The sequence below is a fragment of the Uloborus diversus genome, chromosome 10 (genome assembly GCF_026930045.1).
Source record: "Uloborus diversus isolate 005 chromosome 10, Udiv.v.3.1, whole genome shotgun sequence".
NCBI classification, from domain to species: domain Eukaryota; kingdom Metazoa; phylum Arthropoda; class Arachnida; order Araneae; family Uloboridae; genus Uloborus; species Uloborus diversus.
This window is the reverse complement of record NC_072740.1, coordinates 122,301,166-122,544,564: the sequence shown is the minus strand read 5'-3', so window position 1 is coordinate 122,544,564 and position 243,399 is coordinate 122,301,166. Positions and strand designations below refer to the sequence as shown.

The following is a 243,399-nucleotide window of genomic DNA, read 5'->3' as shown; positions in this document are numbered from 1 at the left end:
CAAGTGTTCCTTGCCCATCAAAATTAATATAATGTTCTTGTTTTATATAAATCTGGCCCATAGTGCTTTATGTATACATTTTATGTTCCCGTTGAAAACTATACTTTAAATTGTTTGATTTTGGGCTATGGTATTAAAACTGCAATGTTTTACTGTAAAACCAGTAAAATTATGAGATTTAAAACTCTTTGACGGGCTATTTGTTATACATTTTTAAACATAATGCATCAAAAGACTGGTTATCTTGTGTATGGAAGTGCAAACAGGATTTCATTGACTATGTTACTATGTATTTTTATAATTGTTTGTTTTCCATGAAAATCCTTTATTATCGTCATTTGCATCCATATTGAATTGAGAAAAATAGGAACATAGTGAGTGTCGTAGAAAATGTCTTGAAGTATGCAGGGATATTTTTAAAATATTTATTTTTTAAAAATCAAAAGAATGATATACAGTATAGAATTTATTATCCAAACCTGCAGGGCTGCCACTAACAACTAAAGAGCAAAGCAAATGCAACTTATAGTGATTATACAGGTCAAAATATTTGCAAAAAACTATTTCGCAATCAATTGTAAAAAACGGTTAATATTGAAGTGAGAATTAGACTTAAATGCAAAAAAACTTTTTATTCTTACTGTCAAAAAAATTAAAATTTACTTCTAATTTTCCCCCTACTTTCTGAAAAAAAGGGGGAGGGGACTTTTTTTTTTAAAATAAGCTATTTCAAAAATATGTGTGATGTTCATTTCTTGTATGATAAGTTTTGTTTTTGCCAGTCACTATTTTTATAAAATGCTCGTTTTTTACACTTGCTATATTTTCAAAAAGTTTGTTTCCGCTTCTACTGTTTTTGTTAACTTCTTTTTGAATTCAAAATGAGTGTCAGTAAAACTTTTCTCCAATTTCTTGCAGCTGCACTTCGTTAATTTTTTGAGAACAAGCTCCGATTTCCACACAATCCAAAATGTCATGAAGGTGGCATTTCCAGTGCTTTTTATGCAGTTAGTCTTTTACAGTTGTAATTAATTAACATTCAGATACTAAAATCATATCAGAATGGGTCAGTAATTATTTTTTAATGCTCTTTTTAAAAGGCTGGATTAAAGTCTGAAAATGTCCCCCCCCCCCTTCCCCCACCAAGTGTTTAGAGAACATTCTTGGAAAATCTGCCCCACATATAGGTTTAACCCTCCTGCTTTGAATGGTTCCACTTAGATACTAGGTAGCCACAATATGTTTATTGAATTATCATTACATTATCATGACATGATTTTACTTACTTTTATTTTTTGAGGAGATTGTCAGAATTTTTTTTCTACATCTGACTAGTATTTTGGCGACCATATTGCAGACTACTAAAGGAAGTATTTTTGTAGCAGAATTCAATGGCAGCCCTGAATCTGTTGTGATTGACCCTATGCAAGAGTTTGGATGCTTGGACAAGCAACTTCAGAGAGGCTTCTGACTACATGAAAACAAATAGAACACATATTTTTAATGCAGAAAATTTATATTTCAATCAAATTTAGTGATGAATGGATAGATTTAAGAAATCTGTGCGTAGTTTTCCTTTGCACTTTATCCAGGCTGGGATTAGGCTTCTAGAGTTCTGCTGTCTTGGCCTTGGTTTTTTCCCCCTTTTCGGAAAATAATTTTTCTTTCATAAAAGTGAGTTATTTTTCCTTTCTCTTCTCCAAAGACCACTTTTCAGTTGTAAACTAGGAAAATTTCCAACAAAGAGTTCCTACATTTTGGAATTTAGAAATTCTTTGTGGAAGCCTGTCTAATTTGTCTGTTCTTTGGTTTTGACCTTTTATAAAATATATAATTTCAGCAACTATTGTTGGAAAATATTTTTTTTCATTTATCTGCTCTTATTTCATCCTTTTGTACGTTGAGGGAATGTTTTTGATGCTCCAGGATGGATAGTATGCTCAAGTAACTAGACACTTCATTTACGGGGAGTTTGGATAATTGGTTAATTTCAGTTGCTTTATTAAAGTGCTTGCACTAGCACATGTGTTATACAAAAAATTGCTCTAAAGGATGACCTGGAGGATGTCATGCAGATCATGTATATCTGGTTTGTAATGTCTGACTGTAGGTTCTAATTTTTTGCCTTTCATTTAGGGTACACTTATTTTCTTTTTATTTCCTGTAAAGACCACTTTCAGTAGTTGACTAGGATTACTTCTCTGAAAGAATTTCTAAATTTTGCGGTAATTTATAAGTTTTTTGGAAGCCAGGCATTTCTGTGGTATGCAGGCTCAGCTACGTGGCAAAAGGAGCATTGTTGTCTAGTTTCCTCGAAATAACTGAATGACGGACATGACGACATACAATTTAAAGAACTGGTGTTTAATTGCGAATTATTAAACTTTCTGCATAACAAATAGAAACAAGAGTAGTTGATGTAGTTTTTGTTTTGACTTTTGATAAACTATTTTACCTTTCTTATCTGCCCATAACATACGGAAACAAATTTTATCCGCTTTTAGTTCATTTGAACTACATTAATTATTGGTTTTTATGTGTGGATCTATAAGGTAACTACTGTTTGTTTATATGTGGCTCTATAAGGTTTCATTTATTGTGCAATTCTTCATGCTAAAGTATTTGTGTTCTTCTAACTTTTGAGAGTAGCATTTGAAATTTTTAGTTTGATTCATAAATTTTATGAATACTTCTAATTGCCTTGTTTTACAAAAATCTATGTCTGAAATAAAAGATTTAGTGCAATCTGATTTTAACATACTATATTAATTATTGCTTCTGGTATTAACAAAACCCTTAATTTAATGTAAGATAAGTTAATTTATAAGCTAGTCATAAACTAATCAGAAATTTTTGTCACTATGATTTATGTGCTAATTCTAAAATTTTTGAAAATACTTTTATAATTTGTTTTAATGAAAGCTGGTAAAAAATTAAAGCATTTTTAACAAAATGAAATTATATGACTTTACAACTCTCTTTCCTTCTCCTGTACAAACAACCAATAATAAATTGGCAATGTGGCATGGGATAAGGACTGCAACTTTGAATGCTTATTTTTTAAATAGTTCTTTCATTATCACAGTAATGCTGTCAAGGCTGCCTACTTGGAGAGTGCTGCCGTGCCCATGCACCCTCCAAAATAATTGTAGGGGTGCATTCCATCCCCATCGCAAGTGAGCTCTAAAGGGAAAAAACAACCCCACAATATTCGAACCATTGCAAACCGTCCAAGATATGCCTAGTCACCATTTCACACTACCAGGTGGAACCACAGGATAAAGTTGTTGAAAACAATTGTGCGGAACTATAATGAGTTAATGTTGTTCTTTAAGGTAATCAAACGCAAAATACTTGGCTGTGGTACTAAAACCAAAATTATTTTTAAAATTTCTGAGCTCTTTTGACTACATATTTATTACAATTATTTTTACAAATTTTGGAACAAATTAAAATCTTGAATATATTTCTTGCAGCTGGGTCATTCCATGCGAAATGAGCAAATCATCTGTGGCTGACATTCACAGATTTCAATGAAAATTTTTATTTAGGTAAACCATGTATATCTATGTGGGAATGCAAAGTATGGAAGTTTAAAAACTGTTCGTTGCTTTGTTATTGAAATTAGAAGTTGATGCTTAAACTAAGCCTAAATTTTTAGTGTTCATTGCTGCCAGTTTATGACTCAATAACTCCATAAGTTATAAACGTACACTTAAAAAATAAATATTTCCGGATTCTATAAACAAATCTTTATTGCGAAAAAGCAAAGTAAAATTTATTCAGACCTTTTTTTGAATCTGAGATATTAACAAAGTTTGAAAATTTGCCAATTTACTTCAGATTTCAAATCACTCTTCTAGCTCTTTTAATGAAAAAATAACAGTAAAAATTATTCAGATTGAAAAACTATATAGAACTAACTATCTGCTCTAATTTAGTAATTGCTTATGAATTTCTTGATGACGAAATCGTACTTTAAAAAATCGTAAATTTCATTTTTTCCTCTATTTTAGATGTTTTTTTGAAGATGAGGGAATGCTCTAAATTTACTCAATTTATTTTACGTAACATATTGAAGTGTCTTTTAGATGCTACTAAATTTTAATCATTGGAATCAGCGTATTTTTGTTACTAGAACAACTTGAACTAAGGTAAAATTTCATTAATTACTTCTTTTTATTGTAAGTTTAACAAAACTAATCATTTCTTTCGTGTTTCATTTTCTCAAAAGCATGTTTATGATGTACTTGCTGAAATGTACATATTTTAAAAATTGAAATAAATGTTAGATAAAATGTTAGATTAAAAAAAAAAAGGAAAATATTCTTAAAAAGGAAGAAAATTGCAACTATATATGTATAAATCATAATTAAATTTAACTATGAAAAAAGAGCTACAAAGCTGCTCCATATTTATTAAACATATTTCAATTAATGAAAACAATTAGAAATTTTACTCAAGATCAAAATACCAGGAATTGTTTTGCTTAAAAGAATGTTTTACTTATATATTTCAACAAACTATTATTATAAAAGGCTTCAGAGGCGGATTTACTAGGGGGCGAAGTGACCTTCATTGCGTCCATGACCGTTATTTTCTGAAACCAATGATATGGAATTAAAGAAATTACTTGCAATTGCTACTATTTTGATCAAGTTAATTCCATAAAGTAAACTCCATTTGCTTGAAATTAGTTTTAGATAGTAGCGTAGTCGAGGATGTTACCTACTTTTTAAGTTTTATCCAAGCTCACCCTTTCCCCCTTTTACTAAAAACTACAATAATTTTTATATTTGCATATGTAAGTGTCTTTCTAACTTTTTCTTCTATCACTATACTATACTGGTATAATAAGACAATTCTATGATTTAGATTGTAATGTGGGAATTCCAGGTTAAAACTATTATCTCCAAATTTGTCCAATTCAAAAGTTGAAGTAAATTAATTAAGAAGGACAAAGGAAATTTCAGTCAATTTGAACTTCTTTTTGGGGCTTCACAGGGATATAGTTTTTGATATCATTTCAACGCCCTTAACAGTTAAATAACTCCAGTCACAACTAAATTGGTTTCTGAGCTCACTTAGATCATTTTAGGACGAGCCTTCTGACAGTTCTATATCTAGTGGCGTAGCTAGGGTGGAGCGGGCTGCCCCGAGGGGCATACTTTTGGGGGTCGGCAATTCAGCACCTTTAATGTGAAAAAATTTAAATAAGGGAATCATACTTTAAATCTATTATTGGAAGCAAAGAAAAACCCTTCGAAATGTAAGGTTTTGGTAAGACTGTACAATTTTGCTTTTCAGTGTTCAAAGTTTAAATATTTCCATAGTGAACCTCTAAACCTTTCTCATTCTCTTTTCGTTCCTCTAAGACAGACTTAAATTTTGGGAAATATTTGAGAAAAGACCCTGACTTCCTAATGTCACCAAAAGCTAAAACTGACTTCAATTTTGATGAAGATTCTGGAGAGAACCCCATCCCCCCAAACGTTACTGCAATTTTTGAAGCAAATTTAGAATATTTCTCCAAGATTGGCACTTGCCACCCCCTCCCCTTTTTCCGGTAGGAAGAATATGGATTAAATTAGTTCCAATTTACTTACATAAATGATGTTTTCAATATTAAGTTCTATAATTTTTGACGGTTTAATGCATTAGATCTGTCTTAATGAAAGGGTGGCAAATAGGTGAATCGCCCGGCAGAAACTGTAACTATGCCACTGTCTATATAATTGGGCTTGGGAGGCATTTTAACCTGTTTCGGAAAAGTTAAAAATCAGTGAAGTTTGCCCATGAACATCACTGTAATCATGGATTTTAGAATGCAGATTACACCCCCCACCTAAAAAAAAAGCAATGGAGCACCCTTCAAGCGTAACGAAAATAAGCCTTTCAAAATAAAAGCCCTCAAAAAAAATCCAAATGCGCAATTTGCACCATTAGCACTCTCCTCCTCCCCCCCCCCCCCGCCGAGGGCACTCCGGTTAATTAGCATTTTTGTTTATTAGAGTTTATTATTTTACTATTATAGAGTGGTTTCTGCGATTTTTGAGTAATTTTTTAAGTAATAGAATTTTAAAAAGAGAAGATTTTTTTGTCCACTCCCTTCCCCTCAAACCCGACGCACAAAATCGTGGGACTTTTTACCCCCTTTTTGTTGGAAGGGTAAGAATTTATTTGCAACATATTTAACTTTTTTTTTTTGAGGGGCAGGGGTATGTTTGTGTTTTGCGTTTTTTTCGCTTAGTTTTACTGTACTATTGGGGTACGGGACAAACAGAGACAGCTTTTTCTTTATCTGTAAGCCTGTTTAATTTACATAGCTGCAATCAATAGAATAAAAGGAAATCTAAAAAAACAACCTTACAGGCACAGGAGCAGTCCTTTTTTCAACTGTAAATTGAAGTTCCATTGTTTTAACTTTGAGGGGGGAAAAAGCATAGATAATGGGTGCATCATTAATTTTGCACTTTCATAGCAGATAGTCTGTGGGCAGTGGCGGATCCAACGAGGGGGGGGGCGATCGCCCCCCCCCCCCAAATGGGTTGTAAATTCAAAAAAATTCCGGGAAAAGGTCACCACAATCCCCCTTCCCCCTTACACATCACAAAAATCGACTACAACAGTATTTTTACGACTTTAATTCCAAAAATTTTCCAGAGGAGAGTTCCTCAACCCCTCTCTCCAATGTCAAAACTTTTGAATTATTGGAGCTTCAATTTCGAAAAAATGGCCACAATGGAAAACTTTTTCGAAAATGTCGTTAAAGGGCCTTCAATTACATTTTTAGAACTTCAATTCCGAAAAAATTCCGGGGGAGAGCCCTCAATCTCGAGTCCTTCCCCTAATGCCAATAAAGACCCACACTAACAGTACGTTTTCAAAGTTAACGTAAAGTTATTGAAAAGTTGAGGAATGATAACTCCTGACTGCATCCCTTCCCTTAACACTACCAATGATGGTTAACCATCGAATTTCAAGGCTACAATTTCAAACAATTTCTGATGGGGAGTTCCAAACCCCTTTCCTTCCTCTTACATCATAAAAGGTGGCATGCAACTGTGTTTTTGAGACTTCAATTTCGAAAAATTGCCGGAGAGGAGATCCCGTGTCTTTTTTCTTCATCTTTCAACATCATTCAAAGATCGTCTAAAACAGCATTTTTGGAACTCTTACATTGAAAAGTTTCTGGAAAAAAGTTCTGAAGCCCATGTCTTCTGCTACGTCATCAAAGATGGCCTACAATTGCGTTTACAGGACTTCAGTTCCAAAAAATGTTCCGTGCGAAACCCCCAAACCCCCTGGTTTTTAGCATTACTAAAGATTAAAAAATTGCGTTTTTGAAGCTGTAATATCATAAAACGACTGGGGAGACTGAATCTCATCCTTTCCCTTCAAGAACACAAAGATAGTAACCAATTATGTTTTCGAAACTATACCCTTAAATTTCAAAAAAAATTCCGAAAAGGGACCGCCAAACTTCCTTTCCTCTTATTAACCACCAAATAGTCTAAAAATGGCGTTTCTAACAAACATTTTCGGGGGAGAGCTTGCAAACACTCCTACTTATGTGGGAATATTAAACAACTGAACAACAAATCCATTACTATAGTCAAATTTTATTTATAAAAGCAATTTTAGTATTTCATTATATTTGGTACGAAAACTAGTAAAAAGAGATGCCATTTTAATACTGCAATCTTTCTTTTATAAGGAAAAAAGTACAATTGAGAACCTGAATATCTGCTGGAAAAACTTCACGAGTCCTCAAACGAATCAAAAGTTGAAAGGTTTAGATTAAATAAATCCAGAATACTAGTATAAAAACTCCTTTTTTGTTCAATTTTTCATTCTGGTGTGTGTGTGGTACTCGAAACACTTATAACTTTCATTCAAACTCTTTGAACGATACACATTATTCCAAAAAATATAAAAAAAACATGCTTCAGTTCTTAAACTTTTTTCTAAATTTTATTTTCATTAGTCCCCCCCCCCCCTTGATGTTATTACTCAATCGCCCCTCTCAACAGGATCGTCTGGATCTGCCACTGTCTGTGGATAAGGTGCACAAAGATATAGTAGTATAGGTAAAAAGGCGGAAGCAAGTTTATGTATTGAAAAAAATAGGAAAAAAACAGGAAAATATTTGAAAATTTTAAAAAAGTAGGGAAAAATAGGAGGTCTGCGGACCTTGTGTATCACTCAGTGACGTCATAATCTTGCCTCACTTCTTCTCGTGCCATTCTCCTACAGCAACCTTTCCTTGGCTACTTGGCCTAAAACACGGTGCTGTGTTCCACAAAAGTATTGTTAGCGCCAAAATTGGCGAGATACAATTTTTTTCCTTCAAAACGTGAAAAATGCGGAAAATTTTGCTCAGAACCGGAAAAACAGAAAAAAACATGAAGATCAGTAAAACTTCTGGGAAATCCGGATGGATTGGCAGGTATGCCATGGGCAGCTTAGTACTGGGCCGTGGACATTGGTCTAGATTCTAAAAGCCAAGATAAATCCTGGGGTCTAATATTTTTTCGGGACAATTCATTACTGAGATGTGCCATCACTCAAAAGTTCTCCGTGGCTGCTTGCAATAAAAAATATGTTTCAAAATTAAGAGAACATCTCTAAAATTGAAGATGAAATCTACTGAATAAGATTCCATTTAATTACATAAGAAATTGAATTTAACTTCAATTGATGAATACTCGTGAGTTGAACTACAGTCGACTCCTGCTACAACACGATTCAACTTACCCGAAATGGCTATAACGCGAATTTTTCACGAGTAACGAATTTATAGCTAACGCAAATTCCTCGTCCACAGCAAAAATTGTTTCTGAAGGAAGTATCCGCTTCGTTATTGGCTACTAAATACTGATTTCGTGAATGTTGTTACATCACTTTAGCATCACTGACAGGGCAAGTTCCCACACCAAACTATTGTACACATAGCGCTGTTAGTGTATCAAATAACCACTCTATATCTTTTATTTATCTTTTTTTTAATTCTATATATTAAAGTTGAGGAAATATAGTGGCATCTTAGCGCACAGTTTCATCTAAAGTTTGTGAAGATGAGACGAAAAGGAAAGTTTCTGACAAAAAAAAAGGGTTAAGATTCTCGATATGCTTGAACAACTCAAGCGTCGACGGTAGCATGACACAAGTATGAATGTATCTACCATATCTACAATTCAAAAATCAGAGCCAAAAGATCTTCGTAAAATTTCAGAACTTAGTTCAATATTGAAGCTTGCAGAAGCAAAGTGTACTATGAAAATGGAAGTTGCTCTTGTATTGTCAATTAAAGAGATAAGGAAGAAAGGCTGTTGTCGTAAATAGAAATGTTATAAAAGCAAAGCAACCTTATTTAAAAATGTAATAGGTAACAATTTGATCATAGGGCATAAATCATCATCATTTTTTAACTCATAAATATTATTACTTTTTCTACTGTACAATACTGTTACAATGCAGCATTTTATTATTACTACACACTGTGCATACCGTGCAGTTTTATTTAAGTCTTTGATCATTTAATTTGTGCATCTAAAAACATTTAATATTGAATATAACAGCTTTTTTTACTTTTCAAATGCCATACAAGTTCAGGTCTTTATGTAAGAAACTGTAATGTACAGTTCGGGAATGCTTTAAGGCAGTTTGAGGGGTGTTTACAAGTGTCTAAAAGAATTTGGCTTGTTTCTAAAAAAATTTTACGCCTACATTTTTCCACAACGCGAAATTTCGACTTACGCCAGGAGTCTGGGAAAGCATCCCTCGCGTAAGTCGGAACTCGACTGTATCGCGTAAACAAACTTTAAAACCACTTTTCAAACCAACCTCATTGGTCTTGTTCCATTTTGAGTTTTATTTCCCATTAAAAATTTTACTTGTATAGTTATTTGGTAGTTACTGGGCCTCAAGTTTTGCTTTTACAAAACTAGTGGGCCGAACTACTGAAAAGGTTGGGAACCGCTGTTTTAAATAACGCAGGTTTTCGAGAATTTCTTTGATTCAAGTCAAGTCATTAGTTTAAGAGTGTAATTCACATTGCTAAGGTTTTGCCTTAAATTTAGTTTGTTAATTTTTATTATCAAAATTAACTTTATTATAACTATTACTTTTTATTGCTTGGCAATAGTTAAAAAGCGGATTTTGGATTTTTTAAAATTTTCTTAACATTTATAATCTATTTTCCTCATTAAAATATACAATCATCTTGTGAATATGACTAAATCAGGCATAGAAAGAACAAGAGCTAGACCTGAGAGAAAACGTACAGGTGAAATGAGTTTAGAATGTAAAAAAGAAACGATAAAAGTTTTATTTCTATCGTGAGTCTTTACAACGCACATTTTTTTTTTTAATCACTCACAAGCGGAGCTTCTTTTTCCAGAAAACTATCAAGAAATGTAAACTTTACGAAAACAAAATCAATTGTAAGGAATGTTTTTTCAAGAAAACTTCTTCATGCAACTTTTAGACTTTCATTTCTGCCACAGTGATTCCAATATTATTATTATTATTAAGCAAGATAACATATAAGAGCCTATTTTTTCAACGGGCTACATAGAAGAGCGTGCTTTTTGAACCTTTCTGTAAACTTAGCATGTTGAGAAAGGTGAAGTGCATTATTTTACAACTGAAAACAAAGTTAGTTTACTAGCATCCCTGCAATTGATTCTCATCTCCTGATCTTATTTTTGATTGCTCAATCTTCTTGATTTTTTAAAGATTTTTTTTTTTAATTTATTTACGTATTTATTATAATTACTAGCCGCCTGCGGCGACCAGCTGGTCGGTCTTTTTACGCCATTCGCCTTTTTGCGCCAGAGTTGCCGCCTTCGGCGGCTGCTTAGACAATTTAGCGACGGTATTAATCAATGTTTTTCTCTTTTTTCTCAATATTATCATTCGCCTTTTTACACCGATGTTGCCGCCTTCGGCGGCTGCTTAAACAAATTTCGTGGCGGTATCAATCAATCTATATCTATGTATATCATTAGTAGTTTGAATAAAATATTTTCTAGATCTATCTCCAGTTCCGTCGTTTGGAATATTTTTAAAGAAGGGGGTACGACGTACTCTTCATGCAAATTTTGTCGAAAAATAACAAAAAGCACTTCCACTTTTATGTGAAAGCATTGTTTTTTCAAAGTCATGGTGTGTGTGGGGAGGGGGGCACTGACACCCCGTTGAAATTCCTTAAATGACGGACATGCCTCTTTCTTGCTGTCCATCTGCTATATCGAACTCTATATTTGTCTATCTATCAATCTATACGATCTGCGCATATCTACCTCCTGACAGTACTGTTAGATTTTTAATTTAAACTTTCACAAAACGTGAAAGAATCACTTAATTTGAAAAAAAAAAAACGTTTTTGCATCATGCAGTATCAATCCTTTTTCGATGTAAACATTGCATCACGTTGTGACGTCATGTGTGCGATCGGTTGCAATGACTCAGTCAAGTGAATGAACTTTTGGGTGAACCGAGTCACCAGTTCATTGTATCTTATAACCGCGAGAATTTTTTGTAGATTGAGTTACTTTTTGATTGGCAACATATCTTTAACTTTCTTGCATTGGCAACACATCTTATATTTTGCATATTCTTAATTTGACACGTTCGGTTAGAGACCGAAAGATTCTGAAAGCGTCAGGGTGAAATAGTGCAATATTTTCGCTTTTCTGTACGATTTTCTTATCGTTCATGCTGCCATCTAGTGGATAAATGTATGAGTATCGATCAATAATTATTATAAAAATAAGGTTGCAAAGCCCTCTATTAATGGAGGTCCTCCTTTTTTCTTTGTTTTAGTATTCATTTATTCTTTATAATTAGCAAAAATATAAATATTCGAATAATTAAAAAGGCTAATAATTTTGTTTACGGTGGAAAAAAATGAAAAAATACTTTTTCATTTACATGCATGATTATTTACATTAGATAGTGCAATCTTATTAAGGAAAGAGAAGAAGAATGCGTTATTTTTAGCTACTCTTGGTATAAATGGGTGAATAAATAAATTTTCAAATTCAGTAATATTTTAACATGATAAAATTCTAATCACCTGCAATTGTTAGTAATAGGAAAATTATTCAAATAGACAAGAATAAGGTAGAGCATTATTAAAGGGTTTTTTTTTCATTTGCGTTATTCTGAATAAGTATATTGCGCATTCACATGAATTAGACTTAATGTATGTAATAGCTACGATTCATGAAAACAGTAATTTAAAATTGGACGAAAAAATTGCAAACATTGAACGTTCTTGGGAATTGGTATTTGTTACAATTTGGAGGATGTAAAATTAATCCTCTGAACAAAAAAGTTCATGTAACCTCAACTGATGAAAGTATTCAGTCAACTTCGCTAAAACGTACTTTAGAAATGGAAAAAAAAGCATTAATAGAATTATTTTCTTTCTATTCATTTACTTTTTACAATTAGCATTCATATGAATTAATGCCAGGTGAAAATAACTTCTTACAATAGAATAAAAGTTATTAAATTAGTTTGTTGATAATAATATTATAAAAAAATGAAAATGGTGCTGAAAATGTTAATTAAAAGTGAACAACGAAAATTTTTGAATGAAAAAAAAAAAACACTTCAAATTCGTTTACAGCAAATTTAATGATGAACATATCAGTTAAAAATATGAGTTTCAGTTTTACATCAACTACAGACAAAAGCACTCAAATATTTTACTGTGAAAGACTCTCATATGTGAAACACATTTTCTATGTTAAAATTCTATATGTAAATAGTTTGTGATGATAATGATAAAGGTTAGAAATGACTACTTAACATCAGGGATTGGATTTTTTAATTTTTTTTAAATCAAAAAATTCGGATTTTTTTATTTAGATTTTTTTTTAGTCTTGAAACATTTGTAGATATCAATTATCATTATTGATCTTTTAGTGCAAGTCCAGAGGCATAGTTCATAGTAAATTTTTATCATAAAATGTTTGTACATTGTGCATAGCAATCTAATCCCTTCTCTCCCCTTTTTCACGCAGTTTTCAAACAGAATTTTCTTTTTTTTATAAAAGAAAACTGTCACACATGATAATAGAAGTTTTACAATGATAATTAGAAATCCTTGCGTACAAATTTCGTTACTACTAGGTTTCAACTCTAGCTGGTCTGCCCCCCCCCCCTCCCCAGCTACTACCACCAATCATTCATTTATACTTCTAGGAAACATTGGTGCTACTATATTTCCTAAAATTATAATTTTTATACTTTTTTCAAGATAAATTCTTAAACTTTGACAATTTTCTATGCTTATCAACTCAGAGTCGACTAAAGTTATTAAATAAATTCAATTGGGGTGAATAAGGCAATTGTTAGTTAGTTAATGATTGAATAAGTAAACGAATTGAACTATGTCACTTTGCCCAGCATGCACTTAACTAATTTAAGAAAACGTTAAAAAAAAAAAAAAAAAAAATAATTTGAATTTTGACATCTTAAATTCAAATTATGTTTTTCGTAATCACGAGTGTGTGTATGTAGGCGTGTGTTTGTGCGTGCGGGGTATTTGTGTGTAGGGTGTATGTGTATGTGTGTGTAGGCATACGTGTTTGTGTCTGTGTGCAGGCATGAATGTGTGAGTATTGGTGTGTATGTGTGTATGCATGTTTTCGTGTGTGAGTGTGTATGTAGGTGTATGTGTGTGTATTATGTATGTGTAGGTGTCTGTATGTATGCGTGTGTATTTGTGTGTAGGTGTATGTGTGTGTATGTGTATGTGTGTGTAGTTGTGTATGTATGCGCGTGTGTGTAGGACATGGATGCAACCTGGAGACGGCTTTCGCTAGAGGAGCAGCATCGTGAGGAGCCGGTCGACGGTGATGGTGCGGAGGGTGGCGGTGGGAAATGATAGCACGCCAAAAACAGTCAAAATGAAAGCAATAAGCAATCGTGATTACTCAAAAAAAAATTCTTGACTGACAACAAAATATTAAAATATGAGCACCATTTTTTTAAATCCTAATTGTTATCATTTTTTAATGCTCAACGTGTTCATAATTTGGAACCGTACAACGCTTTCGATTTTGTTAATACTTATTATTAACTGCTTGACAATCTTACTTAATGTTAAGCAGTGTTCGATTTAAATCAGCTTGATTTAAGTTATGATTAAAATCATGATTTAAATAAAGTAATTTAGAAAAAAAAACCCGTTGATTTGAATCAAGAAATTGTTTTAACAAAATCATTGATTAAAATCAGTTGATTTTATTTTTATTAATTAAATTTGAATTTTTAGAATGTATTGCTCTAAATTTAACTGCACTGAATTATACAATCTTAACTTCAACTGGCTAACATAGATTATTCTTGCAATATTGCTTTTATTCCAAAATTACATTTCGGAAATAGGTATATATAAGAAATCGCATTTTTTCTTATACACCATGACTTTAAACTTATTAAGTAAAGTAATTGTTTAACACATTATTTTACACTAAAAATGTACCTGATGATGGAACCCTTATCATTAAGAGAGGGGTGTCCACCAAGGGGGGGGGGGGGGAGGGTCATGCCGCAGATTGATCCATTGAAATTTTTATAGGGGTTGCTTTTAGGAGTATTTTTTTCAATTTTGGGAAGCTCTTGATAGGGGGGGGGGACTTCGTGACATTTAGAGGGTGTGTGCTCTTTCCCTTTAGGAAGAGGGGCACCCCTGATTAAGCAAAGTGTTAAACAAAATCGCATCTTATCTGTACGTTATAATTTATTTATGAATCTTAAGAATTTATTGAATATTCAGAGAACTAAAGCTAATTTTAAGAGTAAGCTAAAAGGTTCATCAGTTCAGACTGGTTTATAATCAAGTTTTAACAATTGCCTTATTCACCCCAATTAAATCTATTTCAGAACTGTTGTCGACTCTAAGCTGATAAACATAGAAAACTGCCAAATTTTAAGATTTTTACTTCTATAAAATGTGAAACATATAATAATAGAAATAGGGGTACCACTGTTTCCTAGAAGTATATAGTTGAAGGATTGGTGGTAGTAGCTGTGGGGAAGGGGGGGGGGAGCAGAGCAGCTAGATTTGAAAACTAGTGGTTGATAGTCAAAATTTGTTCTGAAGGATTTCTAATTGTCATTGTAAAAACTTCTATCATCATGTATGACAGTTTTCAGTTTAAAAAAGGAGAAAATCATACTTGAAAACTGCTTGAAAAAAGGGGTAGAAGAGACTGGGGGAAAAATTGCAGGTTACCTTTCACAATGTACATGTATAGACATTTTATGATAAAAATTTACTATGGACTATGCCTATAGACTTGCACCAAAAGATCAAAATAAAAATTCTATGAACCTTTTTTAAATTTTAAACGCTAAATTTATTTTGAATAATACATTATTTGTGTTAAAACTGGTCTACTTATATACCTATTATTCATCTATTGTGTGGGAAATATATTATGTTTTTAAATGTAAAGTAGGGTTGGATGGGGTAAGTGGGACCCCTTTTGAGAATAGTTCGTTTTTGAAACCTTATGCATAAGTTCTGAAGCAAAAAATTTTAAACTTATTGTCTTATTTTATCTTATATATTATTCATAAACAAAAGTTCTTCATTATTTTCTAAAATAATGCTTTAAATATTCTTAACGATTATATTTTTTTAAAAAATCGGATGGGCCTTCCACTTACCCCATAGTAAGGCAGGGCCGGCTCTAGTAGTTCTGTCGCCCTAGGCGACATTGACTATTGCCGCACCCCAATCACCCCCATCGAATAATAATAATCATAATATAAAATAATAATATGGGTTTTGCATATCCAAGCTGTGGTACACACTTTAAGTTGTCTTTTTCATTAATAAAATAGTGCATCTTATAACACTGATACGGATGTCAATATTTTCAAAAGACTTTTAAACCACGCAATTTGCAGCCTCTAAAACTAAATTGAATTTTTAGTTATATTCCGAACTATGCTTTGCATGTCCAAGCACTGATACAAACTCTAAATTATTTGTACTTTTACCCTTGAAGACGTGAATCTTATGGCGCTGGAACAGAGTTTCATACTTCGAATTTTGCCGCCCCTAAAATCTGCCACCCTAGGTGGCCGCCTAGCCCAGGAGCCGGGCGTGAGTAAGAAGTAAGTGGGTTACCCCCTTTATTTTAAATTTAAATAAAGCATATCTAAAAATGCGGTGCGGTATATTTTTAGTGTGATTTTTTTTTTTTTTTTAACATTTATGTAAGATATTTACTGTCTTTTAAATCTGTATCACGAAAAATATTAAAACGAAAAACAAAGCAATTTTATTTGTGAAATTTATTGAAAGTCTATAGGGACATATATTTTACTTTTACGTATAAAGGTGTGTTTAATGAACGTAATACAGTTGATTAAGATAAATTTGAGTAAATTTGCCAAAATTATAAGTTAAAAAAAATAATTGGAAACACTAAATGACTGCGTCTTTGTAAAAAAGAACCATTATCGTTTCATCCTCAGTAATTTTCCCAATATCTTCTGCACAATGCCAATAAAAAGTGTCACTATTTCTATTCGTTCTTGAAAATTCAACACTATTTTTAATTGTAACATCAACTTCCAACATTAGACCTACTTAAATCGAACGTTTCACAAATACATAATCACCAGCTTTAACAGTTTTTAGCTCAGCCATCAATTCCTATACTAAGTCGTCATAGTTGTCTCGTATTTCGCCAATACAAATACTTAATCAGAGTTGCTCTTTATTTTGAAATTAACATTATTATAGGGGGACCCTACCCCATAGTGAGGAGGTAGGTATAATACACACTTATTTAGTAGATGTGTATAATACCCACTTACCACGTATATCAAAAATGTACGGGGTAAGTGGGACCCCTCCTCTTAAACACTTATTAATAATATTTTATTCAAAAATTCTTGTTGCTGTATGAACTTTAAGTTATACTATAGGTAAAAAATCAATTATCATAAAAATAATAAAAGCTAACCTGGAAACACTTCTTTGAAAAATGTTGCTTGAACTCTCAAAAAGAATTTTTTCAGATTTTTTTAAGCAATCACGATTGCTTATTGCTTTCATTTGACTGCTTTTGGCGTCCTATCATTTTATTTTCCCACCGCCACAATCCGCACCATCACCGTCGACCGGCTCCTCACGATGCTGCTCCTATAGCGAAAGCCGTCTCCAGGTTGCATCCATGTCCTACACACACGCGCATACATACACAACTACACACGCACACATGCACATAAAAACCTACACACATACACCTGAACACACATACACACACATACACACACACAACAACACCTACATACACACTAAAAAACATACACACATTCATACACACAACTACCCACACACTTATGCTAGCACACAGACACAAACACACATGCCTACACACATACACATACCCCTACACACAAACACACATACCCCCCACACACAAACACACATACCCTCCACACACAAACACACATACCCCCCACACACAAACACACACTCGTGATTGCGAAAAAACATAATTTGAATTCAAGATGTCAAAATTCAAATTAATTTTTCTTTTCTTTTTTTTTGACTAATTGCTCTGACTTAGAAAATTTTCACGAATCCCAAATATGTGCTAAACCAATTACTGTGATGAAATTTAACATGATCTGTGCAAAAGAGTTTGAAAGAGTTGAAGAGAGTTTTAAGGGTTTTTTATCCCTATTTCAGTTTTAGGGGGGGTGACCCACTTACCGCAGTGATCCACGTCCCCGAACCAACCCTAATCTACAAATGTTTCACGGTTTAAAAAAATCTGAATGAAAAAGTCCGAGTTTTTTGATTAAAAAAGAAAATTAAAAAATCACAAACCCTGATGTTAAGTAGTCATTTCTAATACCCTATATCATTATTACAATAAAGCTATTTTCATATAGAATTTCAACATAGAAAATGTTTCACATATGAGCGTCTTGCCATCTAAAATGTTTGAGCGCTTTTTTTTTTTTTTTTTTTGTATTTGATGTTAGACTGAAATTCATATTTTAAACTGATATGTTCATCATTAAACTTGTTGTAAACGAATTTGAATTTTTTTTTCAATTAAAAATTTTTGTTGCTCACTTTTAATTAACTGAAATTTCTTCAGCACCTTTTCACTTTTTAAAGATATGATTAACAACAAACTAGTTTAATAACTTTTATTCTATTGTACATAGTTATTTTTCAACTGGCATTAATTATGAATAAATACTAAGTGTAAAAAGTAAATGAATAGGAAGAAAATAATTCCATCAATACTTTTTTCATTCATTTCTAAAATATTTTTTTACCGAAGTTTATTGAGTACTTTCATCAGTTGAGGTTACATGAATTTTTTTGTTCAGAGGATTAATTTTACATCCTCATCTGAATGTAACAAATACCAATTCCCAAGAACGTCCAATGTTTGTCGTCCAATTTTAAATTACTCTTTTTATGAATCGTAGCTCTTACATATCTTAAGTCTATTTCATGCAAATGCACAATATATTTATTCAGAATAACCCTAATGAAAAAACGTTTAATAATACTACTTTATTCCTGTCCGTTTGAATAATTTTAATTTTTATTAACAATTATAGGCAATTTGAATTTTATAATGCTTATATATTAATAAATTTGAAAATTTATTTATTCACCCATTTACACCAAATACAACCAAAAATAATACATTCTTCTTCTCTTTTTTATTTATAAGATTGCACTAAAGTAAATAATTATGTATGTAAATGAAAAAGTCTATTTTTGATTTTTTTAAATCATAAACGCTAAATGTAACCTTTTTAATTCTTCAAATATTTATATTTTCTCTAATTACAAAGAATAAATTAATACGGAACAAAAAAGAAGACAACTTTAATGGCTTTGCAACCTTATTTTATAATTAATATTGATTGATATTCATACATTTGTTCACTAGATGGCAGCATGAACGATAAGAAAATCAAGTAGAAAAGCGAAGATATTGCACTATTTCACCCTGACGCTTTCACAATCTTTCGGTCCCTAACCGAACGTAATTTGACAGCCATGTGAAGACCTTTAAATACTTCGAGCGATCTTTTTCGCTCTCTCTCTCTCACCTCACATAGCCGCAAAATGTGTTGTACGTGATTTCGTGATGTCTGCCAGTGCCCTTTACTCCTGGCAGGGCGTAATACAACGTGATGTCTATTTCAAAGTCTTAAAACGCCTTTAGGCTTATTTTTGTATGTTACGTTAATGCCATATATTCCTTGGAATCAGCATGTTCGTAAAAACTGAATGTATCGTTGTATTTTAGCGGCTAATCTTTGTCTATTCTTCTAAATGTTTTTTAATATCAATGAAGATGTTGTTCGTCAACTTAAGTAATCCTTTGTGGATAATAAATACAGATTTTCCATGAGGAAAAATGCTTCACGTGTTTTTCTTTCCAACTTCAGGCTATGGACATTTTTACTTGCAAGTTCACTTCTACTAGCGGTGTAGTAAGTCTAAATTTCACTACACATAATGCTCACAAGTGGTTATGGGCCCAGGTCACCTGGACTTTGCAATTCCTGGCCATAACCTGAAGAACTTGGAAAATTTGAAGTTTTATGCTCTGAAGAATTTTTAAAACATCGTGAAATTTTTGAAAGTATGGAAGTCCCTACAATACCTTTACTAAATGCCAATAATTGGAATACTTGGAAGAGAAACATACAAGTTGTCTTGCGTCATTCGGGCAGCTGGGAATTCATCGAAGCTGACGAAAAAGAAAAGAAACCTGAAGAAGAAAAATTGACGTTCCGAGATAAAGCGGAATTGAATCTTAGAAGAACTCGAGCTTATACTACTATTTATCAGTTCCTGTCAGAAGAATTCAAGCCTCTCATCGAATGCACTACTGAAGGAAAGATAGCTTGGGAAATCTTGTGCAAGTATTTTGAACCTGACACCCGTGCCAGATTAATATCCCTGTTGGATAAGTTTTTTCAAGTCAAGTTTCAAGACGGAGAAACGGTTGGTCTTTTCATCTGCCGAGTGAAAGCAGCCGCGTCACAATTAAAAGAAGTTGGCCATGCGATGTCCGACCTTTACATAGGTTTCCAGTATATCCGGAGTTTACCCCCTGAGTTTGCATCCATTGTACAGCAAATCTACAGATGGTCTGACGTGGACTTTACCCCATTGAAAATAGAACAAGAACTGTTGCTCGAAGCAAATAGAATTTCTGAAATGAACGTTCCACTACAGACACCTGCTGTGTATGTGACCGTTCCGAATTCGCTACCTGCCGGTAAGATCCATCCTTGTAAAAGTAGTTGTAAACCTGTGTCAAATTTTAGTAAAAATAGATTTAAAGGGAAATGTAATTTTTGTGGGATTTTTGGGCATAAAAAGGTTGATTGTTTTAAATTTAAGGCAAAGTTAAATTCTAAAAATTTTTCTCAAGGGTCTTCTAATTCTCAACATAATGTGAGTGAAATTAATGAGTCAGAAGCTTTGAATATTACTTCATCTGATTCAGATATAACGTGGATTGCCGATTCTGGAGCTACGTCACATGTCACTAAAAATAAAAATCTTTTCTCTGATTTTAGACCAGTTAATAACTTAAAAATGTCTATGGCTGTTGACGGTAAACAAAGCAATATTTTAGGGATTGGTACAATTCAATTGTTGGTCAAAATTAATGGTAGACATAGGAAAATTATCTTGAAAGATGTTCTGTACAATCCTGAAATCCGTCGTAATTTATTGTCATTATCTAAATTGGAACAGGAAGGTAACAAATTTGTTGGTCATAATACCATTCTTAAAGTTTATGACAAAAATTGGAATCAATTATTTTATGCAAAGCGTAGAAATGACATAAATTTATATTTCTTTAAGCCTAATAGATATTTGTATTTGAAAAATAGTGAACATTGTGATAATTCTGAACCTGTTTGTAACATTTCTGAAAAAATTGGTAAAATTTCACCTGAAGATTTATGGCACAAGAGATATTGTCACATTAATTATGAATATATTTCTAGAACTAGCAAAAACAATAGTGTTAGAGGTCTTCCTGAATTGAATAAAAATGTTAACTATTGTGAAATTTGTAAATATACTAAAGCTAGGAGTATTTCTTTTAAATCGATTGGGGCCGTGAGATCTTCTAAACCTTTAGAGCTTATACACATGGATGTAGGTGAAGTCCCAAATTTAACTTTGAGGGGAGAGAAATATTATTTATCCATTATGGACGATTTTTCAAAACGCGTTGCTGTATACCCTATGAAATTGAAGTCTGATGTTTTCAATATTTTTGTAAGATTTTTAAATCGTAATGAAAGGCTTTTAGGGAGGAAAATTAAATCAATTCGTACAGATGGGGGGAAAGAATTTTGCAATCAAAATTTTGAAATTTTCTTGAATAACCGTGGCATTAGGCATGAGAAAACTAATCCCTACACACCAATGATGAATGGCATAATTGAACGGTTTAACCAGACATTAATGGGGGGAGTTAGAGCACTTTTAAAAGAGAGTAACTTACCTTCGAAATTCTGGGGGGAAGCTGCATTTTGTTTTTCTTATGTTTGGAATAGGTCTTGTCATGGGAGCAATCATACCCCGTTTGAACTGTTTTTCAATAAAAAGCCTAGCGTGAAACATCTTAGAACTTTTGGCTGTTTAACTTTTGTAAATGTTCCAAGCCAGAAAAGAAAGAAATTGGACGATAAATCTAAACCAGGAATTTTGTTAGGTTACGCTCAAAATACTAGAGGTTATCGTGTCTGGCTGGAAGACGAACAAAGAATCATAGAAACATGTAATGTCAGTTTTGATGAGGGAACTAAAGGGGCAGATGTTGTACTAGGTTCTGGATCAAGTAGTCCAAAGGTTATGAAATACTTACCTGACAATTTTGATTATGAATATCCTGTAACTTCAAATCAGGGAGTGGATGAGCTTTCCAGTGATAGTCCTAGTGAAGAATTAAAACCTTGTTCCGAAATTAATTGGTTGCGTCAAGCTGTTCCTAGACCATCAGGTGATAGAACTGATATTTACTATAGGATTGAAGGTTCAAATATTCGCTTGCGCTCTTTAAATGAAGTTATTAAATATTGTAATGATAACAAAATTGAATTTGATGAATCATATTTTGACTTTTCGGGCAAAAATTTAAAAGAGGGAAAGGTAATAGAAATTTTAGAGGGAAATCTTGCTGAAATTAAACTTCCATTAAATTTTAAAGAAGCCATTAATTCTAGGGAATCTAAACATTGGATTAACGCGATGGATCAGGAAATACAAACCATTTATAATCGCGGTGTATGGGAGTTAGTGGATCCACCTGAACATAGTAAAATTTTGGGAAATCGGTGGGTATATACGGTAAAAGAAGATCAGCAAGGGAATATTGTGAAATACCGTGCTCGATTATGTGCCCAAGGTTATCTTCAGGAAGCTGGAGAATCATTCCAAGAAGTTTTTAGCCCAGTCATTGATTTTTCTATAATCAGATTGTTTTTCTGTATTTTTGTATGTCTTTTTAAATGGTGTCATCTGCATGTAGACATAAATAACGCTTATTTGTATGCTAATTTGGATACTAATGTATATATGAAACAACCTAGTGGATATGTACTAGAGCCTGGTAAAGTTTGTTTGTTAAAGAAAGCTTTGTACGGTTTACACCAAAGTGGCAGAATGTGGTACTATCAACTCCATGAAACACTTTTGAAAATGAACTTTTCTAGTTTAGATTGGTGTAATTGTTGTTACATATATAAAAATAAGGTTATTCTTCTTTTTTATGTTGATGATATCATACTTTTTGGCAAACTAAAATCTGATTTGAATGAAATTGTAAATTTTTTAAGAAATCATTTTGAATTAAAAATTTTGGGTGAAATAAGAAAACTTCTGGGTGTTGAATTTCAAAACATTGATGGTAATTGGTATATTCATCAGACAACATATATTAATAAAATTGTTGAGTTGTATTCTAGCTATAATATTCCAATTAGTAATGTTCCTATTTCGGTTGGGGTGGTTTATTCAAAAATTGATTCGCCTACTAGTAAGTTAGAAATAGATAAATGTAATTCTTTACCATATCGAAATTTAATTGGCTGTTTATCCTTTTTGGCTAGTAGAACTCGTCCCGACATAACATATGCTTTGAATATATTTTCCCAATTTCAATCTAATTATGGTGAAAAACATTGGCATGGTTTACTTCGTCTCCTTGGTTATGTTTTGTATACGAAAAATCTTAAATTGAAGTTATCAAATATTTCAAATTTAAATATTAAATGTTATTCTGATTCAGATTGGGCAGCTAGTAGAGATGATAGGGTTTCAATAGGAGGTTACATCATTTTGCTAGATAATGCACCTATCATGTGGAAAACCTTTAAGCATAAATGTATTGCTCTTTCCACTATGGAAGCCGAATATGTCACTTTGACAGAGGCTGCTAAAGAATTTGTCTGGATCATAAAAATTTTAAAAAATGAAAATTTGAATTTAATTTTGAAAAATTGTGAAATATTTTGTGACAACATTGCTGCAATAGATTTTTCCAAAAGTCCTATACAAAATCAAAGAAGTAAACATATTGATATCAAGTATCATTTTTTGAGAAATCTAGTAAATGAAAAATTGTTTAAATTAATGTATGTGAGTTCTAAATTAAATTTAGCTGATGCTTTGACAAAACCTTATACCAAATCTCAACTTGGACATTTTTGTGACATTATTTTTGGGGGGAAAAATATATAACCTAAATTTCAACTTTTTGGGTGTGTAAAATTTTTGTGAAATTCAATGGTGACTTTGTCAATTTGAATTTATTGTGAATTTTTCTGATTGTTGTGCATGTTGCAAAAATGGGGCCGCTTGTTAGATTTTTAATTTAAACTTTCACAAAACGTGAAAGAATCACTTAATTTGAAAAAAAAAAAACGTTTTTGCATCATGCAGTATCAATCCTTTTTCGATGTAAACATTGCATCACGTTGTGACGTCATGTGTGCGATCGGTTGCAATGACTCAGTCAAGTGAATGAACTTTTGGGTGAACCGAGTCACCAGTTCATTGTATCTTATAACCGCGAGAATTTTTTGTAGATTGAGTTACTTTTTGATTGGCAACATATCTTTAACTTTCTTGCATTGGCAACACATCTTATATTTTGCATATTCTTAATTTGACAGCCATGTGAAGACCTTTAAATACTTCGAGCGATCTTTTTCGCTCTCTCTCACCTCACATAGCCGCAAAATGTGTTGTACGTGATTTCGTGATGTCTGCCAGTGCCCTTTACTCCTGGCAGGGCGTAATACAACGTGATGTCTATTTCAAAGTCTTAAAACGCCTTTAGGCTTATTTTTGTATGTTACGTTAATGCCATATATTCCTTGGAATCAGCATGTTCGTAAAAACTGAATGTATCGTTGTATTTTAGCGGCTAATCTTTGTCTATTCTTCTAAATGTTTTTTAATATCAATGAAGATGTTGTTCGTCAACTTAAGTAATCCTTTGTGGATAATAAATACAGATTTTCCATGAGGAAAAATGCTTCACGTGTTTTTCTTTCCAACTTCAGGCTATGGACATTTTTACTTGCAAGTTCACTTCTACTAGCGGTGTAGTAAGTCTAAATTTCACTACACATAATGCTCACAAGTACAATCTTTTTTTATTTATATAAGTATTAATTCGAAAACAAAAACATTTTTTGTCCACTCAACCTCTATCTATCTCTGTATCTACCTAACCTAACCGCCAATTCGTAACAGAAACGAAGATCATGCAAAAAATCGCGGACTTTATGTAATCAAAATAGCCCTCAAAAATAAAAGCTCTTTGTTCCCCGTAGTGTTCAAAAAGTAGCGCTTGCAAAAAAAAAGGTGAAGAGAAGGCAAACGATTTCAGTTGGATCACGTGATGAGGTAAACTCGGAACTCAGCCGGCAAGCGAACAGCGCGCGTTGTGTTCTGCCATTAAAAAAATTGTAAAAAAAAAACTATTGCGTATTTTTCAAAACTTTTTTCTTCTGAAGGGGGCGGAATGTTTTTACTATTACCAACTAAAATTTTAGAATTGAGGGTTCAATACTTGTCGCAGGATGGGTTTCGAAAAAAACTAAACCCAGAAAAAATGTAAAATAAAGGTTTTTTCAAAAATCAATAAAAAATACAAAAATTGCTCTATCTTCAAAATTTTTTCAATCATCATATTTAAAACTAAATTTCCTACATTATAGTACAAAAAATATTTGTGTGGTGCGATTGGTTCGGGGTCTGTGAGGTAAAAAGTACTAAAAAGTGCAAAAAAACGCATAAAACATTAAATAACTTTTTTCTAATAAAAATATCAAAAATCGAAGCCCGAGGTGCACTTTTTCAGCAAAAACTGCACCTGTATACCAAATTTCATCTTTCTAGGCCTTACCGTTTTCCTGGGATGCGCGCCACAAACACACACACACACACAAACATCTTATTTTATTATATGTATAGATTATTATTTTGTGGTAATATTTGCATACATCCTGCTGCTTTTTTCCTGTCATTTTCTTTTTATTTACCTGCCATTCTTGCTACACTTTAACTTTTTTTTTTTTTTTTTTTTTTTTGAGCCTCTGTTTTTTCCATAACCTACAAACCAAGAAAATTCTACAAATATGTGTTAAAAAATTGAGTTAATTGTTCTGAAAATTACAAAATACTATACAGTGACATTAAAAAATTAAATTATTTCAAAATACAAATTTTATTTATTTGTTATTGAACTAAACTTTCGAAAGATACAGTGCTTGTTTCAAGCGATTCCGCTCGTCACAATCAATTTGTAACGTTTGTCATGCTGATAAGTAATTGCTTAGATAATTTAATAAAATTTTAACATTTTAAATACATTCTAGGTAGCTCTTAGCCCAGAGAATAAAGCAAAAATTTATAGACAGGGTGAAATATATTTCTGTTTGTAATTTCTTTTATTTTATCTGTGAAATGCATTTTTGTAAAAAAAAAATACTACCCTGATTGAAATAAAATGAATTGAATTGAATGTTCAAGGATACGAATCGAAAATAAAAATTCTAGAACCTTCCAAAACAACAGATAGTTTTTGTTCGGCATTACGAATGATTTTTGCGAACTTGAAGCCTTAGAAAGTTCTGTCTGTAAAACTGGTGCAAATTTCGTATCAATAAAATAAACGTGTAAAAGAAATTCTTTTTATAGCCCTATAAAAATGGGGAAGGGAAAATATGACATTTTGTGGCGAACTTAACAGGCCGTTTAACACAGAATTCAAACTAGGCTCAGTGAGAAATACATTTAAAGTCAACTAAAGAAATTAAAAAAACCGAAATCTCAAAATAAAAGCAATAACTGAAGAAAAAAAAAAAACATAAAATGTATGCTTAAAAGATTACAGGTAACGTTTCTTGAGAGGTTTATAGTTTAAATTTACATGTTGCTGATGAAGATTTTCCAGCAGAAATTATTCTATGCCCAGTATCCACTTGAAAAATGTTTTACCAGATTCCAAAATTAGCACTATTTAAAAGTGTTGGGTTCACAAAAACTAATAACTCAAAAATCAAAGTCAAAATATGTTGCATTTTTGGGGGTTTATCAGTGACGTGAGGTCTTCCCAGGCAAACCAAACAAAGCTTGAGTCTTCCAAAAATAATTTTCATTTCTCACTTGTATGCTCATAATTGACAGGAAGTATGAATTTTATAAATTTTTTCTTACATTGACTTTTATTGAAAATAAGTTACAAAATGTTGCTTAAACGACGATTTCCCCAGAAAAGTCAAAGGCAAAGGAAAGAAAACTGCAGCCATGCACGATAGGAAATGAAAGCGTGTTGCCATGACAACAAAACTCTTACCCAATGATAAGAGATCGCAGTTGGCACTTTCTCAGAATTGAATCCAAGCAAACAATTCCTTGCATGGGTAGATAGATTACAAAAAAGTAAGCAGGTTGCCAGATTGGCTTTTTTTTTTTTTTTTTGAGCTAAATTCGAGAAATATGGCTTTTTTTTGAAATCCGCTTTCTTGAAAAAAATCGCCTGCTTCTTGCCCTTTTTTTTCAATCTTTTTTTGGATTTTGAATAATTTTAAACAACATTCTGATAGAAGATTTTTAGACTAGGATTTGTATGTTTAAAAAAAAATTATTTGGTCCTTTTAACCGTGCTTCAGCTTTCTGATGACTTAGGTTTTTGTCTTCAGGATGGTAATAGGCGAGGACATTCGGTCGCTGGAGTATTTTTTGTCTTGGATGGCCAATAGCTGTTCTCTATCGCAGAATGCTTATCTTTGAGCTTAATATGCAGATACTTTACACTGTGTCCCCCCCCCCTCCCAAAGTAGTGCTGCACCTTACGAATGAGAAAAAAGGGCTGCACAGCACTACACCGCTAATAATTTCAATTTCCAAGTCCGCACCACATAAGCTTCCTCCTCCCCCTCCTGTTGTCATTCACTTTCTAGTTGCTTAAGAGTATCAAGAAACTTAACGCAAGACTGTCCTAGAGTTCAGAAATTACCCCTTAAATCTCCAGATTTGAACTTGATGTAACATATTTAGAGATATCAGGAGGCTAGATTATGAAAACACGGCTTTGAAACGAAAATAGAGCTAGAAACAGTAAGACTCAAAGTGTGGTTGAACACTTACTCGGAAATTAACCAAAAAAAAGAAAGAAAGAAAAAATCTATTCAAAGACGCTTAAAAGGTGTTGTTGATACTGCATGATATTCTACTAAATAATGACTTAATAAAAAGTTAGACTATTCAATAATATATTATAGACATTTTTTAAAGTGTACAAAGACTTTTGCGAAATAAAATTTCCAGCACTTTTCGGTTTAAAAAAATTAGTTTTAATATTTTTTGAAAAACTTTCATGTAGTTTTATAGAAAATTGATCATAGATCTTATAATTAAATACCTATTCTGAAATACCAAATAATAACCAATGGATAGGGTCTGATTTCATTGAAAGTCGTAGGTGTAGAAACACTTTTGCGAGCCACTGTACATACAAAACGAAGATTTATAGACTAAAAACATTTTACTGTTACTTTTTTGAGTTTTTATTGATGTCACCCCATAGTATTTATCAGTGGCGTAGCCAGGGGGGCCTACCAGCCCCCCCCCCCCGAAATTTTCGTTATTGACATAGTAATATTTCATGTAAAAATGATTTTTTAACCAACTTTTGGTGGCGAAAAAGTTGGTTAAAAAATTGTTTGTATGACAGCAGTGGTGTAGACGGGGGGGGGGGAGAATACAAAAAAAAAACATACCAGACACCAACAAAGTACATTATGTTTCTGTAAGTCAAGGAGAGAGGAGGCAATTATTTCCACCTAAAGTCCTCCCTCCCAAATCTCCGAGAAACCAAGGCTTGGATGGGGCAAAATTTCAAGTGTTATTGCAAATAGAGCTTCATCGCCTTTGATATCACCGCTTCAAGTCGCCTGAGCTATCCGTGCTGGATCTTGTCGGATGACTAGTTGACTCCCGTGTCTAATGATTGTGGCCCTTTATTATATGCAATGAATGCTTTAGGAATGGCGGCGTCTAAATTGATAATGGCCCAGTTTTACTTCCAGTTATCTGTCAGATAGATTGTCTGCGCCACCCACACTCTGTAACACTACTCCTATCCTCGGGCTGAACAATACTAAACAGATAGCACTAATCACCAGACTACACCACGGAACCTCCCACAGAAGTGCTTTCGGCTCTTATGAAAGCGCAAATTACCCAAATCGACAACATGTCACAGAAATTCATTGACACTTCCTCTTGAAGATTGATGCCTAATAAAACTTCCAAATTGTTCCTTCTTGGCTCGGTCTTTTTGCCCTGAAGCACCTATAAAAAGTATACAGTGGAGGGGGATAGTTTTTCAGAAAACATTAGTTTAAACACTGTATAATAACGGAAGGGAGAAATTTATTTGGATGTAGTGGGATAAGAATCAGTCGGTTTTTGGTTCTCTACCCAAAACCAAGTTTTATTTTTGATTCCGCTATGCGTTAAAGTTCTCTTTCAGTTTAGAAGGAAAAAGCGTGCACAAAGAGAAATTTTTGATGGATTCTACAAATTAATGAGGTAGGTTATCCTGCAATATTTTATTAAACTGCTAACTTTTTATTTCATATTTCATTGCTGTTATTTTAAAAAACGAAGGGGTTGGGGGGGGAGGGTTTGGTTTCAAGAAAAAATTATATGTAAAATTTCGAGAGGAGATTTTTTATTTTATCTACTTTTACATTGAAAAATGCATATCCCATCAAGATTGCCACGAATAAAATATTTTGTACTTATGCTTGAGGCTAAAGAAAAAGATTCTTTGATTTAGAAAAAAAAACGACTGTTTATACTTATTGAGCTTTTTATTTATTTATTTATTTTGAATTTAATTATTTTATGATATTTCATTCTTAAGAATGAGAGTTTGCTTTTGTCCCTCTAAGTTCACAATTTTTGTGCTCCTTATTTGCAAATAGTCGACAAAATGACTCTTTTTTTTTTTTTTTTTTGAAGTATCATTTTAACAAGTAACTAATTTCGCTACTGCCGATACCGCATTATTCGAAATTTATATAAACTAACAAAAAAAAAAATAATAAAATAAAATAGAATAAGTAAAAAAAAATTGGTTGATTGACACAAAAAAAGAAAATTAGGTTTAGCTAATAATTCTAGTTAACTTTACAATTCAATAAATTTGAATTACCTTTCAGATTTAAAAACAAATAGCGGAATTTTTTTTTACAAACCATACGACAATTCAAATAAAAATGAATAGAGCTGCACATTTAACCAAACAGTTATTTTTTTTTATTGGGGAAGTGGAGCAAGAAAACTTCAGACTTTGTGACCAACAAAAGAATTCATTAACATAATACATAATATTTATAATTCAGTTTAATGTGAGTTTCTTTTCCCTAAATTTTATTTAAATACGTCTAAATATTTTTCTTAAGCATCATAAAATTCAGAATGGAGCCTTTGAAATATATTTTACCAATTCTATACTAACAGCGAAGTAATTAATGGTACATAATAGCTCCTGTTCTGTTTATTTTAGTTGTTAAACAAATATTATTTTACGCAGCTTCCTTCTTCATCAGCTCTCTTTTAACTGATGAGATAATTAAAAAGATTAGTTTCTTTAGATTTCAATTTAGATATCAAATCTAATGTTTTCTTTAGATCTCTTACCGGATTCTAAGAATAATTATAAATAAATAAAAAAATTGAACTGCTGATTGAAGCCTTCTCGATATTTCCTTAGTAAACTAAACTATTTAAATTTGATCCAAATCTTGTTTCAATTGATCAAGGGTAGATACTAATCATGAATATAGTTTTTATTTAATACTTGATGAAAATGATTTTACACAATTTTATGGAACACTAGTGGTACCCGCACGGCTTTGCCCATAATAGAAAAATTAAAAGATCTTTTGGTTCGCCTGTATGTTTACAAATAATGTATGGTGAATTTTCTCGCCAATTGGCTTGTGCCCATGTTACGGTGCCACGTTATGATAATTTCGTAATTTACTTGTCCATCTTATGAAAATTTTGTTCTTAAAATTGGAAAAGAAAAAGAGCCACGTCAAATTTTCGAAAAATCGTTTTGAGGTGCACACCCCCATGCTACAAACTAACTTTGTGCCAAATTTCATGAAAATCGGCCGAACGGTCTAGGCGCTATGCGCGTCACAGAGATCCTGACAGACAGAGGGACTTTCAGCTTTATTATTAGTAAAGATCAAAATTGGAATAGAAAAAAAACCACATCGAATTTTCGAAAAATCGCCTCGTGGCGCACACCCCATGCTACAAACCAACTTTGCCAAATTTCATAAAAATCGGCCGAACGATCTAGGCGCTAGGCGCGTCACAGAGATCCTGACAGATGGAGGGACTTTCAGCTTTATTATTAGTAAAGATATATATTTTGTTTTTGAGTTCACAACATCCACATTTTTCGAGTTCCTGTAAGAACAGTGGACTCTTCGATTTCCTTTCGTTTCGATAATTTATAAAATTAAATTTTAAATTTCTAACGGCATGCTATAATGTTTAAACTCATATTGATGAAAACTTAACTTCCCAAACAATAGAATTTTTCGTAGGCTAAGGGATAGTTGCCAACAATTTAGTGTTAGTGTTTTGGATTTAATTTTAGATTTTAACATTTTAAACAACACCTTTTCCATTAACTTAAATTTTTGATCAATTCTTCTAACTAGTAATATGAATTCAACTTTAACTTATTTTAATTTATTTCGATCACCACTAATGAATATAATTAATAGTTAACCCTTCTGTTTCAGCCTTTCTCTTGTTTAGAACTGTTGACTATTATCTAATTCAACTATCGGTTCTTTTCAAAATGAGTGATAAAAAAAGAAAAACAATTATATTTTATTGTTTTCTCCATAACGCCGAAAGACACCAACAGTACATGTGATTCTGCAGAGGTAGTGGAGAACACATTTCATTATTTCTGATTACAAATTAAAAATACTTACATTTTTTAGCATATTACTGGTGCATTAATCTTGATGTTATTTATCATTGAAAATATCCAGCACCACAAATATGGGTGCAATTCATTTTTATTGATTTTTAATGAATAATTAGTAATAATCTATAATGCGCATAATCAGGGTGGCGACAGGAACTGTGAAAAAAAGTTCCCTGACTTTTCCCTGATTAAGTTCCCCAAATTTCCCTAATTTACGTTACCAATGATAATGGTTTCCTTTCTTTGCTTTACTTGAAATCCATTGTATATTTGTATAAAATGCAGTATTTTAAACGTTTTAAGTTGTGTAAAGTTGTTGAACTAAAGATATATTTTAAAAAGATGCTACTTTTTTTAATAAAATGGTTTTAAAAAAAACATATCAAGTCAATTTTTTAGGAAAAAAAAACCCCTACAAAACAGTATATTAAATTTTTCTACACAGAAAGATTATAGAAAATTAAAAAAAAAAAAAAAACTTTACTTCCAGAAACCACTTAGCATAAGAATTTTAAGAAACTATTAAAATCACTCTTAAGAACATATGTGTATTTACAATAGAACTAAAAAGTAATTGAAATTGTTTTGAACTAAATTTTCAAACAGTATAATAATTGTTGCAAGAATAACAAGTAATAGTGAAAGAATAGAAGTAATATAGTTATTCTTATGTAACTAATTGACATATTTATGCAAAACAGATGAAGCCATTTAACATCCATTCATAGGGAGTTTTTCTCTAATCAAGAACATAGGTTTTAATGAATGACTACAGCATTTTAACAATAAAAAAAAAGATATTTACTTAATTACACAAGTTAACTCTATTTCAAATGATTTCAGTAAGTAACCAAAAAAAGGCTTAGATTTGCTTTTGTAACAAACAACTTTGAAATGCAAGAAAAAAAAAAGAAATTAGTTAATTTCAAAATATATAAAAGAAGAATACAACTTAAGTTTTTTTGGTTGAAAGTTAAATTTTAGCAATTAAATTAAAAACGCAAAGTAATAACTTTTACGCTTTTATCAGTATTAATTCAAAAACCAACGATTTCTTCTTGAAAACTTGATTACAGTACGCTAATCACTTCGAGACAATGGAATAAAGGCAAAGGAGCTAAGGCATTAATGAAGGCTTCCTCTTTGCCTGTATGGTTGTTTATTTTACGTAGCATTGAAAGCGTGAAAGGACATTTCAAGCTAAGTAAAATAAACAACCTAACAGACACCGAGGCAATTTTAGGAAGTTCATCTTGTGGTAAATAAGTAAGATTCAATACTTTGACGTTGATGAAAAAAGATGCATAAATATGCGGCAGTGTATAATTGCACCTCATTAATTTTATTTATTTATTTATTTTTTTTGGCACAGATAATTAGCAAAAAATGCGTAGGGAATTAGATTACTTAATTTTGTAAAGCAAAAAAAAAAAATTTTTTTCTTCATAAAATCAATTTTCCCCGATTTTTTGTTATTTTTTCGAAATTCCCTGATATTTCCCCGATTAATAAAGTTCCCTGACTTTTCCCTGATCTGTCGCCACCCTGATAATGCATGATGAAATCTATTTTTAATAACGTAATTCACGATTTGATGAAAAATAATTAATGTGGTAGTACCTTAATAAAATCGACTGCCCCCCCCCAAATTAGAATCCTGGCTATGCCACTGATATTTATGTACTCTGTATGTTTTTATGGATACGTTAATGTCATACAAACGAAGAAAAGTTACTACTTTAGTAGGGTTGTGGGTTCTAAGAACAGTGTACTGGAAGAGGCTATAGTCAGCAAGGGGGTAGATAGCTTTAAAGGGGCCAATTATTTTAATTTAGGACTAATAAATTGACTAGAAACAACCTAGCTGGGTTTCAGAGCCTGTTGCTGATCATTACATTTGTATTACTAGAACAGATTTCTCTTCTTGTCAACATTTCCTTTATTGGTATCAAGTAGTTTTTTTTTTTTTTTTTTTAAATATGATTTTTAATGTTTTGAGATTCCACACTTTAAAAACTTCTTATTTGTACTCTTTAAATTTATAAATGCATTTATTATGGGCAATAAACCTCCATATCACACATAAACATCTTAAAATTTACAGCTGATGTGTTTATTTTTATAAATGCAACTACATGCATTATAAATTATTAGCATTCATTTGATTTTATGTGCACTTACATAAATTTCAACTGACCTTACTTTTTTTATTCTCATCTTAAAATGTGTTACAATCAATTGTTTACATACATATTTATGTATGCTACTTTTAAATTAAAATATTACTTGAATAAAAGTATATTAATTATTTATTATTCTCAAACTTCAAATTTTTAACTAAAAACTTTCAGCTTACTAAAACAGTTGACGAAATGGACAAAATGACATTTTGCATGGGAGGGTTTTTTCCAGCGGTTTGTTCCGGGGTGGACAAAACTGCTAAAAAGCATTGAAGTAAAGCAGTTGAAGTTCTGTACTTAACTTGCTGGCAAGCTAACTATAATTTCATTATGATGAGTAAAAAAAGGACGAAGGCATCCTATCATATATATATTTCAGAATATATATATTTCTATATATATTTCAGAACGAAAGACTAAAAAGATTAAGTTTTATGTAACCTTTTTCGAAGTAAACTTTAACTTAGTTCTCCTTCCCCCTGAATAGGGCAAGTAGGCCATGGTCCAGGGGGCCCAAACTGCTTTAACTAATGGTTGAAATTGTATGGTTGAATTACAGAGACCCCCAATACTTGTTTTGGGGGCTCCCAGTATCTTAATCAAGCCCTGCCTCTGTTTGGCTTTTTTTTTTTTTTAAGTTTTAGTTATAACTTCTCCTTTTCCCTCACAAGCAGAGAATTACTGAAAAATCGTTTTTCCTTTCAAACGTCGAGTAGTAGGTGTAAAATGATGATAAAAATACTAATTTTTAGAAAACGGTACAAGAAATGTCGTCATACTTTGAACAAAATCATCTTGATTTGATTAGCTAGTGTTTGAAATCCATCACACACGTTTTTATCCATGCTGAGCAATAGTCCAGTTTTGTCAATGTATGAAAAATGCAACAAAAGTTTCATTAAAATAAATTATTTCAGGGCCTTTCCTAAAAAATGTTCGATTTTAGACCCACTTGATTTTATCAAAATGAGTTTGAAATACTACTTAAGGGGCCGCTAATTTCATACACCTCACTACTTTTTTCACCTTGCGACCTCCGTGACTTTATTAAACTTGGATCAATTTTTGTCCCACGTTAGAAGTTACACAATATTAATAGTTAAAAATAAAAGTAGACAATGATTATGTGCATGTAATTGTTTTATAGAAATATTAACCGATTTTTTATTTCTTGATTCGCAGCAAATGAAAAGAAAGAAAAAGTAGTGTCACACCTTACGGAGGAACATTTCCGGATTCAATTCTAAACACAAATTTCTGATAAACATATTATGCAAATCGTGCATTGAATAAAAAAGTGTCTGAGAATTAAATTCGGTTCAATTGTTCACGACACGAGTGTTCACTCTCTGTAATAGTTTTCAGAACATACAATGTAATTAAAAGGAAAATAGAAGTGCTATTTTCCAAAAAAACACGTATCTGTATTTGCAAAAGATACGTGGTACAAAATAAAAACAAACCTAAAGCTGGAACGGCAGCATAAAAAAACTTGCAATATATACTATCAAACTAGTTAAAATGAACTTAACGATATCCCGTTATACCAGCCGAAGAGCTCGTAATAAGCCCCCAGATGAAAAGCAGGGTAACGGTAAATAATATACGGTACATTCGTTCCCAGTAGATCCTCCATTTCAAGAGAGGACTTTTCTTTAATTTTATCCTCTCTCCAGGCCTCTTAGGAGAGAGGATTTAAAAAAAAATGAAAAGAAAAAAGGCGAAAACGCGTGCTGAGAGAGCGACCCGAATATTTATAGGTCTCGCCGTCACTAAGCCACGCCTTCTTTCAGAAAAGTCCATTTTCGTGGAAGAGTCCATTTAGGTTGAAGCGGTTGAGGTTACCAATCTTCTGCCACTTTTTTTTTCATATTTTGCTTGGTTTGTTAGGATTTGGTTATTCGTACTGCATTAATAACTCAATAATAATGGTAGATTTATCTATTTTCTTTTCACATTTTGATTTATTTTTTGGACTCGTTTTACACGAAGACTGCTTTCCGACATCGGCTGGCAGAGCGAACATAACCTAAGGGTTGCGTTCGACGAGCTCGACCGGGAGCGACCGGTTAGTTAATCACGTGACAGCTAATGATCACGTGCTCCAATCAACCAATCAACTGCTTAGAATGGCAACCGCTGTGGTAAACCAGTTACTTACCGGTCGACCGGTGAGTTTCGTCAAACGCAACCAAAGAGTGACTTATATGTTTTACTTTTGCTGGAATGTTTTTTTCTATCTGTTTATTTAAGGGCCGTGGTAGCCTGATCGGTAAGGCATTGGACTCGGGGCCGGAGGGTCTCGGGTTCGATCCCCGCTGGTCGAAGACCCTCCGTCGTCATTAAAGGGGACTGGGCGACGTTAAATATGCTCGTGGTCTCAATGTCCTCCAAGTGAAACGATACCTCTGGGGGTGCTAGTACCAGGTAGCTATTAGCTCTTGGACTAGTTCTAAATTCTCATTAACTGTTCGATCCGGTGATGGTGCTGCCATCTATCGGTACATAAAATAATGGAGGCAAGGCACTTAGTATGCAGTCCTCGACATAAATACAGTTGTAGTCAGTTGTGACTCTTGAATAGAATCTGTTTATTTGTCTTTTTTTTTATATTAAAAATGTATTTGTCATTACAGAGAGAGAAGTAGTGAATGTAATCGCTGAGCTGTCATTCATTGATTGCGTTCGAAATGTTTTTCTTCTGTCGCGATTTTGTTTTTGAATGCGTAACATTAAAAGTACTACGGATACGATTTTCGTTTTATAAAAAATAATGATACTTTTTAATTTCTCTGAAATGTAATAACCGGCTTTGAAATCCTAAGAAATTGCTGGTAAGTAAGACATGTTTCTACGCCCTTTTTGTTTATTGTTGCATTATATATAGACTTGTAATGTAATTAGTTGATTGTTCTGATAAAGAAATAAAGTGCAACTGTAAGATCCGTAACATTCTAGTAAGAATTAAAATTAAACGTGGTTATAGAAATTGTTACTAAGGTCGCCTAAGTTACTACTTAGGGGTTACTTAAGTTACTGCCTTTCAGGAAAAAATAAGAGTTGATAAAAGAAATATATTCTTCTTCCCCCTTAAGGATTAGGCCAAAGGACTGTTCCGATTTCTTGTTCAAACCAGTGCTTCCTGGGGACACCTCAGTTTCGTTTGTCTTATGGCTTGAAATTGAATGTGACTCATGGTAGCCTTCCGTATGGCATTTCGTCAGACTTGGTGTATCCAATCTTGGCGGTATTCCTTTATATTATCTATCTTTACAAAAAATGTTTAGCTCTTCACTTATGTCTTCCTAGCTAATTTTTTCCAGCCTTTTACAGAGCTCAGAAACCTCATGTCTGCTGCTTATTTTCTGCTTGAATTATGGGAAACATGAGGCCATGTCTCTGACAGGCCAATGATTAAATTTTTACTTCAGAAACGTAATGAAACTAGGCATTTTGCAGGGGTCTGTCCAGGATTTTTCACAGGGTCCGTTTTTTGTGAAAAATAAAATAATTTTGTGAAAAGTGAATTATTTTTGTGAAAAATAAAATAATTTCGCAAAAAAAAAAGTGCTTACCAAACGCCTTTTCAGAAAAGTTTACAACAACACCGCTGCTAATTAGCTGTGATAAAACAAACAAAATTATTTGCAACCAAACTTATTTCCAGCTGTTAATTTCTTTCCAAGAAGCAAACAACAAGCATTATATTTATTTGGCAGTAGCAATTTATCGCTTGCATTAGCATCACAAGAGTGCCGATTTTTTTTTCTTTGCAAAATTAGCAGATTTTGTATAAGCTGATCCCTCTAATTTGACTTTAAGAAAGGTTCCGAAAATTATCGGTTTAATATGCGTTACTTTGCTTTCAGATTTGCTCCTTCAAAAAACAATTTGCGAAAGATCCGATCTTGTTTATCAGAATTTTGTGAAGGGTCCATTTTGGTTGATCGGGATTTTGTGAAAGGTCCGTTTTGTTTGATAGGGATTTTGTGAAAGGTCCGTTTTGGTTGATCGGATTTTTGTGAAGGGTCCGTTAACGGATCCAAATATCCTCTGGCCAGACCCCTGTTTTGGTACGCACTTTGTTATTTTTTCCCAATAAAATGTATCGGACACACCTTTTCCCCCTGTAAAATTTCGAAACGAGTCCTGGTCTCTGAGTCAGGTAGGAGGCATGGGCAGAGTTAAGGGGCGGGCTTAAGAAGGCTAAGCCCCGCTTGGTAGCTCATTAGTCCCCCTCCCCCAGTGAAAAAGTACAAACAAGGTTTAAAAGCTTCTTTCTACACACATTTATGTTTTCTTTTTTCAAAAAATAAAACTCTCTTGGCAATTCCAAAGAGAGTAAGATAACTAAAAATTACCTTTCTTAACAGGAGAACATGTGTTATCAGGATTAGTGCTTTTAGAGCTTCAGAATTTACCACTCTATCCCTTAGCATCCCCAAAAATAGCTTTAGAATCATGTTTTTAGAGCATCAAATCCCATTAAAAAAAAAAAAACATACTCTCCTTTACCTCCCTGCGTCTCAACACCTAGCCTAAAATTGCGTTTTTAATTTTCAATATCGAAAAAAAAAAGAAAGAAAGAAAGAAATATAACAAAATAAAAAAGATCTGCCCCAACCCCTTCTAATATTGTACAGCACAAAATGCATTTTTAGGACTTAAAAAACTGCTTAAAAACTTCCAGAGGAAGGACCTCAAAACCAATCCTGGCCTAATGTCAGTACTAAAGATTACATGAGTCTTTAAGATTTGATTTTCGAACATTTTACAAAGCAGTTCTGTATGTCCCCCTTCCCCCTAGTGATGCAACAAATATTCGGCTTAGACCAAAATGCCTAGTTTAATATTCAGCCTCAGCCAAATACTGTACAAAAAAAAAAAAAAAAAAAGGAGTTCATCATCACACACTTAAAGCTTTATGTATTTTTATTTATGCTTATTATGTTTAATTGTCTGAAATCTTATTATACTAGTATACATTATTGCCAGTATTAACTCATGAATGACAGCTAAAAATGGCTGTATTAGAAACATACAAAATTTTCGGTGGATTTTTCATCTTTTTTTTCTGACATATTAAGAAGGTTGATATTTATTTTATCTTTTAAAAATCATTCTAATTTTTCAAGAATTTCAGTAGATAAAATACTACCATAAATCATACATGAGGCAAAGGTTAGTTTTTCTCTGTCACAGTAAAATATGTATAAAACTTTAATAATGTTTTTTTTTTTAATCCAAATCTATAATCTTTTTCTATTTAAATATGACAATTTATAACACAAATTATCATTAAAATTTTGATTACATGGTATTTTCCAAAATAGTCTATGTAATGTGAAGTTATGTACCTCATAGAGCAAAGTTTTTCCTGTACAAACACAGTTTATGATGCAGGGGGGAAAAAATTGTTGAGCATTTTCAGTGGATATAGGTCTTGTTCTCTCCTTTTTTTTTCCTCCATGAAAAAGTACCAGATTTTGAGAATAAGTGTTCCTAGTGAACGCCTGGTACTTTCTGGCCCATTGGGATAGGTTAGGGCACTACTCACTACTTCATTTATCATTATTTGTTTATATTTATTTAAAGCTCGTTTTGTCCTTTCTAATAACGATTCTAAGAAAGATAATAGTCAATTTCTCTTATTTCATTTCAAGCAGAGGTTTCTGCCGAGGCTTAACTTTGTGGCTGGTTTGTAATTTCGTTAACCCTTAAGAGGCCGCATCAGACAGATTCCCGGTCTTCGAATCCCTATGTTAACCTACGGGACAGAATGTCTTCTCATTCTTGCGATAGCTCATCGGGAAATTGAGATTTTCAAACTTTTCTTTTTTTTGACTTAATCTGTGACGACTATAGAGTGCTTCTATTTTTGCGGTTTTTCATTAAAATAATTCAAAATTTTTTTATACAAACTTGAAGTTGAACTTTGAGAAAAGGTGAATTTTTGACGAACCAGGAGGAGTATTCGGATTTTTAAAAAAATAGAAGCATAGCGTATAATCTCAGCTTTCTAAAGATGTTAAAATATTTTCGATAGCTTTAATAGAACAACAGTAATCAAATAAATGGTGAGCCTATTCCAATTCACAAACTAAAAATTTCCATCCCCCTTTACGAAGGTACGAGATTCGTCTCTACGCAAGTGATTTATGGTCTTTTCGGGGAAACGGTCAGCACCCCACTTGTGGGCGTGTTTCTTCTCCACCTGCTTCTCCACAGATCGACTGTCCTAAAGAGCTGTCTGGAAAGATTTTTTCCTTCGCTTGAGAATTGCGAGGAAAAAACCTGGCAAAAATGACGCTCTTACATAAATTTAATTTTGCTTATTTTTTAATAAATACTTGCGGGTTTTTTTTTTTTTTTTTTTGTAAAATTATGTATATAAACACAAAATTTAAGCTTTAAAAGTATTTACATCACGATTTAAATGCAGTTGCAAATCTTCGGGGGGGGGGGGGGGAGGAGATTGAGAGTTTACGTGCTTCTCTCGAAGGGATAAAATTAATTGAACTCACCCATTAAATAATTTTCAATTAATTTTGTCACAATGTAACTATATATTTTTTAAAATTATTACATTATATAAAAAGGAAAGAATATTTGAATATACCTAGAAGAAAATTTGAACTTACCCTTATCACTTTTGTTTGCTTTTCGAGTATTATTGGAATTTAAGGATAGTAAGAAAAAAGATATGTAACTCAATGGTTTTAAACCCAAGGGTTATATATTATCGCGATTTGTCTATTACTTCTTTTTTCATTGAATTAGTAATTAACATTAAAAAAAATACATATGTATATGCTTACCTAGAAGAGTTATGGCGGGTCAGAAAGCAAATCATAAGTTTATGATCAGTAGCGGATTTTAGGGGTGCCCCCCCCCCCCAAAGGGATGAATTAATTTAACTATTTTATTAATTATTTTTAATTGAATTCTTTTTTGCATTTTTTATATAGGTTATTGGCACAAAACACACACAGCATATTTCGAATAAAAGCATTCTTGTTTGCTAAAGAAGTAATACTAGAGTCAGAGGTCCAGAGTGGCAGAATACATTTAACTCACTGGTTTCGAATTCTAGGGAATGTTTATCACCATATTCATCTACTAATTCTTCTTTTATGGAATCAATAATTAACATTAAAAAAAAAAAATGTGCAGGTTCGCCTAAAAAAGTCATTTTGATCCAGGCAGTTATTTGCCAAATAATAGATTTCATTTTCAGCTCATAAAAAATGCAAAATGATAGAAATCACATGATGGTAGTTTCTTGGAAAAATCATGATTATTAATGGAAACAGCATGTAGAATACAATGTGTTATCTCAACTGTGTCATGACTTTAAAAACAATCAGTAACTGCTTTGAAATTCACACAAAAATAGTTTCTGAATTCTTCAATAAAACTTATGTTTTATGAAGTTATGATTTTCTTACTAAAATAATATTTTGTAGTTAAAATATAAATTAATTTATAAAACTCAAATGAGAGATGGGTTTATTTAATAACATTTCCCTCAATGTTCCTAATTAAAACCGCTCATTGTATAGCATCTCGGTGATATTAAATTGGGTTTAGTATTTAATTGGCTTGAAACGTTGAAGATGTTTTCCGTCCACATTCAAAATATATTAGTGCATAATATTCCTATATTTAGAAGTAGATTCATTGACCGCAAAACCATTAAAAATAAAGTCATCAAAACTCTGTTGTTAAACATCGAAAAGGCGGGGGGAGGGGATTCAATTTTCGGGTCTCCTCCAAAAGATTTTTCTGTATCCGCCCCTGTTTATGATGGCATCTTTTTCAGCTTATACGAAACAGCATGGTAAATTAGAGTGGTCCAAAATAAGCCTTTTTATTATTTTTTATTTTATTGGTTTTACTCTCCCATTTGGTTTCACCTATGTAAAAAATAATGATTGTGAAGTTTGAGCACATAATTTTATCATTTAGAGAGAGGTTTCTTAACAGCCTCGAAGTTCTGCGTTTTCCCATCTTATGCTACGAATGTAGGTAGAAATAAAACGGATGCTAGGAAAGGTATGTAATTTCATTTCATGCAAATACACAAAACTTTCCAATTTTTAAAAATCCAAACTTCAGATAAAACGTAATAAACTGGAGTTATAATAAGCGAGCTTGGGCCACAGGGGACATTTTTTTGCAATTGTTTTCAGAAGTGTTTTCAGAAATAAAGTTATTAAACTCATACTTCATACTGAAATAAAAAATATTTTTGATGATTTTTTGATCTCTTATGGCAGTGGTGCCAAACATTTTTCTACTTGAGACCACACCTCATATTAAAATGATTCTAGCGGTTCAGAAAATAACTAAAATTTGAAAATGTTCAACATTTTTTTTAATTACGTGTGAAAACGAGAAAAAAGGAATGAAAATTAAAAACCAATGATTGATGTAATCATTACTTGATGCATCTTTTTTTAATTGCATCAGTTTATCAGAAACCAATTCTGAATATTTAGCTCAATTTTTGACGTTCTCATTAAACGTGCTTTTCGATTTGTTGAGTTTAAAGAAGACCACGGGCCACACGTATCAACTTCACAGATCGTATGTGTCCCTCGAGCCGCAGGTTGGGTGCCACTGTTCTTATGGTATAACTTTTACACTGTTTCGATTCATTAGTATTCTTTTCGTGAAACATTTAGCGTAAACAAAAAATCTGAAAAGAAAACCTGAAATTTATTCAAAACTCTTGCTTTTAAAAACATACATAAATCAACTACTACGCACAAATTCGAAAAGAGAAAAAAAGGACATTGAAAAAAAAAAGGTAAGTAATGATTCAAGATTGCAATCTCTGATTAAAAAACTTCAGAACCAAATTTGATTTTCTTTTTCGAACGCTTTACTAATTCTAAAATTTACCCTATGAATTAAAACAGTATGTTTCAAGTCTGAAAAATACGTTCCCTGATAATTCGATAAGTGGCGTGTGGGGGGGGGGGGGGGGGTAAGGATTCTGTCATTCACATACAGCTTGACAAATATGGAAATTAATGCGGAAAAAATTTCATAATCATTCTTTTTCCGTTACTTTTATTTCGATTCACGTTTCTACAAATGAATTTATAATTTATCATACCAGTGTGTTTATTTAAATCAGGATAAATTTAATTGATTATTAAATTTACTGACTTCTGGTTAGAAAGTTAACGATGGTGTCGCAGCGGCCAATGAAGTTCTTAAACGTAATTTTCATAATCGACTTTTAAAATGTGAAGCAGAGGCTGAAATAGATCAAATGCTACAGAATATAGATTGCAAAAGATTAAAATAATCTTACTACTATTATATATGCGAAAGTTTGTCTGTATGGATGTATGGATGTATGGATGTTTGTTACTCTTTCACGCAAAAACTACTGAATGGATTTTGATGAAACTTCACAATAATTTAGCTTATGCATCAGAATAACACATAGGGTAGTTTTCGTCCCATTATGGGGGGGCAAAACCCCCTTTGGGAGGCAATAAAACACAATTTTAGTATAAATTCTCTAATATGGGGTTGAAAAAATACTTGCACATATTAACATTATATGTCCATCGAAAGCTCTGATTTTTCTGCTGAAGATGGCACCTTTTCGAAATTTCTAAGTAGAATAAAAAACGAGTTATGAGCTTTTTAGTTCCATGTTCGAAGGCTTTCCTTAACTCAATACAATATTTAGTGTATCATCTCAACTCCCTGTCGATAGCGACTATTGTATTGTTGACTATCTTTGCTTTTCGTGACTGTTCAAGGCTTTTCTCAAGTCAAATCTTGAAGTAAGATTTTTGCACAAGATTGGCAAATAATACATGGATTTGGCTGATTTTTTTTCCCATTTTAATGCAACTTTGAGGCAATTAATAGTTTTTTTTTTTTATTTATTTGTATTGACTGGGTATATTTAATCGATCAGCTGGAATCTAGCCAAACTTTTTTTGTGGAATCATTTCAATAGCTAAGGCATTTGGCATTTTTTTCAACTGTCGCTGTTTTTGAAGCTAAAGACTACGCAGTACTGTGTTTCTCGGTTTTCACCATGTAACCGAATATCGCCATTTCTTTAATATTTCTTTAAATTTGTTAACACGTAAAATAATTCGCCAACTAATTCGCAAATTCATAAACAGCGCAAAAACTTCCATTACTTTGTCTTTGCACACAATTTCATACAATTGCCAAGTTTTTACTGTTTATTGGAAACATTTCGGGTAGCATCATTGTTGATCCCATTTTGGGACGATTTCTACGGTAAGAAGTTATACATTATACAATAATTTAGATTGCCGGTGTAGCGCTGGATATTATGCATTTGATGGAGATCGGGATTATAAGGGAACTGTTTCACTTTATTTAAGAATAGTTGACCTCACTCGAATAGGTTTTGTTTTGGGAATTACCCATGACTTCTTTGCAACTCCTGAACGTTTTCGTGATTTATTTTTTGTGATTTTTGGGTGTCTTCTCAGTTTTGCCGACATTTCATTTACTCCCCTTCCCCCTAATTTTCAGTTTTAATCACACCTTTTGATACATTTAAGGGGACAGACAATTTGAAATGTCGACGAAACTAGAGACAAACAATTTTTTGGTAACTATTTTACCTCTGCCTGTAATGACCATTAACTTAAATCAATTGAAAAAAACTACATCAACGTGAGCGAAGCCGCGGGTAAGAGCTAGTACTGGAATATAACTGTTTTCAAAAGTAACAGTTTTGCTTTTATTCGAAAATATCATTTCAAGTCTAAGTCGTTTCTTTAAAATTGGGAGGGGGGTGGGGGCCTTGTTTTGGCACATTCCTCAAATTTTGAATAATTGTTTCATTTTGGTGAGTTCAGCCAGACTGCAAGAATTTCGCGCCCATTTGCCTGGTGCTGGCGGTAATGATGCGGTAATATTTGATGAACAAGAGCGCCAAATTCGAATCGCAACGTGATCCATAATTTCTTTTATCAATCCTGCAAATGCTTTTGATTTGCAGATTGATAATGCTGCGTTTCGAAGGAAAACGAAATGTTAATGATCCTACTGCATATCCTTCTTGTGCATAAAAAGTAGCATGTGAAAGCATTTTAATAAATCAAATTTAGAAAACAAATAACGAATATAAAATTAACAAAATTTCGAGTTTCAGTGCATAAGGAAAGGAAATTTAGGCACAAAACACCGATTGTGTAGAAGATTTCGGTCGAAACTAAAATGCGCTAAAAGAGTCAACGCAAAAATTGTATGTGGTCATCCAATACTATACACGGACCCTCTTCCCCTGCCAATAAATTTTGAGCGGTGACAGCATAGAGGGGAAGACGTCCCCCAAAACCTGTCAGCCGCTCCACGTAGAGGGGAAGGAAAACGCTACAGCTTTCTCTCTCTCTCTTCCGAAAGCTAGAAATTTTCTGTCTGATGAGTCCTCTTAACAGGGGAGGTGCGGTCTCGCAGACAGCTCAAAAGTTCATCCCACCACCTCTATTTCATTTTCAGTCCGATTGAATGGTTTTCCCCAATAGTGTGACCTTGAACACCCCCTTGCTTATCAGTATCTTTTGGTGAGGGCATCTGGTTTTAATTTCATTGCATTCTTTAGAAGCGGTCTGTGAGACTGCAGTCCCCTTCCGTGTTACAATTTTCGGCAACAGAAGACATAGCTTTTAACGTTAGAACCACAGAGATAGGTTCATTTATCTTATCCGCGTTATGCAAAAGAGATGCAAAATATTCTAGTTGAGGTTGAGAGTTGTTTGAAATATTTGCAAAAAATACGCAATGATGTTCTAGGGACAGTGAAGGCTTAGTTATTCCTGGAAATACGAAGCAAAATACTAATAGTTAAGGGACTGCCAAAATTTTCTCGCCCCGTGGTATAATCAATTTTCTGGTATTAAAATGTTCTGTATATATTAAACAATTTAAATAAAATAAATGGGTGCTAATAAATTCATTTTTATTATGAGTAGTAAATTATTTACTGCAGTATATGATTTCTCTCAAAAAAATCTTAAGGCTCTAGTTAAGTTTCCTCGGAAAAAGTATATTTCTATTCAAAATTCAAAAATATTTTCTTCCGGGGCTATTAAATGTGCAAAGAACATTTAAGGGAAATTACAGAAATGTAACTTAATTACACGATTTAAAAAAAATGAGGGAACTGATGTGATATACCCCACCCTTGGCGACTTTTTCCTGTTGGCGCCAAGAAAGTGTCGCCAAGAAAACGATGTATGACGACATATGTCATACATCGTTCTTAGCGATGCTTTTTTAGCGTCAACAGGAAAAAATCAGATAAGAAAACATGATGAAAGCACTTCAGAACACAATATATATAAAAACAACATAAAAGCACAACAAAAAGCATCACAAATATATGCTTCAAAAATGTACAGGGCCGGGGTTTTTTGTAAACATATTAAAATACAATGAAATAAATTATTGTATTAATTACAAGTCGAAATTAATGCATTAATTTTTTTTCATCATTTCTCCGGGATACGAGCCCTCGGTCTCATAGTACTTTCGTAATGAGACCTCGGCTCGCCGGCCCTGCCTCGGTCTCATTACGAAAGTACTATGAGACCTCTGGCTCGCCAGGACCTCGCTCCGCTCGGTCCGTTATCCCTCCGACTGTTAATATACATTACAGTCGGAGTATGATCACAGTTATGTATACTACAAGAACCCCTCAAGGATTTGTAAAAACAAAGAATTTTGGAAGTGAGAGGTTTTTTTTGAATTCTAAAATAAAGAACTTACCTTTTTATATGGTATAAATATTCACACTCAGTCTAAAACAATACATCATACGACAATGGCACGTTACAGATACACACCACGTTGGAGTTAACTTTTAATTAACCTTCAAGTTTGAAGAAACTGGCATTTTCTAATGTTTTTACTTCAAAACACAACTACTGAATTTAAACTAACACAAAATAAGCATTCCTGTAAGGTATATTGCACGAAACAACACCACGTCGTAAAATCCCCCTAAGAGCGGAACATATGTGCACCTACCTCCACGGACACACGTGCGAAAAGAATTAGTTCACATCTGTACTTCCCAGGTACATTCTGCAGGGTTACTAGGGCTACCGGAAAAAGTTTTATCGCCAACGTTGGCGATTTTCGAAATGAGCTAAAAATTCTATCCTCGCCAAGGGGGGGGGGGGGGGTATATCACATCTGTACCAAAATGAGACCTCACGTCCCCTGTAAAGTCCTTTTTCACCTCCCATGTTACGGGTTAAAATATCACAACAAATAATTTTTGGTTAATTGTTTCACATTATTGTTGTGTCCTTTGCTTGAATTTATTGAAGAGCAATTGAATCTGGTATCAAAAACAGTTGCAATGTGATATAGTGCTCATGGTCTTTAATTGTTAATTATTTTGTTAATAAATTCAATTGTTTCTAACACAACATACACAGTGTCCAACTCCTCTTTAATCTGGGCAGGCGTATTCCCCTTCAAAAACAAGTAGCGAATGACAGCTTGATACTCAATTTTTTTCCATTTTCACAAAAACTTTAATATCAACTCAAAAAAATATCTGTCAAACAAACAATTTGAGCTCAAATTGGCGCCAATTTTGGTTTTAAGCTACCAAGGAATGCCTAAATAAGGACACCCCACTTTCAATTACTCGTGCTGCCATCCTCATATCAAGGTCGAAAACTTTTCAGACGACCTTCGTATTTTGAAAATATCATGATATTTTCGATATTTATTTTTTCAACTATGTTATTTTCAATATAAAAATTATATTATTCATAGTAATATTCTTCATTTATTATTAAAAATAACCAAAAAGTTATGTACTACATTTTTATGATATGTGTTATGATGTACATCATTAATGCAGCAAAGTATTTTTTTTTAAATTTTATATTCATAAAATTATCAGTAATGTTACAATTTTAACTCATATTAAAAGTGCCTAATTAAATATTACATGTTGGTCAGAAAAAAAGAAATGTCTTATGACTGCGCTGTGACTAATGCATATTTTTTATTTCTGAATCATATAACTGTGTTAAGTAGCTAACAGAGGAAAAAATGAATAAAACAGCTAATGCTAAATTAACTCCATTGAAATTGATAAAATTGTAAAATGAAATATTAGATATAAGTAATGCAAGAAATGGCTAGTGGTTTAATTTTAGGGGGCTTCAGAGTCAGAAAAAACTAAGTTTGAATGAGGGGCAAGGTTCAAGCATCAGGTATTTAGAGGATGATAGTTATTTGGATACTACTAGAAATGGAAATAGGGTAGTAATTTTAACTATTGTGATTTAAGAAATTTCAGGGGGGTTAAATAAAAGCAATTTGGGTATGCTTAAAGCTTCTATATGAATGCTCTCAGTATTAGGAAATAAGATGGAAGAATTGAAAAGCATAACCATATATGAGAAGTTGGATGTTATTGGAATTACAGAGACATGGGCTACCAAATTTGCTGCAGATTTATTATGTATTGCTTGGTATAATTTGTTTAGACAAGATAGAGTAGGCAAAAGAAGTAGTAGAGTTTTATTTTATGTTAGATTTTTTATTCATTTGCAATGTATTGGTCATAAATAATAAACCTACTGATATTGATGGGTCATTCTCAGAAAAAGCAGGAATTTTGCAGCTGATTTTTAACACTTTGAGGTCTCTGCCTGAGCGTCACTCGGGTTGCCGTTTTTGGTGAAGGTACCTAAGCTCGAGATTCTCTCGGGGTCAAATTTTTACTCTCTTAGCTATAAAAGTACCGAGTTTTTATACGTTTCTAGCCTTTTTAGATACTATCTACAAACCTTTTACTTAAAAAAAAAATATATAGATGCAGCACCAGGCAGAAATAACTACATGAAACGTGATAGAATAGGGGTTTAAATTCGAGTTTTAGCTTTGAAATGTACCATACAAAAGCAAATTTTATTAAGTAATGTTTATTTACAAGATAACCTATTTTCAGATATTTGTTCAAGATTTAGATAATTTTTCAATTTGTCTGGGTAAACTTTTATGGTTTAAAAATGATGTTTGCCTATGGAGAACTTTTTTTTTTAGTTTCAAACATCCTTTTTTTGACGATTTCTTACTGAAAATTGATTTTTTTTTTCACTCAAATAGTTCCTTTATAATGAAAGAAAACATCTTGAAGTATGTAATGCAATAAAAATTACTAAAATACATGTTTTCCAAGTATTTTTAAAAAAATCATGCAAAGCGCCAAAAAAACCCCAGTCTGGAGGGAGATATGCGGTCAAAATAGCTCAGACCTGAAAGTGTTAAAAAAATAAAATTTCTCCTAATATGTTAAATACTTCAGATTAAGTTAGATCTATCCTAAAGTAATAATGCTATTACAGTAGTTCAGATTAGAGAGCAAATATTTTGTTTTTTTAATTTACTTTGTTAGTGCCACATCCATGGACAAACTGTCCACAGGTGTGATGACCACGGGTGTGATAAAAACATCCATTTTCTACGTTTAAGCACATGATGCTTTTTGAAGTTTTGATTTTGAAAGTTGAAAAACTTAGGCAGAGTTTGAAAGAGGTATTTTAGTCAGGTTTGGAAAGCAGTGACGTAGATCTGTAGTGGATGGAATATAAGGAAAAACTAGCAGAAGCGGTTGGGGATTGTGTTCCATTTGGGGGAGAAAAGGTGTTCATACTAAAATTTGGCCCATGTGGTCCTCCAGGGAGATTAAAGAAGCCAGGGGTGCTCAGTTCCCCTAAGAGCATGGGCGCACCCTTTGTAAAGATTGAAAAATACCACTCAACCCCCCCTAAAAATTTTAATAGTGCACTCTGCACCATGACCCTCCCCCCCTCCCCCCCCCTCTCCCATTCTAGGTGAGCACCCCTGAAAAAACTAAATTATAAGCAAGCCGCTTTTCATCAGTTTACAAAACCTGCTCTGAGTGCTGATAAGCTCCAGTATTGTAAAGCAAGGCGTAATTTTAAGTATTTGCATCCCATAATTGTATTTTTAAGCTTCAATAACAACATTTTCTGGGTGACAGTACCAAATGTGTTTTTAAGGCTTCAAGAATTTCCATGGGAGCACAGTGCAAATCAAACCCTTTCCCTTGTGTTACTACCAAATATAGCCTATTGCATTTCTAAAAAGAAGTCTTTTGAAATTGCATCTGAAATGAGATACTGAACCCAGTATAAGTTTAGGAAAAAATTCAAAATATTAAAAATACTCCTAGATCTGCAATTCCCTTACAAACAATCATTTGGGCACTCCTGACGCTCAGGGCTCATGAAAAGTGATTGGTGGAACATACTACAGTAGAATGCCTTTCTAACGCCGACCTATATAACGCAATTCTGTATAAACCGCACAACTTTTCAGAAGTAAAAAAAAATTTGAAGTTTAAAAATCTCTTTGTTTTTCTTTGCAAACATAAAATTTGTTTAGGCAAATTAAATTTTGAGACAGTTTTTCATCTTACCATCTTCATTCAAAACTTTTAAATGAAAATTAGTATTCATAGTAAGCAAAAAATACCAGACGCTCTTGAAAACGCAGCTGTTATACAAACCATGAAGCTAGCAGAAGTGCAGGATAATTGATATTCTTTTGATTGTGAAACATATTTATTTGTGAATGACTATTTGTTATATGAGTGCTTTAATATTCATTGCAGATAAAACTCACTCTGAAGTGCTATTTTATACATATATCCTGAATATTAGTTTCAAAATTTGTGGAAAATGATCTATATAACGCAAAAAACCTGTATAACGCAAAAGGTCTGGTCCCAAGTTGTGCATTATCACGGTCTTCTACTGTATTTACTATTTCATGTGCCGACGACCCTACTCAAGAAGTAGTTTTTCCTAATTTCCAGGTTGGCCTGAGATTTGAATAGCTTAAAAACAATATCCCCTTGTCTTGCATTCCGTGAGAAAATTTTAACCCATTAACATCTTTCATTTTGATTAATTTAAACAACTGAATCATGTCCCCTCTGGCTCTCCTTTGCTCCAGGCTATACATATTAAGTCTAAATCATCATAGTCTAAATCTGAAAGTTCTTACCCTTCTTTGAACCCTTTCCAATACAGAAATATCTTTCCTTAGATAAGGAGACCAAAACCGAATAGCAAACTCCAGAGATGAGGTCTTACTAAACTCCTTTATAACAGCAGAAGAACCTTCTTAGATTTGTTTGAAATAGATCTATTGATAAACCCAATCATTCTGTTGGCTTTGTTACTTGCAATGCTGCACTGTTGACTGAACTTGAAATCCTGATTTTATTAGGATACCCAGATTAATAACGTTTTCTGCATGGACTAATGACCGAACCCTGTAAATAATAACTTGTATGCTTACTACTGATTGTTTGTAAAAATTTTGATAAAAACTAATACATTTGTTATGGACGTAATAATGAAGTGTTTACTGACGTAATGTCTCTGATACACGAATTGCACAAAGAAAATAAAAGCATAATAAGAATTTTTGTAATGACTAACACTGGTAAAGTATTTTTCCCCTAAATCTGTGACAGGCCCTTTAAGTACTTTTATAATTTGAGAATTTTCGATGGTTAGCACATTCTATATCACTGACCAAACTTGCACGCAAAATTTAATGATGATCGGTGGAACAGTTAAAGCGTGAAAGAATTAGAAACAAAGAAAGTCGTTTTCGCATTTATAATATAAGTAAGGATTATTGTTTTTTTTCCAATCTTAGGATATTTCACAGCTTGTCTGGTACATGTTAAATAGATAAAGTAGTCTTTCTTGTAGTAAGGTTTCTCCATACTTAAGAAACTTAGCATTTAAGCTATCTGAACTTACGACCTTTCTGTTTTTAGCACTTCCTATAGCTCGCTCAATTCGATGTTGTCTATAGAGTTAACAACACTTTGCTAATATCAAATTCCTCAGGTGTGGCAGGATTAAATCAGAGAGCTTTGAAGTGTTCAATCCATTCCTTCCTTTTTATAACATTGATGTTTGCATCATCTTTATTTAATTTTCTAATAAGTTTATTGGCCAATATCTGTCTACCATGTATGTCATTCTCTGTTACTAATGAATCTACTCCAAGATTCTTAATTAGCCTGACGAATTATACTTTTCCTTGAGTTTCTTTTCTCTTTATATATGTCTCTTGTTTCATCTGTATTTTTCTGTAGGAAGTTGTTGAAGGCAATTTGTTTTTTTGAACAGTTTTTTTAATATTGCTGTTCCAAATACTTCGTCCTTTTTTTCCTAAAGCTCAGTTTTTTCTTTCCTGAGGCTTCATATGCAGCCTTTCCTATCATGGATTTTATGCAGTCACATTGATCATTGAGCATTTCTTTAACATCTTCGTCTGTTAATAGTTGGTGTAAACGTTCTTGTATAGTTTCCTAATGCTCTCCTGACATTAAATTTTATACCTAACGTAGAAAAACATTTGCTAAAAATGTTAATTAGAGACCACATTGTAAAACTTTAAATAAGATGATAAATCTTGGAAATAAGGATCTGTGCAAAACTTTTTTGAGAAGAAAATAGATGTTTTTTGCTCTTTTATGTTGTGTTGGTGTACCTGTGTGTTTAAAAAAATTGTTAGTAGTGTCTTGAAGTTCATTTTTTGGTATCAACTAGGTTCCTAGTTATTCCTGATATCGTGAGTCAACTGTATAATCAAGTTTCCCTCATGAATACTGTTAACAGATTGCTGTGAGTAGTTTTAAAAAAAAATATGCTACTTACTTGTGGTATATGGTTTGTAGTAACTAAAGCACTTGAACTTTTAGCTATTTCATGCATCCTTTTAATGCAGTAATTTTCAAAATTTTTAAACTCCTCCCCCCCCCCCCCTTAGTTCATTAAGATATATTAATCTGCCCCCACAATTTATCTTTATCCATTTTATTTCGTACATGCTCTCCTGATGTTACAATTTGGGTTAGAGAAACAATAAGGGAGACTGGGGATACTTGATCCCCACTTTAGTTTTCAATTTTTTTCTCTGCTGCAAACTATCATTTTTTTTTTAAGTACTTGAACAAAGGTAATTTTTTCCTCTATGACAATATTTTTTTTTTTTTTGGTTGGAAAAAAACAGATGGTTTTGGTAGAAAAATGTTTTTAATAATTTCATAAAGGGATCATGTATCCCCACATCAAGGGATACATGATCCCTTCATGGGAGATTCTTGATCCCACTGAGAAAATACATAGAATTTCATTAGATCAGCAATTTATTTATGTATTTTAGTTTTTAACATATTGTTTTTAAAAACTAACACTATTTCTAATTTTCTTTATTAGATTATAATAATGTGAACACAAAATAACATTGTTTTAAATTCCACTAGGACATTTGTAAAAAAAAAAAGTACACAGCTTTAATGAACGTATGATGCTTTTGATCAGTTCCTTATCCTCCAATACAGTTGTGAAAAAAATATATTTTATAAATAAAACTGATAATTTTTTTAAAGTAGTGTAATGAAGCTAAAAATAAACAAATAAAAAATAGAATGACAAGCTCAAAATTCAACTTATTTGCTTCTTGTCTTGCAGTAATAAAATTAAGAGTTTTATCAATTGAATTAAATTTTAAAAAGATGGAAGAAAAATATAAGTATCATTGTATTTATAAAAAAGAAAGAAAGCCTAGCATATGTTTTCAAAACCGGAAAAGTCAAATGCAAACAATTTGTTGTTGTCCTTAAAGTTCCACTCACCCCAACTGGATGTGTGCAGCTTAACACATTTCGTCAATTTTTCACGAAAATTAGATTGATTAAGCATATTACCTTTTTGCTTTAGAAAACTTATTTCAAACTCTAGAAATCCAACTTTGCATTCTATCTGCTAATGGGTCTACATAATGGGCAACTCACTTTTTTGTTGTAAATCTAACAATAGCAAAATCTTTTTTTTATTCAAACAAGGATTTGACATCTACAGTCGTGTACCGACTTACGCGAGGGATGCGTTCCAAGACTCCTCGCATTAAGTCAAAATTTCGCGTTGTGGAAAAATATATGCATACAATTTTTTTAAAACATACCAAATACTTATTAACACCACTCAAACTGCTTTAAAGCATTCCTTAACCATACACTACAGTTTCTTGCATAAAGAACTGAACTTTTACTGTATTTAAAAAATAAAAAAACTGTTATCAACATGAAATACTTTAATATGAACAAAATGAATGACCAATGGGAATGAAAGACGTAAAATTAAAATGAAAAACTATAATAGTGCAGTAGATACAGTAACAATTTTTAAGAGTTAATGAAGATAGTGATGATTTATGCTCCATGATCAGATCGTTATTCTTCTCTCTTATCTAATTCTACATTTTTAAATACGTTTGCTTCATCTTTACACTATTTCAATTTGTTGCAACATCTCCTCTTCCTTATCCCATTATTAATCCACAATACAAGAGCAGCTTCCATTTTCATAATATTTACTTTGCTAGACTGCTCTGCAAGCTTCAATATTGAAACTAAGTTCTGAACTTTTAGGGATACCTTTTAGTTTTGACTTTTGATTGTACGTATGGAAGATTCACTAATACTTATTGTCGCTCTACTGTCGAAAATTTGTAGTTGTTCAAGCATATGAAGAATTTTAGCGTTTTTTAGAGAAACTCTTTTTCTTCCAATCTTCAAACTTTAAATGAAGGTGACACTAAGGTGCCATTTTATTTCAACAACTTTTATATTTAGAATGAAAAAATAAATAAATGAAAGATGCTAAGAGGTTATTTGATACACTAGACTAGGTTGGTTTGGGAACTTTTGCAGTCAGTGATGCTGAAAGGGAGGCAATAACATTCACAAAATCAATTTTTAGTCGTCAATAACGAAGCTGATACTTCCTTCCAAAAAAATTCGTGTTGTGTGGCAAAAAATTCGCGTTAACTCTAAAATTCCTTACTTGTGAAAAATTCGCGTTATAGCCATTTTGCATAAGTTGAATCGCGTTGTAGTGGGAGTGGACTGTATTTCGACTTGTTCAAGCTCATTTGGCTGATCAGAACATAATTCATAAGTGGAATTAGTTTATGTTTAGATGTTTGAGGTGTTATGTGGGTTACAAGTGCGAACTGATATTTTAATTTTTTAGCATATTTACTGCAGTGATTGTTTGAATATATCACTCATACTATCATAAGTTTTATTATGTTAACATGGTTTGAATATTTAATGTTAATGTCAACTAAGTAAACAACAGTTATATTGTTTTCATTGTGTATATATTGTCATATGGATACTATCCCTAAGATCAAGTATCCCTCTAAACAAAGGGATCATGTATCCTTAATATGTGATTTTTAGAAACATACTTGTTCTATTATTAACAATCGGTGGCAATTCACTAAAAATATGTATCAATTATTAAAGACTGTCTATACTTTAACATTACACTTCGGTATTTTTTTAAAGTTGTATATAACGAATAATGTAAACATCAGAATGCATGCCTAAAAAAAGTTTCCCTTGAAGCATTCAGCCAATCATTTCTTGAGCTAAAACAAGATAGCTGAAAAAAACAAAGTGTTACCAGTTTTTATGTACAAGTATAACTTTAACATAATTGTCAGTTTCAAATCTCTATTTAATGAGTTTGGTACATTTTTGGCTATGGGATCATGTATTCCCAGGGATCAAGTATCCCCAGTCTCTCTACTGTATTTTGTATGAAATAGTTTTTATTTACTAAAACATATTTATTTACAACCACAGGCAGCTCATACAAGAGGTAAGGGAAACAACTGCCCTTTCTAAAATAAAAGGCCCCCCCCCCCCACCTTTTCTAAGCTCAAAGTTAAATAATCAATTAGAAATTGAGTCTTTGGATCCTTTGACGTGTTTAAAGAACAACAGTTGTTTTAATCTGTGTGTGTTTAATATTGCTCTCCTGTTACTTCATAAAAATTATGATTTTACTTGGAATTAAAGGGAAGGTGCACGGGTGTTTGTGATCTGAAAATTTTGGGTTGCCGTTTCCAAAAATTTTGGACTAACTACACATTCTAAAACTGAAAAATAATTTTTTTTTAAATTGAAGAAAGCATTCAAAATGGTTTTTTCAATGATTTTTGTATGCATATTTAAAGAGTTTTATGGGGAAGGGGGGGGGGGAGTCGAGCTTTGCCATAGTTTCCGAAACATTTTACTTCAATCCACTTGCACCCCTAGGGTGCTGTCTACTGTGGCCGCTCTGTCCCGAATTTTGAAAAAGGTTATTTAATCAATAATCCCGATTAAATCCAAAAGTTCACCCTAATTTTTTGAGAAAAAATAAAAGGGTATGTTAAAGGAATCACCCACCTACCTTCCCCACACGTATTTTGACACTCCCCTCCCATACACACTTTTTTGGTGCACCTGTTGCCTATGTTTACAACTATATTGTATAATAAAAAATAAGTAATTGATAATTTTACTACATCCAATACAGAGTTCAAAATTGTAGAAAGAAGCTGTTAAAAGAAGCTGTTAAACAACTTTAATGCAATGAGTGGGCTTGTTTTAGGGGGAATGCAAATTTTGTCAATCTGTAAAGTCATTGAAAAGGTATCACAGTTTTTAGTGCAGATTTTCAAGCCTGAATGAAGTTGCGATGACGTTTTGCAGATTCTTTTCCCTCAGCAATTTGTTTTTGTTATATTCAAAAATAATATTTTGGGAACAGCTGTGCCCCCTTGCAATTATTTCATGTTGAATGAACAGCATCTAAAGCTGCATTGCAGGAGGCTTTAGAGAAGGTTGGGAAAAATAGCTTCCATGAGTGCTTCCAAAAGTTATATGAAAGTTGGCAGAAGTGCATAGTTGCTCAAAGTGACTATTTTGAAGGTGGATGTGCTTCGGTAATGTGAGCTATTCAGCGTAAAAGGTTTTATACACATTGTCCCCGAACTTTTGGACCGTACTACCTATATTCAGCTAACTTTTTTATAGCAGAAGAAAAACAACTTGTTTAAAATCTCACATTTTTCCAAAAATAACAATAAAATAAACTGGTTTAGCAATTTATAAAAATGCAGCTGACTTTTTCATAACAAGTGAAAAACAATTTCCTGTTTACTCTTTAAAAAAATTATTTAGCAGTTGATAAAAACTGCACCCTACTCAAAATCAACTGCTTAATAATGATTGGGCTAATCTAGATTCATTATTTACGTTTTGAACTGCAAAATCTACTGACAGTAAAAAATAAACACTTATTTAATATTCTTTTATGCATATTTCTAAGAAAAAAAAACTGCATATTTTTCTAAGTATTTAGCATTTTTTAAATTTTGTAAAAAAATAAAACAATTAAACTTGATTTAATTGATAAAAAATCCAATTTTTCCGGAAAGGACCCAGAATTTTATTTTTCCATGGTGTCCAAATTTTTTGAAATTTTACATCTTTACTCTCAACTTAAAATGTTATCTGTTCAAATTTTGCCTGTTAATTTATGTAGAGTGCATGGAACAATTTTCTTTCATAGTAAAAAATAAATGAAAAACAGATACAAGTTGAGATTTTTAATTTTCCTATTTACATTTGTATTTTTTCCTCTACAGATGCATTCTACTGCTAGTTGTTCCTGCTGGAATCCTTGAAGGAGGTTGCTGCATTTAGCCCTTCATTAGTTACAATGGACACCATGTTGATACTTAACGATACTTTGAGTAAAAGTGATGTTGATTTCTGTGAAACCAGAACACACAAATTCATCCTTAGGTTTCCCTTTGCAACTGTGCTGAAAATGATTGGCATTAATCTTTTATCATTTGGTGTAGAGCTTTGCTCAAGTGCAGGCTTTATTTTTATCCCACCAATGCTTTTAAAGAATGGCTTTTCTGATTCAATGCTAACTATATTATTGGGCATTGGACCATTTCTTTCCTTAATGACAGTTCCTCTGATAGGACATTATAGTGATAAGTGCCAAAGCCGTTTTGGTCGAAGACGTCCATTCATGTTTGCCCTAAGCTCCTTGATGATTATGTCGTTGGTTATGATTGCTTTAAATAGTAAAATCTTCAATAGTTTTTGCTTCTTTGTAACCCCTAACACTACTTTGGCTCTGGGCGTTGTACTTTTAGATTTTTCTAGTCAGGCCCTTTTAAATCCATGTAAGGCTTTAATTCCTGACATATTTCATTCATCAGAAGAACAGAATGCAGCTTTCACAGTGTATTCTGTTATGCTTTCAACAGGTGGCATTGTTGGTTATTTAATTACATCTATTAATTGGGTTACTGAAAAAGGATTTTATTCCAATGATCAAGAGAAGATTATTTTTGGCATATTGTCTTTGTTTCAATTTGTTTTGATGGTGATAAATTTGCATTTTGCGAAAGAGGAAAAGTATGATGTCCAGATATTGTCGTGTGCAAGCAATGAAACTGTAGATAAACACTGTAACGGCTCTATGAATGAAGCAGAGAAGCGTATGGGCATTAAAACAAATATCAAATGCTTGGAACCAGTGACAAATGCATTGGAATCTTGCAAGTGCAGTGTGAAAATACCTTGTTGCAGTGCAAATAATATGAATTGGTTTAAGTTTTTGGTTTTATCATGTAAAAGAATTAAGTTTTTGATCAAAAGAATGTTTTATATCTTCCTTGTACTTCCCCTCCATATCATGGTGCAATGTTCTAAAAATTTCTTCAACATGCCACCTATTCTTGTTCGCTTGTTTCTTACTTGTCTGTTAGGCTGGATGGGAATTATGTGCCATGATATGTACTATTCTGATTATGTTGGTCAGGTGAGTAATTTTTTTTCCAACTACTCAAATATATTATAGTGAAAATAATGACAAACTACCACACATCCAGCAATTGTATTCTTACTTAACTTACTGATGTTGCGATTATGTTTATGATTCTTGTGATATTATACAGTGTGTCTGAGAAGCCCCCAAGCCCCTGTATGTATGTTAATATATTATTATTCAGTACATTCCTGCAGTATTAATTGAAAAGTGGAGTGTTTACAAGAATAAAAAAATATATTATTGATTTAGTAGATTGGTATGTGCTCCATTGTGTTTTGCACACAGAGCTCTATGCATTTCCATGTCTTCCTTCATATGTTATGGAGCATCACAAAAGTTACGTTTTGAAAAGCACACGAAGCTCTATACATTTCCATGTCTTCCTTGATATGTTATGGAGCATCACAAAAGTTACGTTTTGAAAGACTTCCCCCACAGTTTTGTTCAATCCTTTATTTGTCCTGTATAGAGATGAAAATAGTCGGAAAAAACGGAAAATTTCCGAAAAAAACGTTTTTTTTCCCAAAGGGGATTATTTCCACTCTGGAAAAACTGAAAAAATGAATTTTTTCAACTTTTCATGTAGTTTTATTTGAAATTTTCAGCAAAAAGTAATTAGAAATTTTTCATCCTTGAATTCTGATGCAATTTTGATGCAAAAAACTTTGAATTAAGATGAAAAACCGATTCAAAATTTAATTTTTCTAACAATTTTTATGTTTACAAGGCAAAACAGAGGGATTTTTTAAACTTCAAAACTTATTGTTTACTTCTGAAAAGTTGTGCGGTTTATAGAGAATTGCGTTATACAGGTCGGCGTTATAAAGGTATTCTACTGTAGATCAAAAAACATTTGATACTTTTTTCAAAAAAAAAAAAAAAAAAAACTCTAATGAAGAATTTATTTTCTTTTTCTTTTACATTCTATTCTATTCTATTCAAGAGTCACAACTGACTACAACTGTATTTTATGTCGAGGTCTGCATACTAGTGCCTTGCCTCCATTATTTTATGTACCGATAGATGGCAGCACCATCACCGGATCGAACAGTTAATGAGAATTTAGAACTAGTCCAAGAGCTAATAGCTACCTGGTACTAGCACCCCCAGAGGTATCGTTTCACTTGGAGGACATTGAGACCACGAGCATATTTAACGTCGCCCAGTCCCCTTTAATGACGACGGTTTCTTTTACATAAAATAAACAAGCATAACTTTAATCACAGATCTATGTTTCTGCTGACTGTGCCAACCAAACGTACAGGGTGCGGCTAGCAATTTGCCATGTAACTTTATTAAAAATAAATAAATTAACAAATCACAAAAAATAATAATATGATAAGATCATTAGCAATCAATAAATTAAGTGGTTTCAAGCTGGCCGCCTTTTTAACCGACTTCAAAAAAGGAGGTTATGATTTCATCTTGCGGCTTTTTATGTGTGTTTTCATATTACTTGAAGAATACCGGACCGATTTGAAAAATTCTTTTTTTGTTTGTTGGTCCCATGTTAATTTTATCTGGATCTGATGAGGGGTCTCGGAGAAATCTAAGAAACTTTAAATTTCATACTTTGTGACTATGTAGAACTGCTTTCGTCACCGCACTATACGTCACTCACAGGTCATGTGGTTTGGCGTGAACAGTGAATTTTTGACGGAGGAATCTTGTCATGAACAATATTTAATTCTCACGCATGTTTGATTTTCACGGAGCCGTCTGTTAATTTTAAGTATAGTCTTACTAATATATTTATTACTTATGTAGCAAATGAGTAAATTAAATGTATTTTGCTACGAAAATAGTTGAATTAATTAATTTAATATAAAAACTTTTGCTAATAAATAACTTCATTTAGTTATTAAAGTTTTTTTTTTTTTTAATATTTAGTTTGGAAATATATTTAGTGTTCAATTCAAGGGGAATTGAAGACAAAAATTCCCTCCCCCCCCGCTGATTAAACTTATATTCCCTATTTATTACAGTGAAACCTGTGTAAGTTGACCACTTGCGGTGTACTACTTTAGTGGTCAACTTAAACAGGTGGTCAACTTACATAGGTTGATTTACATGATAAGGGCTAATTCCGTGCCTGAAAAAAGCGGTCACCTTTACAGGTTTTCTGTATATCGTAACTGATGTCCAATTTCTGAAGTTTGACAAGTCTAGATTAAATATTTCATGACGCCGTCAGTTTAATTTACTGTTATGGCAGTACTAATTAACAGAATTTTTTTATGTACTATGCTTCCCGATTACTAGAAGACACCTCGACCGATTAGAAAAATTCTTTTTCTGTTCGAAACGATATACTTCTCCCAGTCGTCTAATAGTCTTCAAGTCCGGGTATAAGGAATACTGGAGAAATCCTGGAAACTCTTCAAATTTCAAACTCGCGCTTTGTTGTGTGTAAATTCAAAGCATCTCACTTAGTTAACCGATTTTTATGGGTTTTTTTTGTTTGTTTGTTTGTTTAATGGATTGGAGTGATCTAACTTATGTCCCAAACCTTTGCTTCACCATATTTGTTCTTTAGAAAAAAGTTATGGGAAAAAACAATAAACTTCATTTATTTTCAATATTAAACGATTAAATATAAAATCCATTGTTAAAGAAAGTACCATAAAACAAAGGTACTTTCTTTACTCAATGTAAAAGAAAGTACCAAATAAAATATTAATATTAATCAGAGTAGCCCGTTAAAGGGGGGGGGGTGTTAGAGGGATATTTTTCCTTTTTAGAAGGGTTCTTGCTTTGGGGGAATACCCCACCCCTAAATATTACCCTGTATTAGACAGTAGTAGTCATATCGCAAATTTTGCATAAAGACTTCTGAAGCAAACAAGAAATTCATTTAGTATCATTGCTTTAGTAGTACTTTGATCTTTATATATACAACATCGCAGTAGATACTCTGTTTCTAGTGTGATGTTGAACGTGGCCAAGCAAGAAGAAATGCTACTTTTTTCACGAGTTACGTGACACGTATTATTGTGAAATATAAAATAGTTAGGAAAACCATTGACATTTAAATGGTTCTAATTAAACTAGCGCACAAATAAATCTTGGAAAGGAACAAAGATCAGTTTTTAGTGCCAATCGCATAAAATGTTATGCGCATTAAGATTTTTTCTTTTTTTAATAGACTTCAAAAAAGGCGGTCTCAATTCGTCGGAATCTTTTTATGTATGTCCCCCGTAAACTCAAACACGCATAGACCAATATGGAAAATTCTTTTTTTTTTCTCGTTTAAAAAGTTATATACTTCTTAGGTGATCACATGGTCATCAGGTTAAACGCTTTCCGACTCGAGATATACGTAAGGAGTGTACCATATACTGTACCCTACATACTTATATTTACAGCACTAAAAAGCAAAAAATAAATTATTTTCAAATAAAAAAAGAACCGCCTTCAAAAAACAAAGAGGAACTAAAAAGTAAAAAAATAATTGTTCATACTTGCATACGATTTCCTACCCAAACGTATAAATCAAATTTATTTTACAATTCCTGTACAAAAATCAACCAAACTAAACACCCAACTATAAAATCAACACCGATTCTAATTACTATACGATGAATTATTTTAATACCTAACTAATTATATATGATCTCTTAATTTTTAATAACCATTTGAAGTGGGGGCCTCCTATAAACTACTACCTAACGTAACTGACAACCCACCAAATGCTGAGTTAAATACTAATTTAACAAAACGCGAAAGTCTTTAAAATGGAACCTACAAAAGTTCTAGGAAGATCTGAAATGGTTACAAGTATCCCATAATATGCCAGTGTGAATCATCAAAATAAAAGTACTCTTATTATAGTTAATACAGTCAGCTCTTGATAACTCAAAGTACCCACTAAAACCTTCGAGTAATCTGTATTTCTAGTTATCATAAGATCCTTTCCTAGCCTTCTCAAGAATTTTTCTTTCAGGAATAGTGCATAATGAATTAGATAAACTTATATTTTATACCAAATTAGTTCTTTTTACTACGAAAAATATCTTTAAAATTTTTTATGACACTTTATTTTATGATACTTCGAAAATGAAAGTTACTTTTGACTGCTTACATTTTTTATCTCATCTAAAATCGTCATTAATTTTGTACCCAATTTCTTTTTGCTTAATTTCAGTTCATATTGCTTTTAAAAGTTTTTTTTTTTTTTTTTTTTGTTCTTAAAGCAGATCATTTGATTCATCCAGAAATAAAGGTTACTTTTTTCAATTTTTGCCAAAACTTTAAGCCTCTCAAAGATTAGCCAGCTATAAAATTTAGGTCTTCTGCCATGGCAAACATAGCCCAATCGGGTAATTCTTATGTAATCTTGCTACACTGTGTGCATTAAACAGCATTATTGCCAATAAATTATCCACCTCGCACAAGCTGATAAATAGCAATGTATTTGAAAAAAAAAAAAAACTTATTTGGCTATATTTTTATGCATAAAACGAAAACAAATCTCTTGTAAAAAGTTTGATTTAAAAGGAGTACATTCGAGATATAGAGAACTTTGTATTGAAAACGCTAAATTATTTCTGAACCGAATGAAAACTTCGAGGTGAAATAAAAATAGTTATTTGGCTTTGAGTTATCGAGAGTCGACTGTATCTGGTTTGTTTCAAAACAGTGTCTACTCTTGAATTACCAAATTGGGTTTTCTCATAGGACAATGCTTAAGCAGATTTTGATATCTAGTAATTGAACAAATGAACTAGATGCTGAAAAGGTGTACTTTTTAGGATAAAACAGTTTGATGGCGACTTTGTTGGAAAAATTCTTTTTGCAATCAGGTCAACAAAGAGTTATATATTTTATTTTTAAATTCTTGTCCATGTGCTTATTTTGCAAGTATTTGCTTGACTGTTAAATTTTAAAAGATTGTTTTGTTTCAGGTAATTTATCATGGAAATCCATACACTTTAAATGAAACACTATCATTGAAACTTTATGATAAAGGTGTTCGTATGGGTTCATATGGATTACTGCTTCATTGTATTACATGTATGTATTCATTCTTGCATTGTGTTTGTTAATACAGGGTGTCCCAAAAGGTCGTTTACAAACTTAACATGCTGGTCTGTCATATCATGATGAACAAGATTTACATAGGAACATGTGTTCCTAAACGCAATGCTGGCGCACTACATGCACACAAAGTCAGACACTAACAGATGCACAACATGTCGCATATCTATTACAAAAAGACAGTTTTGCGCAACATTTTAATTTTTAAGGAAAGCTTAAAGTAGTTGATAAAATTTCCGTCCTGTCAGCTCTCATAATCACGTTACAACGACAACGCAGCGATCGGTGAAATCTTGTCCGAATGGATCATTATTACAACGGTCGGTACTTTGTCGTTGCGACGCGTGTGTGACGCTAAAGGCAGCTAATTTCAACAACAGCTATAAGCCTTCCTTGAAAACTAAAATGTTGCGTAACATCGTCTTTGTGTAATAAATATGCGACATGTTGTGCATCCTTTAGTGTCTGACTTTGTGTGTATGTAGTGTGCCAGCATTGTATTTTCGAACTTATGTTACTATGTAAATCTTGTTCATCATGATATGACAGACCAGCATGTTAAGTTTGTAAACGACCTTTTGGGACACCCTGTAGAATTAAAAATTTTTAGATATGCTCTTTTTCATAACAGCCAATATATGTCCAAAAGCGCTTAATCCCAGTTTTAAGGAGCGGTCGCTCCTGAGATCAATAAATTTTTCTTATGAAGAAAGCTCCTTGCTGATGCGTCAATGGATCACGAACCCAGTCTTATTGTTCCATGCCTGTCAAGTAGAAGTAGTGTTTAAACTTTGTTCTGAATCATACTCTACCACCTTTTGAAGCTTTTCTTTCAATGTTTATATCTAGTTGTGGCAATCCTAACCTGGCAGCATCGTAATGCTGTAATTTGAATCTGCTTTGCCTACATAATGCTACCAGACTAAGTTTGCCCCTACTATGGTTGGTCCGTTTAAACATGTCCAGTGGACCACGATCGAATTCCTCTCTCCACTGCTGAATTTTTGGTTTGAATCCATTTATTTGTGCAAACACATGAATACAATACTCGCCATGTCCATGAATTCTTCAATTCAGTTCGTTAAGATTCTAAAAAAATATCAGTCGCCTACGCTTGTTTTCTCAGAAAATATTAGTATTGTAATAAACTGGTTTGTTTCGTTTCATCGTGAAACATCAGAAATTTGTGTCTCATCCCCGAACTCAAAAAATCTTGACTGGACCTTGCTTTTCAAAAACAGCAAACTACCAAGTGAAGAAGCAGGGAGTGATGATCTGCTTCCATGTCTTCCGAAAGTACAATGAAAATATGAGAATTAATTGGTCTTAATTGTATGATGTTGGCTGTTCTTACTGCCTCAACCATGGCTAACTTCAGCTCTTATGTCATATTTTTTGCCAGGAGAGTTACACGATGCAGGAAACCGATTTGAACATCTGGATTTTGATTTTTCGCATTCGACATGAACCCTTCGATATTTCGCATCTTTGCGTCTGATCCATCACTGCATGCGCATGTGAATCCCGTTGTTTTTTATTAATTTAGCTGTATCGCTGAATATTTCATCACCCATGATGAGAAAGTTCTTTTCAGAAAATAAAATGATCTTGAATGCCATTAACATCATCAAGACTAGTGCACCTTTTATATCAGTTGATTCATCCACTTGAAATTAAAAAAAAAATCGACTAGGAGAAGTTTATCAACCATTGTTTTTAATTTCCTCCGTCATGTCATTAATTAGTCGCCTGATAACATCATTTGGAATTGGCACTTTTAATTCACTGCATCGGAACCTATTGTTCCCCGTACGATTTCTTTACATGTTGGTAAATAAATGTTCACACATTGGTATTAATTTAATAAAACTAGCAACAATGTGGTTGTTTCCAAAATTTTAAAATTATTTTTTTCTGTAAAGAGCATGCTTAAAAACATAGGGTTTGACCATTTTTTAAATAATTTGACAAAGCTTAATATTTTTTAAAAATTATTTTAACCAGTCCGCAGATTCAATTTCATTTTTTATGATTCTCTGCTTGACATCAAGTGAGGAAACGCCATTCACTGTCGCCATTAGCGCAGAGCACAATATTTAATTCACTTCTTTATGCACATATACTGGCAATGATATAGTTGATAGCAAGCGTAAGCATTCAGCGTGCTAGTGGAGTCAAGGGCCAAAGTTCATCACTTGTGACATCATAAAGGCCACGCCTTTTTTGAAAAATCGGAAATGTAAAAAACTTAATAAAGAATTTAAACATTTTGAAAATAAAAGATTTTCCTCGCTCCATGTATTTTTTTTTTGCTCATTCTATCAACTTCAGTGACTAAAAGTAGTACTTCTGACCGATGGAAACAACCCCATTGATGAAACTAGAAACATTATATGTGATTTCTTGTGCAGGTAAAATGGGTATTCATCCTTGTTTTACAACTCTGAAAATAACATGGCACACTAAGGACCTTGTTGCGGCACACCGGTGGAGAAGCACTGCCTTAGATGACCATACCTCCCGTTTTCAGGTAGCCTGTTTCATTGTCCCCACACATTGGATCAGGACTCAGAAATGTCCCGTTTTCTGAAAGTTTGCTAACGACTCTAGAAAGTTGAAGGAAGAAAGTAAGAAAAGTGTAAGAAACTGAGCACTGATGATAAAATGTAGAGCTGCGATTGGGTTAGTCACATAATTGAAAAAATAACAATAACTAATCGAGCTAAGTAAGTACAATTGCGCAATTAGTAGATCAGTATGTAGAAAATGGTGACCGTATTTGGCAAATATTAGCCAATTTGCCATTTTTTACACATGGCAAATTGAAAGAGTATCAAAGTTGCAATTATTGTGTCACTTTAAACATTTTGTGGGTAAAAATAGGGGGAATGTGTTATACATATTGAAAAGTAGTTACACAATGAAGCTTTTAAAATTACTGAGGACGGAAAATGAAAGCAAAAAGTGCTTTAAAATTTTAAAATGAAAGTTATCAGATTAGATTTAATCATTGATGGTGATTGAAGAAATATATTATGTGCATGTCAATGGAAATCAGATGTACCATTCTTCTTTTTAATCTGCTCATTTCGGTTTTTTGTAATGAGCACAAACCAGTATTATTATTATTTTTAATTTTAGGCATATCATTGCCTAGAATTCTATCTTTCTTGACTTCAGAATTCTTTGAGCCCTGAACATTTATGTATTTATTGTCATCTTGAGTCATGGCTAAACAGTAAGTTTTCTGGGTGAGCTAAAAAACCATTCAGTTTGATCGCAGAGTTGACAACATAAGCGATGGTTTTAGCAAGTACCTAATATATTGTATTGCTTGGTAAACAAGTCAACAGTCTTAAAATGGTTTGATAGAAAATCACATTGGCATGAATGATTTCAATGTAAACTATACTAATTCTTGAAGTTCAGATGTGAGGCTTTCTTCTCTTGTATACACAATCTGAGAGTTCTATTTGCCTTTGTCAATCACTTTGAATGTCATAAACGCGGAGGATTTCGTGCAGCCGAATCTCCTTTACAGGTTCCTGATTCAATTGCCTTTGAAATATCAAATTGATGCTGATCTTTGCTGAACACGTTTTGGTACATCTCTGGGACTTGGCAATCAATACTCTGAAAGTTAACTACCAGAAGATTCTGGCAGTCAACTAACTTTTCCCCAATTGATCCTTTAGAGGTACTACACCCCATTGTCTTGCCATCCAAAAGCTGAAACATGTGGTGGAATGGCAACACATTGAAATGGAAGAGACAAGCTGCTTATTGCATAGTCATATATCATGACACACAACTACAAGAGTTGCAGAACTAAAACAGCTAGATTGAACTAAATAATAATTACTGAGATCCCTACTGAAAGATGCGGAATTAAAAAACAATGTTGGGAGACAGCTAACGTGGTTCTAGGATGGCGGGGATGGCTGGAGTGCAGCGCCCCAGCCAGGCGAGTGACGTTGTCTGGGTTGCTGTACGACGTCTGCTCATGAGAGTTTTTAAGGCTTTACGCTACCGGAAAACATTGACTGAAGCTGAGAGTATTTTTTCTCTATCGCATTTTCAGTTCGACTGAAAAAAATACTTTGTCTATTATATTTAAATACTGATTATTCATCAAAAACCGAAAACCCATAAAAATGTAACTTTTTCATTATTTTGGAAAATTTTGGGGACCATGTGCGACCAAAAGATAGTCGCTGATCGAAACCAAATTTAAACACTATGTTTTGAGGCTCTGTTTAAAGATGTTACAAACTATTAAATTAAGAAAACATCTAATTAAAAAATTGAAAAAAAAATCTCAAAATGACATTTTTTTCTTATTTTGTCAAATTTTAGGCCCCATGCACAAACGGAAGAGGTCAGTCGATTTCCATAATTCTTTTTTTCCTTTGTTTGTCTTTACAATTCACAACTTTTCCATGCTATTACAACTTTGAAATAAAAAAAATGAGTTTTTTCGGCCCACCCTAGTGATGATACCTAAATTAACCGATAGACGGTTTTTTTAAGTACACCTACTCAAAGGTAAATAGTAACAGCTTCAACCCTTTATTTCTTACAATAGCAATAGGAGGAGAAATGCCTTGGCTCTCACCAAAGCCCAGCCCAGTGCAATCCAGAAAAGGAATGCCCAGGGGGCTACATTGACTGTCATTTCATTGTCAGTTAAAATATTTAATGCCATGTGAAAAAGGTAGAATAGCTATCACCACTGGACAACTAAAAGATGGGTTGAAAATTACTCAAGATTGTTTGATTGTTTTGTCAAGATTGTTAGTAGATGTTAATGTAAACTGCATCAGTATGAGTTTCAACCCTTTCATTCTCAGAATAGCAATAGGGGGAGAAATGTCGTGGCTCTAGCAATTGCCCTGCTCAATGCAGTTCACAGCACCTTCCCACCCCCTTGAGAGCTAACAAGCTTGAACTCTGGGGACAATGATAAAGGAATACGTAGGGGGCTGCATTGACTGCAGTTATTGTCAGTTACAATTTTCAGTGCCATGTGGAAATGGGAGAATAACTGTCACCACTTGATAACTAAAAGATAGGTTGAAAATTACTCAAAGGATTGGGAATACATGACGAACTTTCTGCAATGACACAAAGTATCAGAAAAAAAAAATATATTCAATCAGAAAATTTTTCCATCAAGAGGTAAACGTTTCGTTCGTCTCAACCGAAACTGATTTTATTTTACGTAATGTCTGTGACATTTTTCATATTCAATACTAAACCAAACTTATTAACAAACTGTTCGTATTAACCATGGTCCTATTAACAGAGTTCAACTGTATAAAAATTCAAACTTGATGTAGTGCAAAGGAATGTATTTGATCCTTTTTTATGAATAAAATTTTAATCTTTCAAATCATAGTGTATATTTTTGCAATTCAGTACAATCCTTTGCGTTAATCTTGAAAGCATATTCTTCAATTATTATTTGCTTAATTTAGATCTTTTACTTTTTTTTTTTTGTGTTGTCTAAAGGAATTTTTCTATTATCATTCATGAATGTTGTAATAATTCCATAAAAAGGTTTTAAAAGGTTTGAAATGTGTAAAGTATATCTTAATTTCTTTTTTTTTTTTAGCTGCCATTTATGCTGGAATTTTTCAAGGTTTTATGGAGGACCATTTTGGAGAAAAAATAACTTTTATTATTGGAATGCTTTCTTTTTCTGTAAGCATGTTGGGCACAATACTCACAAAGAACATAAACCTGTTGAATTCTTTTGCTGTTCTGTCTGGTTTAGGTTCAGCTGCAATGACAACAACTCCTTACACTTTAGTAACAGAGTATAACAGCAAGAAAAAGGTAAATAAAAACCTCACAGATTTCATGAATTCTAAATGCTTAGTTGCCTCAACTTATTTTTTTGTTCATATATGTGAATCTTCACTAAGTCTGATTGCTTATTTCATTGCAAATAATGCTGGATATTTAGTTGCAAGTACAACTTGCTGCATCTTTAAAAATTTTGTAAATTCCATGAATTTTTTTTTGAGAAAATTCGTTTTACACAAAATATTTCTGAAGATCAAAACTAGCAATAGAAAACATATACAGGCCTGTGTCCAGGATTTCATAAAGGGAGGGGTTTTGGCTTCAATGTTTTTCAAAGGGTTTTAAGGTAATGCAGGCTATTATAGACCTGTAAGTCTGACTTCAGTGGTTTGTAAGATTTTTGAAACTTAGATCAAAATTAAGATGATGAATTTCTTAGAGACTAATAGTCTGTTGACTAGTTTGCAGTATGGTTTCAGGAAAGGTAAATCATGTGCTACTAATTTATTGCATTTCTATGACAAAGGCTACCTTGGCTTTAGATAACAAAAAGTGTGGATGTTATATATGGATGTGGATGTATTGATTTTCATAAAGCTTTTGATGAGGTACTGCATGTTGCTCTTCACAGCAAACCAGCTGATATAGGAATAGGAAGAAAAACTTTACTTTGGGTTAAGAATTGGCTTACTGGAAGGAAAGAAAGAGTAGTTGTGAGGGGTAATCATTCTAAATGGAGTGATGCTTTAGCAGGGTTCCTCAGGGTTCTGTTTTAGGGCCTCTTCTGTTTATTATTTTTATGAATGACACTGATGAAAATATTTCTGGAAACATAAATTGTTTTGCTGATGGTGTAAAAATTATGGGGATTGTAGAGAATGAGAAACATGAAAAACAGCTTCAAGAGGATTTAGATCATATTACTTTGTAGGTGGATAGGTGGGGTATGGCAGTTAATGTAGGGAAATGTCAAGTGCTACACTTAGGTCATGGAAATAAGCGTAGGAGTTATTATTTACAAGGTTCGGTCATTAATCAGGCAGAAAAGGTTATTGACCTGGGTATTTTAATAAATCAGGATTTTCAAATTTAGTTAACAAAGCTAACAGAATGCTTTGGTTTATCAATAGATCTATTTCAAACAAATCAAAGAAGGTTCTTCTGCTTTTATATAGGAGTTTAGTAAGACCTCATTTAGAGTATGCTGTTCAGTTTTGGTCGCCTTATCTGAAGAAAGATATTTCTGTATTGGAAAGGGGTCAAAGAAGGGTAACTAGACTAGTAAGGGGACTTTCAGATTTAGATTATGATACTAGACTTAATAGGGTTAATATGTATAGCCTGGAGCAAAGGAGGGTCAGAGGGGACATGATTCAGTTGTTTAAATTTATCAAAATGAATGATGTTAATGAATTAAATTTTTTCACGGAAAGCAGGACTTAGGGTCATTGTTTAAAGCTATTTAAATCTCAGGCTAACCTGAAAATAAGGAAAAACTACTACTTTAGTAGGGTTGTGGGCACTTGGAACAGCTTACCGGAAGAGGCGGTAATGAGCAAGGAGGTAGATAGCTTTAAGAGGGCCAGTGATCTTCATTGGGGACTTATAAACTGACTAGGATCAGCCTAGCTGGGCACACAGCCTGTTGCTAATCATCCTATTTGTATTTGTATTCTTAGCTGCATTGTCAGTAAAACACAACACTGTCAAACAGTTCTCTGTTAAATGGTCACAATATGGGGTGCAGTAGTAGTTGGGGGAGGGGATGTTTGAAATTCCCAAAAAAATGGTTTTAAGAAAAAAATTAATAATCCCTCCCCCCCCCCAATTGAAACAATTTGAGAAGACAGGGATGCTTCTAAGGATACTCTTCCTCCAGGCTTTTCTCTAGCAAACTGGTATCATGTTTCTTTGTATTAAGAAAACTTTATACTTTTCCTAAATTTTAGTTTTCTGGTAAAAATATTTCATTATAATGAATAATTTGAAAACAGCATAGCATTTGAATGGGAAAAAGACTGCTCTGAATATATAACTTGTTTGTCATTTTGTTCTGTTGATTGCAAGCATAGTTATAAACTTTAAAACAAGGGGCATCAACTGTTCTCAACCTCCCCTAATATCTACCATTTTCTATTAAAGGCTTACTAATGTTCGATTTTATTGTTCTTTCAGAAGTATTATGAAGGTGAACCTCATAGGGGACTTGGAGAAGATATGGCAGTGATAGATGCATCACTTTTTTTATCTCAGATAATTCCATCAATATTCTTAGGTTATATTGTAGAGCTTACTGGGTCCACAACAATGTACATGATAACAGCAGCATTTTGTGGTTGTCTTGCCACTTTATTGGCAACTTTTATTGTATTTACTTCTTAATATTTTGGCATTTACTATTAATTTTAATAGAGTGCATTTAATGTTGTTGGATTACGAAAGTTCTTGTTATATGCCTGATGCAAGATATTTTTTAGAGGTTTAAATTTTCTATGTAAGGTATTTTACATATATAAGATGGATGTACATAGTATTATATTTTTTATACAGAAATGGAGATTTTGCTACTTTGTATGTTCGAAAGAAAGTAAAATTGTACTAAGAATTACCTTGAACTTATGTGTATTAAGTTGAGGATATAATGTAATTTTTGATGGATAATTGACCAATTTCAATATAACTTTTTTGCTATTATTGCTCATAAACAGCAGTAACTTGTTGCTGTTTGTCTCTTGCTACAGCCACTCTGGGGTGACGATAGCCAAGTGCAAGAAACAAAACTAATGCCTCAGCAGTAAAAAAGTTAAATGAATTACATATTGAAGCTGGTTCCACAGTTAAAAGAGTGTCAAGTTTTTACAGTAGTTTGCAAAATAGCTGATTTTTATAATATGTGACAATGGGAAAAATGATAACAATATGATTGTTGAAACATTCCTGCTAATACCTATTCAATCATATCAGCAAATTTGTTGCCATTATCCAATTTCAGTTGAAAATTGTTATTGCCCTAAATGCATAGCTATAGAATTTCCATAATAGACAAAAAACTACAGCCTTTGGTCTACCGTATATTTGTTTATGCGTATTTTCATTTAAATAGAATATATTAAATTCTTTATCATTTAGATTTTTATCATTCCTCAAATTCAGTTAAATATACGTTTATATATGAGGTGTTTATTATCAAAACCAGCTCAATCCATACTTTTACCATGCCGCCCTTGTAAAAACGGACAGGTAACAGCTACAACATTCACACTACAGGATTTCAATTGAACTTTGAATGAAAATTTACAAATAAAAATAAAATAAGGCCAATTTACTTTGAATCCAACTTATTCCAAATAATTTTATCTGTAAGTGATTAGACAATACTGCTAATTTTAGACAGAAAACAAAAAAGAAGTTGCACACTGAATTTTTTTTAAAGGAAAAAAGACTTTTGGAAAATAAAGTTTATAAAGTGTGATTTTTTTTTTTTTTTTTTTTTTTTTTTTGCTGTAAAATTTTAAGATACAGATTGAGCTAGTTTTGTTACTAAACGTGTCATATATATATATCTATACGTATTTATAAAAGAAGTCAGAGTAAAACAGAATGTTGCTATTTTATTAACTAATTGCTACATTACATGGCGAATTATTAGAATACCCTTATAGCTAAGAGTAAACAAAAACAAATATTTATTTTTTAACACTTGCTGTGGTTTCTGAAGCTGTTTGTTCATTTCCATCCCCTTTCTGTGTAGTCTTCAAGAATGTCTATGTCGCTGTTGTTTGACGATCTTTCTGATACAAAATTTTTTCAGAATATTCAGTAAAAGTGCTAGCACATAACAAATGGATAAAACTCTCCTCTCCTCGCCCACCAAATATGTTGTGTTTTTGTTTAAGAATATATATTTTTTGTTACTTAATATTCTGCAGAATTATGCGAGAAAAAGAGATATTTGCTACAGTTGGCTGTAAGCTATAATTTTGCATGAAATGAGAACTCTTTAAAGCATCTCAAGATATTTGTTTTAAAATGAACTCGCAAATTCTTTTAAAAAGAGATAAGAGTAAAAAGGAAAGGAAGTAGGGTGACTCTGGGTCACCCCCTTGATATGAGTCCTATTGATATTAGTAGTTTATTTTTATATTCATTGAAAATTAAACAAGGTTGCTGTTTTAAATATTTTAATATAAAACTGGTGAAATTTTCATGAATTTTTACTATGTATAGTTGTATTTTATGTACACTAAACTTTTAACCTTTTTTTAAAAATTATGTTTGAAGCAATTTAAGATCTGTTGCTAATTTCTGAGAAATGAATTCGATTTTTTTTTCTTTAATTAATTTGTAGACCTGCTTATTTTCAAAATATGCTATAAATCAGTTCCCTATAGCTATGCATTCATTTGTATCCCTCTTTATATAAATGCTTCTTAATTTATTTATTATAGTTTTCTTTTTCTAGAGCTTTCACTAAAAAGAAGCCTTTGTTATCTTTCATTGATTCGAAATTTAATAGAGTTTTATGGAAAGTTACAAGAGTTCTTTCTTTGTTTTTAGTATTACTATTATTTTTACTATTATTTTCCTCTTTTATGAATTTTATGAAGCAGTTGTTAAAATGCTGCTCTACTTATGTATTTTACTCTAGTCTTTTTCCCCACCCACTTTTTTATTTTTGAGTAAAGTTTGAGACAATGAAGTGCTCTCAAATCTTGTTTTAAATTTAACTAAAATTCCTAATTTGTGAAGAAAATTTGAAAAAAAAAAAAGTATAGATCTTGCTCAAATTGTGCCTTATATAAGTTTGTATAGGTAGAACAATTTGTCATTAATGTTACATTCTCATTTTATAGATTAGAATAACTACTAAATGGTCTTGTTTGACAATACATATGTTTTGTGTGTGAAGGCTGAGTATGTAACTTGTTTGCTTTTATTGTTAACATGTTCTGTGCAATATAATGTATGATCTCTGCTTCTTATTCCTTATACTTATTTCTCCCCTTTTAACCACTCGTTTAAAACGTGATATATTTTGTATAATTTTAAAACAAAATCAAAAGTTGGTTTTCAAGTTCAAATTTGTTCAACAGATTTCAGTAGTTTTTTTGAATGCAAACATATATTTTAAACTTCAGGTTAGATTTGATAAATATAATGTAGTCTTTTCTAAAGTATTAGTTTCCAAAATGAAACGTTTTTTAATGAAAGGTATTTCTCATTGAGTTTATCATTATTATTTATTTTTAAGTTGAATTTATCAATAACTTGTTTCAAAACTCTTTAATATTGTGGCAACCCCTCACCATTTAACACTCTTCAGAAAATGTTTAAAATATAGTTTAAGCAGCCAATCTCTAGAAATTTTCATGATATTGAACTGTCCCTTTGTCTTAGGTTGCTAAATATGGTTGCCTGTTTTGTCACTATTTTTATCTTTTTAAATATCTTTCGCGCACATGCTAGGAAATTATATTTTCTTCACCAACTCATATCCTACTTTCTACTTAGTATTTTCTTTTCACATTTTAACTTGTAATTTTAATCAAGTATCAAAATTATTCCAGAAAATTTCATGAATTTAAACTGAAAACCTTTGAAATAAAGGTGAGAAATGGTATAAACAATTGATTTTTCAAAATATTGCTTAGTCCTAAATAGCAAATTTATGGCAATACCATAATAGCTTCAGTTCCCTAAAACAATAAAAAAATTATGGCTATAATGAAATTTTAATCAGTCCCTTCATTTTGCTATAAACAGACTTAACTATATTCTAAAAGCTATCCTGTATAACAAGAAATTTTTTTAATGTATGAAACTGAAAACAGCAAATTTAAGTTAAATGCATTGATTTTTGTATGGGGTTTTAGCTAATTCCCTATTTATTTACTGATGATTTATTGAGATTGATTAAAAAATTAACTGCACCTTAAGTTAATAAAGTAGAGCCTTTAAGTGTGTTCAATGAAAGCATATCGTATGCTCTTATCTAGAGTGGATACACAGATTAAGAACATTATAGAGCTTATTTACATTTTTTTTCTCATATCAATTTTAAGAATTGTGCACTAGTGTTTAACTTATTACTTAAGCTTGTTGATTTTATGTCTAAATACACAATATAACTGAATGAAATGCTTCTTCTTGTAAATTATGCAACAACAGATGCATATATTAATGTATTATGCATGAAGAGAGAGCTTGTTTTTTTTTTAATACATATTAAATTGTTATTTTTATGAAATTATATCCGTATGCAGTATTTTTCATCATGGTTGGATATTGATCTGTATTGTGTGCAAACACTTCTGTATAAGATAACTAGAAAGTTAATTATAAAAAAGAATGTTTTAGTATTTTCAAATAGTTATGTGCTTTACTTGATGTTCATGGGTATGAAAAGTAAAAGTAGTATAACTTATCATATACAGTCAGAATCACTCTCCATTTTGAGAAAAATTAGTGTATAAGAAGGTGACACAGGGAAGTGTCAACATTGTTTTGCATAAACAACCAGAATTTTGTAAATCATTATTCCTGAAAAGTACTGAAAACAGTTGTTTATGCCTTTGTTTGTCAAGTACTGTTTGTCGGAACAAACACATGCTTGGAATGAAAACTATTTAAAGCTTATGGAAATATCAGATAATTTTTATTTTATTTTTTTTACAATGCAAATGTTCCACTTTTTAAAAATTTGTTCTGCCGTTCCAGGAAAAGAGCATTTGTTTTAATATCTTTTATGCTGTTTGAATGAACAAGTCAAGTTTTTTTTTTTTTCACTCTACTGTATTTAAGTAAAGTGTTTAGGTTTTTAGGTTGTCATCATACGCTCTGGCTACTGACTTAACCCATCAGACATAATTCTTTTCTCTCAACTCAGAATTACATTGCCCTGAAGTCCTTTATTCAAAAATTTCAATTTTCATTTTGTCATTGAGTTATAGTTAAACAGTTTAAAGTAAGCAAATTTTCTGATACAAGATGATACCTGTTGCTTACAGAAGAAGGTTGCCTAATTTCTTCTGGTAAGCGTTTAACATTTAGTAGATTGAAGGTGGGGGAAGAAATTCAGTGCCTTAAAACAGTTGCTGTTAAGGGTTTTACCGTACAACAGTATTTATGCATAATCCTATCTGAGGGCAAATGCTGATTAAAAGTCAAGTACTTTTTCTAAATACTTTTATTATACTGAATAATATATATTCAAATATTGTCTTAAATTCATTATAATGATCATTTGTGCTTAGGATTAGAATGATTGCTTAAATTTCTGCTGTGCCATATAGTGCCATATTAATTTACTGTACCGTTGAAGGTTTGGATTTCAAATAGTTGCAAGTGTACTTAAATTTTATGGTATCCATTACTGCTCTTTCGCCTTGAAACTGTGATATTCGGAATGATCAAGTGCATTTTTTATACATTGAACTATTTATTACCAAACTGCTTGTATGTGTGTTTTTTTTTTTTTTTTTAAAGAAAATCATTTGTTTTGCAAAGCAAATGCAGCATAGAAATTTTTGAGAATATTATATACTTCACTTAAAATCTGAAGAGAATATTTTAAATATATTTTTATGCAGTGTAAAACTTAAAAATTGTTAATTGTTGAATTTACAGAAATATTGCTTTTCTCATCATTTTATGCAATGGGGATTTTTTGCATAATTTTCATCATAATATTAAGTAGTTACTGTGGTTTCTCTTTCTTTTTTATTTTATAATCTTCATGTTTTTGTTGACATTTGCAAGAGGTGATTTTGAAACCAAATTATTTATTTCATTATATATATATATATATATATATATATATATATATATATGTGTGTGTGTGTGTGTGTGTGTGTGCATATACATACACAATAGCATCATTACAGGGGTGACAGACCCCCCCCCCCCCCCCCCCCCCGGATTCACCCATCTGGGTTCAAGTTCTAAATTTTCTGAATCTTGTATTGCTCATTATCCGTTTAAAGCGTCACCTGTTGGTCTTTGTTGCTACTATTTTTTTTAATATTATTCTATTCCTCTTTCCTTTTCCTGATTAGTAAGTGCACCAATTTTTATTTCATTTCGATTCTTTTTTCAAGCTACAGATAGCTCCAAATAGAGATACTTTTTCTGTAACCACCTGGTATATGTGGAAAAGTGTCTCATTAGTGAAAATGGATTAAGCAAACTATAGTTCTCTCTTATTTTTGTGCACATGAGCTTTAGTCTCTTAATAACTATTTCCTGCTAAATATACCTAATTAGATCTCAGCATATGAAAGTATCTTTTCCCTTGAATTGAAATTGAATGAACAGAAAATCCTTAGCAAAAAAGGTCTTCTTTATTTTTCAGGAAAAGCATTTAGTCCGTGTAGTTAAAGCTTCTGGCATCTATAACCAAATGTATGCATTTCAAAATGTCTCGAAAGTTCAACCACAGTAGTGTTAAATCTCATTCACAATATTCATCAATATTTTTCACGGAGCACTAGAGCAAAGATGCCTGAATAACAAACTACATATATTTTGCTACCACACTTCAACATTTCTCAATTGTATTTTGCGCTGTTATATAGGTACTTTGATGAACTGTTGTGTTCTATTATGTCAAAAAACAAATGCTATTACATTGAAAAAATTAAACAGCATTTATATATCATTATATTGTACAATGTTTCATATTTAACTCTGAAAAAATAACTAATAATGTTCGGTTATTAATTTAAACATGCAATCACAATTTGTGTTTTACTTTTGTACAAAATCAATGTAAGATAACTATTTTTGCTACAATTAAATATGTAAGAGTTGTCTGCTATATAAACTATTTTTAGCAGTTCACTTTGGTCTCAACCATATAGTTATTCAATGATTTATTATTATCATCAATGTGGCTAGTCAAACAATGTTCCTCAATTTAAGCCACAAATTTTAAGAAGTTGAAGCTGCCTAAGTTTCAGCATAAAGTTCTTCATTAAATTTGAAAAACTAATATAAATCTTATACTACTTAATTTTATGTACTGAGGCTGCATCCAGAGAAGGGTTGTGGGTTAGACTTAACTTCTGTTCATAATCAAAGTTATTTTGACAATTTTTAGTACAGTTGAACTCGGTTAATATGAATGGTTACGGAAAATCCACGAATTTGTTCGTATTAGCCATTATTGGTAACCACTGTGAACACCTAAAATGGGAAAGAAAAATGCATATGTATAATTTACTCTGTATAGATTTGTTATGTAACATAATACATTGCCAGTCATTTATATGTCTTACGTTTCATGAGCTGATAGTGCTTTTCTTTTTATGCCACCCACCATTGGTTTGTAATGGATTACCAGAAAAAGCAGCATTTGATTTATAAGAAATATAGACTGTCAGCTTAAATACTACTTATTTTTTTCTTTCAGGAACCAGAAAAGATAAGCTAAGTTACAACATGAAATAACCTGCCTTAGCGATGTTCTAGGGGAGAATGAAATGGGGACAGGCAGAGAGTGGGACAGGCATTTTTATTGTTAACTGAAGAACCTATTCGAAGAAAGGTGATGATGGAGCGGGGGAAAGGTACAGGTGGTAATACCCAAATAAAAAGTAGGACTCGACCGATGCATCGGCGCCGATGGTTCAACAATTTAGTCATCGGCATCAGCGGCCGATGCTAACTTGCAGGAAACATCGGCCCATCGGCCTTAAAAAACATCGAAAAGCCGATGGAATTGGCCGATGTTTTCAGAAAAAAAGGACCATTGATGTTTTACTTTTTATTACGAAGTAAAAGGAGTTATTTTTTTCATATAAAATTGGTTACTTAAATTTCAGTATGAATTTCTATTTTAGTCCCGTTTGAAAGAGTTTTTAATACTGCATTCAGGTACCAAACAAGTTAATTATTGCTTTGTTTCTTGCAGCTGGATGTACGTATGCATCTCTCATAAGTCATAACTCACAAATGCTAAGCTGTAGAAGGATAAATTTCCGCATGTGGGTTGTACGTACGTTCCCAGTTGTGCACTTTCCTTTTTGTTTTCAATCGGGTATTCTGAAAAGCCTCTTTACTCATCTTTTGTGGCTAAACTAATATAGTGTCTCAGACTGACGATCATTTGGTGGTATATTGCCGAATTGGTGACTATGGAAACAAATATGAGATGGCGAAACCGGTTTTTGTGTCATTTTTTTAGATTCCCGTTGAGCCGACTGTAATTTTTAATTTTTCGATATTTGTAATATAAATCACAGTAATGCAGTCTTTTCTGTATCGCTTCGGCGGAGTTATAAGTTTGAGGCCCGTCGAAATACATTATGGGGCCCTATTTCTCTATCACACAAGTTGTAAAACATTTATCAAAAGCAGTTTTGTAACTCCTACGGTGCCCCTATGGTTATGGGTCCTCTCGCGCAATTGCAACATTTGCTATATTTTAAATCCGCCACTGCACGTCAAAACAAACTCGGGTGCAAGTTTTGAAAATGTTATTCCGCTCAATGTTTATGATCATTTTGAACTCTATTTTTTACGACTATTTTTTGAATTTCCGAGAACACTTGCGTGCTCCTCCTCCTACTCCCTCAATTTCTGAAATTAAACTCTAGTTGTACTTCTGAGTCGTTTAAAAGTAACACCATTCATAAAATTAGAGATTTTTCTTTCAAACTTTATCTATTGTTTAGAAAGAATTTAGAGCATTAATGTAAGAAATTGATTAAAGACGTTTTGAATGGTGACATAATTCGGAAATCGAAGGGACTTTTGAATTTTTTCTTCGGAAGTGCTGAAATAGATTCAGAAACTCTTCCGAGGCGTTGGCTTTAGCGGTTCTTTACTAAAAAATTTAAGTCGAGGTTGGGGCCAAAGTGTGAATTACTCCAAAATCAGAGAGTGACCCCCCCCCCCCTAACCCTCTCTCGAGGTTGCAAGCATTTCTTAAATATTTAGCAATTATTTATTTTGGTCAAGAAATGTCATTTTGCATATTTCTCATACTTGTTTCACCTATATTTCGTAATGCGCCATCTTTTCATCATTAATAGTGATCGATTTTTTTTTTGTTGTCAGTAACTATTTTTCTGTATTTATATAAAATCAATGAATAAGTTATTTTCGTTTTTAATAGAAAAGTTTCAAGGATTTTCTATTATGCAATTTTTTAAATTTCAGAAAATTATTGTTAAATTGAAAAGTTTAATTTGAACTTATTTGTAAAGTTTCATAAAAGTTTAAACAATCAAATTGTTCAATATTATGTGTGCAAACATCAGATCAAGTAGTATATGTATTCAGTGATTAACTTGGTGTAAATATTGAGTTTGTTTATTTTGACTGCATTTTAAGAACCTCGCTCTTTTTCATGGCTATTTCTTTTTTCCGTAAAATTTGTGTCACTGTTATAGCTTTTATGAAAAATGCAAACTTTTCAATTCATAAACTTTAATTAAGTATAAAAATATTCCTGTTAGGATTTAATATTGTAATTTATCTGTTACATTTTTTGTTTAATTTGATGAGTAAAAAATGTCTACGTGCAATCTTTCCACTTTAATTGCGTAATTTGTTGACTGTTTCATAGTTTTATTCTTATTTTTTTTAATGATTAATCAACATAATTTAATGTTTTTTAACTATGTTTAATGTACCTAAATCCATACATTAGTACGATATTACTGAAATCTTAGTAAATATTCAATTAAAAAACAAACAAACAAATCAATTGGTTTCCTTCCTTTCTTTTCTTTTTCTTTTTTTTTTGGCTGTTGTTCTTTCTCTTTCATCATACAGCAGTCAAAAAAAGGAGAAGCATAGCTACACCCTATAAAGATTGTACGTAGTACGATCCAAAAGCTCGGGGACAAGCTACATAAAACCTTACCCAGAATAGTTCACATTACCGAAGCACATCCACCTTCAAAGGGTTACCTTGAGGGACTATGTACTTCTGCCAGTGTTCATATAACTTTTGGAAACACTCCTGGAAGCCATTTTTTGATCAGCCTTCTATGATGCAGCTTTATCTTCTTCTGACGGAAGAAAGCGGCGTCCATGCAAATGTTTTTTTTGCTGGGAACAGGTAAAAGTCACACGGAGCTAAGCTCGACGAAACGTTATGTTATTTGTTTGTCATATCAGAGTATTGACCAATCGAACCGTGCATCCTCAACATGAAAGTCGCCTTCTTTCCCACGATGAAGTTAAAGCAGCAGCACAAGAGGCCTTACAGGAGGTTGCGAAAAATGTTTTTCAGGAGTGCTTCTAAAAGCTATACGAACATTGGCAGAAGTGCATAGTCGTTCGAGGTGACTATTTTGTAGATAGATGTGCTTCGGTAATGTGAACTATTCAGGGTAAGGTTTTATACAACTTGTGCTCGAACTTTTAGATCATACTATGTACGTATGAGTTTCACAACTTACTATTTCATAACATTTTTGAGTGACGCAAGTTTACGCGCATGAAGAGATCACAAGAGAATTTGCGATAATTAACTGAGGAGACGTTCAAAATGGATATTTCGATCATCTATATGTTCTTAGGTACATATGCATGTACAAATGTGCCGAAAAATCTTATGAAGTTTAAATTGGGTGATCGTAAAATAGAAATTTAGGTCAAAATCTGTTTTTTTTTTTTTTTTTTTTGTGATTACAATTCCTTATTCGTAGAAAGGAAGTAAAGTGAAATGAATCAAAGATTCTTTAAATCCCTGATAATTTTATCAATTTATTTCTGTTTTATTGTTTTTTTTTTTTGCCATCGGCCAAAGGCATCGGCAATCGGCCATTTGGAGGAAAACTATCGGCCATCCTTGAACAATCGGCCAACAATCGCCATCGGCCCATCGGCCAAAAAATGCCATCGGTCGAGCCCTAATAAAAAGATAGATTGTTTTACTCCTAAGTAGATGTAAATGTAAACAGCAACAGTATGAGTTTCAACCCTTTCATTCTCAGAATAGCAATAGGGGGAGAAGTGCCGCGGCTCTAGCAATTGCCCTGCCCAATGCAGTCCAGAGCACCTTCCCACCCCCTTGAGAGCTAACAAGCTTGAACTCGGGGGGGAGAATGATAAAGGAATTCGTAGGGGGCTGCACTGACTGCAGTTATTGTCAGTTACAATTTTCAGTGCCATGTAGAAATTGGAGAATAACTGTCACCACTCGATAACTAAAAGATGGGCAGGAACTTACTCAAAGAATTAGGAATGCATGGTGAGCTTTCTGCAATGATACAAAGTATCAGAAGTAAAAGAAGTATTCAATCGGGAATTTTTCCCTGAAGAGGTTAGAAGTTTTGTTCGTCTGAACTGAAACTTTCTTTTTGTTCTACATAATATCAGTGTTATTATTAATGCAGTTCAATAGTAAACCAAACTTAATTAACAAAATGTTCGTTTCAGCGATGATTTCGTATTAACCGTAGTCGTATTAACAGAGTTTAACTGTCTTTCAGTCATTTGGAAATTTTTCAATAATTTAAGTATGTTAAGATCTGAATGTTCACACATGTCATGTTGATCTTAATTTACTTGTTCCTACAATATCAATCTGATGTGAAAGTAATGTATGTGAAAGTAATAAAAGTGTAATTATATTGCTATTATTTCATAAACACTTACAGCATGTTCAGTTTAGTGTGTAAGACCTTAATTTTTGCAACTGTTAGTCCTAGATGAATAATTTCAATTGCAAAATAGTCAAAATAAGATGCAGAGTTAAGATATTGAAAGTCTGAAGCGAAAAAAAGTTAATGAAAAACTATGAAGTTTAATTTTTTATAAAACTCTTATTTATCCCATTCATATTTAGGAAAATCACAAGCATGAAAAAATAATTGAAAAGCAAAAAATTTGTCAGTACAAGCATTATTCATGCAGAAATTCTTGTGCAAAATTCTATGGAACTGTGCTGAAAATGAGTGAGAAACCTATCACCCTACAAAAAAAAAAAAAAAAAACTGATTAGGATACCTATTGAAGCAAAACACTTTTTATTTATCTTTTTCATTGTTAGTGAGAAATGAATGGAAATGTTTATACTATGCTATGATATGTAAAAACATGCTGCAAATGCTCCTACAATTTGAAGTATGTATCTAAAATAGGACTAGCAGTTGCAAAAATAGAGGTCTTGCAGGTTCTGCGGGTGCATGCTGTATATATATATATATATATATATATATATATATATGTATGTATGTATATACAGTACTGGTGCAAATTAATTGGGACAAGCTCAAAAATTTCCACAATTGTAACCCTTGGCAGAAATTTCTGGCTGCACCAATATTTGATACATATAGATTTTTCTAGTTCTAAAATTTTCTTACAAGAACAGAAAACTTTTTGTTACTATTTGTGTTTATTTATTGTTACATTGAAGGAAGTAAACAAGGGTTAGTCAAAATGGATGTACTATTGATCTCTATTTTAAATAACATTTGATTTTATTTCAGGAATAAATTTAATACCAATTCTTATGCAGTGCCAAGGATTCAACTAAATTTTGTTATTTGTTTTGTTTTTATGTATATATATTTTTATTTCATTTACATTCAAATCATTTCGAAATTACTAAAAAATAATTTACGCATGTATGTATTTTATTTATGTTGATTAATAATGCCTAATTTGTTACTTTTGGTGAGCTAATTGAACTCCCTTTTTGTTTCACTATATTTATTGTATTTACATTCATATAGTGTACAAAATTGTATGCCAAATTACCTAAAATTTATGCATTTTGTTATTTCTAAATCAAAACTTCAAAGGTTTAATTTTGTTATTACTTCACAATCAAAGAAATTTCAGTTAATGCTTTGTGCCAATATTTAGCTGCAATTGCGCAGCAAAGATTGTTCTGTTACATAATGAATTTGTTTTAATTATTTTTAAAATTCATGTCAATAACCCACCAAAAATGTAGTCTTTTTTTTATTGTAATAAAATATTTGATTGTCTCAAAGAGTGCTATCTGCCCATTTTGACATTAGTATATCAACTATAAAAAGAAATTAAGAGGTCTACACAAAACTAGCCTGGGTCATATTTAGTAGTGAGGAAAAGCAGGCATTAAATATTATTACAGAAAATAAATCCACCCAAGCTATTAAAGAGAGGAATTTACATTCTTTCTATTGTTTTAATAATGGGCATTTCAATTGGTTTTTGTTGTAGATTATATTCCTATTAGAGAAATTATGTTTGCTTAATTTTTTTTACTTTCTTTTACAAAAAAGGAAGTATTGTATTCACGAAAAAAAGTCACTCAAAAATCGGCCTTAATTTCCATTTTGCTCACACCGGAATGAATGTTGAGTTTTTTTCGACCCGACCACACGTGGATATACGCCTTGGAATGTACAGAAACCTGAAATATCCATTTTGACGATCCCCGAATTAATTACAACGAATTTTCCCGTGACGTCCGTATGTACGTATGTATGTGCGTATGTGTGTATGTATCTCGCATAACTCAAAAACAGTATGTCCTAGAAAGGTGCAATTTGGTACGTAGATTCCTAGTGGGGTCTAGTTGTGCACCTTCCCTTTTGGTTGCATTCAGATGTTCCTAAGGGGGTCTTTTACACCTTTTTGAGGGGAAATCATTGTTAATTTCAATGCCAACTCAAGTGGTGTCATAATTTGTCAAACACTTGGCGATTTATCGCCAAGATTTTGACCGCCAAGTTAAGTCGCCAACTTGACGAAAAATGTGGCGGTTTTTTTTTAAAATTAAGTCTGGTTTTAATTTGGCCAATGTTGGTGATATTTAAAGAGTTAACCACTGAATCAATTGAAAATTGCCAATAATGGGGAAATAAATCTGTGTAAAACTTTTTTTGCCTCGATTTGCAAGAAACTAGAGGTGAAAATATGTAGTGTTTCCTTGCTTACTCCAAGGCGCTATTATCATTAAATTGGCGTAAAAGGAAGTAATGCGATGCAAACATCAGCTAGTTTTTTTTTTAATGTATATGGGTGATTCTCTAAAATCGCAACAATATTATGTCCCAGGAGCGTAACACAAGGATTGTTTGACCTAAAATTATCTTTCTTTTTTTTAATAGTTAGAAAAAACTTTTCTGATGTTATTCCATTCTTATTTAAACAATAACTGATTTATTTTTTCCTGCAGAAATTTTTGAATAGCCAGAAGGTTGATCTTTTGGCGTGTCCATATTTGTTTCTCAAATATACTCAAATTATTTTAAAATTTTCTATCAACGTTCCACAGAATTCATTTGTTGTACTAAATTACACATACTTAAAGGTGTAAAATTAGTCTTAAAATACATTAAACTATCTAAATAAATCAAGGTACTTCATTTTAAAGTTTGTCCCCAGGTTTTCATGTCATGCTCCTTTCCTAGGAATGAGTTCTCATTATTATAGAAAAAAAAAAACTAATTTTTAATTTTTTGCACTACAACACTTTATTATCACCATTTTGTTGGATTCCTTGAGTATTTTGTTAATATGATTTGCCTGTTGTTCTTACTAAAACTTTGAAGTTCAAAATGAATATGTAACTTTGATAATGGATATGTAACATTCTTGCTGTCATTCTCCTGAACAGCATTTTTGTTTTAAAATTTAAAAAAATAATAAATTTTGCTCAGTGTGTAGTTGAGTTAAGAGGTTAGAATAGAAAAATAAGATTATTTACCTTAATTATAATCCTGGGCTTATGTTAGGCTTTCCAGATGTTCCGGTTTGATCAGGACAGTCCCGTATTTCATAGAAGATACCGGTGTCGGGCCGGCTTACTTCCCATCCTGGAAAAAGATAAATCGGAGAAAAGATGTTAAAAGAAGTTTTAAAATTATTAACAGAAGAATATTTAGGGTAATTACTTTATCCTTTGTAACATTAATATATAAAACTAGTACATGAAATACATCGCCAGCTCAGTCATTCCAGCCGAGGACTACAGTTTCGTGCTTATTAGCATTCATCATCCCGGCATAGGAAGTGACTGAGCTAGAGGTGGAAAACCATTTGTTTGGCACTCTTGGCTTCTTTTACCTCCAGCTCATTAACTTCCTATTCCGTTCTGATGAGTGCTAATGAGCACGAAACTGCAGTCCTCGGCTAGAATGACTGAGCTGGCGGTGTATTTCATGTGCAGGGATGTACCAGCTGCGCCAATGGCGCCAAACTGCTCCAATCGCCGATCCTGCCCCAAACTGCTCCAAAAGACCGCCAAATGGACGTTTTTGCACCAAAATCGGATAAACTTGCTCCAAAACTGAAATTTCGCATTTAATGTTGCAGTTCCTTTAGTATATTTGGCAGTTTTGGAAGAATATCATCAAGTTTATGCATTTGGAGCTTGTTCTTACGATTTTTGGGCTTAGTGCTGATTTTTTGCGCATTTCAAAATCCGATTGCATCCGCTTTTGAAAAAAATCGATCGTTTTAATTTTTTATGTGATTCTGTTCCTTTGACTAGAAAAATTTTGCACTGATCGTTACTTTCAGCCTTCCTTTGTTATCTTTTGTTTTCAGTATATGAGGATTGGTAAATTCGTCTTCTTGCCACGCCCACTCGAAAATGTCAATCCAGTTGCATCCAAATTGATTTAAGCGAATGCCATCTGTAAAAATTATATTGTTCACCAGTTTTTAATCTTGGATTTCTAAAGATTTTCCGAGAGAAAATTTATCTCTAGTTTTGGTTGGAGACACTTAAGATAGCAAAAATCTGAGAATTCTAATGCTCTGCTTATGAATATGCAAACATTTAAGTTTCTCAGATTCAGGCATTTTTTCCACAGTCTGTCTTAAAATATTCGTTTATTTTTTTTCTCTTTTCAAATTTTTCGTATTTTTTTCACGTGTATTTAAAAATTCCTTTTCTGTGACATCATTTCTCAAAATCTTCTTTTTTTCATTGTAATTTCATTATTAATTTTGTGATCAACTATCAAACAGTTAAAAATAAAAGTTATTAATGATCTTCAGATTTGTTAATAAAACTGTTCACTATATAAACATATATGCCAAAAAAATATAATAATAATAAGGTTAAATATAAGTGAATAATTTAAACATACAAAAAAAATCTAATAGTTCTTTAAAACTCACTCGCAACTTGTCTAAATTTTCTTATCCATCTTTATTTATTTTGACCTCTCTGCCCATTCCCTAATAAAAGCAAAGATCACTCAAAAAACCACTTTATTTTTTTCATTTAAGTAGAGCAAAAAAATAAAAGTTACATCCAAAATTCCTCGTAGTATGCAAAAAAGTAGCGTTTGCAAAAGGAAAAAAAATCTTGCTGTTTCTTTTGAATTAAATGCGCACAACTTGAAACGTAACGTAATAAGATACAGCAAAACGTCTAGCGTGGGGGGAGGGGATTGCTGAACGTCGCTATTAAAAACAAACGGATTTAAAGACACAGCTTGGCATAGTACAAAAAAAAAAAAAAAAAACCTTATTTTTACTTATCTAAACTGAGAATTAAAAAAAAAAAAAAACTTCAAACCTAAAATTTTTAGGAGCAACGGGTTGTGTAAAAAAAATGAGAACAGAAGAATTACTTTGAAATGGGGAGAAAAATCTATATTTTTTATAGCAGAAAATACAAATGATAAGTAAATAGTAAGCAATAGTAAAAAATCAAGATTAACTATGTAACGATTAAGATTCGATGCTTCATATCGAATCGAAATCCGAGTAGTGACGCCAGAGGCATAAAAGATTGAAGAACGCTTTTTTCGACCGATGCGTGGAAAGACATGATGTGTTCAGCATTAAAAAAACTATTGCGTATTTTAAAAAACTTTTTTCTTATGAAGAGTGCGAAATGTGTTTAGTATTATCAACTTAAATTTTAGAAATAAGGCTTTTATGCTTCTCGCAGGATGATATTAGAAAAAAAAAAAAAAAAAAACTCAGGAAGAAATGCAAATTAAAGGTTTTTTTAAAAATTCATAAAAAATACAAAAAGTTCTCTATCTTCAAATTGTTTTTGTTCATAATATTTAATATTAAATTTCCTACGCTATAGTACAGGGTGGCGACAGATCAGGGAAATATCAGGGAATTTTGAAAAAATAACAAAAAATCAGGGAAAATTTATTTTATGAAGAAATTTTTTTTTTTTTTTTGCTTTACAAAATTAAGTACTCTAATTCCCTACGCATTTTCTACCAATGATCTGTTAAAAAAAAAAAAGTTAAATTAATGAGGTGTGATTATACACTGCCGCATATTTGTGCATCATTTTTCCTCAACGTCAAAGTATTGAATCTTACTTATTAACCAAAGGATGAACTTCCTAAGATTGCTTCTGTGTCTGTTAGGTTGTTTATTTTACCTAGCTTGAAATTTCCTTTTACGCTTTCAATGCTACGTAAAATAAACAACCATACAGGCAAAGAGGAAGCCTTCATTAATGCCTTAGCTTCTTTGCCTTTATTCCGTTGTCTTGAAGTGATTAGCGTACTGTAATCACGATCTCAAGAAGAAATCTTTGGTTTTTGAATTAATACTATAAAAGCTTAAAAGTTATCATTTCCTTGCATTTTCAATTTAATTGCTAAAACTGAACTTTCAATAAAAAAAACTTTGTTTTTTGCCGTTATACTATTTGTTGCCACCGCAGATATAAAGGTTTTCTTTTCTTCAGACTTAAGTGATTCTCTAATTTTATAACCAAATTGTATTCTTTTATATGTTTTGAAATTAAGTAATTGCTTTTTTTTTTCTTTTTTTTTTCTTGCATTTCAAAGTGTTTTGTTACAAAAGCAATCTAAGATTTTTTTTTCATTACATACTGAAATGATTTTAAATAGAGTTAACTTGTGTACTTAAATAATTTTTTTTTATTGTTAAAATGCTATATTCATTCATTAAAACCTATGTTCTTGATTAGAGAAATGCTCCCTATGAATGGATGTCAAATGGTTTCATCTGTTTTGCATAAATATTCTATTATTTCACTATTACTTGTTATTCTTGCAACAATTATTATACTGTTTGAAAACTTAGTTCAAAATGACTTTAATTACTTTTTAGTTCTATCTTAAATACACATATGGTTTTAAGAGTAATTTTAATAGTTTCTTAAAATTCTCATGCTAAGTGGTTTCTGGAAGTGAAGTATTTTTTTTTTTTTTTTAAATTTCTATAATCTGTCCATTGTAGAAAAATTTAATGTACTGTTTTGTAGGTCTCCCGCCCCCCAAAGATTGACTTGATATATTTTTTTAACCATTTTATTTAAAAAAAGTAACATCTTTTGAAAATATATCTTTAGTTCAACAACTTTACACAGCTTAAAACGTTAAAAATACTGCATTTTATACAGATATACAATGGATTTCAATTAGAGCAAAGAAAGAAAACCATTATCATTGGTAACGTAAATCAGGGAAATTTGGTGAACTTAATCAGGGAAATCAGGGAAAAGTCACTGAACTTTTTTTCACAGTTCCTGTCGCCACCCTGTAGTACAAAAAATATTTGTCTGGCGCGATTAGTTCGGGGTCTGTGAGGTAAAAAGTGCTAAAAATCACATAAAACAGTAAATACCTTTTTTTCTAATCAAAACATCAAAAATCGAAGCCCGAGGTGCACATCTTCGGCAGAAATTGCACCTGTATGCCAAATTTCATCTTTCTAGGCCTTGCCGTTTTCCCGGGATACGCGCCACAAACACACACACACAAACATGTTATTTTATTATATGTATAGATTCAAAGTTTTTCTTCTTACTAAAGTAGCTTAAAATTATTAACCTGTAGGAAACAAAATGTTTAAATGTATCTGCTTGCGTCTTGTATTATTAGGTTTAGACTCTTAAGGAGTTACCGTTTATTCATAGCATTGAGATACCGTCTAAAAAAACACTCTAAAAACCAACCAGTGGTGTGTGTATCCTTTTGAACACTTGCTACGCTGGGGGGGGGGGGTGAGTATTACGGTGTCCCGGTTGAACATTTTGAAAATCTGGCAAGCCTTCCTTGTGCAGGCAAATTGCGAGGAAAATGTCATCATTCCCATGGCGCAAAAATGCCATCTCCTGGTACAAAAAAAAAAAAAAAAAAAAAACACTCTCCTAGCATTATTTATAACGCACTTGTAATACATTTAGCAGAATAGAACTTTTCAAAGCATTAGTTAGAAAATAAGATTATAATTTAAAAGAAAAAAAAAGGCTGAATTTGGTAAATGATAAATAAAAAAACGTGGTAGTAGAGAAATTCTATTTTTTTTTTTTTTCTTGTTGAGACAAATTTTTCAAAAAGAGATTTAATAGTTATACATTTTTTAAATTTTAATGTTCGAATAGGTAAATTTTAATTTCTAACTTTGTTAAATTAGAGCACAACTTTCTAGAATTAGGTAAATACTTTTCTAAATTAAGAGAATTCGAAATAACAAACAACTTAATTTGAGTTGTTTGTTATTTTGAGAATTGTTATTAATTTGCTGGTTTAGAATTTTAGTAAAGCAATTGAAAAAAAAAAATGTTAAAATAACTGTTCGTTATCGAAGTGTAAGATATTCAGAGTGAATAAATGGAAGAACCTATATAAAGGGACTGGGGACTCGAAGAAATGTTCTTTATTAGAGAGTGTCCGTTAAAGGAGGTTTTACATAGATTTTGTTTTGTCATGCAATACCATACTTTTTAATTTAGGTTACAGTTATTTCTTTATTACTATAATTAAATTTTTGATATCCTTTGATCAAACTTACTGCTTGTTACTCTTCTGGTGTGTGAAAATTTGCCCCCTGTTTTTAGGGCAGTAGCATAGTCAAAATAAGTTCCCTCTTTTTTTCCTTAATAAGTTCCTAACAAAGAGTAATGTTTTTTATTTCATTTTTTTTCTCCGAATTTTTTAAAAGCATTTTTACTTTAAAAAAAAAATGTGATTGGAAAATGTCAGGTTTTTGGGGAATCACCCATTTGTTGGTTTTATATTAATTAAAATAAATAAATTGTCTATTTTAGAAAAGGCATAAGTCCAACTAATGAAACTTTTCCGAACTCAATAAAATGTGTTTATTTCATTCCTAAATAAACTAAATTCTACAAGAATTTTTATGAATAATCTAGCCACAGTAGGATTATTACCTCACCGTAAACTACGTTTCATTTCGTAACTGAAATTAATTAAAAATTTTAAAACTATTTGGACTTATGCCCTTTCTGCAGTCAATAACCTGAAAGGCTAGTTTAGAGTGATTAAAATGTAAATCAAGTGAAACAGATTTGTTTCAAACTGATTTATGATAATTAGAAACAATATAGCAAAGTAACAAAAATAATTAGTGAAGTCCGTATGCATAAATGCATTATCTGAAGAAAATAAATTTCTTATATTTTCCTCTTTCTCTCGTCTTGTTTTTGTGAAATGATAAAGTCGGATGAAAAAATATAAATAGACAACTAACAAACTGAGAAAAAAGCTGTAGTATCACATGTATATAACACTATTCATATTCATCAAATACATCCTCCATGGAAATCTTTTTCTATCCTTCTCTTGTCTAGTTTTGCGTACCTAGTTCGATGTACATGTTAATATGATTATATTCAAAATTGCTCTGAATTATAATCCTAATATAAGAGTTATTTCTTCTTACATTATGAAAATTTTCCTTTTGTACTCAAGATATTGGCAAAGGTAGTTCGACTGACGTGCGTTACTTTGCAATATGCTCTTGAAAATCGTTCATAAAATACATTGCTCAAAACAATTAGGAGAGCAAGCAAAAAAGTGAAGAAAACCGCGCGAGACAGCCCCGTATTAGCATACAATGGATAGTACACGCGTATCAGTACGCGATACAGAATAAAAGACGTAAAAAATTTGGAATTAAAGTTTGATTATTTAAAAATATGAGAAAAACATGAAAAGATGATTTGGGGCAACAATTAGGTTACTTGTAAACGATAAAAAAAGGCACTGTTTAGACATGATGCATGAGTTTTAATAGGACGTGTGGTCTCCTGGAACAACTAAGACTGATGCACATCTGTTTGCCATGGATGCGATGAAGTTATCGATCTGACTTTGGGGAGTACTGTTTCCCTACTCAAGAAGTGCAATCTCCAAGTCTCGAACAGTAACAGGCGGCCTTGTTCGCGCAGCAGTGTGTCGTCCGAGCATGTCCCAAACATGCTCGATTGGATTCAGGTCAGGAGAGCGCGCTGGCCGTTCCATACGCTGTAATGCTTCAGCTTCAAACATGTTCTCCAACAGACGAGCTCTATATGGTCGGGCATAATCATGCTAGAAAACAAAGAAATCTCCAATGTCTCCAGTTTAAGGGATGACATGAGGTTGCAGTATCTCGTCGGCATACCTTCGGCCAGCCAAAGTGCCATTCCGAATGATATGCAGACCCGTACGTCCGCCTATGCTGATTCCACCACATACCATCCAACTAGTTCGTCGGTTTTGTGACCTTTCACGAACGATTGCGGTGTTATTTCGAGTGCCCCTGTCCCTCCATACCAGAACACGTCGGGTGTCACACTCCAGACTGAATCGGGACTCGTCTGTATACAGCACTTGGCTCCAATCATGTTGCTCTCAATCTCAATCTTCAGGAGCCCATCTTCTTCAGGCAGCACGGTAGCGTGGGGAATGCAGACCATTGGCCTACGTGCATAGAGCCCCCTCCCCCTCATGAAGCCGATTACCTACTGTTTGGCTGGCCACCCTTTGTCCTGTAGCCAAGCGCAACTGCTTTTGCAGCTGCATAGCATTCTCTGTTTTGTTTCGACGGGCTGTAAACCGTATATACCGGTCATCAGTTGCTGTAGTGGAGCATGCCGACCTTGCCCTGATCGACGTCTAACATTTCCTGTTTCTTGGAATCGATTCCACAGCCTTGTAACAACACTTCTGGCGACTCCAACAGCGTTCGCGACACTACGTTGTGTTTGCTCGGATTCCAGTCTGCCTATAACACGCCATGCCATGGATTCCGGTATATCACGTTGTTGAGACATTCTCAAGTAACCTTGAGACCTTGTGTTTCACAGTTACAGCAATAAAACAGATGTTTTTGCATTGTCCCGATTTCTGCCCTTATCTCTTTTTTCTGGTTTTTGACGTCATGAACTTTGATTTACATATAAAGTTTTCTTGATCCGTTTCCTGGTAAGCTTTAAATTATGGATGATTCATTTTATGTTACTTACTGGTATACATCATTGCGTAATTTTGTTAAAACCATGTGCTCCCCTAATTGTTTTGAGCAGTGTAGTTAGCCTGAAACCGTTCCTTTCGCGTGCGGTTCGACTCGTGAATTGAAGGCAATAGGCAAAGCTTGGGTAACTTTTACCAAGCAACTATTTTGGTTCGTACTATTGTCTAGATTCTGTTGTTAGCACACTTGTTTTTAACGGGTTACAGTTGCAGAGCTTAAATATCTATTTCCTAACAAATATTGTTATCCAAAGTAGCTCTCAAAACCATTCAAGTGAAAAATAGCCTATTTTCAAATCGCTATAGATCAAGTATGTCACCTTGCATCTTCTTTTCGTTGGTACCGTTAGAAAGAACATATTTTTTCCTATATTTTGATTTCTCCGATGGTGTTCTTTCAAATAAGCACGAAAAAATGAGCTTGTCATTCATGAGAAAATCTTGTTCGCCAATAAATAAAGAATGGTGATTGCCATTTAAAATTAGTTGAAACCAGCAACTTCACATTTTAAACTTGTTGGAGAGAAAAATATAACATCACTGAACTTTAAAGGACAACTGTTCTCACGGTGTCATTTTCAAACAATGATGATGCCTACACATTTGTTTAGAAACACGGGGAACTCGCATAATATCTTCTTTACACACTGCCAGGTCTTCACTTACCAATAGTTTAGTTTCAGAAATCACCACAACTGTCGTGTTTATTTCCATTTATTCGATGTTTCCATTTGTTGTCCGTTTTTCAGGAGAAGGCACTTGACTCCTCCCTCGTCACGTGGCATCCGTAGATTCTATTTCGCTGTTTTCGGCAGAAGGTGTATTCGGATCATAGCATTTTGTTATAAAAGCAGCAGTTTTTAAAATGTAAGAATAACTAAAATGACATCAGACAAGTGATGTAAAGGACACTAAGACTTTTTTGCACATTAAAATGCACGCCCAAGTTAAGGAGGCCTGGTTTTGTCTCTTTTAGAAGGGCGTGGATTGCTTACCGATCACCCCCGCGTAAAATGGAACTCTGCGTTCGAGGAGGCGTGGCGAAGTGCCTTCTCGTATAAACGGACAATACCTGAATTTCTTACTCCTTCAGGGGTTCCATCCCTCCCCAAAGAGCACCCCCCTGAATACCACAATTACCCCACAAAAGCGAGACCCCTTAAAAAAGAGAAAAATACTCTTCAAAACACCATTCCCTAAAAATTTCATTAGCACAGTCTGCGCCATGACCCCCCCCCCCCCCAACAAAAAAAATATTAGCACAGTCTGCGCCATGATCCCCCCCCCCCAAAGGTTGGCGCCCCTGACTTCTTTCTAATTGAGGTTATATAAGATTTCATTTGAAAGTTTTGTGTTTTATTTGGTTAGAAGTCGGCCTGTTCGCGTGGCCGGAGCATTTGAGGGATGCCTCGTTTTAATGAGGCAAGTGGGGTATGTCCGGGACAGCTGCTTCATGAAGTGGAACGCACAGATCGATAATGAGTGGGAAGGACTTTCACTCGGGACTAAAACCCGGGGATTTCGAAAGAGTCATTTGGAAAGCAAAACAGGAATCCTTTTTTTTTTTTTTTTCCGTTGGTTGAAGAACTATAAGTTCTGAAGCTGAAATATTAATCAAATTAATTATGATCATTCACGACAACTTAGATCACAGTTTCTTTGTTTTAAGCTGCCTCACTCACACTTCAACAGTTTTATTGTATCTACTGACAACAAAGTGAAGAAAATCTCTTAAAGTATGAGGTGTAAGAAAAGTCCCCGACACATTTTCAAAATTCATGATAGAAAAGTAAAAAATTGTCGTATGATTATGCGGTTTATGCCATAATGCTTCACAGGTTCCAAAATTTTTTTTATGTCAATCTTGAAAAAAAAAAAGTAAAGTAAGAAAAATGTGTAATTATAAGTAATTTGCATAGACGGCTGTATCGTCAGTACGAAAAAGAAACGTAAGGTGAGGTGTCAACCTATTTGGGAGGAGCTGAACGATATAAGGGTCATTCCATACAGATTCAACGGATGAGTGCGCTCGACCGTTTTTAATTTTTTTGAAACTCATATCCCAAAAAGATGCATATGAATGATGTTAAAAACCACTTTTATTTTTTCTCTAACCTTAACCCTTGATTTTTTAGAGGTCATCAAAAGTCATTTTCGTAGTCAAAAATTGGACTTTTAGACCTTTGCATTTTGGTCCAAATCTAATTGAATAACAATCATGGCAGAACATTTTACATTTTGATGTTAAAGTGCATAAGATAGTAGTCTCACACACTGAGTTATGTAGCTGTAACTTAATAATTAAAATAATGGCAGCAGGCAAAAGTTCAAGGTTAAATGTAAAATTTTTACTCATTTCAAAAAGTCATAACTCGCTTAGGGGATAAAAACACAAAGTGAAATATGGCAAAAACTAATCACTGGAGTCACACTAATGAGAAAATATAGCTGTAATTGTGTTTTTGTTTACCCTTTATAAATTACAGCCCCTCAAATATCTGAAAATTGAGAAAAATGATATTTTTAGACCCCTGCAAACCAAAAGGGGATGGAATTAAAAAAGAAATTTCTTGCCCAATTGAATATTCCATTCAAGTACTATGCATGTTATATATATTGTTTTGTGTATTTGGTTTTTAAAAAAGATACAGGTCTTTGAAATTGAGCAATTTTGCTAGTTAATTCACACACTTAAACAGAAATAAAAAGCGTAAAAACTTCATTGCACTTTCTTAAATTACGTATGGTGTGCTCTATGTAATATGTTATACTGGAAAAAGATATTTTAAATATAAAAATAATTATTTTAATTTGATAACTTAGAAATATTTGGACATAAATGAGTAGTTCACACATGACTGACAGCTTAAGTAGTTAATTTATAGACTATCTACACACACAAATTTTCAATACCTACAAACATACGCTCTGTACATACGTTATGTAACTTGCCTAAACACGTGCAAAAGCATTATCTACATAGTTGAAAGGGAAAAAAAGGTGCGTTTTTCATTTCTTGCTTCAGTGTAGTTTTAAGAAAATGAACTCACACAGAAGTACTATAGTTCTGGTGGTGACACAGCATATGGCGTACTGAAATACTTTACTCAAATACACAACAAAAATAGAAAGAACTTTCTTAATTTATGTAATCACGAAACGGATGTCAACTTGAGAGCTGAATTGCATTTCTATGCAATATCACACGGTAATGGACATTGTAACTGAATCAGAAGAGCCGTAAAAAGAATTGATACTACTAAGACTAGCTTGCAAAGAACTACTAGAAGTCACATTTTAATTCCTACAGAAATGTATACGTTCTGCATTTTTGCTACTAAACATTGCATGTATCCTTGTGAGCATTCAGTATAATAAACTAGCTGAAAAAATGCTGCAAGAAAGGTTTTACTCTGCAAATAAAATTCCCAATACAACATTTAATAACTGCTTTATGCCACCGTATTTAAATATTATCACTGTAAAATTATTGTCCCCTAGCAATAGGTAAGAAGAATAGTGTGTTACTAAAAAGACTATCAAAAGAAAATGCCCATTATTGTCAAAAAAGTTATTAAATAGCTTGTGTTGATCACTAAATTTAGAGCCCCTGTCATTGTCTTGCTCCTAGTACATTTTCAAAGTATCAAATTATGAATGTGCCATTCAAAAACGCCATATACTTGAGTCACCATTACAACTATAGGACTACTAGGTGAGTTCATTTTTTCAAAACTACACTCAAACAAAAAATAAAAAACGCACTTTTTATAATTTAAATTTTTGTATATATAATGTTTTTGCATATGTTTAAAGCAATTTAGATGTGTTAATGTACAGAGCATATGTTTCTGTGTATTGAAAATTTGTGTGTGTAGATAGTCTATAAATTAACTACTTAAGCTGTCAATCAAGTATGAACTACTCATTCATGTCCAAATATTTCTAAGTTATCAAATTAAAAGTTTTTTTTATACTTAAAATATGTTTTTTCAGTATAATATATTATATAGACCTTTTAAGAAAGTGCAATGAAGTTTTCACACTTTTTATTTCTGTTTTAGTGCGTAAATTAACTAGCAAAATTGCTCAATTTCAAACACCTGTAACTTTTTAAAAAACCAAATACATAGTACCTGAATGGAATATTCAATTGGCCGATAAATTTTATTTTTAATTCCATCCCCTTTTGGTTTACTGGGGTCTAAAAATGTCATTTTTTTGTCATTTTTCTGATCTTTGAGGGGTGAAGGAAGCTCCTGAACTTTAACTTGTTTCATTTTTTAACTTTTGGTTCATTTTTGTAACTATTGGTCAATCTCGTATACGTTTTCAATTTTGACATTCACTGACTTTTTATTGCTATTTTCTCTTTTAAATACTCATCACCCCTCATGAACTTTTGGCTCCTTGAGGAAACAGATCGGTCCTTTGGGGCGATTTTTCAAAAATCATAAATAATCCTAATTTTTTATTAATTTTTTAATTTTATTAATTTTTTAATCATTTAAATCATAATTTTCAAAATTCATAACATTGTTAAGAACCAACATTTAGATCGAGACGTAAGTAATTGTTTAAAAAAAAAGTAGAGCTTTAATGGTTCTGTGTGGGGGGGGGCAAGGACGTAGCCAAGGGGGGGGGGTCCATGGGGTCCGGACCCCCCCCCCCCTTCCCGAAAGACCACTGTCTGCTTTTTCTCGGTTGTTGCACCTCACAACAACAAAAATTTTCCAAAGAGAGAAATTTTATGAAACCCGGTATTTTCCCTTTAAATATTCCCATTTATCGACAATTTTCCCGCGTCCGAGTCAATTCAGAACACCAGAACCTCGTGAAATAACTGCGGGTTCCCAGTTGCCGCCGGTCTCTTCCTGTGTCGCGAAGAATCCGTCCGAAAACGACGAATTTCCAATTCAACCCAACTGGGTTGTGACCTTGAAATTCGGCCCCTCTCCCTCAGCCCACCAAATTGCCATCGGCAAAGTAATTGAAAACAAACATTCCCCAGTCTCATTGGGGTGGTTTTCTTTCTTTCTTCTTTTCGTTTTGACTCTTTTCCCGTTTGGACTTGATTTCCTAGACACATGCTGCACGAAGGACAGCCAGAGTGAGGTGCATCCCTAGTGAATTAGTAATTGAAATTCCTATTATTTTCTGTTTTAACACACAGTTTTTTTCTACCACGCGCTTATAGGAAACATATCTTGAACAAAATTGTAATCAAAAGAAAATTAAGTGTACATAAACTAGGTAAGTTGTAGTGTTTCCTTTTAAAGTTTTGTTAACAATACGAGCAATTTATGTGTTAATATGTTTTCCCATTTAAAAACTAAGTTCCGACAGCAACGAAAAAAAAATTCTACACATTTCGTGTGATTGAGGATGAGAAAAAATAAATATTAATTATTAATTTATTTTTGAACTTTATATTTTTATTATGATTTATTTCAGATTCATTTTATATTTTGATTAATAATCTTATTTAAACTTTTAGTTTATTTTTAACAATAATAGATTACTTATCTCCCCGGAAGCTTACAACTTTTAAACTGTAATCCTGAAAAGTTCGTTTTTTTTTTTTTTTTTTTTTTTTTTTTTTTGAACATAAGTGAATAAATAAATTTGAAGTTGATGCAACGAAATTACTTTTCGCTGCATCAAAATTTTATGAAGCGAAGAATGAAATTGAAAATTACTTGAATATTTTACTGTAATCAGTTTATGAAATTGCAAGTTCGGCCATATTAACACATGTAATTTAAAAGTAATTATTAGAAATTCGTACTTTTAAATCTTACTGAAATGTGAGTCTATGGTCCCAAGAGAAGAGCAGCCAGTCATTTTTAACTGAAGAAAAAAATCTTTCTTCGATGTTATTCCGTTTTTCAAGAAAAGCATATTTGTATTTGTTTCATTGGAATAAATTTTCTGATTAGTATTTACCGCCTTTGTACTGAGGAATTATTTAATAAGCGTCTATGCATCCATCATTAGTAAATTGCGAAGGTAGTATTAAACGTAACAAAAAACAGACATGTGCATTTAACTATAAAATTACTAGGTGAAAGTTTCTGCTATTTACTGCGCATATAATTAAAAAAAGGGTCAATGCGAGGTACATTTTCTTGTGTTTTTCACGTCTATATTAAATTTTTTTTTTAACTCTTAATTTCTTCAAGTTAAAATTATTTGCTATTTCTTGCAATAGAATATCTTTTACTAACATCACATAAAAGAAAGAAAAAAAAAAGTCAATACCTACGTTATAAAATATGATATGCTTTCGAGAATACATGATGATTACAAAATCGCTCCTAGAATGGAAGTTATACCAATTTGAAAATGAAAGAATCAGAAGTGTTATTATTGTTAGATGAATTTTGGAAGGTAGATTTAAATCATTACTGGATTTTTAACCACAATCATTCTAAGATTTTTTTACAAAAGATTGTCTTTAGGCTTTTGAACATCAGATGACTGTTGAGCAAAAAATTTACAAACTGAGGCTATAAGAAACTTATAAGTTTTGATTTCAAAAATTGGCTAGGTTTATGCATATTACATATTGTTGAAAATGTATCTAATTTAATGCTACTGTATTATCGCAATCGCAAACGGGACGAAGATTACCTTAATGATCAAAATTTGACGTTTGACTCCAAATCATGAAATTTTCGAGTCGAACACTTACTTACTGCTAATAAAGACAGTAAAGTAACCAGGTTATAATCAAATATTGACACGATAATTCGTAATAGAGTATATTGCCATTTTCCCTGTAGTTGTTTACAATTATATTTTTAATTTGAAAAAGACTGATTTGTACAGAAGTTTTTTTTGTATTGGCAGAATAAACTGAACTCGTGTTTGGTGGTGAGATAGGTGGGTGCGATGCCTCCTCTTGATCTCTTAAATGAAACATCAAATTGAAAACATCAGAGGAAAATCGCCAATAATGTTTAAATCATTCATGACCTTATAAAAAACATTTATAAAAAGCAATCATTTGCATTTTTTCCAAAATGTTGTTAAAATAAAAATACATAGATGCTTAATTTCATTCACCATACATTCAAATACTCGACAGGTAAAAGATCTCTCAGGTATTCGTTTGGCTTGACAAAATTAAACCCCTAGTGCAGTTTCGCACCGAAGAGAGCTCAAGTGTCTCCATCTGGTGGAAACTCGGCATCGAAATTTCCTGTGCAGTCACATCCGCGCCTTAATGGTAGCATTTGAAAGACTAGATGCCATATCGGTGGTTCGCACTAGATCCGAAAAGGCTAAAGCCTCTAACGAAGCCCCATTAGAAAGAAAAAAAAATACCATAACGGATCCTAAGATAGCTTATTTTACCAATTCGTTTTGCAAAAAAATAATAATAACGATTTAAAAAAAACGGCAATACGCTTTTTTTTTTTTTTTTAATGATTGCAACAAAGGAAGTCTCCATCCATCAAAGAGTTAATAGTTTGTTCAAGTTTTTAAATGATGGTTAGAAATGATAATTAGAAAACGGATAAAATTAGAAACTTCATTCAATTTCGTATAATCAAAAGAATGTTATAAAGTAGATAAATAAAGAACTAGTTCAGGCTTTTTAAATGAAACCTTGCTAATATTTTCGTCGAGAGGGTGGTTGAATTTTGCCAGAAATCTTGTTCAAATCGGACAGGGTGGCGGAATTACGTTATATTGCATTCATAGTTATACATTCGACTCGATAGATATAGATTTCTTTATTTTTTTCAAATAAAATGACTTGTACATATTTTGTTGAAATATATTACAAAGCTTTAATATTTTATTAAACTATTACCTGCGTTTTCCAAGTAATCCATAGAACAGTTTTCGTTTTCCGATTTTCTTTTATTGTGAACTTTTTATTAATAGGAATTATATCACTCATTTTCAAAGCATCAGAACAGAGGAAGCTTATGTGATGGAATTTTTCTTATCCATGTATGAAAACTTAGTATGGGAAAACTTTTAGTTTAATGTTAATTTTATAAACTGACAATTTTTTTGCCACTTAATGTAAAATTTTTGTTAAATAATTTTTTAATAAATGCTCTATCAATTTCAATTATTTAATTAATTTTAGTTAATTATCATATTTTAATAATTAATTATAATTGGATTTATTTTTTAACGTAAATATGAGCTACTATTTTTGCTTTAGCATGCCTCCTCTTTTGAAGTTCGTGAAACCTTGGACCCCCCCCCCCTTAACAAAGTTCTAGCTACGTGCCTGGTGGGGGGGGGGGGTTGTAGGTGAAATGAAAACAAAAATTCACCAACACAGCGTATCGACACCTCTATCCAGCGGACAAACACAATTTTATAGTCGTTTTTTTTTTTTTTTTTTGGAAATGTTTAAAAGAAAGTTGTTACTGTCTGAGAAAAAACTTTTAAAAACTTATTATTATTATTATTATTTTTAAGAGCTATTCTTTCACAGTTGATCTACCCAATTTCATGTGTGTCTGGTGTAAATATTATTATAATATGGAGTGCTTCTCCATATTAATAACGTTAATAATATTATAATATGGGAAGACGGCCTAAATATGGACGGTATAATATAATATGGTTGCCCCCCCTCACCGCCTCCATGATGGCACACACTGGATCGTACCGTTATTTAAACCCCTGTGAGATCAAGATTAGCGATCGCCACTCGCCACAAGGGACTAAATAAAAAAAGTGACTATATATAATTTAGTACCATTCGCCATCGGACTGCTTTCTCCAACCCCTCCTGCGCTATCAATTACCTTCAATGCCATTAGTTATATTAACCTCTATTTAAACGGATAATTTTTATATTTTAGCAGTATTTAAAAGCTAATTTGTTGTCTGGCTGCTTTTTAGTCTACAAATAAAGTGGCGACTAGAAAAGAAAGAGTGGCGACTCTTCTTCTCGCCACTGGAGACCAGAAAATTTTTCCAATCTTGATCTTTGCCGTGAAAGAGGAAAATCCAAAGGCACTCTCGAACGAACCGGTCCATAAAAGTCTGTGTCGAAGATCTTTGCATTTGCATGGTGAATAGAGTTCGTCGGGAGTAGTAAATACTAAAAAGCCGTCTCTTGATTTTAATTCCACCATCAAAGAGCTCTGTCCTATCTGGTGGAATGACGGAGGCAACAGCCGCCCCGAATGTAACCCTTTGCTTTTGAGTGCGGGTCATTAAAGGCAGCCTGGGTGACTGCCGGGCTCGAAGCGTTCGTTATTATTCACCGTTATTACACGGGTCCCCCCCTCTTCCCCACATCCATCAGGGGGGCCGCTTGTCAGCACCAGCTGACGACACCCCGCTCCGAAAAGCCAGCCGCGTTGCCACAATCGGACGCACTTCACACACCGCGCTCTCGGCCAGGAGTGTGCAAAGGGAAAGTCCCTTTTTCGGGTCACTTTTGTTTGATTTCAGAAATTGAAATGGCATTTTACTTTCCGCAGAAAACTCGGCACCATTCTCACAATCAGGGCTGATTAGAGAAAAGGCTCGGGAAGCTTGAGCTTCCTCTCGGGATTTTTCGAGGGCCTGAAATTGACTGAAAAACGGTGCTTTAAAGTTTCAGTTTCAGCTTTAAAGTGCAGTTTTAAGATTGCAAACTTAGTACTTGTTAAGTAAAATTTGGCTCAACTGTATTACAATTTACTTTGACAGCATTGATAAATTTCACAGCTTTATCAACGTGATAAATCTGTTTTAACAGCTGAACACCCTTCTTCGCTGAAAATTTGTGTAAGTATTTGCAATGGACAAAAATTCTATGTGTCGCGTTGGAGGAAGGGGGGGGGGATAAATATAGTTCTGAATTATGCAGTATCACGTTTGAAAATATCATTTGTAGTATCAGCGGATTTTATTTTAATGTGCGATGTGTGTAGAATTAAAAAAAAAAAAAATCCCTAAGCAAAATTTGGGGGTTCCTCAAATGAGATGGCGTTTTCCTCAACTTCAGACGTTAATCAGGTCCTGCTCACAATCACAAGCCTGAGTAGCAATTTTTTTTACTGAAGACGGAAATTCGTCTTTAAAAAAAATGGCACATGGCAAAGATCAAGATTCGAGGTCGCCACTCGTCACGTAGCGACTAAATAATAATTACCGAATTAAAATATTAATATTTGCTACCCAGTTGCCCCTCTATACTCACCTGTGCTGTAAACAATTTTAAGTTGGCAGAAAACATTCCTCTTAAAAATGAAATAATTTCCTGCTCGCATAATTAACACTTGATTATACAATTAACGTTAATATCACTAAAATGAGTTTCTTTATCATTCATTTAAAGTGATAATATTTTTTCTGCTTTAGTAATAGTCCGGAAAAGTAAAAACTAATTTGTCGTTTGTTTACTTTTTTTTGTTTTGTTTACAAGACAAGAAATGTAGCGACTAATAAAATTGCTTCTACTTGCCACTGCAATCAGAAAAATTTCCCAATCTTGACTTTTTATCATTGAGCAAAATGGCCGCTTAGCATTTTTTAAAATTTTATTTATTAATTATTGTTAATATAAAAAAATGTCAAATATGTATGCTTTTTGTGAATTTCAAGAGTTTATCTACCTTCTAGTACATTTTATTTAGGTATTTTTACTATTTCTACTGGTTCAAAAAAATAAAGTAATAAATAAATAAAATTATCCTGATCATTGAACAGGCTAACTAGACAGTGGTTGAGGGCCACTGTCTAGTTAGCCTGTGGTTGAGCGCCCCCTTCTTTTAGGGGCGTCCACTTGTATAAAGCTGCTTTAGCCAATGGCTAAAACTGTAAGGTTTAACTAGGGATAGGGGTGCGAAAAAGTGTCTTGCTTAGGGCCTCCTTATATCTTAATCGCACCCTGCCTCTGTTTTTAAAGACAGTGATTTCTGTGCGAGTAAAATCTCTGTTTTATCATGTAGGTATGTTCATCATGTAGGTAATCTTCATGCAAGCTCTCCCCTTACCGCGGGGATTTTCGCAAAACTGATTGGGCTCTAAAAATTTCTAAGTTCTAGGCAAGAAAACCCAAAACCATGTAACTATTTATTATTAAAATGTATTCACTTTAAAATTCTTCGATTGTAGTTAGTCAATTATGATTCTAAAAGTGAAAAGATAGAAACGTATATAATAAGAGTACTAAGATTGATCTCTCAACAATTATTTCTTTATTAGTTTTTTTTTTTAAAGGTGTAGAAAATAATTTGCTGCTAAAGAAAGGGGGGGGGGTGATTAATGATTTGATACTATTATATAGATTTTGCAAGACGAACTGTCGGCAAAAAATAACGACAAAAAGAGACTAATTTCATCCAGGGTTAGAGCAGGGATTTTTTTTCCAACACAATCTTTTTATAAAGTCACAGCTCGTGCTTGGAATCTCTGTTCAAGATTGTTTAGCCAAAACATTGTATTTTAGAGAAAGTATAAATTTTCTTTCAAATATTTAATTAATAATGCAAAAGCCTAAAACCGAAGAGTTTCAAACATAATCCCAAGAACCTAAAATCGCTAATGAGAAACCAAGATTTCGGGAGAAAAAACGAGCTGATGTGTGCATCATATGACTTCCTTTTACTCCAATTTAATGTTATTTTCTCATTATTCGAAGTTTTAATATGATTCAATAGTTTAGTCTCTAATTATCACCAACAGTGGCCAAATTAAAACCAGATTTTTAAAAAAAAATTTAAAAAATTGCCAAATTTGTCGACAAGTTGGCGACAAAATTTGGCGACCAAAAGACTGGCGATATATCGCCAAGTGTCCGCCAAATTATAACACCACTTGAGTTTACATCGAAATTAACAATGATTTCTCCCCAAAAAGTCGCAAAAGACCCCCTTTGGAGCATACGAATGCAACCAAAAAGGAAGGTGCACAACTAGACCCCACTAGGAGTCTACGTACCAAATTTCAACTTTCTAGGACATTCCATTCTTGAGTTATGCTACATACATACACACATACGCACATACAGACGTCACGAGAAAACTCGTTGTAATTAACTCGGGGATCGTCAAAATGGATATTTCGGGTATCTGTACGTTCCTAGGCACATATCCACGTGTGGTGGGGTTGAAAAAAAACTCAACATTCATGTGGGGGTGAGCAAAATGGAAATTAAGGCCGATTTTTGGGTGAAATTTTTTTCGCGAATACAATACTTCCTTTTTTGTAAAAGGAAGTAACAAGCGACACGCGTGTGCTCTGCACGAAAGCTAACTTTCAACTGAAGGGCACAAGCGTAGGTATGAGGATAGACCCTTCTCCTTTTGAAATTTAACCAGCAGTTTGTACCTCTATCCATCCCACAAGTCAAAATTTCCCGAATCAAATTTTCATTTTTTGAGGTTTTGGCCAGCTTTCCAAAATTTTGCGTCGGCAGCTTGCACTCAGCTAACATTAGCGTCCCTTCCTCCAAATATTTTTTGTATGATATATACAAGGTGATTATAATTAAAGTAACACTTTCAAAATGCTGCAAACAAAGATCTGCTTGTCTTTTTCTTGGAACTGAATAGGGGAATGTGAGACACAGTAAAATAGTTAAGATAACTATATATATATATATATATATATATATATATATATATATATATATATATATATATATATATATATATATATATATATATATATATATATATATATATATATATATATATATATATATATATATATATATATATATAACTTACTTTTTCAAAATGAACAAGTTAGAAATTCGTTCTGAAAATTATGGTACAAAAAGGAAGAACAATATATTTTATAACAAAAATTGCATTAAAGCATTATTTTTTATTTTTGGCAGTGAATTTGCACCTCGAAAAACAAAAGAAAAAAGATGGAAATGTTTGATATCTTTTTTTCATGGAGCGAAGTGTAAAATAAAGTATTTTTCTAATGAAATATTTTCTATTCGATTATTAAAGATATTTTTGATCAAATAAATGAGTAAATAAAGGAATGAAGGAATAAATGAAAAGGAAATGAAACAATAAGCGAATAAATCAATAAGTTTATAAATGTAAAAAAATAAAGGGTTAATAAAATGACGAATGAATAAGGAAATAAATGAATGAATAAATAAATACGGGAATTATTAAACGAAGAAATGTAAATGAAATAATTAATAAACGAATTCATAAGTAATTTGATAAAAGATTGACAAAGTAAATGAAATATTTTATTTTGCTTTGCCATATCCATTTTGCCCTCATGCACTTGACTTACTATGCCAGATTGAACTATGCGATTTTTTAAAGTTCCGACCTTAACATGTAAATATGCTGCAAATGTTGCTTTCTATCTTGAATAAATCAAATATAAACATGTCAAGTATTACTTGGTAGTACTGCTTTCCAAGTTTATAAAACACAAATATATTTTATGTGTATTTTTCTATATTAATCTAATTTTGAATCTTCTCATTGAAAAATAAACATTATGTATGATGGTTCACTCTGGCCATCCAGCTGTACAAAGCATTTAAAATACAAATAAAATTAATATTAACCGAACAAATACTGCACTGAATATTAGTAGGTCTAAATTAATATTTAATAACAAGGACTTTATCATTTAATAATAACAAATAATTTTTGTCTCACAACAAAATATTACAGTATTTATCAATTTTTGAAATGTGCTTGTATTATCATGTTCTTTGATTTTCAGAGGTAATTTACCCTTGACTGGAATAGACAACATGAGTGATTACATAGTTTAAATATTACTAAATAGGGGGCACTAAAAGCAGAGTAAATATTTCAAAATTTCACTTAGTCCCGCTATTTTACTCTACTCCACATTCCCCTACTTGAAGAAGTGGGAAACTATGGCGTAAGAAAAATATCTTTCCTGTAATGTGTGTGTGTGTGCTGTGGCCACATCTTCTAGTGGCGTCGAAGCATTTGATTTCCTTCTTCTTCCAGATTGAACTTTAAAAGAAAGTTTCCTCGAGTCGAGTTGAATCCTTAGGGCAGGAATTAGTAAATGGAGAGAGCAAGTCCAATCATTGGCTTTCAAAAGCTGAGGCAAAGACGCCAAGTCATGTGACTCAACGACGACGAATGGTTGGCATGTTTTGCTTGAAACAATAGCGAAATGAACCTGATTTTTCCAATGCTTTGCTTAAAACTCTATCACGTGATTTGGGATATTTGCTTCACGAAAGAAAATCTTCACGCTCTCCACTTTATCTCTTCTCATTCTCTATGGTTAAATTAATGAACTGTATAGGGTGTTTCGAAAGCCTACCGATATTTTCATGAAAAATATTTTTAATAACGAAACTGCTTGACTAATAAGCAGTTTAAGGCATTAAGCATTTATAAGCATAAGCGTTAAGAAAGTATAAGCAGTTATAAATGCATTTTAACATGATTTCTCAATAATTCAAAGCATCGGGCCCTCCTTTCATGGGTGGCACGAAATACATCTAAAAGTAAATGGGTTGTTATTTGTGCTGCTTGCTGCATCAGTTACTCGTTGTTTTTAATATTCAGTTGTGCTAATACTCACTACTTACCCTTTCCACTTAGTCACACACAAAAATTTCAGGGGTGTTTAATCAGGAGAGCGACTACAGTCTGAGTGCAACCCGCAACTAATCCATCATCGAAAAATTGTTCGTCTGAGGATGCATCGTCCTGCTGAAAAACAATTTGCAGCATATCAAAGTAGATGCTTTCCTGTAATTGTTGTTAACTTAACTGGAAAAGCAAAAGAATTATTAGTGCAAGGAAACCTTAGTGGAAATACATTATTTTTATCGTTACATTATAATTTGTACCACAATTTTTTTTTTATAGAGAAATCGATTTCACATGAAAATATCAAGAGATTTTTGAAACGCCGTATTTTTCCCCTGTTCTTGGACAATCATCTACAATTGAACTACCGTGTTTCTCCGAAAATAAGCCCTGGTCTAAAATTATACGCTATTATTATCGCCCTTATTTTGTGCTAACTTTCAAGAAATAGCTTTTCTTCTTCTTCTTCTTCTTCTTCTTCTTCTTTTTTTTGCTCAATAAATCACATTTGTTCTCAAATAACAAATTTATGTGGGTTCAAGAAATACATTTATTCCTGACATAAACATTCGAAAACAAGCAAAATCATGAACAGAACCAAGTTGGACACAAGGAAATCATTACCTCTTATTAAAGCGATCAAGTATGCTTTTCGAGGACTTCATATTGAAAAATTACCGGTTTAGAGCCGCAGCAGGCAGCAGCTCTATTTGTATGCCGGAATATTACACTCCCTACCACCTCTGATTTCTGCATCATATTTCAATACGATCCTCTTCAGAACCAAAAGCTGGATCCGACCTTGTATGTTTTTATCTTCTGGAACATAGTAAACGCTAAACGTTCGTTTGTTTGCGACATATACTTAAAAAATACTCAATATTCTAATTAGTTGCAAGCATTAGGTACGATTGCTTCGTTTCAAATTTTCATATTCGGTGCATTTGTGCTTGGTCATTCAGCAATAAAATACTCTTATAGTTGTTGATTAATTCGACTTCCGTTTTGCTGTCATATTATACAGGGTGTTCTAAAAATGACGATCCATTGGGGAAAACTAATATATTGATGGATCGTCATTTTTGAAACACCCTGTATAATATGACAGCAAAAGGGCTTTGGTTTTGTCATTTGTGGTCCAAAAATGACGATCCATTTCCAGGGAAAAACTAATGTATTCATGGATCGTATGACGATCCATTTCCAGGGAAAAACTAATGTATTCATGGATAGTCATTTTTTAACACCCTGTATAAGCGTTTTTTTGAATGAATATCTTAAAGAGGGCTTATTTTAGAGGTAAATCTTCAGTACTTACGAGGTATAAGTATTTATTGCCTGTTCTTACCCAGAAAAATCAGGCAAGGGTCTATTTTTTCATTAGGTTATATTTTCGGGGAAATACGATATTTTCCGTAAATGGTACGCAAAATTTTGCATTATCTTTTAAATATAAAATTACGCAATTATTAAATACGAATGATCGGATGCAATTTGCATCGGAGGACGATAACAATGTACTATCAGTATCAAAATTACTACTCATTAGTTTATAAACTCTTCGCCAATATTTGTTTTTGAAGTTCGCATGAGTATTTTATCGTTTAATAATATTAGATGTCATACTTTCAAAATAGTAATCCATCAAATTTCAACTTTCAGAAATCCATCAAAAGTACGATAACGTGATTTCTAGCGTTAAATGTGGTTGTTATTTACAATCGATATACTAAATCGTTTAGCTTGTAAAACTAAAATGTAAATATTTGATTGTTTCTGTCATTTGCAAATAAATGTTATTCACCTTTATTTAGTCCAATAATCGAAGTATATTGAAGTTTAAAGTATGCCCCGAATTTTGTATTTCTACTTAAAGGGTACGTGAATTTTATTCCTCCAATAGAAATCCCATTCAGTTACTTTCAAAACGATGAAAAGTCTTTTCAATAATGCGGAAAAAAGGAGCTAGCTCGTGCGGAAAATAGAATGTACTTGTATTCGGATGTTTTGTTGCTTAACCAACAGGAATAAATTGATTGAAATTCATAAAAGTAATGCCGTGTAAGCTTTTCGACATCTTACAGCTTGAAGCAATTTTTTTTTTTTTTTTTGTCCGAGTTAAGTTCAATCAGGAGGTCACTGTGACCTTCCAAATTTTTCCTTATTTGGCATATTTTGGCTGGCAATTCGGCCACATTTGGAGTTCTATCCGCAAAATTACCATCATTCGGCGATATTTATAGTTCCATTTGGTGAAATTATCATCATTCGCAAAAATTGGAGTTCCATTTAGCAAATTGAGAGCTTCCGCCCGCCCCAAAATTTAAAATTTGGGTGCCCCTGAGTTCAATACAGGGCCTCAGAGAGCCGAGGCGGACCCCTAGTCAGTTTTATCACCGGACCCTCCCCCTCCCCCCCCCCAAAAAAAAACGAAAAGGAAAAGAAAAAAAAAGGAAGAAAAATAAGAAAGAAAAAAAGAAAATTAGAAACTACTTACTGGAGAACAATTAACCCTCCGGATTTACCGAGCCCCATTCAAGACAGTCTCCGGATATTGTAACATCTTAGAAAGTGCTAGTTTACTTCAGTGCATCACCTACTATTTTGGCGAAACTGGACCGTGTACAGTCAAGCGCTGCTAGGATTATCACTGGCATGAGACACAGCTGCCCCACAGAAGTAGTTCTTTTCGAAAGTGATATCAAGCCCTTATGTCTGATAAGGGACCTAATACTTACAAAATATTTTTGTAAACGTTACAGCTACGGAGTTAATAAACGGACATCTGCATATCTTAGAAACTGGACAAACAGACAGAGACTAAAAAGAGATAGTCCTTTCTCTCGAATGCAAACGATGCATCTTTTGGATCAGGACGTAGAAGAACATTTTTTGAAGAAAGTCTTTATATAACCCTCTAGAGGGTTTACCTAAAGTACATTTTAGATCAGAAATGGGGAATCATACTTTCAAAAATCAAGATCCAGCTGAATACCTACGTCAACTCGCATTGGAGTATATTAATTAAATACCAGCTGCTGCTACTCAAATGTATACTGACAGCAGCAAAAATGGCCGGAACTCATGTGGCAGTAGCATCTTTATAAAGGCTCTTAATTGCGCTCATAAATTCAAAATTAGAAATCCAGACTTCTGTTCCATTTTTAGATTCGAGTTTATTGCCATTGATAAAGCTCTCAGAATCATCAAGACGGTAACATCATCTGCTAAAATATGAATTTTATCTGACAGTCGCAGTGCTATCCAACAACCAACATCTTAGCAACTGGACAAACGATGGAGACAAAACATCTGTCTCAATCCTTAAAAATCTTAAAGAACTCACCCAGCAACATGAGATATACCTCCAATGGATACCAACCCACATTGGTCTCTTTTTGCAATAACACAGCGGACCTCCTGGCCAAGGAAAGTGTTATTGAAAATTTGGTGTCGAGAAGAACCTTAACCTTCTCAGAAATTTGTTCTAAAATGAAGATTTTGAACCAAGAAATTTGGAAGACTCCCCGACTCACCCCTAGTACAATAGGCAGTCCCCAGGGTGCCCTTTCCATCAAGGCAGATAGGGTCGTCCAAACAACAATTAGTAGGCTTGCAGTAGGCACATCAAGTGCCTTTCTTTTATCATTTAGGTGAGAAAGGTTTTGAGACCTGTACAAAATGTAGCTTGGTACAGAAATCTCCAGACCATCTTTCGAATAGTGCGGGACAGGACAGAGAGGACATTTACACCAGTCCTCTCCTGGTTTATGATTTTTTAGGGTCTAGCCTGCAGCTAGACCGGAGGAATAAGTCATCATCATCATCAGAAAGTGCAATTCCATCTTAGCTTTGGCCATATTTGCTTTAAGAGCTTTCCTGTAAATTAGAAAGGTGCTAAGCCATTAATTAAAAACATATACAAGTTTTCACTGAATGTTCCTTAGTTATTCAAGAAACCTGACTGACTTTGGTTGGGAAGGTATCTTTATTTTCAGAAGCACTCCAAGTCAGCTTTAGGGAGGTTACTAACTTTTAGCGGAAAACGTTTCTGGTTTTGGTCATACATGTTATTGGCAGAAATTAGTCACATCAGCTGCCCATTATTTTCCAGAAACATTTCAGAATTTCTTTTACAGTGTATGTGTTAGGTTTTGTGGCGAAAGATCCTTAATGCGGCTCAGTATAGTTAGGAAGGAAAGTGGTGTCAAGTAAAACCCCTTGCAGGTTTCGATTTTTTTATTGAAAAAAAATCAATAGTTTATCGAAAAATTGTATATTGCTCGGCGGCTCACAGCTTCCTCCTACAAAAATTGCGGTTGACTGAATGCAAACACAGCCTAACAATCAACGGCTTCGAAAACACTGAGTGTTGTATAAATCTTTAAGTGTCCCAAAAAAAGTGGCTACAAAGCGCTCTAAAAATGTCACATGTGTCACTATTCCAAAACTGTTTTTAAATGCGTTCCAAAAAGTGCTCAAAATTTATGTAAACTAAATAAGTATTCTGAAAAATATGCCAAAAGATGTGCTTCAAAACGTTTCAAAAGAAAGGACCAGTGTCTGTATGTTTAAAAAGTGTTTCAAGATTTGCTGTGCATCGTAGACCGACCACTGAATGAACAGCTTGCAGTTCTTTTAAATATATATATATATATATATATATATATATATATATATATATATATATATATATTTTAAAAGAACTACAATTTCATATATATATATATATTAATGAGTTGACTTCTATTCAATTTCAAAAAGAAAACTTTTCTCCGCATCACCTCATTTCTTCAAAAAAAGCGGTGTTTGTTGTCCCTTGGTGCTAGTTATACGAGTTCATTGATTGGTTGGCAGCATTTTTTCAAAAAAAAAAAGACTAGAAACCGTAAAAGTTCCTCCAGTTAAAAAACAAAAATATTCATTAATTCAAATGCTTTCCTTTTCTTTCAGGTGCCAAATTCTGTAGTTTTAATAGTGTTTGACTTTTTGAAAATGAAATTTTTCTTAAAAGTTAGTTTACTTGTCAGTCTCCTTATTCGGGCCCAAAATTGTGAAGGTCATTAATTGCTTATTTTCACGCTTGCGCAGCATAAAATTAATTCCTTTAAATGGCCGCATTTTATCAAATTTTCAACATGTATTTACTTCCAAAAGTCCCGCTTTTTCCTAAAAACACCGCAAAAGCTAAATGCGGCCGACACCAGAAAAATGATGAAATGCGGCGGGAAAGCGAACCTCCATTCCTTTCGCAGCAAGCGCTTGATCCCTCCTCTGATTGGCTTGCATCCGCCGCCCATTCGCTGTGCGCTGGCCAATGGGAGCGGGGCCGCTCGCTTTAAAGGGCGTCGCGGGAGCTCTTCCAGTCAGCTCGATGATCTCCGTCGATGCCGGAGCGGGGGATGCAGGCGGCATGCGGACGCGGGGCTCGGGACTTCTACGTGGAGACGTTGCTCCAGAGCCCTCGCACCGATCTCAAGTTCGGAGTGAACGCCATCCTCGCCTCCGATCCGCATCGGAGCAAAATTCCGGATCTCTGTCCTTCCGGTGAGTGGATTTTCTTCTTCTTCTCTTCGACCTCCGCTTTCCGACGAAATGTCCCGTTCGAGGTATCCGAGCACAGTTAGGGCCTGATTTACTGAGGTGAATCCGACGACTTTGCATGGGCCCCTCAAGGGGGTTCCCAAACAGGACATTTTGTCATCAAGTTGTCCAAACATTTTGAATTTTCTATGTTATTTTCACTATTTTGTGGGTTTCCGATCACTTTTGAGGTAATACATTTTATTTGTTCCAAAAGCTTGTTCTTTAAAATGAAGTGAACTATTTAATGTTGTTTCTTAGGATGAACTAAATAATAAGCATTTTAATTTCATTGATTATAAACTACAAGATAGTCTAAGTAACTTATAAGCATTTTATTTTCGTAATAAATATGCAAGTAAGCAATAATTTTTACCCTGTACTTGTCACAACTAATACTATTATTAGCTCATGCAGATCAAAAGATCATTTTCAACTGGAATGTGTTTTTGCTGTGGGCATGATGTAACATTATGTATTACATTGTTTACAAACAAATAATAATCTGCACTGCGCCAGGCCTTGGCAGCTAAAACAAAAAAAGTATGTCCTCTCCCACTCTTCGAAACGTAGTTCACAAAACTTTTACTTTTGATTAAAATTGTCAATATCTTTTAAGTAGGAACAATTCTGTATAGTTGCAGGGGGGGGGGCAAAATATTTGATTTTTTAATATGAAATTAATGTAAATTAGTTTCAAACCACCTTTTCTTTTGGTGAGTCCCCTCAAACGTTATTGTCAGTTCCACCAAATATTTTTTTTTCTAACCGCAGCAGTGGGTAAAGTCCCCAGTTGCTGTTTATGCCCGGGGCTCCAGTTGTCTGAATCGATCCCTGAGCACATTTGGAGCACTTTTATTAGAAAACATTTTGCTATAAACCTACTTTTTTGATGCAATTTTAGCAAAAAGTAATAATGAACTAGGATTTTTCAAAATACAGTGGGACGCCGTTATTCTACTACTCGGTATACCACATAATAGGCTATACTGTGGGTGCCATCATGTCCAACGATATTTTAAGAAATAGGGAATTTCCGTTTTATTTCATTCATAAGCCCTCCACATAGTCTCCACGTTCAAAATTTTTATGTACAATATCTGCTTCTGTATTCCACTCCAACCTCGCTTTCATGTTCTAAAAAATGCACTACTTTTCCACTAGCATGAGTTTTAATCATAATTAAGAAGCAATTATTGTTATTTTGTATCTGTGCGCTTTATTTAAGGGCAGTTTGTTAAAATATGCAATATGACAAAAATGCATGTGACGGGTGTTCAGCAACGTTTCACAGGATATTTAAAACAAGGTCGATTAGTATTGTAGTCTGTTGTATTATTCTCATTTATTAACATCTAGTAAAAATTAAGTTTCATTGTACTGATACGATTGTGTTGGAAGATGGGTTCAAAGTATGTTTCATGACCTTGGGGCTATGTAATTTCTATACACTAATGCTGCCAGATTGACGTAATTTCAGTAAACATTAATAATGAACTAGTGCTTTAAAAGCTACTTCTATACACTAGCATTGCCAGAATGATGCAGTTGCAATAAACGCTAATAATGAGCTTGTATTTTTAAAACCTCTTCTGTACCCTAACGCTTAATAATGCAGTTTTAGAATCAGTAGTATGAATTAGCGTGGATTGGGAGAAGACGCCGTAGTTTTTAGCTTTATTTTATATAAAATATTGCATTGGTTTTATTTTTAACCAACGATTTTATGGACAATAGATGTAGTTTTGAAATTAATTAAAAATAAGTTTCATTTTGGAAAACTATTTTTTTTAAAAAAATGTAAACGTTTGCATTGCAGCATCTTACCCCAATCTTGGGTCAAGATGACCGATACCTTAGGGGTAAAAACACAGAATACACAGTGTTTTTAAATCAATTTCAATTTGTTAAAATGAAATACATTCGAGAACATGTTACATATCCATCCAAATAACAATGCTTTTTTTTTTTTTTTTTTTTGTTCTTTTTAATGTTCCATTTTCCATTTTTGTAAAATTTCCTCCCTTACACAGACTGCGCATTTAGTTTCAAGTTCAGATTAATTCTTAAAGCCAATTAACACAAAGAGTGTAAATAATCTATCCAATTACACTTTTCCCACAGGACTTTGTTCGTAGTACGATCATTTCCATCTAGCACGCGTCCGAAAACTGCGGGCATCTCATCCCCAAAATATGTTTGTAGTCTTGCTCCAAAGCATTGGGCAAAATGCCGGTCCATCTAGCGCAGCAGAGACAGGCCTGTCCTGTTAAGTGGCTAATAGAAAGTCAATGCTTCAAACTTATTAAAACTTACCTAGATATTTCTTCACGACCGAAACAACGGCAAACATGACTAAGTAAAGAATGGAGGATGAGGGGAATATGATTTCAGGTACTTATCAGAGCACTCGGGATGACAAATTGGCGATAAATTTATACCTCAGAGCGAGACTGACGTAAGTCCAAAATTTGCGATTTTCTGTTCATTAGTGCATTGTATGTAGAATCTTATTCCGCATCGAGTGGTGTGAAAAAAAAAAAAAAAGTGTTGAAAGTGCGCGCATCCCAACTTTTGCATGTACCAGACACAAGTTTTCCCTCTCTCCTCTAAAGTCGTGATTATTCGACTTACGTTGTTCTGGCTCTGAGGTACAGAAATAATGAAAAAATTCTATGGCCTTGAGAAGGTTAAACAGAGGGCTAATGAAGGAAGCTTCTGAACGTTGCTTTGTTTCATTTTTTTACTTTTGTTTCGTTTCGGAGCTACGAACAATCTCCTTTTATTGTTATTTTTTCGTTTAAATACTCATCGTCCCCCTCCCCCTATCGCCAGTCATGAACTTATCGTCCCCTTGAGGAGACAAATCTCCCGTTTTGGGCGATCGTGCCCTGGTTGGGAGCAACTGTTCTATATACTAACGTAAGTAGAATTTTCTGCGGAGGAGGGAGTTTTGACGAGCCAAAAAATTTCTACTGGAGGGGAGAGGGGGGAGAGTTTGGCTTTTACTATCGTTCCATGTAAATAAGTGGATTTATTCCCAATAATCTTGCTTCCCTTCCTGCTGTGCCCCTGCTTCCATAAAATTTTGTAAAATCCTGAATTATTTGTAGATTTTTTTCAAAACTGATGTAGAATAAATGTAGCTTATTTGAACAAAAATTATCTCCCAAGTAAGTGATAGACTCTTAAGAAATGTATAAAACATTGAAGCATGTTCTGAAAATGTAAATTTTAAAGAATTTATCGGGTGGGTTTTTCGTGATATTTTTCGACAAATTTAAAGCTTGAATTTTAAAGAAGCAGGCCGTAATTTAGGAAATATTGCCAAGATTATTTGATATTTTTACATTTTGCACATGGAAGGATAAAGTTGACGATCATAGACTGTAACGGTTTGTCAATCTCAAATAAATAAGTAATTAATGAAATGAAAAAGAAAAAGAAGTGAAATTCATTTAAAATCTAATGGCTTATTTGTTGGAGATGTCTCGCTCTTGTTCAAAATCAAAGGATAATGTTTTGTTTATACGTTTCAAATTTAAACACAAAACTGGCAGAACGTGTATTGCTTGTTATCATTTTTTGTTAAAAGTTATTAAACTATTCTACTCTAAGAAAGATTTACGCATGCAAAAATGATTGATGACAAATGTTCTCAATACAAGTTGAATACAATGGACTTTTTCTTGAAGACCTAATTTACTTGTTGGCGGATGTTTTGCATTTCAAAGTAACTTTTGGGGGAATTATCAGAACTTGGAACATACCAAATTGACGATAAATTTAACATCCAGCATTCATTAAGAATTTCTAAAAATGATTTTACTTTTAGATTTCATTTGCTGCCGAATTTCTTTCAACCAAAGTGAGAGAAGAAATGTGTTATCAACGAAAAAAAAGGGATAGGACATTAAATTTGGTCAAGTAAAAGAGATAAGTAATTCGAGATTGCTCAAAAAAGGTCACGGTTTTCTTCATTTTCTTCTGAAATGTAGTCTAACAAATATTGCTGCCAATTGGATTTTTCGCAAATCTTAGGATATTGCTCCTAAAGTTTTTAAGATCCAGACAAGAAAACCCAAGGTTATGTAATATGAAATAAGTCTTGTAATTTATTCACTTTTTCGAAATTGTTACTATTGTATACAATTATTAAACTATTATTGTATACAGTTATTTAAAAATGATAAAGTAACAATTTGTGGTAATTAATAGAAAAATACAATGATTATTTCCTTCGAACAATTTCTTAAAAATTAGTATGAAAATGCAAAATGAATAGATAAATAAATAAATAGCGAAAAACAAAATAATCAACAATCCCCCCCCCCCCCAAGAATGTCTTGATACAATTATACAGATAGGACAAAACAAGTGGTCATAAAGTGCATGAAAGAAACCTTCGGTTTATATTGCTTAGCCAAAGCATTTTATTTTAATGAAAATGTTTCATTTTATCGTTAAAACATTTTTTTTTTAATCAATAAAGTCAAAAACCCGGGAGGGGGAGGGGGAACCCCGGGACCCAAGCGTTGGAAGCCCTGGTTGTAGCTCCTTTTAAAAGTATTTCATGGAATACTAGCAGTATTGCCCGGTGTTGCACGATCTGACTCGAAAATAAATGCTGTGTCAAGGGACGCATATTCAACAATCAGCAAAAGAAAAGAAAACGAGCACACATGACTTACTTTTACTCCAATTTAATGATAACAGTACCTCGAAGTAAGCAAAGAAACACCTTAAATATTTTCACCCCAAGTGTGTTGCGAACCGAAGCAAAGAAAACGTTTTATACAGATAAATTTTCCCATCATTGGCATTTTTAATGTGATTCAATGGAAAACTCTCTAAATATGGCAAAATTGAAACCAGATTTTTTTTTTTAAAAAAAGAAGAGAGTAAAAAAAAAAAAAAACCCCGCCAAAGTTGTCGCCAGGTTAGCGACAAAACTTGGCGACCAAAAGCTTGGTGATACGTCGCCAAGTGTTTTCCAAATTACAACACCACTTGAGTTTGCATTGAAATTAACAATGTTTTTCCCCTAAAAAGGTGTAAAAGAGCCCCTTTAGAACATCCGAATGCAACCAAAAGGGGAGGTGCGTGCACAACTAGACCCCTTGAGGAGTCAACGTACCAAATTTCAACTTTCTAGGACATACCGTTTTTGAGTTATGCGAGATACATACGCACATACACACATACGTACGTATATACAGAGGTCATGAGAAAACTCGTTGTAATTAACTCGGGGATCGTCAAAATGGATATTTCGAGTGTCAATACGTTCTCATGCATATATACATGTGTGAGTGGGTTGAAAAAAAAAAAAAAACTCAATGTTCATTCGGGGGCGAGCAAAATGGAAATTAAGGCCGACTTTTAATCTTATTTTTTTCACGAATACATTACTTCCTTTACTATGTAAAAGGAAGTTAAAAAAAAAAGCGTAAAATTTAAGGTCAACACGAAGAAACAATTTTAAAACTCAAAATTAAAAACCTAAACCTTGTTGGTTCTTTTTCAAGTCTGACGATTCGGTCATTTTTATTAATGGGCGTAAACATTCCGTTTCACAGATTTTCTGCCACCGCCCCCTCCCCATATGGGAATTAATAAGCATCAAATGGCCTATGTGCTGAATTTGTCAAAGATCCGACGTAAACTGTGCATTTGTATAAGGAAAACTCCCCTAATATAGGGTGAGCATCAAAGGACCCCTGTGCCAAATTTGGTCAGAGATCTAACGTAAACTGAATTTGTGTAAAGAACATACACACACACACATACATCCATTTTCGTACATATACAGGGTGGGGCGAAGGAACTTAATTTTTACGTAAACTGTGGATTTGTGTAAAGAACATACACACCCACCCACACACATCCATTTTCGTACAGATACGGGGTGGAGCGAGGGAACTTAATTTTTACGTAAACTGTGTATTTGTGTAAAGAACATACACACACACCCACATACATCCATTTTCGTACAGATACAGGGTGGAGCGAGGGAACTTAATTTTTACGTAAACTGTGGATTTGTGTAAAGAACATACACACCCACCCACATACATCCATTTTCGTACAGATACGGAGTGGAGCGAGAGAACTTAATTTTTACGTAAACTGTGGATTTATGTAAAGAACATACACACACACCCACATACATCCATTTTCGTACAGATACAGGGTGGAGCGAGGGAACTTAATTTTTACGTAAACTGTGGATTTGTGTAAAGAACATACACACCCACCCACATACATCCATTTTCGTACAGATACGGAGTGGAGCGAGAGAACTTAATTTTTACGTAAACTGTGGATTTATGTAAAGAACATACACACACACCCACATACATCCATTTTCGTACAGATACAGGGTGGAGCGAGGGAACTTAATTTTTACGTAAACTGTGGATTTGTGTAAAGAACATACACACCCACCCACATACATCCATTTTCGTACATATACAGGGTGGGGCGAGGGAACTTAATTTTTTGAATTTCGCGCGCAAAAGGTGCGTAGCATGACAGAGTGGTGGGGGAGAGGCTCAACGGGAAGATCTGTATGGGAAGTTTTGTTGCATCATGCTTTCAGTTGCCATCATGCTTTGGTTGAAACAGCATCGCGCTTTTACTGTGGAGGCGTATTTTTCTAAAACAGCCGCTCGATTGGCACGGGGACTTAAACTTGACTGTATTCTCGCCTGATTTAGCACTCTGTGACTACTTCCTGCAAGGTTATCTGAAGCCGCGTGTTTATAACTATCGTCCACGAACCTGGTGGACCAGAAGAGCCGCAACCGAGCCGAAACTTCCAATATACCGGTCGACATGCTCCAAAGAGTTGACCAAAACTTCTGAGTTCGACTGAATCAGTGTACTTATTGACAAAGGAGGGCAACACTTACAAGATATTGTTCTCAAAACAGTGTTAAGCATAATCTTCCATTATGTGTGTGACAGGAAAAAGATAATTAAGAATTTTTATAGGTATGTAAATTTTATTTATTTCATTTTCAAAAAAAAAAAAAAAAGGAAGTTCCCGCCCCCCCCCCCCCCCTGTAGATTGGCTGTAAGATGTTTTGTTCTTGTACAGAATGAAATATACTATTTTTCTTCATATGTATCGAAGCAAAGTACAAATCCGACAAAAAAAGGGAGCTGTCCTCTTCTTACACCGAGGGTTTTCAATTTTGGAAGGCACTTTTAAAATATCGCCTCTTCTAGAACTTAGGGCTCATAAAAAAATAGAGTAGTTGTTCCTTATTTCAGTCTTAAACCAGTTGTCCTCGCATCAGCTAGCGTCCTGTTCCATATAAAAAACGAAAGTATGTTTACGTCTGATCGTTTTGGCTCTCGGCGAACTTTTCATACATTAAAGCGATCAAAGCTTTATTGTATTTTTAAAATGTGCAATGCGATATGTTTCCGAAAGGCGATAAGATTCCTTATCTCGTTGTTTCAAATGTCTTAGAAATTCATAAAAGAAAATCCTTTAAAAAATGATTTCAGAAAAAAATTGAAGAGCTGATTTTGACATTATACCGTCTGTCTAAGATAACGGGTAAAAGAGTCATTCTCACGAAACTTGTATACAAATCATGTCTGACACTTTTGAATTTCGTTATCAAACTTAATAGTTTCCGACTGCTAATCATATTCTTTTTGTTGATTATCGTTTGACTTGTGTATAATAAAGCATCAATGGTATGTACATAAAAAGGGGAGGGTGGGCCGCAATGAGACAAAAAACAGTTAAATATGTACTTTAAAAATTATTTCTTTTTCTACTCTGTCTTGCAAAAAACTCACCAGCTTAATATTTTATTAAGTATTTATGAAGTCCATCAGTTTTAAGTATCACTTTAGGGAAAATAAGAGCTTTATCGCATTTTTAAAAAAGAAATAATAGTCTCATTGTGGCCCAAGCGTAGATCCACAACATACATATGGCCACATTTACAAGTGTAGTAGAACTTCGATTGTCCGAAGTAATTGGCACCGAACCGACTTCGGATAGTCGAGAATTCATCAATAATCATCTAGTTTAATATGTAGCTTCGTCGTTGAACTGTTATTATGACTGGTTTAACTGTTAAATAAATTAAAATTATAAATGAAAATAAATTAATTTCTGAAACAAAAACTTTACAGTAGTTTAAGAAGCTTCAGCTGGTCTAAATTGGTCATTCTCGAGATCGCAAAAGAGGTTAGGTTCTTTGCACTTGCTTACAATCAGGGGGTGCAATAACATTCGATTGTACTGGGGCTCTATAGTATGAAATTCCAAATTTCGAAATGGGGTGTATTTTTGTTTAGAACATGGACGTTTGAAAGTGAGAAAGAATAAACTCATACCAAGAATTGAGCTTGCAAGAAGGAATTCTAAAAAAGAAAACTCCAAAATATTTATCCGCACTCGTAGTTGAGAAAGGAGGGTTTGCATACAAAAGGAATGGGGGGGGGGGAGATAAACTTTATAAATATATGCTTGTTAAGAGAAAATTTTGAATAATAGTAGAAAGTTAAAAAAAAAAATAAAGAAAGAACTTAACTATCAGTTTGTTAAACACATTCGCCTTTTATTTTCATCTCTGATAATAATAAAGCGTTTGCGTAACTGTGCTTCATTCAAACCCCGCACAAGTTTGAAACAGAAAAACTGAACCAATTCTTTGCAAAGGAATGATGTGAAAAATTATTTATCTATTTTTTAATGTCTTGCATAAAATGTACGCAATTTTGTTGCGATTTTTTCTTTCTTTTTTTTGTTACACAAACAGTAAATCTGCTTATTTACGAATTTAATTTCGCTTATTACTCATATTCCTCAGATTATCTGGATTTTCGGATTGCCTTTGGTCCCAGTTAGTCCAAATAAGCGAGGTTGCACCGTATATATTTAAAAAAATGCAGCAACAGATTCAATGTATATTTTTATGTAATTGAGAGGTTCAAAGCCGATGTTAAAAAGTGTGTCCTGCACGCGATGGGCGTAAACTTCATTCTAAAACAAAGTTTAATTTTTTTTCCGTACCAAATCACGCAATTAGCTCTAAGTAACTCTAAATAATTCAGCTCCAAATAATTTGTATGGTTATAAAAATTTAAGGAAAAATTTTGTCCAGTTGTCCCACACGTGACGATGGAATCACCCAATAGCATTCCAGCCTTTGGTAGTTCAAAGCATTGCCCCTATAATAACGCAACAGCTTCCTTTCTCTTGTTTCCAGATAGTTTAAACCCATTTCTGCTTGAATTCATTCCGCATCGACCAAGCAGCCGCAAGCATATTCATTTTCGACTAATTGCCTTTTAATGGGCAATCAAATCTAGAAATCGCTTAAATGTCTCATAATTATCTTGACTTCGAGCACTTTAGTTGCAATTATGCTGTAGTTAGAAGACCATGCATTGCGAGTCGATTAAGATGATCGGTGTCCATAGAATTGTCTAAATCACAACTTTACATGATAATCTTTGAGTTATAGTTGAAGATCTCGGGGCAAGAAGAGAACAACTCCAATTTTTGAAAACTTTCAAGAATCCCAAAAAAAATGTTTTGAAAATTCGCCTTTATGATTTAGTCTTCATGTTTAATATTATGTGAGAGTTGACCTGCACGAAATCAATTTCAATGACATTTTGATAAAATTGTTACCAATGCGTAAATTAATTGATGCGTATTGGAGCTATGAGGTCCTTTCTTCTAATACATAAAGTATTCCTTATAAATTTCGGGTTTTTAATAATGGTTCAAATAATATTTGGCTCTAATAATAAAAAAAATAGTACAAAACAAACAGTACCAGTCTTATTATCAGGCCCGACATTTCAAATATTTCCAAGAGTTGAGGAGGGGGGAGGGATGCATCTTTTTCAAAAAACAATAAAAACTACGCCCACTTATATGTAAAAACTTCAATTTTTCAAAGCCTAAAGATGGAGCAGTTGATCCCTCTGACCCTTTAAATGACGGCCCTGCATTTTAGAGAAAATACTTTAATTTTAAAATTATAAAATAAGAGGTAACTTTTTCTTTTTACTTTCTCCTGAAACACAGCCTGTTACAGTTCCTTTTTTTAAATATCTAATGAAATATTGATTGAAGATGTCTCATTTTTGTAAAATGAAAGGTAAAACAACAAAAAAGTGAGCTGTCTCCTTCTTGCATAAAGATCTTCAATTGCTCAGTCATATTCATCATTTCTCTAAAATTTCCCTTTCGTTCCGGTACGCTAAACGCTATATAGTCAAAAATATCAGGGCTCTTTTGAAAATTGGTATTTCAAATTAAAAAAAGAAAAGGAAAATTGTTCTGCTACTTTTTTGTCATACAAAAGGTATGTGATCGTAGGATGTGGTCATAGGAAAATGTGAGCTCACATTTTCCTGTAAAAACTCAATCACGCCACATTTAGGAGACCTTACACAAATGCAGAAGAAACAAAACAAGACAAAAGAAATCAATCTTCATTGTAAAAAACTAGCAGTAAGCTGAAAATTCTACAAGTTTACTTTATATTTATATGTGCAGTTATTCTATGGATTTTCTTAAAATATTCGTCGCGGAAAATTCAGAAGGTAGAAGCATTTCTCTCTCTTCCAAACATACCAATTTCCCTCGCAAGTTTTTGGTTCATAACATGCATAGCGTATCACGAATCGCATGTAATAATAACACTAAAGGATTGTGAATAAATATATTATTGATCTGATAACAATCCATAAAGATTCATCGCCTATACGAGAATGATTGAAAAGCTTTGTACTAGACCTTCGGTCCCTTTTTACTTCCTTTTATAAAAAAGGAAGTATTGTATTCGCGAAAAAAATTTCATTCAAAAATCGGCCTTAATTTCTATTTTGCTCACCCCCGAATGAATGTTGTTTTTTTTTTTCGACTCGACCACACGTGGATATATGCCTAGGAACGTACAGACACCCGAAATATCCATTTTGACTATTCCCGAGTTAATTACAACGAGTTTTCTCGTGACGTCTGTATGTACGTATGTATGTGCGTATGTGTGTGTATGTATCTCGCATATATCAAAACGGTATGTCCTAAAAAGTTTAAATTTGGTACGTGGACTCCTAGTGGGGTCTAGTGGTGCACCTTCCATTTTGGTTGCATTCGGATGTTCCTACGGGGGTCTTTTGCTCCTTTTTGGGGGGAAATCATTCTTAATTTCGTTGTAAGTTCAAGTGGTGTTATAATTTGGCGGACACTTGGCGATATATCGACAGTTTTTTGGTCGCCAAGCTTTATCGCCAACTTGGCGGCAAATTTGGCGATTTTTTTTTAAAAATCTGGTTTCGACTTGGCCACTGTTGGTGATATTTAGAGAGTAAACTATTGAATCACATTAAAATTGCCAATAATGGGAAAATAACATTAAATTGGAGTAAAAGAAAGTCATGTGATGCACACATCAGCTCGTTTTAAGTTGTCTTACGAAATTATGAAGGTTATAAATTGCTAGCTTTCTCTCATGCGCAGTGAAAAAAATAATTCATCTAAACGCTCAAAATTTATCGAATTTTCAATATATATTTTTTTCAGTACAATTTAATTAGAAACTCAAGCTAAATACCTGCAAGGGAAATCTGAAAGTTCAAAAAAAAAAAAAAAAAAAGAAAAAAAAGCTCATACCTTCCTGAATACAAGTGATACTTTTATAAAAAAAAATATATATATATAAAATAAGTGTACACAGCAAACTAATTTCTAAAATTTACAACTTGACCCCAGCAATTTAAAATGCTGGGGTGTAGTAAATACAGGATGATTAGAAAAACTGTTTTGCTTCTTCCATTTGTTTTTGATTCCCCTAAACGCATTCGTGATTGAATTTTTTGGAAAGTATGAGCTCAAGCATGCCCTTTATTGAGTAATTAATTGAGTGAGTGAAATTTATTGAGTGATTTGTCCAATATTTCTCAAGAAATGCAAAATAAATTAAATTTTTTAAAATGCCCGTGTATTCTTGGACGTTTGGTTTACTAGCTGCGTTGGCCGGTGTTGCACAGTCTATCTCGAAAATAAAAGTTGTGTGTGTGAAGTGACGCATTTTCAACAATCAGGCTTAAATAAAAGAAAAAATATGTAGGGGAAAAAGGGGCACATGTGAGCACGGGGTACATGTGAACATGGTATGTTTTACTAGGATAACGTCCAGCAAAAAATCTTGAAAAAATATCAACTAATGGCAATACCAGTCCTACTTCTTGACCAGACTTTTGGAGCAATGAGCCAGTTTATGTTTTTGTGGTGACAGCTTCTTCGTTTTAGCAGATGCTGATATAATTTTATCACTGTCTTCTTCACGTGAAAGCATATTTTAATCAAACTAATGATCTAAAGTAAATAATTGGAAACCATTATATGAACATTTAAGTAAATTTATGACAATGTTAAAATTTTTAAATTCAGCTAAGAATTCTTTATTTTTGAAAATTAGTTCTAAAGTAGATAAGGGGTAATATAAATATCAGTGTAAGATTATTATAAGTATTACAAAAGGTGTAAAGATTTATAATTATTGTTTTGCTACAATCAGTTTGTAAATTTATTGTTAATTATTATTACATTATTATTAGTTAATTATTTTTTATTTTAATGTTTTTTATTTATTAAATTCTTTTTTCAAATTCTTTTTTTACAAAATAGTTGGCCAGCAATTTATTGTTACATAATATTTACAAGAAAAAAAAAGACGAAATATTTTCCTTTAACTAAAAACTGAAGTTTAAATTAGTTTTAAAATTCATCATCATATTCTGTATGAAGCTTAAACGCACAATTTGAGAAGAATAAACTTTACATAGTAAAATATTTTTTGTATTTTTTAGACTTCTCTTCTTATGAGTTTGTTTCCTGTCCATCCAGTGATTAGAACATGCTACGAAACTTTAAAACATGAAAGTGAACAGAGTTATATAGTTCGGAAACAATATTTTCTTATTGACAGTTGCTGTACAATTTAAACTGACACAGTATAGGTTCCCGTCTCTTAGTGTAATCGCTATATACGTATACGTTTCATATTGAAGATTTTTCCGTTGAAATATGATGCTTGTCCTGCATTATTCAGTCGTGTTCATATGTGCCCCAGGCTTGTTTACATGTGCCCTAAAAGAAAAAAAAAATCACTATTTTTGTAGTCAACAAGCTGTAGACTCAACACTAATCTCAAAAATACAAGTAATGGCTTCAGGCATGGCCTGTGGTTAAAAACAGTTAGTAAGGAACCCGGGGGGATGCTGCCCCTCGAAATATGTTATTATTATTATTATCAATAGAGTGAAAATTATGCAAATGTGTTGTAACTTAGTTTCAAACCACCTTTCCGTTTTACGAGTCCTCCCAAACTTTTTTGTCCTGCTACAGCACTGGCATGGGAGATAAAAAACAGCTCTGTGACTGGCCAAGTGAGGAATAGTTTCTTTTTGGTATTAGAAAACTGAAATGGAAAAACTCTTTTCGAACAAAACTTTTTTTTAATGCTATCTTAAGTAGATTTTTTTCTGTGAATCCTTTGTCAGAGTACGTTTTAACTTTTGCCTCATTTGAGTCATAGCCATATATGAGGCAGGGAGAAGCAAAGGGATGTAAATGCCAAAATTAAAAATTTCGAGACATCCAGTGCAAATGGTAGGTAAACCTCTCCTCTGTCTTGGAGTAAGAGATAGTATCCTTAGCACTGATAGGTGCTGCTATATGCCATGATTTAGAAAAATACTCCAATGAAAGTTTACCTAGGACCGCAACTTTAAACGCGTTTAACTTAAAACTTGAAAATGTCCGCTTACATCCGTTTTCTTCCCTCTGCTTCATGTAGTGGGTAATCTCTTTTAGGGTATCACAAAAAAAAAAAAAAAAAAAATGATGAAATTCGAGACTAAAAGAAGTACAGTAAACCCTCATTAATCCGGACCCTATTAATCCGAACTTCGCTTAATCCGGACAGTCATTTAGATTTACATACTGCGTAATTAAAAGTTCATTTAGCGCAATAATGTAGTTTTGAAGGCATATAAAATAATGTATACACGCACATACTACATTCATTTTCTTCTCTTGAATTCAAAATATAATTTTTGCTGTGTATAATAGTTTGTTTATTCAGTTTGGCTCAATTTATAGACTATTTTGTTCAATCCGTACTTTCTTTAATTTGACGAACTGGATCCCTTATTAGTCCAGATTAATGAGGTTCTACAGTACTTTTAAAATCAGGGAGAAATCCTGCTTAACCTATGCGCAGCGAAAGCAGGTAATCTGACTTTGAAGCAAAAAAGAAAAAAAGTTTCTGAAATGCTTACGCAGCGACATCTTGGCCAGAGACATTAGTCTTTGAGGGGGTTATTAGTGTACGGCCCATTAGATCCTTACAAGTTTCGCTATTTTAAACAAATTTTTCCTCACCAAGCATCGCTGTGGGGATTTCTTCTTCGTAAAACGGCTTCTTTCACAAACTACGCATTCAAAGATGATGGGAGGATACCAGCTGATGAAATATCAGGCATGCATAAAATACGCTCGAATAAGGTGAAACCGTTTATGAAATTTTCCCGTTAATAAGGGGTCGTCTACAAATGATGTCACTCTTTGAGGGGGGAAGGAGGGAACAAGATGTGTGACATCGCACATTTTTGTTGAAATAGCAATATTTTTAGTAATAGGTTTTTGTAACATAGAATGACTTGTGACGAGGAGAGGGAAGAGGATAAGGTCAATTGTGACACTTTATGATGGGGGAGGGGGGTATCAAATATTCTGAAAAATGTGTGACTTCATTTATGTACTGCCCTTAAGTTCACATTTTCGGTTCCAAATTTATTCTTATTTAACAATGCTTTAAAAAAAGAAATAAACTATATTGTTAATTTTTCCCGCCGCTTAAATTTTCTTCTTACGAGCAATTCAGCTTTCAAGAGCATTTTTTTTCCTTCCTGTTTAGATTGTACTTATGCGATTTTTTTTAAATTTTATTTCTTTTTTTTAAGTTTGAAAAGTGTTTCTCTTACTCCTCTCACACAGTTTTAAAAGCTCACTTACATTTCAAAAGTGAAATTTTTTTAAAAAAAAAAAATTAAAGCTTCAACGTTTTACATAAGTACACTATGAACTTGATGTCCCGAACAAGTATACTTTCAAGCATCAATTTATGATTTTTCAAACGTCTTTATGCCTCTTTTAAAGATACTTTTGCTATTAAGAAGTTCATTTCTTTCAATTCCTTGAAAAAAAAATTTGAAACGGGTTTCACTGCATTTAGGAATCATACCGAAAATGTGTATTAATTGTTTTGCTGAATGGATTTTGGATTTAGGTTTTCAATATAACCAGTGCTGTAAAAATTAAAACTAATCATCCTAAAAATTCCATGCTGGATTAAGAATTCCTGTAAGTAAATAAAGGGTTAATGTCATGCTGATTTTCAACACAGTGCACCACATTATAGAAAAGATGTGATTTTGGCATTCATTAAACGTTTTATGTATTCAATTACCGTCGGGGAACACAAATATCCTTCTGAGCTTAGGTATTAACACTTTGAGGCCTAGTGGTTTCATTTGAGGCCGTATAGTTTCTTTCTTTTTTTTTTTTTTTCAAGTCAACTGTTGAAGCCACTGTGCCAGTTGACTGAAAAAAAAAAGAAAAAGAAATAAATAAAAGGCTAGTTGGCCTCAAACGAAACCACCATGCTACAGAGGTTTAAGATCAAGGTTCAAAATTTGGATGAAAAAGTTAGCCAAAATGTTCTGCTTCGGTATAATTTTTAAATAGTTCAAGTATAGGCTAAGCAAAGCTTCCAGCTTTTGATTGTTATGATGATCATGTACACTGTCAAAACTACGGGTGCCTTTGACTAACTATTTGGCTCCCTTGGGTGAAAACACCGGGCCTCAGGGTGCAGTAGAGGCTAGGAAGTGTGATCAAGGTGAATGTCGCTAATAAATGTGAAAACGGACCTCCTAAATGCATGGGTGAAACGCTGGCGCATGCGCTCTCCGCTCTGACATCATTCAACCACAATCAATGGCGGACGCAAGAATAACTACGCACATGCACTTTCCCATTGAATGAAGTACGAAATTGGATTAAAACTTATAAGTTTCTGCGATTTACTCTTCAAAGTTTCGCGTAAGTACATGCATTTGATCATAGTGTAGCTTTTAAGGCTTTCGAACATATTTAAAATTGTTTCAAAGGTACGTTGATTCTTCAGTTAGCCGTTATATACATTTGCTATTCCTATCATGCATAAATTTTACCTAAAAATAGCTATCAGCACCGGATAAGTAACATTTAATAATCAAAACGCTTAAATTAGATGATATTTGAAAAGTTATTTCAACTATTAATTTTGACTATGTGGTTTTACTTGCTTGTATTATCAACAATCTTGTGGATTTTTAACTAAGAGATTCATTGTTAGCAATGTGATGCACTCAGCAAGTGAACGGAAACTCTAATTACGATGATGCAAATAGCAAAAACATAAAAGCACGAAAAAAAAAGGAAAGCGGATTGAGAAAAAGAAATTTCTTCTCCGTCTCGATTTTTTTTTTTTTATTTATTATCTCGTGTCTAAGTTAACTAGCTTTCCTCGGCGTTATTGCTTAAAGCGAATGACTGAACTTTTTTCGTCACTCTAGTAATAGTAAGAATGAATAACTCGTTAGAATTTGTTTTGGCTTTTAATTTATCGAAAGACTTTTGTTCTTTTATATTCTTTACGGATATTCAAATGTCGAATCATATACACGTACGTACTAATATGGTGCTCTTTGATTAAAACTTCGAACGTGATGAAAGGTTTTATTTTTCCATGATTGCAACATAATTGAATATTTATTGTTCGTGTAAATGATTTACAAATAGTACCTACGTTCTTCATTTTCGGTACGATCGTGCTGCAGTAAATGTCAATAACATATTAAAATTACTGAGCAATCCAAGTGGATGTACGAAAATTAGTGCACGGCAGACAAATTTAAGTCATGAACACTTCTAAACTATGTTCGAAAGTTGAAATGTGATCAAATGCTTAAAGTACAAGTTTTAATCATTTTCAGAACTATTCAATGTGGAAAATGTACCAAGACTTAGCTTTTTATAACTCAAAACAATAAATAATAATGTATACAATTGTTTACGGAAATGCACACAAAACCGAGGGGGGGGGGGGTACACAGCAACAGAAAACAGAGGGTGCCAATGTTCTGCCATAGGGTTCCGTTTTTCACCGCGGTGCACGCTGGGTGAAGGGTGCCGGTTTTTCGCCCGTGTTAAGGGTGCAATTTCGGCACCGTAAAGAGTGCCGCTGGTGAACAAGCTTTTCACCCTCGAAAAGTGCCAAATGCAACCTGTAGTTTTAACAGTGTAATTGTTAAAAAATTACTTTCAAATGAAGAAAAAAAAATGTTTCCCCTCCATGTGTATTTGCAAATTGCTTACAGACAAAAGTATCGAGAAGTGGTTAAATTATTGAAAATCACTTTAGAAACTTTATTTAAGTGCGTGCACATACAGAGACAGTGAATGTTCAAAATGATAATGAATAACAAGACATTTAATAAGATGTTCACCAGAAATGTGTACTTGCTTCCGATTTGAAGTTATTTTGTTAAAACATATGCTCTATTTGGGGTGATGATTGGGGGTGATGAAAAGGCAGACAACTGCTGAGAATATGCTAAGGATTGGTACCAATGTTTGAGTATGGATTAAATAAAGAAAGAGAGAGAGAGAGAGAGAAAGGATTTCGATTTGAAAAGGCCAGGTTTAATCTATTCTTCATAACATAGTAAAAATTGATGACTGGGCTTAAAATTAAGATCATCTTTTCATTATTTTTAATGAACAGTTCGGCGTCGAAAATGACGACTAGATGTGAAATCATGGTCGTCAAACTAAAATATTTAGTTGGAAAATTCGCTTAACGACCTCTTACTTGGAGCCATGTAAGAATGAAAATGCTAAAATTCTAAAAGAAATGCTAAAATACCAAATAATACTGTTACTGTGCCTATAGATGTGTCAATAGGAAAAAAAAAACACACACACAATTTGCGCAAGTGTGAACATGAAATTCACAAATGGAAACTAACTATTTTCATAATCACAATGATTTTTGAATAACCGAGGATGACGTTGGGAGAAAAAATATCTCTAACCTCTAGAAAAGTTTCTAGAGAGACAGCCAGGAAAGATATTATTTTAGATAAATGTGGCAAAAAAGAGGGAAATCTACGGGGCACATCCATCGCAGATAAAATTTCAATAAAATATTTCTTGGAATGTAGAGATTTGAAAGGGAAAGAAGGCGGGGGAAGATTGCATCTCGAGTGAAATTCATGAATGTTAAATGGCCGTTTTTTGTGCTGGTAGCGCAGCGAGAGGTGACGGAGGTCTCTTTGTTTCGGAGAGTGGGTGTTGCCCTAAACGTCTCAATCAAGTTTAAGAGATATCTCGCCGGGATCAACATCCTTACAGCCTGGCTCAGCCGATGAAGATAAATGGAAGATAGGATCGAACAGAATATGGAAACGATTAGAGGAAGAACCCGACATGACACTAATTACAGCTTCAAAATTTTCATAAGTGGCCGAGCTGCGGATCCCCGACCTCTGCCCTTCTTAAAATTTCATAAATTTCGTATCTGGGAAATCGGAATCAGCCGAAAACATCGAATCCTGTTACCGATTGCCGGACATGATTATGAATGTATCTTCTAGTTAACCTTTCAGATATCGGCTTCACCATAGAAGTGACGGCATTTGACATCAGGGTGGAGGTCAGAAGTCGAATGAGCTGCGACGTTTCATCTATTCTCATTCCTTCCAGCACCTAGTCTAGGAGTTGCGAAACGTGTTTTAAGAGTGGCCTTCACACGGCCTTTCTCACCGCTTTTGGATGCTGCGTTATAAAATTTTACTATTAATGTGCCATTCAAAATGAATTTTTAATCGATTTTCGGCAAAATGAATGCATATTTCCTGATATACCAAGCAGTAGAGCGATGCCCTTTACTGCATCTGCAGTAGGTGTCACAAGTTCCTATGGTGAGAAAAGTCCTACAGAACATTGACAAACAAAGTGACTCAACCAACCTTGAGGTTCTTAATTGAGGAACGCGTTTGATGAATAGCCTTTCTCATCGTCTTTTGCTGCAGTGTTATAAAATTTTGCCATAAATGTCCTGTTCAAAATAGTTTTTAATAGATTTCCAACAAAATAAACACATATTTACTGATGTTCTAAGCAGTGGAGCGATGTCCTATACTGTATCTGCAGTAGTTTGCACAAGTTGCAATCTTGAGAAAAGTTTTGTAGAGCAATAGCGATCAATATAACTCAACCAACGTTGAGGTTGTCAATTGAGGTACGTGTTTTAAGAGACTTTTTTCACCGCCTTTAAGGGTGTGGCGTTATAATTTTTTTCTATTGCGTAATTTGCTTTTCAAAGTGAATTTTCAATCGATTTTCAAAAAATAAACACATAATTACTGATGTGCCAGCAGTGAAGCGATGCCCTTCCCTGTATCTGCAGCAGGTTGCACAAGTTGCCATCTTGAGAAAAGCAATATACAGTCGGATCCCGACTTCCGCGAGGGATGAGTTCCAAGACTCCTCGCGTAAGTCGAAATTTCGCGTTGTGGAAAAGTGTTGTGAATATGACTTTTTTATTTACATACCCAATCATTTTAGACATTTTTAAACACCTTTAAAACTGTTTTAGACCATTTTTTATACATATATTACCGTTTCTTACATAAAGCTGAATTTTTACAGTATTAAAAAAAAAAAGCTGCATCATTGAAACACTGCATTGTAAGAGTTGTACAGTAGATACAATAAGTTACATTTATAACTTAAAAATTGAAGATGATAATTTATGCTGCGCAATCTGATCGTCATTCTAATATATTTTTAAATACAGTAGTTTTGCATTTACATTTATAACATTTACACCTATGGTAATACCCCTCTTTCAGGGTTTCTATAATCTACAATACAAGAGCAGATTGCAATTTCATAATGTTTGCATTTTGCTTAAACACTACTCTCCGAGCTTCATCTTAAAACTAAAGTCTGGACTCTTATACGGATTTCTTTCTCTTGACTTTTAATTATACGTATGAAAGCAATTCATTACTTCAAAACATACAGTGAAAATCACGTTCAAAACTTTTTGATGGTCTTGAAATTTTTATGGACCTGCTAGAGGTTTAAAAAAGGATTGGATTTCGAAAGCGTGTGAAAACTGAATATTTATATACTCTACTAGCTACGTCTTCCGGCGCTGCACGGTCTACGTAAAAAATAAACGTTGTGTCAAGTGACGCATGTTCAACAATCAGGCTTAAATAAAAGAAGAAAATAAAGTAACATTTCGAATCAACGTGTAGAAAAGAGTGATTTTACGACTCAAAATTTGAGTTTAGACCTTGTTGGAGTTTTTTAAAACTCAAAAAGCCCCTGAATGTTCCTGAGCATGAAAGTATCTCTTGCCAAATTCGACAAAGATTCGACGTAAACTGTGGATTTGTATAAGGAACATACACACACACACTTCCACATCCATCCATTCATACCTCATATACCCCCATACCGGGAGAGGGTCATGGGGGTCATGACCCCCTTAAACCGTCGACAATATTATCATTAATCATTTTTGTATGTGTTCATAATTTAATAATTGCCTACGAGACAAATGGGTGTAGAATATCATGCAAATATATTATTACACATTGTTTTCAAATGCTTTAGTGTAAGTGTTTTCGGTAATCGTTTTGATTCATTAATTGTCTGTTAAAGTTAATATTTGAAATAATGCTTCCTTTAATTGTTTCTGATTTTATATAAAAAGTTAGCGCATACTAAGTCTTATTCCTCGCCGACTTGATACTTTTTATTGACACCTTTACAGAGTCAGTAATTTTTCGTGCCTAAAATTCCATATTTTTAACATGAACCCTCCCAAAATGTTAGTCTGTATCCGCCTTTGTCCCTATACCCATTTATGCGTGTGTTTGTAGAGAGAGAGAGATTTTTAGAAATAGTCCCCTTTCTTTCAAAACAAAACTTCAGTAATGTTTAACAGTTGATGATCATTTTCGTTCTTTAGTGAAATATTTGTTAAAAAGATACATCGCCTTCATTTTTTATTATTTTTGATTACGGTGCAAAACTGTAAACCCATTTTTTTGCGAACAAATAAAATACCGAGTTCTCCTAGCTAAGATCCGAAAACGGAGATTCGCTATCAGCAATAAATAATTTATCATCAGAAACCGAGAAAACACAATGAAAAAAATAAAAGAAGTAATTTAGACGCGTTTAAAAAGGACGACATTAATCGTAATTGTACAAAGAAGAGGCAAATTGTTTACATTAATGAGCTATCATTTGATCCTTCATAAATACTCGGATCGTGAATTCATTTCGGAGGGCAAGCATTAGTGATCGCGAACATTATCATTTGCATGGCCATTAAACTCATATTCATAAAGACCATTATCATAAATCAGAAACAACTGTGCAGACTGGAATGCCGCCTTTAAGTGATTTTCCTCCCGATTGGCTCATTTCGCCTTTTCTTGGAGGTGGTTCCGCTCATTTCAATAATTTCGATTTGTTTACGCTTCCATCGTAAACATTAAACGCATTAAGTTTCAAGATTTATTCACCTGATCTCTTCGGGGGCCGAAACCTTTAAATGAATCCACCTCAAAGTGACTTTAGATGTCGTCTCTCATTAAGAGTCCATTTGATATGGTCCTGCTTTATCTAAAATTTCTAGTGAAATCGAAAAGTTGATTTGCTATTTTTCATTCAGTAGGGTCAGTTGGGGTAGAGGGAAATGGAATTTCATTGTGTCAACTTCAGATCCTTCCTTTTCTTTCGGATAAATTGAGGGTTAACATTTTGTAAATTGTGTCCATGACTACGGGAAAAATTTGACTTAAAAACCTAGTGAGGGAAACCCTGTTTCAGAGGCGACTCGTCCCGGGGAGGGGAGGGGGATAACTGCCCTCTCACTTTCGAAAGTAAAGAGGTCTTGCTTCTTACTTTTCAGAGTTAAAAACTAATGATCAATTGAAAAATGTTTATATATATATATATATATATATATATATATATATATATATATATATATATATATATATATATATATATATATAGGGTGGATTGATTTCTTTTACGAAAGTACTAAAAATTCCAAATAAATGGACTTCTCTCATTTTATTTCATAAAAATGAATCTTAGAATTGGAAGGGCAAAATCTACGGTGTCGATCCGTCCCGGTTTTTTAAGGCCATATTCCACATTTTTTGGAGGTCATAGAATCAGTATCGTCAAAAGCCTTTAATATAGCTCAATTCAAAAAAAAAAAAAAAAAAAAAATCATCTTCTGGGGCAGGTCCCCGAAGATGCTGCGCTTTAAGTTTAGCATCTTCGGCAGTTTTACCAACGCCAAGGGTCGCACGCAACCACTGAATCTAAAATTATTTTAAAGGAAAAACAATCACAAATTTAAATTATACGGTAAATTTATGTAAACCACCCACATATGTGTAATTTGCATCAAAATTTAGTCTTCCAAAAAAAGAAAGAATGAAAACCTTTTTCCATTTCTCCCCAGAGTACAGCATATATGTGGTGAGTGAAAATACCTAAATTGAACATCAAAACTAGATGAAAGATGACGTGCAAGACAAAATGTTTTTTGTGACATGAAAGTAGAATTAGTTGAAACTAGTGAATTCGCATTTGTAGACCTGCTGGAGAGGAAATATAAGATCAGGAAACTTAAAAAAAAAAACAACAATTTTTTCCACAGTGCCATCTTCAAACAATGGTGACGGCTACACAATGGTTGGGAAACGCGCGGAGCTCTCTGAATATCTTTTATATAGGGTGTCTCAGTTAAATGTTTCAAAACTCCTAAGAGGGGAAGGATGCATCATGACGCCTCGAAATCATATAGCAATGGAGGGGTGGGGGTGGAAATGAGTTCCCTACCCGAGAAAATTTTGATATGCCGGGAGTATTCCAGATTGTTCGAAGTTCCATGCGCTGAAAATGTGAGGTGTGCATTGTAGCTGATGATAAAAATTTCAAGCACTTTGTTTGACCCATGTACCATTTTCTTTTTTACATGTAAAATTTAAACGATTCTTCACTTACAGTATCTTTCTTTATGATGCTTCTGTGTACATACCACTTCGAGAAAACATTTGCGACCTCACATTGCTTTATGATTTCGAGTCGTCAAGATGCACCAAACTCCTCTTAGGAGTTCTGAAAACAAATTTAAAAGCACAACTCACAAATAGCTTGGTGTCAAAAATTATCACAAGTATAGCAATAAAGTTATTGCATTTTACCCCAACTGACCCTAGGTGCAGTGAGCAGTAGTTCCCTTTTTGCATAATAACAGCATATGCACAGTGTATATTCTGTAGTTTTAAGAATTCGTGGCTCAACTAAATATGTCTATCCCTTTTTAACCTGCAAGACCTCTACTCTCGCGAACGTTACTCCTAGAACTTCCAATTTATAAAAAAAAATGGCCGAAATAAGGTGCAGAGTTAAAATATTGAAAGTTTGAAGAGAAGAAAAAATTTTGTGCAAAAATACGAAACCTAACTTTTTATATGGCCCCCGGATCCTTAAAGTTACATTTAAGAAAATCACAAGCATGAGAAAACAATTATAGTAAAAAGGTAAAAAAAAAAATACTATTTAAATTCATGGAGGTAATGAAGTTCAAAGTTCTAAGGGACTGTACTCTAAATAAGATGAGAATATATCGCCCTACTAGAAAAACGCGAATTATGGTGGTTATTGAACCAAAAAATAAATAAATAAATAAAATGAACGGTAAATATCTATCTTTTACATTGCATTGAAAAATAAAAGGAAATGTTACACTTTGACACGATAAGACCAGGGTTGTAGAGTCGGAGTCGGACTGATTCTCGAGTAAAGGAATCGGAGTCGTTAGAAAACATGCCAACTCCGACTCCGGGCTTATTTTTTCTTTAGTTTTCACTGACTCTCCTTGCATTTTATAAAAAAAACTAGCGACCAATTAGTCCCATTACAGGTGTAAAGGTCTACTAATAAGAAAATAACTGCAATTGGCAATCAGCCGGCTTGATTATTTATTAAATTTTCTGAAATAGCTGCCTCCACCGAGAACATCTAATTTGCATATTTTCATAACCTTCTTTAGCTAATAGCTACTATCAGCAAACGGGTTTGTTGCCTAGTATTTTCTAAGCATTAGTTTTTTTTTTAATTTAAAGTTATCACTTTCAAATATAAATAATATTTTTTTTTACTTCGATGTCAGTTAGAAAATAGAAAAATAAATGTATCCATAAAAACTAAAAACTAAATCACTGATTAAAATGTAAGTAAAACACGAAGTTGATACTTGCAAATGGAAAAACAGTGTTATTTAAATATTTTTAAACAAACTTTGGTGTCAGTAAAAATTTAGAAGAATAAAATGTTGTAAAAAAAATTTAATAAAAGTTGGAACGAATATGAAATAATTTAATAAAAGGCTCCCCTACTTCTAAAAAATGATGCTTTTACTTAGAAAAAACGATTAACATGTAAGCAATAGTATTACATTGACTGATTAACTCTTAAAAATCATACAATTCTGAGAACCATAGGTTTTTAATTCCAAGCACCAGCTAAGCAACGATAAATGCAGTGCCAAATCTAAAGGGTGAGAGGGGGGGCAAGTCACTGCTCGTAGCTTGAATTGAACCTCTTCAGGGGGCCGCAAATTCAAATAAGTTTTAGTGCGAATGGTCGAAAACTTCGTAAAAGGAATTAATATTTCCATATACACTATATGACAAAAATATTGGGACACTTTCAAAAATTCACATTTTTACGGATTTCTCGAAAAATAAAAGACCAATTGCTCTGTAATTTTTTTTCATATAAAAAGTATACTCTAGCTATCCTTTTCAAATAACAATTCAGTCTGCTATTCATTTAGGGGACCAGCAACAAATTAAAGAAAAAACAAAAGGTTTTTGATCATTTTTCGTCTTAAATAGCTGGGAATAAGCTATAAATTTCAGAAATAAGTTAAAAATCTATCTAGACGTTATTTTTATATTTTCGTGAAAGCATGGAGATGTAAGCATTTCTTTCAAAAATGCAAATCTATCTTTTTTGAAGGTTTTCGGCCCATATCACGAAGAGTTTTCCGTCAACCGTTACTAAACTTTCAGAATATTTGACAGCATATTAGGAAAAAATAATAATAAAAATTGAAATTAAAATATTGAAAATTTAAGGAAATATGAACGTTTAAAAAAATTAATTTTTCCCTGCGCATTCGCGAAGGATAGCAATTTATAACCTCCTTAATCGGAAGCTCAGATATATCCTACACCTAATAAAAAAATTCCACTTTGATATCTTTAAAATCTAAAAAGTTATCAGCGATCTAATGAGCCGAATTTTAATAATTCTTGGCTAGTAGTCGAATCGTGAGGGATCGTTTGTAAATAATCCGTTCTTATCATGAACGGCTCATTAGATCGCTGATAACTTTTTAGATTTTAAAGATATCAAGGTGGAATTTTTTTATGAGATGTGGGATATATCTGGGCCTCCTATTAAGATGGTTATAAATTGCTATCTTTTGCGCACGCGCAGTGAAAAATTAATTGCTTTAAACTTTCATATTTCATTAAATTTTCAATATTTTAACTTCAAATTTTTATATTATATTTCTCTAATATGCTGTCAAATATTCTGAAAGTTTAGTAACGTTTGACGAAAAACTCTGCGTGATATGAGCCGAAAACCTTCAAAAAAAAAAAATGCATTTTGAAAGAAATGCTTATATCTCCATGGGTATAAGAGATACTTTCACGAAAATATAAAAATAGATTCTTGATAGGTTTTTAACTTATTTCTGAAATTTATTGCTTATTCCCAGCTATTTGCAAAGAAAAATGATCAGAAACCTTTTTTTTTGTTTCCTCAATTTGTTGCTGGTCTCCTTAATGAATAGCATACTTGATTGTTATTGGAAAATGACGGCTAAAGTATACTCTTTATGTAAAAAGAATCGCAGAGCAATTAATCTTTTATTTCTCAAGAAATCCGTAAAAATGTGAATTTTTTAAAGTGGTTCCAATACTTTTGGTCATATAGTGTATGTTTAGGGGGGTTTCCGGAGTCGGAGTCGGTAGTTTTAAAATCCAGGAGTCGCAGTCGGAGTCGTAGTCGGCTATTTTCCTTTCGACTCCGAAGCCCTGGTTTAGATACTCTACCAAAGTTTCTACAATCTGAGATAGAAAAAAAAAGTATATTAAGTCGCTGTTATGATCCCTGAAAATCATGAACGTAAAGTGGCATTACAAAACGCAGCGTTTTATATCTCGGTGAATATTGGTCGTACTAATGTGATTTTTTTTTTTTTGTGCTTTTGTTCACTCTAAATGTAGCTTTAGGGTTCCGGGGGCTATTCAAAAAGTTAAATTTCGTATTTCTTCACTAAGTGTTTTAATCGCTTCCAAACTTTCAATGTTTTAGACCTGAATCTCATTTTGACCGCTTTTGCAATTGAAAGCATACATCTAGGACTAACGGTTAAGAAAATAGAAGTCTTGCAGGTTAAACGGGGATACTATGTAGATTAGTAAACTAAAATAAGGCAACACTGAAGATGTCATAATGTCGACTTTCAGAACGGATTCTGTAATAGAATTTTCCACGCGTCTTGTTCTAACTACCATTCTGGGTTCAAAGTCAGTTAATTATCTTCATGCAACCGTAATAAAGTTAGAAACATTTTCACTGGTCTCCTTGACTGCAAATGGAAAACCTACCAATGAGCTGCCCATTGTGCCACTTTGTACACGACACTATTAAGATCTACATATTTCCCTATTCCCATGACTTTTATCACCTCAGTGTATAGGGCGAGCGGAAGACACACACACACACAAAAAAAAGTTAATTTGAATTCTGAAATTTTGAATTCAAATTATGTTTTTCTCAATCACGAACTGAGACAGGACCCTACTCATTGGAGTTATTGTTTCTAGAAACGGCTCCTGTAATCCCCCCCCCCCCCCAAAGTCTGCCTCTCCTACTAGGCGGTTACTTGTGTATAGTTGTGTGAGTGCGTAGACCTGTGTGTATGTACGTAGGCGTGTGTGAGTGTATGTGTGTGAAGTCGTGTGTGTATGTGTGTGAACGTGCGTGTGTGTAGGAGATGGACGCCTCCGACCAGGAGAAGCGGATAGCTCAAAACCGGAGCAGCCGCGCCGCCTGCAGAGGACGGTGGGCGGTGGTGCTGCAAAGGCTTCTGGTCCAAGTTGAAAAAGGCACTCACACCAAAAACGGTCAAATGAGAACAATAAGCAATCGTGATTGCTCAAAAAAAATTACATTTTTATTTGAAAAGAAAACTTTTGATTTGGCGCTGTGCTGTTATAAATTTGTTTCTTCTTGCGAGGGGTTATAACTCCCTATCTTCCCTCCTAGCTACGCCACTGGTTCCCCAGTTGCGGGGAAGATCGATAAAAACTGATTTTCTGTCATTATTGAGATTAAGTTAAGACGGGGTATTCAATCTTTTACATTGCGGAACCCTTTGAGTCTACTATCTTCTTGAAGAAAATTCTTGATCAGAAACTCTTTGAACTACTCGTTTCGTTGATGCAAGTTTTTGATCAGAAACCCTTTGAGCTCGTCGCTTTCTTGAAAGAACCTCTTGATCAAAGAGTAGAAAGAAAAAAGGAAAAAGAAAGGATCTCAAAGCTTTATCCTACTCAAATTTACTAACTTATTATTATATCCTTCATTTATCTCAATAGGTACCAAACATCTCAATACGATAATGAATGGTAAAAAAAGCTAATGGTATTTTCTCGTGTGGGGGATGGGGGGGGGACTAAAGTACTTTCTCTGAATAATAAATCACATTTAACGCACATGATTTGCACGAAATTTAAGATCATAATTTTGGCCATAAAATAATTATTTTTACAAGTAAACTGCTTTTTAAAATGCCATCTTTTAAAAAATTATAATTTTACTAAAATTTTGGCTCTTTTGTATGAAGCAAGTAGTGATCACCTACGGAACCCCTGAAAAAGCTCCAAGGAACCCTATGTTTCCGTGGAACCCTGATTGAAGACTTCTGTGTTGAGATTCCGTTCAATCATGTGAATGAATAAAAAATTGGGTTTCGGACTTTGAGTAAAACGATCCCAAAAGCTACTTCGAGAAGTTTCCTTCAAGAATGGAGAAATGTTTGGCAGAGAAAGGAGAATCCCATGAAATTGGCGCTTCTTTTCCACCCCCCGCGTGGTTGGCGCGTGTGAACGACATGGAACAATAATTGCATGTCAGGCGCGACCCGGGGGTTCATTATTATCATTTAATTACGAGGAATGGGCGGCCGAGATTTATTATCGGTTTCCCATCTTCCCTCTTTGGGAAACAGCTGCGATCGCGATGCTTAACACGTGCTTCCATTAAAAACGATCGTTTGCCGAACGAACGAAAAAGAAAGGAAAAACGAAGGCTCCGATCCTCTAAGTGGGGGGAGTCTATTTCCAAGGAGTTGGAAATTAGAAAACATCTATATTGCCCCTTTCCTTGTACATTGTACAACACCCTGTTATCATTTTAGTGTGCGAGATTTAGTCAAAGAGGATGAATTTAAAAAATAGAGAAAGGCTTTTAAGAATTTAGCCTTTCTAAAAGCATCTTCTTCCAAGGAGTAAGTAATTTAAAAAAGGCCGGAATCATCCTTTCCAGTGTATAGTGATATTGTACAACATTCCGTTATCATTTTATTGTACAAGATGAAGTCAAAGAGTATCGAGATTCGATGCATTAAAAAAATAGAGAAAGGCTTTTAAGAATTTAGCCTTTCTAAAAGCATCTTCTTCCAAGGAGTAAGGAATTTAAAAAAGGCCGGAATCATCCTTTCCAGTGTATAGTGATATTGTACAACATTCCGTTATCCTTTTATTGTACAAGATGAAGTCAAAGAGTATCGAGATTCGATGCATTAAAAAAATAGTAAAATGCTTGTCTGCATTTAGTCCTTTCAAAAGCGTCTCATTTCGAAGGAGGTCGGAATTCGTAAACGTCTGCATCATCCTTTTCAGTGTATATTGATGTTGTAGATCATTCCGTTATCATTTCAGTGTACGAGATGAAGTCAAAGCGCATCGAGATTCGATGAATTAAAAAAAGAAAGTAAAAGGCTTGTCTGCATTTAGTCCTTTCAAAAGCGTCTCACTTCGAAAGATGACGGAATTCGTAAACGTCTGCATCATCCTTTTCAGTGTATATTGATGTTGTACATCATTCCGTTATCATTTCAGTGTACGAGATGAGATCAAAGAGCATCGAGATTCGATGCATTTAAAAAATAGTTAAAATACCTGTCGGTATTTAGTCTTTTTTAAGGAAAGGAGGGTGAAGAGTTAAGGAATTAGAAGGAGTAAAGACTTCGAAAACGTCTATATCACCCTTTTCAGTAAAAATTGAGCTGGAGGAGCTTTGATATGAGATATCTAAAATTTCAATTAAAATTATTCAGTGGATTCTTTTGATATGCTTAAAAGCACATTTTTCTGCCGTTTTAGAGAGTGTATGCCATTGCTGAATGTATAAAACTCTAGCTATTCGATAAAAATCTTAACCATAATGCAACAACAACGTCTTTATAGGAATTACTTGAAACTAATGTATTATCGACTGCACATTTCTTTTGTTTTTAAAATTATACCTTGATTTTCGTTTGCGTTGTATTATGAACCTCTACCTGTAAAAAAACTATCACGTAAAATGCAATGAATAATCCACTGAAAATGTCTTGTGCCTTGTGCTTTAATGCTCAGAATGCAATCAAATTTAATATATAAACTAATTTAAGCATGCTGAGTGCTGAACTCATTCACTCTCAGAAAGGCATCGCCCACTTTCGAGAGATCTTCAATTATTAGACAAATGTCGTCAACTTCAACGGTTCTTTCCTCACTGGATCAGAAACAAGGCCAACGAGAGGCTACTTCAGCCTGGTAGGAAACTAAAGAGCCCGGCTCGGGTTCGGAGCGGTATCGATTTGACAAATTTTTTTTTTTGGGGGGGGGGGGGAGCAGGTTCTTGGCGACCCTGTTTAGAACCTCCTGTTTTTGTCGATTTGAAGAAATTTTTTCTCAATTTGACAAAATGTTTGATCGGAGTATTTTTCAGGAAACTAATTCAATTCTAAGCATATTCCAGAGATTTAGCATTCATTTTAATACGACAACAACCTCTTTTCAAAAAATTTACTCCAGTAATTTAAAAGATATTCAGTACTTTTCACTAAATTCACTAAATTTTCAGACATTCAGTAATTTAACAGACGGAAATTTGCTACTGTGAAGTTCACAAATAAAATCAGAAGCCACAATAAAGACCACATTGCTTACAGAGCTTTCGACGCTTGGACAGGCACATCAAGGCTTCAGAGATCATCAACGCTGCAGTTAGACAGGGATATCAGAGATGCCATTCATCTTGCCCATTCTTCCTTGGACATAACTCAAGAACCACTCTTTCCATTTAGACCTCCTAAGAGTACTAAAATCAATACTTACCTACTTGAACCATGCTCTAAAAAAGAACCTACTGAAATCTTATTACAGAAAGGCGAAGACACTGTTCTTTCACTTGCCAAAAAAAAACAGTGTATTAATCTACACAGATGGTTCCTCTGACATTGACTGTAATAGAGGTGGCGCAGGCATCTCCATCATTTATCCCTCAAGAAACAACGTCAAACTTAAAATACCCACTGGCCAGATCGCCTCAAACTTCACCAGCGATTTCATTGCTATTAAAGCGGCTCTTTCTTATTGTCTGTCTTCCCCTACTCCTATAAACCAAAAATTGGAAGAAATTGTGATCTTTTCCGACTCAAAATCAGCACTCGAAGCCATACGTAACGGTGTGACAAGACTGACGCAAGAAATTAATTTTCTTCTTCACTCACTCAACATAACTTGTGTTCTCCAGTGGATCCCCGCTCATGTCGGAATCGAGGGAAATGAGTGTGCAGATGCCCTAGCAAAGGAAGCACCTGACCAAGATCAACCTCAAACAGTCACAGACGTGAATGCTGTTGCCAGGCGAAGGATCTACGATCAGCTTTTCAGCAAGGCAGCAATCCCCAACCTTCACTGCCCAAGAAACCTCTCTTCTACAATAGCTAGGCTACGCACTGGACACTTCAAGGACATGAAGATATTACCAACTATTAATAAATCTTATCCCACCTGCAAGCACTGTCCCCATTTACAACTCATCCCGGATCATGTTTTAACTGTCAGGCCATTATTCGCTCCCTCCTCCAACTTGGAGCACCACCAATTGAAATCCTGTACAGCCATCGGGCTCCAGAATTAGCAGATCTTGTTATCAAGACTTTTGGAGACATCTAAACCTTTCGCACTCTGCGCGTCATCAGACACGACGACAACAACAACAACAACAAAAGACATTAATGATATTGATTGACATTTTATTTATTTCTATAATACGCATGATGGCTAAAGTTACGACGGACATTAAAAGAAGTAAATTATCTTTTGTAATGTCTTCTGTTATACACTGTTAAAACTGTAGACATGGAACCTTTTAATGTGAACGTCATAGAAGCCATTTCTCCGTTAAAGGTGCCATTTGGCTTCCTATGGTGGGTATAAGAGGTGCCCTTTGGTTCCGAATGGCACACTTTAGGGGGTACCGCTTGTGCTATAACGTTTCATTCTAAAAGGTGCCATATGCAACTCGCAGTTTTACCATTGTAGGATCAGAACGAAATCCAATTTGACATGTAAGCTAATTTGAGCAAGCTTAATTCGTTTTTGTTGTCAAAAACAGTGCATTCTAAACGTAATCGGGAAGTTTAGCATTTATTTTAATACGCTAAACTTCCCGACTATGACATAAACGGCTATTTAACAAAATTTTACTAATTAAAAAGACTTTGATCGATATACATGTAGATTGATATTTTATTTATTTTCTTAGTACGCATGATGACTGAGTAATAAGGAGTGCTTTGTTTTTTCTCCAGTACTGTGTACATTGTACAAAAGCGTGCACCTGACGTCATGTGTGAAATTTCTTAAATTTTCTGTTCGATAGAATTTCAGGAATTATAAACGTTATGGTATAATTAGAGTAACATTGCATGTAGATCAGCTTTACGCTTTGAACAGGTCGGTATCTGTTTTTAAGCAGAGATAAAAAGTGCCCTAGGACCTAGGTACATAGGTCTCTTCAATTCGGCTCCAAAGTCGAATTAGGAACCTATTTTGCAACCTGCTCTATCTGCAAAACAGATACCATTTTAACCTATCTGCCTGTCTTTTAGTTTTGACAATATACTTTTAAAAAAAGTATTACGTGTCATATTAATCACATTTTTCAACCACCGTTTGTTATTTATTTTAGGTGAAAGTGTTGGTTCTCAGCTATCACCGCTCACGTACCAGATAAATAAAGGCTTTTCTCGTCACTTTCGCCAACCACCTCCTCTACAATATGTCAACTTCAGGACGCCTTTTGTTTCAGGTAAGTGCGTAGATTTCATTTTGCAAGCTCTCGTAATGTAAACATGATAAAAGCAAAACTTAAAGTTTTATTTTCTGAAATTTATTGAAAAATCCCGGGAATATTCGAAATTTCCTTCAAAAAAAAAATCCCGTTTTATTAACCGGGAATAAACACGCCCCTTTTTGCAGCTACCCCGTGGAACAGGAACCGTTATTTTCAGTCTTTTCCGCGTCGCAAATGTTGCCATTTGGTGATACGTTAACAAATTAAATTCTATTTAATTATAGGTGATTGCAAAATTAGCGAAAAAAATGTTGACTGAAATTTTGTTATAACTATTTTTCGAATACAAAAGTGGTCAATGAAAGAAGAAAGTCTTTCTTTTTTTTTCAGCGAAGGAGGAGGAATTTTGTTTGAATCAATAAATATTTGCTAGCTGTACAAGCTACCAACCAAAATCCTATTAATATCTAAAAATTACCTGACTAGCATTTACAACATTAAAAAGGTTTATAACTGTAATTTTTAAGAGAAACGAGCTGATGTGTGCATCACATGACTTCCTTTTACTCCAATTTAATGTCATTTTCTCATTATTGGCAGTTATAATATGATTCAATAGTTTACCCTCTAAATATCACCAACAGTGGCCAAATTGAAACCAGATTTTAAAAAAAAAATCGTCAAATTTGTCGCCAAGTTGGCGACAAAACTTGGCGACCAAAAGACTGGCGATATATCGCCATGTGTCAGCCAAATTATAACACCACGTGAGTTTACATCGAAATTTACATTGATTTCGCCCCAAAAAGGGGCAAAAGACCCCCTTTAGAGCATACGAATGCAATTAAAAAGGAAGGTGCACAACTAGACCCCAGTAGGAGTCTACGGACCAAATTTCAACTTTCTGGAACATTCCGTTTTTGAGTTATGCGACATACATACACACATACGCACATACATACGTACATACAGACGTCAAGAGAAAACTCGTTGTAATTAACTCGGGGATCGTCAAAATGAATATTTCGGGTGTCTGTACGTTCCTAGGCACATATCCACGTGTGGTCAGGTTGAAAAAAAAAAGAAAAAAAAAACAACATTCATTTGGGGTTGAGCAAAATGGAAATTAAGGCCGTTTTTGGGTGAATTTTTTTTTCGCGAATACAATACTTCCTTTTTTGTAAAAGGAAGTAAAAAGGTTAAAGTCAAAAAAAAAAAAAAAAAAACAAATGTTTATTTCTCTAAACTGTTTTTAAATTCCAGTGAATTTTCAAAATTTCCTGACAAAAATAAAAGTTTAATTTTTAATCCCTTTAAAACACTACTCTGTCGTATTACCAGTTTTCAAAAAGGGGGTAGTGTGATTAGATGAAATCTTCATAACATTTTCTTTTCTTTAAGTTAAGTAAAATTTCCCGCAATTTTTTTAAATTTTCGAAAAAAACAACAAAAAAACCCTGGTTTTCTCCTCCCTTCTGCAGTACTTGTTTGCAAAAGAGTTCTCGTCTTTGGTTAGTTTGATGAGAAGAAATCTTCGTTGACAATAAACCTTTTAAAGAGTTGTCCACCAAACAAAATCCGATAAATTTTTAAAAATTACGTAATTAGCATTTACAACATTGGAAAAACGTTTTCAGTCTCACATTTTTAAGAATAAAAGTTAAAATTTACAGTAAAATTTTCATTTCCTTAAACTAGGAAAAACTTCCACCAAATTTTTGAAATTTTAGAAAAAAAAAAGAGTTTTTACTCTCTAGTACTAGTTTGCAAAAGGGCTTCCGTCATTGGGTAGTGTGAGGAGAAGAATCTTCGTTGTTTGCGGCGCCATCATCGAGAGCGTAAAGGTTTCCGATGTCGCTTTTGACGATGAACCTTTTAACGAGTGGTCTGCCAAACAAAATCCTATTAATACACCTGGCTGTCATTAATAATATGGGCGCCCGACACAAGGGCCTTCCACACAAAGAATCCCTTCTCTCCGAGACATTAAGAGGCTCGCCTTTTTATCGTCTAAAAAGTGTTAAAATCCGAGACTTTAACTTGTCTCGAGTGCGGGAACCATTTACGTCAATAATAAAGCGGCCTCTGCGAATAAATTCATTGTGGAGCTATAAACGCTCGGACCTTTAAACGCTCGAACCAGATAATATCGAGTTTCGCGAATGATGAAAATGATGCGTGTCTGCTCGCGCCACACAAAAACGCCTCTCAAACGCATTACCACAACGCCACTCGAAAGTGCGCGCCACACAATACGCTCGCTGTCAGTCTTCGAGACTTCATAGTGGCGGCTTTATGAACCGATTAGCCACGAGTGCTTCATAAATACTTGAAGAGTATTCGCTACAGTTGACGAGCGAAACGAGGAAAACATTATCAGGAAGGAAAATAATCTAATTGAAAGCGAGACTCCACTTGAGCCTCCAATGCGCAATGAATGAATTATTTCGAAGAAACAGAAGCAAACTCTCATCACTGATATCGTTTTTTGAAACTAATAAAAATGTGATTCATACTCCGTTTTTTACAAAGGCAGAAAATTCAGTTCTTTTTCATCTGTATTTGCTTGGTGAAAATACTTCATCTTTTGTGCATTTATTCTATTCATTGAAATGCTGTTAATGCGATGATAAAGGGTGTCCCAAAATTAACGCAAGATTTGAATTTGCCGCCATTTTTGCAATAAATGGTTGGCAACCCTGAAAAAAGAACAATTTGACAGCTGAGAGTTTAGGGTAATCAAAAATGGAGCGTTATACGATACAATAACGCGCTTTCATTATTGAACAATTGTTTCAAAAATAATGAAAGTTGAGGCTGGTCAAGCAGTTACTGTTATTGGCGCTCGGTATCGCAACATGGTAATGCACGGGTGGTTGTGGGCTTGTTGACATAGACCTTTGAATTCAAATAACCCCATAAGAAGAAATTTAAAAATGTTAAATCACACGATCTAGGGTGCCAATTCTGATGACCGAAATGAGAGAGTACGCGACTAGGAAATGCCTGACGCAGTAATGGAAATGTTTCACTCTCTCTAGCTGTATGGTACAATAACACCCCATTTTTACTAACCCTAAACTCTCAACTGTCAAACTGTTCTTTTCTCATGGCTGCCAACAATTTATGGAAAAAATGGTGGCAAACTCAAATCTTGCGTTAATTTTGGGACACCCTTTAGAATACAGTTCAGCAGGAAATGTTGCCTCAATAGTCATTTCTGAAATATCACGAACGGAAATGATCAAATTGAAAGCGAGACTCCGGTCGAGTGATGTGTGTGTGTTTTGTGGTTTCTAAAAAGTTTCAGCATTTAAATTTTCAAACATATCATTTTATCTACAAGTACACATGTAACTTGAATATCGGCACTAAGCAGAGTATACAGGGTGTTCCGTTTTAACCTGCAAGACTTTTATTTTCGCAACCGTTAGTCCTAGATGTACACTTCCGATCGCAAAAATGTTCAAAATCAGATGCAGAGTTAAGATATTGAAAGTTTGAAGTAAAAATGAAAATTAGTCAAAAAATACAAAAATTAAATTTTTATACGGGCCCCGGTCCCTTAACTTATATTTAGGGAAATAATCACCATTGAAAAATAATTCCAACACAAAACGTTTGAAGTTAGTACGACCAATATTCACCGAGATATGAAATTTTTCACTCGGCGTCCATAACACCTTTTGAAGGAAAATATAACGGTTAACAAGTGTTTAAAATTATATGTGTGTATAGTGTGGTTTTTTGAAATTGTTCAAGGTTTTGTAATGTGATTTTGCATATCACGGCATAACATTTGCATTTATTTTTGAATAGCAATAATAAACATGAATACCTTGTTTTTCTTACTTTGCCGACCTGTCCTTCTTCTGAAAGGGTGATGAGTTCCACTCTCATCTTCTGTATGGTCCCTCAAAACTTTGAACTGGAATATCTCCTTGAGTTTTGGCAGCACAAATGTCAAGTTTTTTGTGTCAGTAATAGTTTTCAATGGAGATTATTTCTCTAAATGTTAGTTAGGGGACGAAGGACCCATAAAAAAGTTAAATTTTCAATTTTTTGACTCATTTTTATTTTTGCTTCAAACTTTCAATATCTTAACTCTGCATCTGATTTTGAACATTTTTGCAATTGGAAGTAATACATCTGGGACTAACGGTTGCGAAAATAAAGGTCCTTCAGGTTAAAAGGGAACATCCTGTATATTATTAATAAACCAGGCACTCTTATTGCTCCAAGAGTCCTGGTGTGAAAGTCTCTGATTTGTCGAAGTCAGCAGACGTTGTTCTTCCCATACACCCAGGGGCGAGCACAGAAATTTTGGGGTCCGTCACAAATGACTTTTCCGGGCCTCCCTCCATATTTCACGTCTAGTTTTAAAAATATTGGGCCCATTTCAGGATCAGGCCCGGGTCAACAGGGCCCTTCTCCCCCCCCCCCTGTGCACGCCCCTACATACACCGCCATCTCTAAAAAAAAAAAAAAAAAAAGCAGAAGTCAAAAAAAGACAAGGAAAGTTGGGCACATTCTTCTAATAACAACCTTCTCCCCATTTCTCATAAAAAAAAAGGTTATAACAGTCAATTCAGAGATAATGTAAAATAGAACGAACAAGCTCCATTAAACAGCAAAAAAAAAAAAAAAAAACTGAGCATTCGAAGTTTTTAATGATTTAATCCCCCCGTTCTTCACTATCCTTGATTTGCTATTTTTCATAAAATATTTTTTTCTTAACAATAAAACAAATCGTATTCTTATTTTAGCAGAGACAGTTCGTTGCAGGTAGTTATATTATTCGCTATTATTTGTTTAGGGATTTTTATCCAGATAGCAATTTAGATACTTCTGGAAATGTATATGGTATTCCATATCGTCGCCTCAGAACAACAGTAAGACATCTAATCCCAGGAGTAATAGTAAGATATTCTACTGTTGCTTTGAGGCGACGATATGCTCTCTTCGGTTCTATATACGAGTATAACTCAGGGCAAAAATAACTGGTGATAAATATGAGGAATAATGTAACTTGTTTAAACCGTTTGTAGACGTGTCACATTTTTACGCATATATTTGCACTTTATTCACGGAACTTTATTACACTTTGACTTTTAATTTTCAAATACTCGAATATAGGGAACAACTGTGTATCATAATTTGAAGTATCAACTTTTTAAAAACATTTTTGGTGCTTGAAAAATAATGATTTGTGTTGCGGGTGTTATCGTACGGTCACGACCGCGAAACGTACAAATCATTATTTTTAAACTGCAAGAGAACTTTTTAGAAAGTCAATACTACTTCACATTATGATACATGATGGTTCCTTAGATTTGAATACATCGAAATTAAAAGCCTAAGTTTAAAGTTCTGAAAATAAAGTGCAAATATATGCCGCTTAAAAATTTTCATTTGTGCAAATGGATTGAGAAGACTAGAATTGGCTGAAACATTAGTAACGATAACAATAGTAAGACAAAAAAGAAAAAGCTAAGCATGAATTTAATCTTAGATGATTTTATCGAGATAAAATAGGGGGCAAAATCATTAGAGGAGACTTTCTTCGTCACAGCTGTTTGGAAGAAATAATGAAATCGACACCATGCGGCGTAGTTTTCGTTGCGATATTTTGAGGCTTAGCAACACAGAATAAAACGATATCGAAAGATCATTAAAAACTCAACACACTTCAAATGAATGTCGTTGTAGTAATATGTGTGGATAAAATAAAAATGTGGTTGGAATAAGCTACAAAGTATTTCGCTAATCTACAGTTTTGTTGGTTTGAGGCACTATAAAAGAACATGAGCGGGTTTTCACGATGGCAATTGAGGAATACAGGGAGTTTACAAAGTCTCGAACTGCTAACGAAACTTAATTTAAAAAAAAAAAAAAAAAAAAAAAAACAGTAAAATTTCGGGTTTTTTTTATTCTGATCCTTATGTCATTAGTTTTTTCCTTTTACTGGTACAATATTAGCAAAAACATATAGATGGCGTGGAAATCGAAAATTGAAAATGGCGTCTATGAAAGAAAAAACTTTTCATGCGAAAAAAAAAAACTCGTATGAAGAAAAAAACTATTCCTGTAAGATTTTGTCGACGACTAAGTTCTTACACACTAGCCTCCAATAGTGACACATTAAAAGAAATAATAATGTATCCCATATGGATTACAATAGATACACAAGCAAATGTCAGACATCAGGGGCGTAGCGAGGTGGATTTTGGGGGTAAACTTCCCCTCCCCTCAGAATTGCCTTAATCCCTGTTATTGTCAATCCTAATATGACAGTTTATACCCACCTAAGGACTGCCATAACCAAACCATCACCCCCCAGAAGGTAAATTTTGACTGCGCTAGTGCCTGGCGTGAAGTTAAAAATCGTCTAAACCAGCTTGGGACTGCAAAAGTTGCACACGTTGAAGTGTATTAACTTTGTGAAAAACCTTTTTTGAAACCAGGATCAAAATGAAAGAATTACGTCTAAGTCAAATAGAGTTTATTGATTTTTTGATCAGTACAAGATTTTATAAACAAACTGTATGTATATACGATTGCACTGATATCCGTACCGGTATTAATTGATGATATGAACACATGAAGTGTATCAATTTTTATATTTTTATTCATAAAAATCTTGTTGATTTACGAAATATTGAATCTTTTACAATTCGCGCTATAATGAATGAATTTATTTCATTCCGAATTTATCAAAAATGCTTGTTGTAAAATAAGTGCATAAGAGATTTTTTAATCATGTACGATTAATTTTTGAAAGAATCAAAAGTTTAACGTAAGCGTCTATGAGAGAAAATCATAGTGCTGTTCTTAAAATACTTTCACCAAGAAATCCAACAAAAGTGGATTCTTGATTATGTTCTTAGTTTTATTTTTTACTAAAAATAATATCAATAAAACGTGAGAAAGTTTCCGAATTCAATTTATGAAATTCATTTTAATTCATGTACAGTGAAACCTGCATAAGTTGAACGCTTGCAGTGCAGTAGTTTTATGCTCGATTTAGACAGGTGGTCAACTTAAAGAGGCTGGTACATATGATATAGGACTAACTATGTACCAGAAACAAGTATTCAACTTCTCGTGGTCAAATTACAAGGGTGATCAATTTACTGGTTTTACTGTATTTTGAATTTCTTGTGAAGAAAAATTGACACACATGATTACTGACAATCTAAGGTTTTATTTGAATATATATTTTTTTTAATTTAATCTTATTTCAATTATAATTTTGTTTTTGTTTTAACCGAAACGACTGTTATAATCCACAGTACTTGTTTTGTATTTGAACTTTATTACCGTAAAATCAATATTATGACTAAATACTTCGTACAATACGTTTTGTTACATTATAGACGAATGTGAAATTTGTTTTTAGAATAGTTTTTATTTTTTTTGTTGTGTTTGCTTTTTACAGGAGATTGAAAAAAATAATTGGTATAAGAATCTGCTCCCCTCTTTTTTTTTCTTTAGTTTCTTTTTCGACAGTAGGAATTTCCGCCATTCAAAAGAAACCAAAATATGTCTCAAATTATCGAATTAAGAAGATTTTCACTACATTTGATAATCTGAGCAGTTGAAAGCAAAAGCTAAGTGAACTTTCTAACTATTTTTGTACAACGTACTAATTTTTGTGTAACTATTTTGTTCAAAATTCAAACCCTGCGCGGGCTTTCATCGAAAAGTTTTTTAAATCATGCTGTATAGCAATACCTTCTAGACATACTATGACCATCTCTTGTGACAAAATAAATGACGGTTTTTCTTCCATTTGTGTAGTCATCGCCAATTTTTTAATTTTGGCACTTACATCCTTTGCTTGACAATAAACATAAGAAATAAACCTCACATTCAATACAGTTCTTCTTCTGTCCCAACGTGAGAATAAAATTATCAATCATCAGCAATAATGCGAATTGACATTTAAAAAGTGGAAAGATTCCCACCGAAAATGGTAAAGTCACTTCGATTGATGGAAATTAAAAAGTCTGAAACCTCTTTAAAATGTTTTTCTGTTTTGCTTATTTCACTACAATAATAAAGAAATAAATAAAAAATCAATGTACCTGGAAAATAATGGGCAGTTAGTGTGGCTAATTTCTGCCAGTAAGATAAACATGAAAGTTTCCCTTTAAAAATCAAAAACCTTTCTGAAATTGACCTGGAATGTTTCTGGAGAATTCAGAAATCTTCCCAATAAAAGCAAGTCAAGTTTCTGGAATAATTTAGAAACCTTTCAAGAAAACATAGATAGGTCGAAAGTAAAAGCTTGGAACAATCCTGATTTACCAAGAGAGCTCTTAAAACAAACATTACTGAAGATAAAGCAGAATTGCAAGCAAATACCGAAGAGCTGATTTTCCTGCAATTTCTGCAAAGCTATAGAATCCACAGACTGCATTTCGCCTTTTTTTGGGGGGTCAGTCAGTCGAGAAATATCATAACAGAGTTAAAGGGCGTTGCACCTAATAAAGAAGCTGAGTACATCTTCATACTGGTAGCTAAAATATTTTTCGACAACAGTGAGAAGTCAGTATTTATGAAACTTGCAGCGAAACATTTTGAAAAAGTAATTGTTTTTCACTGGAAACTGGTGAAAACCCGTTAAAATATCAGAAATAGCCCGTGGCGTGTGGGAATTCTCTTAGTGTTTATTAGAATGAAAACGGCAAAATGATGAGCAAGGCAGCTAATCTCAGAACATATTTCTCAGCAGGTTGCGCAGTGTCCCACGGATATCAGAGTCTGGGTGATACCGTGATGGGGCAGAGCATCCCTTTTTCCATCCCATCCTCAGCGACGGCACTTCCAACAGCATCAAGTGTCCCTTTTCCTTGGGCAACAGCAGCTAGGGGGAAGCCCAGAAGAGGAATGATGCGGCGGGCCGTCTTCTCGGATGCTCAAAGGCAGGGGTTGGAGAAACGCTTCCAGCTGCAGAAATACATCAGCAAGCCAGATAGGAAAAAGTTGGCAGAAAAGCTGGGGCTCAAAGATTCTCAGGTAAATCATTTTTATCAATTCATTTAACCGTTTGAAGCGCAAGTAGACCTGGAAATTCAAATTTTAGTTTGTCTTCAGTTGACGAGAGACACTTCTAGTTTACTAAACAGTACATTGCCACCAGAAAGCCAGGCTTAAGGCAGAGCTACATGCATTTTACCGACAGCCACGTTATCACATCCAAAGATTGCAGTTTCGTCGTGAATAACCGAGTAGGAAGAAGATGTCATCTCATTCTTTTGTCTTCAGTGGACAAGAGACACTTCTAGTTTACTAAACAGTACATTGCCACCAGAAAACCAGGCTTAAGGCAGAGCTACATGCATTTTACCGACAGCCACGTTATCACATTCAAAGATTGCAGTTTCGTTGTGAATAACCGAGTAGGAAGCAGATGTCATCTCATTCTTTTGTCTTCAGTGGACAAGAGACACTTCTAGTTTACTAAACAGTACATTGCCACCAGAAAGCCAGGCCTAAGGCAGAGCTACATGCATTTTACCGACAGCCACGTTATCACATTCAAAGATTGCAGTTTCGTTGTGAATAACCGAGTAGGAAGCAGATGTCATCTCATTCTTTTGTCTTCAGTGGACAAGAGACACTTCTAGTTTACTAAACAGTACATTGCCACCAGAAAGCCAGGCCTAAGGCAGAGCTACATGCATTTTACCGACAGCCACGTTATCACATTCAAAGATTGCAGTTTCGTTGTGAATAACCGAGTAGGAAGCAGATGTCATCTCATTCTTTTGTCTTCAGTGGACAAGAGACACTTCTAGTTTACTAAACAGTACATTGCCACCAGAAAGCCAGGCCTAAGGCAGAGCTACATGCAATTTACCGACAGCCACGTTATCACATCCAAAGATTGCAGTTTCGTCGTGAATAACCGAGTAGGAAGAAGATGTCATCTCATTCAAGCTGAGAAAGCCAACAAACTGGTAGATAAAGTCAATGTATCACATCAGCGAAAGTCTGCAGCCACGGTGTGGTTCAACTCGTTAATTGATGGCAAAAGCTTGGGTATTAAAGAGTGTTACCGGCCTAAGGACAAAGCTGCTGTCTTTGGATGTGATAACTGGGCTGTCGGTATGTTGCATGTAGTTGCGCCTTAGCCCTGGCTTTAGGGCGGTAACTTACTGTTTAAATACCCAGGTTTTGCCTTCAATTTTCGAATTCAATAGCACCATGGCTGCGGGCCCTCGCTGGTGAGATAAATTTACTTCATCTACCAGTTTGTTAGCTCTCTCAGCTTCAATGAGATGACATCTGCCTCCAGTTCGGTTCTTCACTATTCCAGACTGATGAGTCCATGACAAGGACGGAACTGCAGTTTCTGGATGTGATAACCGACTGTCGGTAAATTGCATGCACTTCTAGTTTAGTAACCACTCTTTTATCGTTAATCGCAACTTTATCGAAGACCTTTTTTAAATGAAAACATTAGCATATGACACCTAACTGCGACTTTATATGTATGAGTATTTATTTAAAAACTGGAATAATGGAAATGTAGGAATTATTATTGCTTCAACCGTCAATTTTAGGGCAAAATTCTGTACATGTGATTTTTCTTATCCGTGGGAGATATGGATTGTTTTTGCCTCAAACAAATGCGACGAAACAGAAATGACTTGGGGGAAAAATCAAAGTAATAATTCTGCCGTATGCAGGTAAACGGCAGTATTTCCAGAAATGAGTTTTGAGATATTTGAAGAAATGTGTGTCAGATTTTATATCAACCATAGGGAAATCTTGGAATTGGACGTTTTTCTCGCACCTTTTTTTCAACGGAAACCAAATAGTCCAGCTTGTACAATAAAGCTAACGTACAATAGATGAAAAAATTCAAAAAAGTGAAAAATGACAATTTTTCAGTTACTGCCCTTTACCTTCCCACGGCAGAATTTTGGCGAGTACGGTGTTTAAAAAGGGTTAGGTTGAATATTTTGTTTAGTCGCCAAAGTATGATGTTTATTCGCCAAATGGCAAGTGGCGAGAAACTATTTTCAGATCTGATTTCACGACCTTAAAGAAATTAAATACCTATTTCACGCATTTACTGTCGATTCATAGCATTGTATCGCGCTGTATAGTATATGCAATGAAGGGAAGCAATGATTAATTTAATTACGTAATGTTTTACAGTCGAATATTCCAAACGTCTTGTACAGGTTAAAGAAGGGGGAGTATTAATTATAACTCTCTCTTTCACCTGGGAAAAAATTATAAAAACTCAACATGCGGCAGCGGGTTTGTTTAATAACCCAGCCTTTTAGTCATAATCATTATGACAGTGTTTCTAATTAATGCTGCTCATTATTATGACATTTAGGTGAAATTTAATGTCATAAAGCTTAGTATTAAATTTCCTAAATATGTTTAAAAAGAGACAAAGTGCTTATAAAATTCTACATTGTTAAAGAAAACGTATTAATAAAAAAACTGTTTAAGATTTATACATATATGAATTTTTTAATCTTTATTTCATCCAAGCTTTTTCCCCATTGGTATAACAACTGTTCCTCAGGTCCTGACGTAAATCCAAAAATTGCGATTTCCGTTTATAAGTGCATTGTATGTAGAAGCCTGTTCCGAATCGAGCCATGTGAAAGTAATTCTTAAAAAAAAAAAAAAAAAAAAAAAAATTCTTTTACCAGGGTTAAAAGAGCATGCGTCACATCCTTTGCATGCGACAGAAAAAAGTTTTTCCTTTCTCTTGTAAAATTATCATAATGTGACGTCCTTCTGGCTTTGAAGTATAGATATTAGCTACAGACACGTGGGAGAAGCTAACATCGAAAATTGAAAATGGTGTTTTGAAAGAAAAAACTCGTAAAGGCGCAACAAGGTGGGTTTTGAGGGTTGACCTCAAAGCCCCCCCCCCCCTCCACCCCCTCAACACTCGATTTTAACACAGATATTGTCAATTCTGATTTGGCAGTTTATATCCATGTAAGGACTGTTATAACCAAACCCTCACATCCCCAAAAGGTAAATTCTGACTGCGATACTGACTGGAGCAAAGTTGAAAATTGTCTAAATATTCTCAGATCTACGAAAGGTGCGCACGTAAGCTAATCTTTGTGAAAAAAAAAAAAAAAAATCTAAGATAAGGTTCAGAATTTTAAAAAAAAAAGTTTAAATCTGAAGTAGTTTTTTTTATTGAATTTTTTTATCAGTTCAATAATTTTTAAATATCCTGTGTTGTACCGTCCGAATTCAAAATACACTCCTATTTGTGAAAATTGCAACACCATGAAGGAAGCATCATATTTGAATGAAATTTAATACACAGTTGAGTGGTAATGGTACAAATAAATGATTACATTCTTAAACCAAACGAACAATAAAAAGAAATAGAAATTAGTATTTTAAGTGGGCACCATGCGCCGCAACAAGAGCTGCTACACGACTCGGCATGGAGTGAAATAAAGCTTGAATATCTGCCTGCGCAAGAGTATTCCATATTGTTTGTATGCGCAACCAAAGTTCGTCTGTCGAAGCGACAGGACGAGGATCACGAGCGAGACGCCGCCCAACGAAATCCCACATATGCTCAATCGGTGACATATCCGGGGAATATGCAGGCCAAGGAAGAAGCTGTACCTGCTGCGAATCAAGGTACGATTTGGCAGTCCTGGCGACATGTGGACGGGCATTATCCTGCTGGAATACAGCCCCTGTCAATCCGTGCAGGTAAGGAATAGCTTAGAGCTGTAAAACTTCGTTTATGTATTGGGTATTGTTCAAATTGCCCACAATTCGTAGCAATTCTGATCATTCATGATATGCTATGGTACCCCAGACCATAATTCCATGTGTTCGTCCCCTGTGGCGTTCGATAATGCACTCCGGAATGTACCGTTCACCGGCATAGCGCCTGACACGAATTCGGCCGTCATGGTGCCCCAAATTAAAGCGGGATTCGTCAGAAAAGACTACCTACTGCCAATCAGCACGCCAGCTCCAATGCACCTTGGCCCATTGTAGCCGCATGTGGTGATGATTTTGCGTGAGAGGAATCCTGTATAAAAGAATCCTTGCGCGCAGCCCACGCTGCAGCACACATCTCCAAATTGATGAAGCACACAATGAAACACCTGTAGCTGTTGACCACTGTGCTGCCAATTGTCTAGAAGAAGCTGTGCGGTCCTTCAGCGCCATACGCACCAGGTGTCTGTCATCGCGACGTCACATTTCGGGGTCCACTCCCGGATTTCCGAGCTGTCCGACCCTCGTCCGTCCACTGCTTCCAAACACGCATGATTATGCTGCTGTTACGCTGCACACGAGCGGCTACTGCCCGATAAGACAATCCAGCTTCACGAAGGCCGACGATTCTGCCCCGTTCAAACTCCGAAATTTGCTCAAATTTCGCTTTCTTTGGTCGAAGAGGCATAGTAAAGATTCATTTAACTTTTACTCTAGCATATAACCACCGATAATCATACCTGCCTCGTTACAGCCGTTTATTTATATTCGGTTCGATCCGCCGTTCAGAGGACGCTGCTCAGCATACGCATGCACTACTGGTCTACAATTGTAATCATTTGCATATCATGCCCTACTGTACATTTCCTGCAATTTTCAGCTCACTCGCGTAAGTCCTTCGTGGTGTTGCAATTTTCACAAACAGGAGTGTAAATTAGTGGGTGATATTTCTATGCTTTAAATTTAATTAACTAGCTTTAAGGGCTCCTAAAAGCATTTTAAAAGAACTTTATGTGAACCTCTTTTATGAATAATTGCATAAAGGTTGGCACTTTTTATTCTCCGCTGCCCCGGGGCTAATACAGAAATAGTTTTTGGAGTGGGCACCGTGGAGTAAAAGCAAAAAGCACGTCTTCATTCATTTTTTAAAAATTATGTTTTTAAAATAAAAGTTCTTTTAAAATGTTTTTTAGGCTCCCTTATCAATTCTATCAAAGAAGAATTATTAGACGAATCGCGATTTTATGTACGTTTGAATAAATCAGTAATTTCACACTGATCTCTGACTTCAAAGTTTCTCCTATCGGTAATATAAGTTACTTTATTCAAATACGCTGCGTGTTTTTTCTTTTAAAATAACTGTTTGTAGAATTTGATTTGCGTTGTTTAGAAATAAATTAAAGAATGTTTGAAGGAATAGTTAAATTAATTTTGTCTCTTTGGCAGGGGCACGGGTGTCTTAGGTGCCCCTAAAATCCGCTACTGCCGTTATCCTCTTTAAAACCTGCTTTAGCATCCGCTCCTGTCCCCTAATCAAAAGCTACTGTAAGATTTTTAAAGCACATTTTTAAAGAATATTTTCCTGAATTTTGATCCACGAGCTAAGATTTAAAAAAATAAATAAATAAATAAATAAAAATAAATAAATAAATCTTTTCTAATTCAGTGCGTAAAAAATCGTTAATCCCATTTTATTATGTGATGAATATTGCCCATAAAATTCTAAGGCAAAAAACCTTTGAGGTGAAACTTGTACAGAAAGCTTTACTGCGGCGACAGTGTCATTGCATAGAAAACATATTTACGGGAAAGCAGGGTGACATGCTGTTTCCAACAGGATCTGTATCGGGACAAGACCCTGAAATTCGAGAATTTAATTTTCAATTTTGGAGAGTATTATTGTAATTATTGTGGTTTTTATTTATTTTTTAACTGTCGGAAATGGACCAATATACAATAGGTAAAACCCCCGACACTGCAGTAGCAGTTCAAACTTATAAAGAAAAAACAAATTAACTCGAGAAGTTATAAAGTTGTATAAAAATGATTAAATTATAAAATAGTGCTCAAATTCAACCTTTTAGCTTATTCTTAGTTGACCTTTGGCTCTTGTGCTCCTCTCGTTAACTTTTCTTTCTTTACAAGCGTCAACTACTCGTGCAGTGTCAGCTACTGGTGGTTTTATCTAAGTAATGATACTTCTCCCAAATACCAGATACTAGCTACGTCTCTCGGCGTTGCACCGTCTACCTCGAAAACAAAATATGTGTCAAGTGACACATGTTCAACAATCAGGACTAAACGGAAGATTGAAAAAAGAAGTATAAAATTTCCCGTCAGTGTGTAGAAAAGAGAATTTCATTGTAACTTCGATATGTTTAACTGAAAGTTTCAAAGCAATCAGTACTTAATTTCCAATCTTTCACTCCATGCTAGATGTTTAACATTGATTAAAAATTCAATTTAAATGTTGATTTTAGTCTGCCGCAAGCGAAATCTCTGTATTAAGCTCTCAACACTCTTAATGTTTCATAAAGAAATCAGTTAAATCTAGCCAAATTTAGCTGAAACCATCTTACTGGTGATAAGTTTAACCAATGTAATGGTGTTTTTGGTGGTCAACAGCTTATAAAAGCACAAAGACATTAGTGAAGCTTATTACCAGTAAGTAAGTTGCAGCTAAATATTTCTAGATTCAACCAATTTCTTGGCGAAGCATTGAACTTGATTTTTAACCGTGTACTTCCACAGTTTGAAAGTTGAAACTTTGGCGACTTCAAAGAGTGACAACTTACCCAGGCATGTGTCGTAATTACTAGCACAGACTAAACTCTCATTCAATATTTCACAAAGAAATAAGTTAAATCTAGTCAAATTTAGTTGCAACCATCCTATCGGTGATAAGTTTCACAAAGGTAATGGTGCTTTGGGGGATCACCAGTTTGTAAAAGCACCATTACATTTGTGAAGCTAATTACCAATAAATAGGTTGCAGCCAATTTTGGCTAGATTTAACAGTGTATTCCAAGTCTGAAAGTTGAAACTTTGGCCACTTACAAACAGTGCCAACTTAGTTACCCAGGCATGTGTCGTAATTATGATCACAGAATAGTCATATATCAAATCATCATTATTACCACGCTTAAAGAAGAAGAAAGTCGTTATGTTATTAAATTGAGAGAACTTGATCTTGCCTCGAGTGCTCGGATATCGAGTAGAAAAAAGGCGCGTGTCTTTCTTCTAAGCTTACTTTTATGTTTCGGGAAAAGAAGATATTCTTCCTCCGTGTAAATCTGCTAATCTCCGTCTATTGATCTCTTCTCTAGCTAGGATATGCTAATGTCATCCCCCGCGCGTGTCTGTGGACAACGCGATCATTCTTTGCCCAAAAACTACCAATCAATAGGCGCCTCCACATTGTGGTCGATGATTGGTCGCAGCTGTGACGTCATTTATATTCAAGCAATTCAGTGGCTAGCGCTCCTGAGCCTGCCGCTCGCTTACATTCGTTAATGTAAAAGCTGACAAAAACGTCGAGGCTCTAGACACAAATAGAGCGCCATCAATGGGTGTCTGAACATCACAGCTGCATCATCTCTGACAAGCAGTTGTTCGATCACTTTCTCTCCTTTTTGCCGTCTTCGGATACAGGAACTCCTGAGCTTTGTCTAACAGGGTCTGTGCTCTCGAAATCTCGTTACGGTTATTTTTGAATTCTTACTAACTAACATGAGTATCCGGCAATATTTTTTCAACATTCAATGTTCACAGAGTTTGTGCTCTCAAAATCTTGTTGCAATTCTTTTTGAGTTCTTTCTAACTAACACGAGTATCCGGCAATATGTTCACTACCTTCAATGTTCACAAAGTTTGTGCTCTCTAAATCTCGTTGCAATTATTTTTGAGTTCTTACTAACACGATTATCTGGCAATATTTTTCAACATTCAGTTTTCGGAGGATCTGTGCAATCGAAATCTCGTTGCAATTATTTTTGAATTCTTACTAAGTAACATGAGTATCCGGCAATATTTTTTTTCAACGTTCAGTGTTCATAGGGTATCTTCTCTCGAATTCTCTTTGCAATTAATTTTGAATTCTTAATAAATGACACGCGAGTATCCGAATTTTTTTTTCAATATTTCAGCATATATTATAAAGACAAAAACAAACACAGAGAAGGAGAGGAAATATACTAGTTTTCTAATGAAGCGTTTTTGGCCTCCGTGGTTCTGAGGTAGAAGATTTATGAATTCTAAGTCGGAGGTCATGGGTTCAAACAAGCATATGCATTGTACAGATCAAAAATCAAGCATATATGGGATCACTTGGGGTGGTGAGTTGAGAAGATTACGAGTTTGATCAAATGAGAGGAGTACTTACACTAAATGTGGAACGAGATGACGCAGAAAATCGTACGAGACTGTTATACCTCAATATTCGCCTGTATCAGCTTCTACATTTACGGTAGAGATGGCTGAACCGCAGAGTAAAGATGGGTAGAGATAGTTTGTGGTAACCCTTTTTCACGCCAGCACGAAACTGGGTTTTACCACGTGAGGAGCAAGCACCGCGGAGGAGCATAGCATATATTTCTACGACAGAGAACTGCTGTTTTAAGATAAAATAGTTTCTTTTTGTTCTCCATTTGGATGTAAGGAACAAAACAATGGGTCAAGTGAGGACCAAAAACATTCCATCAGAATGTACATACTTTAATAATGTTTCAGTTATTGAGCAATCACGATTGCTTATTGCTTTCATTTGACTGTTTTTGGCGTGCTATCATTTTATTTTCCCATCGCCACCCTCCGCACCATCACCGTCGACCGGCTCCTTACGATGCTGCTCCTATAGCGAAAGCCGTCTCCAAGTTGCATCCATGTCCTACACACAGGAGCATACATACACAACTACACACACACACACATGCACACACACAAACACATACACCTACACACACATACACAAACACATGCACACACACAAACACATACATACACAACTACCCACACATTCATGCCTGCACACATACACATACCACCCCACACACACACATTCATACACACAATTACCCACACACTTATACCAGCACACAGACACAAACACACATGTCTACACACATACACATACCCCCTACACACAAACACACATAAACCCCACACACACAAACACACACGCCTACATGCACACACTCGTGATTGCGAAAAACATAATTTGAATTCAAGATGTCAAAATTCAAATTATTTTTTTTTCAAATTTATTGATTTTATTGCTAAAAATAGAGTTAGAAAGTCAATTATCTCTTTTTTGGTGTAAAACATTTTATGTTACCAAAATTAACAATTTTAACTGATCGTTTGCGTTGTTATCTTCAATCTCATAAAATACTTAGCATTGAAATTCATATCTTCACCAATGGTGCAAACCTTTGTCCTCAGTAAATTCTTTTTCCCTGAAACTAATTCAAGTTTTTATTCCTTTCTCGCTTGATCAAACCTTCACACTTATATCATTTCGTCGGGTGAATGTTATAAGTAGTGAAACACAATTCACGTTTTTCCATATTGCTCCGAGGAAAGCTCAACAAATTATTGTTTTTTCATAATTTTTGAGGACTTGAAGCAGGGGCGAACTGGCCACCGACGCCGGTGCACCCTCGAACCGGCGCGCCTTGGGATTTTCTTTACACAATCGTACCAGAATAAGAATGAAAAATTTCTTGAAAGATAGGAATCTTTTTTGCAATTGAAATTAGTTAATTACTAGTTTCTCTAGACCACCAAAGATAATTTAAACATTTTAAAAATATTAAGGTCCCTTTAAAGTGACCAAATACAGGGTCGAAATAGCGGTTTCAAATCTTCAACTTTGAAAGTTTTGAGCAATATTTAACCGCAACATTTGCAAAAATGCGATTTTTTTTTTTTTTTTTTTCTTTTTGCGTCACCTGTTGGCTCGGGCCCGAATCTAAAGAGAACCCAAGATTTTAAAATGAGGGGTGAAATATATGAAGAGACGTAGGGATAAGCAATATGGACAGGGCCGGTAAAAGTCATCTGTGACGAGTCCCAAAATTTCTGTGCACGACCCTACATATTCAAATATAATTGCCGTACGTTTTAAGATTTAAAAAAAAAAAAAAACACTTTAAAAGTGTGTGTGTTCTTTTTTAAAATGAAATACTTTCTTAATATTCTATTGTATTATTTTCATAAGACATTATGAATGCTTTCCGGTTCATTCACATGCATACATTGCAATTTCTTTTTTTATTAACTTATAGAAACATATTTGGAACAAGTGGAAGATCTATTTTCCCATTCGCCGTTCCCGAGTTATGCCTGTAGCAGACTGTGTTCATTCGTTGCAAGTAATCTTAAAAAGATTTCAAGAAGCGGAAGGATTTAAATTGTCAACCTAACACTTTCAAACGCTCGCCAATTAAGTTAGGGCGCCAAGGTGCAAGAGGTTTGCTTGCCCATCACGTGACCCGTGTGCACGGCAGTTTCCCCTCGATTTCAAAGTGGAATACGGTCTCTATCCATTTTCACTCTGAGGGTTCAACAGGGTACTAAAAGCTCGATTCTTTTGGGATTTTTCCAGTTATAAACAATCATTTTTCTTTCATTTTTTAATCACTTTCTTATACTATTTATGTTGTCCTTACGTGAATAAAATTTCATATCATTCTGATAACTCCTTCTAGGGGCATCGATATTTTGTTATTGAATGGGGTTTTCTCTAATCTAAAAGTATCGCCAATTGGATAGAAAATTCACATACTGTACTTTGCGCAGTTAGTGCCGAGATCAATTGGATCTGGGCTGCCATGAAAGCGGCATATACATGGTGACGTCGCAGGTCCATAAGTTAGACCCCGTCCCGCATTTTTTTTTTTTTTTTCAATTATTAATTTATTTGATTTTCGGAATTTCCAATTAGAAAGTTTCAGTTTTGTAACTATCTCAACATTATCTAGGTGTCAAAATGGGAATTTTGATCAACCCAAATTTTTTTTTTTTGTTATTTAACGCTCTTACATGTTTTCAATAGGTGAAAATCTGGTTTCAAAATAGACGCATGAAGTGGCGAAACTCGAAGGAAAGGGAACTTCTTTCTTCTGGTGGAACCCGTGAACAAACACTACCGACGAAGCACAATCCGAAGCCAGACCTGAGCGATCTCGTGATCCGGGTTAAAGTTCCTACCACCCAAGACAGGATCCGGGACAAAGAGCCGGATATCTCGTGCGACTGCATGGACTTGGATGCCGAAAATTCTTCTGATGGCATCGAGCTCAAAGTGGTCTGAAGCTTCCTTTCCTATCTGTTGAAGTGCACCTTCTAATATGGATTACAAATCGATATTGAACGTTGTACAGATTTAAAAAGTGTATATTTGTATTTTACTAGTTCGGTGCTGTTTTATTCTTGCCAAAACATACAGGGCGTCCCAAAACATGTCTACCAAAATAATATGTTGTTATAAAACGTCATGGTAAAACTTGAGAATTTTGAGCATGACATTGTGGTATTTCCTTGGACATGTTGTAATAAGGTGTGATCTTTGTTTCTACGTGAAAAGGACTGCGACATGCTAACGATACATACAAGTGTTTAAGAATTAACAGATTGGTAGAGTGCTAAGTCTCTGTGAATAAAGTCTCACACAGCAGTGGTCAATGAAAATGACGCACGTTAGCACCGAACTTCTCAGATTTTCGAATTGATATACTGTGACGTCTCGTAGGCGTCAAAGAGCCTGTAATGGTATATGGAATCAATGACTTATCAGGTACATCAATATACAGTGACCTTGGAGATGAATGAAATCTAGGAGACAGCAAAGTCTACATTGGCACATGACAGAAGTGACGTCTATCAGACGTCATTGTATACCAACCTAACTAGCCCATTTCGTCTCATAAACGTTTTGAAATAGTTTTCAACGTTGTGTAAACCATTTTATACCATTATATATAAAACCATATGCTTCATAAACGTTTTGAAATAATTTTCACAACATTGAAAACTATTTTCAAACGTTTATGAAATGTATAAACGTAACGTGCGCTACGTGGGAAGGGGTTAAAGTTATTGGACAGTTATCGATTCGTGTAATTGATTTTACTGGTACGTTATAAGATGAAATAAACATTATGAAGAAACTCACACATTGCACTTGATTACCGAAAGCACTATGGCTGTGGCTAGGTCTCTGATTACCCAAAATTGAAATTGTTGAATTTTTATTTGTGTTTTTTTTTTTTTTTTTTTTTTTTTTTTTTTTTTAAGAATATGGTGTAGCTAAAAGAGCTCTTAGACCTTGGAAGAACTGAAAATGAGTATAGAATGAAATGGTGGACTGTTCTTGTAAAAATTTTGTGAAATTTTTCTGTTGGTTTGTTTAAAGAAACGCAAGCACAGTGAGAAACGCTGCGTTGTTAATGGTACTTCTTAATGCATTGTGGCCTGTATTGTATTTCCTTTACATAATTCTAAAGGTTGTTTTCAGAAAGGACTATTTTGAAATGTCGTAACATCGAAAGAGTGAGGTACATAAAGATGAAATAAATGGCCAGATAGATCTGATATTAAGTACACTGGTTTTCGGAAATAGTTCCAAGATTGGATATCAGACGGCGCTTAAGTCAAGAATTTCTTTTGATTAATGTATGAAATTACTTAGTGAACAGAAGTTAAATTACGTTGCGCTTGTTTCAATGTAGTCACCTTTCACAGGAGTAACATGATGCGGATAAATCGAAGAGTTAAGTTCGAAAGGGCATGTGCGTCCTTTTTTACAGAGACGTGTGACTTCGAACTTTACAATTCGGTAGCGTTATGTTACTGCTGCTAAAGTAAGCCATATCGAAACAACCGTAATGTGATTTGACCCCTGTTCACTAAGCGCACTTTCACACTTAAAATGCAATCTTGACAACAGTGCCCTCTGCTGTCCAATCTTGGTTCTTCCTCTGAAAACCGGATAACAACAAATTCCAGACCTAGCTGTCTAACATACTGCTGCTTTTACCCTTCCTGTTTCATTGTTATCTCATTTCACAGTAACACTATAAAAAATTTTTGGAACGTTTCTGGAAAATAATGGGCAGCTAGCGTGCTTAATTGCCCGGTAACATGCCTGGCAAAAAACAGGAAAATTTCCCTCTAAAATTCAGTAACCATCCTGAAATTAACCTGAAATCTGTTTGAAGATTTCAGAAACCTCCCCAATAAAAGTCAGTCACGTTTGAGGAATAGATCAAAAAACTTACTAGAACATTTATTTATGAATATAGCAACAGATTCAACTTCCCGATTTACCAGGCAAGCTCTCGATGCAAATATGGCAGAATTTATAAGAAAGAAGTTCAAGCAAATACCAATCCGCTAATGCTTGCAATGCTTTAAAGCCCAGTACTGTATATCGTCTGCACTCGAGGCTCAGTGAATCTGGAATGCCGTACTGAAGTCGAAAAACCTAATAATGAAGATGAGTATCATTAGTGTCATTTCTCAGAACTACAGACGGTATTCAATCTTTAAAAAATAGACGGCGGAAGGATTTCCATCTTTCATGGTTGCCACTTCTCAGGACTGCAGGCGGTATTCCGTTGTTAGAAAAAGACGACGGACGGATTTCCATCTTTCAAATTATATATCCTCAAAATTTTTTAATTGAAAGACGGAAATCTGTCCGCCAATTTTTTTAACGACAAGATTTCGTCTTCAGTACTGAAGAATGGCACCCACGCTGAGCATATCTTCGCACTGGTAGTTCTTTCTGAAAGACCCAGTATTAACTTATACAAAAAGCAATATGTAATTCTGTTTACCTACACAGGAATTTTATTCCCAGTTAGAATCTCGAGTAGCACAAGTAACGTTTAAACGTTTCATATAAACGTTTTAAAATGGTTGTCACAGCGTTGAAAATTTTATTTCTAATTCGTATCCCAATTAGCAGACGTAAAGTTTAACGTTTAACATAAACTTTTTAAAAATGGTTGTCACAACGTTGAAAATTTTATTCCTAGTATCCTAAGTAGCACATGTAAAGTTTAAGCGTTTTAAAACAGTTGTCACAACGTTGACAACCATTTTAAAACGTTTATGAAACGAAGTGTGCTACTTAGGGTGTTTTGGGACACCCTGTAGTATTGTTCTAACAGATGTCTTCCAGTATGTCTCATGTTCCAGTGATTTTAAAATGAGACAGATTTTGGTGCAATAAAAGATCGAAACAAGAACCGAGGAAATATTTTTGGTGAAACTAATGTCCAAAAAACTATTATTTGTTTTAGATTTGTATTTGTTATATTTGCTGTAGAAAAATAATGAATTTTCATAACATGCTTTTGTGCCGGACATTGATTAATTTTAAGAGAAGTGTATAAATGTTCAAACATTTGTTTAGAATTACTCATACGAGATCTAAATTTAACACAAAAATGTAATCTAACTCATTTTTGAATGTCTTATACACGAAATAAAATGTTACTTCAGTAAAGTGTCATTGTTATTTATACATTTTCATTTAATACAAAAAAAGTAATAAAATTAATTTTGTACGTTCTGTATCCGAAAAAAAAAAGAAAAAAATCGTTCTTGCTTCAAAAGTCCCCCCCCCCCAACGGCAAGTATTTAAGACACCCAACTGTAGGTACATCAATGAAAATACCAAATGAAGCATGTAGTTGCGAAAAATGGTATCGCCCATTCAATTGTTTCGCAAATGCTTAATTTCAGTTTTTTCATTGTAATGCTCAGGTAGGCCAACAGCCTGAGATACCTAGAAAATTTTAAAATGATCCCTTAAATGGTTTGAACCAAACAGGAAAAGTTATTGTAACTCATATTTTTGTAGAGACAGACATGTGAATTTTCCCTTTTTTTTAGAGGTACCTACTTTGGGAAATTTACGCTTCAAATAAAAGACACAAAAGTGCAAGAAGGAGTGGTGACTGAGAATCTACGAACAGAGGGCCGCCGAGAGCCACTGCGGCTCCTGGTCAGTTTGGTCACCAGCCCCCCCCCCCACCTCATAAAACTTTTACAATTAATGCTACTCCGGTTCTTAGCCGGGGCCCTAGTTTTTTTTTTTTTTTGTACTAGACATTGCCTGGGTTACACCGCATGTCTTGCCTTGCCTTCAAAATTCGAGTTGAACCGAACCATTGCTTCGGTCACTCGTCTGGTCAGTGCTAATTCTGTATTAGCTACCAGTTTGTTTGGCACTCTTGGCTTCCTTAAAAGGTTCTCCAGCGCAGTCACTTTCCTATGCCGGGCTGATGAGTGCTAATAAGCACGAAACTGTTGTCCTCGGCTGGAAATGACTGAGCTGGCGGTGTATTTCACGTATTTGTACTTATTGCTTTAAAAGTCACTGCATAAATACCACGTCCATAACAACTCGAACATTCAATTCAGTTGAAGACATCGGGAACGAGGGGACCGTTCCAAATGTTTAAAAAAAAATTAGGAAACCAAAAGAAATATTAATAATAAAATAATAAAATAAATAAAATAGTTTAATTTTTTAAGATTTTGTCTTCATTTTTTTTGCCAAAAATTACGTCAATAAAACTAATTTCAATGGTATTTTAATGAAATGTTATATGTGTAATTGATCTCTCTTCTTATATGAAAGACAATGTCTGTGTGCAATGTCGAGACGAACTACATCACATACATGCTCGAAATTCGGTAGCTTAAAATCACGGATGATGCACTCGGAGTATTTTTTTATTTTTTATTTTTTTTTTTCATTAATATTCGGTTTATAACATTTTAAATGAATTTTTCAGAACCATTGACAGCTCAAAATTTCCTTCAATTCTTGAGCATCTTACGCAGTACACATTCGCAAAAGGCTTGAAAACGAATTCTCGCTTTAAAATAAAATATATCAAGCGAGAAGTTAAAAAAACCGTTAGTGATCAAAATTTTGCTCTTAATTTCAGTCCTGAATTATGCTTGAAAAACTAAAAACATGGCAGATTTGAAGCATATAACTTGGACCTAACCATCGTCTTCTAGGAAAAGCGTGCATTCTAACCATACATTTAAATCCATAAAATCTCGGAAAATAGCCAACCAAACCATGAAATACTGAAGTATAAAATGCTTTCCTCCAACTTTAAGGTAAGGATTTGAGTTTGAACCAATGATTAGAAACTGAAATCTCCAAAATTCGTAATTTCTTCTGCGTTGATCGGTAGTTGAAAGACACAGTTAAAGGATGTCCAAATGTCAGTAATCCAAAAACTGAAAAAAAAAAAAAAAAAAAAATTAATTTTGACATCCTGAATTCAAATTATGTTTTTCGCAATCACGAGTGTGTGTGTGCATGTAGGCGTGTGTGTTTGTGTATGTGCGTGTGGTATGTGTGTAGGTGTGTGTAGGTATGTGTGTGTGTAGTTGTGAGTGTGTGTAGGTGGGATATGGACGTAACCTGGCGACGGTTTTGGCTAGAGGAGCAGCATCGGGAGAGGACGGTCGACGGTGGTGCTGCAGAGGGAGGAGGGGAGAAAATAAAATCATAGGAGCATCAAAACCGTCAAGTGAGAACAATAAGCAATGTGATTGCTCACAAAAAATAATAATAATAATAATAAAATTAATTTGAATTTTGACATCTTGAATTCAAATTATGTTTTTTGCAACCACATGTGTTTGTGTCTGTGTGCAGGCATGAGTGTGTGTGTGTGATTGGTGTGTGTGTATATCTGTGTTTAGGCATGAGTGTGTGGGTATGTGCGTGTGTGTGTAGGTGTGTGTATGTATGGAAGCAACCTCGAGACTGTTTTAGCTAGAGGAGCAGCATCGTGAGGCCGGTCGGTTGACGTTGTTGCTGCAGAGGGAGGCGGGGGAAGATAAAATCACAGGAATTCAAAACAGTCAAGTGAGAACAATAAGCAATGTTCTCACTTGCTTATTGTTCTCACTTGCTAAAAAAAATCAAAGTTATACCGTTCTTAAGGCTACGGCAGAACTATACAGTATGTTGGATGTAAATTTCAATTGTAATTTCTGTAATTTTTCGGTTTTTGTTCTATCATAACTCTTTCTTAAGGAAAAACTTGCTCTTATAATATTTCTGATTTATTTATTTAGAAGCTAATCAGCTTCACATACATAGACTTGGACTGCGTACCAAGCGCCTTGCCTCCGGGCACACAGGAAAAATTTATAACACAAGTGAATGAAACACCCAGGGCACCGCAGCAAGCGAACCCCCGACCTCCGGCTTAGAAGACGAAACTTCAACCACAGAGTCACGGAGGCTCCTATTTCTGATTTCTAATTTAAAATTAATTTGAACTGCTTTATAATCTAAGTTAAACTTTCACGGTCAAAATCTGGCAACATCAATGCATTTGTATGATGTTGTGTTCCGAGTAATGGAAGCAATTTAGAGGCTAGGCGCAAGAGTACGCAGTCCTCTTATCAGTTTTTGAGCTGATGGCTCATTGGATAGAAGAGAGCAATTCTGTGAGACTGAAGTGTATGAGCTCGAACTGCATGCTGAAGAAAAGAAATGCGAGTAATGGTGTATGTTTGATCCAGTAATTACACAGATAAGTCACTTATACATTTATTCTATTATAAGTTAACATTGATTTTTTTTGCCATTGTGTTTATTATAAAACACGCTGCTATAGTTAAGAATCTAAATTATTATTATTATACATATATATATTTAAATCAAGGTTCTTATAATTTTGTAATTTAAATCTTACGCTTGAGTACAATTTTTTTTTTTCAGGAATAACATCCAACTCCTTTGAATTCTTATAATTTTCGTCAATATAACTCATTTTTCATCAAGTAATTATATAAAATAGAATGATTTTTAATGATAGAAATCAGTTAGCATATGAATTTTCTCAGTGTACTAACATAAATTTTTCGCCTCTTACAAATATATTTTTGGTTTTGTGTTTACGATTGAAAGTTCTGATAACAATTTGCGTCATTTAATCAAAATTTTGCTTCTCGGGGAGGGGGGGGAGAATGTTTATTTTATATTAATCTTAATGCTTATTTAAATGAAATTATTTTTCTTCGACAGGGGGCGGGGGCGAATTTTGACTTCATTTTAATTGTTACGCGTATTTTAGTTTCCCTACTCTACGGGAGGATGCGAATTTCCACTTAGTTGTAATTGTAACGCAAATTTTAAGTAAATTCTTTTTCGATGCGGAAGGGGAGTAGTTTTGTTTTGTGCTAATTGCAGGGCGTATATTAATTAAATTATTTTTCCTACGGGGGAGAGGATTAAAAGTTTTGTTTTGTACTAGATGGATGCAATGCGTTTTCTTAGTTAAATTCAGTGTGTGTATAGGGGGGAGGGGGAGTGCGACTCTCTTTTAAATGTTCAAAAGGATCTGATCGCTAATCGATCAGAGTTCCCTGCCCGCTTCGCTCGCTAATCGTCTGGGTTCAGGTAGCTTCGTCCTTTTGCGAGATAAGCGGTAAAGAATGACGTTGGTGGAATATTTTACATTTTAAAGTAACTGTTAAAGCAATTTAATGCTTTTTAAATTTATTTAGCAGACTGTTTCAAATTACAATTCCACTTTTACTATTCCTTTAAAAGATAAGCAAGTATTTTTGAAAAAGAAAACATTTTTAATACTTCGAGGACGACCGGGGGGGGGGGGGGCGAAGTGAAGAAATTTTTATTTAGTCAAGTGAAATTCTTACCGAGAGCATTGCCAAGCGGGTACAGCTAGTTGTGTTGCATGTTGGAGCAGTTCCGTTTTTGCGCCAAATACATAGAACAATCCAAATAAATTTTGGAGTTTCTACAATACATCAAATAATATTTCTCTCTAAATAAGAACCGATGTGATTCTTGAGATAAAAAACATTTTAGTTTCAAAATTATACATTGAGTTATTGAGAAACTAAATCGTTCTCCTTCTAAAATGTAGCCTGCTACAGCAATATAAAAATATCTTATGGAATATGGATTGAAGTTGGAGTTGTCTCGTTCTTGCACAAAATAAAAGATTAAACTTAGTGTTTCTCAATGTAAAATTGAAAACGGGCAAAAATTGGGGCTGTCCCCCTCTTGCAACAAGGTCTTCAACTGCTTACTACAAATATGAGGATTCTTCAATTCAACGTTTTCAAAAGTCCTGCATTACAAATCTTAAAACACCAATCCACTCTTTTCTTTTCTGTATTTTAATTTCTCCCTTTATACGCTTCTCAAGACAGTTATGTATGAGAAACATAAAATTTTTAAGAAAAATAAAATATGATTTTATGTTGTAAGCATTAATGCGGACCTTTTGAAAATTGAACTTCGGAGCATCTCTTTTTTGAAGTAAGCCCTTCCTCCCCCCCCCCCCCCCGCTTAAACGGGGAGTTAAAATAAACGCTACTTTTTGGGGCGTAATTTCTACCTTGCAGAAATATCAAGCAACATGACAAACGCGAAACAAAAATATATTAAACGGAGGACACGCTGAGCATAGAAGAAATGGGCATAGCCACCAATGTAAAATTAGTAGGGAAAATCATCGTTTTTAAGCTTAATCCAAAAGAATTTTCTTGTAAGGGATGAGCCCCCATTTCTAATGTTTTAACTTTTACCTTTTCACTTATTTATTATTTTTCTTTAAAAAAAAGCAACTTAGCTTACTACTACTTACTACGTAACTTACTTGCTGCTACTTACTACGTAACTTACTTACTACGTAACTTACTTGCTGCTACTCACTACGTAACTTACTTACTACGTAACTTACTTACTACTACAGTAAAGCCCTTCTAATGCGGACACATTTTTTTCTCCACAATAGAGGGGTGTCCGCAGGATAGGGGTTTAATAATGTTACTTGCCTTGGAATCGGGGAATTAAAAATTGTCCGCATTTGAGGGGTGTCCGTTAGGAGGGGTTTTAGTGATTTAACCACTTACTTACTACTTAATTTGCTACATAATAGCAACTTAGCAAGCTTACTTAAACAAAAGTAATGAACTTCATGCCGAGGGAATTAAATTGCTCCAAGTCAATGTAAATCCGATTAGTGATCCGCAACAGCTCGGAAAATAGATTCAAATTAATTCATCTAGGGCAATCCATTTTTATAATTTAAAATCTTCACTTACCTTTAGTTTAGTTTTAAAAGTTATCACAATGTAGCAATACAGTTTCTTTCCATTTATCCCGTGCTTCCATTACCCCAACAGAGCCTAATTTTTCTTATCAGTGACTTGCATCTTTGTTTATTTTCTTCACGTTACATTTTAAATGAAAAAAAAAAAAAAAAAACTCTTCAAGTCACGGTAGCTTTTTCCTCATAAGGTTGATTTTTAATTTTATTATTTATCTATTTTTTTTGTTTGTTTTTATTTATTTATTTTTTGAAGGTTTCTAAAGTTTCTTGTTCTTCAAGTCACGGTAGCTTTTTTTTTTTTTTGAATCATAACGTTGATTTTTGTTTTTATTATTTATTTTATTTATTTGTCTACTTATTTTGATTTATTTATTAATTTATTATTTATTTTTTGAATGTTTCTAATGCTTCTTGTCCTAGATTTTTACCTTCTGTTGGATTCCGAATTCCTAAAGCATCTAATGTCCATAATTTTTCTGCGCTACAAGAATGAGAAAATATATATGAAATAGCATGCGCTCTAACTTTATCTGAAACGTCTCAAAATCAGAATTAAAATGCTCAACTTGTTCTGTGACAATCCTCTACTAGTTACCTCCATCAGCACCTTTAAGTAAAGAAATACCTTCATCTTAATGAGCATTCTGACTGCCCACAAATGATGTCAGTTTTTTCATCATATTTGACCCTTTTAGTTAGAGAAAAACGTATTTAAAGATTGCGTCGGTATAAACAAAAACCCTAACAATGCTTGTAAGGTTCTAGTTTTGTGATGTTTCATTTCCCGACTTATAAAGTGCAATAAAACACAATGTTGACACAGTTTAGATAAATATCCTTATTTCAAGACTGTATCATGCAGAAAAAAAATTAAATAAATAAAAAAATAAAAATAAATAAATTAATTAAATAGTCTTAGGGGTTAGCAGACACTTTGATCGACAAAAACATAAATTAGAAAAAAACGTATTTAAATATTGTATCGATATAAAACCAACACTAACAATAAAGTAAGAAAAAACAGCGTCAAAAAAGCACAAATTGCAGATTACAGCAGACACGTGTTTCGGCGTTACAGAGAACGCCTTTTTCAGTGCAAAAAGTAATGAGCTCGTCTTTTCATCCATAAGCTCATTACTTTTTGCATTGAAAAAGGCGTTCCCTGTAACGCCGAAATACGTGTCTGCTGTAATCTGCAATTTGTGCTTTTTTGACATTCTTTTTTCCTACTTTACTGTTCAGCACAAAGGTATTTATTTATCTCAACACTAACAATGTTTGTAAGGTTCTAGTTTTGTGACATCTCATTTCCCAACTTATAAAATGCAATAAAACATCATGTTGACACAATTTAAATAAATATCCTTATTTCAAAATATATTTTGCACAATATAGATGCTGACCGCCTATTCTCAGCTGCCAAGTATGCTGTCTAACAAAGTTTACGAAGCTTCAAACTAACTGGATTTCAGATCTAAAATTTAATATCAAGATTCTCAATTATATGAGCAACGAAAAAAGCAAAAAAAGAAAAGAAACAAGAAAGAAAAAGCAAAAAAAAAAATTCATTTTTTTTAGGGGGGGGGGGGGGATGGTAGAAACTTACTTTGCCTTAGTCACATCCAAATGTAAAACATTTTGGTAACCAGAATCTGAGTCGTCATTTTTCTGTCTCATGCTTCATCGTCATCATTTCTAGTTTTTACATTAATATTTAATTTTAAAGAAAGCGTTTGTTATCACATTCAACCCACGAAACCATTTCACTTTCAATCTGTTTTTCTTTAAAGGCATGCTTAAAAACAAATTTAAGCCAAAAAAAATGCAGTTTTTTCTTTTTACCAAATTGAAGTTCTAACCCTCAAAATATCCAAGGGCATAGGTGGCTGGTGCACCAAAAAAGTGGGGGTTAAAAGGACGTGGCCGCGAAGCTGATTTTTTTTCAATATACAATTGGACATTATTACTTGTTTTCAATATTATTGAGTTAATAACATCTAAAAACTTGGAATACGGCATCAAAACTGGGGACTGATGGCCACCAAAGTTTTACCCGTTCCATTTGAAAGTTCCATTCTTAAAATTAAGTTGAAAAAAAAGTCAATTTATTTGAAAATTTCAGCTTTCACTTTCGTGAAATGAATCATTAAATCCTATAAAAAATCATTTTTCGATCGATTATCATTTTTAACTCTGAAAAGTGAGGGGCAAAGCCCCTTTACTCTCAGAAGTGAAAGAGAAGTTGCCCCCCTCCCCCGTACGAACCGCCTATGTCCAAGGGAGTACATAAATCGCCAAGTTTATTTTGCATTTTATCATGAATGTGTGTAACAAGCATATGATACGACTTTCCGACGTTTTTTTTTTTTTTTTTTTTTTTTTTTTTGTACGTATAAAGTAATCTGTCATAAAATCCATATTGAAAACAAAAAAACGCAATTATAATACACCAAACGCTTTATTTTTGAAATTGCAATCGAAATCTGAATACCGATCAATTGCTTTAACTTGCTGCCAAAGACGAATTCAAATTGAAATGAGTGCTCGCATCAGCGTTCTCAACTTATTTCAACCTGCGAATCGGTAAAATTTTGTTTAAAAAAGAAATCCTGGGATGCTGAGTTTTTTTTAGCATAATTAAAAAAATAAATAAGCATTATTAAGCTTTGAATAATAGTTGCATAAGATAAGTTAGTTGTAAAAGTTTTACTATAACTTACATGTAATAACATTTAGCTGTCGAGATCAGTAATTATCGCAATTATTAGATATAAGTATATAAATTTTCGAGAAATGGCGACCAGCGGTTGTGAAACCCTGCCCTAGATCATCTTTCGTTTAACCTTCTTAAAATTCTTTCGTCCAGTTTCGCTGAAATTTTCAATCATTATGTCACTAGATGTGTATGCAAATTCATTCTGACAGGTAATTAAATTCTGTAAAAGTTGCTTTACTTTCTGTGCAAAGTCAAGGCAAGAAAAACTGACTGACTCTAAATACGTAAAAACGAAAGGAATATTCGATATCATTTCAATCATAGATTGCTCATTCCGTTTGTACGCATGACACATTTTTAAGTACATATTTGCACTTTGTTCCCGAAATTTTAAACTTTGACTTTTGATTATAATATATTCGAATATAAGGAACCGTTATGTATCATACTATGAAGTATTAGCTTTCTAAAAAGAAATTTGTACTTGAAAAATTTTGTACTTGTTGCAGGTGTGATCACAAGATCTCGCCTGTAACGCGTACAAATCATTATTTTTCAGACGCAAGAAAACTTTTTAGAAAGTGAATTAAGAATTTTCTTCATTATACTAATAAAGGGTGTTAGCATTCATTTGGGCTATTCTTCTAAGTTGCTTACTGAACCTATCCCTTATCTTTGCCACTTGCAATTCATGATAGGTCATGTCCAGGAAAAAAAAGTGAACATGGCAGGTCAGGTCCCAAGTGGACATGGCAAGTTCAGTCCAGAAAAAAAGTCTGCATGGCAATTAAATAGTGTCTTTTGTTAATCTTTTAACGTGAATAGTGTTCTTTCAGAAAGTTATAAAGTCTTATATTTTGAACAAAAAACAGAAAAAAAAAAAAGATTTCAATCCTTATGGTGATCGAGATTCCATCCCAATGATCTTTTTACTAAGATAATGTTAAAGGTCTTCCCAACTCCGAATCCCGCGCAAGTTATATTTTTCCAAAATTGAGCTGTAATAACGTTTGTTCGGATGATTTTTTTTTTCCTTACTTAGGTAAACGTTTCAACTTTTTGCCAAATGCTTCATAAATAAGATTGAAATGTAATTTTAAATTTTCTAATGTCATTTTTACAAATTTTTAAAGTATTTTTTAAGACTAAACAATTACAGTGTATTACTATTGTCATTACTGTTACAGATTTGTGAAAAATGGTTGAGTTTACGTATTGAAGCTTTTGCTTATTTCGTTAGTGTCCCTACGTTACCGAAATTGACACATATTGCTTAATGCTAGCTGACCCGTGTGAAGCATAATCGCTAATTCAAAAATCCGTTTTTTTTTAATTGTGCTTTTTCGGAAAACAGCCGAAATAGAAAATGGTTGAATACTTTTCGACGATAAAAAAATATTTAAAAGGATGTCTTTACTTATGAAGTTTGAAGTATGACGTCATACAAAAAATAAAATAAATAAATTAACCCTTGAGAACAAAATATACATTGGTGTTATAAAAAAAATGCTGTAATGAGCATTTTAAATTTAAACCACTCAAACCTATAAAGTACTTATTGCAATGATTCTAGTGCTGTGCTGAGCATTCTAACTTGCTCGAGCCGATGAATTCCATGGCCCAAAAATGTCTCAATTGTAAAATGAAACATTTAAAATTGGTATCAAATGAACCGTTTTTAACATTAAGTTGGTATATAAGTGTTAAATGAAGATCGGGACTGGATGCTTTAATTTTCCAATCGACGTTTTCATAGAAATTCAGTTCCAGCTTGCAAGTTATTCTGGAAATATACAACTGGAAATGACAAAATATTTAACTGCTTCTATTTAAAAGCATTCACGATATTACTGCCTCCAGAATTTTCTCATGGGGCTGGTCACAACAAGCTATAATTTTCAATTTGGGGGATTTATAACAAGCAAGAGTTTTGTCCCTTGAGGGGAGGGGAAGGGTCATAAGACTCCTTAAATACAGAAATATTGCTAATTTTTACTTCCTTTTACAAAAAAGGAAGTATTGTATTCGCGAAAAAATTTCACTCAAAAATCGATCTTAATTTCTATTTTACTCACCCCCGAATGAATGTTGAGTTTTTATTTCGACTCGACCACACGTGGATAAGTGCCTAAGAACGTACAGACCCCCGAAATATCCATTTCGACGATTCCCGAGTTAATTACAACGAGTTTTTTCGTGACGTTTGTAAGTTCGTATGTGCGGATGTGCGTATGTATGTCGCATAACTCAAGCACGGTATGTCCTAGAAAATTGAAATTCGGTAGGTAGGCTCCTAGTGGGGTCTAGTTGTGCACCTCCCCTTTTGTTGCATTCGGGTGTTTCTAAAGGGGCCTTTTCCCCTTTTTTTGGGGGAAATCATTGTTAATTTCGATGTAAACTCAAGTGGTGTTATAATTTGGCGGACACTTGACGATATATCGCCAGTATTTTGGTCGCTAAGTTTTGTCACCAACTTGGCGACAAATTTGACGAAATTTTTTTTTTTTAATCTGGTTTCAATTTGGCCACTGTTGGTGATATTTAGAGAGTAAACTATTGAATCACATTAAAAATGCCAATAATGGGGAAATGACATTAAATTGGAGTAAAAAGGAAGTCATGTGATGCACATACACATTAGCTCGTTTTTTTTTTTTTTTTTTCAAATCCTAAAACTACTTTTTGATATTGATCAATTACATAAAAATACCAACTTTTCAAGGATGAAGTGGGAGACGATACATAAAGAAGAGTTGTGTGCAATTTTGATTTTTAACATTTGAAATGTTTGGCATTTGCGTTTAGGAAAGGAAAAAATATATTGAAGTTTAGTATTTTAAACGTTCCAGTTGTTTTGTTTCCCATTTTCCACGTCACTAAATCCTTTTTTTTTATGTAAAGCGTGCAAAATTTGTTGAGATGACAAACGGGTCTGACGAAAGATTTTAACTGAGTTTAAGATTGATGATGTAAATCGTAATTTTTTGTGACGTATTTTCAATTTTCAACGTATGAAACATGCTTGCATGGGCGTTGAAAATATGTCTGCTTATATGGGTGGTTGTCAGTCAAACTCTCTTTATTTATGCTTCTTGTCGAGATAAATTTGTTGTTCCATTGTCAACCAGTGATACCGGGCATTTTTAGAGACATTCGAAAAGTATTTCTTCTCGTTATGTGAAGAAAGGATACCTCATTTTTTGACGACGAGTTTTTATAGCATGGCGAATCTAGTTCCGAAAAGGATAGAAGGTCAGCTGCCGATCTTGCCTCCTTTACCTCTATTCTTGAATGATTCATACTGCTCATAAATGTTTATTTAGAATACAAACCGAAAAAATTCTCTTGACTAAATTTTTGAAGTCGAAAGTAACAAGTTACTTAAATGTAGTATTTTAAACGTTCCAGTTGTTTTGTTCCCCGTTTTCCACGTCAGTAAATTTTTATTCAAAATACAAAGCGTGCAAAATTTTCCAAGAGAAAAGTCAGAACATATTGAAGTGTAGTATTTTAAACGTTCCAGTTGTTTTGTTTCCCGTGTGTCTTCCACGTCACTTAACTTTTTATACAAAATATAATGGGCGCTAAATTTTTCAAGAGAAAAGTAACAACATATTGAAATGTAGTATTTTAAAAGTTCCAGTTGGCTTTGTTCCCCATTTTCTACGTCGCTAAATTTTTATTCCAAATACAAAGCGTGCTAATTTTTTCAAGAGAAAAGTAACAACATATTGAAATGTAGTACTTTAAACATTCCATTTGCTTTTTTTCCCGTTTTCCACGCCACTAACATTTTATTCAAAATTCAAAACGACTAAATTTTAGATGCGTTTTACCGATTTTCAATACATGGAACACGCTTGTGGAGGCATAAAAAACCTTTGCTCATACCAGTCCTTATATATATATATATATATACATACCAAAAATTGGCAATGTAAAACAAAGGTTTCTGGGGGTGGGGGTAGACATCCATAAACCCGTATCTGCCCCTCTAATCGAGATAGATCAGTTGTCCCGATGTCAATCAGCGATACCGAGCAGTTTTTGGAGACATATTCCAAGCGGCTTCATTCTCGTATGTGAAGAAGGGAAACGTCATCTTTTGACGACGAGTTTTTGCAGCAAGGTGAATCTAATTCCGATGGGGATGGAAGGCCCAGCTGCCGGACTCGGATCCTTTTCTTCCACTCCTGAATGATTCATACCGCCGTCGATCCCACTGACAATGAGTGGCGTCCAGCTGCTACGAAGGCCCATTAGCATTTCTCCTGCAGACCATCAGCTACAACCATTAATATTGTACAGCCCGAATCTTCATCTCCATCTTCTCAATGACGACTCTCTTCCTCATCAGATTCCAGTTTTTCCTGAAAGAAAAAAAAAAAGTTTCTTTCTCATCGCTTTCGGCTGCTCATCTCGTTTTCATTTCTATGATCGCTGTTCGTGGTTCCGCCGCCATTCATTTATATTCAGTATGCTCTCTCGCGAGCAAAGAAAGAAGAGTGCCGAAATTCATGAAGCAGATTCGAATTTTACTTTACAGCTTGTCAGAATGTTGGTTTTCTGTGTTTAAGAGGCATTGCCCATTGTTTCTGACAGCGGTGGTTAATGAAGATGGCTGTTGTAAAACACGATCGAAACTGCACGCCATGAATTATAATAACAAAGCATCCATATTAACTCTTTTTGACCTGAATTTAATTTTGAAAGTTTTTTTTTCCTCTTCTTATTTCGCCTTTCGCCATATTAAACAACAAAATACTTAATACAATTTTTGAAGCTATGCTTCTTATGGGATGTTGTGTGGCCAGAGTGAACGAGAAGGGGGAAAAACGACGTAAAAAAGCGTTCCACATGTTACCTTCGGCGCGCATGCGCAGAACTTTGTTCATATAATATTTAACAATTCATCTGTAGCGAAGCTTCCGTGCCGCAATCGGCCAGCGCGTTTGACTGTTAACCGAAAGTTGATGGTTCAAGCGCACCCAGGAGAGTGGTATGTTTTTTAATATTAAAAAATGGCTGTAGCGGGACTGATCGACAGGGGCTATGCTTTTAGTGAATAACACAAGCTTCTTATGTTGAAGTTGAGAATATTGAAATGATAAATTTAACTGTATTAACTAAAACTTAATTCGATACATTTCTTCAATACGCTTTAAACGTTATAAGCTTATGTTTTCAAAAAAAGCTTAGTTTTCATTCAGCTGCCATTTTTTTTCTTTCATTTTCTGATATATGTCTATGTATATATATGCATAAGACGTGAAAATACTCCTTGACACTTTTAGAAGAGTGAATTTCATTTTTGAGAAGTGAAATGCACAAAAACTGTAAAGATCATGATAGTGATGAATTTCATTAAAAAAAAAAGAGTCTCGGGTTGAAATGGAAGAGGGTAAGGAAAGAAAATATGTGTATTATCTTGATTTCTTTCCCTTGAGACTGTTCGACAATTTGAATTCGATAAAATTAAATGAAATTTTAAACATTTTAATCGCCCCCCTTCACCCGTTTTTCCTTATGGTAAATTTTATTTGGAAAATTGGTCTCGCTTTGTTCTAGGCTCTCGCTTTTTCTTTTCTTTTTTTTTTTTTTTGTGCGGCTAATGTTTCATTAAACACAAACACACATTTCATTTTCATTCATTTCATTATTTTCAAAAGTTTTATACTATTTGATAACATTGTCTTCAATTTTTTTAGGTTGAATAAAAAAAACTTATACTTTTCTCACGCTAGTCAAGTAAAGGCATACAAATTTTCAAGAAAGAGGATAGGGTTTGAGAAAACCATTTTTGTGCTTACATGTTTGGTTCAAAGCTGTTAGAAATTACAAGTTCATGTTTTATTTAGAAATAAAATTTAATTTCTTGTTCTTAGGAACCAATGAATTCAAACAAATTTTTTTTTTGTTTTCGTTTTAATATTAATTGGATAATTTAATAATTCAACAATAGAGCAATTTTAGCACTTAAAAATAATATACAATTTTTAAAATACTGTCAAGTGCCGTAAAAATGCTCTTTTTTTTAGCAAAAAAGAAAGAAGCTTCGATGGATACATTTATGCGACGTATAACAGATACTTCGTGAACCGGATTCTTCGAAAAAAATCATTCCACACCAATTAAATATTGAAAATTTTCTTTTGGTTAGACCAGTAAAAGCAATTTTCTGGGTATTGAAGACCGTAAAATCCAGAAAGAAATCCTTTATTGAGTGAAACATAAAACCAAAATGAAGTCAAAGAAGTTTCTGCAAGCGACCGAGAAAGAGTAAGAAATGAAATTCAAATGTGAAAGGGTTTCATGCCCGAATAGTGGTTTATAGCGATCCGTCGTAAACTAAACATTTTTAAGAGTGGTCAGTAAAATCAAGCGCTCGAGGAAGCTCTTAATGGAAAAGTTTTTCTCTCGTATCCCTCGAAACTTCCGCTCAATTATTTAAATGCTAGTGATTGCGTCATCTGGTGGACATTCCGCTGGACTAGAGCCGTTTTAGAGGCCAGACCGAGCAATCCGACATTTTGGTTCCAAGACAGCGTTGCCCAGGTAACACAATTAGATTTATAAACGGTTTATAATCGTCATCAACGTTGTGACAACCATTTTAATACGTTTATTAAACTTGACGTGTGCTACCTGGGTTAGATACAGCTTTGTTTCAAGTATTTGAAAATACGTCATTAAAGTTGCTGGTTGCTACGTCGCAAGATAACTGATGAAAAGTTTAGTAAAACGCCACTTTGAGCAAATCAAGCGAAGCGAGTTAACCGGTTTTGTGTACTCAGATACTGCTTATCGTTGAAATGTTATCTGTAAACAATTAGATTTTAATAGTTCACATGTTTTATAGCTGAATGAATGAAATCTTCTCTTTTTAAGGAATAAAATAATCAAACTTCCCTCAAGCAACAAATCTAATGCTTAGTAACCACACTGTTAAAAATGCGGGGCACCTTTGCGGGTTGCATATGGCACCTTTTTGAGTGAAACGTTGTAGCACCAGTGGCTACCTCTTAAAGGTGCCATTTGGTTATCTATGGCAACTTCAGACATCCTTATGACACCTTTAAAGGGGCTATTTGGCACCCTTAAGGGAGAGCTGCTGGCCCTATGTCTTACCTTAAAAGGTGCCATATGAGAGCCGCTGTTTTAACAGTACTGTTACGTTAAATACGGTTCTGGTACACTTACTAGTAGTTGGAGTTTTGGAACCAAAATGGTGGATGAGTCAGCTCCCTTAATCCAGGGACCTTACGCTGGACATAATGGACATCAATAGCCAATGCATCTGGAAGCGCAACTCAACTACGGGGGAAAGTCACTCAGCTCTCATAATACCATTCTATACAAACCCCATCGAAGAAAAAAAGAAGTGTAATTGAAAAAAGAAAACGCTAGAAGAGAAGAAAAAGATTCATGAAGAATCAAATTCAATTTCTAAATTTCGATTTTGATTACGGCGAGTCCTTTTGACCCGAAGCTTCGAGTCCAAATCCCCACTTCCGTCCTCAATCCATCATCGGAACCTGGATTGAACGCGACTGGACTCTATCAGTTGCTGGGAGAGGTCAACGCCGATATCAAATAGCAGTTTTGAATCGTTTTTGAAATAAATTACCTTCCGCGCTGGGCGTAATGGGTACGCTAATGTTGCCACGGGGCCCCCTCACTGTGGTCAAAAAGAGGGAGGGAACACTTTCGCTTTCGCGGTTGACTGCTGAAAAGAAATCAAATTCCGCTCAGGGCTCGGATTTATTTATTGGAAGTCGGGAACATTTCATTGAAATGTATTATTTTCTGAAGCATATAGGGCTTTTGTTCTTCTTTTCTCTGGAAATGGAGGACTTTATTCCTTCGTTTTAAGAAAATCGGATCCTGATTTCTAGGCACAGACTCCACTGATACAAAGTAGATCATAATATCACATGCTGTTATATTTATTCATTTTACTTCTTAGAATTACTTTTTCTTATTTTTCTTTCTTTCTTTTTTTTTTTTTTTTGATGTACTTACCATTATGTGACACCTGTGATAGCAATTGACACTTATAAAGTATTAAAAAAAAAAAACTGTGATTTTATGAAACTGCAAGAATTCCAAAATTATTTTTTGGTGTTTAAATTTGCAATAGTTGCCTTTTAACTTACACTTAGCTGGTCTTCAGCTGTGTTTCTCTCGTTATTTTATTTTTGCTTTATACGTGTCAACTACTAGTCTACCAGGGACAGGTAAACGGCAGTATATGCAGAAATGAGGTTTCGAGATATTTGAAGAAACGCGTTAGGAATTCAATACTACGAGTAACAGGGAAATGTTGAAATTCGACGCTTTTTTTCAGCGGAAACCAAATAAGCAAGCATCTACAATAAAGCTAACGCACAATAGATGGCAAAAATGCAAAATAATTAAAAATACTGCCCCTGCAGTTACTGCTCATTACCTGCCCACAACAGTAGTGCAGTGTCAACTAGTCAACTGCTAGTGGTTTTACCTTAATGAACTTTTCGTTACAGATCAAGATATTTTGTATGAAGATCATTTGGTTTCAAAACATTTTATTTCTAAATTCAAATATTGCTCATACTTTCGAAGAATTGGAAATATAATAAATCCTTCTATTCCAAAAAAATAAGTGCTTGCTTTAAAAATAATGCCGGAGAACGACTTTTTTATTTTCATTTTTATGCGCGCCAGAAGAGTAGCATATTTTGCGCTATTAGGAGAGTGCTTTTTTTTTTTTTTTTTTTTTTTTTTTTTTTTTTGCGCCAGCAGTTTGACATTTTCCTTATAAAAGGCCTACCTAGGTTCAGTGTTATATTTGAGGTAAAGGACGTTATTTTTCTATTCCAACCTATAAATTCAATTACACACTACAAGTTGCTTTTTTTTTAAATTAAAAATAGAAATGATGTACGTATAGGAGACTGACAGCAAAGAATGCTATACATCAGTTTGAACTTCAAAAATGTAATAAGTAGGACTCGACCGATGCATGGGCTAGGCCGATGCGTCGGCGCCGATGGTTCCAAAAATTTAGCCATCGGCATCGGCCTTGAAAAACATCTAAATGCCGATGTAAGGCCGATGTTTTTTTGGAAAATTAGGAGGGGGGACCTAACTTTTATTTATCTATATTTTACTGCATAGTTAAAAGTAAGTACAGTATAGGGTTTGAAGTCAGGCAGCAACGGGACCAACACCAATTTTGGATTTCGCATAGCATGCCGAATTTTGGGTGACTACCGAAATTTTCTTATCAAACAATCACTTTGTTGAGAGTTTTAAGAATTTTACGCTCTTGAATTGAAATTAATACCGCATATGTTAGTGTGTTAATCAAGCAATTTTGTACAAAAAACGAGGTTCAAATTGGGGGGGGGGGGAATCACCCTATGGTCAGGGGATAAAGTTTCCGAACTTTTTTCTTTCCGAAAAGAAATCGAAAATCTCATTATTTTCCCGATTTTTTATTTAACTTTGTTAACTTAACACTAAAGAAAATAATACGCGCACATTCTGACATATAATCTGGTCCTTAATTGAAGACTTAACTGCAGCAAAAGTTCTTTCGTAAATGCAAAAAATGCCGAATTCAGGGTTTTTATGCAATTAAATCAAGTATCAATCAATATGGAAAGTTCGTAAATTCAAAAAAAAAAAAAAAGACAAATATTTTTTTCATTTTTAGCTTTTTTTTTCTAGCTTTTAGTGAATATTTTAAGTATTTTTAGTGCATATGCATGCATTTTTTCATAATTTTTTAGTGTACATAATCCGGACTCCTAATCGTTTTCCTTGTCTTTTTTTTTCCCGAGAAACTTAGTGAGAGTTATTTTTCTTCACTATATGCAATTTTTATTTTATTATATGTTATTACCAGTTTCAGAAATTGTAAGACAATTTAATGAAACAAAATTCGACTTTAGAAGGAGCAATTCAACGAATATTTATTTCTGTATAAGTGCTTAGTTTTGAATAATTTTTATTGCATGATATTCATGTTTTGTTGCGTGTTTTATAATTTAATATTTTCTTATGCATTTGCTGTGTAACGGAGGACCGTCAATAAGAAACTTCATATTTTTCTCGATTAGACTGACATTAAACACATTTTAATGAATAAGAAATACTTTCATTACATTTTTTTCAAGTAAAAATCTGTGTTTTTCATAATATTGCAGTACTGTCAGTCTTTTGATCTGTTACATTTTTATGGGAACGATATATGAACCAGGAGTGGTTTTTGAAACTCATATCGTGCCGCCTGTGGATGAATACAAGGATTTATTTGAGGCGGGGCGGGCAAGACAAACATGAAGGCAACTTCACAAATTAAAGTTATAAAATTATTTAGAGTTGTTAATTTTTAATTTATTTATTGGGGCGGGGGAGGAGGGTGCGTGTCCCACTCCTTAAATACGACCTTGACCCCTTCGAACTCTTAAAAGTAGCTCACCCCCCTTAAATACGCTCTTGTCCCCCCAAACTTTCAAAGTGTCCCCCCCCCCCCCCGTGGAGCAAAAGGTCTGAAAGAAACACTGCTGCACGGGAGCAATGAGCAACGAATTAATGGTGTTTCACTATTCCCTCATTACAAAATATAAACTCAGTGTCTGCCATTCTTAGGCAAAGGAAATTAACATCATTATACTGCTAAAATGAACTTCAGTTCATTGGCAAATGCAAGAATAGTAACACCAATCTGTATAGTTTATCTAACAGATTAGAAACTACAGCAAACAATGGAGATATTTTTCTTCGAAAGGTTTAAACTATGATGACATAGTTATTTTCCTTACATGATACTTGAAAGCAAACTTTTTTCTATAATATTTTTCTTCAAAAGTTTTGCCAGGCTGGAAATATCCAAACAGAATTTTTGTTGCTATTGTCTCTCTACTCTCCCTGTCTCACTGTACCTAAAGCCCTAGATCCGTAACTGTACCCACTCCTCCCCTATATGGTTATGACTTTAAATTTTTTTCATCTCCTGTGGTTGCAATTGATGAACTATTGTGTCCTGATGGTTAAAACATTATTATTTGCAGTTGAGTCTAAAAAAATCTTCTTGCATCGATTTGTTTCAAGTTTAGTGTACCAAATATGCGGATTTAGAGTCAGCAACAACTAAAAAAGTAGAATCTATAACAGATACTAGTATTGCTCGATATAAAATTAGCTAGTAAAAACTGCTGATGGTTTTCGAAAACATTACTATTGCTTAAATTACTTTACTTACTTTAAATAATAAGTGTGAATTAGTGATAATTCAGAGAAAAAAATCTCCCATCCCCTGTGTTCCGGGATTAGCGGAGGCAGGGGATGGGAACAGAGGATGGGCTTCGCGGATAATATCTACAGTTTTAGCACTGCACGGGAAAAAGGATACCAGTTTAGAAATGCAAAAAACCCACAGATTTTGAACAATAAACAATACTAGCCGCCCTGGCGTCTAGTATCAATATAAAATTTGTATTTTCATGCTTGCTGCATTAATGCAACAATTAGCAATTTTTTCTCTGATATGAAGCTTTGAAAATATTCATCTAAGGAGCAAAAGTTGGCAAATTCGTGCTTTTCAGCATTCCATAGTAATGTCGAATGCTTGGCTATTAGTACAAAAATGTGCATGTAGAAGCGAGAAAAAAACTGAAAAGTTGTATAATTCTCTAGAGCTATGCCTTGGAATTTCAAAAAACCTTGTTTAGCTTTTTTGTTACTTTTTACTTCCTTTTACAAAAAAGGGAGTATTGTATTCGCGAAAAAGTTTTCACTCAAAAATCAGCCTTAATTTCTATTTTACTCACCCCCGAATCAATGTTGGTTTTTTTTTCAACCCGACCACACGTGGATAGATGCGTAGGAACGTACAGACACCCGAAATATCCATTTTGACGATCCCCGAGTTAATTACGAGTTTTCTCGTGACGTCTGTATGTACGTATGTATGTGCGTATGTGTGTATGTATGTCGCATAACTCAAGAACGGAATGTCCTAGAAAGTTAAAATTTGGTACGTAGACTCCTAATGGGGTCTAGCTGTGCACCTCCCTTTTTGGTTGCATTCGGATGCTCCAAAGGGGGTTTTTTGTCCCTTCTTAGGGGGAAATCATTGTTAATTTCGATGTAAACTCAAGTGGTGCTATAATATGGCGGACACTTGGCGATATATCGCCAGTCTTTTGGTCGCCAAGTTTTGTCGCACACTTGGCGGCAAATTTGGCGATTTTTTTTTTTTAATCTGGTTTCAATTTGGCCACTGTTGTTGATATTTAGAGAGTAAACTATTGAATCACATTAAAACTGCCAATAATGAGAAAATGACATTAAATTGGAGTAAAAGGAAGTCATGTGATGCACACATCAGCTCGTTTTAAAAACATTTTAACTATTTTTATTTATTTACTTAGTTTTAACTAGTTATTTATTTCTATATGTATGCGAACACGAAGATATGTTTCCATCTTTGTTAAAATTATTTAACTTATAAGTTTTATTTATCTGATCACATGTTTTTTTTTTTTTTTTAATGTATGACCTCAAATTCTGACACGTTTTCGTAACTCGCGAATCGCGATCATAATGACTGATGATCCAGGGAAGATGCTAACTGCAGCCTTTGTCTCGGCATGTAATTTAATCGGATTCTACAAATTCAAGTGTGGTGCTGCTGGAAGGAGAAACTTATTCTAAGAAACACTACAAATATACGGAATATTAAGCGTTAAAAATATAAAATTACCAAAAAAAAAAAAAAATAATAATAATAATAAATAAATAGTGCAAAAATTATTTAATTAAGAAAATTAAATTTGAAAAGAGAATGAAAATCATAGTTAGAACTCTGACCTAATCGTTGAATGATTATTTTGTTGATGATTATAATTAAATACTAGCATCATATGATTTATTCATTTCAAGTCGTAATTTTTGCACCAGAGTTTTGCTAATTGCAGCGGCGAGCCGCCGTAACTCGTGACATACGTTTAATTCTCATAAACTCTAACAATATTATGTCCCTGGAGCCTAACAGGAGAATTGTTTGACCTAGAAATCTTTTTCTTTTTTTTAATAGTTAGAAATAACTTTTCAGATATTGTTCCATTCTTATTAAAACAATAGCTCATTTATTTTTTCCTACAAAATCACTCTACAAGTCACTCTTTTGGCGCGTCCCAATTCGTTTCTCAAATGTAATTAAATTATTTAAAAATTTTAAATCAACATTCCACAAATTTAATTTGTTGTTCTAAAATATGCATACTTAAAGATGCAAAATAACATTCCTTAAAGAAATTTAATAATTTAAATAGTTAAAATACATCATTTTAAAGTTTGTCTTCAGGTTTTCATGTGATTTTCCTGGCCTATAAATGAGTTCAATTATTATAGACAAGTAGTACCTTCACGGCGATGCCCTTGCTAAAAATTTAAAGGAAGTCCGTTGAATAAAAAAAATCCTTGCCCCTCTACCCCTTTCTGATGTGAAATGATAATTTTTCTTCAACTAAAATGCGTACACACCTTTTCAAAAAAACTATTAAATTTTTTTTGGAATGTAAAACTATTCGCCGAAACATGTAAAAAGATTAACAGTAGCTGTTAAACTCAAAAGAATCCTTCAACTGTATGTTCATCGCTTAACGCGCGAAGCAACCACTCTACCTTAACCCTGCTCTTTAGCAAATAAAGCGGTTTTTTTTTTTTTTTTTTTTTTTTTTTTTTTTTTTTTTTTGTGCAATTTAAAATGTTTCGGCAAATAAACAGTACTATGAAATACTATAAAAACGTTATAAAGAACAATCACAATCGAATAATACGACAAATCAAATTATTTACTTAGAAACAATCTTCAACTATAAGAACAAACACATACGTTGAAGAAATAAGGGGGAGGAAAAACCTTAAAATACCTGAATATAAAAAAAAAAAAAAAGAAAAGAAAAGAAAAAAAACGCATTCAAAAATTAGTTTGCTGACCACTACAGTCTCACAATAGCGTAGCGTCTGAGCCGCGCGGAATGGTTCCTTGCAGCTATCAACACTGCCGCTATCTATTGAAAATTCGTAGCAATAAACTTACCCCGCCATATACAGTGAAACCTCCGAATAGCGGACAGTCAAGGGACTAGAAGTTTTGCCCGTTATTGGGAGGTGTCCGCTATTAGGAGGAACTACTTAATTTACCTTTTTCAAAGTGGGCTGTAGTTTCCTTTGTAGATCACAATCGAAACAATTGCGAAAGGTTTACTACATTTTACGTCAAGAGTAATTAATCTGTTTTTTCTTAATAAAGGTATACTGACAGCCCACACTTGTCTTAAAAAGCATTTAATCAACTAAAGTAATCAGTTAAAACAGTTTGACATCTCTTTTTTGCATTACAAACCTGTTTCTCAATATAAATATTTAAATCATTTACCTTAGCAAGTCTTTCAGTGTCCCCTTTGCTCATGAAAAAGTTTTTCAATTCTTTACTGTATTTCTGTGCTTCCGAAAATTCTCTACTTTTTATGGTTAATTTATTTATTTTATCTGGAGTATCACTATTGCATTATTGACAGTTGGCAATATGACCTTGAATACGGGCAAATCTTTTTCATGTCTAAAAATTAAACAACCCAACGAAACCGCGGCGCCATAAAGCCGACTACTACCGGCGCTGGTCTGCTCAATTGCATCTCCCGAGAGCCCCAGTTAGAAAAAGCACCCAGTTTCCCTTTTTTTATCTTAACTTTTGAATAGTTATTGTGTATAAAATTCATTAAAATCTTAAGAAAAACGTACGTTAATTGTTAGACTGACATCAGTTTTCACTTATCTGCTTCAACACTCTCAAAACTAGCCGTAACAAAATTATGACTTTTTTTTTCTTTTTCATTTTTTGCTGCTCGCAAAAAGTACCATGTCTTTTAGTTCTTTTTTTTTCTGCCCCCAACTTTTAAGCCCCAATCGCTGCTTCTGCCATTACCACCCTTTAATTCCTTCCAAGAAACAGTGATAAGGAAATGACGGGGGGGGGGGGGATATCAATTGTGGAGGATGAAAAGCTTTGTAAGGCAAGCAGTTACTAAGATATTCTGTGAAAAGAGAAAAAAAAAAACCGGAAGTGCTACGTTCGCAAGGGAAATTTTTTGTGAAATAACTGTCCGTTATTCGGAGTGTCCATTATTCAGAGTGAATTACATGGAATGGCCTATATTGAGGGACTGGGACTTGCAAAAATGTCCGTTAATTAGAGGTGTCCGTTATTCGGGAGTGTCCGTTAAGGGAGGTTTCACTGTATTAGGAATTCATAGAACTAAACAATTAAGTATTTAATTTGCAATTACAAATATTTCGGTCAATCTGATTAAAAAAAAAAAAAAAAACTTATAGCCTTCCTCAATAAATGGACTATTCAACACAAAAAGACTATTTCAATTTGAGTCAGTAGTTCCGGAGATTAGCGTGTTCAAACAAACGAATTCTTCAAATTTATATTATTAGTATAGATTTTTTTAAAAAGAAGGAATTTTTAATCTGCTGTCCTACAACACTGTTTATTATCACCATTTGGCTGGATTCTTGAGTATTTTGTAAATATGATTTGTCTGCTGTTCTTATTAAAATTCAGAAGTTCAAAAATGGGGAATGTAACATTGTTGCTGTCATTCTCCTGGACAACATTGTTGTTTAACGTAACAGATAAAAAAATAACTCTACTCAGAGTGTGTAATTGAATTAAAAGGTTTATTTATAAAGCACTAGTAATACATGAAGCAGAACAAAATTTATTTACAATGCATTAGTTAGAAAATAAGATTATGATTAAAAGAAACAAGAGAAAATCTGAATTAAGAGAACGATAAATAAAATAGCAGTAGTAAAATTATATTTATTTGTTTATTTTTTCTTTTTTTCTTGTTCAGACGAATCATTCAAAAAGAGATTTGTTGGTTATAAATTTTGTAATTTTAATGTTGCTCGAATAGGTAAATGAAGTTGCTTTAAATTTCTGACTTAGATAAATTCGAGCACAACTTTCTAGAGTCAGAAAAACTTTTCTAAATTAGAGAATTAGAAATAACTAACAGTGGAACTTAATGCGAAAATTGTTATTAATTTGTTGGTTTCGAATTTTAGTATACCAGTTGAAAAAAAATCTTTTGTTAAAATAACTGCCCATTATTCGAAGTGTAAGCTATTTAGAGTGAATAATATGAAAAAGCCTATAAAAAGGGACTGGGACTCGAGGAGTTGTTCTCTGTTTGGGAGTGTCCGTTAAGGGAGGCTTGATATGGATTTTGTTTTGTCATGCAATTACATACTTTTTGATTTAGATTACAATTATTTCTTTATTACTATAGTTAAATTTTTCATAGTCTTTGATGAAACTCATTTTGTCATTCTCCTGGTGATGCTTGTGATTGTACTGGTCATTGCTGTGTGAAAAAATTTGACGCCATGTTTGGAGGGGTGCAGCATAGTTAAAGTGAGTTCCCTCTATTTTTCTCAAAGTAAGTTCCTAACATAGAGTAAATATAATTTCCTTTTTTTTCTTTTTCTTTTTTTTTTTTCAGATTTTTTTAAGAATTTTCATTAAAAAAAATTATGTTTGGAAAATGTCAGGTTTTTGGAGAATTACCCATAGTTGTTTTTATGATATTATTGAGTAGTAAGTGAGCAATTTTAGTTGGATTAAAATGGAACACGTGTACTTGTGACTTGCATCCCTTATGAACAAGAGATTAATAACTATCGTGATATGTATTGTAGCTTTTTTAGTATATTTTGGAGTTTGTATTTTTTGATTAATTAAATTAATTTATTTTTAAAGTGGTGGTGGAGGTAGGGGGGGGGGGTGACTGAAAGCAGTGGCGTATATATGTTTGTATTTTGGAGAGGGCCCATATAACCAGATTAGCTCCCCCCTCCCCACTTTTTTTGTAATTTCAATTTTTTTTTTTTTTTTTTTTTTTGAAGGGGGTAGCAACATTGCCCTGATCTTTTTTTCGAAGTGAGGCAAGGACTTCATACTGTCACCTATTGGCGCAACCAAAAAATATTGATAGGAGGGCACTCTTAAGAAATTCTCGCTTTCGGTGGGAGGGGGTGGAGGGAGGTCCGGGGGTTCTCCCCCGGAAATCTTTTTGGAATTATAATTCTAAGAACGCAGTTCTAGATGGTTTTTGGAATGCTATGGGGAGTAAAAAATCGGGGGGGGGGGGAGAGGGGGCGGTCTTCTGCGGAAATTTTTAGAAATTGAAATCTTTAAAACGCCGTTAGAGGCTATATTTTTTAACGTTAGTGTAATGAAAGGAATGGGGCTTTTTAAAGTTGCCCTCGCTTGTTTTTTTTTTTTTTTTTTTTTTTTTAATAGAACGAAATCCACGACCCCTCCGCTCAACTTTTCGAAATTGGAGTTCTAAAAACGTAGTTTCGGAATAACTTCATTGATGTTACGGGCAGGGCAGTTCTGGGGCTCTCCCTAAAAACTATTTTGAAATTTAAGTCCTAAAAAACGAAGTTTCAAAGAAATATTCAGTGATTTTAGATAGAGGGATTTGAACGCTCTCCATCTTAAATTTTTCGAAACGAGTTTTTTCACTTTCAGATATCATACGGGAGCAGTCGGACCCTCCGTCCGAAATTTTTTCGTAATTGAAGTCTTAAAACCGTGACTGTGGACCATATTTGGTAACGTTATAGGGGCTCGGTCGTTTTTCGAAATTGAAGCTCCATAAAAGCAATCTTAAACGACTTTCGATACTTTCAGAAGGCAAAGTGTTTCGTATTGTCTATTGAAAATTTTTTGACAGTGAAGCCCTGAAAACGAGGTTTGAGAAGCTCTTTAATGGTTTTAGTGGATGGAGGGGGCTTGCAAAGTGTAGCATTTTGAAAACTTTCATATTTTTAGACCGACTAAGAAAAATAAAAAATACTTTAAAATGGGGTGAGGGGGGGGTGAAAGAAATATGAGGTGTTGGACGAAATAAACTGATAAATAGTCAGTAACTTTTAATTTCTTTAATTTTAAGGTTCTTTGGTTCTTTTCAAAAGCAATTCAAACTTTTTCTTTAATATTAGGCATCTTTGGAAAGGAAGAACTTAAGAATCCTTCTCTGAAAGGTAAAACGCAGTTTCATGTCATCTTTGGAGACGTTTAGACGAAAGGAGAGGTTTAAGGGATCTTTTTCCGAAGCTTTTCAAAATTGAAATCTAAAAAGGCACAATTTCAGACTATTTTTTGTAATAACCTTAATGAAGGGGTGTTTGTTCGGGGACCCTCCTCAGGAAATGTTATGAAATTGATATCTGAAAAACGCCTAAATAAATGCGTCTTTAGGACGTCAATTTCTATCATTACTCCAAACGAACAACTGAAAATTATTTTGAATGTCTTGCTGGGGACGCTAGTTAAACAGAGAAACATTTTGAAGACCCTTCTTTTCAGACAGACTAGGAAGGAAAAAAAAGAGGAGGGGGTGGAGAGGGGAACTGAATTTGCTAAGCAATAAGCTGCATTTGTTTAAAAAAAATTAAATTTAAAGATATCTTTTTGGAAGAATTGAAATATTTTTCCCAACATAATTTGCTTTTCTTTTTGTTGAAATAATCTCACTTTCCGAAGACACGTTGTTTTCTTGAGTAAGGGGTACAGATCCCCTGACCCCTTTTGAACACAATTGCCTAGTACCAGCCCAGCTAACGCAAGGTTCCCAAACTTTAATGATTCGCGCGGCACCCTTTGAAGAATTAAAATTTTCTCACAGCATTCTATAGTCCCTTCGCGGCACCCCTCACCTCCCCCTGCGGCACCCAGTTCGGAAATCTCTGATCTAGCTTTTTATAATTTTTACTATCTCTATCATAATTATTCTTTTTTTTAAACCAAAAATAACTAACTACCTTTAGCAAAAAAAAAAAAAAAAAAATCCAGATTTTGGAGGGAGCCCGGGCCCCCTCAGCCCCTCCCTTATATACGCCCTTGACTGAAAGTGCACCTTTTGTACCTTCTACCAACGAAATGGGCATCAAAAAGGGGTTAATAATTTTAGTGATACATTTTGTAATTTTAAAAAATATTTTGCAGTTGTCCATTTTTAATTAATTAAATTTTGTTTTTAAAAGCCAGGGAAGGCGAACGTGCATCCCCTTTCTCCGGCTTTTATAGAAATATTCATGACATTTTTTTTTCGTTAATGCATTTCGTATTTATATCCTTCTTCAGAAAAGTATATTTTATTTTTAAAGCTGTCGGTGAAAGTAGCAGCCTCTTGTATCCCTCTGCCGGCGCTCTAAGATTGGTATTTTTCGTGATGCGTTTTTTTAATTGTTTTAAAAGTAAAGTTTTTGTAAATTGTTTATTAATTTAATTAGTAGTATTATTAAAAGGAAAATTTTAGTTAGAAAAAAATATGACGCAAATTTATCTTTATTTAATTTTTTAACGCCAGGGGGTGCAAGTGATTTATGACAGATCAAAGGACCCTATATGCATACTATGTGCAAAAGGATTCCTTCAAACTGTTTGTGAGAAGAAAAGCGATGTACCAAATAATGCATTCTAATGTACCAGTTTTTTTTTCTTCAAATCAGAGTGGTTGAAATAAAAAAAGGTGAAAGTTGTATTAAGGAAAATCAAATGGGCAATTTTTGTTTAAAAACTTGATCTTCCATGATGCATTTTAAACTCTATTGACATTACTCGCTTTTGATATTAGAATTATGTTTTGCGCTGCTAATAGATGGCAGCACATACTATGAACCGCATTCTTTCTAAAAAAAAAGAGAACGATTTGCTCTAGCTTTTCCCATCTGTCCCTCTTTTAAGAAAAGTGTCAGACGACTCTTGCAAGAGGAAGAAAGGCAGCGGGTTAGTCGTACACGGGCTAACACAAAAAACAGTCATGGGTATACAGCTGGGAGAGCCTTCTTCTTCGTCATCTTTGGCAAATTCTGATACTCTAGGAGAAGCAGCTATTATTCTGATAGCTATCGGATCTGTGTTGATTGTACTGTGTGCAGCTTCAATCATTTACGGGCTTCATCGCCGTAGAAGACATGTCGCTTTGACGACTGCAGGTATGTTGCTGCCCTTTAAATTTCTGTCACATTCCTTTATATTTCTTGTTCCGTATCTGCATTATGATTGCTGTAACTATATCACCAATATAACCAACCGTTACTGAAACAAAAGTAATCGTTTACGTCCGTTATTTTTGTGGCACCAACCTTCAGACACCCCATTTCCAAGTTCCTGCCCTCAAAACATAAATCATCTTCCGCCAACCATAAACATAAACAGTGATCACTGAAGGCCTGTCGAAATCCTTTTGTATACTATTACGTCGTCTCTTTTATGTATGTAGATTACCGCGGCTCACATTTCATCAACTATATATGTCGTAGTTTCTGCGCATAAAAATGTTATGTTTACTTTTAAATATTTATTTTTACGAAATGAAACAAAGTTGCGTTAAATGTAGTGGAGTGTTTTTTTTTTTTTATTAATCCCTTTTACTCTTATTCGAATAAATAAATTTATCGAAGAAGCTAGTTAAAGAAGGTTTTTAATTTTTTATTTTAACATCAAATCGACTTTTCCAGTGAAATCGAGAGGCTTTTTTTTTTTTTTTTTTTTAATTTATTCCTTTAAAAAATGAGTGTCTTACAACTAACTCATGTCTACCGTACATCGACTTTCGTCTTTAAAAATTATGTTATGTTTTAATTAGAAGTGGATGCTTGAAATGTCAATGGGTGATGGTAGGTGAACCGTTTTGTTTTATGGATAGATTTTGCTGCTTATTTGACCGAAGAATAACAACCGACTTTTCACTAAATATATAGCTAAGGCATCTCCCACCCTTCACGAGTTTTTCTTAACAAATAAAAAAAAAAAAAAAAACAAATAAAACGGTAAGAAAAACAAATAAATAAACAATCAAGAAAATATAACATCGGGAAAGCTATCCTACCACTGACACTGGCTTTTACAAAACTATCAAAACACACGCACGCACACATATATATTTAAAGCGGGCTGGTCTATTAAACTTGTTAAAAAGATCTTGCGATATAGAAAGGGCACAATGACTTTCATAAAGGGCATGATTTCATGTAAAATGAATAATAAACTACATATATATACCGAAAAACCAGAAGTCTTTATTTTCAAACTCTCTAAAATAAAGAAAAACAGTTTATTACTACTATTATTACCATAGTTTTCACTAAATACATAACTTTGGCCTGCCAAAGCTGTACATGATTTTTTTTTTTTTTTTTTTTTTTTTTTTTTTTTTTTGCGGGGGGAGGGGAGGAAAAAGAGGGAAACAAAGCAAACAAGTAATCAAGTAAAGACTATGTCAGTAAAGTGATCAGAAGGGTGGTTTCTTCTTCCACTGTTCCACTAGCTTTTACAAAAATTTAAAAGAAAAACACCCCACACAAAATAATAATATTGGCTCTAAAACTTATAAAAAATGAATATTTTAATGAAAAAAGAATTATTTTTCCACAATGAGATTGAGAGTCTACATGTATACTGAATCCCAAAGTCTTTTATTTTCCACTCCTCCGAAAATGAAGAACAATTTACTTATGTTGTTATTGTTATTATTATTTTTTTTTCCGCCAAACATACTAATTGGGCACCTTTCATCTTTTGCAAGCTTACCTTCTTAAACGAAAAAAATAAATAAATAAATAATAAAAATAAAGAAATAAATAAAAAGAAGGAAAACAAGAGAAACAAGCAGTAAACAAAAAGATAAACATCGGTAAAGCGATCATGCAAGACACTGCCAACTTACTTGTTCCGACATTTACTTTTTGTCTGTGTTATGAATTCATTGAAATTAGTTCAAACATTTAATCTTATTCATCTCTTTGCTACTCATTCATTCGAAATTGGCCATTTTCCTTGCTTAGTGTCTTGAAAAACCAAAATGTTCGGCTCGGCATCATTTTAAAAACGCGTTGAAGTATATTTAAAAAATGGGAAGCAAGTACGTTGTAAAAGAATGAAAATAAATAATAACAATTTTCGTATTTATTTACAAGGATGGTTCGTTTTTGCGATCGCTATGTTTGTATAAGTTGAAATGTTATGGGTTTTTCTGCTTTTTTCCTCTTCATTTTTGTGACTGTTATTTTATAAAACGCTCTGTTTTAAAAAACAAACCTTTTGATTTTCCCTTATAGGTTTTTTTTTGTGCTGTTGTTGCTTTCAGTATCTTAAACGAACTTGAAATTTTACGCTGTGCATATTCGGAAAATTTTAATATCCGGAGTTCCAGTTTCTGGGAGTTAGATCCTCCCTTGATGCACAAAAACCGACTGTGCATGGGTAGAAATCAGCTTGTGTTATGTAACGTTTCAGTGTATTAGTAGTTCAGTCAGTGAATATATTGTACCGAGCAAAATGTGGGGAAGATATTTTTAAAAATTTTTACATATTAGTGCCAATATAAAAAAAAGCAAGTTATCCAATATGAACGATCAATATGAAGTTTTGAGTCCGAAAAAACACGAAAATTTATGACTTTTTGTAGGTTTTTCGAAACATCTCAGAAATGGTTAAGTTTTGAAAATTCTCTTATTTAACAGTTACAGAGGATTAAATTTTACAATTACGATACTTTTGTAGCATGATGAATAGCAAGCGCGGTATAACATCTTGAAAATCGGCATTGCTTTTCAACAACAAAATTGAAGTGCATGAAAGCGCCGCTAGTTGTGTGACCTTGGATGGAAATAATGTGTATCGTATCTGACGGAGAGGGAGGGTTCATTATCAATATTAAAACCGTCATTTATGCTCGATTGTCTACGATTTTTGCTTATTAGCACCTTAACATTTAATCATTCACATTTATATACAAACATCGCATTATTAGTAACACTGCGCGGCAAAAAAAAAAAAATGCTTTTGACACAGTTCTTGTTAATTCTAATGTTAAACGATCCCTCAAGTCTAAAATTGATCACAGTCCCCCCCCATCACCCACCCCTTTTTAGTGATAGCTCCCTCCCCCCATTCGTTTCAGTTTCCTCAGTTTCAAATGATAAATAGTAAGCTCTCTGCAGCTGTTTGAAAATGGACAGTTTTCCTCAAACCCGGGGAGGGGGGGGACATTTACTCCTTATAAATAATGCACATCTGTACCAGATCAACTTTTGCGTGTCTGTAATCCTATCTCCTCAATGTCTACCAGGGCAATACTGGCTGGCATCATTGAAACATCCACGGGAAACCATTCCTCCCTGTCTCTCCTCGGAGACAAGTGATTGGAAATCACAGGTCCTGAGTAGATCACCATTCCATGGATGTCCTAAGGACATCTGGGATAAAAGCATTAAAATCATCAATTGTCACCCGCCGCAAGCGGCATTCAGTCACCGCAGGTTGCGAACGGGTTTTGGTAAGCAAAACAAACAGGGGGTGTAGCCCCCAAGTATTTTAATAAAAATTTTACTGGATCCTTTAGTTTTGCGAGAGTTTTTCAACATTTTTCGTTTCTTGCTTCCCATTTTTCTACCCCCCCCCCCCCCCCCACCGGCCACACATTAGCAATTCTGGTCTGCCAGATGTAGTCCTCATCAGACTCCAATTAGAGACGATGTACAGTATTGTGTAACTGGAATTCATGTACACGCATTTATTTGCAGCATATAATATTCAGATTACAACTTTATAACTAACAAAAATGCAATATTTGTAAGAAAAAAAAAATCCAGAAAGACATCATTTTTATGATTTTTCAAATATTTTAGGGGGGAATACTCCCATGAGTCTCCCTCCTTGCTGCAAATATCCTTGCTTTTGAACTTTTTGCCTCTCTATGTCCTTGGAAGAAAGTTACTTGTTAATATAATGCTCGGCTACACCCCTCCTCCTCCAAATAAAAATAACAGCTGAGAAAATGGGGATACTGTCAATAAAAACGATTGGGAAAACGGTGTAGGAAGATTTGGATTAAGGGTGTCATTTTACTTAAGAATCAGCAAGTGCATTTTGAGAGTATTTAAATGTTAGGGTACTAACAAGCAAAAATTTCTGACAATTCAACATAAATGACGGTTTAGTATTGATATAAAACTCTTCCTCTCCGTCAGCCACGAAACACACATTATTTCCAAGTTCTAAGGTCATGCAACTAGTGGCTTTTTAATATGCACTTTAATTTTGTTGTTGGAAAGAAATTTCAGCTCCCCCCCCCCCAAGAAGTTGTAACGCGCTTGCTCTTAACGCTACGAAAAGGTTGTAAGAAATTTTATCCTTTTCATACAAAATTATTTTTCTAAACTCAACCATTTCTGAGATATTTCGGAAACCCAACAAAAAGTCACAGATTTTCTTGGTTTTTCGGCCCCCAAAACTTCCTCCGGAATCGTTTATCTTGGATAACTCGTTTTTTTTTTTCATATTGGCACTAATGTTTACAAATTAAAAATTACGTATACCCCACCTTTTGCAAAGCAAGCCTACCTGTTAACTGGACTACAGGCCCTTTTAACGTTTCGAAACAAATGCGCGAAGAAAACAGGGGAAAACGGAACCTACTTGCGTGATTTCATGAGAGAGTCAATTTGGAAAGTGAAAAAGAGTGGCGTGCTCCGGCGCCACCAGACGTGGCTCCAAGGGAGGGGCAGGGGGGGCAAATGCCCCCCTGTCGGAAACGTCTTGCCCCCCCGTCTGGGAAAATTTAGTATTTCGTCGGGGAATCTGTTTGCTTTGGCGTTTATCGTAAATGATAAATATTTTCTCATATATGAACTCGAAAAAAAAATTAGTAGAAAAAAGTAGAAGTCTCTTTATATATATATATATATATATATATATATATATATAAAGGAAAAAAAAACTATCCCCTTTGAGGCAAGGTTAGCAAGAGTCCGTATAACGTCGTCCAGATGGTGACAAAGTATAGCTATTGCTTCGGGGGAAATGGTGTGTTTTGATCCTTGAAATTTCTGTTTGTAGATGCAGGGTGTCGATGAGCTGGCTTTGGCCTCAGGGTGTTACCATCCCCGTCCCTGCAGAATGTAGTGGTGATTACCGGTCAGACCTAAGGCGTCGTCATCGGATTTACGAGACAAATACATACCGAATGACAATAGCCAAGACAAGACGAGCTAAGGAGACAAGAGAGGAGGGGGGGAGGTTGTCATCGGAGAAAAAACATGCTGCGAAGATGTTTGCTTTTCTATTACATTCGCTAAAGAGCTCTTCATCTGCATGTCAAGTGTGCAGACGCACTCATTGATGCGTCTTAAAGTACTTCTCTGGGTAAATGATTGCAATATTATCTTTCATTTTCACTCAGAAGTTACAAGTAAGTTATTACTATAGTTATTCACAATTTATTTGATTATTGTTGAATTATTCTCCAACGAAACATATCGATGAGTAAACGATCCTTTTACCTTATACAAGGAAGTGTACTAAAGCAGATTTAATGTTTTAATTTTTTAGTGTAATGATGTCTTGTCGGCAAATGCTAAATGCAGGAAAAAAATTCTTTGGACTAATATAATAAAAGCAAATAGATGTTTAACGTTTTAAATACATTTTTCTCAAAAACTTATATTGATCTTGTTTGCAGGCTGCATAATAGTTTTGCTGGGAATGAAGAAGAAATGAGAATGATTTACTAAACATCGGGTTTTTGGCGCAACTAAACAATCATTGGATTATTAAACGTCGAGTTGGGTAATGCATCAGGTTTGGGTTCTTTTTGAGAAAAATGTTAAAAGCAATTGGAAACATACATTTTTCTTCCAAATTTAATTTTATTCAGATGTTATCATGTAGTCGAAACTCGTGTTTCTAACTTGAAGTGAAACCTTCAAAAAGCTGCGCTTAGCTTAGACCACTGTAATCATTTGATCGGACCAAGTCCAGTTCAAAAGTCAACATTGCTCTTTCGAGATCGATCAAACCAACTTACAGACTGATACCAGACTCAGTCTTGTTTAAGTTTTTTTTTTTTTGCAAGCTATGTTCTATTTTTTTTTTAATATGCTTTTTTTCAAGCACTAAAATGGTGTAAAAAAGCAGTGCTGCGCAGTCGGAGTTGGACAAATTTTGGAGACAAGGAGTTAGGAGTCTGAGTCAGAATTTGTAGGTTAAAAATTCCAAGAGTCGGAGTCGGATTCATTTTCCCTCAATACTTGTAACACTGCCAATGATTGCGGGGTCGGAGTGAGAGTTGGAGTCGAACTGATAAAGGAGCCGGAGTTGAATTGTTTGTCGGTGAGTTGGAGGGGTGATTAAAAACTAATTGTATCGAAAGCCAATGTGAGCAAGAAGCAATGCGTTGTCTTTTCGTTTCACGCGCTGTTTCTCTCTGTCGACTGCTGTCATTGGTTTTTGCGAATCAAAAACAATTTTTACTGTGTATTATCTTAATTTTTGAAAGAGTTTATAACTTAAAAAAAGGTTTGTTTGCCTATTTCTGTCTTGATATTTTTGTAGTTCCAACTACATCTTATAAGGTTTCAAAATGCAGAATTTTATATCTATTTTTCAAAATTTCCTCCAGGGGAGAAACCCTCCGACCCCCTACAATTGGGGATATTCTATACTGCACTTAAAGCGGAGTCTTGGGTTACTCTCTTGATACTGTTCCCCTCTGAAGGTCAATCAAAAAAAGTACATCAAAAAAAAAATATATATATATTAAAGCACGATCAAAAAAGTAAAAATATTGCTATATGTATCAGATGAAAGAGACAGACAGAGTAAAGGAGAAAAAAATTAAAAAAAAAAACCTCTTACACCACCGAGAGAAACGTTTTTAAAACTACAAAAGGGGTCCCATACCTAAAATAGCTTAGGGCCCCGTTAAGTCTGAATCCGTCCCTGAGTTGGAGTCGGCCATTTTCCCTCCGACTCCGTAGATCTGCAAAAAGGGTCCATGTAGATAAACTTTGGGGTAAGACTTAGAATTTACATTACCCCCCCCCCCCCCTTAGTCTGGAAAGTGAATTAAAACTTAAAATTTCAAAGTATGACAGATTTCAACTGGCAGGCTAAATAAAAAGTTTGAAACTAATGGTTATGTATTTTCGAATTATAAAAGCTTCAAAAGATTTGAAAAATAAAAAAAGTTAAGTATATAGTTAATTAAAAAAAATTAAAAATCTTACACAAGAGAAAACTGGTGCAATTAATGTTAATCACTTTGATACTTAATAAGTTTGTTTCTGGCGTAATATCGTCGGCACCATGATGAACTACCGAATGTGAAAACTGGCTCTTTTCAGGAGAGCCAAAACAATATTTTTGTCCACCAGACGCGTTCAGTTATTTTCAATGTTTTAATTTTTGTAAGTAACATTAAGTGTAAATCTTATTGTTTGATGTACAGTAAACTCTCGATTATCCACGAGCGGATTATTGCGGGGTGGATTATCCGCGAAAGTCTCGGAAAAAGAAAAAGAAAAAATTAAATTTTTGTGGAGAAAATTTTTGTTCTTCAAAAACAAGGATCTGAAATCAATTCGTCCTAGATTTTTTTTTCCCTTTCCCACGACAAGTGCTCCTTCTCAAAAAACGTGAAAGTCGTTATGCATTGTCATCAACTTCTTTTTGACACGTGCCTCAAGGGAAAACGTTCAGCTGATTTCGGTAAAACACATGTGTTTACTGAAGACCCCTAGTTTATCCCCTAAGGAGCGTAAGACATTAATATATACCGGTTTTTAAGGGAAGTCTGGTATCATTCCTTATCACCTGTTCCGATTGAGAATGGTTTGGGGTGATCTTTTTTGTTGTGGTCACTGTTTTCACTTCTGAGCTGTTGAGTGTTTTAGGTCGACGGAAAGTTCCTACTCATGATTTAAATTCTAGTTTATTCTAGTTCTGTAGAACTTGAAAAACAAATAATTTTTAATGCCGCATCTCTTTTAAACGTATCACGTTTTATTTATAATACAATCATTTTCAAGCAAAAGATAATTTCTGTCTTCTTTACCTCTGGTTTTAAACCTTTTTCGGATTGTCCACGATTTTCGTTATCCGCGATACCTGGGCCACTCAATTCCGTGGATAATCGGAAGTGTACTGTAGTAATAGCCCTTTTTAAGTACTACGGCAAACCATTCAATTTGAAAAACGAGATTCCCGATTTTTCACCTTCGTTTGTTACTGAGTTTAGCATGATACCGACCATATTATCAAGTTTCGTTTTTTTTTTTTGGGGGGGGGGGATTACGCAAAGCACACACACACACAATACTTTCGCTTTGTACATTCAAAAACTTAGAATCAATTGTGAGGAGTTGAAGTCAAACTGATTTTGAGGTAAAGAAGTCGGAGTCAGGAGTCGAAGGTTTAAAAATTCAACAGTCGGAGTCGATCATTTTCCCTTAAAATCTGCAACCCTGCCAGTTCTTGTGGAATCAGAGTCGAAATCTCTAAAATTCCCAAAGTCGGAGTCGGTCATTTTTCTTCCGACTCCGCAGTCCTGCTTAAAACTACTGGTGAGACTATTCATTTCAATAATTAAAATCTCGCTCACTACATTTTGACTTTTATTTTCTATTTCAAACATGCTTGGGCGGCCCACACATTTTCCTACAAATAGCTGTGATTTGTACGATGATATTTTTAAAAATCTAGGAATGAAATATGTTTGCGGCCCCTATGAAACTATCATGATTATTTATTTGATTAGTCCGGCTGCTCGCCGGCTCCATCCACCACCAGCTAGGCCTAATCGATGTAGACCTTTTATTACCATAGAAATTAGTTAAAAACCGTAAAAATGTGCTCCTTTTCTAATTTTTTAGCGCAAAATTTTTATCCGTTTCCAGTTTCTATTTGTTAACAAACAAGTATTTCACTTGTAATTGGTTTTAGCAAACTAGGCTCTTCAAAAGATTTTCAATTTTTTCTCTTGATTCTACTTTTGCGCTAGCAAAACTTAGTAGTTGTGATCGTTTTCCCTTTCCCATGCTTTCCCAAGTAATCTCGGAAAAATAATATAATAAAAAAAAATATAAATAAATTTAATTTTATACGTGTTCTGACTCGCGAAGTTTATCTTAATATTTATCTTAATATAAAGCTAGGCATCGGGCTCAAGTTTCTTTTGAATTTTTTAACTTAATATTAGTTACTCTTCTACTGTTTACTTAAGATGTGGGTTTCTCTGCTCCCCAATAAATATTTTGAGCTAGTGGATGAGCACTACTATAACCTTTTGCCCTGGAGTTTCCACCCGTAAATTTGTGTGTTTATAGGGTTTGATTATGGAAGGAGGGGGGGGGAGGAACCCTCAGTATCTTAATCGGTCACTAACCCCATCACCCTAACGTTACCAAACATGACCTACAATTGCGTTTTCGATACTTTAATTTTGAAACTTTTTCGGGAGTGCACCTCGACTCTCATACTCCCTATAAAATACCGTTACAGATCTACTAAAATTTCGTTTTCAGAGCTACAATTTCGAAAATTTTCCAGGGGGAGAGCCCCCGGACCCCCCTAATTTCTACACGCACAACTAAATTCCTGTTGTTAAGTTTCTTTCTCTGCATAAAACTATGTTGAGCACACATTTATAATAATTTTACATCATGTTTAGATTTTTCGTCAAATTCTGATTCTCAGACACTTCTAGTTTATTGATCGCTCGATGACCCTGCTCACAAAAGCCTAGTTTTATGTTTTTCATTTTAAATTTAATTTTTTTCCCTACATATTTCATTTTATCTATTTTAAAATTTTTATTTTTTGCTTTTAATTTTTATAGGGAATTCGTGTTCTTAGACGCAAAGAATGATTAGTTTCTTCATCACCTGAATTGGAGGGGGGGGGGAATCTTGCAAACTAAAATTTGGCTTTGCCCCCCTGTCGGACAAGCTTGCCACCCTGTCGGGGATTTCCTAGCGCCACCACTGGGCGCCACTCGAAGCAGGGTTGGCCGAATTGGACCCAATGGGTTTTTTGAAAAAACCCATTTAAAAAAAAACCATTATTTAGCCCACTTTTGGGTTTTTTTAAATTTTCTGAGATGTTTTAAAAAAAATTAATTAATTTAAATACTTTTACAATTTAAACTTTTTATTTGTTTTTCACCACAGACAATGAACATAAAAAATGAATTTTGAACTTTAATAGTATTTCTTAACTCTTAACGGCATTAAAAAAATACTTCAAAGATTTTAAATAAATATATTTAACTTTTTTCTTTAACTGGTCAATAAATAACTCGAATTGTCTTGACCAACTCCTGTCACGTCTGATTTTCTCAATATTTGTAGATTGTACAGAGAAAACTAATCTAGTTAAAATGCTCTCATGTGAATTATTTTCTGCTAACCAACACATCACAAATCTCGAATAAAGACAAGGTACATTTTTTAGAAATGAACAGATTTTTCAAACGGTCGACAGGTACAGTATTTTCATTATCTCACGAAAAAGTTTAATATTTCTTACTCTGTACACAGAAATAGAAAAACAGGCAACATAAAATTCAAAGAAATGTCTTGATTAAGCTGGAATTCAGTAAAAAGGGATTTTAAAACTACTTGAGGTTCTACAGTAGTTTTGCATAACAAAATGAAATACAATAAAGTAAAATGCAAAAAAAAAAAATAATAATAATTAAAAACGAACAATAGATTTTATCACTCAAGAAGTAACTTTGCCTTAACTGTTGGTAATAATGAAAATTAAAAAATCTAAAACTTCACCATTCTTGGGTTTTTTCGTCTTTTATACTTTTCTTCAGAAATCGCTGAATTTTAACTAGTTTTCTAGCTTTTTTTACCCCAATACAATTTTTGCACTTTGTTTATATACTTATGCTACAAGTACCCCACATTTTCCCTAAAAAAAAGACAAAAAAACGCAACTTTAGTTGGGTTTTTTTGGGTTTTATTTAAAAAAACCACAAAAAACCCTCGGTCCATGGGCTTAAAAAAAACCTGGGTTTTTGCCAACTCTGACTCTAAGGAGTATTTTATCAAAAGGATCCTGCCACATAATTAACTTTGTGTAGTAGGGGAAAAGGGGGCACATGTGAACATGGTATGTTTTACTGGGATAACGTCAAGCAAAAAATCTGTAAAAATTCTCAAGTAATAGCAGTACCAGCCCTACTTCTTAGTCAAACTTTCAGAGCAAGGAACCAGTTTATGTTCCTAGCTTCTTTGCTTTAGCAGATACTGATGTACTTTTATCACTGTCTTCTTTGTGTTAAAACATATTTTAAACTAAATAATAAGCTAAATTTAATTATTGCAAATCATTATATGAATATTCACGTAAATTTATGCCAATGTTTAAATTTTTTAATTGAATTAAAAATTTATTTTTTGAAAATTAGTTCTAAGATAGATGACGGGGCACTTGTAAACACAACATGTAGGGGCACATGTGAACAGTTCCCACATCCTCTCGAAATATAAATTTTAGTGTAAGCTTATTATAAATGTTAAAAGGGATGTAAAGATTTATAATTATTATTTTGCTGCAATAAGTTTGTAAATTTACTGTTGATTAGTGTTGCATAATTATTAATTATGTAACAATAATTAACAGTAAATTTAAAAAATAAAAAATAATAAAATAAATTATTAATTATTTATTTTATTTATTTTTTAATTCTTTAATTACTATTTAAATAGTTGACCAAAAATTTCGTGGTATATAATATAGGTATGGAAAATAAAGACGAAATGTTTCCGTTTTTTTACTAAGTTCCGAAGTTTAGAACAATTTCAAAATTCATCATCATATTCTGTATGAAGCTTAAACGCACTATACAGGTATAACAATTTTAATGAACTTTATACAATAAAATATTCTTTGTTCTGTTTAGTCCATTAGTCCTATAAGATTTTTTCTTGTCGGTCCAGTGATTAGGACATGCTATGAAACTTTTAAATTTGACAGTGAGCACAGTTATGTAATTTGGAAAAAATATTTCTTAATGACAGTTACTGCACAATTCATACTGTACATGTACAATTCAGTTTTAACCGACACAGTATAGGTTACAAGCCCTTGAATGTAATTGGTATATACGTATATGCTTCATTATAAAGAGTTTTGCGTTGAAATATGATGCTCGTCCTGCATTTTTCAATCGTGTTCACTTGCGCCCCAAGCTTGTTCACATGTACCTCCCTATAGGGCACATGTGAAACAAGCCTCCATATAGGGACACATGTGAACAATTGAAGACATTTTAAAAAAAAATCCATAAAGTAAAGAAATAATTTTTTAAAAAATCTGAAAAAAAAAAATCCATGACACAAAAAAACACTGTTCAATCATGCGGATCCTTTTTCTGTGAGAAATTGATGATATTTTCTGAGAAATTAAGAAATGAAAAAAATTGTTCACATGTGCCCTCTTTTCCCCTTTATATTGCGCTTTCTATTGTTTGACCCTCATCGTAACATTTTAAAAAGACACTTTAAAAAGAAACTAAATTGATTTATTTCTTTTTGAAGCAAATTCCCTGTCCAATTCCCTGTTACCTTTCGTAATGAATATAATTAATATGAAGATCAAAATATGTTTACAGATGCATAGATTTTTGAAAGGAACATCAAACATAAAATTTCTCTTAGAAGGAAAATAGATTTATTCATATTCCTTTTCTTTGTCCTTGATTTATAACTATTAAAACTAGCAGAAAGTAATGTATTTTTTTTTCCAAATCCTAAATTTTTAACACGTTTCTAATTTAATTCAATTATGTACTTACTCTCGGCATCACAACAACTTTTTCCCAATAAGTGAGAAAATTTTTAATCCCGGATCGATGAAAATCAGTCGGTTGTGGACATGCACATCATGCTTCCAAGCAACATGCGATGCTTCCAGATTTTTTTCTTTTAATTTTTACTAAGTACGTAAATATATTTTTGTGCACAAAGCTCGTAGGGTAAGACCAATACGCTGCTTTTGCACTGAAAAATAAGTGAAACAATTGTGAGGAGAAATAGAATTTATGAGGAGTTTTTAAACATTTTAGAGTAGAATACCCTTATGAGTCCCTTGCTACAAATATTCATGCTTTTGAAATTTTAAATCTCTCTAGCTTCTTAGAAGAATGTTAACGGTTAACATATTGCTCCGTTTGCCTCTAAATGAAAATAATAGCTATGAAACTGATGAAAACTGAAAAAAAAAGGAGGGGGGGGGAGGGTCTCCAAAGTGTGGTGGGAGGTGGGGGGAAATGGTGGTCATATTTGGATGTTATTTTTCATGAGAATCAGCAAGAATGTTGTCAGCAGCATTTTGAGAGGGTTTATTTTCTCTCTTTTTTGCCGCACGGTGTTATCTTAAAATTGAGCAAATAAAAAAATATTACAATAAATACTCAATTGAGCTCTCGATAATTATTTCATCATAAAATTTTCTTTAGAAAGGGTGTAAACATCGTCTGTTGCAAAAGAAAAAAAAGTTTATTATTAATATTTTAATATAGTTATACACAAGGAAATAAATAGGCAGTGAATGATTTACGACATGAAGAAGTTCCTTCCAGTGCGAGAAAGTTCTTTTGCTTTTTCCCGAATGATATTTTTTTTACTTAGTCACAGCATGTGCATAGAAAACAAAATAAATTAATAAATAATAATAAAAAAAGCTCCATCTTAGATTGATGTGCCAAAAATTAGATTTTAAGGGAAATAGTGTTTTATTCTTTAAATATTTAATAAATGTGTATTTTTCATCAATAAAACCCAAAACTCAAGAATTTAAAACAAAATCCCATAAGACCAAGAACTTTACTGAAAACGCAAGATCTTGGGGGAAAACCTAATATTAAGCATTTCTAGTCTTTACCGCATGATAATTTGCATCTATGCTAATATTCTGGACGGGAAGTGGAATTTAAATATCTAAATTTATTATTAAACAGACGTTTATCCCTATTTTTTAAGTGTCCCGACTTCAGTTGGCAAGGTCTCGCTTTCCTTTTGGCCTGTAGTTGAAGGCTGCTCTAGGAAGTCTCCTCCTTTTCATACTTCAGATATAGCCATTTCAATCACTGCAGTATTGGTAAATTTTTCCACAGAGGCTAATAACCTTTAATTCTCTTCTAATATCTTCATTTTCTATTTTATCCATAAGTATGCAGCCCTTTAAAAATCTTAGGTACCGCACCTGAGCTGCTTGGATTCTTCTTCCGGCACTCAGATTCCATGTCTCTTATCCATATAAGCAAATTGGAAACTGCCTTGACCTTGTAGAATTTTAGTGGCGTTTCTTTTCCCTTGAAGGATCTTTTCGAGAGTGTCACAAGTGTAGCTTTTGTTGGGCATCGCTATCATAGTCAAAGGCGGTGCCACATCCTAGATAGGTGAAATGTTGTATTTGCTCGATACATTTGATATCAATAACGATTTTAGTTCTATTAGGCACTTTTCCTTTAAGTGCCATCGTTTTGGTTTTCGGAATTGAGATTTTCATATCATAATCTTGAAAAATTTTATGAAGTAAATAGGGTGACTTTTGAAGGTCATTTTCATTGACTGAGTTATAATTTGGTCGTCAGCAAACAGGAATATATCGACAGTAGTTGAAACACTCAGATGGATCAGAACTTATTGAAAGTTTCCATGTTCGTAAAATGTCATCAATATAAATGTTGAAGAGAGTTGGGGATAGACCACAGCCTTGTGTAGCTCATTTTGGTTTCAACTTCCTTCTTATCAATTAGTATTTTAGTATAGGGATCGAACTGGCGTGCTTGAACTAAATGCCGAGGGGTCCCTCTCTTTTGCATTATAAGAAGATGCAGTATATCTTTATCTACACGATTGAAAGTCTTTATAATCTACAAAGATGATATACGTTTCAAAGTTTTAAAAACAAAACAAAATTCTCGGTATTTCTCAATTATTTTCATCACGACAAAAGTGTTACCAATACAAGATCTGCCTCTTCTGAAACCAAGTTGTTCTTCCAGAAGTAGTGATTCCATTATTGCCATTATTCTGTTTTCAATTAGTTTATTATATAATAAGTTGCTGTCAAGCGAAAGTTAGGATGATAATATGAAGCTCTAATTTCGAAAGCGACAACTGATGACAGAGGAGGAAAAAATAATAGGGATGCACCTGTCAGGTGCGCACGACTGACTGAAAGGTTAACTGGTTCAAGAATAATCCACTTTTTGATGTTTTGTGAAACCTCAATTTCTTAATGAAAAATAAAATTTATTGTACATGTTTCAAAACTTCAAGCCGCATGAAAAGCAACCAAATAGGTCTTTACCGCTTGGAAATTTGCATCTCTCCGAATGTTCTGGATGGAAAGTGTCGTAACAAATTTTCTCATTAAACTGATGTTTATCCTATTTTTGGTATTATACTATCTTCCGAGTAACCGAAAGTTATGATGATAATGTGAAGCTGCTTCCGAAAACGTCAACTGATTTGAGAGGAGGAGAAAGTAATATGGAGTGCGTGCGATCCACTTAAAGGTTAACTGGTGAAAGAATGATAACCTCCTTGATTCTTTGTGAAACCTCCTCAATTTGTTAGTAGTAAAAATAAAATTTATTGTGTACATGTTTCAAAACATGAAGCAGCATAAAAAGCAACCGAGTGGGCCTTTGCCGCTTGGAAATTTGCATCTATGTCAATGTTCTGGGCGAAAAGTGGCGTAACGAATTTCCTCATTAAACCGATGTTTATCCCGATTTTCAAAGAGAATCGAAGCGTGGAGAAAGATACTTTCGATTGTTGCCGAAAAGAATTTTGCTCCCATTCGAAGCTATGTAGGTCAGCGGTACCTTGGAGCCATTGTAAGCGTGTGGACGTGAAGACTTGGTTCTTCTCTCATGTGGTAATTCCAGGAAGTGGGAGATCTTGTCCGCTTTCAAGATTAGAAACCTATGGATACGTACCAGATAGCGCGGCCAAAACATCGGAACCAGCAAGGATTGATTTCACCGAGCATTTTGTTTGGTGGCGAAAATGGAGCCAAAGGCTGCATTTTGTTTGCAGTAACGAGCTGGGGTAATGAACTTTCGTCGGAAATAAATTCTTATCTTTTCTCCACGGTTATCTTTAGTTTATCAACGGTGGGTGACAAATTGGATGTTAGAAATCTTAGTACTTTTTTTGAGAGAGCAACTGAAAAGATCTCAATTTTTATGTTCGAGTGAATAATGTGCTTGACTTGAGATTTGTTTGGTACTTCAGGAATGATGTCATTTTCACGTCCATCATCAAGTCACTCCATTGGAATTTGTGACTGAGAACTTTCCGTTGACGCAAAAGTGACGCAATTTTGGGAGTGGATTCTTAGCGTTAGAGCAGGGGTATTCAGTCTTTTTACACTTAGGTGAACCCTTTGAGTATACTGTTTTCTTGAAAAAAACTTCTTCATCAAAGAACAGAAACTATATCAAAGCTTAATCTTACTTAAATTGACAAGGTTGTTATTGCATTTTATTTTATCACAATGCAAACATCTTGAGGAGGTAATGAATGATGTAGATAATGGGGTTTTTCTTTTGGTTTTCTGAAATATTTTCTATGAATAATCAACAATATAAAACATATAATAAGCAATAATAAACAGTTTTTGCGACAACTAAAATTTAGGCTTTTTTATTTAGCAAATATTGATCACTTTCGGAACCCCTGTCACAGTTCCAGGAAAGTGTAGGGTTCCAGGGTTCCGTTTAAGCTAGGTCGAAAGCTTGTGCGATAGAGGAAAGTCGTAATCTTTAGACTAACGGGACATACTATATCCGGCAACAATAGTGGTAATACTAACAGCATTGAAAAGTCAATGGTTTTAAGTTTTTCTGTTTTTTGATTTCCACCCAAATACCGCAATATACTCAAAAATAAAAAATTAAAAGATTTTGTGATAGCTCGTTGGTTTTGTAGTTTTTATTTGTGTGCAGTTAAAGTTTAAAAAAAATTTTATCTTAGAAATTTTGAAAAATGTGGCATTATTGATTATATCGTTAAAAACTCGCACAAACCAGTTATGTAAACTATTTTTGTACCAGTATTGTGACAAGAAAGAACATTTAGTGGAGTCACCCACAAAAAATATCACGCTTTGAGGGGAGAGGGCTCATGAAGTTGTGACAAAAAAAATTTTCAACAAGTTTGTGACAAGGGGGAGGATGTGACAGGAAGTGTGGCACATTTGGGTTTAAACCATAAAATTTTTCTCAACAATATGTTTACGTAATATAGCGAGCATGACATGGGTATGTCAAAGAAAGTGTGACATCATTTATGGACATCCCCAATTCATATTTTAAAACAATAAGTGTTACTTCAAAAAATATTTTAAGATGTACGGCTCTTGACATCTGTGAGCGATATGCCTTCGGAATTGATTATGACCACCATTAGGATTTTACCGACTTTCAAACCATTTACGCTTCGGCCCGATAGTTAAATACAAAGTTTGACAAATCCCGGGCGACTTAAAAAATACATTGGCGACTAATTCTTTCGAAAAAAAAATCTTTCGAAAGCCTTGTTGCACTAAATTTTTTTTATAAACTTTAATAAACAATTTGTCTGGAGTTACTTTTTTTTTTCCCGGCTCCTAAGATTGTATCCTTTTTATGATCGTTGGCTTAAGATTTCCCATATTACAATGCGATACATATGCTCCATTCACTTAAATTCCTTCCTTCATTGTAATGAGGTTATGATTAAATGTGTTCTATTTCATCATAGCGTATTATATTTTTGAAGAAAAGAAACACACTCAGATTTAATAGGACTTCAAATAAGAAAGTAATCTAAGGAAGGTACGTCACTTTTTCTTTCGGAAGTGACGTGCGTATATGCTTGACTTGGCATTGATTAACAATACAAAATTGCCTTCCGTGTTGGTCTCTCGTGAGCAAAATGTTCAACATGTAAGAAATTTCGCAGAACTCGTTCTCAAATAAATAAGCGTTATTCAAACAAAAATTCTTGAAATCGTGCACTTAATAAAAAATTGCAATTTCTTTTTAGTTTCCTTCAATTAACTTTAAAATTCTAGGAAGTTCCTATTTTGTTTCGTTTTTGCAGCTTTAACAGGATTTGAAATTTCCTCCGACAGAGGACTTCACACAGATTGTCTGGCATGATCTGACAAGGAAACTATACGTTTGTGTAATAATGAACAATAACTTAAATTTGTATCATTTGAAAGAGCTTTCTGGATGCATAAAAATTATTATTCGCTCACGCGTCCCAGTTATTAAGAAATGAGGTCTTAAAATCTGCCTAAATTTTAAAAAAAGGTGCCAAATTTCACGAGATTCAGTGAGCAATGGAAAACATTTTTCACACACTTTATTGATGGGTATGTCCTACCACGTGCAGTAGGTGAAATCGTCGGAGAGAAATTGGTATCTTCAAACTCCTGCCAAGTCTTAAATTTGGCGCTTTCTTAAAGTTTTGGTAGACTTATATCTCGATTACGGGGGCACGAGGGCAAATACTTTTCGTGTCAAAAAATTTCTCGACATGCTCTTTCGATTGCAACCTATTTCAATCTTTTTTCATTTCTGCATTATTCCTCGGGTTTCTTGGTGAGGACTGTCTCAATGTTCTTTGGTTAGCTCGTGGGAATAGGAAATAAGACTTGCTTTGCGTAAAAGCATGAAATGGGGGGTCATAAAAAAATATCGTTAGCATTAGAGAGAGAGAGGGGGGGGGGGAAAGCAACTTTCGCAAATTCTTTTGAATCCTCTCAAACAACATTTTTCTCCCACTCGTCCCCTAATGTTTCTTTGCTTTCTATCTTTTTTTGGATCCTAAGGTCTTTTATTTAATTAATATGTTCGTAAATTATGTGTCAAGTCAGCCGTGGTGGGCTGATCGGTAAGGCATCGGACTTGTGACCGGAGGATTCCCAGGTTCGATCCTCGCCGGTCGAAGATCCACCGTTTTCATTGATGGTCACTGGGGGACGTTAAATATGCTCGTGGTCACAAAGTCCTCGGAGTGAAACGATATCTCTGGGGGTGCTGGGCCAGGGATTGCTCGGCTTTTGGTCTGGTTCAAAAAATCAGAGCTGTCTTCAGGGTCCCATCCAACTGGTTAAACAATAAATAGTAGTAGGTAAGGGAGACCCTAGAGTGAAAAGTGAAAAGTTTCAAATGAGAGGACCCTTCGTGGCCCAGTATGAAAATTATTGACTTGTGATTGAGGATACACTCCTGAACGTTCGGTTGAGAGTCCAAACAGCTGGTTAAGTTAATGAGCTCCCAAATTGACCGCTACCAACAACTAGAAATTCCACTCCTCCTTGCAATTAATAATTTCCTTTACTTCCCAATCGGGCTAAGAAAGATGACGTAGCTTTTTAAAACCTAGTGCAATCCCTTGATATGACATCCAGTTTTTTAAGGTTCCACCATTAAGGCGCGGATGTCAATGCCACACCAGATGGTATGCACCTGTGCTCTGACGATGCGATATTGCAATCATAAGTTAATTTGACTGAGATTGCCTGAGCCAAATAGGCACTCAAGGGATCTTGAACGTGCCTCATAATCTCGCATGCGACATGGGTGCAACGATTTTCTGAATCTCGAAAAGCCATCGACTGTCCACTTCGTCCGTAGATTATGAACCCGTGATCGAAGGTGTACTAGACCAGCACCTTCCTTCACGCCACCCAGTTGACATATCTGTAATTTAATTACACTTGTGATTTTGTCACTATTGATAAAGAAACATTGCACATTTCAAAACTACGCATTATTCTATAATAGTCAATTGCAGATGACTCAAAGTCCCTGGGGACCGGCTAAAACCTTCGAGTTATTGGTAGTTCGAATAATGGAAAGTTCCCACAGTCTTCTGAAGAGTTTGAGATCCATGAAATCTTAGAGATAAAGGGATACTCGAGTTACAGAACAGAGGTCACCGCGAGTAGATTTTGTCCGGTCTGCGGGAAGCTCACAAATTAGAAAAAAAAAAAAAAAGACATTTTTTTATTTGATAATATGCAAGTGATTCCTTTTAAGTCTTTCCAAAGAAAACTAAGCCGAGAAAATCTCAAAAACCAGCTCTGGAGTGCTAAATTGAAAAATACATTTCTTTGGCTGCGCCACTGCTTGGCACATATGCACCCAAGAATTGAAGCCCATGCTTTATTATTTCTTTTGTTCATGATTCATAGAATATATTTTAGAAAACCGAAAAGAAAACACCTATTAGTTTTCCATTCATTTTCTTACTAAGATAATTTATTCCAATAAAATAAAAATGCAATAAATATTTTGTAAATTTGGTAGGATAAAGCTTTGATTTCCTATTTTTTCTGCTCTTCGGTTCCTTCAAGAAAAAAGGTAAGCTCAAAGGATTTTCCAAAATGTAAGAGATTGAATATCTCTACCCTATTGTATTTTATGCGAATAAACCCTAACAATCTAAAAACCAATCGCCCAGTTTGCGAAAATTGCAAAAAAAAAAAAAAAATGTGTATAGCTTGACCACGGAGAGTTAATGAATGAACTGGAAGCGGAAACGGACCACTTTTAATTTTGTAATGGGTCGGATCATAAAGATCGTGCTTGAAGAGGACTCCCAAGCAGTGATGGTTTTACTGCTAGCGTGATTTCGCACATCCTACATTTTACAAAATGAAGTGATTCGTTTCAGCTTCCAGTTCATCCGCCATCTCTTCGTAGCCAATCTATACCCGTCTCAGACACGGATGTTAATCAAAACAGACAAGAAACATAATCCGTTCGAAGGGTTAATACATAATTCTTTTGCTAAAAATATTTGCACATGTATCCTATGGATCAAAAATTATTTAGGCTTTATTTCTTTGTTTGGTAAATAACATCCTTTTTAATAGCTTTCACGTTAAACTTGCCACTTCTGATATTTCTAAATAGTCCAAGATTCGACCTAGGTCGACCTACCCTCATCGAGTTTTCGCATTAGTTATGCATAAAAATGTAGATAAAAATATTGCAAGCACGATGGTATAAGAATGTCTAAGCAAAAGTGATCAAATCATACTGTTTTCGCGATTTGAAGTTTCAATAAGTAAGTAATTCTGCAGAATTATTGACAAAACGCGGCGTTTCATATCCAGATGAATGCTTGTGATTTCCTTAAATACAATAGCGAGGATTTAGGGACCATATGAAAAGTTAGATTTCGTATTTTTCACTTTTTTTTCGCTTCAAACTTTTAATATCTGAACTTATTTCGACCATTTCTGTAATTGAAAGAATGGTTTCAGGATTAACCGTTGTGAAAATAGAGGGTTTGCAGGTTAAACGGAGACACACTGTATAATAAAACGATTAAGATATGTATCGGGTAGTTTAAAATTGAGATATTGCGACTAATTGACCCCAAATGACTGATACTTGTTGTTGCATTTGTATGATAGATAAGAGACAGATAGAAAACTTTCATTTCTGTAGAACTGCTAAAGATGCTTTCACATCATCATTGGTCGCGCTTTTTTGCATTCGAATATCCTTTTTGAAAGCAATGACTAAAATACTGCTTTCTGGTTGAAATGAGAACACGACTGGCTTTCTCCAAAGGCCAGTTTTTTCAAACAGCTAAAGAGAGGTCCGAGTGCTGGCAATGTTGCAACTATCTCAATAAAGACAGCCCATTGTTTGGGGATTTCTTTGTCCACCTACCGCATTTTCAGCCTACTTGTTTAAGGTCACGACGCCTTACGAAAACACGATGGAAAGGACTTCATAGATCTCTATCGGCAGTTACGTTATTGGAACTGAATCGCATTTGTCATAAGGTGCATGAACTGCAACTAGACTGTGCTGCTCTAGCAAGGCAACGATGGAACCATTTAAAATAAATTTTTTTCTTGTTTGCTGCGAAGGTTGCTCACGCTTCGTAATTCAACTGCGTTTGAAACTGCATTCTTGTTCAACCCTCTAATGCTCGAATTATTATTTTCTGTGGGAAAAATATGAATATGCACATGATGTTAAAAAATAACACATTTGACACAAAATGGGGAATGTTTTTTATTGTTTAATTTGTTTATACTTTCAAAATAAGTTTGACTCTGTGACTGAAATGTTAACTTGAGTTAGTACCAACCAACAGCCTAAATGCAAGCAGCCATATTACACTTCTCAAGTCACACTGGTCAATCAAAGAATTACGCTTCTAGAGGGAAATATAATTATGAAATGTGATGTGACTTTCGACCTTATGAGTCACGGCGGGCAGTAAAAAGTTAATTGTTTCTTTGCAGGAAATAACATGATAAAATTAGAATGCCATTGGAATGCATAAAAATGTTATAATTAGTTGCCTTTTGCGAAAAATAAAAATTGCTATTTTTGTTTTACTCCGGAATTCAACTAGTATAAATCAGGGTTGTAGCACTCATGATTACGTAATCGTAATCGACAGTAATTGATTCTATTTTTCTTTAATCCATGGGTATGCAAACTTTTTACATTATGGAAAACCCTTTGAGCTTATCATTTTTTCTAAGAAACCCCTTGACCAAAGAGCAGAAAAAATACAATATCAGTGCTTTATCCTAATTTAAAGAACGATTTTTGCTGCATTATTTTATCACAATAAAAAACATCTTAATATGCTAATGAATATTAACTGCGTTTTTGTTGGATCTCTAAAATATGTTCTATGAATGACAAACAAAAGCAACAAATAAAATATTTGTGTTTATTTTAAAAGCCTCAAAAATTGACTTAGGTTATGGCGCTTAACTTAAGCAAACAATTATTACTTGCGGAACCCCTGTTAAAGTTCTAGGGATCCTTAGAGATTCATTGAACCCAGGTTGAAGATATCTGCTTTAATCAGGGTCGGCTCTAGTAGCTCAGTCGCTCTAGGCGATAGTGATAATTGCCGCCCTCCCCATTGAACAATAGTAATAATAATATAATATAGTGAAGCACCGTTTATACGTTTCTTTTTTATACGTTTTTATCAATTATACGTTTTTTAATTTTATCCCAGCACAGTTTAATGCATATTAACGTATTCCTACTATACGTTTTTTTTTCATTTATACGCTTTTTTCATACAGTCCCTTCAAAAACGTATAAACGGTGCTTCAAATATATTGATAAAGAAGGAATAAAAGTAAAATACTTAAAATATTAAAGTGAGTTTCTTGTTTAATTTCAAACTGGGTTTTGCATCTCCAAGCACTGATTTACTTATACACTTTAAATTTTCTTCTTTAACATTAAAGTAATGCATCTTATGGCACTGAAACAGATAGAATAAAACCCCTCCTAACGGACACCCCTCAAAGGTGGACACCCCTTTTATGCGGACAAAAAAAAATGTCCTATTAGTGTCCGCATTAGAGGGATTTTACTGTATTAATATTTTCAAAAGATTTTTAAATCACGCAATTTGCTGCCTCTAAAATTAAATTGAATTTCTAGTTGAATTCCGAACTATGCTTTGTATCTAGGGACATACTCTTTTTATTTATTTATTTATTTATTTATTTATTTATTTTTTTTTTAGCAGCATTGTTTGAAATTTGCCGCCCCTAAAATCTGCCACCCTAGGCGGCCGCCTAAGTCGCCATCCCCAGGAGTCGGGATTGGCTTTAATCGTAATTATAATACGCCGGGTGTATTTTCTCATAATCGTAATCAAAATCGCAACCCTATCTTTTTCACATTAACGGAATAAATTATATGTATATAATCGTAATTTTGCCATATAATCTTGAATAGGCTTCAAACTTCTCTAGGGTGAAGACCACACGCTGTTCTGAGTTCCTGCTAACCATGGGCGCCTATATGCAAAATTTTAAGGGGGGGGGCTTAGAAATTGTCCTAATAGTTTAGCAGAACATTTTCCCTATGGAAACCGATTTCAGTACAGGTTAGAGATACTAAAATTTGACACTTTTAGTAACTTATTCATTGATGGATATAAAAGAATTTCTTTTTAAATTTTCGCAAAGAAAAAAGCACTAAAAGCAGGGAAGTTCTCATCTCAAAGGGGGGGCTTGAGCCCCCCCCCCCCTTGACCCCCTATATGGGCGCTCTTGCTGTTAACGTATATGACTTTATACGTATTGGTATATCACTTAACAGTAGTTTCAAAAATAAATAGTACAAAATCATTCAGAAATTTTCCGAGTTTAATATACAAATTTGTGGATAGCTCAAGAAAAATAACGTTGGGGTTACATACACCTCACGCAGTGGTGTTACTAAAAACGTCCCTCACCACTGGTGGCGGTCACCAGTTAAAGATTAAAGTTTATTTGAATCAGAGATGGTTTGTACCTTAAAGAGCGACAATAAAATCGTTTGTGAGTATCTTTTGGATGCTTTCTTTTTCATTTGTGACTGATAAAGGGACATTCCGCCTCCACGTGCGGAACAATCGAACTCTATAATTTCACCATAATTTTGTTGAAGATAGTACTTTTTTAAATTTAACAGGAATAAATGTGTTTTTATAATCTTTACATTTGGTATAGAGATGCTTCTAGTTATATTTTTATCAAATAATTTTGTTATTTAAAATTTAATTTATTTACATGTGCCGCGTGCGAGACATCTAAAGTCGAACTTTTATAATTTTCTGTCTGATTTAGTTAATATTTTTGCTCTATTAATATAGTAATGACGAAACAAATTGCATAATGGTTAGCAATAATTTATAGTTTAAACGTTAGTTTAAAATATGTTTTCGCGAATAAAAGACTGATGAAATTACATACAACACTTGCTCAAACAAAGAAGTTTCTACCATTGAAACATAAAATGTCTCTTTCGTCAAGAAGTAGGACTGGTACTGCCATTACTCGAGAATTTATGCTTGAAGTTATCTTAGTAGAACGTACCGTAGTCAGAGGTTATCTTTCCCTAAATTTATTTGTTTTTTTATGTTTTTTACTTTTACTTATTTTTATTAACTTATTTTTAATTGTATTATTACTAGTTTTTTTTTTTTTTTTTTTTTTGAAATTCGTTCAGCACTTTGCGTTTTTAATTATTTTTTTATTTTTAAGTGTGGCTGCTAATGAAATTGTTGCTAGCAGAGACTGGCGACTAAAGAAAATTCCCAGTTTTGCCCTTTATCTCGTATGTTTGCATGCTACTCTTTCGTGAAGTATGATTATAGGTCAATCGCATTTATCTAAGCCGTCATCAGCTTCTTTGGAAAAGGAAAATAACAGGAGAGTGCAAAATGTAGATGCTCACTTTGCGAAGTCGTATAGATGAGTGGACGGCTTAAGAAAGATGATAAAATGACATTATCGACACAAATTTGAAGGACTCTCACTTTCAGAGTAAATAACTCAAAAAAAGAATTTTTTTTTAACTCACGCAATCGATTTCTGTTATTTATTGTAAAGCGAAACTGGTTGTAATTTATGCAACTCGTCCGTATTTTCTTAGTTGGACTAATACCCTTTTTTACTCCAGAGCCACGCTGTAAATTTTTCGTGACGAAGCTTACCATAAATCCAATAATATTTTAATTCAGGTGGTCTAATTCGTGCTAATGCCCCCCCCCCCCATCCACTTCCTTTTTAAATTAAGCGCTCAGTGGTCGTCTTTGAGATTTCTTGGGAGTAGTTTTATTTAAAAATACTTGAAAGGAAGTATACATATTATCAAGTAAAAAAAAAAGTTTTTTTTTTTTAAATTTTTTTTAAAAGCTTCTCGCTGTTGTTTATGGGCCGGATGCGGCCCGTGGGTCTTAGGTTGGACACCCTTGCCACGTTTTAAATATTTCTGAACTAAATTTTGCTTTACAGGAAAAATATACCTTTCCTTCAATTACTTTCATTTTACCGTTAAAGAATAGAAATTGCAACAGAACACACCAAAGAAGCACCAGGACGCTGTTCCCTACGAAAAAATAAATAATTAAAAAATCAACCCTAAATATATTTCTAATAGTATATTACCCTCTAGTTTCAGAACTATCATCTCTTTCCTTTGAAGTTGAGCTGTTAAAAGGGAAATTCGAAATGGCTTCGACCAAATTCCAATGATTGCTCAATCCATTCGCACAGGTTTGACATTTTTTTTGCATATGTTTCGGACTCCATCCCTGGAGTTTCAAACCTTCGCTTTTAATCGTAATATATTCGAATATAAGGGATCCTTCTGTATCATAATATCGCATCCCGTCAAGGAAAGTGACGCAACTCAAAGTTTGAGAAAAACGTATACTGATTTAAAATCTAAATGTTGCTCTTTCCTGCCGCAAAACTCGCACAAAGTTAGGTTACATACCTGGTGCGTGGTGGCGTAAAAACGATATAACCAATACTGATACATCATTAAATTTTCACAATTTAGCAGAAAATTTTTCTAACTTTAAATATGCATTATTAATATAGACAAGAAAAACTAAATAGTTAACATTACATCATAAGGGTTTTACGCGTATTTTAACAATTGAGACGAAATCACTAAAATCGACTATTGCGTAAAACCTTGATTTTCTCGAATTCTGTTTTTTTTTTTTTTTTTCCCTCTGTCACTTTCCTTGCCGGAGTGCGATATGACGTGTCGAGTTTAAGAAAAATATTTTTTTTTATGCTTGAAAAATAAGGATTTGTATGTGTTGCGTATGTGACCGTACAGTTACGTCCGAAACACACGATCACGCCCGGAACACGTACAAACTAAAGGGTGTCCCAAAATTAACGCAAGATTTGAATTTGCCACCATTTTTTCCATAAATTGTTGGCAGCCATGAAAAAAGAACAATTTGACAGTTGAGAGTTTAAGGTTAGTAAAAATGGGGTGTTATTGTACCATACAGCTAGAGAGAGTGAAACATTTCAATTACTGCATAAGGCATTTCCTAGTCGCGTACTCTCTCATTTCGGTCATCAGAATTGGCACCCTAGATCGTGTAATTTAACATTTTTAAATTTCTTCTTATGGGGTTATTTGAATTCAAAGGTCTATGTCAACAAGCCCACAACCACCCGTGCATTACCGTGTTGCGATACCGAGCGCCAATGACAGTAACTGCTTGACCAGCCTCAACTTTCATTATTTTTGAAACAATTGTTCAATAATGAAATCGCGTTATTGTATCGTATAACGCTCCACTTTTGATTACCCTAAACTCTCAGCTGTGAAATTGTTCTTTTTTCAGGGTTGCCAACCATTTATTGCAAAAATGGCGGCAAATTCAAATCTTGCGTCAATTTTGGGACACCTTTTATAACTTTCTAAATACAGGAAAGCTTTTTAGCAAGTTGATACTTCATATTACGATTGATAATGGTTCCTTATATTTGAATGTAAAACATTAAAAGCCAAAGTATAAAATTCTAGGTACAATGGGGAAATATGCAAAGAAATGCATCCTTTGTGCAAATAGATTGAGTAAGTGATATTATAGTTCAAAATTCAAACACACAGAGTAGGAACTACGCAGAAAATGAAATACAAACATACCGCCCTATCATAAGAGCAACGTTCATGACGTGTTATCGAAGTGTAATAACAGTATATATTTATCTTTTCATTGTTATAAAAAAAAATAACGAACTGATGTGTGCATCACATGACTTCCTTTTACTCCAATTTAATGTCATTTCCCCATTTTTGGCAATTTTAATGTGATTCAATTGTTTACTTTCTAAATATCACCAACAGTGGCCAAATTGAAACCAAATTTTAAAAAAATCGCCGAATTTGTCACCAAGTTGGCGACGAAACTTGGCGACCAAAAGACTGGCGATGTATCGCCAAATGTCCGACAAATTATAACACCACTTGAGTTTACATTGAAATTAACAGTGATTTCCCACCAAAAAGGTGCAAAAGACCCCCTTAGAAACATCCGAATTCAACCAAAAGGGAAGGTGCACAGCTAGACCCCAATAGGAGTCTACGTACCAAATTTCAACTTTCTAGGACATACCGTTTTTGAATTATGCGAGATATACACACATACGCACATACATACTGACGTCACGAGAAAATTCGTTGTAATTAACTCGGGGGTCGTCAAAATGGATATTTCGGGTGTCTACATTCCTAGGCATTTATCCACGTGTGATCGGGTCAAAAAAAACACTCAGCATTCATTCGGGGGTGAGAAAAATGGAAATTAAGGTCGATTTTTGAGTGAAAATTTTTTCGCGAATACAATACTTCCTTTTTTGAAAAAGGAAGTAAAAATGTTATTCTTTGATACCTAAAAACATGTTGCAAAAGCTAGTACATTTTTTTAAAGTTAAATTTGTCATTATTATTATTTAAGATTCAGGAGCACCGGAACGAGTATATGCATCTTGCTCAATCCATTTGCACGGGTACGGGTGGGACATTTTTACTTCATTGAGCTACCGCAGGTGACGAACGGGACAAGGGAACCACACGAATACTGTAACATCGTATATTAGATGCTAGAACATTTCATGAAATTTTAAAGTTCCACATCAAAGTTCATTCCAACATTTTATAAAAATTTACAAGCATCTCTAAATCGTCCGGCTACAACATGACTTATGAACCGTTTAATTCTTAACTCAAAGTCGAGTCTCACGGGCAGGAGTAATAATAATAACTTATGAGAGACTGTCACGACTTTGCATGCTAAATGTTCATCAAACAACCATTAATAGTAATTTGGGGGCAGTTTCCGGATTTGAGCATTAACAAAACTTTTATGTCTCGAATTAAATGTGACAATTTGCATTTTTAATTTTTCTAATCATTCTTCTGTTTACTTTGTTATTACTCGTGCCGATGGTCTTAGCCTCATTTGCTCTTTTATATACTCTTATCTGCAAAATGGTGCGAGCACCTAGCCATTTTGTGATATGAACCCAAATAAATATATACGTAAATAATTGTCAGAAGACGTTATTCTAAGAACAAGTACATTTCGCCTAATACTTATCGATTGAATATGTAAATCACCTCAAAAAAATGGTGTCGCAAAATGACATGAACACGGAATGAAATTTTCGCAAAACGAACATTTAAACTGATCAGGAATATTGAATATGACTCCCAGAAGAAGAAACCGAAATATGCAGATTATGGTTTAGCATATAAATGTACTTCGCAGGTTTGGAAGTTTTCGTGTTTTCTCAAACTGAGTTCTAGGAGTTATGGGTATTAAAGCGTTTGTAAAAGGCAAAATTGAAGACTTAGATGCAAGAAGGGAATAGCTGCACATTATGCTGACGTTCAGCTCTAACACATAACAATTAACTACGTATCGGTAACATCATATATATTTTTAAATGTTATTTTTATTTATAGGTTTTATAGAGACTAATTTTAATAATCTATATAAAAATGCATGTATGTGTTTGTGTTCCTCAAAAAAATCCAATTAACTTCGGATCTTTGCTAAATTTGACATATTGGTCTTTTGATGCTCAGAAATTCACATTAAGAGGGTTTTGCCCCCTACCCTGCATGAGAGTGAAAATCTCCCATAGCAGGCTTACCCTATACAAATACAAATTAAGTATACGTCGGATCTTTGTCGAATTCGGCAGAAGTCATTTGAAGCTCAGGAATTCACATAGGGTTTTCACCAGAAAATCCGTGAAACGGAGTGTTTACGCCTATTTAATAGTAACTAGAACATCACCCCGTCAAGGTATGGCCGTTGAAAAATGCAATTTAATTTAGTAAATAACTGCCTGTTTAGGGATATTTTGATCGCTGAAATTTTTGGTCGCATGATTTTGGGCAATTCATTGTTCCTTTCTGGCTAAATTAGCGAAGTCAAGGTACATTAACTCTTTTTGGTGGCAACAAATTAGCAAAAATACCAAGTATCACAGCTATCGAAATCTTCTCGTAAAAATTTATACAAAGTTCAATAATTACTCTCCATTGTAAAGTAATCCATGTTTATAAATAATTTCATTGAAAGTGACGTCAGAGCGTTACTCGATCAGTGATTTTGGCTAATATATATATGAGGAGGACTGAATTTTTGGAATTTAAAAAAAATCTAAAGAGATTTAAATTTAGAGTGATAAAATTACTCTTTTGTACACGTTGACTGGAAATCTTCCTCAATTCAATCCCCCTATTTCAAGGCTACAATGGTGCCCTTCATCAGTGCAAAAAGCTCACCACACAACCATAAAAGTCGCGAGAGAACTAACGTCACTACTAACGTATTTTTTCACGTAATCGTCAAGGTTTTGGTTGAACTTTTATTGTGCATACACAAAAACAGAAAAAAAAAAAAAAAAAAAATCAAAATTTCAATACTATCTTGCTTTTATTGAGCAGTTCTGCTTGTCATTCAATTTTGATCTGTGAGCACACTTAAAATCTTTTTAAAACTTTCAATGTTTAGTTTGTTCTCTAAATCATTCGTTCTTGAAGCGTTTGGCAATTAAATAGTGAGTTATGAAACTCATTTAGTTTTATCATCATTTTAAAGTCGCATTGGGTGCTATATATTATCCATCAGTTCAGGGGAAACAAACCAAAACAGGGTTATGTCTCTGACGTAATAGTGTTTTAATTTTCGCAAAAAAAGATCAGATTTGTTTTTATTACTCTGTGCTTAACATTTTTGCGTTTTGGGTTTCCATTGTTATGTTTTTATTGAGTGCAGTTCTTTTGTTCTACTGAAATTTAGCTTAGCATGAAGTTATGTCACGTAATATTTCTGTACTCTGCCGCGTAAATAAACTGGTTACCATGTGTAGGCGCAAATCACTCAAGTGGCGCTTTTTTTAATTTTATCATTATTATATCTGTTATGCCCTTCAAGCTGTTAGTTCACACGAACCCTATCGTCTCCACTTTGACTGGCTACATTAGACGTTTTATTTCTATAAAAGTAAAAGTTTACTCGTTAGACTTATAGTAATTTATTTCGGGAATGGCCCAAGCGAAATATTATGCTAACATGCCAAAGTTATGTTTGAAAATACTGACATGCTAAAATAACAATGAGTAGTTTTAAATTTGTCTCGGGAGGAGCCAGGGTTCCTTCGGCCCACCACTTACGAGGGGGGACCCAAAAGTAACCGGATTTTTGTTCTAAAATATTTATATATTAGTTTATTCACAAAATTTCTTTTGTCTCTTTCAAAGTGTTCACCCTTAGATGAAATACACTTGTTTATTCTTTTTTTCCACTGTTAGAAGCTCCCCTGGAACTCTTTAGCTTTGACCATGTTCAGTGCCCGTTGCGAAGCAGGTTTTACAGCCTCTACATCATCAAAACGCTTCAATTTCGGAATTTTTTTCATCCTCGGGAACAGGAAAAGATCACAGGGGGTTAGGTCTGGCAAATACGGGGTTCGAGAAACGACTGGCCACCCCTGACAGGACAAGTAGCGGTTAATAGTGAAGGCTGTGTGTACGGGAGCGTTATCATGGTGACGGAACTATTCTTCTGATCGCTCGAGCGAGCTCCCAACTCATTCTTGTTTCTTCTAAAGTTTCGTCAATCGTAAAACGACGACTCTCGTTGATTTTTTGGCGGATTTTTTCAACGTTTTCATCATTTCGAGACGTTGAAGGGCGCTTAGAGCGAGCATGATCTTCAACATTCATACTACCACGTTTAAAGTGCCCAAACCCCTCGAAAACTTCTGTACGGCTCATAGCATCGTTCTTGAAAGCTTGTTGAAGCATTTGGTAAGCTATTCCATTGCCGACTTTTCAAGCAGGAAGCAAAATTTCAAGCTTACAGTTCGTTCTTTTAAATCTGCCATGATAATTTCGCAGGCGGAAAGCAACAACACCTGAGAAAACTAACACTACGATCAGACGTTATAAACTAAACTGATGCCACTTGCACAGCTGGCTTGTGAAGGTCTCTACTAGAGCCATCTAGCTGGAGAACACTCGACTACATCTAGGATTGGCATCGCACCTTTAGTCCGGTTTCTTTTGGGTCCCCCCTCGTATATACACCCTTGACGACCACCATCTTGGGGATAAACGCCGCTTTCATCCTATGTCTGCTATGATGAAGTAAAGTGTTTTGCTTCTTGATTGTGGTGCTTCGCTGTAATAGGCGGCTGGTGCCCCAAAAAAGTAGGGGGGGGGTCACAGGAGGTGCGGGGGAAGGGGAGAGCCGACTAGGAGGGCGGTGCCTCTAAAAATGACTTTCTTAAAATTTAATTTTATCGTCCTTATTGGTTCATTGACCCGAAAATCGGGACAGATGGTCACGAGGTGGACTCCCTTCTCCCCCCCCCCCTTAATAACATGAGAAAATGTAAAGTGCATTTATTAAGTTATTTCTTCTTTCTTTTAACACGTGAATCAATTAATTGTATCATTTTTCGATCGATCGTTCATTTTGCACTCAGAAAAGTGGAGGGGCAAAGCCCCTTTACTTTCGAAAGTGAAGGGGCAGCACTTTCGAGTTGTTGCCTTTTCATTTGATCCATTAAAAGCTCTTTTTCTTTTAACGTATTTTTCTTTCTCCCATTTTTCAACATACATGCAGAAAGAATAACAGCAGACCCTTGTTTTCAAAAAATATCCAATTATCCGATTTTTTGATCATCCGAATGGGGTCCGGTCCCAATTGATTCGGATAGTTGGAGTATTCTACTACTAGCTGTGTGTTTTCCCAATGTCAAATTCTAAAGAAAGAAATATTTTATTGGGCGTAGACGAGAAATGAAATATTCCAGTTGCGCTTCAGCAGTTCAGAATATTTAAGCCTTGACATTCTTACTTCAGAGTATTGTGTTTTGTCTGACCGGAATCTCAGGTGAATTTATCTCCTTTCTTCCTTAAGGTTTTCTAACGGAAGACTGCGCTTCCACACATACTGAGGCCTTGCTTTCACATTAGCCATTCTTTTACAATTGTTTTATATATATTTTTAAAATACAGGCTGTGTGTGTGTGTCTGAGAATGATCTTTACCATTCTAAACTAAACAACAAACACACTAACAGGTAAAATAAAACGCATTTTGATGCACAAAAAGAAAAACTCGGAACGTTTTTTCTTGTACTAATTGCCTGAAGTAGAGCGTGCTAATTACTAACCAATTGAACAAAGAAATAAAAATGCCGACTGCACAGGAGAAAGCACAGTGTATATATTTTATAGTTCGGCGAAAAATAAATCATCGATACCATACGAAGAAATTTCTGCCGGATGTGCTATAAAGATCCACTAAATGTCACACTTCGTAGATCTTTATAATATCCGTTTTCCACCAGAAGGCACTTCGCCCCGCCTTCTCGAAAGCAGAGTTCAATTTTACGCAGGGGTGATCGGTAAACATATCTCCGTGCTTCTAAATGAGGCAACCAGACAACCTTATCTTGGCATGTGTTTTAATGTGCAACAAAAGTCTTTGTTGCCTTTACATCACTTGTTTCACTTATCTGTTGCTACTGTAACGGATTCGGTGCGACTTCCACTTTCTTGAAATGAAGACACAGTTCTTGATAAAAACACAGGAAATTTATTTACACTATGTACAGGAAAGATCGTCAACAACTGCTAAATTATTCATCAGCAATTGAGCAATTATCACACAACACCGCAAACTCAACGTTTACACACGTATTTACTTCCAAATACGAAAACATCACAGCGAAATGCCTCGCAATAAACAGAGCAAATACGCTCTCAGTTCGAAATCTCAATCAAAACTCAAATTTTTATCACGCGGGACGCCTTTATAAACATCGAAAGAAATCTCTCAAATATTCCAAACGCTTCTGGAAAATAGTAGACCTTTATCAAATTTTATCAATGAACAAAAAAAAAATAGGGGGGTTGTATACTTTAGCCGAATGAAAAGGGGTTGTATATTCATTACGGGAAACTATTTACAGGTTACGTTACTACAATAATTACTATTTACAGAATTTGTAACACTACTTTTGTTATTCTTACATTTTAAAACTGCTGCTTTTACGATAAAATGCTATGATCCGACTATGCCTTCTGCCAAAAACAGCGAAATGGAATCATTGGATGCCTCGTGACGAAGGCGGAGTCAAGTGCCTTCTCGTGGAAAACGGACAATAATCGATTTTTTTTTTCAGTTGTTGGAGATTTTCTTTCGGTTATTCACAGCAAACACTGCACTTTCTCCTGTGCAGTCTCCATTTTCGTTTCTTAGCTCAGTTGGCTAGAAACTAGTGCCCTTTACTTCAGGTAATTAATACCGAAAAAAAAAAAGCTCGGAGGTTTTTTTTTTTTTTTTACAGCAAACTGCGTTCCGACACGCGATACTTCAGGGGTGGCCAAACTTTTTGTTATGAGTGCCACTTTCTGGAGAAAGGATATTCTCTGCTTTTTTCCCCCTGAGAATTATATATATATATATAAAAAAGAAAGAAATGTTATTTATGGGCTGACTGCATTTTACCCAAATAGCATGTTTGGGCCATTCCACAGATTAGCCGCCACTATGTCCCGCACGTGACAGCTCATATTTTAAGAGAATGAACAAAATGTTTTGCTTAAGAAGGTCACACACAAGTTTGTAATTTCTTAAGCAACAAAATTGTGTCCATTACTCTTTTAAATTTTTGCTTTTAATCCGTACTAATAATATAAAGTTGAAGCGTTTGTTTGTCTAATCTTAGAAACTACTGGTTCGAATTAAAAAATTCTTTTTGTGTTGAATAGTTCACTTGTTGCGAAGGCTTTATTTTTTTTTAAATCAGATTGACCGAAATATTTGTAATTGCAAATTAAATGTTTTAATTAAATGTTTAGTTCTATTGATTCTTAATAGATGGCGAGGTAAGTTTAGTTCTATGAATTCCTAATAGATGGTGGAATAAGTTAACTCATCGAGAGGGCGCTGGCTGACAGTGTCGATAGTTGCGAGGAAGTATTCCACGCAGCTCAGACGCGTGGTCGGCTACGCTATTGTGGGATTGTTGTGATCAGCGAACTGATTTTTGATTTTTTTTTTTTTTTTTTTTTTTTTTGCCGATGTTCAGGTACATACTTTGATTTTGCAGGATTTTTCTATTGGGTTTTGTTTTCCTTATTTCTTGAACGTTTGTTTTTATTCTTTTAGTTGAAGATAGTTACTTATCTAAGTAAGTAACTTGATTTGTCGTATTATTCAATTGTGTTTATTCTTTATAACGTTTTTATTAAAATATTGTTTATTTGGCGAAGCATTTTAAATTCCAGAAAAAAAACACTTCACTCGCTAAAGGGCAGGGTTACGATAGCGTGGTTGCTTAGCGTGTTAAACGATGAACAATACAGTTAAAGTATTATTTTAAGTTTTAAAGCTACTCTTAATCTTTTTATGTGTTTTGGCGAATAGTTTTTAATTCCAAACAGACTTTAATCGGTTTTTTGAAAAGATGTGTACGTATTTTAGTTGAAGAAAAATGATCATTTCACATTAGAGGTTGGGGGAGAGGGGGAGGCTTGAATTTTTTTTATTCAATGGACTTCCTTTGAATTCTTAGCACGGGCATCGGCGTGCGGGTACTGCTAGGAAAATATATGAGCTGTCATGTGCGGAAAAAAGGTCCACTTTTCCCGTGGAATTGCTCATTGTTCAAAATAAGTTTGAGTCGTTTAGAACCATGCAGTAGAGAAGAATTTAGAGATATACCAAAATACGAACTAGAGAACGTACTTTGTTCAGAGAGCGCACTACAGGGTCAGCATGAAGGATAATACAATGTTTTACTTTAAAACGTTTCTTTCCAAATAATTTTCAAATACCGTGCCAAAACATTTATCCTATTTACTGCAAAATAATAACAACCTGTTATAAATAATACAAATGATGTTTTCTCTTCAAGGTCATGCTTGGTCAAGCTTTAACTCTCGCATTCACCAGACTATTTACATTTTTATACAATTACTATTTTTTCCCTCGTTCAATGTGAAACTTTCTTTCATGAACTTTGTTCGTGTCTTAAAAAGTTTTCTTTTAATGTTGTAATTTGTGTTTAGATACACAACTTATATGTAATGATTTTCTCTCTTTTTTCTGCAGATGTATCAACTTCAGGGGAAGAAACAGCGCAAAATCCGACAGATTTCATGAAGAGTTTAGCTACTTGGGATCGTTGCCATTCAATGGAAGAAATTCTGGAAAAACGACGACGATCTGTTTGGACTTTAGAGGTGTTTGAAAATTATAGTGCTGGTGATGCAAATCATGCTGCGGAGTCCTGAAATTTTCATGTAATGGACATTCTTCATTTTGGACTGAAGCCTGTTCGGTGCTGTTGCATTTCTTCTGGAGTGATATGCAAATTTTGAGGTCTTCTCTTAACTTTTTAGGCAGTAAATTATTCATCCAGAAATATTACTCAACTTATTTTGTTGAGAAGCCAAGACCCAAGTTCAATTCAAAGGTCAGACTTTAGACCGTTCCAAGTTTACAGTTTATACAGCAGTAATTTCCAACTGTTTTATTGGGAAAACTTGTAGCTGAATATATTTTTCAAAACAGATCGCTTTATTATTTTTTCCGAAAAATGTTAGCACTCGTTTTACAATGAAACAGTTCGTCTTTCAGTAAATTATCGTACAATATATATTTACAAACTATGATGTTACTCGATAGCTAGTTTTTAAAACATTAAAATGTTATTTTGCTCTTGAAATCGTTGCCAAATTTTAAAAATTGAATCATGTCAGAATTTTGGTTTTAGCACAGAGCTCGTCTTTTCATCCAAAAGTTACTGTATTAATGACGCTTGTTTTTTTTTTTATTTACGTTGTCTAAACGTGAAGTCAGGATTTGTATTTATACTTTACGGAAGTGTAGCTGTTTCTCTCAATAGGTCTTTACCTAGGGACCTTACCAGTGCTAGAAGTATGGGTGACACGTCCCCTTCCCGCAGTGCCACCCCCCCCTTCCCCGTCTTCAAAAAGTTATCCTTGCCTCCCTCACTTCCATTTATACTAACATCTGACCCCTCACTTCTCAACTTTAAGAAAATATATCCGTATTTTTAAAACCATCTAAATACATCCCGCATATTTTAAAAACCAAAAGAAAAGAAACCACGCGAGTTAATGGTTTTAACGTTCAAATGGCACCTATCCAAACTGCCTTTAAAAAATAAAGCTGGGGGAAAAAAAACAATTTTATTGTGCATTCTTCAAATTTACTTAAAAGTATGCAAAAGGTTTTTTTTTTTTTTTTTTCGATTGGAAGCTCAGAATTTCCATTAAAATATAATATTGCTTGCAAAATTTAAAAACAGTTATGTACATAACGTTGACTTATTACTTCATCTAGTGGTATCAAATTCAAACCCGTGTCGAATGTTAGCATTACGATTTATAGATCATTTTTTTAAGAACTAGTCCGTATCATTGTTAAATTAAGATTAAAATAAATGCTAAATGAACTTCGTTTGTTTTTTAATCTAGAAGTTTCATATCAGGTGGAGGAGGACACCAAGGGCTTGCCCCCCCCCCGTGTTATTTACCTGCTTATACCACTGGACCTTACAAAAAAAAACTGAATTTGTTTGTTATTATTAGCTTGCACATCGTGTAATTATGTAGAATTATTGTTCAAGTTCATTTCTTGTGTTTAATGCCTTTTTACTTTGTTGTTTACTAATTTTAATGTCTACTTAATATTTTGTGCTAAAATACTCCCAACCAGTGGTTTTCAAACTTTGTGAGCTTACAGAACTACTGTAAGGTTTGTCCGGGAAACTGAAACTTAGAAAGATTCATCTTAAAGCAATATTTGAAGTAGGTTATATTATGGTAATATTCTGGATACCTACTGTAAGGATTTTTTTTTTTTTAGAAAAGTGATGGACAGTGTAATGAAAAAAAAAATCTTTAAAATAGCATTAGCTCATACTCTAGTTGACACCTACACATAAATTATGGGTGAAATGAGATGCGTTTTTTTTTAACACGAACTACTGAAGTCTGGCCTTATTATTGTTACCTGTAATAATTCGATTCCTATTCATGCCGTTTTTTTTTTTTTTTTAGTTTTTGAGCATTAGTCAAGTAGTGTGAATATTTTATTTTATTATTTTTTTTACGTTTTATTTTTATCTATTTGGTTTTGTCTTTCTTTATTTTTTCTTTTTCTTTTTTTTTTTTAAATTTTTGGAACTTACAAAGATGTACAGCGAAAGCCCCGGGTTCCCTGAAACAGTTTGAAGACCACTGTTATAAACGATCAAATGTTCAAAGATCTTATTTTTATCCATAATAGGAGCTATTTCCTTTAAATTACTAACAATAATATTTTTTATTTTATTATTTCCTTTTACAAAATATTCATAAATTTTCACTTTTGAAAAAATGTTCTCCGCAACTTATATGTGCATTTTTTCATGTCTTAAATATCCTTTTCCACATGATTTTTACTTGGAGAATAAATACTTATGACTGTATGATGGTTTCACATTGCTGTTTTCGTAACGTATTTAAGAGAATAAAATTTGTTATACAAAATTCATGTCTCAATTCAATTTTTCTTTCACACTTTCTATTCAAACAAAATATCAAATTTTAGCTTCGAAATATTTTCTAGAAAGAGATTTAAGAGATATTTTAATGTAATTCATTGAAAAAAAAGACAACAGACCAAAAAAGTAAGTCCGCCTGAGGCCTGACTAAGAAGTAAATCTCGTGTATTTCCTTACGTGTGACGGTCACGAAGCGTCTTTTAAAAGTCACGAAATTACAGCAAATTACGTATGTCAGTCTGTGACGGCGTCATAAAATGACGTTGCAGTGACGTTTTCATAATGTAAAAGTGACCGGCCATAAATTAATTGATAACTGCGACATCACATGAAACGTCAAAAGTGTACCATCACCACGTTAGCTATGTAAGGCGTCACAGTCACAATTATGTCTCTTGGGACTGGGGTCACTATGTGACGTCTGTGTGTGTAGATGCTCAAGAAAAGAGCTAAAAACATTCTCGCTTCATTCCAAAAATTCTAAAATCTGTTCAAAAATATAAAGTTGGTAGAAATGTCTTAACGTAGATAAAGAAAAGAGAAGAATGAAATAAGAAGTAACAATTGTTTGATCACTTACTTTTAAACGCTTCACTCTTCTGGAAAAAAAAAAGCCCCTATAATGTTTCTATTAATATAATTTACTAGCTAAAAATTAATAATGTACAAGAAGTTGATAATTTAAGAAGAGATAGTAATTACTCAGCTATGTAATCACGTTTTTCGGTGACAAGACGTAATATAGTAAAAACAACTGATGTTCAACTTAAAATATGCATTTCCTGAATCTTTTCTTGTAACACAAACTCAAGAGCGGACTAGGTCCCTCAAGAAGGCACCAACCTTGACTCCCAAAGGGAGTAAAAAAAAATTTAAAAAAAAAACGAATGCGGCGACAAAATAAATAAAAAAAAAATAGAATTTAAAAAAATAAAAGAAACTGAAGTGGCAAAAATAAATAAATAAAAATAACATTAAAATTAAATAAAAAATAATAATTGTGAAGTGAAGTAACTGAGAAGTAACGGCTTATATGTGATTCTATAAATACTAGTGCATCTGTTTTTTTTTTTTGGGGGGGGGGGGTATTGGTTTTAAGATGTTTGATTGTAGTTTCTTCTTTTTCATTTCTTATTCGAATATGAATGAACTGTATTATCAAATATTGATGGCTTCTGCGTCATGAAATACTTTGCTCACAAGGTAATAGAGGTATGGAAGGCCAGCGAGTTTGATTAAGGGTGCATTCGGAAACAAGGATCGGTCTCCTCGGTGCCATCGCAAGCGTTCGGAAACGCTTTCGGCGGAACCGGTGACGTCACTGAACCGCGATCGGAAACGCTGCGCGGTCGCTTCTGGTGGTGTACTTGGTAGCAGCCTGTCGCACGGCCGTCTGGAAGCAGTTAGCGAGGTCACAAAGTCTGTGTTGGCCAAGTCGTTCGTGTTTCCTGTTTTGATGGTAACGCATGTGACTTTCCCATCACGAAAGTTACGCTTTGATTGAAGCGCGGTATGCTGCTGAACTAGAACTATCGTGGTGTAACCACGAGCGTTCGGAAACACAGCTGTTCTACCAGGCTTCCTTTATAGAGAAATTTCAGATACCTCGTAACCACACCGGACTAACCACGCGGTGTAACCGGTGGATTATTTCCGAAAGCAGCCTTAAAGTTGGTTTCAACAGTGTACGAAGAAATTTCAAAATGAGTCAAGATACGTCCGGAATGGGAACGTTTAACTTTCCCAAATTAGAAGGCACCGAAAATTACTGTGAGTGGAGATTTGATGTTGAAATTCTACTACGAGATAAGGGATTGTATCCAGCGAAGATATTTCACCTGAAGAAACTGCCACAGCCGAAGTTAAACGTGCTTATGTTCGAAGACGCGATAAAACGATTTCCATTATCTATCGTGTGTTAGAACCTCCCGTGAAACCAATAATAGTGAACTTGAAAGACCCATTGAAAACGTGGAATAAATTACAGCAAAATTTCGAACTTTCTTGTAAAGCGTTAATTGACCAACTTCTGACTCAATTTTACGCCGCGTCCATGAAAGAAGGCCGAAACTGTTTCCATTTATTCATCCCGCTTAGAAGATTTAGCTCGTCAACTTTCGAACCTAGACTGCATTATTGAAGATAGACATTTAGCTTTCAAAATGATATCAAATTTACCGGAACGTTTTGAACTTATTGCACATCAGTTATATCACTTGGAGGATAAAGACTTCACTTCAGTAAAAGTTTCACAAGTTCACTGTTAAAACCAGGGGTTCCAGACGAGTGAAAATATTCCCTCTAAGGTGAAAGCATAGTGCCTGAAGGCGCAACACAGGCTAGAAAATAGAACAGAGAAGCCAGAACATCATGCAATCGCAGAAAGACTCATTGCGCATGCGCTTTTTGCCTTAGACATACATTCAAACACCTCAATATGGCCTACAAGTGATGATTGCGTTTGTGTGTCTTTCACATTGAATGAAGTACACTATTGGATTAAAACCCAACTTTTCTAGGATTAATTATCCGAAATTACAAGTAAGTACAGCTTTTGATCACTTTGTAGCTTTTAGGGCTTTCAAACATAGTTAAGTGTTTAAGTGTGCATTTATTGCTTTTCAGTAACCGTTAGTCTTCTAGTTCTCGTTTACCGTTACTATCGTGAAATTTCCATCATTCAAAACGCTACTAAAAATATCTGTCATTATTTTCTTGAATACTCGATAAGCAGCTTTTATTAGTCACCAAAAGAACCTTAATAAAAATGTTTCTTGTGCTTCGTAGATTATAACATAAAGCTAGCGAAAAAAAAAATCTCTCTCAGTCTAGCTCTTTTTTTCTTTTGCTTTTTCATTCAAGTGTTAGAATCATTTCCTGTTAGCGGTCCTCGAAAGCGTTAGAACTTTCTTTTGGTTTTTTATTTAACTGTTGAAAAACTTTATGTGCATTTTCTTTTGTTACTCTTGATTAACGTTTATGAAACGATTTTGTTTTTCCGTAATTGTAATATCCCTGAATATTTTTGGCTCATCATTTAAATAATCCATAAGTACAGCTATGCTTCATTTTCGGAATACGTCAAGTTTTAGTAAATGTATAATTTCTCACATGTTTTAAATAATTACTCGTTTTTAAATTATAACGTATTTGTGACAGATCTTTGATACAAGTGAAGGGGTAGATATTTATTGTTTTATTAATTTTTAACATTACTTTTTGTTAAAGAAAAAAAAAAACATCAGAACCCTGAATTTTTTCATATATTTTTTAACGACCCCAGAGTTATTATTCATATTATTTATTTTATGATTCTTTAAGAAAACGATAAAGATTTCACCGGTCCGCAAAGTTTTTCATTTGCTTTTACCGCGCCCGTGGGTCAAAAGAGGTTGAGAAACACTGAGTTAGAGCACGATCAGATGAATTAACGCTATGAGCACTTCTTAACTATGTTGAAAACTCTGAAATATGATCAAATGCTGTAATTACATGTTTTAATCATTTCCAATACCGAGTTCAATGTGAAAAATGTCCAAAACGTAGAATATCATAAATCAAAACAAAACTAAAAAAAAAAAAGGACACAACTGTATTCAAAAACTCACACAATACGGGGGAGGGGGAGGAGGATCTATAGTAAGGGTGCCATTTCTCTCTCGGAAGGATCCTTTTTTTCACTCCGGCTGTCTAGTTTTTAAAAGGCACCTGGTTTTTCACCCTATTTAGAGGTGCGATTTCGGCTCCGTATTGGGTGCCGCTGGTGAACAAGCGTTTCTCCCCTGAAAGGTGCCGAATGCATTCTGTAGTTTTAACAGTGTTCTTTTAGGCTGCGTTCGGAAACGATCCACCGGTTACACCGCATGGTTAGTCCGGTGTGGTTATGACGTGTTTGGAATTTCTCTAGGAATTCCGGTAGAACAGATGTGTTTCCGAACGCTCGTGGTTAAACCGCGGTAGTTCTAGTTCAGCAGCAAACGACACTCCAATCAACGCGTAACTTTCATAATAGGCAAGTCACGTGCGTTACGATCAAAACATGAAACACGACCGGATTGGCCAACACAGACTTTGTGACGTTTGTGATCTCGCTAACCGGTCCCAGACAGCGGTGCCACAGGTTGCTACCAAGTCGACCGCCAGAAAACAACCGCAGTGTTTCCGAACGCGGTTAAGTGACGTCACCGGTTCCACCGCAAGCGTTTCCGAACGCTTGCGGTTGCACCGAGGCGACCGATCCGCGTTTCCGAATGCACCCTTAGCTGAAGAAACTGGAATGTAAGTAAAAATTTCAATAATTGTAAATGTAATGGTTATTAAACTTGTTATACATGTCGTAAATCAAAATACCATTCAAAGCAATGCAATAATGGAGAGAAAAGAAATACTAATAATACACGCTATCATAAAAATTCATTCGTAGAACACGAAGAGTTAAGTTATGAAAATTTGCGTCCGATTTGTGGAACATGGAAGCAAATTCTGTGGGAAATTGTGATACTAGTTTCTTTTTGTTTTGTTCTGGTTCTACAAATCGTATTTCCCATGAGCATGATTTATTAGTAACGTTTAAGAAAATTGATAAAACTGTCAGACAAGGTAAAGGCGAACTGAAAGCGTTAGGTACCTATTGGTATAATTTCTGTTGTATTGAAAGGTGAAAATTGTCTCATTCAGGTCGAAGATAATAACATATTGTATGTTCCTAATAGCGTCGTAATCTGTTTAGCTTGGGTGTCATTGAGCAAAAAGGATGTAGTTACGTAGGTGAAAATGTTATTTATCTATGTTTGATAAAAATAATAGATTGCATTTACGAGTCTCTAAAAAGAATAATCTTTATCCAGTTTTAGTTATTAAAACTAATGAATTCGAAGCAAACTCAAATTATCTTAAGTCAGTTGATAACAATTCTTTAGATTTGTGGCATAAAAGGTGTGCACATATAAATGTTGGTGCTGTGTATAGAAGCATAAATAATGGTCTGGTATCTGGTGCTTCTGAAGTTAAAAGTAAGAAAGTAATTTGTTATGATTGTATTTTAGATAAACTTGAGCGTGGACCTTTTAAGAGAACTAATACGAAATTGCGTTCAAAATTTCCGTTGCAGTTAATATTTTGTGATTTGTAGGGACCAAGCCCCGTAATTATTAAAGGGAGGAGCTAAATATTTCTTGGGAATTGTTGATGATTATTCGCGTTATTTAACTGTTTTACCTTTAAACAGTAAGGACGAAGCTGCAGACTGCTCAAAACAATTAGGGGAGCACATGGTTTTAACAAAATTGAGAAAAATATTATTCCGTAAACTAATTTCTAATAAAGCCTCAATGTTTTCAGAAAACATGAGAATAAAACGTAAAATACGGAAGCAAATCAACGTTTCTGTCGTCGTCAAGCAGAAAAAGGATACAAGTGCAGAAATCGCGATTTAACAGAAGCTCATTTTTTCAGTCTGAGCGGTAAAATTCAACCGTTCATTTATTTTATTTATTTATTTATTTATTTATTTATTTTTGGTTGGAAAATAACACGACGCCTTAATTTACCAGATTCCTTCGCTTGACGTTTTATCGGGGACAGGAATCCGGGAAAGCAGAAAGAACTTATAAATTTCATTAAATCTCACGAAAGGGAACTTCGAACTAAAGTTGCTCGTGTAATGACTGATAATGGCTTAGGATTTTGCAATCAAAAATTAGATAATGACTTACGTAATTTCGGGATTAAGCATCAACGTTCGAATACGTATTCTCTGGAAATGATGGGTATTGTGGAAAAAATGAACGGCGATGCAATGAATGCAGTTCAGACATTGTTATTAACGTCAAAATTACAACCTGGATTTTGGGCGGAAGCACTTCTGTGCACGTTCGAAATAGAATAGTACATTCGGTGGATTCAAATTCTACTCGTTATGAACGGTTTTTAGGCAGGAAACCAAATATAGATCATTTTCGAGTTGGGAAAGGTCGTGTACCTTGGGCAGTTTTTTTAATGCTAATTTTTAGCATGTTAACGCAATGTAAAACAAATGGTTTTTTATTCTACGGGTTCTCCTGCTTGTTACATTTCTATTTATTTTTGAAATTAAAAAAAAAATTGATTGGGTGAATATTTGGGGGTTTTTTTTTTTTCGAAAAAGTGATTTTTTGCCCAGGTACAATCAAGGGTTGTACCTTGGGCACCGTTAATTGTACCTTGGGAAACAAATTAGTCAATCACTTTTTGTGACGTTATCTCATACTGCAGCTAATAAAAAGTGATCCCATCAAAAGTAATGTTAAACTGGATCTCTCCTTGCCTGTGGACTGGAGGTTGGGGTAATACTTTAACCTCTGCAACTCTTTCTACAAACGTCTTCAATCGAATGTCATATAAAAACATTTTTTTTTCTTTCATAAAAATTTCAGTCTTTCGATCGTTGTGGTTAGCTTTAAGCACCTGGCCCTCGTAAAATTTGCGTTACGTTTGTCGTCGAGAAAGATACTAGAACCTATTTGCCAATACTTTCTGCTTGATTATAGTAGTAGGGAAGCCCAGAGTGTTTTTGGGGATTTACTCGTGTGCGTCAGATAGACATGGAGGAGATACCTTACAACCTGTCGAGTACCTACACCAAATGTTGACCTTTTTTACTGGTGGATGCGTCTAAGACAGACAGTCAAATTAGTAAAAAAATAATCATTGGATTTATTGAAGCGCGTCAGATAAGGTTGTTTAATTACAAGCTAAAGAGTATACATTTAGAAAATCTGACGATCTGAGTGTAACGCAAGGGTGTGGGAGGGTTACAAAGTTAAAAGAAAAAAGAAACGTTGTGTGGATTTTCTCGAGTGCGGTTGAATTTTTTTTTCATATTAAAGGAAATAACGCAAAAATCATGAAAAACAAATAATCTGCCGATTTCGACATGACTAACTATCACAATTCGGCTACAAAGATTGGTAAAAGGGGAGTAAAATGTGTTTTTGAAGATTTACTCAAGGGCGCGTCAGGTAAACATAGAGGCAGATAACACAGGATAACTTTACATGCTGTCGAGCATTTACACTAAATGTTGGTCTTTTTTGTTGGTTGATGCGTTTAAGAACAGCCTGTCAGATTA

The 243,399-nt window shown here is 33.9% G+C and overlaps 2 protein-coding genes across 2 annotated transcripts; both read left to right on the top strand.

The window, feature by feature from the left end:
• The first annotated feature begins 113,502 nt into the window (after positions 1–113,502).
• On the top strand, positions 113,503–166,392 carry LOC129231157 (homeobox protein DBX1-B-like). Its single transcript, XM_054865405.1, has 4 exons — positions 113,503–113,662; positions 146,238–146,357; positions 155,077–155,363; positions 166,135–166,392. Exons 1-4 carry the CDS (start codon positions 113,503–113,505, stop codon positions 166,390–166,392), a joined length of 825 nt encoding a protein of 274 aa, XP_054721380.1.
• Positions 166,393–197,773: 31,381 nt separating this feature from the next.
• On the top strand, positions 197,774–234,912 carry LOC129231471 (uncharacterized). Its single transcript, XM_054865796.1, has 2 exons — positions 197,774–198,008; positions 233,831–234,912. The coding sequence occupies exons 1-2, from the start codon at positions 197,834–197,836 to the stop codon at positions 234,010–234,012; spliced, it is 357 nt and encodes a 118-aa protein (XP_054721771.1). The 5' UTR covers positions 197,774–197,833; the 3' UTR covers positions 234,013–234,912.
• Positions 234,913–243,399: the final 8,487 nt, after the last annotated feature.

What these genes read in the sequence shown, in the direction of transcription:
- LOC129231157 (XM_054865405.1), top strand. Translation starts at nt 113,503, where the DNA reads ATGCCGGAGCGGGGGATGCAGGCGGCATGCGGACGCGGGGCTCGGGAC. An exon ending in TCCGGATCTCTGTCCTTCCG is followed by an intron (nt 113,663 to 146,237) that starts GTGAGTGGATTT and finishes TATTTATTTTAG; the next exon opens with GTGAAAGTGTTGGTTCTCAG. An exon ending in TGGGGCTCAAAGATTCTCAG is followed by an intron (nt 155,364 to 166,134) that starts GTAAATCATTTT and finishes TGTTTTCAATAG; the next exon opens with GTGAAAATCTGGTTTCAAAA.
- LOC129231471 (XM_054865796.1), top strand. Translation starts at nt 197,834, where the DNA reads ATGGGTATACAGCTGGGAGAGCCTTCTTCTTCGTCATCTTTGGCAAAT. An exon ending in TGTCGCTTTGACGACTGCAG is followed by an intron (nt 198,009 to 233,830) that starts GTATGTTGCTGC and finishes TTTTTTCTGCAG; the next exon opens with ATGTATCAACTTCAGGGGAA.